This window comes from Chinchilla lanigera, unplaced genomic scaffold (assembly GCF_000276665.1).
Source record: "Chinchilla lanigera isolate Chin_1 unplaced genomic scaffold, ChiLan1.0 scaffold00103, whole genome shotgun sequence".
NCBI lineage: Eukaryota > Metazoa > Chordata > Mammalia > Rodentia > Chinchillidae > Chinchilla > Chinchilla lanigera.
In genome coordinates this window covers 2,391,853-2,680,210 of record NW_004955504.1, presented here as the reverse complement: position 1 = coordinate 2,680,210, position 288,358 = coordinate 2,391,853, and the positions used below count along the sequence as shown (strand labels likewise).

The 288,358-nt window shown below is 47.0% G+C and overlaps 1 long non-coding RNA gene across 1 annotated transcript in view; it reads right to left on the bottom strand.

Annotated features, from left to right (window-relative positions):
- Positions 1-285,743: 285,743 nt before the first annotated feature.
- Positions 285,744-288,358, bottom strand: part of LOC102012879 — a 20,566-nt gene continuing 17,951 nt past the window's right edge. The window contains exon 5 of the long non-coding RNA XR_001231540.1: positions 285,744-285,834. This is a non-coding gene — a long non-coding RNA (uncharacterized LOC102012879). The remainder of the gene's footprint in view (positions 285,835-288,358) is intronic.

The following is a 288,358-nucleotide window of genomic DNA, read 5'->3' as shown; positions in this document are numbered from 1 at the left end:
GCATGGGTGGAGAAGCAGAAATAGAAACCAGAGCTCATACTCTTCGCAGCTGCTGAAGGAGAAAGTTCAAGGAGGGAAGAACAGCGTGGGGCCAGGGAATGCCAAGTGAATGAGAACTGGACATTGTTTTTCACCTTAACATCAGGAAAGACCCTCCTCCCTGCGCTGAAATTTCAAGTTTGCGGTGATCTCACTGAAATGTAAAACAAAACTGTGGGGAAGTGGGGAGAGGAAAAGTCCAAGGCACAAAAACAGAGCAAGGTGGGCAGGGAACGGAAGAGCTCCGGGAGGTAATTAGCTGGAGGGAGTGACTTGTCCGCAGTGGTTCCAGTCGGGAATGACTTCGGCATATTTACTGGTTCAAGGAATATTGCCAAAGAGGATTTGAAAACATTATTTTTTTAAAAAAAATGATAGGAGCAGATTCACCAGGTAGAATGGGGAGAAGTCCCACAAGTCCCTTGGGCAAACCTAAATGAGACTCCCTGAATGTGAAAAGCGTTGCCCTGCGTGGATGTTGGCACAGTCCCCACTGCCCAGCAGCTTGGTGCCCAGCAGAACAGCACCAAGCCAGGCTGGGTAGAGCCAAAGGGACCAGAACATGACACTGAAGGGCAGTTTGCACTGCCCCGCAGGAGCAGACCGGCGCACAGCTTCTCCACGCTGGATTCTCCCTGACTGGGGTGGCTGCTCAGAATACTCCTCTTTTAGAAGTGTTGTCCATACCTATGCCTTTGTCATAGACAGTCCAACTATGCTTTGTAGAAAAAATATTCTGTATGAAACTGGAGGAATTTAAAAATTAATGCTACCTCTCCATGTTAGAATTTTTAAAGGCATATTTATGTTTGTGGTAAAACTGTTAACTGCTAGTGTTTTTCCTTGGCAATGACTATCAAATGTTTAATCCACCTGAGGAGACAGTAATTCACCCGATTTGTTCTGATTTGCAAACACCACGACTGGAGCTCAGTGGCGCAACCCCTGTCTCCTCGATTCCAGAAGAACATCAGGAGGGGACCGAGGGTGTGAGTGGCCCACAGCGCCTGTGGTTCTTTGACATCCAGCAGATTTTTCCAAACGCACAGCATGATATTCTAGCACTTAATTTCAAAATGCAGCCTAAATCACAGAAGCCATAATATGTCAAATGATCCCACACTCACAGGGGGAAAACAGTAAGTAATGAAAAAGCTATGATTGCTTTTCTGTCTCCAGATGACAGTTATCACCTCAATGACCTGCTCCGGGCGGACCGGCCTAAACCCGACACACTAAGCGATAACGTCATCTAACAGGGCAGTTACAAAAATCAATACAAAACCCATTTCAGAGATACTCTGTGTAGGAATCCTGGTGTAATGTTCATTTATTGAATAGGCCTGGGGAAAAAAACACAACAACTTTTCTGATATATATGCCTCACCTCCCAAGCAAAGGAATTCTGTAGGTAAGCAATAATTGTATTTTTCAATCTATTACTTAGACTCACCGTGGCTCAGGCCGGAATCTAATATATGGATGACGGCTATAACTCAATTATGGAGCCTGAGCAGAGTCCAAGTATATTCAAAGAAGAAAGGAACAGAACCCGACAGCTGTGTGTGTGTGGGTGTTATGTGTGAGTGTGTGTCTGAACTCTTGTTTATAAGCTCATCTAGCTGTGCCAATTACTCTAAGAGATTTGAAATTTTCAATAGTTATGTTTAACTGGATCAAATCATTTCCCAGCCTTCTCTGCTTTTATCTTCTCACCACATGGTAGGCCCCTTTGGGGGCAAATGCGTCCCTGTTGGTAAACAGAGGCACCTTTGCAGTCCTGGGACAGGACGGGGCTGAGACGGGTGGCAGTGCACAGCCAGCTGCTGAGATGGATCCTGCACATGTTGAGTCTTGGGCCCAGACAGAGGGGCTGTTATTCTAGAAAAAGCTCACTAAAGAAAGCACGTAGTGAGGATTCCCTGCACAGTAACTTGCAAGGAAATATTCCAACAGCTGGTGAAAGATCTTGGGTCAAATTAGTGCCCTCTTGGGAAATGCTAATGAAAGCTGTTAAATCATCCTGCGCCCTAGAAGTCTAATCATCTTACCCTTCACACTTAGACCACGGCATGCTGCCATTACCCGGATATTCTGACCGCAAATGAAAAGCCGCAGTGTCATCCCGCAGATCATGGAATATTAACACAAGCACTGCATGGTCAGAGCCATGATTTTCATATTCTTTATGCTAATTTCATAGAGCTAATATTCACTGACCATACTGCTTATTAAAACTAGAAGGAATTGGGTTTTAATTATATTCTCCTCCTCTGTAATTTTCCAAATAATTACTTACGAAATGACTTAGAAAGTCACACTTGTCTGTTCAAAGAGTTTTGAAATTTGGGGAAACTTTTGTCTGCCATACAAACACCCACACGCTTTCTCGGACAATCATGTGTCTCTTGTTCCTGTCATCCCTCACGGTTGAGATAGTTGTGAGGAAGTCTGCTTACTGTCTACAAGCAACCACAGATATCTATTTTGGTATTGAGAATCACAGGGGAAAGCATGACCCTGGCCTTGTTCACAGCCAATCTCCGTTATTATTTAGTTTGAAATATCAGGAACATTGTTTTCAAGCTTCAAGGTGCTGTCTTCATTTCTTGACAATGGACATTGGGTGTCTTTATTCTTTGTTTCTACATTTGAGAAACAAAGTGAACAGACTCTGGAGACAGATGTCTCTTGTTCACATTGTGATTTGCACACACTTTGCAGAATGGGCCCGAATTACCAAGCGGCTCTGCTCCCAGAGCGGGTATGCACACCAGCCGAGTCAGCATTTGTGATGCAGTGCACTCAGATCAGTCTCTCCTTGTGTTACTGGTGTATTGCCATTGCAGAGAAAATATTAGCTATTACTTCCCTAAAGGATTTATTTTCTAATCTTCCAGTTACCTGAACTGCGCAGTGTGGATCTCAGCCGTGATGTATGTGAGGGGCTCATGGGTTGGATGCCTAATTTTCATCACTCCCTCCAGGAGGAACATGGGCGAGAGTTAGACTAGGGGAGAGGTCTTGCAGGTGGTGGCTCTCCTTGAGGACTGCATTAGCTAATTCCATAACCAGAGCGTCTAGAACCTCCAAGCACCTCCATTTGGCCTCCAGGAAATACATGATCAAACCTTTGGTGACTGAGAGTAGGACCGCTGTATCCATTAAGCTAGAGTTTGCATTGTCACATTGTCATGAAGGCAACTTAACACACAGCAATGGTGAAATAATTTTTAGACTTTGGAAGAAGAAAATTAGAGTAGAAGAGGTAGGTTGAGATTGATATAAAATAGAATGTGATTGAACTCTCTTATATTTAGTTGCTTTTGTATTTTGCACTTAAGCTCAGGTGAAATATTTTTCTAGTCATTCTTTTTTATAATGCACAATTGTAAGGCAGTAAAATAAGTCAGGTTGTCAAACACAATGGACATCTGCAAATCTTTCTTGTAATATGCATGTGAATAATGTATGCAAATGTATGATAACCCAAGTAATATGAACTGAAGTGTAGTCATCATTTTAAAATAAAATGCATACCAGTTTACTACAATTAATATACAATATAGGGCTATGTGCTACTGTGTTTTAAAAAAGAAGATCTAAATCTACTTCAAGGTAATGAACTAAGTCCTTTCTGAGTGAATACCCTCACATCCAAAAATTTAAGCAATAAACTCTCATATTATCAGTTAAATAGCCATAGTTCATTTATTAGTGTTCATTAGCATTAGGATTATTAATCAATTATGTTGACATAAACATTTTACCAGACAGGTCCTCTTCCACTTTCCAGGCTGCCCAGTATCTGCTCAGCGAGCTGCACATGTTCCTGAATGGCCAGTTGTTGGGGAGCAGGAGTGAGGGGTGGCAGATAAAGCCAAGCCCTGCTCTGAGGGAGGGTGAGGGTTTATGCTGCAGAAGCTGGGGGTGGTCATGGGGAGGTGCAGCCCAGACTGAACCGCAAATCTGGCCATTTGAGACCCAAAAAGAGTCAAACTCACACACAGTTTAAAGTTCCAGAAGCCTACAAACCTCTCCAGCCATCCTACCCTAACTCAACCTTTGTCAGCGCCTCGTCACATGTGACCCTCTTGCAGGTGGCGCTGTGAGCAACACGTGGAGGTCCCTGCAGACAGAGGCCCTGCCAAGTGTCTTCTCCTGTGTCGTAGGAGGCAGAGAAAGACACCAAGAGCGTTCTGGCTGAGATTCCTGGTGTGGAGGAGCAGCGTCCATGTGCCTGGGCACTTGGGCTTTGTGCATGGAGCTGGGGCAGATGATGCTGGAGTGGAGCTGAGATGGCCTCAGCCCCATGCACATGCACAGACAGGGTCAGGAGCACAGCCTGTGCAGTGTGGAGGGCTTTGTGACCTCAAGGCAAAGCTGAGACACACACATACACAAGTGTCAGCAGGGACACGCTGTGCAGTTTGGCCAGGCACATTCCATGTAACCAAAGTTCTTGGAAGAATTCATCAGTATTTGACATTTCACAGTAAACTAGTGTTTGGTAGAAAATCTGTTATTTTCTCTTTTCTGCACAAGTAGATCACTTTCCTCCGCAGTCTCTGACTCTCAAATCATGGTCCTGTGCTCCAGGTCAAAAACGACCTGGGAAGGAGGGAGCTTCTGGTGCAGCTCCGCGAGAAGCCGCGCGGAGGCAGGTAGGTGGCTCACCATCACAGCTGCTCTCACCCTTCTTGCATCTTTCTGGAGTTGTGATGTTGTCGCCATCTGTATTAGATGCTTCCAGGATATGTTTTATAACTATTAAACATGGGTGAGAGACTATGGTTCTTGCTTAAATGTCATCTTCACATTCCCACCAAGGTAGCTTTTGACCACCTGGCCCAGCCACCCAGGGGGGAGCTGGGTTGCCCTTGGTAGTCACCCCTGAATCTATGGGGACCTGACTCGAGGTGCCGTGGTGATGCTTGCATCTAGCCATCCCTGTCCGTGCTCCTGCTGCTCTACTGTGGGACCCGGGCACGCTCCAATAATCACGCTGAAAGCATTTTGATCTCCTGTGTTATTTATTTTCCTTAGAGTCAGTCTCCGATTGTCACTGAGTATTATTTCATTGTGACTGATGGTGAGTCAGAGTAACAGGATGAAAAGTCTCCGGAATACTATTTGTTAGAGGTTTTATTTATTTGTGAAGTTTTAATCAATGATTCTATTTGTTACCCTGAAGAGGGGAAAAAAAACTCCTGTGGTCTCTAAAACCATTGATTACACACAAAAATAGTCCTTCAGTCGTGCAAGTTTATGGTTTTCTTTTATCTAGCTGCAGAACTTATTTTAAAGCACAGATGGCTGATTTCTAATAGCAAGCAAATACCTGTATTGTAAGTAAAGAAAATATTCATTTCTAATTTTATGTGGAATTTGGACTGATAAAAGCATGTATACCTACACACAATTAACAATTATCAAGTTAAAAAACAAGCTAATTGCTCTTATCAGAGTTATTAATGATAACAGATTTTAAAGTACATCATTAGGTTTGGAACAACATGATTTAACCCATATTTGGATCTAGGAAATAATGAACCCTCTTCTAACAGTTATTGGACACGTTCTGCCATTAAAATAAAATCCAAATTTTCTTAGTAGAGAAAGATATATGCAAAAACATGACAGTGTAAATAACTGATTTATGAATGTTATTTATTAACATACCAGAAACAGAGAGAGAGAGAGAGAGAGAGAGGCCACAGAATAGGGCCAAAATGCCATTTGTTAGCATATACTTTGTTAAGACGACGAGGTCTTCATATTTCTACCCGTATCTCCGCTGGGAGTCTTCAGTCCACAGAATGACCCTAATTGAATTTTCCCTGCCTAAATGGAGCCTGCCCTGATGTGAGCCTGCTTTGAACACGATGACAGGATGGGCCGCCTCAGAGCTTCAGCTCCCGAGACCCTGGCCCTCCTTCTATTACCTCCATTTATCTAAACAAATAACCTTGGACAAATCAATTTACATTAATCCAACCTTCTGGTACACAACTCCTCTGCTCCTTCCCAATGTCTCAATCAAGATTCAAATGAATTTGCTTCAGTATTGAGCTATGAAAGGATTTAATCTCCTATTTAAAACTCAAGTCCATTGAACATTATCTTCAAATAAGAAATTTCAATAAAAAAGAGTTAGAAATCTAAATGGAAAAAAGCAAGGATCATAGGGAATTATAGCTTCTTTCTATTATGAAGAACAGAATTCAGGATATCTCCTAGATATATGAAAAACTAAACCAAAGAAGAAAAATTACACTCTACATTTGTCATGGACATTTTTTCTCTTACACTGAAAGCAGCCCTTTGACTTACTGGTAATTTTCTTTCATTTCCTAATGCTCAAGGCTGCTAGAGCTTAGCGTTTGAACAGTTCAGTAGAATCTGGAGCTGTTACTCAGAAATTGTCATTCTTCTTACCTCTCTATTGCCTCCCACTTCTGTTTGCATTGACCTTCACCGTGTGCTTCACCCTGGCCTCGTAATGCACAGGTGAGCCTGCCTCACCTGTCTGCTGCTCAATCACACAGCTCACCTGAGTTGATGGGGCTTAGTGAGGCAATGCAAGTGTAGCCAATGGCACTTCTACAAAGCTTTTCCCGTGCATATTCACCACCAGTCTCCAGACTGGCTCAGGCCAAGCCTATCTGGAGCAGATTTAAAATCAAACACCAGGGAAAATGCCCCACCCAGTTGATCCATAGTATACCAACCAGAGGAGACAAGCCTACCTGAACCAGCTGCCTGGAGCACATACCCATGAGAAAGAAGCAATGATTGCTGCTCAAGCCAATGAGTTTGGGAAAGAAATGATGCTATAGAAATGGCTGTCTAACTTAGGAGGTATGCTATGCACCAAAGATGGGTTCCAATTTCTTGATGCTACAAGGTCTTAGCCTCTATCAGGTACTGGGCCCCACTTGTTTATAACCTATGCTGCTCATGTGTAGTGATGGACAGGAGGGATTCTAAATCAGAAATTCTAAATGACAAGTCAGAACCAAACACTGCCATTTCCATGAAAAATAGGTGAAAGATTTCAGCTCTTTTAGAATCCTAAAGCTGGAGCTAATTACTTTTGTGTAAGGTTTTGGCTAATGAAACGATCTCTTGAAGTATAGACAGACAGACTGTCGTGTCACCTTCCACAGAGCCTCCCAGACAAGTTTTGGCAAGTCAGGTCTTCATGGCTGAGTCACAGGTGAAAATGTCCTAGAGGGCTGGTTAGGTCTTTTGTTGTCTGGTTTCTCAGTGAGGAGGTTCAATTCTCGTCATGGTCCAGGAGGTTAGACAACACATGCACATTCACAAAAAACAGTGAGAGCACACGAAGGCAAATAGAGAAGCAAAGCTGCAGGCTGCAGTTTTGAGCGTTTTAAACATCTACTACAAGTGATCCAGACAGAGAAAAAATTATGGTCATTTGAATGAGAAATATGTGTTACAACAAGATAGTAATGACCCAAGACTGTCACTGAGAGCTTGAGATGTCCTGGACATGGCGCTACATGCTGTATAGACCCTTCCTTATCTGATTATTGTAAGAACTATCAGAGTAGAACAAGGACACTCAGCTTACAGTTGGGAAAGTGAAAGGACGTAGGAAGGCGACTCGCCTGCGCTCATCCAGCTGGGAGGTGGCTGATGTGAAATTAAACTATGATCCTTCTGACCACACTGTGCCTGCACTAACCTGTGTATTAAATACCCTCATTCTCTCTTCTAGGCCATGGGAAGCTGAGAGGGAGCCGAGACAATGCCAAAGCGGGGTGAGCTAAGGTCATATTTTCCAGTCAGTGTTGTGGAGCTTATAACCATTTAGAGAGCTGGGTTTAGAGTTGGGTCTCCATTCAGAGTTTAGAGCTGGGTCTCCCCGCACAGCCGCATCCTTTCATAGACAGGGCGCTGGGGAGGTGACTGGATCATGGGACCACTACATTCAGTGGTGGACTGCTCCCCTGGTGAGTTCATAGCTAATGTGATGTCAGGAGGTGGGGCCTGGCCAGAAGAGGCATGGCACTGGACGTTCGGCCCTAAAGGGTGCCTCTCCCTCTCAAGCTCCTCCCTTGACTCTGCTTCCTGTCTGCCATGATATGAGCAGCTTCTCTTCCACCAGAACCTTCCACCATCATTTTTCTCCTTTGGAGCCAGCCAACCATGGACTGAAATATGAGCTCAAGTAAATTTTTCTTTCTGTCAATTGTGAGTGTTGGTTATTGTTCTCCAACTGCAAGACAGAGCTGACCCCATGAGGAAAAAAAGGCCTGAAACTTTAAAGAAACACAAGGAAAGGGCAGAGATGGATTATGTCAGTTCTTAGACATATTTAACTGTTAACGCCCAGAATGGAAATAAAGCCATCAAAATGAACTGGCAAAAAAAAAGATTTTGACAGAAAAGGGGGAAGGATGACAGATTTTTATTTTTTCCTGTATTCTTTTCCTGAGCTAGCCCGGACAGTTTCTCAGTGGATGTGGTTTTTATCAGAAGTTCTTGTTCTGTGTAAATGGTTTAACACCCAGTTTCAGCATTCTAATCAGTTGGATTTAGAATTTGGATCTCTGTGTACACATGTGGGGAGTCAGGCCAGTGTCTCTTAATGAAAAATTATTTTCAATCTGTGGCATTTTAGTAATATTTTAAGGGCAGTAACACTAAGACATTCATTAGGAATATGATTTTTTTAAGATTGCAGACAAGTGGTGTGTACATTCTACTGTTTGTTCTATAGGTGATTTTTTTGTGATTTGTTTTCCATTCATTCCATGTCAGCTACAGAGGAGTATAGCTCCATATGACTGACGTTTACTGAGGAACTCCTGAGACTTTGTCTGAAAAGTCTGCCGCCATTTTTATCCCCCATGGACTTCCACGATGCCAACACTAGAGAAGAGTGACAAAGTCACGGATCTCGGTTCTGGGCCATGAAGGGAGGAAGCGCCTGCATCTGTGTCAGCTGTGCCCTGATCTATGATGCTCTCCTCTCCATAGCAAAGTCACCTGTCTCATGAAAACTGGAGTTGGCTGATACTGGAGGGACCCTGCGACCAAGACTGGACACCAGTGCCTGGGGCAGGCTGGCTGCGCAGCCCAGAGTCCCTCACGTGACTCTCAGAAGCCGGCCTGGTCTGGAGCTGAATCCAGCAGGGCCACTGTGGAGCAGAGCACTGCCGTGCCATGGTCATCCCAGCAGGAAACAGCATTTCCCATTCCACCTGCAGGCTAAGCAGGGCCTTACATCACGCACAGCACAAAAGAATTAAGGTGATCTTTCTGAGATGGCTTAACGAAGTGGGCATCGGGACAGATGGGCAGAACTATGCCATCAGGTTGGGACTGAGACAGATGAAGGTGCAAGGTCTGGCAGAAGCCCTGGACCCAAATGCCAGAGAAAGTGCTGCCTCTGCCCTGAGCAGGGCAAGCGCCTCCACGTGGAGAGCCAGCCAGTGCGATGCAGGTACCCGCACCACTCACACAGAGCTCCAGCAGGGCACACTAGCGACACTTTTGACACTGAGGTGGCAAAAATAAGTGCTTTTGTCTGCTTTGGGATGGCTGGCACAAACATGTTTTGATAACAGTACTGTAAAATCCATAGCAAAAGTCTGCAAAACCACCTCTATTTCCGTCTAAAATTTCATGACACTGTTATCCAGAGGATTAGCAACAGACTGCACATCTTAAAGGGGAAGGGCCCTTCCTGGAGGTGTAAATGAAGGGTGGACACCCTTGAATTTGCCTCTTCTGAGTGTTAATACCTGGGTGAGAGTAGGGAGTGGAAGTGCTGTCTTTCTTGCGGGAACCTCACAGCACTTCACAGGAGCCTGAGTTTCCTTTATCCTGGCAGTAAACCTTCTAAGTAGGCAAATTAGATTACTTCTGAGAAGCTCCCCGAATTTCACACGTGAGATCCCTTTATCCTCTCGACATCTCTGTCAAAGTCAGAAGCAGAATGCAGATAAGGCAGGGAGTCTTTATTTTCCCTCACTGACTGAGGTGGATTTGAAGGAAGGAGAGGCACTTGGAATTCTGCACTTCGTGCATTAATCAAGGGGGAATCAACATTGGAAAAGAGGCTTCTGATTGAGAAGCTCAAGCCAAGCAGAGTGTCATCAATATCATTCCAATTTACTTTAATTTGTAAATACACAACTGTGAAATACTAAGACATGGTGCTCAATATTTGATAATATTTTAACAGCATGAGTGTAATGAACAAAATCTGCTTTATTCTCCAAGGACCTTTGACATGTTCTTTAGTTTTTATGTCTTAGTCACAGGTTTCAGATGAGTTGTGCTTTCACTGTAATAGAGTTATAATGTAACCTACTATGCATAATTTCTAGAAAGTAATCTCTTAATATAGAACATTTTTGAAGAAAACATGGAAATAAAATAGCTATGAATTAGCTGAAAGAATCTTCATTTTTCCATTTTCTTCAGCTTATTAGATTATAAAAAGTAAAATTTTACTGGAGTCATAGCCAACATATAATGTTGTAGAATTACTTTTTAACTTAAGCAGATGCCTCTGAGTTTCTTTTATAAGTTTTCTCTCATTACACAGGGAACATTTTCTTATTTGCAGATATTTATGGACCATGCATCTCTCACTTCCTCTCATCAAAACCATTTGCTGTTGTCCTTCCGGCAACTCCTCCCTCTTCTATTTCCATGTGATCCCTACAACCTCAGAGAAACCTTTCCGTGTGGCACCCCAGGGAATGACAAAATGATGTACCCCTTGCTGGGGGCAGGGTTCTCTCTGGTGAGCCCTGGGCTCAGTGGTTTCCTGCAGAATCTGTGTCCATGTCCTGCAGCTGTGTGGACAGGTACAACAGATAGAGCAGCTTAAAGCAAGGAAAAGCTATTCTCTTACAATTCCGGAGAATGGAAGTACCAAGTCCTTGCTACCTTCAGGAGGATCTGTGGGATAAAACAACTGCTGTGCTTTGGGTATGGAATGTCCTCCAAAGACCCCTGTGTTAAAGGCTTGGCATTCAGCTTGGTACTGTTAAAAGTAGTGCAACTTCTAGGGGGTGAATAAGGTCCCTGACGACCTGTTCTGGAAGGAGAAATTGAGACCCTGGCCCCCTTGTGTCTCTTTGCCTCCTCCTAGTCTTTCCTGAGCTGGTCTTTCTGCCACATACTCCCTGCTGCAATGTCCTACCCCATCAAAAGCCCAAGTGCAATGGTGCCAACTTACCGTGGACTGACACCACTGAAACTGTGAGCCAGAGAAGCCTTCCCTGTTTGTAAGTTGATTATTTTGGGTATTTACTGCAGTAATGGAAAGCCGATTGACTCAGACACCACCTACCCCTCCTCTCCGCTCTCTTGGCTGCCAACAGTCTTTGGCACTCCATGGCTTTCCTTGCGGGTCCATCAGAACAAGCTCTGCTTTCACTGCCATGTGAAAGTGCCCCTGGGTCATCACACAGGCCTCCTTCTGAGGACACCAGGGCTTGAGTTTAGAACCTTCCCAAAACCAGGTAGACCTCACCAATATTCATCTGCTGCGATGCTCTGTCCCATGCAGTTGCTCACAGATCCACAGGGGACAGCTCCATTTCTGTGTGCACCATACACATCTCAGCAGGAAGATGGAGAAGAGCAGCTCATTCTTAGAATAAAATCAGCTGATGACCCATAGACACATTGAGAGAATCTGAGATGAAAAGAAAGCAAACTCCACCCTACAGTCAAGCTGGGGTCTTCAGAGCTGTCCCGGAGACAGCTGCAGGCTGTTACCACAAGTGAGCACGGACAGCCTGACAAGCAGAACCAGACGAGGACGCAGGGGGCCTGGAGGGGGTCACAGAGGGCTGCAGAGAGGGCCGGGGCTTTGGGGTGACTGCAGGGACTTCTAAAGGACATCCGCACAACCATCCTGCCTCCAAAAGCGAAGCCCGGCTCCTAAGCAGTGTGACAAATTATCACCCCGCGTGAGGCAAGCTTAAGGTGTCACTCTTGGCTCTCACCCCAGGTCTGGCTTTGGTTACGTGCTGGTCTTTACACATTATCAAGCTTTTTTCTTTTTTTTAACGAAATGTTACAAAAGTGGCAGGGTAGTTCTTTTCTATCTTTGAAAGTCCATATGTGGCTTTGGGCACGGCAAAAAGAGCCCTGTGGTCTGCCTTCAGGACATCATGCGTCCTCCAGCGTAGACAGCTGAATGGGGTAATGTGGGTCACTGTGGACCGAGCTTCCCCTGGTGCAAACTGTGAGCTGCTGTGCTTTCGGCAGATGTGGACGGTTGTCTCTTCTGTCTCTAAGAAAGAGCCGAGGGAGAGACCTGACCTATGGGCACCACGTCTCCTCCCAACCAACATCCACTGAGCACCAACGATGGACCCTGAGCCCAGACACTGAGTCCAGCACCACAGGACACTGTGTGCCAGTCTGCCAGTGGAGACCACTTACGTTGGCCTCTTCTTTTCTCTTCCTGCCCCCTTTAAAAATGTTTATGTTATTCTTCATCAGATTAATTTTAAAAATCAAAATGCATACATGAGCCACCGATGTTCTAGTAATTCTGCTTACAAACAGATTTTCACGGTGCAGTCCTTTGTAATCACTTCTTGTTGGCATAGTCATCTATTTTTAAATATATGTATCATTCCCATGACAATAATAGTGTAGCTGAGATGTGTCCTAAGTGTGTTATTACTTTTCTCATTCTTTGTCCCCACAACTAAATTTAACAAATACTATTTTCTGGTTACTCTTCCCTTGTCCTCAAGGAATTTGTGTTTAGTTTGTGGAGAGGCACCTAACAGTTAGAATTTAGCAATCAAAAACCAGGACAGAATGTAATTTTCGTTAAAAAAAAATAATGTTAAATGTGTTCATGATTTTTCCACTTGGATTTCTGAATTTATAAACTTTGTGTTAACTCACCTCATTAAATTTACAGACAAATGTAGCTACGTTTTCTGTGAAATCAAGGGAAAAATTTATTAGGACCCTTCATGGTTCGATGACCTTCACCCCTCTGAGAATGGCACAGAAAGCGGGTACAGGCTGAATGCCCATCTTGATATTTCTGGAAGTAGCTTCCCAGAAGTTGCCCAGTTTCTCTTCTCTAAGACATGAAACAGCCTGAGGAGTAACAAAGCCCTGCCCCCAGGGGAACCTTCCTTGCTTTCTTTCTGTCGCTTCTCGTCTTCCTGATTTGGATGTGGAAAAGTGGACAAAGGGACCAATTTTTGCTGGGGATTGAATGAACTTTTTTTTTGTTGAATCTGAACTGTCATTCTGATTATAAAGCAGTAGTATAGCAATTTACACGACTTGGGTGAAAATTATCATACAGAGCCCTTCCCAGTCCTCATCGCTGCCTAGGGAGTTATATTTGTAATCCCATGAGAAGGTATAGGAATCCTAGTGGGTTAATTCCAGTCCACTACTTCCAGTGTAACCCACGGCAAGAATGAAGACAGTAAGGTATATTTGCAGTTATGGGGGCCAAGGGGTCCTGGGTCCAGCCACAATGATGGCCATCCGGAACAAAGGCCCTGACCCACAACTGAATCCAGGTTTTATTTATTCATGAAGAAGGGAGTGGCTTGAGGAGGAGTGACTGTGACAGTGGCGGAAAGTAGGTGAGTGCTGTGAGCTGGGCTAGGTAGGAGGCCTGAAATCCCCTCTGCAATGCAGAGAGAAGGATACGCAGAAAGAGTGATCTGTATAACACAATTGGGATAGTATCCGATATTTTGGGGTTGGTGCTTCAGCTCTGATGTGTAATCTATCTAGCCCCAGGAAGTCATAGCCTCTATCTCAAGGAATGGATCCCAGCCAGCAGCATGGAGCACTGGCTCTACATCCCACCTCATCCCGGCTCTCACGTGGGAACAAGGAGGAGTCTGGGGAAACACTCCTGCTGTCTTCAAATACTACAATCAGCACCTGGGCTGGACAGATTTACACTGCTTAAAACCAATTGAAGGGATAAAGAAAGAGTCCTAGCCAGCTCTGTACATAACAATACATGGAAATAGGGTGAGGCTCAGCCAGATTAGAGACAATCGCTCCTCTTTTAAGGAGAGTCCCCCAGGTCCTCCATAAAGCATATTTGAATGTCTACAATCATTTCTTTTCCAAGACTTTCCTTAGTGAATTCCGGCAACAAGTTCCTGCTTGCATAGGCAGGACACTGTGATGTATGGGAAGGGTTCAAGTTAGGGACAACACGCCTGTATGTGGGGCTGTCCTCCGCAGCAGGAGCTCACGCTGCAGGCCGCCGTGCATCCACACAGAACCCCGTGCACATGATGAACAGCAGGTTCTGATCCTCTCGCTTCTGGGAGTTGCGGTATAGTTCATCTCTACTTCTGACCGCGTTGGCCGAGTGATGAGAGCCGCAAAGAGTTTAAAACTCAAAGCTTTGAACCTTATCTTACTTGATAGAAGATGCGAATAAAAAGGTGGGTGAATAATCTTTCCACTTAAAATAAGCGTCTTCTGCTCATGATTTTATCCTCCTAGATTGTGCAGCTGTTAAATAAATTTTAGCAATCTCTACTTAAGGCTTCTTGTATTAATCAAGAAAAATATGTTCAAATTGGATAAAAATATGATTGCCGCCAAAATAGACAAGAACATCTGGGGAAGGCTTTGGGTCTCTCCTGGAGGCACCTGGCTTCAATATCAACGTGCAGATGAAGATGAGGCGAATCAAAGGGATGCAGAAAAATCAAAGGGAGTCTCACTGGACGCTTTCCTTCAGCACGTCCAGAGGGGACGCAGAGTCTGTGTGGCCAGGCAGCACAGCGCTGTTTTGCAAGCCCCAGTACCCAGCCCTGGAGGAACTCGGGTGAGACTCACGGATGGTGGTTTCGCTGACAGAATTCAGTTACCTGAGTTTTGTGATGTGGGAAGCAAGCTTTTCCCACCCGTTCCTTGGGCGAATATTCACTGAGCTTCTGTGTTAGACCATGAGTACATGCACTGGAGACAAGGAGATACTGGGGGAGATCCTGGAGGAAAAGGAGAGAGACAGAGAAGAGGCCCAATCAGCTGGTGAAACACTGTCAACTTTTCCTTAGTAAAAACTCAGCTGAGACATTGCTAGGGAGTTCTGAAAAGTTACTGCCATGTTCAATAGACTGGAAAGGAAAAGGGTCGGAGAGGAAGCATCACTGGAGTCCCTTTCCTGAGGCAGACAAAGCACTTCATGCCTGGAGAATGGGTCCCGTAGGGAGGGGAGCGGTTGGGCCTAGGCACCAGGCTGGCATCCAGCGACAGTTCTGAGACTGGCAGGAGGCAGCTGAGGCTCTCACAGAGCCAGTGAGAGGGAAGTAGCCCCGGATGGGTGGAGAGGGGCTGCGAGCCCCCGTCAGGCCCGGTTACTTCCCTAGGTTCAAACTGGTCTTTCTCTTCCCCAAGCCTGCTTCATCACAGTCTTTCCCTGGTCAGTCAGTGGCAACTCCACCTTCCAGTTTCCCATGTCAGAAGCCCTAGCAGCTCCTTCCTTTCTTACACCCACTTCTAAATCCCAAGACGAGGCTTGACTTTCAAATCACCCTTAGTCAGAACCCTTTCAGCCACCAGCACCTGCCCTGTCCGTGGCCAGCCTCCTCTCAGGCTCTGTGACTGTGTGACTGTGACAGACTTCGATTGAATTCTCTCTGCTGACCCCTGCTAGCCCTTCCACCCCCAGGATCCTGTGGACACCGTCCTCTGCTCACCAGCCTTTGTAGGCAGGACACTGTTTTATCTTTACACTCAGGGATCCAGCACCCATTGCTCAGAAGAAAAGGTCAAGTCCTCTGAGGACCTGGATTCCCCGTCTGATTTGTCAGTTATGTAGACAGAGGCCCCACCAAGACAGAGGCTACATCCAAGTTCAAATCATGGAGAAGGGTTTGGTGCACAGTCCGCTAGGGAATGAGGCAGGAGCTGGTAGGGCAGGGACGTCTGACTGCAGCCAGTGAGCAGGGCACAGGGTGGGACAGATGAAGCCTCAGCCACAGGCAGGACAGACGAACAGCCAAAAAACCCTGCAGGGCATGAGCTGGCGGAGTAGGCGGGGTGAGGGAGGAAGGCAGGGTGCAGGGGCATGGACGGGCAGGTGCAGTCCATCCATGTGGAGCACAGACGGGGAAGGAGGCCGATGGCTGACCTCCATGTGCAGGGAGCGTCTCCCTCCGTCCTCACTCACCCGGCTCACCTGGACCTCCATGGCTGGGCGCTTGCCCTGGGGTCCACACGAGCTCTTCCCCAGTCACCGTGCGCTCCCTCCTTAAGGCGTCAGGGGAGTGCTGCTTCTCGGTGGAGCTCTCCTTTCTCACTGTGCACTGCTCTCCACCTCCTGTTCCCCGCCCCCTCCATCCCACTCCTCCTGTGCCCTCAGCTTCTGATCCACCCCTAGTCCTCAGCAACCCCGAAAGGCCCTGATAAAATGCACTTAGACATTGCAGCACTAGGACTTTCAGGAGAAATTGGAGCCGCCAGTACACAGAGATGTCTCCCCGCAGGTACTAAGGTGGTTTATACACTTGAGTATACTCTCTGCGTCTCAAGGAGATGCGATGGGAGCATTGGCTCAGGCAGTTAGCGGGGCTGAGGAATCCCAGGATCTGCCCTTTGCAAGTGAGGAGCCCAGGGGACCCAGGGTGTGATCCCTACCCAGTCTCAGCCCGGACCCCAGCGAAGCCCAGGACCAAACGCCCACCTATGACCCAGCCACGCAGGCAGGTGGGGGAGGGGCAAGTTCCTCCTCCGCACCCTCTGTGTTCTGTCCGGACCCCAAAGGAATGGGCTGAGGCCTCTCACTGCGGAGTGATCTAACTTCCGAGTCCGTTGAAGCGGTGGTCTCATTCCTCCAGAAGCAGCTCCCCGAGACACCCCCAGAGAGGAAGTCCAGCAGCTCTCTTGGCATCCCCCGAGCCCCGCTAGGTGACTTACAAGGCTGTCACAATCACTCTCCGTCAGCTGCTCCAGGCTGGGTGTGTTTGCACCCACTGACCCTGACCTTGGAAACAACATGCCGCAGGGTGCACATTCAGCTAATGTTTGTTGAGTGAATGCGGGATAGTGACGTTGACTTAGATTCTTCCTCTGACACAGAACAGAACGTCTGTGTTCTCCGTTGGCTTGATAATCATCCAAAGCCCCAGATGGATGCAGAGAACAGGTAGCTCAGGCTGCACTATATTCGGGAGGGAGCTGTTTTGCATGCAGCTAATTGGCTTACTTTTATTAACAGACGGTATACTTCATGTGATAAAATGCCAAAGAGCTTCATAAACATTAGAATTTGAAAACAGAATTCTGAGTATGAGGGTAATTTAGGCAGAACTGTAGGAAGCAGAATGACGGCCTCCCAGCCAAGTCTGGGCCCTAATTGTTGAAAACTGTGACTGTGTTACCTTACCCGGCAAAGCAGCTCTGAGCACGCCATCCGCAAGCCGCCGGGAAGCTCAGCCAGGCCGACCTGGGCTGGCTGCCTGCAGCCTCCGCGTGCTCAGAGAAGGAGCCTGAGAGCTAGGGACAGGAGGGGGAGTGGACTTGGAAACCGGACGATGAGCCTCCAGGACCCCTGGAGTTGGCCCAGAGAGGATCATGGGGCTCTGAGCTCCACCTCCACTGCCGTAAGACGGTACATGTGGTCCGGGGTTGGAGCAGCCGCAGAACTGGCACAGGAGGCCAGCGCGCCACCCCGGCGGTCTGCGGCGTCTGCGCGGTGACAGGCCCGGTTGTCCCTGGCCCGGGTCCTCAGGTGTCTGACTGCCCAAACTTGGCCACATCCAGCCATTTCAGTGACACGTAAAACTCAATTTTGGTAGTGATTACAGTGGGTAGGTTATTTAAACCTTTAGATATGCTTGCCTATAATTCTGACTTTGAGGATAAACTACATTAGAATTTGAAAATATAAGAGTAATATGGTTTCCTGTTTTTGATTTTATCTTACTCTTTCCAAATTTATATCTTACTCTTTCCAAATATCTTACTCTTTCCAAATTTGTAATATCTTACTCTTTCCAAATTTGTAGCGGTTGTGATAAATAGATAAATATAAGTATTGGAACCATCATGAGTTACTTTGTTAATTTTTGTAATTTCTGGTGTATATGTGTCTGTATATACATATACATACATATTTATAAATGCATAAAGAAACATAAACATATATTCCAGCAGCATTTACATATACCGCTGTATCTACAGCATACAGGGGAGTGACCATTTAACTTTTCGTCTCCGTAACCAAAAGCAACTAGAAAAGGAAGAAATTTATTTTGGCTCACGGTGTCAGAGGAATCAGTTCATAGACTCTGGTTGCTGTTGGCCTGAGGTGGGGCAGATATCACGGTACGGTGCAGGAAATCTGCTTACTTCCTGGCCTCCAGAAAGCAAAGGAAATGGGCCAGAGAGGAAGGGCAGGGGATCACTCACCTCCAAAGTCCACCCCAGTGACTTACTTTCTCCAGCCGGGCCCTGCTCCTAACAGCCCATGCAGCTGGGAACTTGCCCGTGGGTGGATCCATTCATGAGATTAGCTTTGCACCCCGGATCAAATCCCCTGTCCAGGCTCCACCGCTGACCACTGATCACGGGGGTCAGAGCCTCAGTATGCAGGTCTTTTGGGGATGTTTCGTGTTTAAACCACAGCAGTGATATCACCATTTAGAAGCACAAATTATAATAATTACTGCTCTGAACACATATCTACTTTAATAGTTCTAATTTTAGGATCTGTGAACTTTGTAAAATTCACACATTTTATATAACATTTCTATTACATGAAGTCCCAATAATCACTTCATGGCTGAAATTTTCTTGCAGCATTCGCTGCAATTTTAAGCTTGGAACGAACTGCCTGACAGAGTTGATTTCTTGAACACAAATGTCCATTTTGCATGAAAATAGACTTCCCAAACTGGGGTGCCCTTGCATTGATTCTGGATAAGCCGGACACACTTTCCTTTTGGAATGAGTCGCTCTGTGGCTGAGACCTTTCGAAAACCATGTATCGTTTTGTTGTTTTTGTGTTGTTTTGATTGTTGATTTGTCTTCATTGTTGTTTTGTTAGTTTTTTAAAAATTTTTAAACTAAAAAAATTTTAAAAAAGAATTAGCTTCAAATGGATTTCCCTGTTACATTTTTCTTTTCATCACAAGTGTCTTTTAACATGACCCTTTAAAAATCATAATACATTCACAGTCCCATTTCTTTGGCTATCTCTTACAGTTTTGCTCATTTTCTTCAGTGTGGGTGAGAAAGGTGGACCAGTCTGCAGTCAAACATGCTTGAGGGAGAGCTCATTGCTGGATGGTGAGTGTTGTAATCTGCTAGGTCATTGCATGAGTCTTTAGCTTCTATTTTGGGATTGATTTACTCAGAAAATGATCCCAAACTACTGGAAGTACCTTTTAGTATAAAGTTGATATGAACCATGTACTTAAGATAATTACTGGTAGATAATGAAGAATTCTTCCAGTTAATTCATCTAAATAAATAAAAGAAAAATGAAGTCACTGCAAAGTATAACACAGTGTGAAGCACAGTATTGCAACTGTGAAACTGAGCCATTCTGTCAGCTCTGCTCCCTGGATGTAGAAGGACGGACGGTCACCCCAGAAATCGGGCGGCACGACCTGACTGGCGGGGATGCATGGCTCTGTTTGCACACTGGTGGGAGATGGATGCACTGGTCCTCACATCTTGCTCCTAGATTCAGACGAGGGCTCCTTCCTTGGTCCACCCCGTTCTCTCCCTACCTTTCCCTGGCTGTCCCGCTGTCTTTCTTGTCCCTCACTGACTCCATTTCCTCGTGCTCTCTGATGAGCCTCGGTCCTTGTCCCACCCCGGATATTCCCAGAGATGCGGGACCATGCTACCTTCCCTTGGGTCTTACTTAATATCACCCATGTGTTGGCGCTCTGCAAAAGCGTATTTCTGAACATCAAACTCACATATTCACCTTGTTTGCACTCAAATATCCTTATAGCATCTCAAATCTAACAATTCAACCCTTAATTATGAAGCTAATTGTCAAGAAGGTAAGACATGTGAAGCCCTGACTTGCCCGAGAGTTATAAGGGAGGTTCCTGGGTCAGGGGACCTATGTTTCCACTATAGGCAGAGGGGAGTGGGGACCCTGGAGGGCTGTTACCCCTCAGTCATGGTGGCCATCAGCCCCTTAGCACCCTGGCAAAAAAATTCTAAAAGTATATCGACCTTCTGGGGGAAGTACATCTTTAGGAAAAATCAAAGGCCTTCTCCCTGTCGGCTGCCATGATACTGCAGTTCTCCGGTTCTCCTTAGAAGGGAGTGTTGTGCGTGTGCTTTGTGCTCCCTATTGAAGCCTGAACAGAAGGGTTTGATACAGATGTGGAAGCAATGGGCGATTCCAGATGCTCAGTGCTTTTCATGCAGGCCTGCTAATTCAAAAGGTAGTAGGTGGGTTCATATTTGAAAATGCTAAAATACCACTTTACTATGGAGACGAAAGGCTTATGAAATTAAATTACAGTTTTACCTTTGTGCACTATAGGGGAAAAATATAGAAGAAGGAAAAATGTTTAATTGACATTTGTACTTTAAAATGTCAATCATAAGCATCAATATCATACACGGCAGTATCCCATGTGTATGTTTAATTCTAATGGAAATAATGTGAACTAATTTTGCCAAAAGAGCTCTTTAATTATCTCTATTGGAAAAACTTCAGCAAAAGGCAAAGTTCAAATACTAAGCTAATTTATAGTGGATGAGAAATGCTTAATGCCTAAAAACAGCGAAATAAATTTAGATTTATTATGGGTAATAATGGATAATCACAACCATTCCGATATATTCCATGATGGCATACCATTACATAAGCTACATTATATTTATTGTGAACATCTGGCATACTGTACTCTATTCAGATAACTTTAATTAAACCAGCCTCTGAGCTCCCATATAATGCAAGGGCAGTTCCAAAGAGGAGGAGAACAGCCCGGCACATTCACGCATGGCTCAGCCGAGGAGGCTGTCAACTCTGAGATTAGCAAACTGTTTCCTTTACACAAGAGCGACTTAAGATAATAGCTTGCTGCACTTGCTAACTCCAGACCTGAGCAGGTTGCAAACTCTCAGAAGTAGTTCAGTGCAGCCACCTAAAGATGCGTATGTCACCAGCACCGGGGCGCAGAGCACGGCACCTTTTGGATTTTGCCTGCAGAAAGCCATGTGCTCCCACCCATTTGCCAAGGAGCCCTTCTTGCCCCCCAGTGGTGGGCTGTCACTCACGGGTCCTGGAGAGGCAGGGAAGGGCCTGCTCCTGCAGGAGCACTCCCTGGGGAACGTGGGGTACAAGATCGTCTGGGCGTGGAAGGGCAGTATGTGGGCAGACAGACGGAACTATCCTCAAAGAATGAATATTCCCCGAGCCCAGCACTGCTCAAGTTTCTGGGACTACGGCACTGAACAAAGCAGACCAAGCCCCTCCACATGGGCCTTGACCCTGTAGTGGGGAGGAAGGCGGCCCCACAGCGTCAGGATGGGCCCTGTGAAGAGGAGGATGTGGGGTGAGGGTGGGGACATCGAGGACTAGAGAGGCCTCCCCCAAAAGATGACATCCCAGAAAAACCTTGCCCCTGCCAGGAAAGCTACCTACGATGTATGAACATGTGTGCACAGGCATGCAGTACACATGCACATATACAGAAATGCAAGGCACAGACATGCACCTACACATTTACATATGTGCCCCCATAAATGTGCACACACATGTAGATTCACACAGACATGCACAGAAATACATGTGCATCAACACATAAGCGCACATGGATGCATGCGGATACAAATGTACATCACACAGGCACACATACCTACACACAAACACAGACACTGTTATGCACAAACACAAATGTGATCTATGTTAAGGAAAATGTCACAAAAAAGACGCAAAATCTTGAGCAAAAACCTTTTCTACTTGTGCCCAGGCTACAATGACAGAAAGTTCCTCCTTGTCTTTGGAGACAGAACACTGTATTCCTGCGCAGTCACATTCCACGAATATCACTATGAAGACAGACGCAAAGCAGAGCTGCTTTGTCTACATTGAGGTTAGAGACCAGAGACTGGCAGTCCTGGCCTCCCCAACACTGTCCTTCTGCGTCGAAAAGGTCTTGTCGATTGACATTTGCTCTTTAACTGAATTTCCCCCAAAATTTGGAAGAACAGATCTGTTAGGGGACATTAGATATGACATTCATTTAACCACTAAAGCAAATAATGATATCCTGGGAGTTAATTAAGTTAATATAGTAAACGATATTGCTACGAATCTGGATCTCTTTGTGTACTTTTCCTCTTCCTACATTTGAGTAAAATGTCACTCACTTTTCCAGCATTGGACCCTGGCATGTTTCCCGCTCAAGTCAGGGGTTTCATGACCCTCCTGAGATGCACCCTAAGAGAGATTCTCCTCAGTTCCCAATGGTCTTGGACCACAAGCCTTGCACCTGTTTCCTCTGAGTCTTCCGGGTTACCATTGCTTATTTAGTGGTTTGCACCTTGGCCCTTCGGTTGGAGGTCTGTGGGGAGCACAGTCCCAGGCTCTGGAAGGGTGACCTCCCTCCATCTCCCAGGCACTGGTCAAGACCCCACTGTCCACACTCCATGTGACCTTGCTGAGGTCTGTGCTCCTTGTTGCTTGGTTTGCGGATGGCTAGGTCTTTCACGGCCACATGTGCAGAACTTCTGCAGATCCTGTTAATATGCAAAACTGCCACCAATTTGCGGCTGGCACTGTTTATCTGGAAGGATCACTGAGCCATCTCATCTCCCAGAGCTCTTTCGTAGCCTCCTCAGAACTCCCACGTCCCCAATTCCATGAAAATGATGAACATTTGGAGGCTCATTTTCTGATACAGTCTTTCTTTTCTTTTCACATTATATTGGCTGAAACCCCCAGGAACAATGTCGGTTATGAGTAGGCATCATTTTCTTGCTCGTAATGTTAATTAGGTTTTCACTCTTGTTCCCCTGTTTATTGCAGTGTCTCATACTGATTCTAATGTGTTCAGTTTTTCATGAGAACAAGAGGTTCTTCCTGAACAAGATACTTTCCTTGGAGCAGGGATAGAAATGAGTGCTGAGATTTACCACATACGTTCATCATCTCGTACTAAGACCATGGGACCTACACCTATTAAAACTATCAGGATAGCTCAGTCTTTCCCTAGAATGATCGTTTCATTATAAATATTTTGATTACTTTTGATGTACTGACATATCACTTGTGATTTGCAAGCTGATTTTTATAAGACAATGGGCTATGCTTTTCTTTGACCATGCTCAAGATTCGTGTTAAGAGTGGTCAGGAAACAAAATCACACAGATGGTTTTGTCTCACGTCAGTTGAAAACAGGAAGATTATCTGTCCTGTGGATATGTTGTGCAACGTTCCTCAAAATTCTTAGGAGCCTGGTTGTTCTCTTGATTGACAGGCAATCCTGACAAAGTCAAACCTCTGACAATTTTTACAATATTATCGTGTTACTAGAATATTTAACTTTCAAGTAGACTATGATGGTTTTCCTTGTTTCCAGAAAAACTAGTCAAAAAAAATTTTATTTATTTATTTATTTATTTTTACTATACTTGAGATTAATTTGGAATAATTGACATTTTAAAAGTGTTGTTTTGTTCTGCTTTCCTATTGGAAAATGTAGTTGCTCATGGTGGTGATTCGCATATGTGGTGTGACTCATGAGAGCAGCCCATGTGTTGGCTGATCTTTGGGGTTATTTATTCTTGTAGTGCTGGGATGGGACCCAGGCCTGCCTGGGGTCTTTCACATGTTGGGCAAGGGCTCCAACCCTAGTCCTCCCTGTGGTCTGGACCTATCCTTCACTTTTAAATACTGTACTATGTATTTTTGTTGCTATTATGAGTGAATTCTTTTTTTAATAATATCAAATGTATTTATTTTGTAATAAGGGATTTTAATTCTGCCAGTTGATCCCTTTGGGTTTTACAAATATAGATTCAAGTGATCCATCAACAATAATTTTTCTTTCTTTATGGGTAGCATTTGTAATTTAATCTTTTCTTTCCTCTGAGTACAGGCTGACACACTCAGGATCATATTAAATAAGCCTAGTGATAGAAACGCCTCAAGCGTTTTTCCTTGTTAAGCTAATGACTCTTAGTTTAAGAAAGACTTTCCTTTTCCCTATCACATTTGTAAAAGTTGCTTTTATTGTAGTTCATGGAGACGTTTATTTTCCCTTGTATTAGAAACAAAAGTGGAATTTGAGAAACAAAAGTGGAATTTCCATTCTAATGTTCTGAGGTTGTGCTGTTCATTGCTAACACCTCTCCCTGTACCTGCTTGTGTGACACCATGAATCAGTGGTGTTCCCAAGAGTAAACTGTATTTTTATTTCTGCTGAAAGCCTGCTTGTGACACTATTTGTAAAAGCCACATTGCTGTAATAGACCAAAGAGTATTGTATCTGGTATTTTTGCATCTGAATTCATAACTATGGTTGACTGATTTTCTTTATTGGGTTAACTAGATTTTTCTAGCTGGCAAAATTGGTATTAGGCAGCATTTTTCCCTTTGATGCTTTGAAGGCAATAAACTAGATGGAGAATATAACATTTCTCTGGTGAAAAATGCCAAAATAATTCACTTTTCTAAGACTTGGGTACAATGACTTGAAAGTAATGCCTTGACAGAATTTTACTTTTTCAGCAGATTTAAAACCTTAGACTTTTGTTTTAAATTTCTAACTATTCTACACTTTAAAATACAGTTGTGTAATTTCAACAGCTTTAGCAAGGTGTATGTGACTTGTAATCAGCTACACCCAAAGTGCATACTTTGATAAACTTTAATATTTATTCACCTCTACAAAACCATTTCCAGAATCCAAAGGGTGTCACAGGCATTTCTCTGCTTCTTTCTTCTGTCCCCTTACATTCTTCCACATAGGAAAACTCTTCTTGCTTTCATGTGTCAGTAAAAATCAGTTGACATGATCCAGAATTTTATAAATGGAATCATACCATGTATACTGTTTTTATCTCACTTCTTTCTCTAGGCATAATTACTGTGAAATACAGCCATGGTCTTAGACATTCATCCATTGGTATTGCTAAGCAGTATTGCATTGTGTGTCTATGCCACAGTCTATTTATTTCCTTGTCGATGGAAGTTGGACTTGTTTCCCATTATTGGTCGATTTTAATAAAGCTACTAGGACCGCTTGTGTAGGGCAGCACTGTGTGGGCACAGCTCGTACTCGGTGAATGAATAGTGAGAAGAGACAAGGCCAGATCGCGCCATGAGCCACGCTTTTACCCAGGTAGTGCCAAACTCCTTGCCAACTCAGCCACCCCCGTGGCACTCTCACCGCCAGGGTCTTACTGTGCTACTTCTGGTCCTCCCCCAGCGACACACATTATGCTCAGTTCTTTTAATTTAGACATGCTGGTGGATGGAGGGTGACCGCAGTGTGCGTTTCCCCACTACTCCACCTGCAGTGTCCACGTGCTCACCCTGAGCGAGGCCACACACCTTTCAACCTCTCTCCTTAAGAGTGCATCAAATCGACCTCTCTTCTGCAGCACAGAGCAAGGGAAGCAGGAAAACAAGCAGAGCAAGGGGAGAAAAGTGCACTCACCTAGAGATCCCAGGCGGGCAGGGCGTGAAGATGCATGGGGGAATCTCTGAATTTACAGGGTTAGAATTTGGAAGCCTGGATTTAACTGTGTGGTGAGTAGAGCGGTCTTGCCTTTGGCGCTAGAAGACATAGTTGAATATTTCTCCTTGAGTTTTGCGAAATAGCAGGAAGAATGAGATTTGTTTCTTATGGAAATTTTGTAGGGGAGATGTTTTCTGACATTTTCTGCCTTAAAATATATTCCTATTCCCTTTACACTTGCTTAAATACATAAAAGTCTGAGATACAAACATACAACCCTTGTTTTCACACTGTAGACAGACTGCTTCAGGAGTGCATTCTTTTGCATTTTGTTTTACAGAAAAGTCTAGCATTTCTTTGTCCATAACATTTATGTATTTATTTTTCATTATTTCATGTGTAATTGTCTCTAGTTTTATCTTTCCCTGGTTTTATGAAATATGCACAATCTGGACATATATGCCTATTTTCAGCTCATGTAATTTATCTTCTATAATATCTTAGGTAAAATATATATTTCCTTTTTCCTTTGTCATCTTTTGTAGTGCATTCTTCAGAAACACAATAATTCCATTCTGCATTGCATGTTTGTCTTCTATTTTCTTGTTAAATTAATCTTCAATTTTCTCTGTATTCTGGGAAAACTTGTTAATTTTAGCCTTACCATAATCAGTTCTCCATTTTCTTTTGCAGTAGTATCCATCTAAATTTCATAGGAAAAACTGCCACCTCTTGTGTGCATTGCTTCACAAGCATGCTCTGGCCAGCACCATTCCTACCAGTGCCTCCTTCGGCATCATAGTACCGGTGGGCTGCCTGCTGCTCCATAACTCCTTGATGGCATGAGCCCTGGGTGTGGCTACTTGGGGGAGATGATAGCAAATGTCTTTTTTGTCTGCCTCAAGCATACTTGTATCATGGAGGGTCATTCACAGAGTTTCTTGGTTTCTTAGACATCAGCTCTTGTTTATAAAGAAGTCAATGCAGAATGTACGTTAAGGTTTTATAGAGTCTGTTTTCTTCCCCATGAACTCAAGCTCTAACCATGACCTACCAGATACATGCAGCAAGTTACAGAGGACAGAGACGGTGTCTCCCAGAAGAGCTTAGGCTATCCTGGGAACCTGACTCGAGCACCAAGGGCTCACTGGGAGAAAACTCCAGCAGAGACCTGACCATCTCAGCCTCTGATGGCAGGAGTCCCACACAGAGGGTCTGTCAATCATCTAGTTCATTTGAACAAGGACATTTAGTGTGAAATGATGTAAAAATTTTGATGTAAAGACATTCAAAGGTGGTTTGAATTTCAGATACAAATAACAAATTTTAGAATTTAGGAAAAAATTTCATCTTATTTACACCTTATTTTACCAAGAGGTATAACTAGTGCATTAACTTTGAAAATACTCAACGAAAAATGGAATAAATAATATTATAAGAAAGTATTTAAGAACAACAAAAAGGTAAATTTGAAGACATTTATTATTTTAAATACTAGCAAAATTAATCTCAAAATATTGTCAGCAGTAGTTTAAGCATGGTTTATAGGGATGTAACATATTACTATATCTAGATCTTAAACCTTTTATTTCCATATTTGAGTTACTTTAGGGTGTACATTCATTATGTGTGGAATATTTATTACTGAGAAAAGAATATGCTCACATGGTAATCATTAAACAGAAGCAGACAAAAACTGGATTCATACTGTAGTTAGTCCATTATAATTCTTTTGCCCTTCCTGATGGGAACTCTACTCAAAATTTAAAAAAAAATGAAAATGCAGGCTCTTCCATCTATAACTGTGAATTCAAAAGTTCTTACTTAAAGACTTAATATTAATGCTATTAAAGATCCTATGAGGTTGAGTAATATCATATATGCATATATATATGTATATGGGTGGATATTATTTTAGTTATATCTTCGTGATGTCGCATACAACACATTTCTCCTGGTTCTGTGAGTGAGGAGTGAGGCTTCCTTTGGCTCTAAGGACACACAGAGGCTGAATGCGAAGGGAGAGAAAAGTATAATCCACACAAATGACTACTAAAAGATAGCAGGGGTGGCTACATTTGTTCAAGGGAAAATAAACTTTCAGTCCAAAGTGTCATTGGAGACAAAGAAGGGCATTTGATAATGAAAAGGGGTGAATTCATCAACAGGATGTAAGAATTTGAAATGTATATGCACTCAACGTCAGTGCCCCTCAATATATAAAACAAATACCCACAGAACTGAGAGAGAAATAGAGAGCAACACAGGAATAGAAGGGGACTTCAATACCCCGCTTTCACCAAAGGATCGATCATCCAGGCAGAAAATCAATAATGAAACAGCAGCTCTGCCCAACACTGCAGACTGAAAGGATCTAACAGACTCACGCAGATTATTGTGTCCTGCAGCGGCACCATGCACATTTGCTCAACACCCTTGGAAGATTCTCCAGGACAGATCGGATGCTGGACCACAAAACAAATCTTAAACAAGTTAAGAAGACTGAAATCATATTTAGTATCTCTCCCAACCACAGTGTTTGAAACTAGTGATCAGTAACAAGAGGAAAATACAAAGTTCTCAAATATGTGAAAATTAAATGGCACACTCCTGAAAAGCAAGCAAAGTGGAGCATAAAGAAAATCAAAATGTGTGAGGACAAACAAAAATGAAACACCACCTAGCAATCCTTATTCAATGCAGCAAAAGCAGGCCTAACAGGAAATATGATAGACATTAAGCCTTCATTAAGAAAAAATATATATATTTGTGTCCTAAAAACAACCTCACTTGAGATCTCTAGCAAGTAGGAAGATCAGAAACTATCCCAAAGTCAGAGGGAGAAATGAAACAATAAAGATCAGGCTGGAACTAAAGGAGACAAAGACTAGGAAGACAGTAGAAGGTATCAGAGGAGCTATGAGTTGATTTTCTGAAAAGAGCACAAGATTGACAAGCCAAGCTAAAAAGAGAGAGGGCTCAAATAAATAACACTGTAGTGACATAAGAAAGAGCACAAATGACACCACAGAAATATAAGACACTGCTATGTACAATGAAAATGGAATAATTTGGATAATCTACAAGAAATGGATAAATTCCTAGAAAAGTACAACCTACTAAGGCTGAGTAATGACAAAATGGAAAATGGGATCAGAATGAGAAAGGAGATTGGACCAGTAACTAAACCTCCCTGGGTCTGTCACCTGACTTGGCATCGGAGTAATATCGATGATATAAATGTGTTTAGAAGTATTCTCTTGCTTTAGATGTTTGAGGAACACTTTCAAATGATTGGAGTTTCTTCCTGTTTAGAGGTGTGGCAGAAATCACCCTTGAGACCACCTTGTTCTGTGATTGGCTTTGTTGGGAGGCTTTTTAAAAATGTATTTCAGTGCTAGGGGTGGAACACAGGGCCTTGCCCATGCTAGGCAAGTGCTCTACTGCACAATGCCAAGCCAGATAAAGCCATATGAACAGAAAATTAGTCTATAGCCATACCACTCTGAATGTGCCCCATCTCTGATCTCTAAAGCAAAGAAGGTCTGGCCTAGTTAGTATTTGGAAGGGAGAAAATTATGAGGCCACATCCTAATGAGAGTACATGAAGATATCCACAACAAATCCTAGCAAATCAATCCAATTGCACATGAAAAAGATGATAAATCATTATCAAGTGAAATTTACTCCTGGAAAGCATGGATAGTTCAACGTGGGGAAACCAAAACACATGATGCAAAGTGTTTAAAGAATGAGAGGAAAAAATTATATGTTCCTGGCAAGATTAATACAAGCATTTTAAAATATTCACCCTTTCATGATAAAAGCTCCCAAGAAACCAGATTTAAGTGGAATGTAGCTCAAGCTAATAATTAATGCTGCATATGATAAGTACACAGCCAGCATACTCCGTGGTGAAAGTTGTAAGTTTTTATCTAAAAATCAAAAGAAATAAAAGGTTTCCACTCTCTCCACTTCCATTTATCATAGTGGTGGGACACCTAGACAAAAAAATAGAACAAGAAAAGGGAGGCACCCAAATTTTAAGGAAAACTAAATTGCCTGTATTGGCAGGTAACATGAACTCACATACAGAAAACTGTGAAGACTACCAAAAACTCTGGTTGAAACTAACAAATATAGTCAATAAAGGTACAGGATACAAATATAACATACAAAAGCGTGGCTAACTTTTATACAATTAGGATGAACTATTCAAAAAGTCAAGCAATCTCATTTATAAAAAATCTAGAACAACAAGATATTAAAGAACGAGTTTAACAGAGGAGACGGAAGCTCTGTACACTGAGTACTGTCAGACACCGACTAAAGAAAGCGAAGACAACACAAGTAAAGGAGAAAATGCACTGTGCCCATAGACTGGAGACAATAATATTTTTAGAACGCCAATACCGCATAAAGTGAATCAGAGTTTCAATGCAATCCCTACCAAATTTCACAGTAGTTGTTCACAGAAATCAAAAATTTAAGGCTAAAATTTGTACAGAATGACAAGAGATCCTCACTAGCCAAAGAAATCTAGAGAAAGAACAAGGCTAGAGGCACCACACTTGCTGATTTTAAACTACATTGCAAACCTGTAGCGATCAAAGCAGCAAAACACGGGTGTAAAAAGAACCTGTAAACAAAAACAACTGAGTAGGGAGCCCAGAGATAGACGCGTCCACATATGCGGCCAGCCAGCCTTTGACATGGGACCACAGTATGATGAAGTAAGGAGAGTCTTTTCCATAAATAATGCGGGGAAAAGTGGGTATGTGCATCTCTAGCAATGAAAATAGACACTTACCTTGTGCCATACACAAAAATTAATTTGAAATGGATTAAAGGATGAAATGTAAGACCTGCCAACATAAAAGTCCAACCGGAAAACATGGGAGAAAATTCTTTGGCATTGGTCTTTGGAATGATAGTTTTGATATGGCATCAAAATCATAGGCAACAAAAGCTAAAATAAGCAAATAGGACTACCTCAAACCAAAAGCTTCTGCACAGCAAAGGAAACCATCAGTAAAGTTAAAACCATCTTTTGGAATAGGAGAAAATATTTGCAAATCCTATCTCCAAAAAGGGGTTAATGTAAAAACATTCATGTAACTCATAACTTCAACAGCAAATAAACACATAGCTTGATGGACAAATGGGCCATAGTGACATATGCCCGTACTCTTAGGACTTGGGGAGGCTAAGGCAGGAGGATTGCAAGTTTGAGCCCAGCATGGGCCACTCAGTAAGACCTTATCCCAAAATTATAAAATAAAATATTGAAAAACCTGGGGGTATAGCACAGTGTGAAGGTCCTGGATTAAAAAAACTTTAAAAAACAGAGTAAACATCCTGTAGTGAAAACAAGAACATGGCCAGCATGAGTACTGATGTGCCCAAAATCACTCATCATTAAGGAAATGCAAATCAGAGCCTAATGGACCCCAGGTCATAACTAAGTGGGGTGACAGGTGTGTCAATTAACGTGGCTTGGCAATCGTCTCCCACTGTGAATTTATGTCAGTCGTCACATCCTGGATCTTAAATATGCACAATGTTTGTCGCCGACACTTCATTACAGCTGGAAATAGATATAAAAGAAACAAAACTAGCCGTATTTCACGTTAAGAAGGCAAATGTGTGACATAAATATTCATAAACTTGCAAGGCATGAGTCACAGATTGTTCCAGTTTCTAGTAGTAAACAAAATGTGAGCAATCTGGTCAAGCTCATCAAGGGATTCAGACAGTGGAAGACAGTCAACGGTGTGGACAGGTGTTGAGGAGGAGCACTCAGCCTGCCTCTCAGAGCAGAGATTTCCTGCCTGTGCCTCAGCAAGGGAGCCCAGGAAGATGTCCTGTGTGCTGGTGCCAGGACACCTGAAACACCGGAGCAGTACTCAGGGGCTGAGGGCTCTCGCTGGCCCTGCTGACCCACAACGGCTCAGGGCTCCTCCCGAGTCCAAGTGCAGGAAAAGGCTGGGCCCTGCACAAATCAGCAGTGCAGACCAGCCAGCCAGGGGTGCTCAGGGATGAAACCAGGGTCCCCAGACCATCAGCCCTAAATGCTCCTTCCTCTTGAGGGACTTAGGTCTTGGACGGCAAGGAGGCTGTGGACACAGCTGCTCCTATTTCCCAGGACGCACTGACCCTAATGTCTTAGGAAGACACTTCCATTCATTGCTAGCTCTTGTTCCAAAGACAGGAAACCCAAAATATAGTAAAGCACCCTCAGGTACCCAACAGGGAGGTGCCCTGACTTACCTTGCAGGGAAACAGTGGTGACACGTTGTGTTTTCTACAGCAGTACTTAGTCCTTCATCTCACACCATAAATGGTGCAGTTGGTTTTGCCTCTTTTTGCGTCCCTGATCAGCCTGGTGCTTCTGGTCCTTCTCCGTGCTGAGCTGTGGGTGCTGCTGCTGTGGCGTGGATCTCGGCTTGCACCGTTGACGCCACCAGAGCTTCTCCTTCCTTCTTCAAGGAGCCAATCCCAATTCCAAGGACACAACACCACTGCTGTATGCCTTTGCAGTGGGGGCTTCCACTGGCCCAGATGTGAAGCACCCCTGACATTCCTCAGTGAATCTACCACGCTTCTCCATCACCTCTGTCAGTCTGAGGCCTAAAGACAAAGATTACCTGGACAGGAGCTATTCATAACTTGAACAAAAATGGTTACTAATTACACCCAGCAGGGGAGGTGTCCACAGGATGGCCCCGCCCAGAGCTCGCAGACCTCCATATCCCCATGCCAGGGAGTTGAGTCTTGGAATCCTGAGATACTTTTAAGCAGTGGAATGTGATAGCATGGAGGGGATGTCTCTTTGGTGGCGGTGACCCGCACCTCCTTAGTACATACCCACTCTTGCTGGTGTTGGTCAGATCCCTATTGTAGGGACCCATGTGGCCACCAGGGATTGAGATATCCTTGAGCTACAGACACGGGGAACACCGGGAAACAGAAACACTGAGAACTCTCTGTGATGGCTTAGAAACAGTCTGCTCCACTGGAACCTCCATGAGACCTCAGCCCTGCTGGCACCTGACTGCAGCTTCAGGTAGCCAGTCCAGCGCGAGCCCCACACCTGTACCCCAAGATCTGGAGCATGTGAATGTGGGCCTCTGTGAGCCCCTCCACCTTGGGGTTGCTTGTCTACAACGATAGGTAACAGTGCAATGTCACTTACCAGCTCTGCTGCAGCCAGTTATTTTCTGTAAACACAATGCCTAGAATTTCATGGAGTTTTACTATCTAGTGACATGTATTCCGACTACTCTGAAATTTAAGGCTGCATAAGAGTTAAGTGTCTCATGTTACAGATATTTAATCTGTAACTTCATATGTGCCACATTTTTCCTGACAAAAGTAGTTTTAAAGGCTCGTGCATTCATTTGAAGAATGACTGCTCTAGCCTCAAACGGCAGATGGCTTTGTTGCTTAGCGTGGAGTCTAATTCTCTGTGAGGGTCTTTTCCTTCCAGAATGAGGTGTCCATGTTTTCTCTGTCTACTTTCTAGAAACAGTACTTCTATTAAACACTCTGTTGGTTTATACTGATGATGTAAAACATAAGAAGAAATGCAGCGACCCTGTATTTATCACTGAAAGACTTGTCCTTGGTCAAGATTGTCGGGGTGATTACCATACAGCTTCAGCAGAAACGTGTGTGTGTGTGTGTGTGTGTGTGTGTGTGTGTGTGTGTGTGTGTGTTACAGTCATTGTGGCAAGTCAATGGAAATATTTATGGATGGAAAGAGCTATTCCTTTTTAAGGCTCATGCCTCACATGTTCCTTACAGAAAACGTCTAAGTACTACGCTTGGGTCATCTCTCCAGAAGGTGGAGTTCACCTCTTTCCTAGAGCACAGCTCACTCTTGGAGACTGCCCTCCTGGTGACTCAGAGCACAGAAGCCTGGCCGTGGATGCCCTTGAGCCAGGGCTCCAGGTTGCTGCCTGGCTGTGCAGCCTGTGCAGGGCAACGACATGGAGTGACTGCTTCTCACTGTGGTCTTCCTTCCTCACATGCAGGCCTCCAAATTAGTGATGGGGCCACAGTAGACAGACCCAAGAAGCGCTACAAAACACTATGGGTTATTCCACAGAACCTTCAAAGTCATGCAAAACAAAACCGAGAGACTCTCCCAAGTCAGAACACGCTAAGGAAACAGGCAGGGTGTGATCCTACAGTGGAACCCTAAACAGAAAGAAGTGTTTATGGAAACTCTTATGGTTCAATACACTTTGCACCCCAGTGAGTAATTTATTTCTTACTTTTGACACATGTGACCTTTTTCTATAATATGTTAACAATAGAAAATCTGAATAAAAGTATACAGCAGGACTTTTTTTTAAAAGATGTATATTTGTACATGTGCCTCCTCATACATGTAATCATTGTGTGCTGCAAGTATGTACTAATAAAAAATAAGAGTTAAAAAAGCTTACTAAGAACACAAAAAATCTGTGGCTTTACAGCACATGACCTCACGTTGTATAATATACACTCGTGTCCTAAATGGAGTAAACCATCATCTCGTCCCATCTCACATTTTTGCCCCCATCTGCCACCAGCAACTAAAACAACTGTAATCTACTCGCTGAAAAAGTTCTGAGTACACTACAGTATTAGTAAGTCTGGTCCTCATGTCATGCGTTAGATCTTTCAGCCTGTTCATCCTCAACATTTTCTACTTTGTATCCTTTGTGCCACACACGTCTCCCCAGTCCCTCCCCCTCATCCTTATCCTGTTAACCATGGCTTTATTCTGTATTTGTAACTTTTTTCTAAAAGTGAATTTGTTCTACTTATCCCACAATAAAGTTTTTTATAAATGTGTCTCATCGATTCCCTATACTAATTGAAGCAACAAGCAGCAATTTGGAACTTTGTCTTTTAAGAATAAATTGCAAAACTCTAACTGCTCAGTCCAACTTAAACCAGCTTTAGTAAGGTATTAATTTAGAACGCTTACACAGTGTAAGAAAAACACCACAGGGAGCCAAAGACACAGCCTGGAACAATTGCTTGTTTGGGTTAGAGATTAACACAATGAAAAGCTGCAAAACTTTAATGCCTCCAGACACACCTTAGTGAAAATATTCTCGACTTTGGCTTTATTAAATTGAGTTGAAAAGCAAAAGGACTTTATTACATGTCTGATAAAATGTCCCGGTGGTTTCATATTGCATTTTCCTGACCTGCTTCACAATCATCCTGGTACTGCAGAATTAAGCCCAAATCCAACAATGTTAAGAATCTTGACCGCGGCTAACCGCAAGTTACATAAATGAGACAATTAATCCATTGAACACAGGACTGAGTCACACTTTTTTCCTGTTCTCTTCTTTTCTCCAGTGTTTACGTCACTGACTGCTCCCACTGAAAAGGTCTACTACCTGTGGCCAGGTCTCTCCCTCCAGATGGCCTGGTCCCCGGTGGGAAACTTGAGAAGCAGCCACATGAACCACTTAGCCCAGCGCCCGGCCATTGTCCTGGAAGACACCCGCATCCAGTCTGCGCCTGCGCAAGGAGGACCTGCGCCGGAGTCCCTCTGAGCCCTGTATCTCACCACCGTCTCACACCCACTTAACTGACCATTAATCAGAAATCGGCTTGAGCACCACCAGAGCAATGTACTATAGGTGGGAGTGGGCATGCCTCTTGTTTTTCCTAAACAAAAATCAATTAAAATGCCATTATGCTATAAATAATTATTTGCCCTGAGTCATGACTCTTATAAACTGCCCGTGATCAAGTAATTACTTACAACATAATTACATCAGGTAGTGAATATCAGGAATAAGACTTATAATTACATTGGTTTAAACACAATTTATCAAGTTTCTGAAAAGCTTATAATATTCAACAATTTGGAAGTTTTAATTGATGTGTAGCTGAAGAAATCATCACAGCCAGTAAATAGTATAATTTTGTGGATTAAACTTTTCTTCTGTGCTCTCTAATTCCTAATTAAGATATTGAACTTAAAAATGTATTTTAAGGGTTTCTCAGGGATTATTGGATTTAGAATCAGTGTGCGGAATAACAATAAAGTTAAATGACCTATTTAAGTCCCAGATAACACCTTCTTCTCTAGAATAGATGATTTTTGAAGCCCTTAGGCACAAAATTAAATAGACCAAGGAAATAACAGATTCAAACACATACATTGACATCTCTGATGAATCTGACAGTCCTTCACATCAATTTTTCTATTTCTTTCAAAATTCTTATAGGTAAAGTGAATACTGATTGTCAAGTAAGACTTAAAAAAAAACTCAGACTGTGGGCTATATTCTTAAAGTTTAATGACTGATCTCATTAGAATAGTATATATATATATATATATATATATATATACTGTATCTCCAGACAAAAAGGTTCTCGGCACTGTGAAGGCAGACACTGTGCTGGCTGCACTGTCTCCTGAGCTATACTGATTTTCCTCAGCACAGGAACAAGGTGAAATGTCCCACGTGAACTGAACAGCTTCACAGGGAAGAGTACATTCCAGGGAATGGCTCAGACCTTGGCCACATATTTGATTTTCTGAAGTCTTTGTGTTATAGAAATACTATGGCCCTGATGTATGGAAATACCCTTCTTGTTCAAAATTTTGAGTGGAGTACATGCTTTTATATGCATCTTTCTATTGTTCAACAATATAAAACCTCACACTGTCTTAAACCAGCTCCGATTCATTTAGTTGCCTCTTTGTGATGAGGAGCCTGTCAGGTTCATGTGCAGTGGACGATGGGCCTCTCACGAGGAGGCGCAGCATAAGGCCAAGAAGGAGAAGCCAGGAGCCATCCCACGAAGATGAGGCCGGAGGCCCTGGTGCCTCCCGGGTGATCTGACTCCCACACCTGCTCCATCAAGTTCAAGGGAAATGCAGATGGCTGGAGTGTGTGCCATTAAGCACATCCTAGCCTAGCAGGCCACCAAATCCTCCTAATTATAACCATGGCAAGAAGTGAGATATCAAAATGGTGGTTTCCAGCATTCCAAATGGTGGAGTCCAGTGCAGCCCACACTCCGGGGCACCTTCCGGCGGCCAGGTCTCTGCTCACAGTGTGCCGCTCAGGTGGGACCTGGGATAACAGAAAGGTGTTAGTGGGAAACAATGACACTGCATCACCCGGGGCTCCCTCAATGGGAACGCACCAGAACTGGTTTCCCAGCTCCTCCAGAGGCGCTGTAATAGGGACAATGTTAGCAGTTGTGGACAAGAAGTGAACGGTAGATGGGAACAGTATCTCTTCCCCAGATATTCTGTAAATCTAAACTTATTCGAAATTAAACGTTTATTGAAAATAAAAGTCTGAGACAATCCCAGTGGAGTGAAAGCCCAACACGGGACATGTCACGGGGGCATGCTGAGGCTCTCTGTCAGGAAGTCTCCCCAGACACCAAAGAAACAAATAAACAAAGCCCTGCTCACAGCCACGAGAGGGCCAGGGCTGGCATGGAAGCGCCCAGCTTGCCAGAAGCAGGAGCAACAACACGGGGGGCCCACACTGCGAGAAAAAAGGCTCTGCAGCACTGAATAAAAATGATGACATCGATAAGCTTAGAAATATAAGCCTTTGCTAGTCATTCAAACTTGAGCTTGATGTGTCATGGACTGTTTGCTCTTTAGGACCTTTTATATCTCATTCAAGTGGGAAGGGAGCTAGTGGGGCCCCGGCCCCCCTAGGACAGAGTCCCATAGAAGCTGTGAGCTGTGGGGCACTTGACATAGCAGGGGTCCCTGGTACCCACACACCCAAGACTTTTCAGATGTGGGAAACACTAATCGCCCATTACTCATTAGATGCACACCTACTATGTGTGTGGCCTTATGGCCATTGGGATGGAACGCTAAGGCCAGAATGCTCTGTCCCTGAGGGGCAATCCGTCTGATGTGAAAAATGGACATAAAATATGAGAGATCTCGGCAGGACAGGAGGCCAGAGACAGACCGGAGGACGCATTCACCAAGAGCCACCTTAATGCCAAGGAAGCTCAGGAGTCTTCGTCGTGGACCGGAATGAAGTGTCCTCCTTTGGAATAAAGCAAGGAGGCCTGTGGACAGGACCTATTTGTCAACTTTTCCTGAGACCACAGGCAGCTGTATTTGTCTCTGCAGCTTATAGTTAGAAAGCAAGACACGCTTCCTGCTGAGAAGCAACTGCACAAACCAAAGCCAGCACCCCATCCTCAGCTGGTGGTGTTTACAGAATGCACTTAGCACTAAGGACTGTACTTATAAATGCAGGTGTCAGAACTAGAGGCAGCTAATTCTGCACTATAGTCATGAAATACTGTTCCGTGCTTTCACTGGGCCAAAGACTGAACCTAACACAATAACCTTTAAATGTTTGATGTGGGGCTATAAAAGCTTCCGGCATAAGGAATCGATCCAAGCGGACATTTTCATAATGAAGTTCCCACCCAGCCTGGGACTTCTGACGCTGGCTGGTCCAACACAGGCAAGAAAGGAGCCCTCCGGGTCACCTACTATAGCCAGGGCTTCACCTCCTTCTCTCTTTTTCATTCTGGTGGTATTTTTGCTGAACCTAAACCGATAATAATGATCTACTTACATGGCCTGCTGTGTATATCTGTCATATTAAAGTCTTGGCTGTTTGTTTATCATGCTGTGATCTATAGCCTTCTATTAATTTAATTACACTAAAAGATCTTAAAAGCCTTGGGCTAAGTAACCTGTCAATTAGAAATGAGTTTAACTTGGAATAAATATACATTTAATACTTGTAATTTATTGCTTTAAATACAAACAAAGCCCTCACCATGACACAATCTATTATTAATTGCTCCAGTGCCTGAAGTTCAATTAAGTAAATCCATTTATACTTTCTTTAGAGAAAGTCAATGTTCATTTCTCACAGGAAGTACTAGATGCCGAGTTTCCTTTCTCATAAGGAGCACTTTTGTGTGTAGTGATTGACGTGGTGTGTGACAGGAGCAGGACAGGAAAGCCAAGAGCCAGGCTCAGAAAACAGTGACAGTCAGACCAGCACGGGGCTCCTGTGAGTGTTTTTCAAATAAAATACGATTAGACCTGATTATAGGCTCATTAACCGCCTTTTCACAATGTTTCTGATTTTCCGTGAATGCAACTCAGTTATGCATCTTAAATCCCATAACAGTGTGTTCTTGGCAATTAACTTGGCCTAAAAATAGCTGTACTAATAGCTTTTTCTTCTCAGCCTGTGTATGAGAAGTGACACATAAAAACGTCAATCTCAGCGCTGAGAACAGATAGTCAGCGCCGGCGGTCACATTTTTATGGCAAAAGTTATAAATCCCTGAGAAAGAACATTTATAGTGGAAACCTTGACACAGTATTTTATACACTCGTGCTATCCACAAAAAAGAAAAGTTAGAAGTTTAGAAATCTCAATGTGTGAAACAGTAAACAAATATATTTAAAACCATTTTCAATAATGTTCTGTTATTTCTAACTCCCCCAAAGGCACAAAATTTTTCGTTTCTTCAATGTGTTGTGATCCTTGGATGAAAATTTTTATCCAAATGTAATGAATTTGTATTCAGATAGCTCTTGTGGACATTGTATGTTTTGCTGTTAAATACTGTAAATCTTGCTTTCCACTGGGATACAAACCAGATTTCTCTGAAATCTCCATGAGAACTTAACAGAATCTTGGTTCTGTGATATCTAAATTGAATCTCAATGGGTAAACTGAGGATACTGGCTGTACCTTTGATGCTGCAAATGCCCCTGTGCATGCTAGGACTCGTCTGGGTGGTACATCTTGAGCTCAGATGGTACACTCAAGGGGTACTCTGTCTTAACCTAGAATCTTACAATTTTACCTTCTTGGCATGCTGCGAAGTGCAAATGAGAGTACTTAGCAGATACCATCTGTCCGACACTAGGTGCACACTCCGATTCCATCGTGGGGGCCAGAAAGCAGGGTGCCAGGCTCGTCCCGGTTTCTAGGTTAAAGTCCAAGCTACATAGATGGTAGGTGCTACATTAAAGTTTGTGTTTGGTTTCTCATACCTAGTAGAATAATATGGCAGGCCTACCAAGTTTACCTGGAACAGATGTCATCTTTTCCAATTTAATATTACCGCTAGTGGGATAACTCACTTAATGCCTGAGCTTGGAGATACATCCTTAAAAAGTAAAAAAGAAAATGATCTTCAAATTGGAAGAACAGTTTAAAGCACGGACAAGACCTTGACACTTTAAAGTAGGGTCCATTAAAAAGACTGAAGCAACATTTTTTTCCTAGCCCATTAGAACCTGAGTGGTAATTCCTCAGATGCTCATATTTTACCAGTGAGAGAAAAATAAGATCTTTCTGTTGACATGAAATGATGCCTTGATTCACTTGTTTTGTCTATCCTACCTAATTATATCTCCAAAGAGGGCAGCTTCCATTGTGTTTCAGTTTACATGCTTAAGATCAGATGAAGTGCACGTTCATAGCAACACGCACCACACAGAATACCTGCACTTTAGACCTCAGTGGGAAGGGGTTCATTGCACTTAGCATCAAGAAGGCCTGTACCTGTTGTCTGTTTGATGCGTGCATCGGGAAGACCCCATCTCTTTCTGGAGGGAGGAAAAGTCCCACCCTTCCTGGTATGATGTGGAATGGAAGGGCAAAGCTCAGAGGAGCTCAGAGGAGCTCAGAGGGACCCTTTCTTGGGCCACTGGTCACATTGGAGCCCCTGTCTGTGTGCTTAAAGTGGGAAATGGGCTGCTTCCTGTGGTAGATCAGTGGCTTTGGAATTCATGTTTTTATTTGCACTTCAGTAGGTAAGGAAATAATCACCAAAACAGAAAGAAATCCTAAGTGTGACTTTAACATTGCAATGACACAGAAAACTGGTTAAGAACTTAGCTTTTCCTCACTATTGATATGCTAAATGAAAGCCTGAGGCTTCCAAGGGTAGGATAGGGTGATGCTGATACAAATTTTCTTACATGAAATTTATGCAAAATAAATGATAGAGAATGCTTACAAAGTATATCAAAATTAACAAACCTCAGAATGCCTCATTTAAATATATAGTTGTTTTGCTGTGTTTTGGGTTATTTTAAAAAAGCTAGAGATTTACAGTTAAATTAACTTTCTTTGATTATTAGAACAATTTCTTGAACAGAAACACTCACACAGGTGGAATGATGTGGTCAGAATTAACCTGTGCACACTCATATGAGTACAATCCACACATGTCCATGTCCCATGTAACATGTCTGAGGATGATCACCACAAAAAACCATGTGGCAGGTTCCTTTTAAGCCCTCATGGTGCATAGGAAGGAAGTAGCACCCTCAGCAACCTAACAGGGCAGTAGGTAATTTAATCAAAGCACACCAGCCACCATGGAGCCCCAAGTGGAATCTGGTCTCTCTGACCACATGAATGGATGTTAGGTAGCATGCTTGCATTTATGAAAGCTAAAGGAAAGTGCCATGGTCCCTAACCAGAAGCAGATGGGCCCTGGCCCATAAACCTGGGTACACAGGGGCATACCCATACACACACCAAAGCTATGACCATTAATCATGGGGCTTGAACAGAGTGAGGAACACCTAGCAGATTAGTAGAGCACAGTGCTGACTGCCTGTGGATGACTGAGGGGGGAAGCCCCACCCTGGGTGTAGGGGGCTCCAGCCAATAGGCTTAGAGCCTGGATGAAATGAAAAGGGAAGGAAGAAAGAAGTGCTCCAGGCTTTACCATCACCTGCGGACATGGAAGGCACAGGGCGATGATCCAGGCAGCTCCTCAGCTTCCACCTGGGACTGGAGCTCACCCTTGATTCCTCCGGTTCTGTGGCTTCCGTCTCCTTAGACTGGCCAGCTTCTGGACCCTCCTGCTCTCCCACTGCACACAGCCTGTGTGGACCCTCCTGTCCTGGTCCTCTGATCCAACCCAGCAAATCCCCTTGCATAACTCTACATGCATTTTCTGTTGATTCTGTGCCTCTAGCAAACTCAACTAATAAAGATGCCCATTCACACTTAGGATGGTTTGTTTTCTGCTTCCAGTGTTCACACTCCAGCCTTCAGAAACTACAGACAGTTGATTTGAGCAGTAACATCTAACCTTAGCTCGAATGAGATTTTCTAATTCTGTCCTTAGTGAGACAGTCACATGTGTAACCCTCATTTGGATATAAAAACACACCAATCAAGAGCTGGCCAGGGATTTATGGAATTGGTGTAAATGAACATCAATAGGCATGGCTATTGGAATTTGCTTAAAAATGTTCTCTGAAAAGATGTCCATATAACCACACCTGAGTCTAGGAACACACACCTATTCTTCTATCCCAGAATTAGATACACCTCTCAGAGTGTGAGCTGAATGTAAACTGGAACCAGCATCTATCAGAGAAAAAGGACTGCACTGGTGAGAGGGAAGCCAGGAGTCTGACTGAACAGTAAAATATTCAGAAAGGAGAGCCCACAGCCGCAAATAATTGAATTAAGCAAGAGCAATGCAGACAGGGCACCCGCCTGGGGGCTAACGATCACTTGGGGAGTTGATCGTCCACAGCGGCCATCAATCCCCACAAAGCACGCAGCACCAAGGTCACCCACACTAGAAGATCCCATTTCTTTTACAATAGCACCTTAAACAGCTTTCATTTCACTTAGTTTCCAGCCATATCCTCGCTCCTTCAGGTGGATGTGAGAGCTGACTTCGGTGTCGGGGCTGAGTTTAGGATTCCTGAGGAACTGATCAGCAAGGCAGCAACCTAATAAGCACTTTCTTCCCGTGCGTAATGTCTTTCCAGTCTCAGTGATCAGAATTGTTTGTAATTTAGTAAATTTTTAAATAAAATTTCATTTTGTCTCAGACCATACCTCTCTTGGAGGAAGAGCTAATAAAACAGGTGTTCTTACTTTGCGTTGGCACCCAAAGTGGGAAAAAGGTACATAAACCACAGCGAGAGTGGGGGCCTCAGGAGAAATTGACCTGGAATTTACACATTTAGCTCTGATTTTCAGTAATTACTAACTTTATGGTACAAAAAGGACGGGATGTAAGGTGGTCAATAAGGGTCATAATTAAATCTACATAGGCAACCTTGTGAAATAATTTTGAATAAAAGTAATGATTTTTCAAATTCAGAAGTCTGCATATTTGAAATTTTCTAAGCTATTATTTCCTAAGACTTTTTTTTTTTTTTTAGTACTGGGTGTTGAACAGAGGCTTTCACACTGAGCTACATCCTTTGCCCTTTCTTTAAAATTTTAAGGCAAGGTCTTGCTAACTTCTTCAGGCTAGTCTCAAACTTGTGATCCTCCTGTCTCAGCCTCTCAAAGTACTGGGATTACAGGCATATGACACTATGCCCTACTCCAAGACAAAGGGATTATCTATTCCTATCATGTCTTATGTGTGCACTTGTCAGCAATTTATAGGACAAAAACACTATTACAAAGGGAAAAAAAGAACAAAATAAAGATTGTTCACAAAATCAGGTCCAACATTAGACCCTAGCAATCCGGACTTTTTAAAACTTGGAAATTTTGTTGGAATTTTATAGTGCCCAGCTTTTCCTGGGTTGGCAACTTTCATTTGCCTGCTCAGCAGTTCCCAAGCTCTCCTGTCTGAAGTGTTCTTCTTGCATTGCTGGACCAGAGAGCGCCCGGGGAGTTGGTCGTGTAACACGTGCTGGGTCCCTAGAGGGACAGCACCATCTAGCTTCCCAGGTGGCTGCCCCAGAGTCCAGCTGGAAGCTCTGGGGTTTGGGCTACTCATGGAGGATGAAAAGAAGCAGGAAGGAAGCTGGCCAGGCCAGCTCACCCTGTGTTCCTCTAACCAAGCCCTGGAAACCTAGCGGGCTACACCTCTTCACCAAGTATGGATCCTGAGCAGGGCCTTTTTGTGTGCTACCCCTGGCTTCCCGCCTCATTTCCCTGGGACCTATGGGCACCCTGAGGCTGTGCATCCTAGCAGAGGTTCACTACTATAGTCTTTCTGCTGGTCCCTCCCAAGTGATCCAGGCTAAGACAAACTCAGTATGGTGCCTGATAATTAAACCACACAATCTAAAACAAGACTGCATTACACCATTGACAGACTTTTATTGAGTTTACGGGGAAGGATCATTATATTTCTACTATATTGATGTTTATTTTCACAGGAATACTAATTCTCTTCATTCACATTTTATTTAAGCCTAGATTCTTGACGAAGTTGCTCTTCTGGTTTATTGAATTATAACTTGCCTATTAATTGTCCAGTTTACTTTACTGAATTTCTTTATCCCATCAATTCTCAATACCCTGGGTGAAATGGAACTGAATTTTTCTAAACATATTTATCTCTGTTTCTATCTTCTACCTGTTCAATAGCCTTCTCAGTGAAATCATGTTACAACAGACTCTGCTGGTTATTTTCTAAAACCCATTCTTCCCTTCTCCTGTGATGGAGCATAATTTAATTTGATTAATAGTAAGGTATATTTCGGCAACAGGTTCTTCTTCCTGCATTCATGGCAAAAGGAAGGAGCCAGGGGGGCCTCAGCAGAAGTTGTCTGGGGTAGGAATCTTCCCAACCACTGTCTTCCCCGTGACCCAGCCACCGTGTCCTGCCACCTGCAGGGGCACCACCACGTGCCACTGTTAGTGGGGTTCACAGGAAGATGACACAGGCAAAGAACAGGTGAGAGACAGAGAGAGGACAGGTGATCACCTAGTGCAGGACAAATGCCCTTGGCTGCTTCTTCAAGGCCAGAGTCTTTGTCCCTCTCTATCCCGGTGCTTCATCATTACCCATCTGCCAATTTGTCTCTGAGAAAATGCCAAGATTCCTGACCGAAGGACAGAGGCACCACTCAAAGGTGTTTGTGGGTCTCCATGGAGACGTGTGCAACCCGAAAGAGTGATGTCTTCATACGTGGAAAGGATTTTATCTGGCTCTCCTGCCTCTTTCTTCTTCAACTGTCACTTTCAAAAACTCATCCATCCCATCTGCCCAGCACTTCGCTTTTCACCTTCACAGCTGTGGTTACCCGGCATTCTACCCAAGCACACACTGTCCCCCAGATTCGCACACGGGAAAGAAACACCCACAGATCTTGCCATGGAGTGCTTTCCACCCGCTGCATCCCGGTCCCCAGGTGCTCGGGCACTAGGTGGGCCCTGTTCCATCACACCTGATTTGTCTACTGCTCTGGTGTTCATCTGAGACACCACAGCAGGTGCTACCATGTAGCTGTCTTTTGATAGACCCTCTGCATCAGGAAAGAGGCCCACAGTGCCCTGTTCGGTTGAGGTTATTTTGAGGGGGGTTCGAAGGAAAGCTAGAGTGCTTTGCGGTCACCATCTTGTAACAAACACTTCTCTGGACTCGGTGAGAGGCTCCCGTCCAGAACCTGCATGTGGGTTCTGTCTCGGACAGTGTTCATCCTGTGACATTTGCATGCAGGGGGCCCAGCTGTTCACAGAGGGGAGCGCAGAGGAGTGCGTAGCAGGTGCACTGCACCCTGAATCCTCACAGTGGCAAGGCCCTTCTTGTCCAGATTTATGTACGGGAACATGCCTTGAAGGTATAAACTTGGGTATTTAAACTGGATGTCCTCAAATTTCCATATTTTCCAAATTAACATGCATCCCATTGTTTGCTTTGGAGGAGAAGGAAAATACAACTCTGAGTGTAAAATCGGAGCAGTGACCCAGGCTAAAGGCCAAGGAGCTGCACCTCCCGGTGTGGGGACAGGCCGGCTCCCTCCGCCCTGCAGCTCCAGGCCCTGCGCAAAGGCAAGCGCTATGGGCAGCTCGTGAGACCTCCGCAAATAATAATCATCAAACATTGTTGAGTTCCTTTGCAGCCACGTTTTATTACTATCAATATTCATGAAGTGCTATGTCAGGGCTGAGGATATAGCCCTAGTACAGTGGCTGCCTCACATGTGGGAGATTCCAAGCTTCACCACCATGGTGTAAAATAATTATATAAAATGCTTTTCTCTAAGATGTGGCCGGACTCAGAGCAATCGCTTTGCAAGAGTTACTACCTTGAATATACATCACACTAGAACCCCACCAGGGTGCTCTAATTTATATTACTTCCACACGCTGACAATTGTCAAACCCTACCAAAAAATTTCATGAGAGTAACTTGTTTGCCTTTATATTTTGCAAGAAGTGTTTCAACACCCCTGTCAGTCAGTACATTTCTGTTTTTCAAAGCTTGTATAATAATAAGCCTATTGTAATCTCCTCCGCTTAGCCAGCAGTCTTTGCAGAAAGTTTAGCTGCCAAAGATCCTTTAAAGGATGAACAGCCGCACACTGGAGAGTGCTGGAATCTGAGCTACTTTTATGTTTTCTCAGGAGCAAAGGGTTAGTCACTTCCTTTCCCCCTTGCTGACTCTTGTCAAAGAAAATGACAAGAAAAACAAAACAAAAAATAGCAAATAGACAATTGAAAAGGGAATGTTGAAAACGAGTGTGTTGGCACAGAGCAATACTATTAAACCCTGCTATTTATTTGGTTATAAAATGAAAATACTGCCAGTAACAAAGCTCATTTGGGGGGAGATAGACTGAGCCTGTTATTTACCCTCAAAAGGGAGAGCTCTTGGAAGACATGTACCCTGTGGGTGAGCGCATGTCACATCATGTGTGGAAGAGCATCCAGCCATCAACCCGGAAGCCTGGGCTTACACAGAACATCCCTGATGGGACACAGGCATCCTGCCCAGACATGCGTTTGGTCTCTGGGCCGCAGAGGCGCATGGAAGTGCTCTTCCTCCCCAGGACTGTGACTCAGCTCTCACTGAAACTATGTCTATGAAACTACAGTGCCTCACACCGGAATAGGATAATCCTTTTGAAGCCATCTTCAAATCTGGGCCATGGCATTCACCATTCATCTTTGGTACCTGATAAAAACTCGGTTCAACTTTGCAGCCACTGCATGCCACCAACTGGATCCAATGGCTGTGTTTCCTTCCATCCCTGCCCTCTGCTTTCTCTCCACTCATCTAATAATTTGTCTATGCAACCAGTTGTTTGCCACAATCTGTAAAGCTCCTCATGACAAACCTGGTCAGTCTCTGAGTCAGTGACTGCTGGCATGGGGCCTACCCCAGTGAAAGGACAGAGAAGGCCCAAGAGCCTGTCAACCTGTATTCTGGGAGAAGAGAAAGAAAATAACTCAGTAAAGAATTGCCAACAAGCAAAAGTACCAACATGGGCGAGTAGGACATCAGGAAGGTGACATGCGGGGTGGCTGACTGGTGGCCTTGGGCATGGAAGATCCACCTGGACAATAACACCATGAGCTGAGTTCTGGGGATCCAGAAGGAGCCACTTGATGCAGACAGCAGTGGGAAGAGGAGGACAATTTCTGAAGAGCCCCAGAGCCAATATGGCAGCATCCCAGACACTGAAAGAAGAAGGACACAGTGGAGGACCCGCGTGTGAACACACACAGAGTGTCCTGAATGGGAAGGATCACGTGACAGGGTGGTCTGTGCTCCAGGGTGAGCACTCTGCCTCCATGGGCAGCAGAGTTTGCAGCAGTTTAGCCAAGCACCTGACCATGCCACTGAGGGAGCAGAGGTCAGACTGGTGGGAGAACAGAGTGGCTTGCACTGCCCAGGACCTGAAATGCAGCCACCTTTCCTGATGGAAAGGTGTCTGATGCAGACAGCAGTGGGAAGAGGAGGACAATTTCTGAAGAGCCCCAGAGCCAATATGGCAGCATCCCAGACACTGAAAGAAGAAGGACACAGTGGAGGACCCGCGTGTGAACACACACAGAGTGTTGGTCTCTTTGCGACAATCAGCCATGAGTTTGGAAAGAATGAAATGAAAGAAGTGTGCTGATGACTGGGGACGTTCAAGTCAATAAAACAAATGAACTGGACAACAGAATTGGTGACACTGATTCAGCATCCAACATCCTTCCAGCGTCTACGCGGGCACATCTGTATTCCAGCCAGGATTTGGAGTACAGATGAACCCCACTTATGCTTGACGAAAGTGTGGCCTAGTGACTATGCAAGTGACTTGCTAGCGATTATTTATTGTTAGCGCATTAAGCCTAGGACCCTGAGTAAAACAGTTTCCAAATCCAGATCCATGTCTTGTCTGAGGGCATGTGAAGGGGAATCTGGCGTGTTCTGCGAGGGAGCTTCTGACAATTATGTGGTTAGCATTTTTTTGAAGGCAATAAAAAACGATAACGTGGGACAGAGCCCCTTCACTTTGTACTACAAAGTCTTGTTGCTTGTGCCGTTTCTTTGCTCGTACCCATCCAGCTCTTTTTTTATGTAATCCTTAATTATTTGCACGAGCTTCTTAGGCACCCTAGCATCATGAACTTGTCCTTATGCTGGTGCTTCCTGCCAACTGTTCTGCACATGGAGAATATTATTAGGAATGATACTCTAAATTTAATACACAGCTACAACTGTTTTGCTTCCATTATGTGTCGTAATATCCATAAATAGATGCCTCGCTGCTGGCACGGACTGCGTCTCCCCCCACTCGCATTGCCTAATTATGGCTCTCACTTGAATAATTTGGCAAATGTTTGTACAGCGTCTTCAATTAAAAATAAATAAAGCAGAAGAATGTTCTTTTTGTACTCTTCAGCTCTAAAAAAAATTGTTATCCTTTGGATCTATTCAAGGAACCCTTCCAAGTCTTCTCCTTCCAATGTAATTTTTCTGAGGGCAAATTAAAAATGTGTGGTATCTAATCCAAATAAATATTATGCTTTGCAACTCCCACACTTCCTGCTGTTCAGGCTTTCGGAACAATCGTTTCATACAACTTTCCTAAGAGAGGAAACAGACCACGGGCTCATTCTCTTTATTGCAATCTTCAGTGCTGCTCTGGGGAACCCACAAATCCCTCCTAAGCTGGGACGGGGCTCCCCGGGGTCATGGCCCTTTACCAGAAGGTTTGTCTGGAGCACTCAGGCAAACAGGCTCAGTGCCCCTCTAAGAGGGTGTTGGGAAGAGCGATCGGATATCCCCACCACATTGCAGCCCATCTGGCTCCACATGTGCCGTGCTGAACAGCGAGGTTTCATCCAACCCTAATTGGAATTGTTTTGAAGTTATATTGGTTTGACAGGCTGGGGGCTTTCCTGTTTGCCATAAGTAGAAGACAATGAAAAGGAAATGGCCTTAAGAACCTTAAAAATGTTATGTCATGCTGAACTTTGGAACACTAATAAGCAATAGACTTACTACTGCCCCAGTATATTACTGAGAAACGTAACAAGCGATAAAGCTTTGGGCTTTTTCAGAAAAGCAAAAGGAGAGCCATGTGAATGTAGAAGAGACTGGAGTACAAGCGAAGTTTTCTCAGGTTCTGCGGGGAAATAATATTCTGGCCACATAGAACCTTTGATGCAGTTTTATAACCCTGTCTTGCAGGCTGAAGTAAGAGGCTGGGTGTGAGCCACAGAGGGACCGGGGTGTTATAACCCTTCTCAGATGAGCACAAGAGGTGGTCCTCACAGTCCCCTAAGTCCCACAGTAGTGCTGTCTCCACCACCCTACAATTAAAAGTTCAAGGGACACGATTGATGTAGGAGGCTGAGACGGTCTCTCTGCATTTTGGCTGGCAATGTTACAAAGGACGATGGTCCTGCAGTCGCCAGAGGCAGCGCGTGGCAAGCTGGGAGGCCAATCTCCAGCATCTTGTGAGTGAACCGACTCACTCCGAGTCTCAGAGCAACAGGCCGGAAAATCCGGGAAGCCTCACTCTCAGGACACAGAGACACATCAAGAAATTTCAGGACTATGGGCAAGAGGCTGAGTTCTGGAAACCATAATTCTGTTGAACTGACACCTTTAAAGAAGTTGAGCCTTATCAACATAACTTAGAGCCTATGGAACGATGTCTACAAAGTGTACCAGAGTAGTGAGGTCCAAGGAGATGTAAAGAACTAGAGAAGTTCTCGTATGTCATCTTCAAATATTGGAATCCTTGCTACTATATTCTATGAAACTTTGTCTCAACTTTTTACCTCAAGTGAAAGAGTCCTCTCCTGTGAGTACAGAAATAATGCATCGGTGGCTACTGATTCCCACCACCATCCTTCCTGTGTAACAGGAAAGCGAGACGCCTGAGTATAAGGTCACTGAACACATGTCCTGTACGGGTTCTTCTCCATATACCCACTGAAATTCCGTTTCTAAAACTGCAGGCAACTCAAATATCAAGCTGGGTGTTTCTCAGCAAAAGTTCAAGGTGTGTTTGTAGATCGGGGTTTCAGAAGTGGAAAAGAGGATGGTTCTGGCAAACTAGAAAAGAGAGGATGGTTCTCAGGGACGAGGGGAGGAGGAGGGAGAGGAGAAAGCTCGGGCCCGGGGGAAACTGGAGCAGAGTGCTGGTCCTACCACTTCTGTGATTTGTTCTCAGGCTGAAAGATTTATGAATACAGCCGTGGCTTCCCTGAAGCCGGCTGCAGAAGGCAGAAGCGTGATGTGTACCATGCCCTATGGAGATGCTCTCCCTCAGCCTGGGGTGGAGAAACAAGAGCACTTGTATTGTAAGAACTCGGAGTGCATGTCCACGTTGCCTGTGTGTCCGGGAGTTCCCAGATGCTTGGCGTGTATCTGCTCATTTCCTGGTCAAGTCCACTGCGGGAAGTACTGACAACCTTTGCTGTCATTACAGATCAGGAAACTGTTGGCCTTCATGTTGGATCCTCCTGTCTCAGCCTCCCAGGTGCTGGGATTACAGCCATGCACCATCACACCCACATTGACATTTAAGTTTTAAAAAATTACTTTATTATTTTGATTTTGCCATTTTTTAAAAGTATAGGCCTGAATACCTTCCCTGTAACAACTTACATGACATTTGCAAAACAATAAGCAGTGTATAGCTGCCATTGTGATCACAGGGGCGAGGACCTCAGCCTCGTTCTCAGCTGATGTGGCAGCTGATTTAATACTGGTAACAGTAAAGCAGCCCTCTTATTTCTGCTTGTGGGTAAAAGAACAAAGGAATGGCTGGACGGTAAGAGGACCTCTGTCTCGTCCTCACAAGGCCAAGGAACCAGCCCCAAGTGTTCCCACTGGGACTGTCCTTCTCCTGGCCAAACCCCAAGCCTCCTGGATGAGTCCAGGTGACCCTGACAGCTCACGCCTGCACAATGTGGGAAACATTTCATTCACCCTGTCCATGTAAATGAAGAACAGGTTTCCAATAGAAGTCAAGCATGACATACTGTTGTCATGATAGAGGAAAGAGAGGAGGAGGAGGAGGAAGAAGAGAAACGTCCATGAGTCCTGTACCCCTTGGCTCGACATCCTGCTCTTAGCACCGGCTTGGCATCAGGTGTGTGGACGCTGGTGACAATGGCCCACTGTGGTCCTTCCTTTCCTCCCTGAATCCGGCATTGATGACCCGAGGAGCCCGAGGCCATACTCTTTCCTATCCCAAAAATAACATTCAGGGTTTCCTTTCTGTGAATGTTTTCCTGAATGAGCTTGAAATGCCTTTGTCCTAGGAGGAGAATGAGCTGCATTGTGTGGACACAGAACAATCACACCTTCTTCTCTGTGGTCCTGCTTTCTCTCCAGGTGGAGGCCGACTGCATTTCTCTCTCCTTACCTGGAAGCTCCATTTCTTGTTCTCTGACTTTTGATGTGAGCATTTCCTTTCCCCTTTTTGCCCCTTTGGAGGTGAGCAATTCCTTGTATTTCTTTCTGACATGCATTGCAGATGGCCTTTAGTATCCCACGTTCTGTTTGTGAAAGAGAACATGAGATTAAAATTTTGTTGGTGGATGCAATGGTTTCCATAGTAGCACGCCTGTAATCAGGTGTGTGCTAGAACAAGAGTAACCAAAACAATAACGGGGAGACAGAGTGCTGGCCACACAGCCAGCGGAAACTTAGCTACCATCGCTAGTTGTACGCACAAAGATCGGCCTCCACGTGACCCCGTGATTCAAGGCCTTTGCCCAGTTCACACACTAATTCCAGAACAAACACCTGTGCTGGGATGTGCCTTAAAAACCTTATTTCCTTTAAGATTCCCCAGAATACTTCTTTTCTTCCACCAAAGTGTCGTCATTTACTTCACAGCTATTTGGGGGATAAAGTTGTACTTCCCGTGTCCCTTGTATCTGTACCAGTTTGCTGTAGAACCTGGACACGACATACTTGGTAAATCTAGGCACTGCCACTCTAACAAATTAATGAGGCACACACCAGCCGTAGGCTTTTCCTGGGACCAAGCACAGTAGGCTTCCTCACACTCATGTCCTGAGGTTCTGGGAGAACTGGCTGGTTTGTGTTTTTCGCATGTGATTCTTTAGCTCTGACGTCAAATGTGATTTAGGTAAAGCATGGATGTGACTGTCTGCACCAGTGAGCTGCAATAAGGGGCCGATTGCTTGCCTACCCAGGGGACACTTGGCAACTTCTGGAGATACTTTTGCTTGTTGGAACTCAAGGGGGGAGCTGGAGATGTTTGTAAGTGTTCTGCAAGGAACAGGAGGGCCCCCAACAAACAAAAATGGTTGGACCCAGAGTGCCCACAGGGCTGAGGCCAAGACTCGGGGTCAGGGCTGTAAGTCCCCGGGGACACTGCTCCCTCCTTGTGCTGCTTTTCTGCTGCTCACCTCGAGTTTCTCAGAGCTGTGTGATATGTTTCCTGGGACCCTTGGATTCTTCCTCCAAATTGCAGGCAAGGAGAGAGAGACAGAGGCTTGTGGACTGCTTGGATGGGAAATAATTTTGCTGGGCCCTCTTTGGGTTCATACCCCTGAGGCTCCCCTAGATCCTCCTGACCCTCTCCCCCACTTCCTGTGGATGTGTGTCTAGAAAGTGGTGTGGGGGATAATGCCCAGGTCATCTGACGAGCTTGGGCTCTCGATGCCAGGGCCCCGAGGCCATGTGCATCGGATTTGCAACCTAGAGTTGCTGATCTGGTTCTTACATCTTTGAGAAGTGCAGCTAGCATCAGATCCTCCAGATACAAAGCTGCTGTGGCCTCCAGAACCTGACCCAGCTGGGACTGGAGGAGGAGGAGAAGTATCCACTTTGCTTCAGCTCCCGCACATCTTACTGACTGTGCTGAGGCAGCTCTGATGAATTCTGTCTCAACTCTGACTTCTGCACACTGGGTTCTACTTAGGAAGACTGCTGTTCTCACAGTCACTTTGCAAAAGCATGTGCTTTGAAACTGAAGCTCTCCTCGGAGAGAGGTGCACGTCCTCGGCCTTAATGACTGAGGTTCCCCAAGGAGCCCCCTGAGCGTTGCACTCAGAGACAGTCGCATTTGCCAGATTTACTTTAAATGATGAGCCTTCATGCATGCATTTTCCAAAGTCTTAGAGAGAGATGGGCCTTACAGAAACCAAAGAGAACTAATGAAGGAAAGAGAGATCTTGATGGACCCTTTTTCCTTGCACTTGATCAAAATCTCAAAGAGCAGAAACAGTTTAGGTAAGCACAAAAGTGTTCCATGGCTCTCCCAGTAGAATGCGCGTTTCTCTGGTATATCAACAGAACCAAAAGGCCTTTGTGAAAAGACTGGAGTCATCTGCCAACAGGCAACTAGCTGTGGAAGACAGAGAGGGTGGCAACCCGTGAGCTGAGTCAAAGGGGCAGCGGCCCCCCGGCCCATCCTGGACCCTTGGCGCTACACAGCGCTGAAACTCCTAAAGCAAAGAGGCAGATGGCCTGGTCGTGTCTTCTTGGGTGGTTACCCAGGTTGCTAAAGTGGGAAGATCTGGTTGTGAATGATATTTAGGGTGGGAGCTTTTTGCTCTCATTCATGGTGTTATGGAAGAGCCTCCTGCGTGCTGTGAAACTGGCCAAACTTCCAGGTTTTGATGCACAGCCTGGAGGAGAGGATGCCACACTGTGGGGAGGACAGTGTAGATGAGCCCAGCTGTTTCGAGGCCCAGGTGGCAATAGGTCTTAAACATGCTGAACATCTTCCAGTACTCAGCAATCTGTTTCTATGTCTTTTATGGGGCAAAGCTATGCTATACCTGCACAGGAAGGTCCTGTAGGAGAATGTATGCCCTCTAAGCCAAGAATATTCAAGTAAATGATCTCCAAGGACAGCATCTGAGAACTTGCCTTACTCCTCTCATTTTCCCTCATGTTTTATATTAAGCAAATCCTTTTAAAGATGTAGTTGAAACACGAAAAGAAAACTGAAAAATACTATTTGGCAGGTTCAAAAAAGTGAGATGCAGCCAGGTGTTGCAAAATGAAATGACCTCTATGGTAACTGTTTCGATGAGAAAAAGAAATTATTGGTGACTTTGTAAAATTATAATTAAGTTAAAAAGATGCCTATGCCTGCAGTGGAGTGTATATTTGTGTACAAATGCGTTGGCAATGTCTGGAAATCTGTCCTCAACATTCTTCTCCTGAATGAAAGTGTCTGGGATCCAGGGGCTTCTCTGAGAAGGGGGCAGCTGGACAGGAAGCTGGATGGTGAGCAGAAGCTGCCTGGACAGGAGGGGCCTCTTTCCAGGGCACAGGAATGGTAGGAAGAAGGGCTCCCTTACATCTGTCCAGGAGTTCAGATTCTTGATGAAAACAACCACCGGAAGGCAGTTAGACAGTTCTAGGCATGCACAAACTGAGATCCAGGATTTGAAGGCATCTGCAGGGTGATTGTAAAGGCTGCTTTCAATGGCGACGGAGGTCCACCTGGTCACTGGGCAGCCCTGGGCAGGACACCACAACAGCTCTTACGGGGAGTTAGCAGTGCAATATGGAGCAGTCAGCGTCCTGGGAATAGGTCTAAACAACAGCAAGAGTGCCAAGGATCCTGTGTGAAAGGTGACCTAGGTGGAGGAAGGGGAGGACAGAACTTCATCGGGCATCTGGTGGTGCCACTCGGGGTGGCAAGAGCAGCACCTGCCAGGTCTGGGTGCATGGTGAATGTCAGCTGTGGGGGTGCAGAGGAGCAGAGGAGGCTGAAAGTGAATGTTCACAGTAAAAAATGATCACAGCAAATGACGCACCACGCCGAGTCCCCCGCGCAGTTCTCCCTCTTGCATCAAGCACACTTTTCCCATCATTCTTGCCACTTTCTGAAGCAAGTTCGGAACGGCTTCATTTTGGCTTTGGGAAAGGCCAGGAGTCACACGGTGTGAGATCCGTTGAGTAAGGTGTATGACGACACCCTGCAATGGTTTCACGAGCCTGGCTCACCTTTGGATGGCACCTAGCAGCAGCACTTGCTGTATTTCTCTCATCACACCTTGTAAAGACACTCACGAAAGAGCACCTCCAGAACTGCTTCAGAAAGTGGCCAGAACCATGGGTAAGTGTGTTTGAGCAGAGGGTGTTGAATGGCCATATGGTTTTCATTGCAGTAATTCATGTTTAAATTCACACATTGACTGTACATTTTGATCACCATATACATTCAGAGCTCCTGTCAGATGCTCGGTCCAGTGGAATGTACTTGTTCTTCACTGTTGCCATTAGAAATGAAGCCAGACATTGTGTCAATTAAGAGCCAACACTGAAATGATTACTTGAAGTACAAGCTCTACCTGGAGGTTTTATTTGCTTATCGGTTTGCCTGGCAAGGTTATTTGGATCACAAATCACACTAAATATCTTCTGGCTGTCTGTGAGAAATGACTGCATTACCTTTGTGGATGTCCTCGCCATTCTTATGTATTTTGGCACCTGGAGTCCTGTGTTCTTAGAAGAAGGAAGGGGGCTGTCAGTGCTGCACAGAAAATGCAGCTGACTGCTGAGAGCTCCTTAAACCTCAAACAATTTATTAATGATCACCAAGTCCTTCTGGGATAATAAAAGTATTAGTAGACAAATTAGATTCAGAAAATGGGGTAAATAATGTTTTAATTATTGGCAGAAGTTACCCTGGGTCTGGGCCAGATTCGAACATGTAATAACACTTTTTATAAAATAAGCCCAATATTTCATTGGGGTTTATCATAATTGCCTAGGGATAGAGGTCAGCTAAAGAGCAATAAAGTTAAATTAAGCCCAGTGGTTATCAATAACACTAAAAGTAGAAAATTTTTTAAAAAGCATAAAACAGGAGGAAAGCCTTACAGTTGAGTGATACATTTTGAAGTATCAAAATGTATTCTTAAGAAACCAAAACCAAAATCAAAATCTTTTCTTAGGAAAGCTCTCCTTTTACCTGAAATACTTCTTCATTCTTTGTTATTAAAGGAAAAGTTCAATATATACCTAGAAAACTAGGAAGGAAAGGCAGCTTCATGCTTGATTATTGATTCATAATTGTACATTACATTTGAGATCCTATTTTTGGCTTGATGTGATACAGGAACTGACCATGAAGACAGTATAAGATCATTTGCCCAAGAGTTTACAGTGCAAAGCAGCTAGGTCATGAGTTACTGTGAAAAAGTACTAGTAGAGTGTGCAAAAACATTCCCCACTGTCCACTGAACAGAAGACAGTCCTTGTCTGAGTTATTCTCGAATCTGGGATCCAGGACTACAGCTGCTCATGCCCTTGGACTCAGACTGGGGGGTCAGCAGGAATAGAGGCATCAGCAAGTCTGCAAAAAACCACCCCTTCCTGGAAAAGTTGTACAAATGTAATTGCTTGAAAACAAAAAATAGCCAGAGTATTAAGGGAATTAGAAATGGAAATTCCAGCAAGAGTAACTGAGCTCCCCATGCCACACCTGCCTGCACCATCCTCCCTTTCCCTGAGGGTGCTGCCCGTGTCAACCCTAAGAAGGTGCAGATTGGGAACACCCATCAGAGATGGCAAGAATTTCTTTCTAAGCCATGGAGCATAAACTGGAATTTTAGGAGTAGGAACTGAAATTTTAACTTCCTACTTGGAACCTGAAAAGTAAGTTTCATCTGATTTGTTTATATCATTAAATATAATTTTTGTATTTCTTTTTTATTTCAAAATAACCTGGATTTCCTTAACTGTGGCAAAAACAGGTAGGCCTTTCACATATTTATGTCAAGTAAAAGGCTTTATGACACGTGAAGTTTTGAATTTCAGTTTTCTTCCAAAGTGCTTTACATCTAGCTTTAGGACCCAACTTTATGAGCCAAAACTTTCTCTACATAATTTTCCTCTCTCAGGTTCAAAATATGTGAATTCTGCAGAATGTCAGTTCACATCAGATCCGATCTTACACATCACTAATGAACCACTGCCTCCTTTACTAACCCAATTAGAGTATTCGTTTCTACAGTTGGAAAGCTGTGAAATTCCCCAGCATTTTCATGATAGCATCAAGGAAACAGGATTTCTCCATTCTCTCATACACACACACAGACACACACACACACACCCCATACCTAACTGACCTCAGAAATATGAAGAAAATCACAACACATCAGTTGCTAATTGCTGTTGCATGTAATGTTACTGATAGATCAATAACCGCAGCTCATATTCACTTTGATTTTAACTCACCAAGAAAGCAGCAGAGGAAAGAAGAAGCCTGGGAGATGAAACCCAGAGATTTACACATCCCAGGACACAGGGAGACATTTTCGTCTTTGAGGTGCCAGTGAAATTATAGAGTATCCAAGAATAGCTATACCTGGTGCTTTCTTTGACTGATGAGAACCAAGAAAGAGGAAGACAGAAAGATTAAGAAGCTCTTAAAACCCATATGACTAAATAAAAGTGTCCTTATTTACTAACAGCACAGGCTGCTACCGGCTCAGCCGACAGCTGGAGTGAATCACAGCCCAGTGATGTCTCCTTGCAGGTACGGCGGGGAACGCAACGTCTGGCAGGGAAAATTAATAGAGATTTTTAAATTAAATTAATTAATGGCTGAAATACAACAGATAAATAAGAGCCCTGTTGTTCCTGAAGGTCATTCCTCCAGTGAATAAATCAGACAGGGGCTGGTGGAGCTGAGCTCTCCCTCACTAAGTGCTGTTAGTGCTGCAATCTCTGTCTCTTTTTATTGCAAATTCAAATCCAAAGTCACTTAAACTTTTGCCCTACAAGAGGGGAAAGTCGTAAGACTCATAAATATGATAGTCACATATTTTCCTAGAAATAAATGAGCCTGTGCTCCTTGGGAGCACAGTCTGTGCAAACAATATCCGTGTCTTTCCAAATACAGTCTTTACCTTGGCCACCTCTTCTTGGCATAAGGCCTGGAAACTTTTATCCAATATAATGAAATGAAATGTGCTTCTTCAATTGGAAGGCGGGAGGCTGCAAGACTGACTAATTAAGTGGAGTTAATACTGAGCCCGTGTTTAGCTGTCAACCTCTATTTACTGTAACGTCATGGCCCCTCCAACTCCAGCCTGAAAGCTGCTGCTTGCTCTTAGCTGCACTCTTGGGTGGATGGTGCTGAGTGAAAAGGGAAGCAAAGGATCGATGTGAGAGAAAAGGGGTGGATAAGAGAGGAGGGAAGAAAGGAGAGAGGAGGAAAGAGAGAAGGAGAGGAATGGAGGCAGAGGGAGGGAGGGAGAAGCTGTGGAAGGTACAGAAGGAGGAAGCAGGGAGGGGTGGAAAGACAGAGGAGGGAAGATGCAAGAGAAGCTGATGAACATTCGGCTTCTGATACTGCTGAGTCATGACCAGTCTTTGAGGTGCGCTCCAGTTTGAAATGGGTAACAAAGTGAGTTGGAGAATGACGGGACTGGACTTGATGCTCAAAGTGGACGTGTGTTACACTTGAGGACAATCCGACATCATAACTGAAAATCAGAGCTGTACGATAAGGCAAACTATTGACTTTTCATAAAAGCAATATACTACCAGTAAGTTCCCCCTTTCCCTCCAAGATGGATTTAATTATTTTTCATTCATTATATGTGTAGCATTTATGAAAAAGGTATTGACTTACTTGACATATGAGTACTCTATTTAAGGCCAAATTGCCCCCAGCATAATGAGAGGTCAATAGGGTTCCATTCGGCCAATCCTGCAGATTGCTGAGCTCCCGGAGAAAAACAGCATTGAATTACAAATGGGCCCTAGCCAGGGAAGCTTAGTGCTGCCGGATTCCCTGGTGCCTCTTTGGCATAGCCACCCTCTTTCTCCTTTCTTTCAAAGGACTTCAGAATCTATCCCCTGACCATTATCCAATGTGTACTATGAGTCAGCAGCCAGCTCAGGGTGACACTGTGATACTCAGAGAAGCACACGGAGAGGCCGCTGGCAGTAAGAAAACCCGAGGCCAGGGGCCAGGCCCCTCTTTGTAGCACACTTGTCATATGATCGATGTCCAGAATGCATGTAGAAATGTGAACTGTATTAAAATATTAATAGAGGAACAACTTGCACTTTAGTACTTTAATCCTCTGTTCAAATGGTGAGTCATCTTTCTTTCCAGTGGATACCTATAAAACGGTTTTAGCAGAGAAAAACAGTGTGTAAAGAAAAAAAAAATTATATATAAGCCAGAAAAGAACAGCAAAGTGTCTCCCATGATCGTGTTTGGATGCCAGGAACTGGAGGTCACACTCCCTGAAACAGCTTGTTGGGGCTGTGTGTGAAGCCAGGCTCTGTCTCCCTCCCTGTCCTTCTCCTTTGTTGCATGTAACTCTGATTTCCAATAGGATCTGCTGCCGCATCTGCCTCTGTGAAGCCAGCTTGGTGGAGCAGCCCACAGAGCTGTTTGCGGTTTGCTAGAGCTTAGAAATCAACAGAAAATTAAGACCAAGTGCTGAATGCATGCCTGAAAGTCTTTTTATAGATGAGCTTCAGGAATGCGCCTTCACTGAAGCATGCCCTTTGAAGCCCTCTTCACTTGTATGTCTTCCAGAACCGTTGATGTTTAACCCTCTCCTAAAAAGACCAGTTCTTGGGTACATACCATTCACATATGGCCAATGTCAATGACACAAGCTCACAAGCATGTTAACATACCTCAGAGCGGGCTCCCTTCATGTGGGCAGGGCGGGCCATGCGAGCAGGAAGGCCCCGAAGATGAAGGGGAGAATGAATGCCTACAATTTCCAAAAGGAGAAGGCTTTGATCCGCCCCTGAGGCGTAGTTTTGAAAGGGCTGTCATTGCGTTCCCATCTTCATCCAGGTGCTCCGCATACCCTGCCTCTTCCTCTCCCTCGCAGAGGATGGAAGTTGGCCCTTCTGATCGCCCCTTGGTGAACACAAGCCTGCCAACACAGCAGTGTCCTCATAACCTATTAATCTCAACACCACCTTCTGTGTGCACAGGGTTTTAGCAATCTCCAGACAGTTTCCACAGTTGGTCCCCTCTAATTCTTACAGCACCCTTCCCATGTAGTGCGGTTGCTGCTTTGTGGGTGAGCGCTGCATCTCTGAGACACGGATGCCGCCTGAAGGCGCGTGTGTGATCAGAACTCAGCGTTTCCAACAGCATAACCCACGCTTGCTTCTTTACCTGACACATCCCAGTCCGGAATTCATTTCCCCACAGAGCCACACTAAGGGGATTGAAGGAGCAGGAAGAGGGCAGGAGCAAATGCCCCTTTCCCGTGATGGTGACAGAGGACCAATGCAGGAACATTGAATACCTAGCACGAGTTTCACGAAAGGAAATGATTTCCATTCTAACTTGAGAGACACTGTCCGTCTCGCTTAGACTTTCCCCACTTCTCAGAGACAAATGTTTCCCAATGGAATGAGTGGTTACTTGATGAGTAACTTCCCTCCAAATCTTCCAGCTACTTGATGAAGCCCGTGGAGAGATAACAGAGCTGCGGCTGACTGAAGACCCAGCTGGGGCAGAAACTCGCCCAGGTGGAGGATGGGTTTGCTGCACCCTGAGCAGCTTCACTCTGGAATTCAGGAAGCACATCTAAATAACTGTAGGCTGGTGCAGATACTCTACCTACCTTTCCCCATGAAGAAAATACATAGTTTCTCGCATAAAAGCATTTGTTGTACTCGGGGAGTTGCTCAACGGTAAGACCCTTCTGTAGCACCTGTGACAATGTCCATTCCAAAAAACAAAGAAAGAAAGATCATTTGTCTTTAGGAATGTTCTACCGTTTATCCAATCAGATCTCCTTTGAAGACTTTTGAGCCCCATTAAAGAAATAAAAGGATTCAGCAACACAAATGTCCACTTGGCAACTGTAAAATAATATCAGTACCAAACAATTACACACATTGAGCTGTGGCATTTAGCCACCTCGGACTTATCTTGATATATAATGACCTACACCACTGGAATTTTTCTTTAAAATAGAGTAGGTATGTGTGTGCGTGCAAGTTTTATTGTGAATTCTGCATTTGAAAAGGTAACTGTCAAGTGAGCAGGCTTCCTCTACAAAGGTAAAGGGTGCGTTTGTTTTGGTGAAAGTCCTCCTCAGGTTGCTGATATGCAGGGCTAATAAGGACCTAAGGAGAAGGACTGTGGCTGCTGGCACAGGGAGCAGGTGGGTGTGGCCGGACCTCAGCGCACTTTTGTGAGGTGACAGGGACAACTGGCACGTGACAGGACCCACGGAGGAAGCTGTAATGGAGAAGACACTAGTGTGCAGAAAAACAGCCAAGGCTGACAAACTATTTTCTGAGGAGGAAGAACCAGATACAAGGAAGACACAAGGAAGATACCAGGAAGACACAAGGAAGATACCAGGAAGATACAAGGAAGCTTAAACTTTATTTCATTTCAGATGTCACTGAGGCACAGAGGCCTGCTGCCTTCCACAGCCACCGCGGTGCCCGGGCCTGGACTTGGCCCAGGGCCTCCTGACCTGGCCCGTGTCCTGGCTCACATCTGCATGTAGGATACATGTGTTTTTTATGTTCCCCAACATAAACTTCCATACACTGCTACATTTCCTCTCTCCTCCCTCCCTCCTTTCCTCCCTCCCTTCTTCCTTCCTTCCTTCCTTCCTCCTTCCTCCTCCCTCCCTCTCTCCCTTTCTTCTTCTCCCCACTTCTCCCTCCTCTCCTCCTCTTCCCTCCCCTCCTGTCTCTCTCTCCAAGGTCTCATTAAGTTGCCTAAACTGCCTCAAACTCACGATGATCCTCCTGCTGCAATTTCCCAAGTGCTGGGATTATGAGTGTGTGACACAAAACCAGTGTCCCTTTTTGCTTTTATGTCTACGCTTTTCTTTCTCTTTCCTTTGAGCAACAGAAACAGAAATGAAAGCACCTTTGACGTTCTGCAGAATTGCCAGGCTTGGGGTCCAGGATTTCCATCCTCTGACACCAACTCACTCTGTTGGTCTCTGAAACTGACGCTGGGTCTTGGTGTCCGGCAGTCCCAGCTCTGCTGTGGTTCCCTGAGTGACTGTACAGAGTGATTGCGGGGCTGCAGGAGGTGGTGCTTGGGGCTCTCTTTTCCCTAGTCCCCAGGCCCCCTCACTTTACACCCTTGCAGCAGCACCTTGTCCAGGCTGGGACCCAGCAGCACTTCCGGTCAGGGCCCCCTTGGGGCTGTGTGAGCTGTGCTGTCCTCCTCCAACCCCCCAGCTCTTGGGTTCTTGGCCGCCACCAGGCCTGAGCCTATCCTGTGGTCATCTTTCTGTGCTGTTCTTGCTTTTCCAAGTTCTGAGAACAAGGCCTGCATCTCTGGTTCTGGACTGGCACATGGTGCCAATTGCCAAGCTCCAAGTATACAATTGTTAAATGGGCATGGAGGAAAGGAACAAGGGATGCTTCTCAGAAAAACTCCCCGTGGTGTTCTTAATTATTAAGCGTAGCCACACGACATGGAAGGGACTTTATTTCTGGAAGACTTTTTAACAAAAACAGTATTAAAAGCATGTAAGGATATTTTCACTGACTCTGGACAGTTAAATCTTGTCAGAGAAGACTGTGGCGGAACAATGGGTATTCTATATTAACAAAGTGCCCTCTTTTTTGTTATTGTTGGTAGGGATAGAGAAAACTGCCAATGCTAAGATCATTGCTTGGCTTGGCACAGAAAGCTTTTTCATGGTGTCAAAATAAAACATCATTGTTCAGAATGTTTTCTTATCTTGATGCTCAGCAGATTGACTTTGGATTCTGTAAGTGGCCTTATATTATGATTTTCTTTCTTAACATACATGCTTTGTCTGGTTTACCCGCTGCAGGGACAATAAGGAGATTTTCTGTACTGAATGCATGCAACTTTACATCGGCAAGGGAAGGCAAATGTCTAGCAAAGGCAGGAACCTTGGTGCACAGAGTGGGCACTTTCATTAGCATGTTTTCAAAGTTCTATCCTGGCTGATCTATGTTGAGGAACAAAACACTACAAAAATGTTCTACTTTTCTTCAAGTAAACCATTTCAGGAAGTTATTCCTGAGCAGTGGTGTTTGGAGGGAACCTGGAAGCACCATCCTTTGGTTTCCATGGAATCCCTCACCCTGACCCTGAGCAGGAAGCTTCCTGTAGCCAGGAGCACTGTGCTTTCCTGGCACCTCCATGTGCACTGGTCCAGACTCTCTCTGGGAGCCGCACATGTTGACGATCGCTGCATAGACCTGAGAGCTGTGTGCATGGCCTTTAAAGTGCTACTCATATGTCTCTTCCAGACACTGATACATTAAAATTAAACAGCACGCTTTTACAGAATCCACAGGCCAAGAACAAACCTCAGGAGAACGAATATGAAAATGCCAGTTGCTACGGTTGGCAAGATACAGTACGAACAGCCAGAGAAGGGGAGGCAGTGCCCTTGCTCCTGATTTTAGAAGAGAAGAGCCCCCACCCTCCTCCAGATCTCTTGCACAGGGATAGCACTGCAGTGCTCTGGGCTGAACTGTATCCCCAGAAAGAGATCTGAAGTCTTAACCTAGTAACAGGGAGAACTATGACACTCTTTGGAAAATGAGCCCTTACAGATGTAGCCAAGCTAGGAAGCCATCTTCATGGCTTAGGGGCAACCCTCACTGAGTGACCAGTGACAACTTGGACACAGGCATGCAGGCCAAAGCACCTCTCTGTCCCAGGCAGAGATGGCAGTGATGTGACCCCAATCCAGGGAGCATGATGGATGTCGGTCACCACCAGGGGCTGAAGACATGGGAAAGGATCATCTCCAGACCCTCTGGAGAGAGCCTACACCCACTGACACCTTGATTTCAGACTTCTGGCCTCCAGAGTGAGAAAGAACAGATTTCTGTGGCCCTAAGCCACCGGGGCCATGGTGCTATGTCACAGTAGCCCTAGGGGACTAGTTCAGAGACGTGAGGGCAACCTCTGAGGGTGATTTGGGTGACCTCTTCCCTGACTACATTCATGCGTCTAACTGTACCAGGGTTGGCACTGAATCAACACACATGTCCAATCACCCAATCACCCTGCACCCTGACAGCCATAGTGCACGCCATTCCCAGCCGGTCCTACATTTGCTTTGGGGTTTTCCTTACTGTCTTCTGGGTACACTCACTTCCCCTGTGACCCCTGTCTCCTGACACTGCAGTGGCCCTGTCACCCACCTGAAGGCACAAGGTCAGTGAGAGTGGCCTGGAGCTCATCTGCACAGCTGTGCTCTCTCAGGCCTGCAGTCTCTCCAGAGCTACTCCTCTCTCCACACCCCTTCAGGGCCTGGCCCCCACTTGGCAACTTGCTGGTCTGCTTTGGTAGACCAAGACCCTGCCCCAACCCAGAGTGCCCACCCGTGCCATTTGGAGAGGACACTCGCCACAGAACAAGAAAGACTTCAGCTAGAAACATAGACCACAACCCTCAATAAAATGTTGGGGGCTGGGGCTCTTGGATGGTTAGGAGAACTTGCTTCTTGCACCCACAACTGTCATCCCAGAAATCCCCCCGTTACTCAGACTGACTCTCATGTGCCTTCTTCCCAAAAGTGATGCTGGAGGATATTATTTTAGGCACAGTCATTGAGGAGCTAGCTCAGATCAGGTATGGGCGAGAACAAGTGTCTGTAGGAACAAGTAGGAAAAGCATGCATTCGGTTATTCTTACACTTGGATGGGCAGAGGCCAATAAATCCATGTTTCTAGATTGGTTGATTTCACGGAGTCAAGTCCATCCATATCAGAGAATATTCGTGTTGATAACTGACCCCTGTGATAGTTTATACTTATTTCCCCTCAAAAGGCCACTTTCCCAAGGCAAAATGGTAGCACAGGAAGAGTATGCAGCTCACCCTTCCAATGCCTGAACAAAGCCAGCTGAAACTTGGAGAGCTGAGTCTCCAGGCCAACTTTGACATACACATGCAGGAGAATTTTCATTATGTTCAAAGCAAATTCACAGGACACAGCTTTACTCCCTGGGACTCAAGCTGCCCCTTTGAAATGCGTGGAGATTCCTCAGCTATGCATGTAACGACCTGGCAAGCAATTGTTTTACAGACGCCCCCAGGATGGTTCACCATGTTTTCCTACATGGAGCTAAGTCCAGCCAATTGCAAACACCTCTGACATTGATTTTGTCTACAGAGAGATAGAACATTTATAGATAAAGTGCTTTCCCACTTTTTATGAAAATGATGAGTTATCAACATTTTGCTTGAAGGCAAAAGATACAGCCCCATCTTCATTCAAATCCATTAAATATGCCAGAGACCCAGCTGTCAATAGCATTGTGGAGTAAATTTAATTTTCAGAGTCAATATAGAACCAGCTGCATTAAGCATAAGATAATTCTGGCACATTATTAATTTGAGTGGCTATGTACGGTATTGTCTAGACAAGATATAAGCCCAAGTTTTCAGAGGCAATCTGTACATAAAATGAAGTGTGCCAAGGCTGTAAAGAATACTAATAACACTGATCTGGCTTATTAACCAATATTGATTGCTTTTATTCAGACATAGTCCAGAAGCTTAGAGGTGAAATGTGGGGATGTTGGTCACTAGTGTTCTCGTTCCAGAGAAACAGTAAATATTCGGAAGGAAATGCAAGATGCAGAGGAAGGTAGCCTCTTTAAAAACAGACAACAACAGAGTTAGCAATCTTGAAACCTGGATAGCATGTTTATGTATTTATGGACAGTGGGAAATGTTATCATTATGTGTACGAGCTGCAGTGCTTGCTGTTCTAGATGCTTTTGGTGAGTTACTGCACACACCAAGTGCTGGCCCAGCACTGTCCTCTCAGCTGATCATCTTCTTGCATCTTCTCCTGCTCTGTCTTATGCTACACCAGTCACAGATCTACACATGAAATGGTTTACCGTTTCAAGGCCAATGACTGCCCACTGGCCCGTGCGATGCAGGCTTAGCGGGCTTTACTGCTGTGAGTCTTCAGGAAACAAGGGTCAAAACATTTAATCCCCTCCGCAGCTGCTGCAGTGGAGGGCGCTTTCTGCTGGCCACTTCGAGCACAGGGCTCCCTGATACCAGGCCAGCAGACACCAGCGTGGCCCCAGCCCTGCAGTCACGTGGCACGCAGGTTGAGAAGCAGCCATGGTGGCCCTGGCTTGGACTTGCGAGACTCAAGGACAGGGCTAAAAGCCTGAATCTGTTAGCTGCTAGACACTGAATGCTGAGCAAGACGTTATACATTTTTTTGTGAGACTCAGTTTGCTCTGGTTTTAATAAAGAAGAGTAATTGATTTGTGTCCGGCAGAGTCCAACTATAAAATATAAGTGTTCTAGGTATTCAAGCAGGAAATGAAAGTAAGAAATGTATTCACTGTGGCAGTGGAAGGGCCGAACCCCCAGCAGAGCATGGGGAAGTCATCAGAGCCGGGAGGACTGGCTGTGAGAGTGTCCCCAGAAGCTGGTGATGGAGCCCAGAGAGGCTGGGGACCCCCCAGAGGGGTCGGTGAGCAGCAGGAGCCAGACCTCCTCCTCAGAAATCACTCCGTGAAATAGAGAGGAGGGGTCCTGACTCTTCCCTCCTTTTGTCCTTCTTTTGTATTCAATCACAATGGGGACAACCAAGTCCAGGGAAGCTGGGCAAGGTCAGGGTCACCCTCCAGGAGCAGTCAAGGAAGGCTTAGGATCAAAGAGACACTGCCAGGCGGAGAGGGGAGAGTGGAGAGAAGGTGCAGAAAGAAATCCAGCTCCAAAGGAGCAGTTCCCTTTGTAAAATCAGCAATACAAAGACTACCTCTTCCTGTTTTGTTAAAGCGGTAGAAGAGGTAGATAGTACCAGAGCAGAGCTCCACATAAGGATGCACACGGCACCTCTGGCACTATCGGGGAGACCATGGTTGGAGACCATGGAAGATAAACACAACTTGGGAGATGGTAGTTGCAAAAATCCACATCGCAGCCTTTGATAATTAAATCAGCACACCATTGTGCTGGGACAAGAGACATTCGGGAAATGAATTCACACCAGTTGTTTAGTAAGGAAATTCATGCCAAGAAATTAAGAGACCATCGGCTGGAAAAGAGCTACTTCCAGGGTTACAGTTCTATCCATTTGTATTTTCTCACCAATAAGCACCTCGGTATTCTGCAAGTAAGCTCCCATTAGCCATTAAAAGTTCTAGGTCCTGATAAAATAATCCTTAGTTACTGGATGCGCAAATTTGGATAAGTCCAGTAATTGCTAATACCCAGTCTCCTAATTTTTATTGTACGATGTTATGTAGCAGACAAATTAAACATGCAATATTAAAAACGTGAAATTGTCTATTCATGTGAAGTGGCAGTGTTTTTCAGGAAACCCAAAACTTTTGAACATGAATTAATTTAATATATTTCTTTTTTTTTTTTTTTTTTTTTTGGTTTTTCTCCGGTACCAGGAACTGAACTCACGACCTTGCGCTTGCCAGGCAGGCGCTTTTGCCGCTGAGCTAAATCCCCAGCCCTAATTTAATATATTTCTATAAAGTATGATTTAATACGCTGCAGGTAGCACTTTAGGTGTTTTGGGAAATAAACAAAAGGACGATAGGCTGACAGGCAGTTTCTTGATGAGTGAAATAACATTTAGCCAAAAAGTTACTTTAGGATATAGCAGCTGCTCGTTTGTGTAAACCCTGCACAGAGAGAGAGCCTGGCACTGGGATGCTCCAGGTTCCCGAAGGAGAAACGTCTCTGCCCTTGAGGACAGAGGTGCGGACTTCCACGCTGCAGTGTGGCCTGTGTCTCCAGCAGTGTGTCTGTGTGGCTCTCCACCTAGAGTAGGTGGAAGTAAGTGTGTACATCTTCAGCAAAACTAAAGATAAATTGAATTATATTCAAGAATATCTAGCTCAATCCACCAGAATAATATTCTGTGATTCATTTTTAAAATTACCAAATTCTTAAGCAGTTTGATAAATATATTGTTAATTTACAAACACTTTATTTTGGAAGATCTATTTATATATTATTTGCCTCTTTCAAGAAGAAACCAGGCAGTTAACAATATAATGTAATAAATAAGTAAAGGGTGAATTTGGAGCAAATAAATAAAAAAAAGCTGTAAAATAAAAGGGGGGACAAATCTCTGAGCCCTACTCCATGCTGGTCAGCAAACCATGCCCCAGTCACCACTTCTGTAGAGTCCTCAAACCAATTTTTTAAAGCACTGTAAATCAAAAATAACAAGTAACCGATCAGAGGTCCCTCAAAGCCTATGATATAGAAGATATCCATAAAATAGATATGGATATAGACATAGATACAGATGTAGACATAGAATAGCGATGTTTTCTGTACAGAAGCTTTTTCAACAAATACTCCAAGTGGCCCAAACACTGAAATTTGAGCTCAATCCTCTTTGGTGGGTGAGCTTGATTGCCTCAATGATTAATGTTATCATTCAGAAATATTTTCTAGATTCCTACTATGCACCTGACAGATCTAGGTCCAAAACAGGAAATACACAAATAAAGGAACTCTTACCTTGCAGCAGGAGAGAAAAAGCAACACATGCACATGAAAATGAGTTAGCACAGCCACATACTAACCTCCTCTACAGTGGAGCATTGTCCAAAACAGCAATGTTGAGGGGCCAGCGGACACAGGCTGGTGTCACTGGGTCACACAATAGCGTGACCAGGGTCAGCTGAGCCAGTCCGGCCTTGGCTGGGCCCACCTGGGAATGTGTGTCTGGAGGGAGTCCATGTGTGATGAGCTGGCATCTCAGCCACACCTACCTTTTGTTGTCACTGTTGTTTTGTGTGATGATTTGTTACAGTTCTGGGTGCAAAGCCCAGCACCTTTCCACTGAGCCACACCCCCAGAGCACCCATTTGTAGTTTTTATTTTGAGACAGGGTCTCTTTTAAGTTGCTAAACTGTCCACCTTGGGCCAGAAGTTGCAATCCTCCTGCCTCAGCCTCCCAGGGTGCTGAGATTGCTAACCATGTTAACTGGAAGCCATGTCCGTGAAGCAGACCAAGGTTCAAGGGAACAGATGGAGCTCACGCAGACACTGCAGGCCTCAGCTGGAAACCTGTGCTCTGTCCCCCCACCTCACTCTACCGGCCACCTCTAGCCAGGGGAAAGCAGGAGCAAGGTCAGAGGACACTGCAGAGCTGCCCTGCGGAGACCTGAGTGGACTGGAGGGTGCTGAGGCCGCAGTGCCGTCCCACCAGCAGCCCTCAGCAAGGAAGCCACACTGCAGCCCAAGGGAACAGCAGTGCAGGCCCAGGAGGCAATTGCAGCCAGGTTCAGAGCCCGAGGCTGGACTGCCCAGGCCCACAGCTCCTGGTTGCCTGGCAGCTCCAGCCTCTCTGGCACAGTCCTGCTGGGTGCTGGGTGCTGGGTGCTTCCCTTCCAACGGCTAGCTCGGGTGGGGAGCAGCTTGCTGCTCTACAATGAGGCGCTGCGTGCAGGTGAGGGAGGCTGTACTTCAGCAGAGAGCGCTTGTGAGCACACTCTCCACTGCTCTTGGGAGGAGTCTCTCTATGGAAAGGGCACAGCTTCGAGGCTTTGCTGCTAATCACTCCTTTATCAGTCCTCAACAGAGGGAAACCTTGGAGAATGGGTCCACGGAATAAACATCGGGATGATGCCGTAGAGGCAGAATCCGAGCAACCAGCTGTGCACGGATAAGATCCTCAAAAACATGGGAATCCATGTGGGTAGAAAACCAACTTGTCAGTATTTCTAATTAGGGCCAAACCAGGGCTGGTCGAGGCTGCCCAGGAGCGGATCCAGCAGACTCCATTGGCACCTTGGCCACAGAGAGAGGCGGGAAACGCTAAGTGTGAACAGAGATGCGGCACTTCACGGGCCTGGGCCTGGCGGCCTGGCGTGGGGCACATGTGCCCGCAGGAACCTCCAGCTCCTCCTTGATGCTTGACTCCAATTTAAGCTGTTCACCACCTGCAGAAAAGAAAGCCTTGCCCTTAGAAGGAAATCCTCTCTGTCTTTTGCCTGAAACATGTTTTCCCTGGAATTTCATGACACATTTCATCTCCTGCAGTCATTTCCTGAATGAAGATGACCCAAGCTGACTGTAGCCTTTTGCATACGCTGAGCTGCAAGATCCATTTCTAGGAAGCGAAAATAGGAAATGAGGCAGCTTCTTTCTTTCTTCCCAGTTTTGAAGTCTTAACACATGCGTAGACCACTGACCCCTGTTACGCAGGGTCCTGCCCCCCTTTCATGTTTTCTTTTTTTGCTTTTTACAAAAGATTCTAGAAGGAGCTCTCCCTGTAATGACTTTAAATCATTCACGCATTTTCCCTCTGCCTCTTCGCAAAGTCTGATGCCTTGTTCTTTCTGACGGGAGCTGTGCTCAGAGCAGGTGTTTGCACGGAGCTGTGGTGGTTTCAGACCTTATTCACAGGAGGCCACGGCTAGTGCAGAGAGAGCCTCACACAGACGGGGCACTGGGCTTATTCCTTCCTCTGGGTTTCACCTCGAGCTTGTCGACGGTGGGTTTCACCCGCTGTCACCACGCTGGCCAGTGACCAGGCTCTGCTCAGGCCTGCGGGACGCCGCCCCTTCTCTCCGGCCTGCACGCACCTCTTGATTTTCAGTCCCCCACACACTCTCGCCATGTTGCTCTTCAGTCGTGTTTACCATCACTGCGGTGGGCCTTGAACTCCACCCTCCCCCGGTTTAGCCTCATTCTGTGGGCAGCAGAGGAGCAACTGGAAGGATCCACGATTTGGATCACAAGATTCCATTTTCCGTAGATTCCACCAACCAGTCTCCCCGGCCCCACTCCCCATCTTTTCCGGGGTCCCCTCGGGATTGCACATGCATGCGGTGTGGCTGCCTCCCCTCTGCTGCCCTTGCTCTCCCCAGGGGAACCAGTTTACATGCTCTGATGTGACTCCGAGGCCTGCTCAGCCACTTTCTGGGATGCGCCGCTGCCACGCATTCTAGCTTTAAGGAAGGCCAGCAGACCCCTCCACCCCCTTCTGTTGTCTGATGCTGGGACCCCGCGCCCAAGGGAAGGAGGCAAGTTTACCCTCAGAGGCCCACGTGTGAAGGGCAGAGGTGGTCAGGGACTCTCTGCACCCTCCCCTGCCTTCCTGGGGTGTGAGAAGCTGATGAGGCTCAGTGTTGTCCAGCCCTCCCGCTTCTCCACGTGCTTCCCCAGCTGTGCCATCTGAGCATTTCACCAGCACAGGAGGAAAAACAGACAAGTGTAACTTCTCTGCTCCTTTCCACATGTAGACAAAAGGACAACTGAAAACAGTAAAACCCGATCAATAGAGATCTTTGCATTTTCACTGTTGGTAACAAAAACTCTTTTGAAAAAATTTTATCTGATAGGAGAAACCCAAGTTATAAATAAAGAGCACAATAAAAGATAGGCATTGAGAAGTAGAGAGACAGAAGTTTGAGAAGTTTCTCAAATGGGAAGGGGGTCAGGACATGCAGGAGGGAGGGAGGGGAGGGGGTGGAAAAAGATGGAGAAGTGTGATGGGGCTCGCCAACACCACACAGGAATGGGGGTGCCAGGCACAGTGCAGACAGGAAAGGAGGAGGGAAGGAAGGAAGGAGGAAGGGAGGAGGAAGGGAGGAAGGAGGGAGGAAGGAGGGAGGAAGGAAGAAAGGAAGGAAGGAAGGGAGAAAGGGAGGGAAGGAGGGAGGAAGAAGGAAAGAAGGAGGAAGAGAGGGAGGAAGGAAGGAAGGGAGGGAGGAAGGAAGGAAGAAGGGAGGAGGAATGGAGGAAGGGAGGGAGGGAGGGAAGGAGAAAGAAAGAAAGAAAGAAAGAAAGAAAGAAAGAAAGAAAGAAAGAAAAAGAAAGAAAGAAAGAATAAAGGAGGAAGAAGGAAGGAAGGATGAATGAGGAAAGGGAGGGAGGGAAGGAGGAAAGAAGGAAGGAAGGGAGGGAAGGAGGGAAGAAGAAGGAAGGAAAGAAGGAAGGAAGGAAGAAAGAAAGAAAGAAAGAAAGAAGAAGGAAGGAAGGAAGGAAGAAAGAAAGAAGAAGAAGGAAGGAAGGGAGGAAGGGAGGAAGGGAGGGAGGAGAGAGGAAATGTAGCACTGTATGAAAGAAGGAAGGAAGGATGAAAGAAAGAAAGGAGAAGGAAGGAAGGAGGAAGGGAGGAAGGAGGGAAGCAAGGAAAGAAGGAAGGAAGGAAAGAAGGAAGGATGAAAGGAAGGAAGGAAGAAGGAAGGAAGGATGGAAGGAAGGAAAGAAAAAGGAAGGAAGGAAGGAAGGAAGAGAAAGAAACAAAGGAAGGAAGGAAGGAAGGAAGGAAGGAAGGAAGGAAGGAAGGAAGGAAGGAAAAGTGTGCACTCTTTTCAGTTACAGTGCGCACAGAGGCAGACCCCTGGGTGCTCCCTAGAATTCCTGGAGTGCAGCGTCGTCTGCTCTGGATATGGCAGACTGCCTCTCTGCTCCCAGCATCCTGGCCATGGTAGTCTTTATTTGTGGTTTTATTTTTTGTGATTTCAGACACCTATGATCAATCGCGGTCTGAAAGTAGTAAGAGGAAATCCCCCAGACAAACAAGTTTTAAGGACAGTCATGCCCGTCCTGAGTACCAGGAGGAGATACTGTCGTCTGTGCCCCATTCGCGTGGGATGTGAGTCTCCCTGCTGCCCAGCAGATCCAGCTCCGCGGCAGCTGTCGCTCTGTCAACGAGCAGCCCTCTGAGCCGTTGTGTGGGGGCAGCCCAGTGCGCCTCTGCTCCATGCTCGCGTGGAACGAGGAGGAAACTGAGGAACACACCGTAAAGCGTGTGTTAAAGTGCCCCCCACAGCCTATGCCCAAGAGGACCACAGGGAGTGCTTAGCAGTTATTTGGAGAAAAATTTTATAAGCGTCTCTGAGTAGAGGAAGAGACAAATTTCAATATTTTCATGGAAAGAAACATTAGAGTATTTTCCAATGTGTACAAAAATACTAGAACCCTGGAAAAATGTTTGGGTTAAATGAAATTAGAGGAGTGGATGCTCTTTGTTGCAGCTGACAAAGCGTCTGCCCGCCTGTGGTATGCGGGAGGAGAACGTCCCAGGCCCAGCGTGCTGTTGGGTGGGTGGGAGAGATTGCATTTCCTTTTACTTTACTTTTATGATCACTTAGTTGTAATAAAATAGGGAAAGGTATAAAGATCCTTTCTGAAGCATGGCTACCCAGCAACAAGGGACACTGGCTTGCTATTGTTTCAGGGACTCCTATGACGCTGAGAAGCCATCGAGACTGACAGGCAACCCTTGCACTGGCCCTGACCAGGACACTCTGCAGGATAACTCTGCCCTCAGCAGGAGCTGGGAAGGAGGAGGACAGAGACACACAGGTGGGAGAGATCAGGAAGGGACCAGGCGGAGGACAGCTGGAGGGACAGATACCCATCAGGGGTACAGCAGCCACCTCACTGCTGACATCCTTGTGTGGTCAGCTGGACTCCCAGCTGGCTTCAAGACAAGGTGCTAGGAAATGGTTGGACCCAAGCTAGCTCCCAGCATGGGACTCATGGAATGATAGACTGGGATTTTATTCTGGTAGCTCAGTTGAGAACCAACATGATGACATTAATGTCCCACCCCACCAAGAAATCTCAAACTAGTCACAACTGTACTTTAAGCAGACATCTCTCATATCTTTGCTATTAGAAGACACATTTATTGCTTTACAAACACTTTGAATTCAAATGCACATGAAATAGATTTCAAAGGTGGCAGGAATAACTGAACTTAAATGCTCGCTAAATTACTTGCAGAAATCATCAAAGGTGCCTTCCATTTGATCTTGTTCTTACATGAAAATGTTTTTCATAAGAGTTCTTGTTATCGTCGGAGAAAATGTAAAGATCTCTATTTATAGGGTTTTATGGGTTTCCTAGCAAAATGCTAAGCACCAGCGTTTTCAGTTGCCCTCTTCTATACATGTAGAAAGTAGCAGAGGTTAAATAATGCACCCAGGGCCAGCTACAGGGGAGGATGAGGGGTCCCCACCCTCACTCTGACCCCTGGACCTGGTTTGACTGCATGGCCCCGGGCCCTTCAATCAGTGGAGAACATCTGGGAGCAAACACTCATGGCTGTGATACCAAAGTGGTAGGAAGAGCTGGTGTGAAACAGCAGAAACTTATTTCCTGAGTCTGGGAGGCCGAGGTACGGGGTCAAAGTGCTGTGTGGGCTGCGTCCCTCAGGAGCTCCAGGGTGAAGTCCTCCCCTCTTCCAGGTCCCTTTGGCCCCTGTGAACCCCCGGTTTATGGCTGTGCCTCTCCAGCTCCAAGCTGTGCCTCCGAGGCCATCACTGTTTACAAAGCTGCAGCTTTGTGCCCCCTCAGCCTCTTAGGGGCCACTGGTCACAGAGGCTCCCTTAACCCAGCTTGGCCTTCTCTTAACTCAGCCCCTGCTATGAAGATCCCATTTCAAATTAGCCCACATCCTGAGGTTTCGGTTCGACAGGAACTTGGAGCCAGGGATGCTCCCTTCATTCTGCAGAGACGCACAAGACACAGAGAAGGAGTATGGCCGAGTGCAAGCGTGATGCAGTCACAGTGTATGGGGCCTATAAGGAGCTGCGGTCTAATGTGCATTTGCGAAACACTTTGGAAAGCAAGCCCATAAGCAACTGCTGCATTTTATGTATTTTAATTGTGAGATTTTTCTCTATAAAGGGAAATAGTAACTAGGAGACCACGAGGAGAAGCAGTGAGCGCTCCTCTGTTGATACCGAGGGCGGTGGTCAGCTCAGCTCCTCCTTCAGGGAGGCGTAGATGCTTAGTTTTACTTGGAAGTGCATTTAATCAGACAGGGCTAAGCCTTGTAAGTACCAACCAGGGATGAGCACAAGTACAGAGAGAGCAACTGCATGCACGATGCATCACCAGCAGTTTAAGGAAACCAGGCTGCGCGGTTCATGCTTCCCTCTGCCACCGGACAGCTCACCATGTGCTTCCTGCTGGCTTGGTTTCTTTCACACATTACTGCCTTGAGGCCTGACAAGTGGATGTTCATGTCCCAGTTATATATATGTGATATGTGGGGAAACGGACTCAGAGGGGCTACGTGATGTGGTTTCTATCCAGAGGTCCCCACAGCCTCATGCCCTCCTAGGGGGGCTCGGGGAGGTGATCGGCTTGCGGGGGTGGGTGCTCATGAGTGGATCAGTCCACTGTTCGGTTTATAGCTATATGCGACTTTTTGAGGCAGGGTGGTCACTGGGGGCGTGGCCTGCAGGGGTCATCTCCCTCCTCCTCCTTTGAACTCTGTTCTTTTCACCGCCACGCCATGAGCTGTTTCTCTTGCACTGTCCCCCCTCTGCCAACCAACCCTGGAGAATGCACTAGGACTCTAAAACTGAGCCAGGCAAACCTGTCCTTTTCTAAGTTGAGGGTGACAGATATTGTGTCTCGGCAAGAAGGAAAGTGACCAAGACAGGGACCGTGTGTGCTGGCTAAGGGGAGCCATGACACAGAGCACACTTGAGCACATGCACGTAAGCAGATTCGGATCCTAGTGCATGGGACACCTCAGGTGCAGTCGGCCACACAAGTGAGGTGCTCCACTCACCTCTCATGAACCTGTGTCAACAGGTGTGTGACCCTCATAGAGGGGTGTCTTCTAAAAATTGTAACTGTAATGAAACCTTGAGCTAGAAACACATGCTTCCTCTTTTCTATGGACTTGAGACTTTTTTATTTATGGTTTGAGAATTTTCTTTTTAGGTTGCAGCTCTGCAGAAGAGAGTGTACAACTGCTCACACTGGGGCAGGAGAAGGGAGCACTTGTTTTAAAACATCTGTAACTTCTGACTGTTCTCTATGTCTTCTTATGTGTTTACGAATTTAACCTGAGCTTCCCCGAAAAGGGCTGAATTCTGAACAGGACGCTGCTTTACTTTGGTGTGTGGCCCAAGTGAACTGAGAGAGTATAAATCTTAGTCCCACAGCACCAGGCCAAATTCAGAGCTGGGCTCTGCCTGTTTGCTCACTGAAGTGCCCTGGATCGAAAGCGGCCATGCCAAGCTGTGCCCCAGCATCCCAGCTCTGTTCTACTCTACTTGAAAATAGGGCAGAATTTCCCCTACAGTACCTCCTATGCCACTGCAGCCATGATGTCTGGAGGGGCCACCGCTTCTGACATATCCTATTTATGCTAAGTTACACCCTGCTGTTCCCAGCTTCCTCAGGAACACTATCATTAGCAACACTTAATGACCAGCTCCAGGCAAAACCTAAGGTTCTATCACCTCAAAAAGTCATACCCTGTAGAGGAGACAGGTTGAGATGGGAGTAACACGGTTACAGGGTGCAGCCAGCGCCCAGATGGCAGCCGAAACACCCATCACCCTCAGCAAGGATGAGCTTTCTGAACAAAGAGTTGGAGAGATCCACCTCACCGACCTCTCTCTCCGCCCCTCTGCAAGCTGTCAGAAGGTGTTCTGTCTCTGATGTTTAATTCTCTACATGTAAAAATAAGACATTCCATTAATTGGGCTGATATCTGAAGTTTCATGCCATTAAATGATTATTAATAGTAAATTGCTATGTGCAGAGTAATTTTTCTAAGAAGGTTGAATAACTTTTTCAAAAAGGGGCTGAAAATATGACATCTGCAATTTCAGATAGAAAAATGCCTCTCTTTGGAGGCTTGGGAAGCGATCTACATTTCCTACCTTGGAAAATAGAAGCCAGTCAGAGAGGTCCATATTTGAAAAGAAAATTAAGATTTTAAATGAAGGAAAAATAAATCAATAAAGAATATTATAGGAAAATTATAAAAAAAAACCCTATAATCTGCTCTCCACTTAAATTTTCCATTAGTGAGCATGGATGTAAGACACAGTGGAAACTATCTATGAAGAAAAGTCACAGCCAGCTTTGCCTCCGTATTCCTCATATTGTATTGTTACACTCCACCCAGGGGAAGCTTGGGGCTGAGTGAAGGCACAGGCCATTTCAATATCTGTAGCACACTAGAGGGCTGCCTGGGCAGGTGCAAAGGACAAAGCAAAGAAGAAGGGACGAGGACACAGGCAGGTTCTCCTGCCTCCTGGGGTGACTACCTGATGGTCTCCCCAAGGCCATACTGCTTTTTCAGTTAGGGTTCACTAGAGAAACAGGTTCAACAGACAGATGTATAGATAGAGATAGAGAGAAAGATGATAGAGACAGATATGAGTATAAAGGACTTACTGAGTAGGCTTACAAAGCTTCCAGTGAAGTCAGGGTTGGAGGAATGTGAAAGGTCATCATCTGAGTGCTGAAGAATCAGAGGATGCAGTCAGAGATAGAGGGACCGCAGTTCACTGCAGTCTGTGTGAGTTGTGTTGGAAATCCAAAGGGTTTACACTGGAAGGTGGAAGCACCTGTTCTGGAAGCCTGAAGGAACTGGAGACAAGTGTTCCAAGACCATAGCAGAGACCCGAGCTCCTCTGCGGAAGCAAAAGGGTAGATTTCCTTCTACTTTTCCTTTTTATCCCATACGAGCTACAAGCCTACTGGTTGAACCCACCCACATCCAGGGTAGGTCTTGCTCCTCCATTTGCTGCCCTGCATGTCAATCACTCTTAATCATTCAAATTGACATCACAATCACACTTTTGAAGGAAGCTGGAGTGAGGGAGTTCTCAGCAGGGATTCTCTCTCACTTGGGTTCGAAGTCCTCCGTGACTGATCATCCCACGTTCCTGGTCAGCGTGTGTTTCTGCCCCTCTAAGCCAATTCCCAGATGGCTCCTTGGCCTCTGGCTTCCAAAGAGGTCATTTGTTCAGGTTCTCTGAAACTGCCCCTCTCACGGGTAGATGCTGGTGTTAACCTGATACAGAAGGCTGAGAAACTGGGGATATCTGAGCCCTGTGCACGCTGCTTGCCAGGTGTTCAGATTTGTACCTGCTCCTTTGCCTTTTCTCACCTCAACCACCCAGCTGCAGGGTGGACACAGCAAGAGCAGGATCTGCAGCTCACAATTCAGCTGCTCTGTGTGCAGCAGTGAGGACATGCCCAAGAACACCTGCTCTGGAATCTCTGCCAGGGAAGGGCCCTTACTGAGACTCCCAAGAGCCTCTGGCCACCTGGATGCCCCCAGCAGTACACTCACCACCCTCCATTAGGAAGATGGGTCTGTTCAGCAAAGGTATCCCTTGGAATGTCCTCTAGGCGTGGCCAAACCGTGGTCTATAGGTTGGACAAGCCTGTGCTATTGTAAAAATTTATCAGAAAGGAAGTTTTATTAGTTATGTATTTAATGACATTATATATGTTATATGCAGCACAAGATGATTTGTCTTCATTCTGTGGCTCAGGAAACTAGTGGTGTCCAACCTGTGGGCCACAGACAGGGTGAAGGTAGAGGCCTCATCCTGGTGACAAGCATTGTCAATGTTTGCACTATTATCCTTAAGTACTGAAAACCCCACCCTAGTACCTTCAAATAAGGAGCATCTTAAAAAATCAATTTTAACTGACCTCTGCCAGCCAACCTGCTTTCATTATTTTCTCTCCAAACAGCATTCTCTGGCATGTGGTGCCTAAATTTCCCCAGAGTCCATATTCAAACCTACTTTTTCACTGCTCAGTTTACACAGTAATGGGGGATTTATCTCCCTATCCTCCTCCACCACCAGGCAACGCCATCGAAGCCCACCTGTGTCATCTTTAGGCTGACCCTTGGTTGGTGGTAGAGCAAATTTAAGGTCAGGCCATGCACAAGGTAATTTTTCACTTAAAGACTGTTCTTCTGAGGCCCAGGCCTTTCTTGAACCATTTTGCTAAGAGCAAAGTGAGTGTTGAAGTTATGATCAGTTTTCCTCAAGAATGATGATGCTAGCACTCTGCTGGTAGTACTTGTGTGCCACCTACATCACCAGAATCCAGTATTGGCTTTTGCATAACCTAAAAGGAGAAATCAACCTCTGATGATGATTTACAAAATATTTTTTGAAAATAATGTTCATTGTCATATTCTATAATGGTTGAAAACAAAGAGACCCTGCAACATTTGTTGAGATCTTTGGATTTTCTAAACTGTATACCCTCTAGCATTCAGAAGGCACGTGTCATGCATTGCAATCTGGACATCCCCTCAAACTTCCTGAGCTCATAGGCGGGGCCTTCTGGAGGTAGCTGGATCTAGGGTGTATGAATATGAATTAAGGGTATATGATAAATTAGTCCACTGTTTGTTTAGTATAATTCTGGGTGTGGACAATGGGAAGAGCCACCCTGGGTGTCAGTGGTACCAGCCAATGGGGTTATAGCTTGGAGTAAAAGGGAAAGGGAGGCTGCTGCTTGCTGACTCCTGCTTGCCCAGCCATGGACTGTTTCACCTTGGCCATGCCCCTTGCTATGCCCCCCTGCATTGGAACCAGCTGACTATGGACTGAAACCTGTACAAACTGTGAACTGAAATACATCTTTCTTCCTTTAATTTGTCAGTATTGGGTACTTCGTCCCAGCAATGAGAAAGTAGCTAAGAAAGTCCAGTGAGACGAATGTCGATCGATGTTAGACAGTGGTAACCAAGACTTACATGCAAGAGGTTTGGGGGAGCAATAATACTCCACAACAACACACTCAACAGTCTCTTTCTTTGATTTCTCTGGGTAATTTTGCCTCACACAAATTTTGGTATGAGAAATGTGATGCCGCTGTAACAAATATCTAAAATTGTGGAAGTGGTTTTGGAAGTGGATGATGATGAAAGAGCCTTGAACAGAGTGTATACAGCCATGAGGACATTACAATCTATGCTGAGGAGGTCGCCAGTGAGACCTAAAGTGAGGAACAGATGATTGGAAATTGAGAGAAGGACGATCTGTGGTATAAAATAGCAAAGAATTTGACTGAGCTGTGTTCTGCTGGTTTTTTTTGGTTTTATTTTGTTTTTTATTTTTTTCTTTTTGTGGGGAAGGGGCATGAATGATAACATTTGATAATTACCTGAAAGTATTTCTAAGCAAAGTGTTGAAGGACTTTATAGTGAAATATGGAAGAGAGAGATATTTTAAAGGAATTGTTAAGCAAAAAGAAACCAAAGGTTGAAGAACTAAAAAATTTCAGCATATCCACATTGGAAAAGGTAAAGATGTGTGTCCTGAAGAGAGTGCTGTGTGTGGCTGCACAGCTGTGTGATAGAGAGCGTGAGTCATGGTTCAAACCATCATCTCAGCAGGGCTGACAGAGCTAGGATTATATAAGTGGAGGTCCTGCCCACTGGAAAGAGTGGGAGCAAAGACAGGTAAAACAAAGGAAGACTTTCAGACTCCTAGGATTCTGTGGGATGGAACAATAGAGCTATTTCAGTGAAAACTTGCTTTATCCCTTAAGGAAAGGGAAGAATGATTTGAAGATGATTCAGGGGTCATTAGGGCTCCTCTGCTCCCGCAGGGCCATGGATCTGGCTGACTCCTCCTAGATATCAAAGGGCTAGGCCATGTTTCCAGTCTGCACGAGCCCAGAGGCCCCTTCCTGTGTCTGGTAGACAGGTCCGTGCTGCAGAACCAGGACACTGGGCCAAAGCATAGGACCATCATGGTGATGCTGCCACCCCCATGCTCCCTTGGGACAAAACATCAGTTCAGAGAGAAACATTCTCTACTTTAATATCTAAAGAATTTGCCTTACCAAGTTGAACTTGCTTAGAAACTATCACTCTTTCTCCCTTCTAATTCCTTCTGTGTTTTGATTTGGAAATGTCTAATAGGGAGTACAGACACACAGTTTGGAAGATCTGTGCCTCCTGTGTAGATAGATCTTTGTACTTTAGGCTTTAGAGTTTATACTGGAATAAGGCTTACAGACTGTTGGGATGAAGTTAATGTATTTCGCTGGACAGGAGCAGAATGCTACAGCGTAAATTCTTCTGTCTTCCTGCACCCACATACTGTGTTTGGCATGAGAGTCTTTAAGAAAGCAATTAAGGTTCAGCGAGATTGGAAAGTTGGGGCCTGTGTTTCTTTGCACAGTCATGCATGGAGGAGGGGCAGGGTGACAAGGAAGCCACCTGTGATTTAGGAAAGGTGCCATCACCAGAAACACATCAGGCCAGCATGCTGACCTTGGAATTCTAGTCCCAGAATTGTAGGAAAACACATTTCCCCTCTTTGAGTGCCTTGTCCCATAGTATGTGTTCTGGCTGCTCAGGCAGACTGCAACAGGTGGTTGCTGCAGGTCATCAAGGTTCCTCTTGCTTTCTAGATACTGCGCAGCCCTGGGCAGGTGGTGCCTGGAGTCTAAACAGGGCCTAGTGTGGATGCAGAGTAGCTGAATTTCTCCAGCCATCTACACGGCTTGGGGAAGATGTAATGACTGGAGCTGACACTCTGGTTCCCAGCACCAGGGCTGGGAGTGGGGATCAACCACAGAATGTGGAATCTTGGTGCAGGAAACAGATTCCTTCCTTTTCTAGGAATAAAATGCCATTGCAGCCTATGGTGGTTCTGTTGCCTGGTCTTGCCTAGTGTATAATGGAAATGTGGTTTCCATGATTGCAGGAGCTTCCATCAACTCTGGAGGGAGAACCCTGGCCCTAGGGTGCAGCTACCTGTGGATTACCTGTGCAATCAACTTCTGCACGTCATTTATAAGGCTGCACCCTTGTCACCTGTAGGTCAACAACCAGGCCCAACACTGTCACTGTTCTCCAGATCCCTGCTATACTTTTCCTGACGGGTGAGTGGGACGCACTTTTAGATTACATTCACAAAACATTTTCTTTCTGTTTACACTCAAACAACAGAAAAATGAACAGTATAAATAAACAATTATCACAATTATTGGGTTATTTTCCATGAGTGTGGTGACAAGTCTGATTCATGACCACTGGAAATGACATACGAATCTTCCAAACAACATTTGGTGGGGCCCAGGGCTCTGTTGACATTGCGTCTAGTGGCCTCCATGTTACTTTTCCATCATATTTACTCTTGTAATTAAATAATACAATCAGAGAAAATAAGTTTAACCTTTAATTGCGTGGGATGAAATATGACAACTCCAATTACTGCCTGTCAAGGTTCTGTTTGCCTTTGTTTTCCTTCCTTTCATCATTTCTTAGAAAGGGAGCCTACTTCCAATTATGGCCCACATTCTTCTCATCTGCCTCTAATTTATTGCTGCAGGAATATTTTTAATGCTTCCACTTTGTTATAATTGCCTTTTGTCACCAGTGCCTCAAAAGTAAATGTCAAAGTTCTGTTCATTTTGCTACTTAATATTGATGGGAAGCAGGCCCAATGACACCCACATTGATTAATTTGTCAACTATTACCCGGAAGTCTTGATAAGCTGTTGTCATGAATCGTATTTCGTCCCTTGAACTGTGACACATGAGACATCTGGGGAGGGAATCTTTGTAAATTAGTTATTTTTCACACCTTATAAAGTTGTGTCCTGCTGTTAGCAGATCCTTCATTCCTCTGAGCTGAGACAGGACAACAGCTCTCCCAGCTGTAGGTTGGGTAGGAGTCTCCTGCTGTAGAGGGTTGTGCTTGTTTCAGGCTTCAGTGTCTTCTGAACTCTCAGCTCCATGCACCCTGATTACCTAGAACACTGGGGGACTGGAAGGCAGTAATCCTTCAAAATCGCTTTGGTCATCTGGGCTTTGGCCAAGTTGGATTTGAAAACAGAAGCCTAGAGCGGTGTACCTGTACTCTAGGAACCAGTTAGCGAGAGTCCACCATAGATGATTCAAGTTTTGAGGTCTGATCGTGTCGAGCCACATACATTAGGGAAATCTGAGTTTATGTTATTTGGGAGACAGAGTAAGACCAAGCTTCTGGGCATGCTTGAGAAAATTTGAGTGTATACAACCGGTTGACTTTAAAGAAATCTCACTTGATATTCAGAAGCCTTACAGAGACTGTAAACTAAGCACTAGGCAGAGCCCAGTGTGCAGGAGAATGAAACACACCATGGGGTTCTTTCACGTGCATTTCTAAGAAAGTAAGACTGCAGAGACTGGCCCGACAGCAATGGTCAGGGCCTGGACATCGACTGCAACGGGACCCAAATAGACATTCTGGGTGATGGAAAAGAAAAACTATAGGAAAGGAAGAAATTACAAAGTGACATTTCAAGGAAGAGTTTAAAAGTGCTTCCTGTGGCCTTGTCGCTAGTTCTTTGTGAGTTTCAGGACATGCTCAGGCACAGTCCTGCTCCGGCTCTGTCCTGGGGAACGGGCAGCCAGATCGGACACAGGTAAACTCCAGTCCCCCTGGAGGGCTCTCAGGCCCCCAAAGCTCAGAAGAGAAATAGCCGTGCTGTTTGTTGCGCTCTTTGTCCATAAGAGCATTATAACCTGAGATATTACAAGCTAAGCAGTAAAACAAATTACAAACTGGAGCTAAAATTATTGGTAACAATTTGAAGGCATTCTTTAAAAAACTCTTAAGTAATCCTCAGGATAGATCAATTTTAAATGGTTATTATCACTAAAGCACGTTATTACACTTCAGATTGTCTTGACATTTACATACTATTTATTTAAATTTCACACCTGGAAATAGTGCTTGCTGCTCCATTTAGGCATAACCTTCAGGAACTTTTGGAAACAGCATTACTTGAAACTACCTCTGAGGGGGACCACATGATTTTCAGAGTAACTTCTACTGCCTTAACCCTTCAGGGAACAGCCTCATGATCTGTGTGCCTCCAGTCAGCAAGTGTTTTCATGGAAACATAAGGAGCTTAGCACATTCTGACTGTGAGCTTCTATCGGTACACCACTGTGGTGAGCACACAGTGAGGAAACAGAATGCCTATTTCACAGGATTCTCATCAAGTGCGTTGTTGTTACCGACGAGAATAACTCCAATATTTGTTTGTCCTTTTAACTTTTCAATGTTTACCTGTTCTGTCCATGCTGAAAAAAAAGTATAGGCTAATTAAGTGCCATGTCTCTGGAGTGAATGTTTAGTCCCATACAGTTGAATCCTGCAGGTCTGAACAACTGTGTTTTGGGTTGGATGCATAAAAATTATGAATGGGAGAGCTTGCTACAACTCTGAGAGAGTGGGATGATTCATTCAGTGTGTTTCAGACTAACGTTTGCTTTGAGGCTGAGTAGCACATTGTTTTGTGGTCTGGACTGGGAGGCTTCTCAGGGGAAAGTATGAGACCAAGCGCTGAACATTCAGCTCAAGGTATTTACAAGATTTTACACAAAAATATTTTTGACTCAGAAACAATATTTTGGTAGTGATGATTTCCAAGCTCTGAGGTAAGAGTTTGAATTCTCTCACAAACAGAAAGAAGAAAAAGGACAAAACAAGGTGGAAAGGCTTATTCCTCAGTGCCCTTAACCATAGAGCTACTTCAGGTGCAGAAGTGACACACAAGGAGACACATCACGAAGTCTTGGGATCTTTATGCCTATGTAGAGGAATAACCCATAAGCTTCAACAGCTAATAGCATGTTCACTGCATGTGATTTTGCCACAGGATAGAGCATAGTAAAACCTGAGTGTATGTACTCTCTGAAACTGTAAGGAATTATGTCTAGAGAAAGCCTTGAGGAAAGCAGAACCATCACGCCATGACCATTTGGAATACAGAGTCCAGAAGAACAGCAGAGCTGCCGTCCATGCAGAATATTCATTTCTCATTTGAAGAGGCCTTGATTGACAGGTTAGCCAACACTGACACTCCCTTTGAAGGTCATAAACAACAAGAAAATATTCTCGAAAGCAATTATCTATTTGCTTCCTGATGTGACATAAAAGTGTCCTGACTGAAAAAGCATGCCATCAAAAATCATTTCTAATTATTTTAAGTAATATTTAGATCAATTCATTGTAATCTTATTAGCTTTCATGTTTATGGCTGAATTAGATTACTTTCATGTTTGTTTAAGCTCTTTTGCTTTTTAGAATGTCTCTTTCAAAGACAAATTGAGCCTGGTTAAAATAATCAATGGAGTCTGTGGGTTCAACATATGCAGATGCCATGGGGCCAGGGAGAACTTCCTAGTGCCCCCGGAAGAGCATCCCTTATTTGCTGCTTGGCCTCACCCAGTAGCCCTTTGTCCATGCCCTGAGGCATCCAAACCCAGGCCCCTTATAAAAACAGAGCAGTACTAAAAATCCAAGTTGACTGGACCAGTTTGTGGTTTAAAGGACCTTGACAATGGGAGTGATCTGAGCATCTTTTACTTTAAGCTTCACCTTCAGTGTCCTCATTTTATGTCTAGATACATGCTCGTAGGAACTTTTCTTAAGGAAATGGTGACAACTGACGGGAAAGTGGATAACATGATCATAGGACATCTTGTAATAATGTACTATTACATCCAGTTGTTTTTCTGTTATCTTACAGTTTTTAACTATTTGAAAAATTAAGAACATTTCTGAGTTAGAGATTAATGAAAATTGATCTTCCACTATTGTATTGGTCAGCTTTCCACTGTAAGGGCACAATACCTGACACATACAATTTAAAAGAGAAAATGGTTTATTTGGCTTATGGTTTCACAGATCTCAGTCCATGGCTGGCTGACCAGAAGACAGAAGCATCATGGACGAAAGGCATGGCAGAGCAGAGCTGCTTGCTTCCTAGCCTCCAGGAAATAGCATAGCCAAAGTGCTCTGGAGAGAAAAGGAAGTGGGGGGGGCAAATATAGTTCCCAAAGTCATTCCCCCATGACCCTCCCAGATACACCCAGAGATGCACCACTAAACACATAAGCAGTAGCTTTCAAGCCAATCAAGCTGACATTCAAGATTAACTATCACATCTATAATGATACTATATGGTCATATGAAGGAAAGAATGATTTTAGTATCATGAACCCCTTTTAAAGATTTTTTGGGAACATCTGTGTTATAAAACAGTTGAGCAATACTAAAAAAAAAGAACAGCTGACACACTACTGACGAAGGCAGACAACACACCCCATATTTTGCAAATGGAGTGAGACTGGAGAAGGGATATCAAGCACATGGTGTTGGCAGAGCATGCAGATCTTCTATGGCTCACTGAGAATGCAGGTGTGCGGCTTTGCCTCTGTGGTCCTTGCTGCTGTCCTTGAGAATCGGAGTAGAGCCCCACTACGCCTTCCTTGCTGATTCTAGGGGGATATATGCCCTGCATGTGCACAGGCCTTGGAGGTGCAGTTTCCCGAAGGCTGTGTGCTGGAATGCGGACCTCCTTCAGTACTGAGGTAATCTCTCCTACAGCTCAGTCAGGGATGTGAGTTCTTGATCTTAAAGAGATGATCTTCTTTTCCCCAGATATTGCCCTTGACTTAGGGGAGCTGAAGGGAAGAAAGCAACCTGAACCCACTGACTGTGTGGCTTCCAGCCCTTTTCTCATCTGGGGATACCTGGGGAGCCCAGCTGCAAAACCCACCCCCAGTCACATGAGGATGGCTTTGCTCTGGTCCTTAAACATGCCTATTCCACAAACTAGGACAAGCTTTGCTGTGAGCCAGTGGTTCACACTGTAGTGAAGGCTGACAGGTCCCAAGATCTGCACTTGGCAAGCTGCTGACGGGGGAGCTGAGGTGTCTGCTTCAGTCCAGAGGCGGGCAAACCCATGTCCCAGCTGAAGAGAATTAGGCAAGGGGTTACCTCTTACACAGTGGAGGGGCAACTATTCCATCCAGGTCTGCAACAGATGAGACAAAACCTGCACACATTGCAAGGACAGTCTGCTCTGCCTTTGTATATAAGCAAAATGCACACATTGAAACGCCCAAACTGAAACTATGGGGAGGGTTGGGCAAGTGGGGGTAATGGAGATGAAAAGGTCAACATATGTTATGTGCATATATAACTCTATCAAAGTGAAACTCATTATTCTTCATACCAAGAAAAAAGAATGAAAAAGTTGCAATCTCAAAACAAGCAAACAAGCAAACAAACAAATGAAGTAACTCGCTTAAAAACACCCCCCAAAAAACATGCAGGGTAATGTTTGACTGAATATAAGGGTATTTGTGGCCCAGTTAAATTGACATAAGAATCAGTCCCCACAATTATCTCCAGACCAAGCCAGCCAGTTTAGGACGAGTTCAGGACACCACTTCCCCTCAGGAGAGGACTTGCCTCTGGCTACTCTGTACAGAGAACCAGCTGTGATCCAGTTCTGTACATGTGTGCTGAGAACAAACACCCCCCACTTTCTACCCCAAGCTGTTTCCATATACAATATTTTATTATTTATCTTGCAAAGCGTGTGTGTCAGAGTTGGAAATTCACACTGAAATTTAGGTATCACACAGTGATAAACTGCTGATCAATGTTTAAAAAAATAAGTAAAAAGGGTAATATATTGATACCTGTTTTTTCTACTGTTATGTTAGGAAGAATAACAATAAACGTTTTATTTGGGGTTCTCAGAAAAATACAGAATGTTCAATTAAATGTAAATTTTAGAACAGCTTCATATTTTAATATGAATGTGCCCTGTGCAATGTTTGAAACTATTTACACTGAAAGTATTTTGTTTACTTGACATTTCAACTTATTGGAATCTGCTTTTTTTTTTTTGCTAAATCTGGAAATAGTATTTTTGGACATTATTTTGCTAAATCTGGAAATAGTATTTTTGGACATTATGTTCTCAGCACACATTATTTTATTGGAAATAGTATTTTTTGGACAATTTTTTAAATTATTGTTCCAAATATTATTTTTATATCACGTGGATATAAGAAAAAGGATTGAATTTTGAAAAGATTGTTCAGAAAATTAGGACTCTACCTTTAATGAAAACTCAGTTTAAAGAAATTGATTCAAACATGTCAACTGAACAGAGTGAATTTAAGAGATCATTGGACATAAATAATTCTAAAAGGAAAACTAAAAGATAGCATTTAAGATGCACTGAGATTATAAAGCAAAACATATATCACAAAGTCTCTGGCACTTATTTTTGAATAAACATAAAAGATTTTCTAGTGGGTTGGGCGTGTAACCCTGGACTTGATCCTGAGCATCATACACACCCCATCTGTGAAAGGGACCCACAGCTCAGAAAGGTTAGGACAGCTAAATAAAATGGAACCCTCAAAACAATCACTTCTAAGATGAGCACATGTCCATAATCTCAGCATACTGGGATGCTGAGGTAGGAGGATCACAAACAAGCTCAGCCTAGTTAGTGAGTGATTTAGTAAGAGCTTGTCTCAAAAAAAAATTAAAACCGATCATCTTCAGCAGACCTCCAGCTTTGTACTGAAATTATGTTGGTAATCCTGTATCTGATATTAATTATACAGTTTTTATTCCAACTTGTGTTCTTATATTTATCTTAGTGAATTAATACGCTTATTTTCCCTCAATACCAGAAATGCATAAATGCAAGGTTCTGCTCTATCAATATTCTGTGTAGACCCTCTCGAATTCAGATTTTTGGCCCATGACCGTTGATTCATTTCACAAGCTTTTATTCACCATTTCCCTTAGTGACTTTCATGGTGCCCCACCCTGGGTGACCTTTGACATAAATTTGAATGAAAAATCTCCAGAATAAGCCCCCCAAGGAATCATTCTTCCTTAATGCATCTAATTACTACCTAGAAAATGTGAGCGATATTATGCAGAAATTTAAATGAAAGCCAACTTATATGATGCTTCCGCCCAGTGGTCTCTAATTATATTAGGTTAAAGTATAAATATTTTCCAGGAAGAAATTTGGAAATTAGGACATTCTATAGAAAACCAGATCAGTTAAATCCGGAGCATACCATCCTCACCTAATATGGTAAAGTGATCTTTGCTGTTTTATCCAGACCCTGTAAGTTTCAGAATATGCATATATTTCCATTCAGATGACATCCACAGCTCTACCTGAAATATTTTTTCTTTACAGTATGGGAGTAGATAAATCAATATACTAAAAATTGCTCCAATTGGTTTGACACTAATGAAAATAAGGGATGATATGCTTAAGTGTGTGACTTTCATTTTACCTTTGAAATACCACACAGGTGCATTTTCAATAATACTATGGATGCTACAATCAAGTGTTTGTGCTCCAAACATCTGTGGCAATCTAAATAATCATGAAATGATTGAATCTGAAGGTGCAGACCTTTAAAGTGAGTAAAGCTGAAGGTGGAGCCTGGAGGAGACATTGTTGCAGGAGAAAGCCTTGGCTCTAGCTATACCATTCCCCACCTTGAGCAGCACAGTCGCTAGGGAGTGAGAAAACCTAAGTGCTTCTCTCTGCATGTCACCATATGTGCTCCACACCCTGCCTCCTGGCTCAAAGTGTGCTGTGCTCCATTTTCAGTCCCTCTGGGCCACAGAGCCCACTAATGTCTAGTTATATCTTAGAAGAAGGAAAAAAGCTGTTATCACTTGGACTTGCTGTTTGTTTCCTTCTACCTTTTGTCTTCTGCCCACCATGAACTCTTTCTCCTCTACAATGTCCCTCTGCCATACCACCCTGCCTTGGAATGAGCCAACTATGGACAAAAAACTCTACGAAGTGTAAGCTAAACAAATTTTTCCTCCTTTAAATTTGGGTATCAGGTATTTTGTCTCAACAATGAGAAAGTAACTAAGATTTTGGTACCAGAGAAGTGGGGTTATTGCTGTGACTGTACCTAATAATGTACTTTAGCAGCTTTTGGAACTGGCTTGTGGGAAGGAAAAGAGTTAGGAAAGATTTGTAACTGTTAGTTGAAAAAGTAGAGCTGGAACACCTTAGGCTGTACTGAATGAGAGATTATGGTCAGAGCTCAGAAGACCAGAAGGCTAATAGAAATGATATCAGTATAGTCTAGGCTCTGGAGGTTTCTGCTGGGAAGGACTGTACTGGCTGTTGGGCTCCATATGATGTGTGTTATGGCTTATCAGAAAGTTTGTCTGCATTTTACTAGTGTCCAGACACTTTGCATGAGACTGAGATTAAGGGTGGTGGACAAATTAATCTTGCAGAAGAAATTTCATGGCAGTCTAATGTCAGAGCCATAACGTGGCTACTGATGGGGGCTTTTAATCAGACTTATGTTGAGACTCAAGATCAAAGAGCCTAGCAGAATGATTCAGAATGTTGTAACTTTGGCCAAGAAAGCTCCAGTAAAGTTACAAGGAGGTATTTGTCACTGGAAAGAGTAGGAAGAAAAACTCAAGTATTTCAGAAGAGGATAACAGAGAGATGGCCTGAGGAGGTCACAGGAACCAGTGGGTCTCCAGTCTTTGCAGCCTTAGAGTTGCTGATATGGGAATGAAAACTAAACCAATGCCATTCTGTGTTTTAGCGCCATTTTAAAGCTTAAGTTTCTGTTTCCTTAAATTTGTTTCTTGTAATTGTTGTCATAGTTACCTAACACAATACCACCTTATGCTCTGTCATAAGACCACTTGTCCCTTACATAAAAGGTCAAACACCTTTATTCCTTTGTCACAAGCTAAGCCCAGGCTTTGTAGTATTTCTATAGTTGCACCAAATCATATCAGCATCACCCTTCTAGACCTGGAACTAAAATTATATAACTATTCTCCTCTCCTGCCCTGCAGGGTTAGTGCTCAGTCATGTACTGGGTGCCCACAGCTGGCCACCAGTATACTTGCTTGTCTCTGCATCTGACCTCTGCAAGTGACTCAGTTAAATAAGTGGCTTTACCACAACATTGCAAATGTGGAAGACTCTGCTTTGGGAGGAAAATCAAGAGCACCATGTTGCAGAATGGCAGTGGTTTAGGCAAGTTGTTCCTTGGGATTTGACTCAAGGCACTGGACCTCTACAGCTAAGAGAAGGAAGCCTGGCATCTTCTCCAGCTGGCAGCTGACTCTGGCATCATCCATGTGGTGCTAGTTTTAGGTGCATGCAAGATATAAAAATTACGGGGTCAGGAAGGCTTCCACCCAGATTTCCGATGAAGGCCTGGGAGGCCAGGCAGCGTGCCTCTGATAAGGCAGTGTGTGAAGCTGTGAGTGTGAAGCTGAAAGTCCAGTGGAGACCCCAGAAGTGTGAAGAAGCCAGGAATGTGGACCATTCCAGAAAAGCTGCAAGGAAGGAGCAGAGTGGGCCAAAGAGAGAAGCCATGGGAGCTATGACCACAGGCAGTGCTAGAAGGAAGCCATGCAAATCCTTTGGTGTTTACACCTTGCCACAGATTGCCTTAGATACTGCACATGGAATTATAAGGCTCAATGTTTGTCCTGCTGCGTTTTACCTTGTTCCCATTTCTTTCTATCCTGTTTTTGTACCTTTTGGAATGGAAATGTCTATCTTGTGCCATTGAATGTTGGAAGTGTTTAACTTTCTTTTTATTTGTACAAGGACTCACGCCTAAGATTGTGCTTTCTATCTAAGAGGAGACTTCAGACTTGTACTTCTCAGCAATGCTGAAACTGTTCCAATTTTAGCAAATCTTGTGGATGGACTAAATGGCTTTTGCATAAAGGTATGTGCATGAGTCCTTGACAGGCTTAGGGGCAGAATGTTATGGCTTATGTTGAGACATCCTCCCCAAGCCTCATACAATTATAGGTGGGGTTTTCTCAGAGTTGGCTGGATCTACAGCGTGTGAATGATTCATGGTGGCAATACTAGGATTAAGGCCCTGGAATTAAGAGTGTGTGATTACTCAATTAGCCCACTGATTGATCTGGCACCCACCCTAAGCTGGATAGCTACATAGAATATAAAAGGGGCAGAAAAAAGCTGCTCTGGTTGCATGTGGTTTAGTGCTTTCTGTGGCTGCTGCTTCTCTTCTGCAATGCCCCTGTGCCATGGCACCCTGCCTTGGAGCCAGTGACTATGAACTGAAACCTCTACAAACTGTGAGTCAAAATAAACCTTTCCTCTTTAACTTTGGATGCCAGTTGTTTTGTCTGAACGATGAGAAAAGCAAGACACCACTCTCCCTCTCTTCCTGCTCACTGTAGCTCTTTCAGCAACTTTGCTTCCATTTCCCATGTTGACTTCTTGTAGGACTCTGCTCATTGGATTCGCAGGTCAGGACTTGCAAGACCACTGCCTTCATCCACCCATGCCTTTGTAGCCCCCATTCCTAGGACGTGATGCTACCCATGGTCCAGGGGATGCCCATCTCCCACACATTATAATCAAACTCTCTTCATGCTATTGTTCCAGAAGCTCCAGAAGACTCTCAGGGTTATGAGATGATTTCTGTGGGACATGTGCCTTATGCAAGAAAGACAGATAGAAATGAAAATAGAGCTTTTGCAAAAGGGAAGAGACAAGGGTTGAAGAGAGGTAAAAGGAATGGAGAAAAAAGAATTAAGAAATATTATGTGCAGGTACAAATTTCCCATGGTGACTATGATAATTATGTATTACGTATACTAATGTATTACATATACTAATAAAACATAAATTATTTAAAAATAATTAAGTAAATGATTAAAAATCAAGCAAAAGGGAAAGATGCAATTCCAATGACACTTAAAATTGTTGTTATAAAACAGAACTCTGTATTTGACACGATTCCTCCTCTGAGATGCCTTCCAACAGGTACCAGTCCAGCAGTATGGCTTTCCCTTGGCTGTTTTAGAGCATTATTGTTTAACATTCTCCATCTGGTGCCAAAGCTGCTGTTAGAAAAATGAAAATACAGCTCTGCCGGATCAATCAGCTAATTGTTTGCTCTGCATTATGCTAAGAAGTCCTTTAGCTAGCACTTTCCAGGGAATTGTGTCTCCACAGTGCCAGAACCACCATTACGGTCAAGGAGTCCAGCTAAAAAACAGTCGGTCAGCTCAGTAGGTTGGTTAGGATGCTGAAGAGGCAGCCAGATCCCAGGGGTGGAGATGCATGGTAACACTGTTTTTGTTCTCTTTTTTCTTTAAAGCAAGGCAAAGGCCACAATCCCCAGCACAAACACCTCTAAGGGGTATCCACCGACCCCTTGTGCTACAAGAGCTAGAAACAAGAAACAGCACTGTACTCCTCCTTCACAGCTCCTCTTTGTGGCAGATACGCAAGGAAGACCTACAGGACCTCGTTCCAGTGTGTCTTACAGGGTGGAAATCAGGACAGGCTGGGCTGGATTTAGCTTTGGTCTCAGCCCATTCTGTCATCTGACTTGGGACTAAGTCCAAGTCCTTGTTCTGTGACTCAGTGGAGTTAAAGATAGGCTGTCTACAAGTATAAATTTATTATTATTGCTGTGGAGTTTGGAGGGGGTTGGTTTTGGTATTTTTAGAACTCTGTTCTAAGGAAATCCCGTCTGTACTGACATGGTTCCTAAGCTATTCTGCAATTTAAACTCACCCATATGTTTCTCTGTTACCAAAATTAAGCTGTTTCAGGCCTTATTTTTGACACTCACCTTCTAATTTGAGCAGACTAGATTCTGCCCTCATGCAGCATGTGTCTTTACAGTGAATCTGTAGTAAACAAACAGGCCAAAGCCATGAAGTCAGAGTGGCTTCAGAGTTTGATGCAGATACGAGCTGTGGCCAGCAGTGTGGATCACAGAGCTTTTGCAGGGAGTGAACCTCTCTCAGCTGATGGGTGATGGAAGGGCAGCCATGGACCACAGAGCTGTCCTCCTGCTGGATTTTCTCTATTTAAACTCTTCCTACAAGGACCTTATCTGCTGTACCTTTGTAATTTTGTTGTGCTGTTTCTTTATTGTGATTTGCTCTGACAGTCTCAAGAATTCTCAAATAGATAAAGTGCATGTGGTGGGTTGACAACTGGTGGTCAACTTGTAACACCCAGCTAAACTGAATCAGCATGGTGCTGGGTGTGGGAGGCCCAGCTGAGGGTTGTTGCCCCCAGCATAAGAGGCAGAACTGGAAAGGAAGAAGTTTTGAGGATGTTAGGAGTTGAGAAAGGCTGTTGGGAGCTGGTAGAAGCTGTTGAGTGCTGTTAGAAGCTGTGAGGATCTGTTGGTTCTCTTGGAGGAACTTATCATGCTGGCTTTCCAATGAACTCAGCTGTTGTCATCATCTGAGGAGCTTGGGACCTTGTTGTTTGTGAGAATGGCTTCATTTCACTTTGGGAGAGCTCTGGTCCTCACTTTGAGCATCGCTTCCTGGTTCTGGAGGGGAAGATGGTGCACTGCTCAGTCTCTTGGAGAAGCTTGTCACACTGGTTTTCCTGATGGGAACTTGGCTTTCCTCATCATTGGAGAAACTCAAGACCTCACTGTTGCTGAGGATAGCTGTGGTACTTCTTGGGGGAGCTCTGGTTCTTACTTTGAGTGTCACTTCCTGGTTCCAGTGCAGGTCCCTCTGCCTGCTAGCACAGAACTTTTGTCTCACTGGTATAGACTTTCTAGCTTCCACCACTGACCTTTGGGTCTTCCCAGCACAAATCTATAACAATAGGCCTGCACGAGACACTGTCATGAGCTCTGGGCCTCCAGCTGGACTCGTGGGAGGCATTGTTATGGGCTCTAGGTCTTCAGCTGGACTCATGTGGGACATTGGTGTGGGATCCAGGCCCTCAGCTGGATTGTTTGGTCTTTAGTGCATGGACAGATTTCCTGCACTTTGTAAATGATTATTTGGATGACTATTATAAATAATCTTATAAAATATATGTCCTGTATTATATTGTTCCCCTTGCAAGACCCCAAATCACAACAGTGTGTCTTCACCTAAAATAATCCAGACAAATCACCATTTTGTAAAAAAAAAAAAATCCACCTTTGATGGAAGGCCATAAGCAGTGCCTACCTTTCCATTCCACACCTGACAATGCTCATCAAGTGGTCCCATGTTCGTGTTGTGCTCAGGGGTCTGTCCACACCCCCATGTGGGCAGGACTTGGTGTCCTTTGTGAAAAACTCAGGTGGAGGTGGTGACTCGGTGGCCCATTTCCAATTTAACTGCTTGCTATTTGTGATCAAGAAACCCGTCAGGATGACACCAAAGAAATGTCGGCCGGCCAGTGGTATGCATTTTAAGAAGTTTCAAAATGGATTAATTATGAATAGTATTAATTCAGATATTTGTACCCTACTTTGCTATTGATCCAGTCTCGGATACTCTGCCTTCTAAGCTACAGGGGAAAAATGCACTGTGTATCACGCTTTATATGTGCAATTTGATTTGACAGACTGTATAATGCTATCAGAAGTATGGCGAGTTGTGTGATAGGCTGTTTTATTCCTTCAAAATAAGTGAATACAGATGACTCTCTTTTCTGAAACCCAGCTCGGTGCTTGCAAACTTCTGTATAACCTGCAGGTTTTTCCCTTAAGCCTGCCTCAATTCACAGGGGTACATACACAGCTGCATGCTGTAAGTTAGCCTGTGCAGTATTTGGGTGCCTCCCAGTAGAGCATGGTCATCTCCCCTTGCTCAACAAAGAAGCAGAGTGAGGACTGGTGCTCATTTTCAGAGTTGAGACTTGGGGGGTTACCTTGTGACAGCTGGGGGAGCACTGTGCTTGTTAGAAAAGGCGCTGTGGGAACATCTGGGGGACCCTGGCATACACAGATAGCACTGGAAACTGGAGGAGCCCTCCCTTACAGAAGGGCCATTCCTCCATCACTCCACATGGGGATCTGGAAGGATTAAGATGCCCTACCTGAGGAGCTCATCTAGGAAAACAGCACATCCCTAAGTCGGTTTCCGTGGACTCTTTCCTTCCTCGTGCTCCATAACGGTTTGCCTAATTCAGTAGACTTTCTCTGTATTTTCCAGAAGACTATTAATGTTTATTTACCATTTATGTCCCCTTCCTAATCAGTGAGTTTTATTATTTCTCTTTAGTGTAACAACACATCCTGACATAAGCAATGAAATCGAGTTTACGGGGAAAAAAAAGCCATCCTGTATGATAGCGTCGTCTGGGGAGCCTGCTGGCTTCTGGTGTGTTAATTTACACTAAAATCCATGACCCAGGAGCCTGATTGATTGCCAAGGGCAGAAATCCAGCCCCTGGCCTAGTTTATTTTGTGAACTGTAGCCTCAGATATCGCTGCAAGCCACAATGATATTGATTTGATATACACTAGATGGCTCTTTATGCTCTTTGGGAAATTTATTGTGCAGTGTCAGAGCCCAGCAGCCAGGGAGAAGCTGCTTTCTAAATTGAAGAGGGCGATCACGGTTTGACCCCTGGGCCACTCCGGTTACTGAGTGGCCTGGGCGAGACTGGGTCGGAGCAGGCCCCGGGGACAGTGCTCATCAGTTTTGAATGTCAAATCCCTTCAGAGAGCCTGAGTTATTGCTAATAGGGACTTGCTGGGTCTATGACATTTGGATGCCCTATAAGTTAAACATCATAACACTTTCTTCATGTCATAGTCCTTTAAATTATGGCTGAGCACAGCACCTTTGCTCGGGCCGCCTCGCATTCGACGCGGCTGCATGATGTGGAGCAACCGCCTCCTCCGAGGTGGTGATCAGTGAGGCTATTATCAGCCCAAGAACTACAGCCGCACCAGCCTCCCCCACCTATAAATTAGCAGCCTTGTCATGTGGAGTTCAGCTGTGGATACATCCTCGCCATCTTGTTTCTGCACAATAGAAACACAGTGGCCTTTGGCAAGCAGCATAATAAAAGTTCGGAGGAAATGCGGGTCTGGAGAGTCGTCTTGACCGTTTTTCTTGGGGAAGCGGCGCTGGTGCCGGATAAAAGATTGACAGAGAGGGAAGCGTCACTCTTCATGGGCACCGTATACATGAAATAGAAAAGAAATTATTTCTGTTAGAACAATTTGCCATCATCCTTCCTCTTAGGGAGGGCCGTTATGCTTATAATTTCTAATTTCTGCAGAGAGATATTATTCCATAACCGACCACTGTCATGTCAGTAACAGAGGAGCTGCTCGCTCTCTATTGGCTTATTGCGACTGATTCTAACTTCCTAGCTGCTGGATACCCACGAGTGTCATTTCACTCAGGCTCTGGAGAGAGGCTCTGACACAGGTAAGTCACATTTCTGGAGGAGAGCATCATAAAAGCAACTGGCCCTCACAGCCAGAACGTCCTATTGCTGGGACAGTAGATGGTAAAGTCTGTATTTTCCCCTAAAAAATAGCTAATTCTATCTCTTCAGAAACCAGTGTGACCCTCTATATTGAAAGGGTTGCTCGGGGTGGCTTACCAACAAATCACAAGCCATTGGCAAGTAAAAGCAAATGAGCTGTGGCTGTCTTCCATCTGCTTGGAGTCTATGATCTTAAGGGTCCTGAAAAATGGCCTCCTCAGAGGACTGTCAATATCACACTGCCAAGATGCCAAAAAATAAACAAAGAAACGTACCATTCAGTTCTTTCTGGATATTTTGAGTAGGTGCAAATTTCTTCACTATGTAAGCAAGAGACAAGGAGACAATGAAAATCAGGAAATACGGTATGGAAGTTGGAAATAGTTTAGCAAAGACCTGATTTCCAAACATTACTTTCAAGGAGAAGAGGCTGGGGAAACTTTTGGCAGAGGGGACCCCCAGGCGGAGCTCATCACTGTGGCCTGGTGTGGGTCTATGGCTCCAGCTTTGGCCCTGTGGGTGCAGAAAGCGATCCTCTTATGTTTAGATCTGTGTACCTCTATTTCCTTCTTATCCGATGAACTAAAAAATGAACCATCTATATAACGAAGTTCAAAGGATAGACGTGAAATAGGATATAATATGTGAAGGTCTAACCCAGGAGAGATTTGTTACTAAAATTCAGGCCCTGGAGTGGTTGCTAGGGCTGTATACCAGCACTGTAGACTGAGTGTCTGACCAACACTCTTTACTCTGCCTACTCTTCAAGGAACTCCTAGACCAAGAGACCACTGTCTTCCCCGAGGCCTCAGTGCTGGCTCACAGACACTGCTCTCCCTGAGATACCAGGTCATCCCTTGGCACAGGTCTGTGTTCTAAGCCACACTAGATGAAGGCCAACCTTGCCCTGGTGACCTTGGTTTACTTCCAGTCCTTTCTTCATAGAGAGACAGATTCTGAAATTCTGAAGGACAGGATTTCAATATGTGAATTTCAGGGCGATAAAATTTTGTTCCTAAGATGCCCTTTATGATGAGGCAGTATGCGCTACTCCTAAAATTTTGTTGCATGCAGTCTTAGTTTATGATAATTTATCTCTCTGATATCACTGTTGATATTTTAATATAACTCAATTAACCAGATGTGTAGACAAAATTGTGAAAAAGAAAGATACACAAGGGCAAAAGGAGAGAATGAACACAGAGAATCTATAATTCTACCGCTCAGAGAAATACAGTGTTAGAACTTTGATGTGCTTCCTTCCTTTGGCATTTGCAAACACATGAAGACATTTTGGACAAAAAATAGAATTGTATCACTCAGCAACCTGCTATCCTTTTACTTAAGAAGGTATTAACTTTATCAAGTGCCCTTGTAAATAAATCCTATTATAACTTTTGATAAAGTGCATTTTACTGTGTAGAAAAACAAGAACATATTTCTCCAATCTCATAATTTGGAATGTGTAAGATATTTTCGTATTTTGTTTTCAACAAAGATTCTGCCAGGCACACGTGTTTGTGGTACGTCCTCATGAGCATGTTCCAATGTTTCTCAGAGTTATCTATCTGGTGTGACTCCGTAAACACAAGGAGGGCACCTGTCCTCCAGAATGACGTGCAGCTACATCAGCACACTCTCCAGCCCACTGCGATCACTCACCAAGAGTTTTAAAAATAACATTACCGGTGGAAATGTAAATTAATACAGCTACCATAGAACTCAGTATGGAGAGCCCTCAAAAACTAAAAATAGAAATTCCATTCAGTCCAGCTGTTCTCCTTTTAGGTATCTTCCCAAAGGAAGTAAAGACATTATATTAGAGGGATAGAAGCACACTCATGTTTATAGAAGCAGAAGTCATAATAGCTAAATTTCAGAAGTGGCCCTATATGTCCATCAACAGATGAGTGGATGAAGCAAATGTGATACTCATATGCCATGGATAATTACTCTGCCATAAAGAAAGATAAACTCTAGTCATGCGAAGGTAAATGGAGGCAGCTGGAAACCATAATGTTAAGTGAAATAAATCAGTCACGTGAGCTTAAAAATTGCCTGGTTTCTCTCATACAAGAAACCTAAAGTATAAACAAAGAACAAAATAAATGAGCAATACTAGGAAGTAGGAAGATAGATCTTTCACAAAAGGGAAAGGAACCAAGAGATAGAGGAGCGAAGGGGAGGAGGCAAAGGGGATGCAAAAGGAATGAAGCTGTGTTCTGGACCTGCGCCCACTCCCCATGAAGAAGGTGAGCACTGTGAGCTGCAAACCCAGCAGTCAAAATTAAACCTGAAAACATTAGAAATGAAATGCTCTGTACCTCAAAGAAAAAGGAAAAAGAAGTGAGTGTGGGAAACTTACACTCTAGATGTGGAAGAGCAGCATAAAATGTACCCCTGATCTCCAAAGCACTTTGGACATGAAATAAATGTACAAGGGCTGTGGAGATAGCTCAGTGGCACAAGCGCCTACCTGGCAAGTGCAAGGTCCTGAGTTTGATTCCTGATACCAAAAGTAAATAAATAAATGTACAAGAGCAACAGGACTTAGAAACAAGGGCAGCAGAGAAACAGGCTGAGGTTGTTCGCACTCAGATACCCAGGACCAGCCGCTCCCGTGAACGATGGCTTCGGCGCCATAGCTGCCACTGCTTCCACACAGCGCCATCCCTGCGGGGTGCCTCTTGATTCCCAGAGCACCCCTGCGAGTGCACGTGGCAAATGATTGTACCATCAGGTGTACTCTACTCCCTTCCTGTCCAATAGCGCTAACAGTTTTACAATTTCTTCATTTTATTCTTTTAAGTAGGAAAGTATTAAAAATAGAATGAAAATACTTTGGAATGGCAGGTAGGCAAGAGAGTCTCAGAGGGGACTTACTCCCCACAGCTCAGGGACCTGGGTCCGAGAAGGGGACAACGTGCTTATAGGCCATGTCCTTTTGTGTAGGAGTTGGCCAAATGTGCCTTCCCACCCCTCGGCTCACGTGCTGTGCTGATTCCAAGTGGTTCCTGGAATCCTGGTTTCCTCCTCTGGAAGTTGTGCCGTCCACATCTGGACTCAATGAGTGGTCACATCACGGGGTGGACCTCTTGCACAACAATAGTTCTGTCCTGCTCTTCCCCAATTCCCCAAGAAATAGGGAAAAAAATACAACTCTATCACTTGAAAATTCCAATTGTAATAATTGTTGTACATACATATGCATGTGTATCCTTATGACTACACATGTATACACACTCCAAAACACTCAGCCAGAGACACAGAAAAGTGTATCAACTATGAGTGATTATTTTTCTTTTAGCATAGTGACCTCATTGATTGCAGAATCCAGCACTACGTTCACCAGTTTATATTGGCAGGGAAGGAATGAGTGATGGTAAGACACGCACGCCTCAAAGAGACCCAGGCTGTGCCTCAGAGCACTGCCCGGAGCCTGGGCTTTTGGTAAGAATAAGATGCTGAGCCTGTGACACTATAGGTGTCCACTGGGTGCTGCGCTCCTGACAACATTCAGAATCGAAGAGAGGTTCCCATGCAGGAAAGAGCTAGTTGACCAAGGCCAGGACACTAATTGTGGCAAAATCCGGACTAGAATTGGCATTCTGTGTTCTGCTTCAGCCACATGAATGTTAGTATGTACAGAATAATAACAAGCTAAATCGTGTGGGGAGAGAAGGTGCTGATGACCAGGACTCCGAGTCTTTCCTCTGTGTTCTCACAAGGTCAGACACTTCACCTTCAAGTTCAACATCTTTGCACTTCTACACTCATCACTGTGGTCGCCACCAGGCCATGTGTAGCTGGCTCAGCCTGCAAAGGCGGAAGTGCTGGTGGGGGAGTCTTAGGGTGTAGACCTCGCAGTAGCTCTGCTGTGGTTGTGGGACGCTGTAAGTAGATGTACTTTGGAGAGCTGCGGGGAAGGAAGCTGGGATGCAGACTGTGAGGTCACAGGTTCTCATGGGTGTGATGGTGTGGGCTGTGAACCCCGTCGTAAGCTGTCAAGTGTCACTGTCGTGGGAGAGGTGGCACTGCGTCAGGACCATGGCAATGGCCAAGATGACTGCACAGAGTGCCCAGGAGTGTAGGGGCCGCATCAGTGGGACATCCGCGCTCGGGACCCATCAGCTTGGTGAGATTGGGAATTGATCAGGGCATTTCGAGCCATCTTGCCTGTGAGGTGGTTGAGGAATGTGCATCTTTAGCTGCTCTTTGGGTAACTCAGTGCACCCCTCAGTGAAGGAGTCTTTCATGAAATTATGGCTCATCTGCAAAGCTGTGACTTTCCCCAAGACAGTGGGGTCTATAAAATCCTTGTATCTGCAGTCATCACCATGGTGAGGACCAGTGAGAAAGCTCCCAGAGTTCCAGGTTGAGAAACAGCTGGTAGGAAGAGAGCAACTTTGCTGGTACAGCCACAGCTATAGGATGGACAGATGGCAGAATCTTGGACCTCCGGATCTAAGATGAGGCCCTAGCCCAAGGTGAACCACACTGGAGGCAGCCTCACCCCATGTTCCCACCCTGAAAGTAGATGGGTCAAGAAACGGTGCAGAGTTTGAGCCTGCAGTGAAAAATCCCCATGCAGAAGCCTGCTAACATGCTGATATTCGGGAGGTGAAGATGAAGAAGCAGGCTGGACTCAGGGTGGAGAAAGGAAGAGGCCAGAAAGATGACTCTGGGGAATGAAGTGAAAGAGGATGCTCAGGGTGTGCTGTGTAAGGGAGGCTGAGAGGCTTCCTTCCTGACAGGTAGACTTAAATGTGGGGCTCAGAATCTGGTGCATCTTGGGGCCCAGGTCAGATACGCAGGAGAGAACCTTGGCCGGAGCAGGAGCTCGGCAGGGACAGGTGCAGGTCAGAGCTGCTCCCGCAGGGTCATCGCCTACATCAAGAACCCGTTCTTCCCACACTGCACCCAGCTGGTCACACAGCCAGACAGAGGAGCAGCCACATTGCTGGGAAAGGTCCGGCTCCATCTCGAACTGTTCCAAGTTCAGGATTCAGGGACCGAGCTATGTCTGAACAGTGACAGGTGCAGCTGACTCCAGGGAAAAAGCCTCCTCTCCTGGTATTGGATTAATAGAAACAGTAGAAGGGACAGAAATGATGGTTTGGGTCCTGCTAAAAGCAAGGACAGGGACAGTAACACGGTTCCCCTGGCCCTGACCCTGTGGGGCCCTGGAGTTGCTGCTCGCTGTGAGTGACTGACTTGAAGGACCTGCTGCAGGGCCTGCCCTGGGGGAGGCCTTGGAAGTCCCTTTCCCGGAGATCCTCATGGGGACACAGGTAAGTGAGGAGGTGGCCCTCGAAGGCACGATTAGAAAATCAGGCCTGGACTGGCCCAGACATTCACCCCTGAAGCACCAGCCCTCTAGCCTCGAGGGCCTGGCAGGTGCAGAGTGCCGGCTTCAGCTCCATGAGAAACCTGCCAGGTCTGGGTTTGTCCAGAACCCACATGTCTGATAGTGTTTCCAGGCAGGGCTGGCAGTCCCGGGGCCATGCCTGGGGAACACCTTCACACAGCCCTTTCCGAGGAACTACCACCTAGATTCCTGCCAGGAAGCAAGGGTCTCTGTGAGGTCACTGCAGGCTGGGGCCTTCTCCTCTAAGGCGTCACCTCGACTGCAGCCTCCCCGCCCAGCACTCAGCTCTCTGAAAGGGAGCTGGGCCCTCTGGAAAGAAAAAAAGGAGCCCAGGAAATGTCCCACTAAAAGGTGAGCGAACTCACAGCCCAGGCGCATCTGTCACGACCTCCGTCGTGACCTCCGCGTGGTCTGAGGGGTGTGGGCAGCGCTTTCCTTGTGGCACAGCTCCTGACTGAGGAGTAGAGTGGCTGGGGCTCACACACTCTCCCCGCTCCGTCCAGGCCCGAACTGCACACTATCCACCTGCCATTTAACTCGATTTCTCTTCCCAGTGTTTCCAGAGCTTTTACTTAAAAGTGCGCCCCCCTCTGAATTTAGTGTAAACGATTCCGAGGATGCTCCAATGTAATTTCCTGTATAACGTGTTGTACGGTCAACGGACTGAGCCAGAATCAGGTATTCTGAGCATTTGGCGGGGGCTCTCCGGCCTCGGCCGCTGCTGCTTTCTTCTTCCACAGGTGGTTCCTGCCCTCAGCAGCTCCTGCGCCAGGCCTGCTGTTCCAGGCAAGGCAGAGATGGCGACATTCCCAGCATGCCTCAGTGCGCCCGTGGGCCCTGCGGCCCAGCGTGCCTAGACACATCCCTCTGCATCTTGGGAACCCGCCCCTCACACTTCCTGCTTCTGCCCCGGGCAGGTCAGGCGTTGGCGTTAGAACAGGAGGCAAAACCACACTGATTCCTCCAAGGGTAGCACAAGGCTTCCAGGCTTCCATGCAGGCCCTCCCTCAGCCTCAGAGCCTGCAGCTGTGGATGCCACATCCTCCGATTCAACCAAGTGCAGACCAAAAAGAGGAGAGAAAGAAATCGTGTCACCGCAGTGAACGTGAACAGACTCGTATTCCTTGTCATGATTTCCTAAAAAGTATTCAGTGTAGTAACTCTTTAGGTAGTGTTTACACCGCACTCAGTGTTAGGAGTAATCTAGAATTGGCAAAGTATGCAGGAGAGTTTGTGAAGCTGATGTACAAACACGAGGAGACTTTATGTGGTGATCCAAGTGTCCCTGACGCCCACAGCCACGAGGGGCCTGGAGCCAACTTCCCGCAGGTACTGGGAGATGACTGTCATTTATATTTTCAATACAGATCCCATCCGTACCCTTACTATTAACTCCTCCCTTCACCGTTGGTGATGAGATGAGGGGAAAATGGGAAAACAAATTTATATGGAATATTTTATACCTTTTTATTCAAATTATACTAATGAGCTTTATAATTGTAATTGATGTTTTCTCTTAAATCTAGTCCTCCCACCCTTGCTCCCTACCCTAGAAATACCAGTAAAACACATTTTTCAGGAAAATGAATTTCTAAAATGTGAAAATTACTACACATTAAACCATAGGAGAGCGTTTAAGCGAATATTTGGAGGCTGGCTTGCGTAAAAGCAGAAAGCATGGAAATTAAACCTTTAGGCCTAAAATTTAACATAACTTAAAAGTTCTGCATTAGAGTTAGGCTAACGGTGTTTTCCTCCAGATGGTTTTTAGAAATGCTATTCAGCTTTGAGTTATGAAAGGAGAAAAAATACCCCCAAAAGAAATACAGAGCTCCAGCATGGGGACGAATTTTTAGGAAAGATGCACCGTGGGATTGCTTAGCATTCTGTGCCTCCCTCCCAAGACTGCATGTGCTCAGAGAGCCCCCTGTCCGAGACAACTCATCTGCAGACGTGGTCTCTAAAGCTGATGTATCCAAAGAAACACAACTGTGGTAGTGTTTTCTGAGGAATTAAGGCATTGATCGCATTCCCTGACTTTTACTTTGCGTATGTCGGGATTTCACTGTCGGCAACTCTCAAATGCAATAGAATGGGGAAGAAGCTATTTCATATGCAGACATTTCCTTCTCACCCAGATCAAAAGAAGCACAAAGGCAGGTGGGTGCAAGGGCACAGCGGTGGCCTGGGCCTTCCATCACCAATGGTGAGTGTCCAGCTCTTCCAGCACCGCCTGTTTATGCAGCCACTTTTCAGTCCCTTGCTATGGGACCATTCTGACAAGGTTTTGACTTGGTGAATGTTCTTACAGATACAGGTGTGTAAGAAAACTATGTGTTTTTAGCATTGGAAGGGTGCGCTATGGGCCACTCAGGGAGCATTCTACTCACTACTGATGAGCCAGCTCTGTATAAAGTTTTAACTAGGTGATTCCATCCTATCTCTATCAGGTTCCTACTGTTAGAGGAAATGTAGCTAGGTTTCCCACACTCAAATCTAACACATATTTAGATTAAAATAATTTTAAAGAAAAAAGTCAAACACTGAGTTTCCCACATAAGGTGAGAAACTCATTGGAAACGGAGTGATTAATTTGAATGTTCTATGTACACATTGGTCTTTGACCACAGACCTGGCCTGCAGCTGGTGGCTTTTGGCAATAAACCATTGATCCTTACTGTCCCTGAGAAAATAACTGCCTGCTAGAGCTTGGCCTTGACCTTAAGCTGCCATCCTTGAGTTTCAGTGTATTCCTGACAACTCCACCCCGTTTGCCTCCATTCTAAGTTAGAACAAGAAGCTTCTGCACTGGCAGTGGAGTCCAGGTTCCACAAAGCCTTCAGAAGTTGAGAACACGGTAGGTAGAAAGTGCACCTAATCTCCTCTGTGTCACAGCTTAGGGACCCAGAACACCATAGCATATTGGTGGCTGTCCTGATCCTATGGCTGGCTGCCAGCTAAGGGTCCCTACTGCCTCCAGCACCCTGAAAGAGAAGCCAGCTCATTAAGGGTAGCTTCCTACATCTCACACATGCATACACACACACACATACATCTTGCTGTCACTCTGAGTAAGCACAGTAGTAATTCCCAGTCTACCTGTTGTGGGAACAGGCTCCCCCAGGGACCCTCTTCCAGTCCCCCATTGCCTTTGGAGAGTGTGGCCTTCCCCCTGGGAAAGCTTCCCCATGCACTTGGAAGTTGAAAGTGCTGTGGATTTCTCTCTGGCCCTTGGAGCACCCTCAGTGCTGGGATCTACCACCACCTGTCCCTGGTTCTATCACCTTCCTTTGGGATGACAGGAGCCCTTGCACATTGGTATGCTCCACGCAGAGCAGTGCTATCTGGCAGACTGTGGGCTGCGTGACCACACTGGGTTCGAAGTGCACCCGGCTGATCTTCAGGGACCGTTTTGCTGCCCTCAGAGCACAGACTGAGCATGCGACAGACACTGGTGATGAGTTTCTAAGACTTCTTACAAATCTCTTTCCAAATACTTAATCTCTTTGTGATGTTTCATTCATGGGTAACAAAATCTGTTTTTGCCCATGAACTATTGAGCCTATAGCTCAATAGGAAATATAGAAAATATTAGTTTACAGTGATGGCGATTTCATCACTTTTGATGAAACTAACCACATTTTAGATTCAGTTAGAAGAGCAAAGGGCTACAAAGGACAGATTTCAACTTATCTTAAATTTTACCCGGTTGCTTTGAAAATGAGCACGCAGCTATAAGTGCGATGTCTAAGTAAGTGCTGCAGTAATAACAGAAGACATTATCACCTCTCAGAAAAAAGACTGCTTCCAACGAAGCCAGAGTCTCTGCTTTTTGCTACCTGACTCCGCATTCAGTGATGAAACTTTTTTCTCAGTGTCACACGTTGTAAAGAGAAAGAATTTTTAAGGAGTGGAAAATGCCCGGGACGGGTGTACACTGTCACCCTGAGAGGCTGTGTCGCTAGATAATTACTCAGCCCGTCTCTGGGTTCCCCCGTGTTTGTGTTATAATTAGGACTCTCGATCAGAAAGTAGGCCATAAAGTCTCCCTGAAGAATGGCTGAGATCGTGTGCCAGAATATGGGACCATATGGGCTACGTTTTGTTGGTTTTTTATTATAACATGTGCTACATTAACTCACTCACCTTTAAAAACTTTTTTTCTCTATTTGGAGGCTGCCCAAACATTTTTACGTTGTTTCCTCATTTTTACTGATTATAGGAAAACCTCAATCATGTCCCCAAACTCACATTCAAATGATAATAAAAAATCATATTTTACTGCTAAGTTGTTGCCAGGAGGTTAAAATACCACTTTGAAAAGCACTTATTCACTTATTTTTATTTTTCAAGAATCTCAGGGCAGCCTGGCTAAACTGAGACATGTGGTTGGTTTTAACTTCAATTTGTTTTATTTTCAAGAAAAAAAAAATTAATTTGCGTCTTCAAGAATGCAACTTAAGTAGGTCCATAAAAATAAACATAAGGCAAGCTCTATGGGATTTTTAGGAGCTGGAGGAAAATCTTAAAGGCAAAGAAAAACCAAGGTCCTTCAAGAACCCAAGAAGGTGTTGCGTACAAGAGTCAGACATTGCATGACTTCTCCATATCACACTGAGGGGGCTGAACGGTCACACCACCAGTGACAGTGGACACTGCAGAAGAACAAGGACCATCTGTGGCCTCACATGGGCAGTCTGTGAAGGAACGCCGTAGGACACAAGGAAACTGAGTCATGTCTGCATTCCGCCTCACTCAGAGCACAGCCAGTGCCTGGGTTCTGTTTCTTCCCATCCGTGGAAGCATGTCTTCAGTTCCGTGTGGCCAAGGAAGCGTAGGTATCTGGAAGCTCCACAGAAGCTGTACACAGTAGGTACTCAGTGCTCATCCAACAGACCCATGCTAATGGCTTTGCCCAAGAAGGGAATGCAGACAGACCCCGAGCTGAAACAAGCAAGGTGACCTCCACTCTGATGGCAAGGTGCAGCCACTTTTGATCTTGTCTTTCCAGAACTCCTGGCCACTACCAACCCTCCCCTTTCCCCTGACACAAGGGAACCTACTGTGATTCCTAGCCCTCGTTCCTTTTGCACATTTAAATTGTGTGTGTCATAGGTACTTAGACAATAAATTACATCTATCTCTCCTTGCTTGAAAAGAAGATAATCCCACTGAAAAAGCTTACACACTGTCATGGGAAAATTCAGTAACAATCTTGTAAACACACTATAGTCTTATATGTAATAGCAGACAGTTTCCGTTCCCTGGCGAGATCAATCTTTTCTCCTGAGTATGTTCCTTAATTCTCTGAGATGGCCCACTTTCAGGGCTGTTCTCCAGTCCTCAGCTCAGTGCTCCAGAGTTCTGCGGATTCATCCTCTATCACAGGAAGTCTCGGGACCAGTGAGTGATGCTGCCCTGACAGCAGGGGAATGCACAGCCCAGCAAGAGCAGCATGTCCCTGACCAGAATGTCCAGAGTCTGTATCCATGAGAGGAAGTCCTAGCCCACCACACCCCCACGCCACGCTTGCCTGGACATCTGGCCAAGAGCTTGGCTCATAGGACTGGCTCCATACAAACCTGCGATTGAATCCTGCACACACACGCACCAGGTCCCCCAAGGAGGAGTTTTCCCACATGAGGGGCATTCCTGACTTTCTGGTCACATGATGAGTCCTGCAAATTCCTGAAAAGATACTTGACCCCATCAGCCTTTGTGAACTGTTAGTGGTCCTGAGTTATATAACTATCTTGCTGATTATAGATCCCAAATTTTGGAAATGATTGTCCATGGCACTTAGACTTCTGTCTTAATGAAGACTTCCCACAATGCTATCAGTGAGATTAGAATGGCTTCCTAAAATCCATCTGCAAACCTCATTAAAAAGTCAAAACACACATCCCACTGAAAACAGCCATTCATTAGACAAGAAAATATACATCCATACTTGTACTATGCATCAAAAGTCACTTGTTTGAGAAATGGAAAGTAAAGGAATATTACTCTCCATAAGATGCTGTTGAAAAACTACGACCAACGGTCAGAGTCTATGTGCATGGCTGCAGGTTGCCATGGACGGGGCAGATGAGAAGGAGGTAGTCATGGAGAGGAGACTGTCGCACACTCCACAGTAGATGTGAGTGAATACAGTATTCAGGGACAATTTTCCCCACATATTCACATCATAGATCTACATAGACTCATAGTCCGTGAGTTCTACATTCAGTTACTGTAAATAGGAGATAACTATTTCACTTGCATTCATTGCATATGGCTACATACCTAAAAATATGGATTCTAAGCTGATGACAAACTCTTAATTGCATTTTCTCTAAAACTGGTATGCATATTTTGATCACTAGTGCTGGGTAATCACTGTTGGCTTGAGCAGGGGGGGGGAGCTTTGGAAGTGGGCTTCTGTTTGATGCATCTGGAAACATCACTGCACTAACCCACTTAAGATAAAGTATCTGCATAGTGGTTTTGAGTTTCAGTGGCTGTGTGAATTCTAATTGGAAGCCCTGGTGTATGCTTCCATGAGAGCAAGTTCTTAGAGGAGCTACTGTTCTTCCCACACGCCATGCCAAAGACGAGCTATTCAGGGAACCTCCTGCTCCTTCGTGGGCTCTAGGGCTACCACTGCTAACCCTCACATGAGGCCACATGTGGTCACCCAGCTCTATGCCGTCCTTTCTGAGGTGGTCCGTGTTGGCCTCTCTCTCAGTAGCACAGAAAATAAAGGTATCTCTTGGAGATCAACACTATTGAGACCTAATGTGAAAGAATACATGCATTCTCCATGGTCATAAAGTAGCCTGAATGTACATGGGATGTTATTTAGTACTTGTCTACATCTCATGAATTTCTTTGGGCAATTGGGTGGCCCTAACTTCCCCAGAGTTCTCACTAGGATCGCATTTCCACAGTCATATATTGTAGCTCTGGCTTTATTGCCATCTGCATTACCTATGTCCTGTGGAGTGGACTTCTGGTGGTCAGAGGTGCTATCAGATATGCCAATGACATAGTTGTATGGAGTACATCAAAACTCGGTGGCAGTCAGTGAAGCATTAGTTGTCGGCTGGTTAGTTAGACGAGTGGTGGATGGACAGGTGGATGAGGAATAGGTGGGAATGGAGGGATGATGATGAGGGGTTGGATATTTGACAAATGGACACATGGGTGGATGGATGAATAACAGGCTGCACAGGGTAGATGAATGGATGGGTGAATGGCTGAACCCATGGATGGATGGATAAAGATAGTGTAGGAACAAGAGTCTTCTATTCCAAGGTATACGAGACTAATACAGAGGCTAACACTCCCCTTTTTCTGTTAACATTCACCTTGTACAGCCAAAGCATGCAGGGAAGAAAATTACATTCCAGGTCAGGATTCAGCTTTTGCCTGCTGAAACACTGGTTTTCCAAGAGGAACCACAAATAGCTGAAGCAACATTTGGCACAAACCATAGAACACTTTTCATCTTTGCTGCTTTTTCTCCTCCTCACCTTTTCAGGGCCAGTTCTGCAGTCCCTTTTCTGTGAAAATTCTAGGCCATGTCACGTAGTTCCCAGCCTCAAGAGGTGCGCTCTGTATTTGGTGGTATCAGGTATAAACCTGGGGATGTCTCAGCACAAGCTGGTACCCCAGAAGAGCTTGCCAGGGCCAGTTTTCCATGGCTGGAACTACAAACTGAGAAGTGACGAGAAAGCAGAGAAAGAGCAGCTGAGGGAAAGGAGAAAGAGTACCATGAAAAATGCCGTGGGCCTTAGACGACTCCGTGTAGTTTAAATATTGGAAACTTAAAATAACATTTGAGGGAGCGTTGTTAGTCATTACGATATTCAGACTACAAGTCTGATTTCTCAAAATCATTCCCACACTGGGGCCTACAAAATGGAAATTAAGGTGAGCTTACCCAGAGCAGAAGGCGGAGTAGAGAGAGTGCTTTAGCTGATGGAAAGTCCACATAAAACTTAAAATGTTAACATGACTTCTTTCACCTCAGGTGAGTGTTTAAATGAAACTTTTTTTCTTTTTTAAGGCTACAAATTCATTAATATATCTTTGGGAATGACTGATTCAATTGAAAGGATTTTTTAATAATTCTGGTAACTCTAATCTGAGCCATTATTTCTAATTTCTTAATATGAAACCAGAAATATTGGTGACCTAATAAGTTTTACAGCATGGCACACAACCTTCTTTATAGAGCTTACACCATTATGTAATATGTTATAAAGCAAGTTGAATGTTGTAAAACTCATTATTTTTTTCTCTTAGCTAAAGTGCATGATAGCCAAAAATTTAAGTGGAAAACTATTAAAGTTCCAGAAATCCCAAACTTACACATTTTTTCTAATGTTCTAGTTTGCTTTTCGGGGGGCTTCATGTCACAGTCTGGAACTCGGGTGTACTGGAAGGTAATGTCCCATGCTGTAGATGGAGGAAGGCTCTGTGGAACTGGGGAGGTGTCTGCATTTTTATCTGTCTTATTTCTTTTTGCTTTTGATAGACAAAACTGACTAGAATTTAGGTCAAAAATTTGAAAGAACCGGGTCAAAACCAGGACTCATGGTGAGGAGTGCTAACCTCTGCGGATGGCAGGCTGCAGCTCGGAGGAGCTGGCCCCGGGCTGGGGACGCCGTGCTCTGCTGCTGAGGCCGCTGTCCCTCAGTCAGCACTGCGCTGCTGTGGCTCTGTTCCAGGCCACGGAGCCATTCTTGTCACTGAGGTGAAGACCTGAGCTACAGTGACTCTATCTTAGACCTGAGGACTGTCTTTGTCACGACAGGTAAGATTAATAACACACACTGAGAGCCCAGGGGGAAGTATTTGACTCTGATCACACACAGAAGATAATTTTAGTCCATTTCTCCTCCCATTAAAATAGCAATGAGCTTCCAATTTTTGTTAAAATATCAGGTTTTCCTCCCTCCCTCCTTAGTTCTTTCTTTCCTTTTCTTTTCCTCTCCCTCCCTATCCTTCCTTTTAAAACCACAGTTTGTTTTTCAATTTCAATTTGGCACTCATACAATCCTCAAAAATTAGAAATATAATTAAACTACTCTTTGGGTACACTTTACAAAGTAGAAAAGTAAAATAGAAATCGTTTCTGTTAAAAGAATTCCAGTTTTTCGTGACCAGGTTGGTACTGAAGCTACTTGGGCTGAATTACTGAACATCAGTATCACAGACAGAAGTTTACATGAGAATCTTAATTCTGTGACATCTAAGTTCCTGTTAGATTGAAAAAAATGATCATTGTAACAGGCACTTCTGAGTCGCTGACAAGATCCGTTTTTTTAATTTTCCTTAATAATTCTACTGCTCTGATCCTTAACTGACCACCTGGCCCCTCACACAAATGGATGGGGTCATGTGACTCAGTATCACTCACAAATAGATAGGGTCATGTGACTCAGCTCTGCCCACGGACCTCAGAGCTTCCAGGATGGGAAACCAGCAGGCATTTCTGACCTCGAGTCTCCTCTGGGGAGAGCTGGCTCCCTCACTCCATGGAGGACTCGACCCATCTCGACTCATTAACCTTCAGACTCCTCCAATAGTGAAGTAATAATTCTCCTCTCAACCTGACTTAGTTTATTTTTCCTATTATATCCAACCTACATAATCCTAATATGTTCAGCGCCCGGAAAGTAAAAATACCACCTTTTCTCTATCCATTCATTAAAGTTTAGTGAGTGAAAATATCGAGCACAAGGCTTGTCATAGATGAAGATTTCCAGACACGTCAGTTGAAAGGCCATCAAGTGCTGCCAAAGCATGCCAACGCAATACAAACATCAAAATAATGTCTTGACTTACTCAAAAGATAATCAATCTGAAAGGGCCTGTTACACAAAATTTAAGTATTCAGTATTAGCATCCACTGAAAGAGTTCTAGAATGTGCTAACTTTGAATTAATAAAGGTTATGGTCATTTAGACAGAAATGAATAAATTTGGTCTGTGTGAAGGATACTCCCTTGTTCAGGGATGAACTGAGGTGATCTTCCTTGACTTTGGAGCAGTTCACACCCTTGTGCTTATATCACAGTGCAAGTGTATCCAGTGCAGTGGTACTGTGATTATCGTTCCACTTTCAGTTGAGTGGTCCTCAGAGGTCTGTTCTTAGTGAATAAAAACTCTCAATTCCAGAGGAACCAAGGGTGGAAAAGAGAATATAGGTACCAGGTAAACCACACCAAAACACTGTAGGCAACAGAAATATAAATGAGAAGTCAATAGCCCTGGCTGGGATCCACCATAAACTGTTCTTCTAAGCAGAGAAGAACAGACAAATTCTGTTTTCAGCATGGTTGTAACATGCGTGTCTTTTGCTAGAGACATAAACCTGAGGAACTTGCCATCCAGAGAGGAAATAGTTTGACAGAGCAATTTATCCTTCCACAACTTAACAGCTATGCACTGAATAATAAGGCTAACACAACCAGGTGGGATCAACTCTGTGGATGTAGAGATAAATAAAATGGACTGTACTTCTCTTCCGATGAACTGAACACTTGAGTGGGAGAAAGATAATAAACACAAAGCAAAAAAATACCCTACACAAGGGTGTCACTGCAAGATGGGTTTGCTTTCCTTGGTCAATGGCATTTCTGCTGATCTTTGCTTAAAATGCTACAATGGGACCCTGGGTTAATTCACTATCAAAGCCACATAAGCCTGTGTGCATTTCCTCTTCCCTTCCTGTCTCCTGCTCAGCATCATGTGTGCCCCTAACACTCAGCTTTGACCACAGACCAAGGTGCCACCACCCTGCCCACAGGTGTTCAGCATCTACCATGGGCCAAGCTGCCCACCCCGCTGGCTGCAGATGATCTCAGTGTGGAAGAGCTCGCCAGAGTTTCAGAGACTGTCAGCCACAAAGAAAAATTCCGCTCTTGTCTGAAGGGTCAACACACAGAGAATGGGGTATTTATGTTACATGGAATTTGATGGAGAATTCCTTCAAATCCCTGAATTGCCTTTGGTCACAAGCCCCTCACTACTGAGCATGGTCAGTGCTATGCACCTCCTTTCCCAGTCTGAGATTTGAAAGAAGGCTCACATTCTCCCATCTTCAGGTCTCAGATGGGTCCCCCACAGCCTTCTGATGAAGTCTCCTGATTTGCTCTCTCCTGTGGGGTGAAGTCACCAGGAACAGCAATAGCCCTGGCTGGGATCCCACTCTGTGGGGTGCTGGGTGTCCTTCCCAATGCATGCTGCCTCCACAGACGGGATCACACACAGCCTGTTGTCAGCACAACCTCGTAGACACACCCAGCTCACCTTTTCTAAACCAAATGTGGTGACCTGTGCTCAGCAGGCGCCCTTTGCTGACCTCCCTCCCACCACCCAGTTGCTCTTTCCTTGCTTGTCACACAGACTGGATGCCTTTTGCACAGTAAAACACTTTTTGTCTAGAGTTTTTCCCTCTGTGTGCAAGGTGATCTCACATAACAGGTGGCTTTTTTAATTCTGTATAGTGTTCCACAGATGAAAATACAGCAATGTGCTCTACTCTGGATGGACACTTGAACTACTTCTTGTTGCAGGCTGTTACAAAGGCTGGTGCTACAATAACTTTTTGAGTCTTCTCTTGGAAGGTGTTAAGGTTGGTGTCTGCATGTCCCCCTGCCCAAAGGCTCACCCAGTCATGGGGCAGGCTTCTAGAGTTTGTGATTGATTCATGGTCCAATGCTGAGATCATGGGTGTGAGTGCTACCCCCGCCCGAGGGCGAGTAGCCTGCATACAACATAAGAGTAGTAGTCTTGCTCTCTGCTCCTCCTCCTCCCTTGTACTCTTGTTGCTTTTGCTGTTTTCTGCCACCATAAACTGTAGCCCGCTGCCACGTGCCACCTATCATGGAACCAGCCAAGTATGGACTGAAACCTCCACAAACTGTGAGCTAACTAACCTTTCCTTCCTTAATTCTGGTGTCAGGTATTTTGTTCTAGCAACGAGAGAAAGCGACCAAGACAGATGGACCACATACACAGAAGTACACAATTTCATGAGCTATGTACTTACAAACCACCTGCCCCGTGGGTCCAGGAAAAGGGATGGGTGGCTCATATACACACACATTGGGTATTGCTAGACACATCATACTATATACATACATTGGGTGTTGATAGACACATCATACTATCTTCCCAAGTGGCTAGGCCAATTTTTCACTCCAACTAGTAATTAATGAATAAAACTGCAGCCACTGCACATGTCTACAAACACTTTTATTTGTTTGTTTGTTTATTTATTTATTTATTCATGCAGCAGCCTGTCCTTCGAATTTCAGTGTGCTTTCTGTGAGAATTGGTAAGGATTGGTCTTTTTGTGCAGTGAGACCTTTGGAAGGACTCCAGTGAGCTGTGATTATGGGAGTTTTGGGTCTCTCAGAAGTGCGGTATTCTGTCTTCACTGAGCCTCGGGTGCATGTGAGGCCCCTGTGCAGTGGTGTCTTTCTGACACGGCCTCTCTCCTGGCTGCCGCTGTCATCTCTGAGGGTGTCTTTCCCTTCTGCTTCAGCATCCCAGCTATCAAATGAAGAGGTCAACGTTTTTCCACCTTTTAACTCTCCAAATACAATGGTTATTAGTCTTATAAACAATGGTAAGGACTTTGAGATACCTTTCAGAAAAACCTGAAAATGAAGTGGAGTCCTATCCTTCCTCAGAGGTCCTGTTTCCTCTTGTCAGACTTTGAATCAAGACAGCTTGAGACAAGGAGGTGGGTAGGGGCACTCTTATTTCCCAAAATAAAGCCAAACATTTTCAACGTGTAGAAGACAGCACAAGTTGCTCCTGCATAGCTACCGGGGCCAACGGTCCTTCCAGCCTTCTCCCATCCATCTTGTGCTTTGTAGTTTAAGTTATTTATTTTCTGACATAAATCACAGAGCAGGCATTATTTGTCTCCTGAGGAAGTTTCATCATACACTCTTAAAAATGGATGCATGGCCAGGGCCATTTAATGTTTGTTTGGTTTTTTGCCGACTCTCAGCAGGTTCAAGAATCTGGAGGGATTTTTTTAGAACTTCTCTGAGGTTAAAAAAGAAAGTAACTTTTATAGCTCTGCAAAATAGGATTCCCTGCTTACTGAGAAACGGGCTTAAAACCTCCTGCAGCCTCCATAAAACACTTTATTTAGCTGCTCTTTGCATTTTGAATACCTTGACTCTTTAAGGGCATGATTTGTTTGTGGAAAATGTATTTTTGCTTTATATTGTGTTTTGTACATTGTGCTTTATACCATTTCATGAGATGTTCTTGTTTGGACCCTTAATTTCATGCATTCTAATACAAATTAGTCAGTGCTTTTGCATGTGCATTTTTTCATGATTCAAAAGGAAAAAACTTATGAAGAAAAATCAAAGTTTGGGTGAAGGAGTTGTGTGTGTGATTGAGTACAATATGGACAGCAGATACCATTCCTTTTTTCTAATTGTGGATCTAAAAGTACAAAGACAAAGATGCTATGTCAAAAACATTCAAATGTATCGCTCCCTGTCCCTTGAAGTCTCTCTGGCGTAAAATGTGCCCCTGCCTTCTCCTCTGATGTATAGTCCTAAGCTGAGTCTTGCTCGGTCCCGAAGCTTTTGAAAACTTCCGGAAGTATCACCGGAAGTGACTTTCAAGCAATAAGAGCGTAGCATCTCATCCCTGCTGGTTTCCTCTCACAAGCAGGATCAGGAAGTGTGAAGGACAACCTTCATCCTCTGCTTCATGTAATTTCCCAGGCTTTTCTCCCCACAGCAAATCTACCCTATTTCTATTTGAAAAATAAAGAAAAACTGAAGAGTAATCAACGGAGCTTCTGCATGATCGTCTTTCCCTGTTTTATTTGGGTGAACAGTGATGCACTCAGCACATCTTAGATTCCCCAGTCCTGGTCAGGAACTTGGGAACCGCGTGTGTAAAGTGAAGTCCGAGCTACATCGCCACCAAAAGCACGGGTGGACTGCTGATGGACCTCCTCCTCAGCCTGGGGACCTGCAGAGACGAGGTGGCCAGGATGCCGGCGCAGGCCAGCAGCCCGAGAGCTTAAGGGGCCCCGGGCTTGAGGAGGAGCTGTAGTCTCTCCAGCTGGAGACACTGTCCCACAGAGACCCGCCTGGTAGCCAGGCCAGGGAAGCACTGGAGAGGGGCTGGTCGCACAGACCCCCTGGGGTCTGCCAGCCGGCCCTACTCCGAGTGAACCAGGACAGGAGCCCGCGTCTCCACCAGCCCCGCAGCAGGAGGCCCGGCACCCGGGTCCCTGCGAGGCCCAGGCCTGGACAGCCTCTGTGGAAGGGCAGGGCCTGCGCGAGAGCAACCTCCTGCGAGGTGCGAGGAGCAGAAGGGATCCTGGCCCGCTTCCCCGCTTCCCTTCCCTTCTGCGCCTCTTTGCCCAGGCCCCTGGGCCTGCCGCTTCCCGGGAAGCCGCGGGGACAGAGCCGGCCCTGGCTCAGCACTCTCCGCCCGGGTCAGAACCGGGGACAGCAAGACCGACCTCGCACGTCCGGGTACACGCGTGCATGTGCAAGCAGAGTGCATGGCCCTTTGCACGTGTGTGCAGCGAGTGCGCAATCCCCACTCGCCCGTGGCACGGCGGCAGCCCAGCCTGCCCCCTGCGGCACGGGGGAGGCGGCGGCGTGGCAGGGGCAGGGGCAGGGGCAGGGGCAGGGGCAGGGGCAGGGACCCTGGCCTGCCCTGTGCTCAGTCTGACGCCCTAGCGAGCGGAGCGGGCTGGGCCAGGCCGGCGAGCGCGGGGTGGAGGCGCAGTGGCGCTACTCGGCCTGCAGGGGGCGCGCGAGGTCCACTCCTGCCGGGCGCACGCGGCCGGCCTGGCTCCCACGCGGGACCCAGCTCCGCGAGGAAGGGATCGCGTCGCCCGCGTGTCCACAGTGCACGCTCCAGAGCTCCCTCCGAGCCGTGAGCGGGGCGCCGACTGAAGCTGCCTGGAGCACCCTAGGGACTCCTGCAGAATCTGGCCTGCTCCACGGCCCGCAGGTGAGAGCAGAGGAGACTGCGGAGACAGCTCGGGCCGCCCACACGTGCCCAGGGCTGGGCATGGAGGCCCCAGGTCCCCCACTGCGAGGACCCTGCGTGCCAGGGATCCCCAAAGACACCGCTGGGCAGCGGCAGGGTCTCCAGGTCCGGGTTGCAGGCAGACAGGCCCGAGTGAGAGTGGGGAGTTCCTTCTGGTGACAGAGATGCGAACTTCATCAAAGCGCCTTAACTTACGCCTCTGTCCGCATCTCCAGTAACTGCACTGCTGGGACAGAACTAACCATTTCAGAACCGCCTCTCCATCCAGAGCAGGGCTGCCAGCCGCTGAGAGTGCGGGCCGAGCAAGGCTGTCAGCAAGGTTCCGGGTTGAGGGAGGGGACAGTCACGCTCCTGAGCCCTGGGGAGGCTGCTGCTGAGACCCCCTTGAGGGGCTGGGGCTTTGCTGGGGGCATTGTACAAAGAACAGGAACTTCTATCCCCTCATATTTTTCCAGATTTATTCATGTCAGGACCCACCGACCTACAGCGAGCACCACGACTCGGTTCCTAAGTAGGCGAGGACGTCTTCATCTCCCTCCTTCCAGCTCTTTCTCATAGGTTCTTGAACAACGCTAAAAGAAAGTAATGACAGAGTGGAAAATGTGATTTTTGAGGCATCTGCTGATATTTTTCATTCAGTTTGCTAGGATAGTGTTGGCACGCTCTCACCCCAGACAGTTAGATTGGGTGACAGGAGGGAGACACAGCCATCGATGTCTTAGTCACTGTCCCATTGCTGGGAAGAAGCCCCTGACACTCCCAATTTTATGGGCCATGGTATCAGAGGGTTCAGTCCACCGTGGGCTGGCTCCAAGGCCAAATTGGCACGGTGGAGAGGTATTGCTGAGGAATGCTGCTGACCCCATGGCAGCTGGGAGAGAGACGGAGAGGGACCAGTGGGGGAGAGAACCACAGGACAGGAAAGCAGCCCTCCAGGTCGTGCCCCCAATAATGCGCCTCCTGCAAGAAGGCCCCTAGCTTCTAACAGCACACTCTCTGTGAACTCATGGGTGGACGGGTGGATCCACTGCGGAGGCTAGCTCCCCCAATGGAATCACCTATCTCTGAATCCACCGAGGAGGCTAGCTCCCCCTGACCTAATCACCTATCTCTGAACACGCAAGCCTCTCAGGGACCCTTTAGCTCTAAACCATGACAGCCTGTTTAAGGCTTCGTGAGCACACACCACTGTCTCAGAGTTCACAGCTCTAGGTTTCATGGGCTCTGATGAGCAGGAACGAGATTCTTTGCAGAGTGATCCAGGTCAGTCCTAGCAAAGTGGCCTCTGAAACTGTGTGGAGTAACAGCAAAACCTCTGCACCAGGGAAGTTGCCTGACGCTTTTCACAATTTGCGGAATCACTGATTTTGGCGACTCTAACATCATCCCAACATCCATTTCTCGCTCTGATGCCATGCTGTGTTATCTGGGAAGGGCCTCTGAGGAATGCTGGTGGTCAACCCTTCCCTGACCACTGTGTGCATCAAGGAGAACATCTCGTCCAGCCAGCAGGCAACAGTGCATCTAAATCCTGGCGTGCTACTACCAGAAGGCAGTGAGATACACAGCTCTGGCCGTCACAGGTCCGGGGAGGAAGTGGGAGCAAGGCGGGGGCATGGGAGGGGAGATGACTTATCTTCCCGTGCCTCTACTGTTTGAATGATCCCATCCCTTTCCAACTTAAGAGTAATTTTTTTCCTGTTTGAACCCCTAAGCCAGAGTGATTTACATGACTCTGTTTAGAATGCGTTGCAATGGTTTCTATTGAAATCAATTTTTAAACAGTTTAAACAGAGAAAATTTTCCACTCATTTTCAGTCCTACAAAACTTTTTGTGTGTCTTAGGACACTTGAAGATCTAAATATCCCATTATTATTTTAGCATGGCATGTGCGAATCCTTGAAGGTGATATAATTGAGCTTTAGATTTTCTAAATTCTTTTTTACACTTGAATCATTATTTTAAACCTCTGTTCAATATTTTAACAGGTTGATATAGAATTTTCATCAAATCAACAAAAGAAGGTATTCAAGTAAAGCATTAAGAAAAACATAATTTCTACTAATTTATCACACTACTGTAAAATTTGTAATCTAAGGGGGAGTTCACATGCCACCAGATGCCGTGACGTGAGCCCTAAGACATCACGCATGTGTAGTACGCAACCAATCATACTGCACGCTAGACCATGACGGCGAACCTTTTAGAGGTGAGTGCCCAAACTGCAACCCAAAACCTACTTATTTGTGGTAAAGTGTCAACACTGCAGTTAAACCTGAGTACTGTGGTTTTAGTTTAGAAAAAACAACTGTTACCCAGCCCTCAGCTGCCGGGGCACTTTGGTTTGTGCCAACAGAGCGGGCTCTGCATGACCGCTGCAACATGTATGCCACGGGTTCGCCACCAACACACTAGGCGTCCCATTTGAAAACTTTACATTTTACACACATCCTCTAAACGCTGGTGTTACGATGTTCCTCGAGGAAATTTGATGTTCCTAAGAACGTTGGTAAGAAATTCAGAAATATTGGGCAGGCAGTTTGGAAAAGTTGCTTACAGAGATCCCGAGTCACGAGGGAGGAGCAGGAGGAAGACAGCTGAAGCAGGACAAGACAGGACAGGGAGGAGGAGGAGGGAGGCGGCGGGATGAGAGGCTGCATGCAGTGCTGGGCAGGCCGTAGCTCACCGTCAGCATCCCCGACACCCCCACAGCTCTGTGCACCCGGAGACCAGAAGACACTGAGTACCCAGCTGTTGTTCATGAGGAGGTAGGCGGTCAAGTCAACACCGTGAATAGAAAGGAATGAAGTCACCCAGATTCCGTTCGCAGGTGTGTGTCCTTGGTGTGCAGGAACAGAAGTCATTCTGCGCCCTGGAAGGTGTGCTCCTCATGCACACGAGCCTGCACCAGTGGCCAGGTAGAGGGCAGTCAGGTGGAGGGCATAGCTGAGCAGAAGCAGGGCGGTGCCCCTCTGTGCCCGGCCCCATCACTTCTGAGTGAGGCCCTGAGAGCCATGTCGGCAGACCGGGACCAGGGCTGGTAGATGTGTGTTCTCCTGGTTATCTTCTTTTGATGGCACTGGTCTACGGTGCCGCCCTCTGTGAGCTGCCTCCTTGGATGCTGTCTCAGCTCCTGGGCATCCTTAACCAAGTGCTGCAACCCAGTAGCTCCCCATGAAGGCAGTTTCTGCTCTGGCCATTCTGGAGGCCAGAAGGACACCCACTGTGAAGGTGGAGCAGGGCCCGGCCCACCACACAAATTGGAAGAGAACCAGCTCCAGAGACGCCAGATGTCCACGACCTCGGCTGTGTCACTCCCGCCCTGCGGGCCTTGTGTGGCTGTGCCCTGTGTCTGCATCTTCTTTTCTCCCTTCCTCTTGGAAGGACATCAGTCCTGTCAATGTCCAGCCTGAGGACCTCACCTCAACTTGATCATATCTTCAAAGGGCCATTTCCCAGTGAGGTCACACACACAGGTATCTGGACGAGGAAACCAAGTGCTTTCTGGCTTTGAAGTAAGCACAGCAGTCACACTGTATCTACCAACGTGCTGCGGGTGCTGTGCAAATATTCTCAAAGTCAGCGTCCTCCTCAGTGTCCTCCCCCGTCTACCGACCCAGCCCCTGGCTTGCAGTCACCCCTGGCCAGGCAAAGTTGTAAATGGAACAGAAGAGAGAGCTGTGCTTTTGAGTACACCATGTAGACTCAAAGTGTGGTTTTTGTGATTTACTGCAACTTCCGGTACAAAGAAAAATCAACTAAATCCTAAGACATTTACAATTTATGTTCTTCAGTTAAACTCTCCCTTCTTAATATGCTACACTATTAACCTGATAAGGGAAAATTGTTTCTACTGAAATGAAGGAAAGGAAAGACCCTTCTGATATTTAGTATCAGTTCCTAAAAGATATGTACTTCTAGAAATGTACCCTGATAAAAACACACGTGTATTTGCAAAGATAATCAAAGCGTCATCACTTAGGATAGAACATTTTAATCAACCAGAGCCAATATTAAAGGGGTGGTTAAATAGCCTCAATACATCTTGAGAGCAGTTTCTATTCACCAGCTATATTACATCCTCACAGTGTGTTTGGGGAGAAAGCCTTACAGTATATTAGCAGAAAGCCTCACAGAAAAATTTGTTTAAATATATTTTTAAAAATTTATGTGCAAAAATCAGCTGTGCCTCTGAAAACAATCATCAGTACATTTCTCGATATATAATTACAGTTGATTTTTCTTTTCCTTTCTTGCAGTATTAAGGATGAAACCCAGGGTCTTCAAACTGGGCAACATCCACAGCTTCTCTTTGATGTTTTTTATTTTGAGACAGTCTTGCTAAGTCACTCAGTTGTCTAGGCTGGGCTCCACACTGAAGTTCTACATCAGGCTCCCACAGTGCAGGGATTACAGGTGTGTGCCGCCGTGCCCGGCCTGATTTGCTCATGCATACTTTTGGTATGGTCACGGCACTCCGTGAAGAACAGACGGAACATTATTTTGAGAACAAAAGTAGTGCTGGTGACTTGACAAGTGGTGGGGAAACTGGCCAGGGTGCAGCTGTTGTGAGAAACGGAGGAATGTGATGGTGAATCTTGTCGAGTTGATTGGTTTGGGAAACACCTAGGAAATCAGTACAGCCCACTTCCTGTGTGAGGGTAGGAAATTAGTACAGCCCACTTCCTGAATGAGGATAGGAAATTAGTGCAGCCCACTTCCTGTGTGAGCGTAGTGCATCAGTACAGCCCACTTCCTGTATGAGGGTAGGAAATTAGTGCAGCACACTTCCTGTGTAAGGGTAGGAAATTAGTAAACCACACTTCCTGTGAGGATGTTCATGAAGAGGATTGGATTACCAGGATTCTACTTCATCAGTGAATTAATCCAATACTGAAATCACTTGGGAAGCAGAAACAGGAAGTAGAGCCTAGTTGGAAGGAGTGGGTCATCAGGGAGTGCCCTCTGGGACTATATCTGGTCCCCACCCCCTTCCCCTTCCTCTTCCTACTTCCCAGCTTCCAGAAGTGGAGCTGCTTTCCTCCTAATCCTTTCTGCTGTGATGCTTCCGCCTCACCACAGGCCTAAGAACAGTGGATCCCTCTGACCATGGACTGAAACTTCTAAAACCACAAGCCAAAACCAAGCTCTCCTCCTTTCCATTGTTTGTCTCAGGCATTTTTCACAGCACTAGACAGGTAACCAATGCCAGAAGCATTGCTGAGGGCCTTGAGGTTGAAGGCACGAGAGAGCAGCAAAGGCGCCGCTTCTGAGGCAGAGGACTGGCTCCAAATGGTTAATGAACCATAGAGATGATTTTCCTGTTAGAAGATTTAAAAGGAAAACTTTGGCAAGGCAGAAATAAATGTTTGAACCATAACAGTGAATTACAGAGAAGACTAAAGCACAAAGAAAATCTTCAGTGTCATGACTGCAATAAAAAAGAATAATTAACTATCAGAGAGGCTTCCGTCTTAGTCTCTGTTGATGCAAAAAGGAGCTTCCAGAATTGCTTAACCAACTGTTAAATCAGCCCAAGTTGTTTTTAATTATAGAACTCATCCTACAACAACTTCCTAACTTTTTATTTCCAGTGTGCCATAAGGAGGAGATGAAGGTGCTTTCTTTCCATCTGTTTCATGCTATCAAACAACACACCAAGTGGAAATTGCCTTAATGTTTCTAACGGAATATTCTTCATTTTGAGTTGCACTTTGAAATCATCTGTTGTTTTCAAGGAACATTTGAGGTAAAACATGCAGACTGGAACAGCCCCGCGCAGTGAATGGGGGAGAGAAATGATGCCGAGGATGTTTGTGGGAGTAATCCTAGGGCTCACCCTCAGGGACACACAGCAGCCATTCTGCAAGGAGGAGACAGGGCACAGAGCGGGTTCGGCTCTTCTCATTTCCACACACACTTGCTAAGCCCTGTGCCAGGCACTGCCCTCTGCCCTACTTGCTGAAGGGCCTCTATGGGCAGACAAAGATCTTGCCCTTGGAGGATGGAGCTAAAGGACATGGAGGCATGGATTAATTCAACAGAGGTAATTTTTAATAATGATCATCTGCATCATGTTCAAAAATGCCTGAGCTAGATGAGATATAAGAAGAAGAAGGTTTTGTTTTCAACCTTAAGATTGCAGTAGATAACAAGGTGAGGGAACAGAGTGAAATACCAGGCTTTCTGGGTCTGAGGGACAGAGGGAAAATCAGCATGCCATGCTATCCCTTCTTCCCTGCTATTACCCCACAGCTCTGCTGCTGTCCACAACTTACACATCTCGTCTGGGTTGAGAATTATCCGGGCTGCCCAAAAAGCACAGCAGGCAGAGCAATTGAGAGCGCATGGGGAGCTGAGACACAGCAACACTCACTGGCCCTGCACAGGCGATAGACTGGGAGACACACGGGGATCCCAGGGCCCCTCTCGGGTTCCCATCTGGGCTCCTCCTTACTGTGCCCGGATTCTCCTCACCAACCCATGACCAAGGGAGTCAGCTGATCAGTGCTAAACATCTCAGTCTGCAGAAGAATCAGCGCTGTCCACACGTGTTTCTAGCAATGCTAGTTTCATTTCTTTCTTAGATTATTTCAAGTATACCCCGAGTAGTCTCCCAAAGTCCAGTCCAAAGTCACTTCCAATCTATTTGTAATTACACATTTAAATCCACAGTCCACACACTTTTGCATATGATCTAAGTGCTTTCATGCTCTGTGACACCTTTCAAGATCTAGTTCTAGGTCACAGCTCCACTTCCCATGCACCTTGGCTGTCTGTCTGAACTGTGTGCCAGCTTCTGGAAGAACCCTGCTTCCTTTCCACCGTTCTTGTGAGCCTGATGCTCTCAGCCCACAAGAATCTCTAGCTTGGGTGACCCCTCTCTTTTCATAGCATCAGATGGGAGATTTCTGAGTCCATCCAGATGGCTATGTTTTCGTGGAGACCGCTGTAGTGTGAACACTTGGGTGATGGGACAACGGAGGCCATTCCTCCATAAATATACGTGTAACCTGTAAGATAGAAAGGGGCATCTCTGGGCACCAAAGAAGGAAATTTAAGGGCAGCCATATGAGTGCTTCCATGCAGCTTGACAAAAGCTAGATGGAGCCAGATGCAGAGAGCAGCCTCAGGATCCAGGTGCATGGACCTCAGTGCCCTGCTGGCTAAGGGGAGCTGAGATACAGGCCTGTGCAGATGAGGGATTTGCCAGTCTGCACCTCAGATGTGCGTTCAGAACAAAAACCAGGTAATTCACCAAGTATTCACCCTTGTTGAAATACCTGTTAAGGATGAAAAGCAAGGAGAATTACATTGAGTTTAGAAGGGTGGGCAGAGCTGGCAACACACCAATGGAGAGCAAAACACCGCAGGAATGCCTGAGAGATCTAGATTAACTATGGATTAAAAACCTCACCATGGTGATGGTACATGGATTGGATCGAAGAAAAGTCTGAGTGAAGTGAGTGAGAACATAGGAAATGTAGCACAGAACGATTCACAATTTAGTTGCCAATGTGTGAGGACCCAAGGCAGGGAATGCTGTGGAGCTGAGGTGCTGTTTGAGGCTCCCCAGGCTCGAGGTGGCCCCAGAGGAGCTTCTGGGAGCTCCACGCTGAGAGGAGCCCTTCCCACCTCTAACCCACAGAAGAAGACTGGACTTGGTCTGGCTAGAGGCTCCCTCCTCCCACAGGAGGGCCACAAGGGGGCCCAAATGCACTCTGCTCTGGCTCGTCTTCCCACATCCCACAGATGGGACTCAAGGGTGAAGAAGGACCGTAAGACAAGATCCCAAATTGAGCCACCTGTGGCGATGCAGATCTGTCTTACCCATCAGCAAGTGCTTGCTCAGTGTTAAAATAGAAACAGAAAATATGAGAAGATTCTAGACAGCCTGGAAGGGCCAGCCAAGCTTGACCTGCTGGTAGATGAGAGGCTGTACAGAGTTAGGAGAAGAGCAAGAACATGGAGTTAAACATGCAGCATTGCTGTGTGGCTGCCGGGAGAGTGCACAGAGCAAGCACATCTCCTGGCAAGTTATGTCAGTAAGGAAATTGCTGCAGCAATTGACAAAATATCACTTATGTTTGCTTCAAACGAAACAGAAGAAGTAATAATGGCATTCCCAACAGAGGAGCTGACTTTGGAGAAACTTAAACCATGCTAGTCAGTACTTGAAGGACAGAAGAAACAACTACTTAAGGAAGTAATGAAAATGATTTGAATGTTTCAAAGTATACATAACAATTAGATGGTGATGGAGGGTGAACTGATAGAATGATAGCTGGTTAGCTTCTGGACCCAGATATTTGTGGTACAACTACAATAATGGGTTAGAAAAATGCACACATAACTCTTGACTAGGTCATCTCTCAATGGAATGAGGTAAATTGGACTGAAAAGTAAAACAAACAAATACAACCTTGTCAATGGTATTGTGCCCCACTTCAGAACTTTAGTTTTTAAAGCAATCTGAAGAAAATGAGAAGAGGCATCTGCACTTGGTCCCCCATGTCCTGCTCTTCAGGGGTGAAGCATGGTGCCTGAGATGCAGTACCATGCTTTGTCCCCTGACCACCACCCCACTTTCTCTTGTGAGGTCCACGCTTTGGATTCCCCCTTCCACCTGTGGGATGTCCCAGGTCCTACAGTCATCCAGTGGTGTGATCGGTACTTGAGCCTGTGTTCTCTGGGGAATCCTCAGCCTCAGCTTATTCCCACGGCCAGCCGGGGAGTCCTTTGTCGGGGGGAGGGGAGTTTACTGGGCTGGGATTCTACCGAAATGCCAATACCATGGCCCTGCCTGTGCAAGACAATAAAACCTACAGATATGGCTGTGTTCCCAGGTGGGCAGAAGCACTCCAGACTGAGACTACTGTGCTGCTCAATATCATGCCAACCTGTGTGAGTCTAGAGGGTGTCCGTGCATGTCTTTATGAAAGTCAATGAAAAAGAGGGTGGGCGCTCTTTCTGAGTGGCTAAAAGCATAACAGTGTGTCCTCACCCACCTTATTCATCGGATCTGTCATCATAGGACTTCTGGCTCTTCCTCGAAGTCGGAATGACCATGAAAGGGAAACATTTTGAATCCATGCACCACGTTAAGGTAGCTATGACAGTGCAAGTAAAGACATTCAGGAAGGAGGACTCCAGAGCTGCTTCAGAAAGTGGCAAGAACCATGGGATGAGCGTGTTCACAGTGGAGGGGGATATTTTGAGGAAGATTAATGGCAATGTGTCTTTTCCTGTAATACATTTTAATGTAAACATTCACCACCACATTTTTCGATCCTACATCACATACTTACACACCATGAAAAACAACATAACATGCATTCCCATAACCGAGCAATGAGCACTTTTAGTAGTTTGGTATATTTCCTCCCAGTTGTTTTTTTTATGTATATATTTCACAAATACAGTTAGTACACAAATAACTATATTTTCACTCAGTAAAAAATAATTTTCATACCGTTAAATACTTTTCAGATACTAAAATGTTAGCAATTCTTTCACATTCCACTTTGTGACTATCAATTTAATAGAAAATTCTATCATTACTGAAATTTAGGCTGTCTCCAATGTTTCATTATCATATATTACACTGATGTAATTTTATATTTATTCTTATATATTCTGTGCATCTTTAATTATTTCCTTAAAGAAAAATAACTACAGGAAATTATTTCTGGGTTAACAGATAATCCCATTCTTACAGTTTCATTACAGGTTCTCACAAATGGAATCCTGAAATGTTGTTCCTCATTAAAATCCTCATGGAAATGAATCAAGAACCAATTTTACTGAACCTGTGACAATATACCCTAAATCTTGGTCTGCATTTAAAGTAGTATGTAATAGAGGAAATCCATTTTGGGTCTTAAATTGTAGTCCCATAATCATTTCAAGCTTTACAGGTACATAATAAGAAACAGTAAAGAAGCTACTGTCATTCATGGTTCGTCTACCAGTGAGAGTTCATAATAAGGAATAAGCTTAGCATTTGAGGGAAAGAAAGAGAGAAATTTTATAATGGTGAAAGAAAATAAGTGTAGGTGGGCAGGGAAATCCCATACATAAAATATATGTAAAATTTAAAAAGGCAAACAGACATGCACATATGAAATTTAGTAACTGAAAACATTAACAGGGGAAGAAAACAAGCTTAGTACCAGTGAGGACCCACTCTACAGATTTGGGGTGGCCGGAAACCCTTTCTGCTGCACTATTTGCACCATTTGTTACTCTGTTAAATTAAGGTACACTGTGTGTGCAGATGTGTGGAGGTCAGAGGTTTTGTATAGCTTGCTCAATTGAATCTTCATTTTACAAAAAAGAGCCACATGAACGCACCTTGGAGAAGACCTATCTTAGCTTTCCAAGAAGCTTCATGAGAATGCTGTGTAAGTGTCCACTCACTGTCACATGCATCTGACACAGCTCCCTCTTGCAAAGTCTCTGGAAATATAAATGTCATGGCCAGAAGGCAGGTAAATGGCATATGGCCTAAGGGTCTTTTGGAATAAGGGATGGAGATGCCCTGAACCTTCCTGTGAGAATGTGCCAAGGAGATGGGGCCTTTGGTCTCCAGATAGAACAAGAAAGAACCAGTTCCAGACTCCCCACATGAGCAGGGGGTGTCATTAGAAGGGGAATGTGCCATGTGGTTCATGCTTGGAACCGCTTACCTGTGCCACGGGCAGGTCTCTTTCATGGTCATTCTGACTCCTCCACATTGTGGCCAAGGCTGGAATATCCTCTCAACCTGATCACCTTGACAAGGTCATCCTGTCTTGAGAAGTCATGGCCACAAAACACTGCCATGTCTGGACCTTAGAGGTCCACAGGAATCAAGGCAAGTGACAGTACACAAAGTGACCCCATGATGGGTACAGATGCACTGGGCCAGCAGTGCCATAAAGCTGTAAGATCTCCAGTGAGTGGTCAGCACCCCACAGTCCTTCTCTGCCTTGTCCTTGAGAACAGAACAGAAGGGATGAGCTTGACAGCAGCATTCTGAGAAAAGTCCAGGTGGCAGGGAGGTCTCAGGAAGGAGCTTCTGAATGGCTTAGTCATTTGGCCAGTGAGATTTTAAGGACCCTTAGGTTTGAATGAAGAACTTCATACCTGTTACCAAAAAAGGTGCTTTGGCTGTGTGTGTGTGTGTGTGTGTGTGTGTGTTTCAATGCATACACATATGAGAACCCCATGTAAGTAAACTAGTGCCATACAGTGAAGAAATAAAGGGAAAAGAAAATCGGGAGATACATTCAGGTAAATTTCTACTCTGAATCCAAGTGTGGGTGGGGTTCTCTACCAAAATAACACTGCAACCTTAGGCTGAAACACTCCTGCAGCATTACTCCAGAATTCCTGAAAGGGAGATAGTTATAGACTTATTGCACTGTCAAGCCCTTGTTTGATTAAGTGCCTGGGTGCAGAGTTTATTTTCTGCTTCTCTGCATTCACAGTCCATCAACCATCATGGCAAAGCACTGGAACAGATTTTGTGGTTCGTTGGGCCACGGTGATCTATGGGGCCCATCTCAGGGAAGTGGCTCTTGAGCTCCGAGAAATCCTGAGGTGGAGAAGAAAGTCGTTAGGATTGGACTTGACTGCACTCTGCACCGTCAAGGTGCCAGGTGTGCGGAGTCCGCTCCTTACTTCTTCTTCTACTCATCTGTAGAGTGCAGATGACTGTTCTCCAGTAGGCAGCCCTTTGCACAGGCACAGGACCTGGTGTGTCCTCCCCTCTTACAATTGGTGTCCCTCTCAGTGCACGTTCCACATGTGAAATGCATGCAGGTGCACTCACACGGATGATGTCATGTGTTGAGGTAGACTGGGGCAGAGAGCAAAGAATGTACCTCACTACACTGCTTTTACACACTAACTTCTCCCACAGACACTGCAAGAACCCTGTCCTGGGGAAGTCCGAGGTTGTCTCATCCACACCATTAGCCAGTGAGAGCTTCCAGGTGACCTCAGGGTGACGAGTTTGAGCTCTGACTTCTAGGTCCTATGTGAGTGTGGCTTTTGCTCCCATGGTGAAGATCACAGAGTCCCTTATTTTGGTTTCACTTCTCTGAATCTTCTAGATTTTACTTTTAAAACTGGCACTTACTGATTATGAGTGTAGTAAAAGCGGGTAGAGGGGCTGTTATAGTCTGATGTGCTCAGAAGTGGAGCTTTTGGAAGGCGAGTGGATCATGGGGTGCTGCAGTCAGCAGGGGATTCCTCCACGGACGAATTCATAGCTGATGAACCACTGGGAAGGGGCCCGGTTGGAGGAGGCGTGTCACCAGCATGTGCCTCGCCTTTCTGCTCTCCTGCTCTTTCTGTGTCCTGGCTGTCATGGGCTGAGCAGCTGTCCTCTCCTGGGCCCTTCTGCCATGCCGCTTCTGCCTTGGAGCCAGCTGACCTTCGTGTGAACCCTCGGAAACCCTGAGCCAATGTAAACCTCTCCTCCTTAACTTGTAGGTGTCAGGGGTGTCGTCCTGGTAATGATGCAGAGCTGAGACACAGGAGCACTCTCCTGGCCCATTTGGGTGACTCCACTGGGGCAGACAGCCCATCATGGTAGCCTGCCACAGTGCTGACACTGTTCTCTCCTGATGGCTGGAGCTTTTGGAGTTTTGGAGTTTTGGAGCTTGTGTCAGGCAAACCCTGTAGTTCCCTCACACACATGTAAAGACCTCCCTGCCTTTCTAGAATTGAGTGTGAAATTTATGGCCTGGGCCTAGCTTTGGCCTAAATGTGCAATGCTCGTGTTAGAGATACAAGCATCCGCTGACATGATTGGAAAAGCGTTCAAAGGCTGGCTCATGCTGAGTGCTGCATGGGAGCAGATGACTTTCCACCCTGGGCCCGGGAAAGGACACAAGCACTGTGTGTCACTGAAAACAAAGGCCAGCAGTAAAAGGTTAAACAAACTGACTCAACAGGAGGAGACAGGGGTTTTGCTTACTTAAATCCAGGCTAAATTCTTTTTTTTCCCTATAAAACTTGGGCTACAAAATCCAAAGAACATATAAGATGATACACTTTAGAGAAATTCACAGGTGCTAGAAAGCTTGAAAACTGAAGATATTCCATCAGCTGTGTTATTTGTGAACATAGTAACCTAGAATGCGAGCATTAATTTTTGCAACCAATTAAACACTCATGGTGAGGAAAAGATAAATGAGAAGCATTTTGGAAACGACTTTTATCGTAAAAGAGAAATACTTTGACTACACAAAGCACTACTCAGCCCTCCCAAGAGCATGCAGCAGACAAGTTTAGGTGAACAGATAAATCTGCAGCCTGGAACTTCATTTACCCATAATGCACTCTGTGATGGCTCCACGTGGATCCTGTAGGCACAAGGAAGTGATCATGGGCAAGAGAGGCTGAGACAGACAGTGAAAGAGAGAGAAGAACAGGAAAGGGAGAAGACAGAGCAAAGGGAGGCAGGAAACAAGGAAAGAGATTTGGGACAAAAATAAAGGGTTTATGCTAAAACATCACTTCCCTAGCAGTGTAGGATGTTCATTGCTGAGGCAGAATAGGGAATGCTGTCAGTAATTTGGCCAATTGGGACGGAGGTTAGAATATGCACTGGGCAGGAACTGTCAATGAAATGAGCCACTGATGCAAAGCCTTGCATTCAGGGATGTGCCCAAGTGTTTATTGGGTGCTTACTGGGTGCAGACCCCTGCTAAGAACAGTACAGGCATGCAGGTGGCTCAGATGCTGTCCGGTTCTTCAGATCCCCTGGAGCCCAGCACAGAGACTCCGTGTCCATTGTGGTGAGGCTGCATCAGTGACCGAGAGTCAGTTTCATTTCTGAGACTCCAGAATCTCATCATTTATTTCAAAGGCTGATTGTCAAAGTACTGATGACTATTTTCTAGAAACAAACTATTTGTTATCCTTTATTTAGAAAAATAAAACATATTTTGGATCCAATGACATCAGCTTCAAGCCAGTGTTGAAGATGAAGATGCACAGCATGGGTAGAAATTACTGAAATTAGAATTGCACAACAGGTGTTATGGCTTGTGTCTCTATGTCCCTCCAAAGCCTTATACAGGCACAGGTGGGGCTTTTCCAGAGGTGGCTGGATCTAGTGTGTGATGCTGGGATTAAGGGTGTGTGATTACTAAATCAGTTCACTGATTGGTTTGGCACTGCCCTAATCCCAGTAGCCTAAATAAAGTATAAAAGGGCCAAATGAAGCTGCTAAGGTCCCTTGCTTGCTTTGCTACCTTCTGCTTGCCATGAACTGTTTCTCCTGTGCCATGTCACCCTGCCTTGGAGCCAGCCGATTATACACTGAAACCTCCACAAACTGTGAGCTAAATAAACCTTTCCCCCTTTAACCTTTGTGTTGGGTATTTTGTCTCAGCAAGGAGAAAAATAACTAAGACATTATGGTTGGAACCTCGAGACAGGACAAAGGAGGGGTCTGAACTGAGGTTTCACTTGCACCTGTGCAACACTGGGAGAATTTGAAACTCCTGACGCTATGTGCCAGCAAGTGAGGGATGAGGGTGTGCGTGTGAACGACATGAGTGCGCACCCGGATGAGGTGTGCGTGTGAGGATGATTGTGCGTCTGAGGGACCTGAGTGTGTATCTGATCAGTTTCTGAAGCCCCTCCCCACCATCTGAGTACAGTTTTCTCCTTTCTGCACTGTCTGTTGCCTGTCTGTAACTGTGCATAGGCCCAGAGTCAGCTAGGCTTGTGGTGACACTGAGCAGTGCCTGAATCAGGGGCAGGCTGTGCCATCTCACCCAGAATGTCCCACACGAGGCTGGCAACTCCTGTGAATAACTATATTTTCACTCAATATAAAATAATTTTCATACTATTAAATGCTTTTCAGGTACTAAAATTTTAGCAATTCTTTCACATTCCACTTTGCGACTATCACACTAGGGACACAGTGGTATTTTTCCTTCATGAAAACAACAGCCTTGCTTCCATGTGGTGTGACTGAGTATGTCCTCTCTCACAGAGGGCCAGTGCCAGCCTGGGACAGCCTGAATACCACAGCGTGTCTCAGATGCACTCTGGGTTGTGGTTTGAAGCGGACATTGAATGTCTCTGGGCCTGAACAGGCACTATAGAATGACGTGAGGACCACACTGTCATGTTGCCCTACATAACAGATGCCCGAGGGTCTTGCAGGGCTGGGGTGTTGGACAGCCTGCAGGGCTCTGTCCACAACCTCAGAGCACAGCACGGTGCCCAAGTGGCAGTGGTATTCATCGTGGCTGTTTCAGCTGCAGAGAGAGAGAGGGAGAGAGGAGCACTAAGGAGGGAGGGAGGGGGAGAGAGAGACAGAGAGAGGGGGGAAGTACTGAAGGCTGTATCCATATAATCCTGGTGATTAAAAACCTTCGTCTCTCCACTCTCCTTGGTTTGGCTTGGTGCAAAACAGGGAAACTGAGGCCAGCCCCTTCCAAGCAATGCCTGAAGTGGTACTTTCAGCAGTTTGTCTGTGACGGGCTAAGAATAAGTCAAGGTCATGATTTTTAGATCCTAAAGATAGTACTGTATTTCACATGAGTTTCCCAAATATTTGTATAAACGATTTCTCAAAAAGTCCCTTTGGTTTTGCTTATGATCTATTGTTTCTCTGTTACATAATATCCATTAAAGCCTTGGTAGCTATGCCCTCAAGACATGCCCTGAGAATTTTATCATTTAGGGAATATTTAAACAAAGAACAAACCCCAGCGTTAATGCAACAACCCTGCTGCAAGTTCTAATTAAAATAAACCAAGGGCGGGTGATTGCATCTGCTGAGCTAGTGGGGAAGGGTGGAGCTGAGCCCTAATGTGGGAAAAGCTTAGCGTAATGAAGGGTAAGGGTTGAGTGAGGTTTTTGGTGGACTTTGAATCTCTTTGTAACATATATTCTCCAAAATATTTTTAAACCAAATAAAACCGTAAAAATAGAAATATTTAGAGTAAAGATAAGACGTGCAGAATCTTAAGAGAATGACTTCATCCACTAGCTGTGGAAGTGGGGAATGACTGCTTCAGCAGAATTCAGCACATATCTTAGGAGGCAGGATGGCAAGTGAACATATAAATTAGGCATAAATAATGGTATTCATTTCCAATACTTTGATAAATAATCTTATTTAAATAATTCCTCCATCCAAATTAATTTCTCTTCATCTATCCCAAAGCCCAAGCAGGAATTCATCACTTCTGCTCATGAAATGTGACTCACTGGACTCGATGTGACCCCAAGGATGGTGGCCGTGTGGCTGCATGCTCTCAGTTATCCGGGACTTTGACACCTCTGTGTGCACACAGCCTCAGCCATTTGGAAAGAGAGAAGGAAATCGAAGACATTCTACTGTGTGGATGAAAATAATAACAGGTCAAGCCAGAAGAGCCACATCCTGGACCCGGAGGCCCTTCTGAGGCAGACAGCTGGTCTAGAATCACCAGGCTGCAGATAGGCGAGGTGAGCCCCTTTCAGTACCGAAGGGAATTTTTAGACTAAAGAATATTTGCCTTGATTAACTGCGGTGTGGAATTAGGGCGAGAATACTGTGCAATTCTGATCCCCGGCTGTAGGACAATTGCCTCTTAAAGATGCCGCTGAGAGTGCGGGGAGCATGAAGTAGTGAGGGGGTGGCCTGGCTGGGGCCAGCACCTTGCTCAGATAGAGAAGGCATCCCCAGCCCCTGGGCCATACTGGGCTGTGGCCCTTGAGGACCTGGGCACTGAGCAGGAGGTGAGCGCTGGCGAGGGAAGGAAGCTTCCTCTGTACTTAGATCCTCTCCCCATCACTGGCATTGCTGCTGGAGCCCCGCCTCCTGTAGATCATCTTGACATCTGACTCTCACAGGTTGGGAACCCTACTGTAAACCCTACTGTAAACAGACTGTGTATTGCAAAGCAATAATAATAGAAATAGCATGCACAATAAGTGTAATATGCTCGAATCCTCCTGAAATCTTTCTCTCCCATCTGTGGAAAAATTGTGTTCCAGGAAAATGATCTCTGCTGCCCAAAACAGTTGGGAACCCTTGCTGTTGGGCGCCTTTGGCACACTCATAGCCTGAGCAGTTGGTGCTTTGCACAAGTTACTGTGTTCATGTTCCTATGAGCTACACGTGCACTCACTACCAGGTCATGGTGGGCATTGCACGTTCAGGGCTGCAGGGCTGCAGGAAAGAGACGGTAGAAAGACAGGACCAGAGGCCCACTCACTCCTCCTGGTTCTGTCTGCAGCACGGTGCACTTTGTGTCTTTACCACAAACAACACGTATCACATACGTCCTGTCTGTATTAATCGAGATGAGTTGGAAAAACCGCATTTGTGTTCAGGAGTAAGTGGGTCCCCCAGAATACTTGTTCTTCCACTGAGGGGCCTCTCAGACTTACTTGAGCTCCCGCCATCTCAAGTGCAGTAGTGGCAAGGGTGATCTTTGGTTGGGGTGGTCCTGGGATCAGGGGTGCCCATTGTGAGGCCCAGGCCCAAGTTGCAAGAGCAAGGCCATCAGCAGTATCTAATGATCTAGATGTGAACCTGAGCCCCAATGAGGACTGGCTGATTGCTCATATTTGGCTTTATCCAATTACACCTAATGTGATTTTCGATGAAGATAAGGAAAGTTCATTTCTCATTAAGATCCTCTACACATTTGGTAATCACTGTTTGGTTCACAGGAGAGAAAATACCAGCAGTGAGGCACTTTGCACATACACTAACTCTCTACGTGCCACAGCACAGTGGGAGACGAACTGTGGAGAGCTCCATGCCACCTCAACTATGAAGAAAACAATGCCGTCAAGTGCTTTTTCCAAAGCAAAGCTACCCTCCAAGTGCGATGGATAGGATGCATCAGATAATTTCAACTGAAGGGCTTCGCTGTGGTGTTTTCCCAGAGGAGTAAACTTAAAATGCAACAAGCTCTGAACAAGGCCCACTAAATACACACTCCCTGGGCTGCACAGGGTCCGTCTCACAGGATGACAGAAGGCAGAGACAGAGAACAGGGTCAGACTGCTTTGCCACTCCAAAAACATCTACAGCACGGAAACCCAGAGCAGGATGTCTTCTTCCCCTGCCCAGGCTGCCAAATCAAAATGCTACCAACTGGCTGGCTTACTGGATAAGAATTCATGTCCCCACAGTTCTGCGAGCCGGAAGTCCGAGGTTGGGGACCCAGTATGACCTGGTTCTGGGAAGTTCATTTATTTACGGGACTCAAAGAGCACATGTGAGTGATGCAGGTGCGGTGCAGGTGTGGAAGCCGGAGGGAGGAATGGGAAAGGGAGGGAGGGTGAGCGGGAGGGAGGGAGACAGTGCGCTGGAGCAGTGGTGACTGGGGCAGCACGAGTGGAGTGGCTGATGTGCAGACCCAGGGCTGCGGAAGCTATCACCCCTGTAGGCCCCTGTAGGTTCTGAAGGGAAGGGCAGCATTCTGTGGGACGAGCTTGGATCTGAGGACTCAGGCAGCACCACTCATCAATGAATAGGAAATGCTTTATGGCCCTCTCTGCACTCAGAATCGAATGCAGCAGGGTGGGTTGCCGTGGAGCTCTGTCGCCTGTCGCCCCCCCCCTCCACCCCGCTGTCGATGGATGTAGGGCCTTTGGTCCTTGGTGAGTGAATATTTAAGTTATTCAATCAACCGTAAGAAAAATTCTAGCTATATATTAAAGTGCTAAAGATGAATTTAAAGTTAAAATTAAATCAGCCAAACTATCTTCTTTCTCTCTCTCTTCTTTCTTTCTTTCGTTCTTTTTTCTTTCTTTCTTTCTTTCTTTCTTTCTTTCTTTCTTTCTTTCTTTCTTTCCTTCTTTCTTTCTTTCTTTTCTTTTCTTTCTTTCTTTCTTTCTTTCTTTCTTTCTTTCTTTCTTTCTTTCTGTACTGAATATTGAACTCAGAGCCTTATTTATGTATTTATTTACTTATTTATTTATTTATTTATTTATTTTGACACGGTTATCCCAGTGTCAGTAAGCTGCCCAGGTGGGACTCAAGCTTGGGGTCCTCCCGCCTCAGCCTTCCCTGACTGCTGGGATGCCAGGTGTGCAGCATCATGCCCAGCTTCAGCCCAAGTCTCAGGTTGCATCATCCTTCAGCCCCAGGTGTGTTCTTCCGTCCCGCTTCATCTCTCATTCCCTGTCCTGCTCTCCCACCCTCTGTATTCCTTGTGTTTCTTTTCTCTCTCTGACCCGCCATCTAGGGGCTCAGACCTGGGCTGCCTGCCCAGTTCAGAGCCATTTCCTTGTCCTCCTAGTCAGTGCCATGCGGGTGCTCAGCAGGGCCCAACATACCCGGGGATTTGCTTGGGTTCAGGCTGTTCAACACTGAGCCAGGACACGTCCTCCTGCACCCTGGGCAGGAGGCCTCCCAGCAACTGCCTTTCACATTGTGCTGCCCGTGGATAAACAGGCAAGGAGGGCAAGCCTGCTGGGAAAGTGTAAAGAATAACCTGCCTGGACTACAGATGAGAGCTGGATTTAAGTGGGCGGCGCTTGCACACTAAGCTCCATGCGGTGTCCTGTTAGATGTCTAACCCACGTCCTCCACTCTATGTCTGCACTGAGGGTCTCCTCTGCATGAGTCACCAACTTTCCTGCCAGCATATTTCCTAGTTCCGCAGGGGATAGAGGAACATTGTGCCAATACCCATGTTTCTTTTGACTGGGGAAAAGAGGGCAGTTTGTTACCTCTAAAGTATTGTTTGCATAGTCAGCATTTGGGATTTCTAGGGTAAAGGAAAGAAAAAATGTTATGGACTAAAAAATATGTTCTTATCATGGTCAGTCTATTCTAATTCATTCTAAACATTGAAGTTTAATCTAATGAAGATTTAAATACCATAAATTCAGGGTTGAGTGACTCTGGGGGCTCTAGTCAGTGCAGGAACATAGTTATAGATGCTCTGATCTCCTAATACAAGTTGGTGATCTGTGTGACTCATGGCATATATTTGCCTTTGTCTTGAATGAGGATGTGGTGGTTAGGCTTAGTCCTGTCAGCTTGATCAGCTTGGGGACTACCGAGCAGGTCCTTAAACCACAGTTCTGGGTGGGTCTGGGTAAGGCATGGAGGCATGACCTTGGAGTCTCTATCTGGCCCCTCACCCCTCCCTCTCTCACCCTTTCCTTTGGCTATGTCCTGGCCACCATGAGGTAAGCAGCATTCCTCCACCACATGCTTCCACCATGATGTTCCTGCCTTGGGGCCAGCCATCCACAGACTGAACCCTCTGAAACTGTGAGCCCAATAAACCATTTGTCTTTAAGATGTAGCTGAGGGCAATTTGGTCTTAGCAATGCAAGAGCTGACTTATACAGAAGGTATTCTCTACATGGTCCAGGAGCCCATCATTTCGTAGTGGTTCACAGCCCTTACCCAGGTCCCTTCTTGGTCCACAGGGAAGAGACCCAGAAGTCACGGGCCCAAGCAGCTCCCAGCATGACTTCCTCAACCACCTTGGGAAGTGGAGACCTCTCTTAGGACATCCACACAGGAACCCATATAAGAACACAGCCCCTCCCACAGGCTGCTCTATGGTGGCAAAGCTGTGTTTCCACATACGAAGAAACTCAGAGTTTCCTTCTCTTATTCACTGGGAGCATCCTCTACCATTTTTAATTTTGTCTGTGAATGGGAAGGCTTTGTTTATACTGTCCTTACATCTGCAACCATGTTTAACTGCACATGCAGACCGGGTAAACTTCTCCATGAAGTGTCCCCTCACACAGCTCTCAGTAGACCACTGTTGTAGTTTGGAGTTTGCACCCAAAGAGTCATATACAAAATGAGTACAGGAAATCTGTCCATGTGCCAAAGATCCAAAGGATCCAGCTGAGGACCTGGATCCCATGGTAATGTCCTACATGAGTCCAGCTGAAGATGTAGAGCCCATAAAAATGCCCCCAATGAGTCCACCTGGAGGCCAAGAGCCCATTACAATGCCTCGTGCAGGCCTGTTTCACTGATCTGCACTGGGAAGGCCCAAAGGTCAGCGGTGGAAGCTAGAAAGTCTGTGCAGTGGGATGAAGGATCTGCAGTGGGGCCAGGAAGCAACGCTCAAGGTAAGAACCAGAGCTCCCCTGAAAGGTCCCACAGTGGAGCTCCTCCAATGATAACAGCCGAGTCTATACCAGGAAAGCCAGCTCAACAAGCTTCTCCAGAACACGGAACAGTGCACCATCTTCCCCTCCAGAGATAGGAAACGATGTTCAAAGTATGGACCAAAGCTTCCCCGAAGTGAACCACAGCCATTCCCAGAGACAACAAAGTCCCAAGCTCCTTCGATGATGAGAACAGCCGAGTTCATCAGGAAAGCCAACAGCCCCCTAAAAGCACCTCTTTTTCTTCTCCAGTTCTTCATTTTATTTTGTTAGCAACACTCCTCAGGTGGGCCTCCCACACCCAGTACCACGCTGATTCAGTTCAGCTGGGGGTTACAAGTTGACCACCAATTGTCCATTCACCACAACCACCAACTCCCCGAAGATGGGGCAGGGCTGAGCTGGCCGTCCAGGAGAGGGAAGGCTGACTGTGTGCTGTTCCCAAAACTGACTGTGTGCTGTTCCCACAAGGGCAGGTGCTGAGTCTCCTGGTGGCCAGAGCATGCGCTTGTTCAGTGCTTGACATGCAAGAGCATAGATCATCCCGGTGTCTTTGGCAGAGGTAGAGAGAACCTTTTCCAACTGGCTTTGCATTGATCTGAAAGAGGAAGGGTGAGAGGTGTAACATGTGAATGGCAGTCACAGGATGAAGCGCAACCTCGGAGGACTGGCAGGAACTTTTCCCAAACATTGCAGGGATGTGGCTACGCCTGATGTTTACAGTTCCTTCCTACTCTTCCCCAGCTATGTGATAAGAAACTTCATATAGAATTAAAGAGTGAAGAAAGCTGATGAGAGACTTCTGCTGGGGATTGTGGAAATAACAAGGCAACTACTGGGCACCCTCTGCCAGGGGGAATATTCACAGTAGGATCTTGCAGGGAGCAGCTTATGTAGCAAGTGGACTCAGTTGTGTACCTCCAACATCTGACAGGCAGTTGCACAGAGCCAGAGGGTGCAACCCATGTGGAGGCGTGGCTGGGAGCTGGAGTGAACATAGTGCAAGCCCAGACCTTAGCCTGTAGTGAGAGTTTAAGGTCACGGAACATCCAGGATCCCCAGGACTCCCTAGGAGGTCACACCACATAGTGAGTGACACTCGGGTGTGTGAGCAGGCGTGGGCCTGGAGCATGCAGACCTGATCACACCCAGGTGCTCAGGGATGCCCCCCCCTCCATGCCCTTTAACAATGGGCCCTTCATGCTGCTTATTTTACTTGCAGGCAATATGTGTGCAGCTCTCAAACCTCACTGTGATCTGACCTCACACTGCTCGGAGAAGAACAATCCCCCCAGAAAGTTGGGAGCATCCCTGAACTCCTCTGCTCCACAAATCTCACAGCTACTTTCCCAGTCTGGGACAAAGCAGTGTGTGTCCTTCTGTGGGGACGGTGGGCCACGCCTAAACAAGGAGCTCACAACTGCATCTACTTCCCCAGGTACCGCTTGTCTCCAAAGCCAGTGTTATAAAACACCAAGGTAAATGGAAATTATACAGGAAATCTCATCCAAAGCAGAGACGCCCTGAGCCAGGCAAGGTGGTGCACACCTGTAATCCACACATGCAAAGGCTGGGGCAGGAGGGCTGCAAGTTTGAGCCCAGCACAGACAATGTAGTATCTTAGCAAGACCCTGACTCAAAATAAAAAATGGGCTGGAGATGATGCTCAGTCCAAAGGCCCAGAGTTCCATCTCCAGTGTCACACACACGCACACACACACACGCACACGCTCACACACGTATGCACACGCATGCACATGCACATACACATATGCTAGAGATGCCCCAGCCTATCTTCTCTGATAAAGGGAAGTGGGGTTCAGTAAGGCAGAGTGGGACCACACAGCTCCCTGTCCACCCCTGTCCCCAAGGAGTGGGATGCCAGTTGCTTAGGGGGCAAAATCAGCCCTAAAGAAACCATGAAGCACGGCCACCCTCGCTTCCCTGCAGGCTGAGCAGGTGTCCCCGGCCTGGATCTAACCATTCACTTACTGAGGGCCATTTCCAGACACTTCTACTTTGCCCTAGTGATTGCTGTATTTAATTTTATAGAAAAACTTCAAAAAAGTTTATTACAACAATAAAAGGCACTCGTCCATTTAACTGTCACCCACACATCAATATTTATACCTCATATGAATTTCCAAACCCTATGGAGAAGTTGATAAATCTGCCCCGCTCTGTGCAGTGGTTTGCGTCTTTCCCAGAATCCACAAGAAGCCATGTCTCTGCAAGAGAGTCCAAATTCTTGGCAAGGAGAGGAAGGGAGAGATCCCTCTGCTCCACAGGTACTGGTGTGGGAGATCCGCTGTGCTAAGAGCGCTGCCTGATCTCCGCCGGGGTCTGCTCTCCCTGATCCCTGTGCCTGTCCACGGGAACAGAGCAGGTCTGCAGGGCTGGAAGGCAGGAGCAAAGCTGCTGAAGTTGCGCACTGTACTTGGACCTGGGTCTGTGTCCACTGACCCACACCCCATCGCCCACAAGAAGAAACCCTGCTTCTGCGACCTCAGCCTGCTCCCGCTGTCAGCTCCCACTCAGCCAGCCGCCAGGGATCCCTGGATCAACCTCACACCACCCTCACTGCTCCCATCTGCTGCCCACTGCAGTCTCCACACTGTCCTCATCTCTGAGCTTTGTCACCAACACCAAACCCAGGTTCGCAGGGGTGTCTGAAGCCCGAGGCCTGCGAGCCCGCCTCCTCCTTTCCCCGGTTCCCTGCCCTCCTCTGGTTTTATCCTCTTTTCTCATCCAATGGTTCCACTTCCTCTCCAAACACTAGGCACTTCCTGTTGAGTTTCCCTCTCCTCTTGATTTGCTTGGATGGTCTCTTAATCTTGTCAAAATACCTGCTCTTCCACAGTAGGTCCTGTCATTGCAGGAGAACATGCACATAAGCACATGCGCATAAACACACACACACACAACACACACACACACACACACACACACACACACACACACGTACGCACATATCCACTCTGGGCATGGGCCTACTGGGGTCCATTCCTGGCTCCTTCACACGACCTGGTGATGCATGAACCAGAAGGAGCTCTATGACTTCCCATTCCCTGGTTTTCTTTCTCATCCCCTGCCCAGCTTTTCTGCTGGCCTGCAGTTGCTGTAACCAAACACGAACAGGGACTCGGGTCATGGAAAGTGGGGTGAAGAGGACCCTGGGGTTTCAGAGTTTGGAGCTGCTCTTGGGCCAAACTCCATCCTCAAGGAGCAGCTGCTTTGCAGCCACCTCGGGAGGAAGACGTTCTTCCTATGGAATCTTGGTGACTGCTGCCCGCACAGAGCTGCCGGCGAGGAAAGGAGGACAGGGGTAAGACAGGAAACCAAGGTCTCCAGTGCAAAGTCCTCCTCTGAAGTCCACACAAGGGTAAGTTCAGGATGCCTTGGGAGGAAGCCTGAGGGTTGCCTTGCTCCTCCCGGAGGTGCAGAGGAGATATCTGAGGAGCGAAGCCATCACACCTGCCCTGCCCACTGGGGCTCAGCCCCTGAACCTGGGACCATGCTGTGTCCACAGTGTCAGGCACATTCTTAAAAGTGCATGAATCTGAGTTAGAAAGAGGACACAGCAATAATACAGGATCTAAAGCCTGTACATGACTCCAGACGGAAAACTGATCAAAATAACCCAATCAAAAGTTCTGTTAGAGACAAACAAATGCAATAAACACGCAGACAGATACAAAGAGTGTGCTATTGCAGCCTAATTTCAACTGCTTTGAAAACTGACAGCAACGCTCCTTGTGCAGAGGGCCCCTCATTTCTACCAGCCTCCTGGGGAGAACATGTTCTTTGCACTGTTTCAGACCTGGTCTGCACAGGGTATGGGAAGCAAACTGGTGCCTGCTGCACGCCCTGTCTCTGGGGCTCCTCGGGCCTCCTTCTGGCACAGTGGACAGGTCACTCAACACTCTGACTGCCTCGCCCAAATGATTCCTGCTCTACTCACTTCTAAGTGGGGGTGCGCAGCACTTTGGGCTGGTTTCCCCTTGGAAAATCAATGCTGTGACTGGCAACTTGAAAGGAAAAGTGCATTTTGATCTGGAAAGCAAGTAATGAAGCAGGACGACCGGGACAGAGCCTGGAATGAGAAACTTGAAGTGAATGTATCAGTCACTTTCCCGTTGCTGGGACAAAGTATCCAAGGCTTAAAGAAGGACAGGGTTACTTTGACTCAGTCCATGTTAGGCTGAATCCAAGGAAGAAATGGCATGGCTAAAGGGCTTGGGGTGGGGGGACGGGTGCTCACCGGGAAGCAGAGAGAAGGGAGGAGCTGGGACGGGAACCTGCCCTTCTGGTCACTCCATGGTGACCGCATCCAACCAGGCCCCGTCCCAACATCACAGTCAGGCACGTGTCCATGGGTGGATCCACTGACGAGTGCAGCCCTCCATGAGCCAGCTGCCTTCTGCACACATGATGATTTTGGAGGACTTCGCAGGATTGCTCTGGAAAAGCCAGAGATCAGCAGCAGAGGTTTTTGCCTAGGTTCCCTGCACGGGTGTCAGTTTTGCCGTGGAGTAGACCCGTGCCTCCTCTTTCATGTTTTATTTCTCTCGTCTCCCTAGAAAGGCCATCGGCACTGGGCCAAGTCTGGGCTACATGACTGGAGCACTCCGACAAGGAACAGAGAGGTCACTGTAGAGAGGTTCTTCCTGTCTGCGGCTTCTTCACATCTGTTTCATCATGAGAGAAACAGCCCGGATGGAATCAGAACCCAGCTTCTCAGGGGCCTTTCTCCAGCGTTTGAAATGCTTTTGCCACCTACTTTTCAGTGGTAGCTGGGTGGGTTAAATGTTTGACTGTGAACTGAAGCAAATCAAACAGCATAGTGTGCTGCACTGTTCAATAACACTCAAAGTAATTAACTTCCTGGGATGTCTATGTCAGGAGATGGTCCGTCCCTTAGGGAGCTGAATCTGTTAAACTGAGAGGTGTGAAATTCCGTATCAGCCTCCTCTGGAGCACCTGAGTGTAGCTTGAGTCCAAATGCCCTGGGCTCCTCGCTGGCCTTGTTCATCTGGATGCGGGCCTAGGTGTCTCTGTGCCTTGGTTTCCGTACTGCTAAAATGGGGAGGAAAATGGTCCTTCCTGGGTAGAAAGCTGTGAGGTTTCAAGAGGTCACTTGACTGGAGCACTTAGCACAGTCCCTGGCAGGACGTCCTCTTTGTTAGCCACCTGGTTGTGTTTTAGTCTTGTTATCATATATAACACTTTTTCTAGCTTGCCACTTCATGTCCTCAGAAGATGTGGACATTGCTGCCTACATTATTTTGCAGTGTTCTGGAAGCATGTGTTTTCTCTCAAGGATAAAGAGGTGAGTCCTGCCCCACACAGGCCAGACATACAAATGTGGAATTGAGATATACACTGCCCCTTCCCACAACAGGACTGCGAGATGTCCAAGATCAGGAGGGGTGCTAGATTTGGAACTGGGGGACAGGGAGAAGGGGATGTGTGCACGGTGGAGCATGTGTGTGTCCTTTGCTGAGGGAGCGGCAACCGAGGCAGGATGAGACCCCTTCCATCGGTGGCTCTGAGCCAGCCTGGCTACTGGGGCTGTAATTCTGCTGAACCCTGGATGTGTGCACATGCACTTCCCTGAAACCGAGTCATTTCATTCAAATCAGTGCAACAAACACACAAACTAGCATGTAACTTTCTGGGGAGCTGCAAAGGGTGGAAGGACACCAGGTCTAGGAAGGAGTGCAGTCAGGATGGCCTCACAGCCTGCAGGGAGGGGAGGCACAGTTGAGCCGCTGGTCCTGGGGTGCCCAGGTGGGTGTGGTTGTCACCATGGTAGGGGAAGGACAGCGTGTCTGGGGACGGATGTGAAGGTCCAGAGCACAAGTCACCCCATGGTCCCTGGGTAGAGGATGAGCTAGACTGCCATGGTAGGGGAAACAGGGAGGAGAGAACACAGAGGAGAGCTGCACCTCCTTCTTTGCTGCTTCCTGCAGGCCAGGTTCACACTTTAGGACAGACAAGGTGGGACAAAGTGACAGGAAGCATATGTCACTTGTGTTGGTATCTTCCACTGAAGACCAGCCTCTGTGCATTGTCTGGAAATGCACTGTGTCTGGATCCCACCACCTTCTCCTCTTTCCATTCTCAAAGTTCTCCAGAGCTCCCCTGTTTTCCAACTGAGTGCAAACGGGCTTCTACTTAAAGGGCTTTACTATAAAAGCAAGCTCTCTGCTGATGTGTGCTCAAATAAGCAGCATGTGTGTGAGAGCTGGGACACAAGGCGGCCGGCCTATGCTGGGCTTCACCAGCCTGTGCTCTTTGGAGGGTGAGGAGGGCGTCGTGCCATCTCCACAATGCAGCACAGTAGCCACTTCAGCCAAAGGCAGGTCAGCTTTCTTCGGGATGAGTTGATATTGCTGTGCATTCCCAATTTGTTTGAGGTGATGAGCAGGTAATAGGAATGCATATAAAAGATACATTTTTAATGAGTTGTACTCTTGGTAAAGTGGGTCAGTGAGAGATCACTGAGTGACTCCACACACAAACACGTACACACACACACACACATGCACACACAGCAGGCAGCAGAGCACTCTGACTCCACCTGCCCTGGCTTGTGGTTGCCATGAGCCACCTGGCTTGGGCTGGGTCACCCCTGCTCCTCACCTCACTGTCTCCCTGTCTCCTACTTCTGGGACCTCAGATTTCAGCCATCTGCTCTATTTTCTTTGCATGCAGCCCCATCTCCTTTGGAAGCTCAGAAATTTCCAAGGCTTCAGCTGTCACTCACAGGTGAGAGATTCTCCAGTCTACTCTAACATTGACCAAGATATCTGGAAGGGAGCACAGAGAGGAAAAATGGCAGCTGGACATGGCAACATGTCATCACAAGCTGAAGCAGTCTGGTCCTAAATTCTTTTTTTCCTTGTTTTCTTTATCAAATTTCTTGCCTCTCTCAATTTTCCAATTTGGACATCTCCATTTCCCCATTTCCAGAATTTAATGTAATAGGCATATGATCCTTTCTACCTTCAAGTGCTCATTCTCAATTCAGTTTCTGTATCCATTAGTGTGTATGTTGGGTCATTTCTGTTCTTACCGCGATGACTCTGTTTAGTCTTCTGGTCACAGCTGTCCTTATGGAAAACCACCAGCACACCACGTGACCAGGACCTGCTCTCCTAATGCCACTGTCCTATCCCAGCTTTCTGTGGTAGCTTCTCCTCCTTCCCACCTGTCCTGAAGAATGGAAGTAGCTCACGCTCCTGATACACTCTCTTTATCTCCTCAGTGAGGATCCACAGAGCTGATTAATCTTGACTGTCAACTGGACTTGGTTACCAAGCTCCCATTGAGATACTGGTGGTTTAACTAACTGAGAAGTTCATAGTTCAAAGGACGATAAGGACATAGGACCTAGCTAGAGGCAGTAGACTGGTCAGGAAAGCACGACCTTGGTGAGTGGTTCTGGTCCCCAGGCTTTTCTCTTCTTGTCTCTGTCCCTGCTCTGCACTCCCCGGATGCCATAAGTTGAGCAGCTTTTCTCCACCATGCTCTTCTACTACTATATTTTTGCCTTTAAGTAAGCTGACCATGGACTGGGCCGTTCACAACCATGAGCCAGAAATAAACGTCTCCTCCTTTAAGTTCTGGATGTCAGGTATTTGGTCCTAGTGTCAGGAAAGCTGGCTAATCCCTCCCCTTTCAGTGGAGATCTGTGTGTGTATGTGAGGAGCACAGATGCACTGGCATCAGCACAAGGTAAATGTAAAATGATGCATCCTTTATTCTTGGCTTTCACCCTCCCCACGAGACCACCTGTGAGGTTCCTATGCACCCTTGACTAGCCACAGAATCTGCTCTGGTGTTTTGCCTGCAGATCTGCAGTGCCTCTGTTAGCCATGTCTGATTAGCTAAACCCTATTAAGGTCTGTCCTAAAATATGTCCTGTCTGTGAAGCTTTATTCTCCTTGCAGTGCACAGTGATATCTGTGCTCTGACCTTACCCAATGTGTTCTGCTAAGTCTTAGATTCTCCTGCAGATCCCTCCACAGAATGTGATGGTAGTGAGGATTGACTGCTCCTATACACCTCACTACCAGGATATGAGGAAAGCAAGTCTGAAGTGCTAGTACAGCCCATCCCAAGCCCTGGTTCTTTCCTTCTTGGCATTTCCTCACCAGGTTTTACATGAAAGCTTTACTTGTAACAGATGTAGACATAGTCTAGAAATAATTCCTATCATCTTTAGAATTAACAGCAGGCAATGAAAATCCTTTGGCCCCAGAGATGAACATAAATTTCTGTATGGATCAAGCTTCAGGCACTCTTTTTGAGGGTACAAAGGACAGGAGCGTTCCTGCTTGTTCATGCAGCTTTGGAACATGTCTCCAAAATATTTTCAATTCTCCCATCTGAAATGTGGCTCATTTTGTTTATGTACAAGTGTTTATATATATATATATATATATATATATATATATAGGAGCTCTGTGAAGAGTTTAGAACTTTGACCCGTCTATATTACTTAATGATAGACAGAGATGAAAGATAACATGCCCAAGAACGGTGACTGGGAATATAGCTCAGAGGCGCAAGCGCCTGCCTGGCAAGCACCTACCTGGCAAGCGCAAGGTTGTGAGTTCGATTCCTGGTACAAAAAAAAAGATGCCCAAGAACAGGAGAACATGATACAGAAAGAAAGCCACAGAGTAGCCCTCATTGACAACACTTTGAGAAGGATTCAAAGTAGGAGCTTTGGGACAGTAGGATATGTAACATAGAGAGTGTCAATCTTTCAATAGAAGCAACTCTAATGAGAGACTATTATCGACACTAAGTTTTCTGATTAATGGAACTCTAGCATCACACACACACACACACACACACACACACACACACACACACACACTTCTGACATTTAGCACTTAAAGTATCAAATTTGTGATGCTCAGTGAAATGAACAACGTTCTCTTTGGCAGAAGCCACCTATAGAGTTTGATCTTCCTGAACATAAGACCGTGGTCGACGTTGCTTCTGGGGTGTAGATTCCAGGTGGCAGAGGCAACCTTCGCAAGCATGATGCTTAAAGCTGCCAACACACACTGAGCTCCCGCTCTCCCCAACCAAGCACTGTGGAGCCATTGCTAAGATGCTCAGTGGGCCCTTTCCTGCACGTGAGCACTAACTGAACCGTTAATTAAGACATTGGATTTGAGCTGCTGCTAAGGGCAAACTTGAAGAGTGGCGTTGGCTTATTTGCTACCTTTCTCTGTGTGTAGCTGTTACAGGAAAGTTGAAACTTCCCCAGCAGCATTGGCAGGCTGCCTAGATTCCAGTCTTGACTGGCTCCTCAGAGCTTTGAACTGGATGGGAGGCTAATATTACTTGTTTATGTGACCTCCAAAGAAATGTCATAGCAAAGATGATGACGACAGATTACTACTTACTGTGCACTTAAAAAAATCTCTGGTTAAAGTCTGTCAGCTTTATGTTTATTTTCATTTTTCTTTGCATTTGTTTTTCAAACTGGAGGTTCTGTTCACATAAGTGCAATAAATTATTCCAGTCTTGAATATATATTTACCAGGAGATCAAATCAAACCCTGGAGCATGGAGGGAGCACCAGCAGGTACAGGGCAGCATGCTCCTGGTGATCCGTGAAGTTGCAGAACGGGTCCCAGTTCCAAGACTCAGTCTGCGGGTACCCAGAGAAATGGCTCAAATAATATTTTCACTTATTGATCTGTCTAACACCTTGCTTTCCTCGATTGGAAAGTAGAATTAGCAAGGTGAACTGTGTACTAAACATGCAGTCTTGGGACACAGATACTTTTCATGGTCTACCAAGAGCCCAGAGCTCAGTTTTGAATCAGGACTGACAAAGCACAACCGTGCACCCAGGATTTCACAAAACAAAAGTCATGGAGAAAAAGAATACTGACAAGGAGCCCCATCAACCCCATGAGTACGTGGCAATAGGTGCATGGCATCAGCTCGGCATCGCTGGCACGGTCCTTTCTTCTTCCAAGAGTGCAGAGTGCTACTGCCACGAAAGCCAGACACACGTTTGAAGCGTGGCTGGTCTTGCTCCTGAAGGCTATCACTGTCCCTTGGTAGAACAGTCCTGGTGGAGCCTGCCATGTGGCCTCGATGTGACGCCCTCCCAGCTGCAGAGCGGGGTCGGTCTGGAGCCTAGGGAAGGGCTGTCCCAGGTCACAGTGATGGGAAGTGTCCTCGGTCACCGTGCTGCCTTCTGTTGACAGTGCAAATCTTGCTGGTGTAACGGGAGACACTCAAGCCGGGATTCTCACGTATACTTCAATCTAAATCCATGTTTTCAAAGTAAACACAGATAGGAATTTACCATAAATGAAACAAATCTTCACCTGTTTTTGGACATGGCAGCTATCTGTCACCCGGCTGGATTCATTTTTCTTCTGAGACTTTAAATTTTGTACCATCTATGAAGATGATGTAGACCTTTCTCGTTCAAAACTAGAGAAGATCACTTTCCACTGTTTTCTCGATTTGGGCCACAGAGTGCTTCACTTGGCCCAAGGAAGCCGTGCAGATCTTGGAGAAAATGCTGTTTCGCCGCTGGGATAGTTGGCCTCTGTGTCAGGGCTCCAGCCCGAATTTTGCTAACGCTCCCTGTAGCACGCCTTCCAGCTGCCCTGGCTGCGCGGTCCCACATCACAGCCACGCGGTCTCCTGCTCCTCTTGCCCATGCCTCGACTCTGTGTGTTCCTCCGCCACATCCCTGACCTCTGAGGGGCCAGGCCGCCTCATGAAGAGTGGTGTGCCCACCTGCCGCCAGCCCTTGCTGCAGTGTGTTTGTGTTCTACTGCGGCAAAGCGCGAACGTTTGCTCAGGCCTCTGTGACACGCGTGTCTACAGGCCAGAGGTTTGGTGCGAGTTATGGAATCATAAGAGAAAGATTCCGTTAGAGGAATATCCTTGTTACACAGAAGGCACTCAGGCCTACAGTCATGGCTGCAATGGGTTCAGCTCAGCCCTAGGAAGCCTGATGCTCTAGTTCTGTTTACGTTCTTTCACCTTTCTCCCTATTGGCTCTGCAGGTTAACCCTGCCGGCCCATATGAACAAGCAGGAAACACTGTAGTGATCATTATTAATTTTATCCCTTTCGATTCTTCATGTCATTCTTAATGTTGTTTTCCTGTCTCTCCTAATGACTAGAAAATTTTGATCTTTTAAAGGAAAAGCCTTGAAACAATAACAGTTCTGTTTCATTTCTGCTGATCTTGGTGTGTGAGTAACTTACTCTGACATGTCCACTCCCTGTCACCCCGTGTGCCCGGTCTTTCCTGGAAGGGTCACAGTTTGGGGTCTCGCGGTGCGTGTCAGACAGCTTGTGCGTATCCACCCTGTACCGGCCCTTCCCTTCCGTCCCTCCCTGGAAGCCCAACTCTTGAACTCAGCCCTGGCTGCGTTCCTGGCCTGTCCCCTGCCACACTCAACAGCTGGGCACTGACTCGGGACAGCACTCGGGGACTGCTGAGCCCCATGGTGGCACAATCCCGCCAGGGCCTGAAGAAACAGAATTTTCACCGATGTGTCAAGGTTCTCCCTTAAAAAATAAAAATTTTCTAGTTGTTAAGAACAACACGAAGAACTGCAATGAATGAAACTGATAATGAGCACTGGTATTTCCTGCTTGTCTGCGTGGATTGGAAGTTAGCTCTGTCCTCACCGCTGATTCCGCTGAGTGTTTTCACACTCACAGGACCACAGCTTTGGGGACAGAGGGCAAAGCCCTCTGCGGTGCTCCCTGTGCAGCGTAATCGTCCTCCTTCTGATGGAAGTGAGCCCCAGACCCCAGTCTGTGTCCAAAGTTACCTTTCTACCCAGAAGTATTTTCTTAATGAGCCATAGTGTAAGACAGGAAATATTTGCAGAAGACTCTCACACCCATCTCCTGTAAGACGCACAAGGGCCACTCCCTGGGACAATGTTCACGTGGCAGGGTGAGGAATAATCTTTGGTATAGATGAGATGAGCAGTCAGAGCAAGGAAAGGGAACCAGAAGCAAGTCTGTATTTAGCTATTACGATTGCAACCTCTTACTCGTTTTCACAATTTGTAAAGTGAGTCCCCTTTTTCTGGCTCGGATCTCAGTACTATTGATATTTGGGTGGGAAGAGTCCTCACAGAGCACAGGTTGTGACACCTGGCAGCACTCTGTCTGCTGTCTGCCTTGGCTGGCACCACTGCTGCCTGTTGTGACATCAAAATGATCCCCGGGGCTGATTCTGGGGACGGCATTGCCACTGTCTGCCTACCTGGGGTCCGCTGAATCAGGGTAATCCTGGTTTATACTGTTGCCTGTTCAGCCATGCCAGACACTGTCCTGACCAATTTAATAACCAGACAACTTATACGATAGATACCGTCACTGGCCATGGTCTAGGAGCTTCCCTATCCCGAAGCCCCGCTGAGACTTAATGTCCAAAGTCACACATGGATGAGAATTTGCTTTCTAAGGTGGGGCCCTTGGTGGGACCCTGATCACCTGCACAACTCTCGAAGAGGAAGAGCTGCCCGAAGCAGCGGCTTGCTGTGTGGTGTGATGCTCCGCCCACCTGGCACTCTGCGGAGTCTGCAGGACAGGAAGCCACCAGACACCGCTCCTCAGCCCTGAGCTCGCCAGCCTCTGGGGCCAGGTGAAACACATTCACTTCCTGTTTAAATTGTGCAGCGTGCAACAGAGATGCTCTGTGAGGGCAGCAGGGAATGGACTATGCCTAGCTGTCTTCACTTTAAAGAACATGAAACTGAGGCAGAGATCTTGGGAAGAGGGCAGGAGCCCTGGCTGCCTGATTCCACGTCTCTCTCCTGATCATTTACTTTTCTACACTGATGTTTAAAAACTGGAAACTCGCAGTGCAAGCACAAGCCATGTGGTAAATACACCACTAAACTCGGTGCCCGGGGGGAAATACAGTGCACAAGGGCGTTTCCCTAAGTGAGTGTGGCGATGGTGAGCCAGAAGCCGATAGAGTTTCCCTTCTCTGGTGGAGGGGGCACCGGTTCCTGCAGATTAGTACAAGGTGTCATCAACACTACAGTGACCGCGTTACATGCAAAACATTTGTCACAGTAGAAGGCACCTTGCCCGTAATTTCCCTTGCTGCAAACACATGCGTCCGTCACTCTCGCCACTTTCAGAAGCAGTTCTGGAGCCCTCTTGCAGGACTCTTTAGTTGCTCTGTCGTGGCTGCCTCTACATCCTGAATGGATTAAAAATGTTTCCCTTCCGTGGTCACTTTGGCTTTGCGCAAGAGTCAGAAGTGGCGTGGTAGCAGACCCAGTGAATTAAGGTGGGTGGCACAGACTAATGTTTTTATTTGGTAGAAACTGCTATCAATGACTGATTGATGGGGGTGATAAAAAAATACAAGAGATGCTTAATTTTTTTAAAGAGATTATTACAGCAAAAGATACATTGCCACTAATCCTCCTCAAAACATTCAAAATACTCCTTCTTGCTTCAAATCCACCTATGCCTTCATTCTTGGCAATGTGCCTTTTACTGTAATAAGTCCTTTTTGAATTTAAACATTCATCTGAATTTCTGATTACCTCTTACCTGATCTTCGGGTCCTTTGATTATGTTTCCTTATGCAGCTTACTGTTTAAGTCATGAAAATGTGGATATTCTGCAAATTAAAACAAACAAAAAAAAGAAAATGAAATGCTTAAAATTTTTAAAAAGCTGGAACATGTAACTTCAGTAACTTGTCACTCAGGAAAGCAGAGCCCCAAACCTCACTGTGCAACACACTGTCCCCTGGCTCTCCACGGGACATTCAGGACACCCGGGGCAGCAGAAGTATTTCCACCCTCACCCTTTTATTGAGCACATTAACAGTGACATGTGATTTTAATTACTTCATACATTTCATATCAAGTAGACAAAAATACAGTAATACTCGAAACCACGACTTTAAGTTGAGATACAAATGATTAATCATTTGATCAATCTTGCATGTCTGTATTTGTTTTCTTGGGTAACCACTTTGAAGCTGTTGATATGTAATACAACAAGCATTGTTAATTCCCTGTCACCTTGTATGTAGTTCAGTGTTGCTTGTACTGTTCTTGTGCTGCTTTGTAAATGGTTGTCTGTTTGTTAATGTTTTCATTCCTTTACTTTAAAAAAAATATAAAACCAAAAGTAGTAATAAAAATATTCAATTTAAAACAATTCAAAATGTTAATATACATTCATACATTTCTGGAATATCTTTATCACTTCTATATCCTAAAAATCTGGGAGCTATTAGACCAAGAAGCAATGAACATTCTTCTTACCCATGTGCTAATTTCTAAGTATTTCTTCTACTAAGTGGAGCCAGATCTCCTTGCAGAAAGTGCTGATTCTGAGTTTAGGACAGTGTACAAAATGAAGCCGGGTGTCTTGCTGAGAAGGACTAATTCCAGGACAGCAGAAGGGTGTTGAGTGTGAGTGAGATTTGTAGATGGGGGAAGAGAGGGGGGGATGTAAGAGAACTGAGATGTGTTATGCCAATGTACCAACCCGTCACAAGGAAGGCGGTCATTATGTACGATGAGAACGCATTGATAACAAATAGATTGATACGGAAACTTCCAGCCAAACTGGAGTGACTTTGGCATCCAAATGTATTTTAAAATGGCAAATGATAATTTAAAAATGTCTTGGAGGCCATAGCGTAGCAGAAAAGAGAAAGGGAAAGGGACAAAGAGAGAAACTCATTAGTTCACACTGGAGTTTCTGGTTGCAGTGTAAAAATTATGAAAATTGATAATTAGGGTACAGCACTAGGCATGCATTATGCCAAGTTTATTGTTTCTTTCTTCGAAGGGGGCAGAACAGTTTGCCCTCAGTTGATGAAGGCAATTTTTTCATTGATGAATGCTGGGTAATAAGAAGAAATGATAATAGCAGAAAATCGCCGTTCTGAACCCCGCTAAAAGTGACTGATGCAGAGGAAGCTCCTGAAAGGCTCCCCGAGCTGCACAAGATGGGTCTGTAATGAGGAGCGTGAACTTGCAATGGAGGGCCTACCTGAGGCTGGCATCACTCAAACTGTCTACAGTAAGAGCCCTAAAGAGAGACAAGGGGAACACTACAGCACAGGCAACTGGACTTTATTTATTTATTTATTTACTTATTTATTTATTTGCAAAGTCTCACTATGAAGCCCAGGCTAATCTCAAACTTGAGATTCTCCAGCTTCAGCCTCCTAAGTGCTGTGATAAGAGGCATGTGCTAGCCACTGGTCTTAGAAAAGATTCTGGGAAACAATATCTGACTGGAAGCTAATGGCACCTCAGCCATGGTCTCCAGCTTATCACGCAGAACCCAGAAGACACAGGCACAAGTGAAATGGCACCATCCGGAAACACAGGAAACAGGAGACAGGATGAACATTTCCATAGCTGGTCAGTGGCAGAGGAGGGAAAAGATCATTGTCTTGCACCAAATGCACGGTGATACAGAACAGACAATGAACAGCTATGATTCGTGTACTCCACTGCTGTGATTTAAACTGGGGTCACAAGTTCAGGGTGCACTAGTGAGATGTACAGTGATTATAGCCAAGGTGGCATTTCACTCAGGCTGGTATGTGATATAGTTAGAGTCAACATTTTGGCTTGTTGGCCTTCATCCTTAAATACGGTGCTCAGTGGGTGTCAGAGTAATTATGCTGTGTAGTCTTTACCGCTCTGCGTATTGTAGTACATCCTGAGAGCCTATTGTGTTAACCATTTAGTTTACTCACTGTCTGTGGAAGAGTGTAGAGTCTGATTCCCAGGTTCCATAAAGAATTGGCTGCTCTCCTCTTTCCACCCATCAGGGAAAAGGTTTTGCCTGGGTTCTGAACAGAGATGTGTCCTAGGCAAACTCTGCATGATCCTCTAACACAGACCCTCCACGGGTCCAATTCCTGAGCACTTGATAGCCAGTTGCCACTCTGAGCTTCCCTTCCCAGGTTTTGGCTCAGAGTTCAGGTTGGTAGACACTGTAGAGATTCGGCATGGTGTAGGGCACGGAATCATGGCAAGGAACACAGGAGCAAGTGACCGAATCCTGCAAGGAGGAGAAGCTGGCAGAGTGGACCCCACTAAAGACACAGCCAAGGAGGGCCACTCCAGAGCCCAGAGATTGTTGTGTGCACCCCTCGAGTCACCAGCAGATTCCTCATCACTACCTAGAATCAAGCACTGGGATTCTTTGGCAAAATGAAAAGCAGACAACTCAAGGTCAGGGTGAATGGTCAGCACAGCACTTGGCTCTGACCACCTTGGCCATCTTGTCTCCTGCCCGAGTGAGAGGCCCAGCTTCACCCAGGGTGTGACTTGATCGCCAGAGTAGGGCCTGGCACTGGGCAGGCTCCAACGGTTTAGAGAACACTGAGACCCTTGCCTTCATGAAGAGATGCACCACACTATGGCTGGGGCAGAAGTGGGAGGGGCCAGAGTGCCAGGGTCTTCTTCTCTCCTAGGATTCCATAGCCACAAGTCACCCAGCTATCTAGCTGCAGGGAGAGGCTTTTCATAGCGGTAGAGGAAGGAAGGAAGAGAAGTGGGGGAAAAAGGAGAAAAGGAGGGAGGGAAAGAAGAAAACAGGGAAGGAAAAGAAGGAGGGAAAGGGATAAAGAAAATAAATTTCTATACTTTTCACAGTATAAATCAGCATAAATATGCTTTATTCTCTAATTCAACACCAGCCATGAGGGCCAAAGAGAAAAATTATTCTTAAAAATTAGGTCAAGCTCTAATAAACCACTTTCATAACTCATGGTATGATTTTAAGTAAAAAATATTAGAGACAAAAAGTCACTGTCTTTCCTAATATAATGAATATGTAACTTTTATTAAAAACATGTAGCTATTAGGTTTGCTGTTAAAATTCAGGAATTACCTTAAAATAAAGTATTTCAAATGGTCTCTGTGTAGTCTACAGAAAGAAAATAACAACTTAAAAAATTAGTCACTAAAAAACTCTGGCATACAATTCAAAGAGTCATTGAAAAAGAATTGGTTGTTGACAGCAATAAACAAAATAGACAAACACTTAGCCCACTTTACCAAGAAAAAGGAAAGAAAAGACCCAAGTCCTTGCACTTAGAAATGAAGAGGGGAAATTACAATAGACACTACTGAAATCCACAAGATTATTAATAACAACTATGAAAAACCGTATTCAAGAAACTGGAGAATTTAGAAGAAATGGATCATTTCCTAGATACCTATGAATAATCAAAATTGGATCAAGAAGATATAAAAACCATGAATAACCCAAAAATAACCATTGCAATTAAAGGAGTAATAAAAAAATAAGAAAAGCCCAAGACCCAATAGATCCACTGCTGCACTCTGTAAGAAGTTCAGGGAAGATCAAATGCCACTACTCCTGCAACTCATTAATGAAAAGCAATTCCTTTAAGTTAGAATTACCCTGATTCCAAAACTTCACTCAGAGCAAACCAAAAAAGGGAACTGAAGGCCAATCTTTTTAATGAATATACACACAAAAGTCCTCAACAAAATACTGGCAAACAAAATGCAACAAATCATCAAGATGATCATACACCATGACCAAATAGGTCTCATCACAGAAGTGCAAGGATGGTTCAATACATGCAATTCAATAACTGTAACATATCACAAAAATGGAAGCAAGGAAAAAAATCACATGACCATCTCAATAGACACAGAGAAAGCCTTTGACAAAATCCAACATCCACACATAATTTTAAAAATCCTGAAGAAAATAGGTATAGAAGGACTTTTTTCAATCTGATAAAAGACATTTATGACAAATCTACTGCCAACAGCATATTAAATGAAGAAAAGCTGGAAGTTTTTTCTCTAGAAGCAGGAACAGCACAAGAATGTCCTGTATCATCACTCCTGCTCAGTATAGTACTCAAAATATTAGCCAGAGCAATCAGACAAGAGAAAGGAATAAAGGAGATGTGTATAGGAAAGAAAGAAGTCAATTATATTTATTTGCAGATGCCATGATCCTGTACATGAAAAACCAAAAAATTTCATCACAAACTCCTAGAATGAATAACCAAATTTAGTAGTGTAGCACAATATGAAATGAATGTGCAAAAATCAATAGAATTCTTGTATGCCAATATTGAACCACCAAGAAAGAAATTAGGGAAAAAATGCCATTCACAATAGCAATAAGAATAATTAAATATTTAGGAATTAACATAACCAAGGAAGTGAAAGACACCTGTAACAAAACTATAGTACTCTGCAAAAGGGGATTGAAGAGGACATCAAAAAATGGAACAATCTCCTGTTCCTGAGTAGATAAAGCCAATAGTCAAATGAGCATACTTCCAACCTGAGACACAGATTAATGCAATCCCAATCAATTCCTCACATGTTTAAAGAAAAAAATCCTAAACTTCTTATGGAACCAGAAGAGACCCATAATAGCAAAACAAGCCTGAGCAATAAACACAAAGATGAAATATTACAATCCCAGATTGCAAGACAAATTACAAAGCTACAGTTACAGAAAACAGCATGTATTGACACGAAAACAGACGTGTGGAACTATTCAAAACAGTAGAGGATGCAGGGGCTGGGGATTTAGCTCAGCGGCAAAAGTGCCTTCCTGGCAAGCGCAAGGTCGTGAGTTCGGTTCCCGGTACCGGAGAAAAAAAAAAAAAAAAAAAAAAAAAAAAAAAAAAATAGAGGATGCAGCAGCAACTCCAGGCACATTCAGTCATCTGACCTTTGACAAAAGGGCCAAAATCATACCGTGTAGGAAAGCCAGCCTCTTTAACAAATGGTGCTGGGAAAAGTGGCTACCCACAGGCAAAACATTGAATATAGAGCCATATCTCTCATCATGTACTAAACTAAAATCAAAATGCATCAGGCATCTAAATGTTACACAGAAGCAATCCACTGGAATATAAAATAGGTACAACTCTTGGAGTCATAGATAAAGACTTTCTGAACAAAACCCCTTTGCATAGGAAATGGTACTAATGATCAGCAAATGGGATCATATTAAATTTAAAAGCTTCTGCACAGCAAAAGACACAACCAACAGAGTGAAAAGGCCACCTACAGAATAGAAAAACATTTTTGCCAGCTATTTGATTGACAGAGATGTAATATCTAGAACATATAAAAACTAAAAAAAAGTTCCAAAACAAAAGACCCAATCAAAAAATGGGAAACTGAACTAAATAGGTGCTTCTCAGAAGAAGTACAGAAGGCTAATACATAAAAAACGTTCAGCATTTCTGACCATTAAGGAAATGCAAATTAAAATAACACTGAGACTTCATCTTGCTCCAGAAAGAATGGCTACCATGAAGAAATCAAGTAGTATCAACTGCTAGAGAGGCTGTGAGGAAAATGAACACTTTTATATTTTTGTGGGAATGTAAACTAGTACAACTACTATGGAAGTCATTGTGGAGACTCCTCAAAAAACTAAAAATAGAAACTTGATTCGAACCCAGATATTCCCCATCTAGGTATCTTCCTGAAAGATTTAAGTACATTATAGTACAGTGATCCATGCATACACATCATTATAGCCACACAACTCATAGTACCTAAGTCATGGAAGTGGCCTATATTTCCATCAACAGATGAACAGATAAAGAAAGTATGGTATTTGTATGCAATGTATTACTACTGTACCATAAAGAGTGACAAACTTGAGTCATTTGCAGAAAAATGGATGCTCCTTGAGATCATACTATTAAGTGAAATAAATCAGATGGCTTAAATATCATGTCGTTTCTCTCAATGAGAAACTCAAGATGTAAATAAAGAGCAAGATAAAAGATAATGGAAACTTCAAAGATACATCTTTTGCAAAAGGAAAGAAAACCAAGAGGTGGAGGGACAGGGAGGGAGGTGAGGGTAAGGGAACAGAACGAGATTGAAGATGCATTATGTGCATGCACCAACTCCTCCTAGAAATATAACTATTATGGACCACAAATGCATGCTAATAAAAGTTAAAATTAAATTTTAAGCCACCCCAAATTTGACTGAAGTAGTTACACTGCTAAATTTTTTTTTCTTATATCAGATAAAGAACCCTGTCATTCCACATCAGACAAGATGTTTTGGTCTTCCTCAGTCTCTGTCAGTGCATTAGGGTGTTCTAGAGGAGCATAATCAAGGGGACTGCTAGGCCAGCTCACAAGACCAGGGGTGGGAGAGTCCTCAGCAGCCATGTGCAGCTAGAGAGCTGGAGGGTCCATGAGACACTCCTTTCAAGAATCTGGAAGCTGCAGATCAAGAGGGAGCAGGGCTGCAGCCCCAGCCCAAGGTAGACAGTCAGAGTGTGAGTTTATGTTGGAGGCCAAAGAAGCAGAAGACCTGGAGATCCATGTCCAGATGTGAAGGCAGCAAAAGCACCTGCTCGGGAAGACTGGCGCTCTTCAAGACAGTGTACTTCCTTCTTCTTTCCTTTTACTCTCTCCCTGCTAGAAGCCTATTGGTTTGTGCCACTTACACCCAAGGTGGGTCTTCCCTCTCAGTATGCAGCCTACACAGCCACCCACGGACACAGGCAGAGCCGTGCCTCACTAATCTGCTAGGCAGTTCTTAACCCACTCAAGTTGACACATGATGATGAACATTCACATTCAATAGTTTCCACTTATTTTGTCGGGGTGAGACATGGTCTTGCTGTGTAGCCCTACCTGACACTGAATTCATCATGCAGCCCAGGCTGACCCTGAATTTGCAATCCTGCTGCCTCAGCATCCCAGACACTGGGATTATGGACTTTTGCCCTGGTGCTCCACCAATTCGCCCTTTAATCTGTGCACGGTGCAGAGGAAAGTCTGACTGACATGAACTTACACTAAAAGGAACTCTTCTATACCACTGGTGGGAAAGTAGACTGGTACAACCACTGTGGAAATCAGTGTGGAGATTCCTCAAAAAACTAAAGCCAGAAATCCCATTTGAGCTAACCCTTCCCTTCTAATTACCTTCACAAAAGAGTTAAAATGTCATATGATAGTGACACATGCACACCTATGTTTAAGAAACACAATTATAATAGCTAGATCTTGAAAAGAGTATGTATGTCCATCAGCAGATGAATGGACAGAGAAAATGTGTCACTGATACACACTGGAGTACTCATGAGTCTGCCACATGGAAAGATAAACTTGAGGCATTCATAAGGAAATGGATGCACCTTGAAACCATAATTTTAAGTGAGTAAGTCAGACACAGAAGACTCAATACCACATATCTTCTCTTATTTGAGAAGTGCAAAATACAAACATATAACTGAAAAGCAGAGAAGATAGATAAATAGGGAGCAGTTCAAGTAATTCTCCAAATTACCCACTGTGTTGTTTCAAACATATACATATATGCTAATTTGTTTAACTTATACTATTAGTTTCTCTTAGTTTGTTGAAAATGTTTGCTGTTATGTTTTTTCATGTTATAAGAGAGAATCTTTCTTGTCTGTGTCTTACACTCTGAATAACTGCTTTGAAGATGATACACAGGGTGTTAACTACTGTTATTCCCTTATTTTGTTATAAGATTTTCTTTAATTTTTTCATAAAACAACAAATAATTGACACTAAAATTGTGTAATGGGAAACAACCCATTCTCCAACTACATTATATTGTCTTTGTAGAAAGTTTCTGTGCCAATCCGCAAAGCTCAATTTGAGTCTTCAGGATGGCACTGAAAATGTCTGGCTTAGAAAATTAGAGGGAGCCCCGCAAACCCAGGCAGCTGTGAACACCCTGACCCCTGCCTCCCTGCTGCGGTCTGACTGTCTCCCACACAAAGTCATGTGCCACAAGCCTCATCCCCACATTCACGCGGGAGTGGAATTTGGGGTGGGTGGGAGCGGATGAACTCGTGAGGACAGCAGTCACTTGTGGACTCCTTTGTAAAGACCTGACTGGGAGCCTCGCCATTTCTCTGTGCTAGGGCGCAGTGAGGAGGCCTCTGCAAATGCCAGCACCGTGCCCTCCTCCTTGGGCCTCAGAATCACGACTCGAGTGATTCTCCCAAGTAATCATTCTCAGGTACTCTGTTACAGCCACAGGAAACAGACTGAGACATTCACCCAGTGTCCCTTTTGATCCTTCATTCATCATAAGCATTAGGACATGAAATTCAGAAAGATTTATGAGGATCGCGATTTTCTTGAAGCATGTTGAGAGGAGGTGGGCGGGCCTGAGCACGCTCACAGGGCTCACTGGGGACCAGATAGGTTTCCAGCGAGGGAATAGAGAGTCAAAGAGCAGGACCAGCTCCGTATGTAACTTTCTCCTTTTGATATGGCCCTGGTTTTATTTCTGCGTGTTGACTTGGCCTTTGTAAACATGATAGAGCACCAATTGTGTTCTATCCAATTAGCCCAGCCTTTGCCTTGGTCATAAAACTTTATGCAAACTACTGCTCACAGACTTGGCAGTCCAGGGAAACAATGTAGGCTTATAACTCCTAAAGATTTTTTTGGCAAATAGCTAATAAGAACTCCTTTTTTTTCCTCACAAGACCTTCAGCTGATGGAAAAATAAAAGAAAAAAAAAAAAAAACAAGGACTGTAGTCTCATATAGGCAGCAATGATGACAGCGCCATTAATAACATGGATCATTAAAATTTATAAAAAGCTATTCTTAATATAGGATATAAATACATTTCTCAGGCAGAGCTATGAAATTTATAACCTTTTTATTGTCACCAGAGGACTTTTCTACTGCTCTGCCCCCACCGCCGTCTGCCCTCTGTCATAAATCACGGTGTGGTTAATAACCGAGATTACAACTACCAGTTGCATTTACGGAATTAAATATTGACTATGTGAAAATGTTATTACATTTTTACTGATCGGAAGGCCGCAGAACAGCCCTGCAGGACATGTAGCCGGACAGAAATATCTGTGTAATCTTTGTTGGAAATACAGTTATGGGGTGCTCAGGAACAACTGATACTGTTTGAAGAGTGAAGACGGAAGGGAGAAAAAGCTGGTTCCTTCATTTTACACTCGGCCAAACACGTCAGGAGGAGGCTGTTACACTGAAGCATTGCACCTTATTTTCAATGTAGGAGTCTCTACACCAAGTTCATGAAGTGATTACCAAACCGCAGACAATGCAGCAATATGTAGGAAGTTATAGTGTCCATACAAAATAAAGCCTATTAAGATGATTAGTAAGATTCCAACTAGAACTACAAGTTGTTCAGTACCAATATAGACACACCCTAGTTGTTTGTTATTTGTACAGAGCCCTGGATCCTTCAATGTCTAAGTTTTTCAGAGATGTCTACTCTTCACTAAAGTGATGATCAGAATAAGAATCATAGCCCTCAAAGGTAAGATTGTCTCAGTCGCAGCTCTGATTGCTGGGCACATCCTGGGTGTTTGGGACCAGTTTAGTCCTCCTGAGGAATCTGCAGTCCAGCGTTGGGCTGTGCAAGTTGATGACACCCTTGATCCCAAGACTCACACCATTTGGCAGGGTACTAGAGGAGGACAGAGCACAGTCTCTGTCTTATACTCTCACACCCAGCCCCAAAAGGCAATAAATGGGGAACTGGGCACACTGAAAATGTAGGGTGGAAATCTGACTGATCCTCCAAGAATTCCAGCTTCTTCTTGTTGTTTTCTCCTGAAATCAGGGAAGACAATTACTTTATCAACTGTGCCATAGCAGAGCTTAACTGCAGGTTCATAGTGTAGATTTCATGTAGTATTATTTTTCTGCTCTTTGAGTAACTGCCATTCTATTTTTTTAAAATACTATATTTGCATCTTTATTCTAAAGAAAACTTTTAAATGGTTATTGTGAACAGCATATTTTAATAAGCACATAAACTTAGAAGGTTTATTAAAATTCACTTACAAACTTTTCAACTTTACAACCTTGAAGGGAAGCACTAGCACATTATTAAATTAAAAAAAGCAAGTATATTCTACCAAGAAATAGACAATGACCACCTCTTAAAATGTAATATTACCAGTCCTTTACAGTTCAATACAAAGGAAATTAGTGATCCTCATGGAAACCCAAACTGTTTCCAAAGCCATGACAGGAAGATGCTTCTCTGTCCACTGACGTTGACAACAGCAGACTTATTTTAAGAGACAATGCTTGGATTGTGTGCAGTTATTAGGTATTTCCTAAAGACATATGGAACTTCAAAGAAAATCAAAGCCTGCACTCTATAGTCTAAAATTAGTAGTAATATTTTTTTTACATTTTGAAACTGGGAGTGTGTGTTTTGGGAAAAACTAAATCAGTGCTAATATACATGCTATAGCAATAAAAGTTTTAGGCAAAGGGTATAGGAGGTTCAGAGTAAATTCTTGTAACGTCAAATTTAATTTGAAAAATGCTTGCAAACTCATTTACTTTTCTATTCTTGGTTTTCCCCTTTTTAAATGGTGCTAATCTCTCAGCTCTGTTTTGGAAAGAAGCCGGGCAGCCATGAGCACACAGAACAACCTCCGGGTCTCAGGGTCCTGCAGCTCTGCAGCCAACAGCTCTCTGGGGAAAGAAAGAGCCGGTTACAGATGCAGGGAGACACATTTACATCTGAGGCTGAGCAAGGAAGCCAACAGAGCCCGGTGTGTTTATACCGGATACAGAATCCACAGAAAGCATCCCCCTCACTAAAGATGGGACAGTGTCACCACCACCATGTAAGGATACGATCACTGATCATTGATTCCGTTTTCTCAGATTCTTAGAAAAGCTTGGATCTCTGCTACTTTCTAAAGATGTAGGTGGACCCAAAGACCCTACTCCTGATGGTGTGGTATGGACGTGTACCTGGGGTATTAGCTGAAAACACAAGTACCCTTCTTCATCCTGGGGTAAGGGTGGTAAGAAATTAGGTGCTTGAGATGTCAGAGATCGGTGTCCAGAGAGATCTGTGAGTCACTCTGTTGTGAGTGGGAATCCAGCCCCATTGGCTGGAGAGGGAAGGGGGTGAACACGCTGGCTCTGGAACTGCCCCGAGGTCTGGCCCTGCCTTCTGTCAATTCCAAGCAGTGTCTCCCAGGTTCCCAGCCTGCCTGCTGGATGGTGGCTCCAGCTTCAGCTTTGAAGCAGCCACAGGCTGCATGGCGCAGCCCTCAGCTCCGTCCCCAAGCTCTGTGAGGCTCCTTGCTTCTCCTCGGTCCAGCTGGATGACGGTGAAGAGCCTGGTGTCATGGGTGGGACCGGATGCCAACAGCTGAGGTGTGGCTCCGCTGGGGAATGGCGGGGCACTGGCCCAGGGAACAGCACTGTGTTTGGAAGAGCAGTTCCTGTGAAGCCCAGCTCACCCTGCATAGAGCAAGGGGACAACTCTACCCCACAGTGTGGCTTGCTTAGGTCCCTGTTCTATTGCTTTCACCTCTGATGAGGACACAGAAGATCTGTGTTTTTAGCAGAACTGAAACCTTTGGGAACCAGGGCCCTATTCATAAGGACACCCCACAACTCCTCAGACAAGCAGCAGCAGCCACAAAACCTGCCAAGGTCCAGCGTCTTCCAAGGGAGCCTGCATCCCTGTAACTCAGAAAGGCCCTGGGGTCATAACAGCAGGAGGGTGCTTGTGCTGTAGCGGGTTATATTTGCTCTGAGCTCCTCCTGACAATTATGTTCCTTTGTCTCCTGTTTTTGATGGGTAATTGCCATCCCTAAATTTGGTCAACGTTAAATAAAAGTGAAACTCAAGAATGAGAGCCCTGAACAGGTGATGAGGAAGCTCACTCTCAGGTTGACTCTCTCTGCCCGCTTTGCTCTTCCTCTGTCTGCCTGTGTCCTGCATCATCCCCTCCTTCTCTGTATGTGTGTGGGTATTTTGTCACTCTAAAGTTAATAAACCACAACTACTTTCTTTTCATTCCTGTGAGTAATGCAACAAAATGAGATTAATCTGCAGCTCAGTCTGATAACTTGGTTTTTAGGGGGATAAAAGGTCAATTTTCTGAACTTCTTGAACTACCGTGCACTGGCTGGATCCCTCTTTGGGGATGTGTTTGTGATCCCATTGGATCCACTGAGGCAGAGAAGAGGGTGAATCCAGCTTCTGTCCAGCCAGAGCCCAGTCAGACCCCATTCATGCTGCTGAGGAATTGCATAGACCCTCCTCATATTCTTTGAGTTCAGTTCTCTAATCTTCAAGATAAGGAAGCTAATATCTGTAGACTTAAGTTCATTGTAAAAGTACCCAGCATCTGGATGGACTCAAAAACCTAGGGTGTAGTTGGACCAAGAAGTGAAAGACCTCTACAAAGAAAATATCAGAATGCTGAAAGAAGACCTTGAAGAAGACACTGGAAGATAAAAAGACCTCTTATGTTCTCAGATTGCCAGAATTAGGATTGTGAAAATAGTCATATACCCAAAAACTCTCTCCAGATTCAATGGAATCTTCATTAAAACAATAATGACATTCTTCATGGAACTAGAAAAAATAGTTCTAAATTTCATATGGAAACAGAAAAACCCAGAATAGCCAAAGCAATTCTAAGAAACAAGAGCAAGGCCAGGGGCATCACAGTACCTGATTTCAAAGTATACAGCAAAACAATAATGACAATAACTCCATGTTAATGGCACAAAAAAATAGACATGCTGACCAGTGGATCAGGACAGAGGACACAGAAAAAAACGATGTAACAACTACAACCACCCGCTTCTGGACAAAAGAGCCAAAAATATAAATTGAAGAAAATTTAGTCTCTTTAAACAATGATGGGGCAAAACTGGATATCCACCTGCAGAGGTTGAAACTAGATTTCCCTGAAAACAGAATTCCAGGAACATGGGGATGGAAGGAGCTGGCACGGCCCTGAGTATGTGCACACAGACCCTGATGTGGCCGGCCCATGGAAGTCCAGCAGAACTCCAGGAGCATCATCAGGAGTGAACTCTGGAAGCTACAACACGTTATGCATTTGCACTGGTATTATTTCATTTTCAGTTCAGTAAGAAATTCAGGGATAATCTGAAGTGAAATGTGTTTACACATGTACACGCATGTGTCACATATAGCCAGGAGTCAGTTATCTCTTCTTTGAAATCAAGTGACATTGTGTGTGTGTGTGTGTGTGTGTGCACACTCAAGTGCACGAGCTAACAAACATTAAACCCAGGAAACACGGGTTACATCCCCAGCCATTTGCTGTATTTTAGTTTCGAGATAGGGTCTGGCTAAGTGGCCCAGGATAACTTCATGTTCACCGTCCTCCTGCTTTAGCCTCCCAAGCAGATGAGGTGACACCAACAAGGGGCAATATTCTTCCATCTGCTTTACCACAGGAATCTTCCCTTGTTTCAAGGATCACAAATGGTCCTTAGACTACGTGAACTAAAGCTTTCAGCTCAGATGGAAACATTTCTGCCAAATGAAACTTCTTTTTACTAACCACGAAGACGAAGGACTGTAAATGTAGACCTTTTTTTGTATCTATGCTATAAAACTTCAAAAGGAGACATGTTGAACTTCAGACAAGAATAAGCTGTACCAGGCTTTAACATAATATATGTAAATACATGGGCAGTTTTTTAAAATGTGCCTGCTTGTGACCGTAAAACACAAGCGCAGATGAAGGTGTTGAGGAGTCCAACTCCTTTCTCTACTTCAACCTCCTTGCTCACTAGGAAGTTATCTCTCTAATGAGGCAGTCATAAAATGAGGATCCAGGGGTTGAAAGTCACAGTCTCCCGCGACACAGATCCCATCTGTGGAATGAGAAGTCCAACCTTGAGAGAAAGAGGTCGGACTCTTGCCCCTGCCTTCGGGAGAGTGCTCTCCGGGCACTGGTCGGGGTAGTCAGGGAGGTGGCCATGATGGAGAGAGTGTGGAGGTCCCCTGGAAGGAGGAATGTGGACCACAGCGGAAGGGACAGGAGCCTGCACCCCGGGGCTGGCAGCATGGCAAGCTGTCAGTCAAGCAGCTGTCACAATGGAACCGTGGAAGCTGTGTCCCTGCATGGGGAGATGCCCCGCCTGTCACTCCAGTGCTGGTGGGAGCCCGTGTGGGCTCTGGGAGAGGGACCAAGTGGAGGCTCAGCGCAGGAAGCGCCCAGGTTCTCCTGGCCTCTTTCCGTTGTGCCTTGTGCTCCACGTCTTCACCCATCACACCCTGAGTGTCACTGAGTCCAAAAGGACCTGGAAGGTGTTCTCCAGGCCTGGGGCTCGCAACAGGAGTCAAAAGAGAGGGCAGTCTGTGTTTCCTGGAAATGCACAAGGGGAACCTCCTCAGAGCTGGAGGCTCTTAGTTCTGCTGTCCACTGTTGTCCTCAAACAGCACCTGCATGAGGGACATGAAGTCCAATGGCTCGAAGAGGCTTGTTACAAAACAAGGCATTTCCCTCTCCCTCCCTGCACTCTAGCAAGAGGCGCTTTAGAATATTGTCTCTCTTCTCTCTGTGAAATGTAGCTCCCTAAGTGGAGAAATTCTACTGTTTAACATTTCTATTCCAGATCTGACCTATTGTTCTCCTCTAGGAAACTTTAGAATTTATTTCATTCTCACACACACACACACACACACAAACACACACACACACACACACACACACATGCGTGCCTTACCCCACACCCTCACTAATGCCCACTGTCAATCACTATCATTGCATTCCACATCGTGGCTGGAAATGAATTTGCTGCTTATCTGAATATGCAGTTTCCCCCGATGAGGCACAGAACACGCATAGGGAGATGGCCTTTCTTATACACAGGTTTTTGCTTCAGTTTGAACGGTCAGCTGCTGTTCTTCTGCATGCTTTGTTTTCTATGTACCAATGTCAACATTTAAAAACAGATCAGCCCCACTTTTTCCATGATTTTTCCTTGGTGACCTCTCCCTAGATCGCTAATTCCTGGGCTGCTCCTGTTCTGTCTTCCCCCTCCCACGTCCCCGTGCCGAGCTGGGAGGCAGGGAGGGCCCCAGGTCCTGGTCTCGGGTCCTCTGCATGGACACCCCCTCCCCTCTGTGCCCTGCAGGCCCTCGGGGAAGGACGGCACCCTGAGGTTCCCACCTGTCTGGAAATGCCTGTTCCCTTCGTGGATCCCTGGGGGAGCAGAAGGGAATTCCGGGAGGGGAGCCCTTCTGTCAGTGGGGGCTCCTTGCTCAGCACAGCTGGGATCGGCCAGCACCTCGGACTTCTGCCACCTCAAGGACAGCCGAAAGTCTTCTTGGTCCTGGGGATCTGCAACTTCATAGCAATGTTTTGTGACTTGAGAGAGTTTTACTTTTCTGGTGCTTTTATCACACTTTGTGCAGAGTGTTCAACAGCAGCTTCGGGCCTGCCGTTTCCTCGACGTAAATGAGCCGCAGTTCAAATGCTGGGCGTGCAGAAGCACCAGTCTCACGGTTTCTTCAGGCTCTGCTCCTACTCTTCGCTCCTCTGTGCTGCCCTTAAGTCAGACAGTGGAACCCATGGCCTGATTTTCTCACTTTCTTACTCTTTTTCCCACTTGCCATTTCCTTTCTGACGCATACAGAAGATTTACTCCCGCTGTATAATATAAAGTCTGCACACTAGTCTTACCCACACTACATTTTTTGAAATTTTTACACATATCCATGTATAGTATGTAGTGTATAAACTAACAGATTTATGCTATATGTATAACTTGCATGTAAACATATTGAAGTATAACATATATTAATTCTTTGGAAGTTTTTATTGTGTTTCGGTTGCGTATTTTGGGAACAGCTTGCTCCTGGTTCATGGGCTCCTTGTCGCCCGTAGCTGCCGCCGCCCCTGCCCTCTCGCCCTGTGGACTGTGCTCCTCCCACCTCTGCTGTCTTGTCCCAGGCCTCGGGTTTCTCCAGGGTCTGCTAATCCCAACCATCAGTCTGCGGCGAGGCCTTCTTGTATGCTGGGCTCAGGCACAGCTGTGGGTGAGGGAGGACGGAAGCTGCATTCCAGCAGAACCATGTGTCTCCCGTGTCCGTGTCTTTTCTCCTACTTCAGTGTGTCTCCTCACAGAGGAATACCTGATGTCCTTGGCCTGCTGATGAGGACGAGGCCTTGGGTCTCCACGGTTAGGGAGTCGAGTGGACTGCATAGCTCAGGGTTTCCTAGAGGAACGAAACCAGTACATATTTATAAACGCGGACTTCTCAGGTCGGCTCATAGGCCCGGAAGTGGGAGAGTCCACCCTGGCCCAGCACTGCAGAGCCAGAGGACCCAGGACCCAGGGGCTGCTCAGTTCAAGAAGCTGCAGCTGCAGAGCAAAAGGGGCCAGAGATGCAGCCCCAGCCCCAGGCCCAAAGCCTGGACGCTCCTGGAGAGTGGCGCTGTGAGTCTGCACTTGAGGCTGAGGAAGCTCAGTCCGATGGACACAAGGGCCAGTCACAGAAGCTGCACCCGCTCAAGTTCAGTTCTGCACTGACTTCCTCCTTCTTTCCCTTTTTATTCTATGCAGGCTATGAGCCCATCGGGTGCTGCCTCTCACAATGAGGTACATCCCTGCTCAGCCTGTTGGCCCACATGCCAGTCATCTCCAGAAATGCCTAATAGACGAGCTCACAAGTATATTTTAATAATCTGCTGATCCAGTGGAGTTGAAACAGCAAGATTAAGGGTTACACTGACTTCCACTCAATCACCCACCTGGGCTGTGTTTTCCTCCAGATCTGCTGCCCCCCAGACTATACCCAGGGCCACTGATTCAGTAACCATGGGCCCCCTCTGGGGGCATGAGCAGGGGAGCCAAGGTCCTGACCCCCAGTCGCCCCTCTTTCCTCGTGAAGTTCTCAGTGCTATGTTGATTTTGCCTCCAGTTCTTGAACTGGTGCCTGTTTATGTTGAGAAGAAAGATAAGAAACTATATTCACTCCACCAAGTTAACCCAACATCAGCCTCAACGTCCTCAGAGAATATTAATATTTTGTATTAATTCAAGTTGCTACAGACTTGATGTATTCAAAATTACTTGGCGAAGAAGAGATAGGGGAAAACGCTTTCTATGGTGATTAAATTAAAATCCTCAAACCATAGCCTGCTCCATGTGAAATGCCGGAAGTCTCGTGCTTTCTGTTTGTTTAATCAGTGAGCGGCGTACTGAGGTCGAGTCTCACAGGAGGCTGGATGCTCACCACCCGGCCTCACCTTGTTAATAAAGGGCCTGTGGAAGCAGTACGGATTGGTCTCGGCCTTGGAACTTTGTATCTGGCCAACATGGCATGGCCAAAGGCCTAAGTGCTCATACATTTCCCTCCCATGCAGGCCCAAGGCTTTGCCTCCAACTGGGAAAGCTGGGGCTCAGCCCAGGCCCCAAGCTCGGCCTCTGCCGCAGCCTGTGACTGATGAGGACCAGGACTGACAGACTCGGCTGCAGCCATCGATGTCAATTGTGAGGCTTGATGGCAGGGAGCAGAGTGGCTGTGTGTGGTGCGCCGTGGTCTGCTCTACAGCGTGTACCAGACGTGGCCTTACGCCCAGGCGTTCACTTACACGCCGGGAGAGCGCGGCCGCTGCTAAATGGCCTCAAGGGTTTGATCTAAGTCACGGGAATTTAAACCACTCCAAAACACAGGACCAGGGAGCATCTTTTCTTCATGCTGGGAAATTCTGTTTCAATACAATTTGAGTAAAACAGAAAAAAGAGCAACAAAAGACCCCATTAATATCACATATATCTGATGACACTTAATAAGTCACCCTCACCCTACGCTTAACCCTAAATACACAGGCGCACCTTTCAGAATGGACCCAAATAGAAGAAGAATTCCACATATCTAACATTTTAAGGAAAAAGGCTTGATCACCATGTACAACTATTTAATAGTGTTCACTTTGGGGTATATTTTCCTGATTACCTAGGTTTTATTTATAATGATTTTATCTTTAAGGTAACTTTTGTACTCCTTGCTTACTAAATAAATTTGAACTGACTGGCAACACCATCTTCCTGTATATAAAACGATGCATTTCGTGCATACTAGTAAAACAGATTCAGTGCCTTTTAGTTAGCTTTTGCTTTCTTCCTTTGAGGAGAGGATGGTGAGAATGCTGGTGAATGCTCCACACATTTTCTTTCTAAAATGAGCTCTTCGCTGTCCAAACCTCACAAAGTCTTTACAAATTAGAAGTCAAAGAAAGTCTTCTTGTACATTTAAAATGAATGTAGCTTGGCCTCAGCAAGTGTGTTCACTCCTGACCGTGTTTCCTTCAGACGTTGCTGGCCCAGAACCCCTTGTTCACACGGCCACTCAGCAAGGTGCACAGCCTGAAGCACAGATGTGGGCAGTGGCTTCGGAGCTGATCTCGCCCCAGTGCCATCCAAGGAGAGGCAGAGCTGTGCAGTTCAAGCAAGAAGCCCCTGCCCTTGTAAGCTGGGGAGTAGGTGGAGTGAACCTTCCTCCCTGCCTGTTTCCCGAGTCAGGGGAACTTCAGGCCCAGGGGATTCTCTCCGTGACTTAAGGGTAGGTTTGCAAACCTTTCAAACATTAGGGTGGGATGCCCTGGCCGGCCTAAAAGAAGAAACACAATCCAGTTTGAAATGAGGCTTTTACGTCTGGAAGTTTATGTGTAGTCCTAAATCTCCCCTGACCACTTGTCCAAGACAGACAGTGGGGTTTAATTTAAGTGCAGCCGCAGCTGAGCATACACCATGGAAGCAGCCCTGGCCCCCTGACACCTGAGCTGGTGGGGTGCAGGTGCGGGAAACACAGAACCACTCAGGGCACAAGAGGGGGAGCAGAGAACTGGGCCCCAGTGTCTGTGTGTTTCACCCCGGGGCAAACGCTGGACAGCACGCAGCCCTGCGCTTCCCCTGACCATCGTATGTGTGGATCGGAAGCTCGGCCGTCCCTGCCCCGTTTTAGTTTAAGGAGAGGACAAAGTGAATGCATCGCTCTGTTCCCCTCCCCGTCCTTCTGAAGGGAGCACTGGAGCCATCTGTCTCCCCAGTGACCGCATGCTGTTTATTCAAATGAGGCCCCCAGCACAAAGGGGCCCTCAGTGGGCCAGTGCCACGGGAGCCCCCACTTGCACACAGCTTCTCATGTCTGTGTCAGCGGCTGAGAGCGCACGCCATGGGCCACACAAAGGCTGCAGTGTGGTCTAATGTATGCGCCTCTGCTGCAGAATCCTAATGGTGCTATGCGGAGGGGAATTTACTCAGCCCTTAGAGGAATCAGAAAGAGATGTTTATTTCATTCAGAGGATGCAGTGACTTGCACTGCGAATGCTGCCGCAAAGCCCGCTTTGAAAGGGTTTTTATTGTGCAGGAAGAAAGCACCGCTTGCTGGGTGCAGGACGCTTGGGGGGCCGGCCCTGCACCCTAGCAACTCGGCTGCAAGCGGCGTGGCTTTCCCAGTGTCCAGGGCCGGCCCTTTCCGTCCATCGTTAATTGATGGGGTTAATATAAACCGCAGCAGCACCGGTGTTTGTGTGGCCCCCATAATAAGGCTGTTGTGGGCTTCTCCCCGCTGCTGTGTCCCTATTTAGGAATGTGTCACTCTGCATAGTTCAAACTTGTGAGCAAGTGAAAAGGGCCACAATCACTTCATTAATGATTTGTAAACAGAAGCCCGAGCTGCCACCACCTGCATGGCCCGGGTGGGCTGCTGCCTGCAGCTCAGCCGGAGCCTCAGAGGGATCTGCGCACTGTCGCAGCGGGCCTGTGGAGAAAACTGGGTCTTTTCACGCTGAGACCGTTTCAAAGGCCTGGAGACCGAATCTCATACACGTGCACGTAAAGGAAACCCTGTCCTCACCGTGCCACTGGAGGCTGAGGCTGTAAAAGGCAAATGGCAAAGGGTGGTGGTGGCGGTGGCAGTGGTGCTGGCGGTGACAGTAGTGGTGAGCTTAGTTTGCCCAGTCACAGCCCAGGGTCAAGCGTTCTTCATCCTCCAGCCAGTGTCCTGTGTCCTGACAGCACCTCCTGCCACCCCGCAGGCCACTCCATCCTGCTGCAGGGTGAAGCAGGACCCTGCTCTGCCCTGCTTTTTAATTCTGTTTCTTGGAGACACTCTCGAGGTTTGTCGAATACTTGATTTCCGGGGACCTGCTTTCTAGGGGAAGCGAGACCACTCCGTCCTTCCCAGCCTCCGCCCCAGCTCCAGCAGCACCTGGCTCTCTCAGCATGGAGCAAGGGTCCCCACAGAGCCAGCGGGCAGGGGTGAGCAGGTGTTGTGCTCAGGGCTTGGAGGGCCGTGGGGTGAAATGGCCCACATTCCTGCAGAGTGACCCACAGGGAGAGGACCCCAGCTCTCTCTGGTTCCCTCCATGGGCCAGAGCTCCACTGCATGGCCGGGGCTAAAAGAGGCACCACAGACAAAAGCTCTGGCTTCTGAGGAGACAGCACTGGCCACTCCAGAGATGAGCGCCTTTTCCCAGGGTTGTCATGCTGGGTGAAAGTCACCGTGGGAGGAGCTACAGCATGTGGAAGTGGCCCTGCTGGGAGGCTCAGCTGAGGGCAGCAGCATGGGCTGTGGTGTCTGGAAAGAGTGCTTTCAGCTGCGATGTGGTCACAGATGAGGAGGTAACTGCTTCCTCCGGTCCCTCTTGAGCTCTCTTCCCACACAACAGATGTCATGAGCCCCAGCTACATGGCACTGCAGAGTCAGGGTCAGGCTAGCAGGAGGCACTCTGGCAGTGCCAGGGCCATCCACTCTACCCCTTTAATAGGAACAGGTGTAGGTGGCCATTCCTCCTCTCTGGGAGGACTGGAAATCTTAGTGCTCAGAGGGTGCCCCTAAGACCAGGTTCTGGCATGCTTCTAAGTCTTACAGGGCAGAGTTGAGCCCTGCAGCATGGAGACTGCCCTGACAAACACGCCCCCACAAGGGTCGGCCTCTCTAGAGAGCTTAGCACCCTGGGTTAGGGCCTGGCTCAGAGCTAGATTGACTTCTCAGCTGTGTGTTCCTCCCGTTTCTCTCTGCAGCACTGGAGGAAACAGTATGCTTCCACACAGGTAGGTGACAGGACATTGCCTTGGTGCCCTGTGGGATCCGGAGCTCACAGTACCATGCCACAGGAGTTTGCAGTGCCATTGGCTAGCCTGGAAGAGAGAACAGACCCAGACCCTGAGGACCGGAAATGATGCGTCCTTCTCCTTCAGGACTGAGCACTGCCCTGCACTGAATTAGACTCGGCATCAAAGTGCAGCGGCTCCCCACCAGGGATGGCTTTCTGCTCTGTGCCAGTCCTCAGCCCTGAAAGACCTGGGGCCCTTCGCAGTCTCTTTACCTTCCTTGCACCTCCCGTCTGCTCCTCAGCCCCTCCTGCATGTCCCAGGGCAGCCTCACCATGCAGGAAAACCTGCCCAACTGTGCTGGTCGAGCCTAAGACCTTGACCACAGGTCACATTTCTTGGAACTTGACAAGACAGCTTCGCTGCACTGTACAAGCTATGGAAGTAGAATGTGTCACCTTGGGCTTCAAGCAAGAGAAGTGTCGCTTCTGAAGTGAGGTGCCTGAGCCTCTGAGTTGGTATTTATTACACAGAGCAGGCTGGCGGGCATTGCACAGGTCACCCTTTTGGAAGGCATCACACCTTAGAGCTTTTTCAAAGTCAAGTGTGCACGTGTGTGTGTGCATCGTATGTATGTGTGCCTGTGTGCGTGTGTTGGGCGCTGGCTGGTCATAGAGAAAGCACCTTATTTTCAGTGTTTCTTGTTGTTCTTGGAGGTTCTCTCTCTAGAACATCAAGGGCAGAGGGAGAATTTGGAGAAGAGAAACAGGACTGTGGACAAGCGCCAGGCACAACCGCTTTGGGAACAGCTTCCCTGCATGCTCCCAGGTTTCACTGCCCTCTGCAAGGGTTCGACCTCCCTTCAGAGGCCCAGTGGGTGCAGACGTGTGTGCGTCACCTGGGCCCACGCCCTCTTGTCATTGTGCCAAGAAAGATGATGAAACGCATTTCTGCTGAGTTTTATAAGTGTCTGGGTTCTCAAACCCTGTAATTGATGGGGGAGGGGCCCTGCTGCCACGTTTCTGCCTATGCAGGGGTCCTAGCCAGGCAGAGAAGGGAGCACAGGGCTGGAGGAGTGGAAGCGGGCTCAGGCAGCTGTGTCCTCAGTTTCCCGCTGGGCAGGGGCTGTTCCAGGGACACTTGCAATGTGCCAGGAGAATGAGGCTCAGAATACACCAGCCTGCTACGTGCGCTGTTTGAGATCAACGTTGTTCTCTGTCCTAGAGTTCTGATTCTTTACCAGTTATTCAGTCATCCTTCCTTCCTTCCTTCTTTCCTTCCCTCCCTCCCTCTTTCCTTCTTTCCTTCCTTCTTTCTTCCTTCTTTCCTTCTCTCATTTTCCTCTTCTTTATTTGCATTTATAAGACTAAAAGGTCTGGCAGAGCACCCTTGATATGTCTAAGTTGTTTCTGCTGTAACTTTTTGAGACAATCAGCTAATTTATCTCAAGATTTCCTTTCCAATTCCATAATTTCATAAAACAAACTCATGGAGCACATCACAGGAAAAGAAAAGCTAAAGTTTAAAAGATAGACAAAATGTTCTAAGTCCCCTATTCAAATATGCTAAGGGATGAAAAGTGAGATTATAGTATCACATGCACTAATAAGTACACAGTTGTGTTTACATTCATTAGACTCCTCCTCCCTGGGCAAATAATTCCCATCCACAAAGGCTCACAGACCTTCGGTGCTCCTCATGACCTGCCTCACTTGATGACCCTTGTGTAAGCATCTCACTTTCCCATTAGGAGTTGAGTGGCTTCCCCGAGGACAGGAACTGTACCTTAATAACCCTGGTGTCCCAGCGCCTAGTCAGGAGCTCTGCAGACCTTCCTCAGTCATGCCAGGTGCTGGGGGTGCAGGGCCAGTGGGGCTCCTGACCCTTAGATGGCCACTCTCCTACAAACCTCTGATCACCTCTGATCACCTCCAGGGGCAAAACCAGTCTGAGTTGGATATGCCTGAATGAGAAGGCAGGAGGACCCCAAAGCCACACAATGTGGAAGTGTTTCCCCTGCATTAAGCCCCCTAAGAGAAGGCTCTCTTGCGTAGCTCTGAACTGTTTTAATGGAGTGCGCCGTTTCCTTCACACTTCTGCATTTGGTGTCTTGGGTATACGAGGCACCTGTGACATCAGTGATAATGATGGTCCTGGTTCTCTGCACAAGGAATTGTGGAGCTCATCTGGGGCTCAGCCCTGTGAGCGTTTGTTTAAATTTCATCCCAAGATTCTTCTCTAAATTGACGATTTGCAAACAGCCCCAGTGCACTGCATTGTAAACCACATTTGACTTCAGCTCTTCCGTTACACACACTTATGTCTTAGGACCTAGATGCCAGAAGCCTGTTGCGCTGGAGGCCTTTCTCCTCCAGAGAATAAAGGGCTTGGTGTCTGTGGTACTTAATAAAGTGGGTAGCAATTATTAATATAGTAATTCTTTATTAGTTTAACTGGAACCAGAGACATAAGTGCTTCAAGATTTAGACTTAAAACACGAAAGCCAAGTTAAAGTAAGTCCAAGAAAAAGTCTGTGAATTTAATTTAGTTCAATTCTGTATTTTCAAAGTAGAATGAGTGATTATCATTACTCACGGTTATTAACTTTTTTAAAAAAGTGGGCTTCAATTTAAAATTCTGGAATTATTAGTCCTTTATTAAATCCCAAAGCCAAAACCAGTGCACTTGTTTCACCTACAGAATGGGACATTGTACATTCTTAGGGCCTTGCTCCACCAACTGCCCACGCCGGGAGCTTGCCAGGACGTTCAGCACCCCCTGGGTGAGGAGAGTCCGTAATTGCAGGATTTCACATTACAGCAAAAGGAAATTATGTGCTCACCCTTCCCTACATGCAGGCAATTAGCAGATCATATAAATTTTAGTTGGAAGTGAAGGGCTCTAAGCCTTTGCGAGACAAACAGCATTGGCTGTGCTGCTGCAGGGCTCAGGAAAGTGCAGCCGCTCGAGCTTGTCCTTGCTTTAAGCAGCCGCAGTGATTGCTCTGACAGCAGGCACTGTGCAGGAACAAGGACAGAGGACCACCGCCCCATCCGCATCTGACTGTCACTGTCACACCTGGAGCCAAGGCCACTGCACCTGTGCAAAGAACTACAGGAATTTCAGCAGACTTAGGTACACAAAGGACCAGGACATAAAATGCCCCAGTTTTTTACACCCTTCCAAGAAGGAATGAAAATTCTCTGAGGGGGATTGTTCCCTTTGATGTCTCTGGAAAATGCAGATTCTTTCTATTCTGAGTGGGCACTCTAGGGTTGTCACCAGTTGCTGTGGAAAGTCTCTCCATCCTCCACGTCAGCACCTACAGAGGACCCTCAAGGACGGCAGGCGGGAGCTCTGGTGGTGGCAACTCCCCTGCCGTTTGGAGGCCTGCACAGGGCCGACTCTACTGCACAGTGCTCCTTCCAGCGTCTCCAGCGATGACACTCATGTGTGACATGTCCCCTCTCTAAGCCACGGGTGGTCGCCGTGGGCCCAGATAGCATCCTTTCACAGAGCCTCTGTTAAGTGGGACATGTCGATGTATTCAACAACATAGGAACAAAATACACTTGAGAGTAACCCAAGTGAGTTCTAAAATGTAACTGTACTTTAGATTTGTCAAGAGTTCTGAATTATGAATGCTTTGGTTTGTCAGATCATGAGAAGCATGTGTTTTCTATTGTGAAATTGAAGAAAAACAGTACAACTTGTGTGTGTCTTTAGGAATTAAAGGTTTTAGCTTAGAAGAGCAAAGACAGTGTGGGTTCGAGCTCCTGGATGGACAAAGGGAAGGTGGGCTGGTGGGAGCAGATGAGTCTCCCCAGAACCCTACAGCAGCTCGGGCTAGAGAGCCACTGGTGGAGGAGACCATTCCAGGAGGAAAGAATGGTTCTGAAGGGCCGCTTGATATATGGGTGCCACGCCTAAGGCTGTGACCTTGCACTGGACGGCTGCTGGGGAGTCCCTGGACAGGAACTGGGGCAGCCCCTCCAGACCCCATTTCAGCTAGTGCTGCACACACTCAGGACTCCTTCCAGCCAGGCTGCTGGCCTCGCTCAGCCTGGCCAGGACCTGGGGACTGGTGAGGCTGGCCAAAGAAGGAGAAGTTCAGATTTTTCCAGATGAGGCTGAGAGTTTTGAAGTCTAGGAAAATACCTGTTACCAGGGCAGCCCAAGAAACTTAACAGACAGGGAGATGAACCTTTTGTAAATGCGAAGGGCTCCAAGGATGGAGGAGGGGGACAAGGCAAGGGGTAGAGGATGTAAGAGCACTAAAATGTCTTATGTATGTGCGTCAACTCCCCATGAGCAATGTGATCATTACCTACTACAATCGTAAATTAATAAAACTTAAAAAAAAAAACCCAACTCCCCACTGCACACAGTTGGGCCTGCAAACCATGGCTGGAAAAGCACACAACAGCCCAGCAGGACAGTGACTCAGGGTCCTCAGGCCCCGCCCTCAAGTATCTTGAATGCCTCAGTAGTTCTCTGGGTTTCCCATGAGGGCTCATTCTTCGTCTGGCAGATTTCATTTCACCAAAGCTCTACTGTTATTCGTCTAGTTTATTTTGCAAGGCACCCGGACTACCTAAGAGCAGGCATGTTGGGATGAATCCTGGGTTAAGCAGTGGGATGGAGGGTACCTGGGGTTGAGATTGGGATGCAAATGTCAGCCCATCTGGTCACTCTGAGGACAGCTCTAGGTTCGAGCCAATGATGGCAGATAAGCATCCCAGACTGGCCTAGGGTTTTCTCACCTGAGTGCCAAGACTCAGGAGCAGGCAGGTAGACCAGAAGGCCAAAATGCCCTGGGCTGGGCAAACTTCTTCTTCAGGCTCTTGGTCCTCCCTCACCAGGGTGTCCTGTCCCTGCAATCTGCCCAGGAGAAGTGACAAAGGCTCACTGTGACCAGGTCAGGAAGGCCACAGGGAAGCATCTTCCTTGCAAAACACAGCATATTTGAAGAGTAGAGCACCTGAAATGCACTGAGGGGCTTGGCTTCAACCCCACAGAGCTCAGGAGTGGGTGCTGATGAAGACCTCAGTTTCGAACCCCGAGGTCTTCCCTCGTCATAATTCACGGTAAATTCGCCAGCACTGTAAATGAGCATCCTTCAAAGCCCTTCCAGACAGACCAATAAAATAAGAGCTCATTCAAAAACACCTCTCTGCTTTCATGAAAAATGATCCACCCTTAAAACTGCCAGGATTGTAGGAAAAAGATGAAGAAAAGAGGCTAATAAATCCCAAGGGAAGACCTGGGTGTCAGAAATGTAGGCGCTGAATAGGATGGACAGCTGGCATGCAGTGAGGGGAGGGCCCTGGGGAGGGGAGCAGGAGCTGCAGGTGGCAGCACTAGGTCCAGAATAAGGGTGAAGCCAGGGCAAGGGGCGCACGAGGTGCTGAGTGTCCCCCGCAATGCGTTAACACAGGCTTCGGGAGAACGGCCGCATGTTTAAATTAAACAAGATCAACCTAAACATTTCTATGCTATGAATTACTGGCATCTTTTTCTTTATTAGTGAAAAAGGCCAGTTCAGACACAAAATGTTTTAGATATGTCTCTGTGTACAGAAGAAGTGACACACCTTCCCAGTGTTCTTGGTACCACTGGATGGTTGTGTTACCTAGTGAAGCACACAAAATATACCTGCACAGAGAAGGGTAATATACAGTGATTAAACATGCCACCTTGCAAAGGTGCAGTCATCGAACACAGCATCACCTGGTTGGTGTTGCAATATAACAAGTGGCAAAACAAGAAGCAACAGTGCAGCAAATATGAACGCAAATCCAGTGCAAATAGTAGTATCCTGGCATTTGGAGAGAGAAGAAATACTCATGACAGTATCAAGACTATTGTGCCAAATATTCAGAGAGTTTAATTTGCCTTAATGTAACAAGGGAAGGAATTTCCTTTTGAAATCTTTCAGATGAGGAAATACTTGAGATAAGGAGTTTGTATAAAAGGCGTGACCAGGGAGCTACTGTAATCCGCGCTGCGTGGACGCGTAGATAGGGCTGTATGCTCTTTACCCAAGGGGGAGCTCGGCTGAGCCCTGGGCTAGGAGGATGGGGTCACCGGCTGAGTGTGGACAGTCCAAAGTGTGCCCTGCCTTTGCTCACATCTTGTCGACATCACATTTCAAATGGACACCCGTTGGCACTCGTGCCAGCTGCTGGTACTCAGCACAACTCACTTGGGCACGGGAAGCAGGGACCACAGCTGTCCTGCCAGGATCACCTTGTAAGCACAGTTAAGGAGTAGAGCCCTGCAAAGTCTGCAAGTGTGTAGGAGTGTGATGGTTTTATCCACTGCCGGAAGCATTTGCTGTTGTGCTAGGGATCACAGCATTGCTCTAAACCCAGGTGTCCTTTCCCCCAGCGCCGGTCCTTCTGGAACCCCTGCCTGCTCCGCGTCCTCCCCATGTTTGGTCTGCAGAGACTGAGACCCCACGTTCCTCCTCCCTGGGGTCTGGCCAGTCTAGCTTCTGTCTGGCCACTATGAGTCCCCCTTTCCTTCACTCTCTGCCTGGCTGCACGCAGCTCTGGAAGAGGAGGTCCCCCAACCAGGGCCGCCCTGCCATGGTACTGCTGAAGGTGCAGGAGAGGATGGAGGGAACAAAGATGTGTAGGAAGCAGACAAGGAAGTCGAGATATCAGAATTGTGGTTTGGGGGAAAAGCTGCAGCTTCAGGACACAAAAGTTACTAGAGCCCCTTGTTTTTGTTTGTTTGGGTTTTGTTGTTACTGTTGCTTTTGTTTTGTTTTGGTTCGGTTTGGTTTGGTTTTCCTTCCAGGAAACTTATTCAAAAAACAAAAAGTTCATAAACCTCTTAGAGGCACAGTAGGTCTATTAATTGACCTGGGCCTGCTCCTCCCTTCAACTGCATCCTCAGGAAGCAGCGCAGGTAGAGGGCAGCCGAGCTCAGCTTGAAGCACAGGTGACCAAGTTGCATTGTGCCGTAGCTCACCAAGGGAGTCACCGACAGGTGGAAATGTGCATCCCAGTCATCTGAAAGACCCCGGGCTCCCTGAATCCACCCAGCTGCAGATCACAGCGTCTCATTTCTCTGAAGACCTGCAGGCCGCTCTAGGTGTCCTTTCACATGTCTTCCCATTACTGTCTTTCCGACCAGCTATAAAGGTTCTTTTTCCCGCTGTAGAAGTCAGCGAGCCTGCATTTAGCACTATGGTATGGTGGTTCGAGGTTCCCTGGTTCCACTTTGGAAACCTCCTGGCCATCCCTGTGGGCAGGTGGGCAGGGCCTTTCCTTCTTGGCTGCCACCACGGCACAGGTCAGAGCTCCTCTACTCTGCCACACAAGTGACTGCTGACGTGTGCTAGGAAGGCCTCACTGCCAAAGTACGTGACATCCAGTCCCCTGAAGGTGCACAAAGTAGTGGCCCCAGGACCAGGCGTGTCTTTGTTTGCTGTGTGGTCATGTGCACATGTGACTGCCTTGGCTGTCCCCTCTACAGGGGAGTGGGTACTTGGTTGAGCACCAAGCTGAAGATTAACTTAACTTTGAGTGACTTACTCAGAGTTGTCTTTATGAACCCCCAGCCCTGGAGCTCAGTAGTCAGAACCGAGAACTTCCTGTGGTGCAGCTGACTGGGTGTGAGGACAGGAAGTCGCCCCCTCACACTGGCAGGCAAAGCCACAGGACGCTCCCAGGGCCAGCTGTCCCGGTGCAGTTCGCGTGCCACTGGAGGTGTCACGCAGAACTACTGTTCTCAGCTGACTTGGCAGAGAGGTCAGGGATCCCCGGGAGAGAGGTAGGTGCACAGCTGGGGTACAGAACCCGCGCTCCTCACGTTGTCCCCGAGGTGGTCAAGTGGGCAGGGGACGAGAACAGTCAGGAAGCCAGCCCCATCCTTTGTCGTATGCACCTGCCAAAAGCCAAAGGCGGTTGCCACAGCTCTCAGGCCCTGGGAGCCAGGCACACCTCCATGCCAAAGTGGGATGGATGCTGATGAGTAATGTGGGCTAAATCCCGACAGGCGTGTGCTCAACCCATGTGACTGCCCCTTTCTCCGGTGTGGGGGGACCTGGTCTTTCATCCCAGGAGCACACCTCCGGCCCAGCCCGGCTCCCACGTACCACAGCCCCAGGCTCTTGCTCCTTGGCTGCCTTGGACCACGGCGACTGAGTGAAGCCCAGAGCTCTGCTCTATATTTTTGCTCTCAATAACTTGGACACAGAAGTGGTGTGGCACAGCCAGGGATGGGAAGAGGGAGATCAGACAGCCAGAGGCTCGTAGTTTTCACTGATATCTGTCTGCCAGTTTACAAAGCTCACTGTTAAAAGAAGGATAATCAGAATGACAACGCACCACATAACTGCTGCTCCTCTGCGTTGGGCAGCTGACCTTGGGATCACCTGATTGCAGTACTTCTAGTTTACAACCAACTTGCCTGAGGAGGATGCCACCCTGGCTTGTGGTACCTGCCTAGTCCAGCCACCCCCGCTCCAGGGAGCCCTGAAAACCCATCTCCACCCTCCCGGTCTCTCCCTAGGGGAAGAGCGCTGCTCCCTGGCAGGGTTGTGAGGCGCTTTCTGCTCTGGAATGGGCCATGACAATTAATAAATTAGCTATTAAAGGCAATTAATTAAGTTTAATTTTGAGACTCTGACTCTCCCATGACAGCCAGCATCACTGCGCTCTGACACAGGAAGCAAAGGAGATAGTGACAGGTCCTCAAGAGTGTCGGCTCACTCACCAGGACCAAGGAGGAGCACATGACATCGAAAGGAAAGGTAGCAGGGGCTGGAGAAACACAGGGTTCCGCTTGGCCGTGTTCATAGCAAGTGGCCTTGGGCTAGGTAGGGAAAGCACAGCAGGGGGCGGGGCAGGCTGGAGGGCATGGAGGTGCCTGGAAACCCGGGGCTGGTGGTGCACACCTGTAACCCAGCATGCTGGGAGGCTGGGGCAGGAGGGTGGCAAGTTCAAACCGAACCCAGGGAACTTAGCAACTGAGACCTTGTTGCAACATAAAAGAGGACTGAGGTCATAGCACAGTGCAAAGCCTCTGGGTTCAGTCCCCAGTACGGCTAAAAGGAAGGAAAAGAAGGAGGAGGAGAAAGAGCTAGAGGAAGAGCAGGAAGAAGAGCAGGAGGAGGAGGAAGAAGAGAAGGACAAAAAGATCTGGGAGGAGGAGGAGAGAAAAGAAGGGCAGGGGCAGGCGAAGGGAAGAAATAAAAAAAGAAAAGAAAGAGGAACAGAAAAAGAAAGATAAAGGAAAGAGAAATGGGGTCCTTCTTGGGTCTGGGGAACACTGCCTGGAAGTAGTGGAGCCCCTTTTCCTTGTCCGTGCCTCGGCCTCTGGAAGGTGCCCACACTGCAGAGGCCTGGTGCTTCGTGGGGCCCCAGGGGAGCTGTGCCTGGGGACCCAAATCAGGGTGGAAATGTCTGTGTATCCTGGAGGTGTGTGCTGGGGCTGTCCCACTGCTCACCACACGCACTCAGCCCAAGCGACAGGTGATGTCTGCAGATACAGAGCAGGGGGCTGAGCTGAGAGCCATTGAAGGGTGTGGCCTCCTCCTTACAGGTGGACACTGCTGTTTCCGCAGGAGGCAGAGGCAGGAAGGTTTCTCGCTGAGTCCAAGCCCAGAATTGCTTCTATCCGGTATTCCAGAAGGCCTTCCAATCTCACCCCTCATTCCCTTGGTTTAAGTAGAAGAGAAACTGTCATCTCTGATCAAAAGTACAGGCTGATTCCTAGAAAGTATAAAATAATAGAATGTATACAAGAAGAACAGGAAGAAGGAAGAGAGGAAGAGAGGAGCGCCAGGCAGTGGTCACACAGTGAGGTCAGAGACACTTGGGAGAGCCCTGCACAGGCGCTGGCCCTGCACCTGCGGGTGTAGCAGCAGCACCTGTCTCACCTGCTGGGAGGAAGGGGCGTGGGACAGGATGCTAAACTCGGAGTCCAGGGGTGGCCTGGGTGGGGGCCATCCTGGCTGGCTGTGTGCTCCACTTCCCTTCTCCCCGGAATGGGACATGGTTCCCGAGGACTGGTGCTGACCCATCTCCATCTTGTTGAAGCCTAGGACTTCCCAGCCCAGAAGGGCAAACTGACGTGGTTAGTGTTTTCCTTCATGTTTGTCTTCTCGGGAGGCAGCGCGTTCCCAAAGCAGCACCTTCCTTACCCACCCTGCTCCTCCCTTCTCCTCTCTGTCCAAAGATGAGGCCTGAGGGCATCGGGTTTGCTCTCTCCAAAGCAGGGCAGGGCAAGGGGAGGAAACAAGCCAAAGCCATCTCCTCATTTAGCAAAGACAAAAGTTGTGTCTGGAAGAGACATCAAAGGGCACTGGATTACACATCAGGCTGATGATCCAGTAAGCGAGTCCCTCAGCCCAAGTGCCATGGGCCCCTGGGTCACTGGCTGCCGTTTTACCCTCTGACTGTGGAAACCCTGCTCTGAAAAGGCACCTAGGAGTAGGAGGACTGACTGTTCCTCCGCTTCAAAGTCTGGTCCTGAAAAGCGGTCCTGCTTTAGCTCCTTCCTTTTACTCCAGCGAGAGAGAGGAGGAGGAAGGAAAGAGCAGAAAGAGCTGGCGGAGTTGAGTGGATTAATCACCTCTGCAGTCCTAGAGCAGCAACCCTGAAGTGGGTCTTTATCCCCGCGCAGCGGCTGAGGCCTGCGCAGACGTGCACCCCCTCTAATGACTTAATCGCCTCATTAGCTGGCTTGCGCACTTAGTGAGCGCCCGCTGGGCTCCCCGCTAATTCCACTTACCTTGGGTGATTAGGTGAGGATCCAAGGAGCAGGGCAGCCCCTTGGGCTTTGAGATTCCGGAGATAAAACACCACCTGGGGAAGGAAAAGGAAAATGAACCCATTCAGCAGGAAATGCGAAGTGACTTTTATTTTGAATCCCCTCTTTGAAACCTAATGCTGAGGAGGGCAGGGTGAGCACCGGCCCCACACCCAGGCGCTTTTCAAGTCTCCTTCTTGGGGCCCTCCTTTGGATTCTTTGAGAGCTTGCTGCTGTTTTTAAAGATTGATAATTGCTTTCCTCAGCCTCCCTGGGTAACCCACCCCCTGCAGGTGCCAGCAGAAGTGAGGTCCTATAGGATCAGAGGGGAGAAGTAGCAGATAGATCCTTCTTGGCCGTGGCCTTGAAGATTCTAAAGGTAAAGAGTCCTTGCATCCTCGCCTGCGGGAGTCCCCGCATGGCAGCAGGACCTGGGGCACAGGAGGGGGGTCCACGGCGCAGTGGACCATGCAGCTCTGGGGCTTCCCTGGGGTGAGGACTGGCCGGGTGGGATGAGTTCCCCGACAGCTCCACTGCAGAGAAGGCCTGCCGGCGGCTCCGAGGCGGCAGCACTGGGAAGCGCAGGTGTGCAGTGGAGCCTCCCAGGTGGACTGAGCAGAAAGCGCTGTTTCTGGACCGGCACCTTTGAGAGCCCTGTGACTGCAGCTCCCTGAGAGTCCACAGCACAGGACGCCTCTCACTCCCCTCCGTGTCTCCCAGCATGGGCCCTGGGCAGTGTGATGCCCACTGTGGGGAAGCAGGCGCTCGGAGAAGGAGCAGAGCACCTGGCGTGCGGATCTGGATCGTGACCGTGGCACAGAGGCAGGGAGAGCCCGTTCCCACTCTTCTGCCTCAGCCTCAGCAGCTGTGGGCACTGATCTCCCCAGTGCATGCCGGGAGGATTTGATCTGCCGGAGATGGTGCCCTTCTCACTTGCTGGGGACAAGCACAGGGCATCCAGTTCCCTAGCTTGTGTGAGAATCGCCAGCTCTCTCAGCCAAGGAGCTTGGAGAAGGGGAGTGGTCACTGGCCACTAGCCACAGAGCTATTCCACCAATAGCCCAGATGGAGCGGGGCCTCTCCAAAGTCCTGCTGCCCCAGGACACTCACACGGTCACCAGGAGTCCAGTTGTAGTGAGGGCGTCCGAGAGAGGCTGAGCCCTGATCTCCTGACAGTGAGTGTGATGCTGACCGAGCCCAGCGAGGCTGAGCCTGACAATGGGTGACAAAGAGACTTTCCCTCCAGAGGCCATGGGACCAGCTCCCTGTGCACCCCGCAGGGGTCAGCCAGGACCTGCAGGGGCCCAGGACAAGACGCTCCAAGGCAACCGTACCCGGCAGGAGGTGCACCAAGAGCAGCGAGCGACCACTTCTCCCGGGACCCGTCAGGACAGCGAAGGAGCCAGGATTAAAACAGTCCCTTAGCACTGGGAGAAACTTTCTTCTTCCCACAAGGCCAGTCATCACCAGTAAGGCAAACGCGGCTGAAGTGGGGTGCAGTGAGCTTACGGGTACCCCGATGCACCTGTGAGGATGTCTGCTGTCGGCCTTTACCCTTCCTCCCTGCTTTCCTGCCTGCCTTCCTTCCTGCTTTCCTTTTTCTTCCTGCTTCCCTTCTTTTCTTCCTCTGTGTGTATTTTTATCCACCTATGCGGCGATACACAGTGACTGCACTAGCTGTGGGGCACTGGTCCACACTCACGTCACTCCTCAGTCCTTGCGGCTTCCCCTCCTTCCCCTCCTCCGGCCTCTATCTCTGTATACCTTGTATAGGGGAAGGTCCCTTTTCCCTGTAAAATCTGGGATGTTGGTCTAAATTTGCTTTGATATGTTAAGTACCAGGCAAGGAAGAACTCACCTCTGGGGAAGAACAAAAGAGATTCGTTTGTTATACACAAACACAAAGTCACAATGTTTTACTTTTCTGTGTGACCCCTGCGGCTCCAAGACAACAGGAGTGGAAAACCCTGTCTACGCGGAGCAGGCTGGACCCCGCCGGCTCCCTGTCCTGTCCGGCCCCACTCCTCCCCCAGTGCCACCATGACCCGCTGGTGAGCTTGCCCTCCACAGACAGGCAGCCACCGGACGGCGCCGCTCAGCAGCTTTCTTCCCCATAGACTAGCTCCCAGCCAAAGCAGAGAATCCCCGGCGGACAAGGCCACAGAAGGCATGCAGTTCCTCGGACCATAAAGCCCTATCCCTGTGGACTGCCTGTGCTGATTTCTGCTCGGCGTACCGGATGCAAAGGGGTCACAGGAGGAGTCACTGTACAGTGGTCAAGGTCAGCGAAGTGATCCGCTGCAGTGACAGCGTGGAGCCATGATGGGACATGATGAGAACAGCGTTTGACCTCTGCGTCCTCCTCCCCAGAATCACAACCCCAGCCAAAGCACGAGCACAATATTAAAGAAATCCCACTTGAGAAATGCTTTATGGAACACTTAACTCAAAGTGCTCAAAGCTATCAAGGTCGCCAGAAACAAGTCTGAGAAACCATCACAGCGAAGCTGGGATGAAGGAGCTGGGATGCCCGAGTGCGGTGTGTTCGAAGGAGATGCCAGGCGGGAACAGGCGGGTGAGGGCGCAGGGAGCTCTTGCACAGGGTGGACGCAGGGAGCAGCCATGTGTCCTTGCTGGTTGGTGAACTTCACACATGCAGAGCAGCAAGGTGAGCAGCAGGGAAGACTCGGTGTGCAGGAGCCGAAATTAGTATTCTTGTAAACTATCATCTTCATTTTTAAAAGTTTTAATCCTTAACAACCTGTACTTGGATTAAATGAGTGTCCACTGTCAAAGGCTGGTCACTCTGCTTGCACTTGTAAGCCATGCCAGCCTTGTGCCATCGTACCCTTTGGGTCTTCAGAAAGGTCGTTCTCGGTGCGTGTGCTTCCGTATTATTGCTGACCTGAGCGCACATCTGTGTGAGTGCGCATGCGCGTGCGTGTGATCCTCTACAAGATGACGTTGTTGACGCCCTTCACAGCACAACCCTGACATCTCTGTGCCCGCTCCAGCTCTGACTCCTCAAGCCAGGGCATGTTTCACAGTACGCCAGTTGGGCTCCGTCCACACCTGCTCGCCAAGGTCAGGAGCAAAGGTGATGCTGCTGGGAGTCACAGAGGCCCCTGTCTGTCCTCCTGCTCTTTTCCTTCATGTTGCGGAGACTCCTGGCCGTTCCCTGCTGCAGCATGCTCTGGGCTCTGACAGCTGGATTCTCCTCCTGCCTCCACACACCCCTATGGCATCACGCCGCTCATCCCTTGTCTTCTCCAGCGTTTCTGCATCACCGATTCCAGGGCCTCATTTTCAAGATGGAGCTGTGACATCACCCTGGGACACACATCTCCCACAGGATCCTGCCAGGGGTGGACTGGACTCTAGGCTTCTCGTCTTGCCCTCTCCATCTCCTGAATGGAGTATTCTTCACCAGCAACCGAGAGATACTTTGCCTATGTGAATGAGATGGCAGGATTGCCCTCCTCAAACCTTCTAAGGACTTCCTGCTGCTCTTGACTAAAACCTGGCATCCTTATCAAGGGCCAGGCTCACTCAGCACCCCAGGGCCCTGTGAACTTCTCAGCCACAGACTCCTCACCCCGGGCCTGTGACTTCCCTTCAGGTGTAAGAACCTTGTGGGGGGTCCTTTCCTACACCGCGGCGCTGTCTCCTTGCAGTTCTCCGCTCACAGCCACTCCCCTCCCAAGTCCCCCAGCCGCACCATCTGAGGTGACTCCTGTTCCTCTGTTCTGCCACCTCTCTTCCTTTATCTGCTTCTCAGACAATGTAAGTCCCAAGCCAGGCAGGACAGGCCTTGTCTGTTGGTTTGCAGTTTCATTCTGGTGGAGGTAGGGCACTAAAATACACTCTAAAATCCCCAAATGAACGTCAATGGAACAAATCCTTTGCTTCATCCTGACCGCCCTGTCCTCTTCGCCATCACTGTCAGCTGCTCCTGGGGCTTCCCTCATTTCTTCACGGGTTCCTCCACCCTGGCAATGAGCAGGCAGTGCTGTGCTTTCCTTGCCAGGCTCCTGGACAACCCCCAGCTGCAGAGCCCCCCATGTCCTCTCAGTCTTCTCTGTCACCAGGTGCCAGGAGTGCCCTTGGCCCTGCCTGGACTCCTTCTTCCCTGACCTGCCTGAAAGCAGCATAAGCCATCTTCTTTTTTTCCCTGTAGGTAGGGTCCCCCAGGTCTCTGTATCGCCCTTGAATCTCTACAAGTGTCTGGAGCTCCTCAATTGCCAACTTGAAGTTTTTAGCCCATGTAAGAAATATCAAATGTGCACCTTTGATTCAAGCACCTGGAGCTTTCCTCTGCCAACCCCTGATGTTCCCCTTTTCTGTGAAGAGCCTGGCATCGTCTGTGAATCTCTTTCTCAGCCCACAGTCCTCACTGTGCCCACCCTAGTGACACTTGGGGTCCTCTCACTCTCGGCTGTTCCTTCTCCCCCATCCATGACCTCCATCATTTCTCTGATTTGGACTATTGAAATGGTTCTGTCCAGTGCACTGCAGCCCCTTGAGAATATGAATTTCAAATGACCTTCCTAGCTGAAGCTGTAAGGATGCCTCTCTGCTGCCTCCTCAACTCCTTGGTTCCTCCACATTTCCCACGTTAGGGGGTGCGCACTTCTCAGCACCCAAGGGCTGATTGGCCCTGGACCAACACCCCATCCACAGAGCTGCCTATTCCTTCCTTCACCGGGTGCACCAGATGTTCTCCATCCACACATGTGTCCCCTGGCCCACCCCAGCCTGTCCCTCCTGGGCTGTCAGTGGGGACCCCATTCTCCTCTGAGGCAGAGACATGCACTTCTCACCAACTTCTCCTGTCTCCAGACCTGCACAATCCCTCAGCCCTCGGGTCCCTAATGATGTGTTGTGTGCCCCTGTGGCCCCTAATTTCCTTGCAAAGTACTTTATTCTCATTTTTCATGCTTTCTAGAAGGCTGCAATGGTCTCCATGTCAGAAGGTATCTTGCCATCACTGCCTCTGACCTGTGCGGATCTCCAGGCAGCTACTCAATGCCTCTGTGCAGTGGGGACCTAGCCCACCACAGGGAGCTGCTGCTGCAATGTCAGTATCTCCAGGCCACAGGGATGTGGGAGCTAGTGTGTGTGTGTGTGTGTGTGTGCGCGCGCTCACCCACATGCTGGCAATGGAAACCGCCTTAGCAGATGAGCAGGTGAGACAAGGCATTATTATTGTCCGGTAACTTGCTCCTTTTCAGAAGTTGAGCACAGTCTGCATGCACGAAGCCAGGAGGGTGAGGAGGAGCATCACAGTGGGTGACATACACCTGCCTTCTCACGGGGCAGGGGCCACGGTGAGCAGGTACAGGGCTTGCCCGTACTCCACAGAGCCCGCACAGCTGCCCTCAGCCCGCCCTCAGCCTGCAGGCACGGTGTGGGGTCCATCTGCAGCTGGAGCAGTGTCCTCTCTCTATGGCCTAAATGTGGGGAAATCACTGTGTGGTGGTGTCCCCCGGACATCTGTGAGACATTCTCATCTGTCAGATGGGAGGCAATGGCTTCGAAGCCCTGTGCAGGACCTCAGTTGGGAGACCTCAGGAGGGGACCTCAGGTGGGGTACCTCAGGGGGTGGACCTCAGAAGGGGACCTCAGGAGGTGGACCTCAGGAGGGGGACCTAGGAGGGGGACCTCAGGAGGGGGACCTTAGGAGGGGGGCCTCAGTTGGGGACCTCAGGAGGGGGACCTCAGGAGGGGGACCTAGGAGGGGGACCTCAAGAGGGGGACCTCAGGAGGGGGACCTCAGGAGGGGGGCCTAGGAGGGGGACCTCAGGAGGAGGGCCTCAGGAGGTGGGCCTCAGGTGGGGACCTCAGGAGGAAATGCAGCAACGGGGATGGTGGTGACACATAGGGGTCTCAGAGCCCTTGGACTGTGTCTGTAGAGAAACGCCACTGCGATCCTTCCCTCTCCCACGCCTTGGTGGAGGCTAAATGAAGTTCTCCTCCTGGGAAGACCTGGGGGTGACATGGCAGCACCAGCTTCCTTTGTCCCCACTGCAGCTCTTTGGAGCAGGAATGCCCACCCTTGTTTGGAAGCTCTAGTATCTGAGGTGCAACAGGAGTGCTGCACTGTGCAGGTCACCAGTGGCTCTATTGGAAGAAGTTTGTGCTTTTCCAGGGCTACATGGTGCGTGGTGTAATTCCATTTACTCCTTGACCACAGGAAAGGGAAATCAGGTAATTAAATGTGAGAAACCAAGGCCTGGCCCGGAGGAGCCCTTTCTGCTCAGCTGGCTTTCCCCAGGCAGCTGCAGGCCCTGGCATCCCAGGAGCCCGGGCGGCTGCACAAAGCCCAGACGCACTGGGTTGGTTGTCAGGCTCCAGTAAGCCAGCCATATCCCACTCCGTGTCACCGCTGCGTCAACTGGAAAAGCCCCAGGGGCGGGGCCTCTGTCACTGGACATGCTTTATGCTCTGAGGCCCATTGTCCAGGGGCAGAGGTAGGGGGCCTGGGGGCGTGGTTGGGCGCCCAAAAGTGTACAAGAAAGAGGGCAGGAAGAGGGCGGGAGAGAAGGGAGGGCAGAGAAAGGCGGCCTGAACCAGTGAGTGATGGCAGACAAGGATGCACCTTTGTGCTCTGGACACGCCTTTTAAAGACCTGTCATGCAGGACCCCTGGCCAGGGGCACCACCTTTGCACTCTCGGAAGAAAGCGGTCTGCAAACTCTGCAGAAAATGCTCCCTCTCCGTTTCAGAGGAACAATGAGCCGCAAGCGGATCTTCGAGAGCTGTGAGAGAGTGGGGACTTCCGCTGCCACTGCCGAGGGTGCCCTGGCGAGGCTGGAGCTGGGCATAGCCCAGGGAAGCCCTCCTGTCAGGTGTCCACAGCTGGTCCGGCAAGGGCCTCACCTGTTTGGCTGGCTTCTTTTCTGTTTTAACGTAAATAACTATGGTTGACATTTCAATTTAGTTCTTACAGCTTTTAATCCATTGTTATACTGTGCTCTTCTACAGATAATTTACTTCCCAGTGTTTCTTTATATAAGAACTATGATGAGGGAAAATGTTCTCATTTATGTGTAAATTCTGTTAACCGTGTAATCTGCATAATCACATCCCCAATGCTGCTGTTTTTAAGCTGGCATTTTCAAATCAGCTCAGTGATCAACTATAACTCTTTAAAAAAAACCCATCAAGTGAGGATGCCATGTGGCCTAGTCACTTTTATTTTCCAATCAGTGCCAGCAAGGCTGGCTCGAAGATGAGGAAGTGGGAGTGAAGGGTCACAGGCAAGACTCGGCGAAGTACAGAGTCCCTGCGGCTGCACTGTTCCACCAAGACCTGCAGGAGCCGCCTCCAGTCTGGCATGCCTGCTCTGCCCCTCTCCCGAAAGGGCCACTGGGCTGCAGAGCAGGAGCCAGCTCTGTGCCGCCTCTGCACTCCCCAAGAAAGGGGCTTAAAGAGCCCTCGAGGCTCTTCCGGGCTCTGCTGTGCTCTCTCAGTGAAGCTCCAAGGGCCCTGCTCCGAGTCCACCCCCCCCCCCCAGGCTGGCCCTGCCTGCATCCTGTGCTGTTGCTCATTCCCAGCACCCGACTGCAGTCTACTGGTCTGACCCATGTCCACTGTCTGGACAATGAGTGTGACCCTTCCAGGCAGCGCTGTCCTTAAGGCAGAGAGGGACACCTGGTGTCCAGGGCCACCTTGCTGGCCTCCAGATGCTTTGGGCCACCACGGTCACTGCTTTCCTTTTGCTCATGTGCTGTGGAAGGATGGGGCCCTCCTGAGCCTGTGGACAGCCCACCCGAGTGACAAGAGGACCATGGTGTGGGTCTGTCAGTTTCAGAGACAGCGCTTACAGCCAGGCTCCCCACACAAGCCTGATCTCCTGCACTGACTCCCTTGTAATGAACTAAGTAGAGAACTCAGCGATCATCCACGGGCCCCATGTCTGAGACCTGGCTCTGTCTGCTGTGACCGCTGCCCTCATGGGGTGTCAGGCTGAGGGCTGGGGTCCTCGTGCAGGGTTGACACACCTGTGGCATCAGGCCTTGGTGGCCTTCTTGGCTTCCCTGAGGAGCTTGAGTTCAAAGCTACCAAGTGGTAAGGATGTTTAAAAGACAAACAGCCCCACTTTCAGATATTGTTAATACAAGATGTCAGCTAGGAGCTCGATTTTAAGGGTGAACACAATTACTTATTCCTGTTTGACTTGACAGATCGCAGCTGGGAGCCGAATTTGGTGGAGAAAACCAAATTTCGCGTCTTCTTGCCTGACATGAAGTCAGGACGTTTCTTTATGAAATCTGTTTGAAATGTGTGGTTCTTGTCTTTCCTTGTTGTACATCGGAAGGCAAGGTTCACATGGCTGAGCTCCGGCAACCAAGTCACAGAGGCTGCGGCAGGCAGCGGGGATTGCGGGACCTTCGAGGGAGCTCTGAATATTCAGTCTCCCCAACTCCTGCAAAACTGCCAGAAGATGATGTGATTTCGTGCTCTCCCATGAAAACCTGAAGCCCTGTGGATGGCAAACTTACAGGTTTTACTTAGAATGGCAGTGATAAATGATCTTTAGGGATGAGCAACCTAACAAATGTTACTTAGGAAAGAAAAACATTTTGATTTGCATTGCTCTGGTAGCTAAAGACACTAAACATTTGCCCGGACTTATTGACCATTTGCACGTCTATTGAGTAAGGGTCTGTTCAGTCCTCTTCCGCATTGATTGATTGGGTCGTTTGTTTTTCTGAGTTCTTCATGTGTTCAGAGTGTTAACCCTCTGTCAGAAGAGACTCAGGAGAAGATTCTCTCTCCTTCTGCAGGCTGACTCTGCGCTCTGCTGTTTCCTTGGCTGCACAGAAACTCTTTAATTTGATGTCTCCCAGTTTTTGATGCTGCTATTGTTCCCAAGCTATTGGGCACCTATTCAGGAAGTCCTTGCCGTGCCTGTGAATTGAAGTGCTTCCTCTGATTCTTTTTAGCAGTTTCAAAATTTCTTGTCTTATACTCAGGGCTTTGATCCATTTTGAACTGATTTTTGCACCGGGTGAGAGATAGGGATCTGGTTTCAATCTTCTGCGTGCGGATGGCCAGCTTTCCCAGCAGCATCTGTTGCAGAGGCTGTCTTCTCTGTCTTCTCTCCAGCACGCTGCTGTCCGTTTCAGCCCAGTCAGAAAAGCTATCACCAAGAACATAAACGATGCCCAGGATGAGGGGAAAAGGAAACTTTGCACACTGTTAGTGAGAATTATATTGAACTAAGTATAGTAGTTCCTCAGCAAACCAAAAGCAGAGCTTCTCTGTGACCCAGATACACCTCCTGAGTACATGCTTGGAAGAATTTAAGTCCACAAATTTAGAGACACCTGGTATCCACATTTGCTGCAGTGCAGTCTGTAATAAGTAAGCAGTGGAAGGAGCTTAGGTTCTGTATATAGACTAATGAAAACAGAAGAGTGCACAATGGAATATTACTCAGCCCTAAGGAAAAACTAAATATTGCCACTTATAGGAACATGGGTGAAAGTGAGGATTAATGTGTTTGGCAAGGGGCTGGGGATTTAGCTCAGCGGCAAAGGCCTGCCTGGCAAGCGCAAGGTCGTGAGTTCGGTTCCCGGTACTGGAGAAAAACCAAAAAAAAAAAAAAAAAAAAAATGTGTTTGGCAAAGTAAGCCAGACTCAGAAAGACAAACACGGTGTGCCTTCTCTCACATACAGAGCATAACATTAAAACAACTAAAAAAGATGGTGTGAGAGTAAGAGAGACTGAATGAAGAGGAAGGAGGTCAAAGGGAAAGGAAAGAGAGTTAGTGCGTGGCAGTAATCCAAGTCTGTTCAGGCGGGTACAGACAGCAAACAAGCCCACTGTTCTGTACAACTGACAGGAGCTAACAAATGCAACATTTTGTAAAAGAAAAACGCAAGGCCTTAATGTTGAAGGATTACACAAGTAGGTAGGATACTGGTGTTGCAAGCAAAACCCAGCTCTGAAGATTCACTCCCCGGATGATCCCCCTCCCGAACGAGATGGCGGAGGCAGAGCAGGTCCTCCCCTCAGCCTCCCGTCCAGGCCGTGTGCTCTGGAGTCTTTCTTTACCGTCCATTTGAGTGTCCACTTCTTACATCATCTGCATGGCCTCAGGCTGGAGCCCGGATTTTCTTTCTTCTCTTCTAGATGTCCAGGAAGACCAAGAGCTTTCCTGAAATTTGAGGGGCTGAGGGTAACCATGTGGAGCCCCAGGAAAACCAGAGTGGCTGGCATCCTGCAAGTCCATCCTTGGTCTAACCTCTGCCACCTGTCCCCTTCATTTGGCCTCCGTGGGATGCCAGTACCTCCCACGGGATGGAGACGCTCGAGGTTGACATCCAGCCTGTGACCAGGTAGGGGCTGGATGGAGAGGGGCAGCCAGGCAGACCCCCACCTCCCGAGCCTCCAAGAGAGTGGCTGGTAGGAGCACAGCTCTGTGCACCTGTGTCCCAAAGTCCTCCCCCGCTTTGCCACCAGCCCGCCCAGGCAGGGATGCCCTGGGGACATGCAGCAAGCCTTCCCAAATCTCCACCGTAGCCTCTGTCTGGACTCAAGACTGTCCCCGTGGTTCTTTCCACATTCCTGGCGGGACAACCTGAGATTCGCAAGCCACAAGGGTTCTGTGGAGTCAGAGCAGAGGCTGCAGCAATGCGGAGAGCCCCAGGCCCTGCCCTGGAAATGCATGAATGGAAGCTGTTGGCCAAGGAATTTCACCAGGAGCCCACGAGACCGGCAAGGAAGCCCTTCCCCTCGGGCCCCTTTCTGTGAACTGGACAGTTGTCTGAGGGATGTCTATTTAAGCACGGGTTTTTATGAAGTTAGCAAATGTAATTATCTTGCCATTATACCTTTAAACAAGTCCTACTCTGTGCTACATAAACTCCAGGGCATTTCAGCCTGACCTGGGGCAGTTTGTCCTCCCAGAAATCACTTATTGTCAGATGAACCCAGAAAAGACCAAAGAACAACCCTTCATTAGTACCTTCCCTGGGCAGGGGTAATGTGCCATGGGCACCTTCACTGCCTGTACAAAAAGGGGCACAGTGGACAGGAGCCTGGCCACCTGGAGGTCAGCGCTCTCTTCCCTGGCAGCAGACAAACCAAGCAATGCAGGAACTGGCGTGAGGTCTGGCCAAGCCCACGCTCTCCGATGCATTCCAGTGTTTTCCGCGGGACGAGATCACTATGCCTCTCTCTCCAGGCGGCATCTGGCAGCACCTGGTCCAGCAGCCGAACCTGCTTTCTGCCTCTCCACTTAGCAACTGTATGAGCAACCAGCCCCACACTGAGGGTTTGAGCACTGGCCAGCCTGCTGTGTTAGTTTCCTTTACATGTTGAGTTGGTGCTGGATAAATACAACACTTTTAAAATTAGGATAAATATTTGCACCTCAAATTTCAAACCAAAATGATTTTATGTGCAAATGTCTTGCAAGCAGAAACCTAACGCACAGGAAATGACTCTTTCACCCCTCTGCTCTTGGAAGGCATGTGATGAGGAGCATGCCTGGCCCCGCGGCCAGGGTCGGCTTTGTCCTCACCTCAGCTTCCCTAGTGGAAAACCTGCTTTCACAGCTGGTTTCAAACCACAGGTGGTTTGACGACAAGCTATGAATTCTTGGATTTTGAAGAGGATTCATGGCAGTGTGTATTTTATTACGGTAAAGATTTTTATCTAAACACACACTATATTTTTCACAACACCTCATAGGAAGCATTTCTTTTTTTTTTTGTTTTAAGCTTCCACATAGGAAGTTTCTCAACAGCTGATAATGAGTTTTCCTATTAGCCCATATTTTGGGATAAGCTAGAATCCTTTCACCCAATTGCTCTTACCGTTATCTGTCTACAGAAGTCCCCTGCTGGAGTCCACTTCTCAGTTATCGCAGTCTCCTGTTCTCTGCCCAGTTACTCCCATGGGGGTCACCGTGGAGTGCAGCTTGCTTCCCAAGTGTTGTTCCTGGCCACAGCCTCAGTCTCAGGAAGACTAGGGAGGTGGCCGGTGCCCAAGTGCATGCTTCAGCTCTCCTGCTGCTGGGCATAACCCTTCCCACCCACACCTTAAGGGAAGAAAGGTTTCATTTGGCTCACGGTTCAGGTTTAGGTGGTTCCGTCCATGGTTGGCCATATCTGAGACAGAAACAACATGGTGGAAGGGGAAGTGGAGGAAAGTTGTTCACTTCACGGCAGCTAGGAAGCAGAGAGAGAGAAAGGAGGAGCCAGGAGAGGGTCACCCCCTCCAAAGTCCCGCCTCCAGTGACACATCTCCTCTGGCCAGGCCTTGCCTCCTCGAGCACAGCTATAGACTCAGTGGGTCAATCCACTGATGAGTATAACCCTCCATGATTCACTCGTCTTGTGAAAGCCTGACCTCAGAACAGACGTGACTGGGGGGAACATTCTAGATCCAAACCATGGCAACAGGAGAGGAGCTTCTATCCCTGTCACTAGGGCCATGGGACAGGATGCCTGGCCCCTGAATGGCCCAGAGCACAGCTGTGTGTGGATTTCCTCTGTGTCCGTCAGCCAGGGTAACCACGGTGAGGAATACACAGGAAGAAGACACAGGCAGTCCTGGGTACCTCTTCTCTGAGTGTTTAAACGCAGAACCAGCGGATGCTGGGACTAACTCCAAGGCAGTGCATCACAGAGCTGCTGCTGATACATGTGCATGCTTATTTACATAATTGTTACTTTCTGTTTTAATCTGCATCTTCATCTCCACGTCTATTACTCTGACTACCTATTATTCACCTTCTCAAAGCACTGTTTCCCTTTTAGGATAAATATTTGCACCTCAAAATTTTCAAACTTATTGCCCATGCTATTCAATGACTAAGACGAGTTTTAGATTCCATACTTTCTAAAATAAGGTTCAGAGACTACTGATAGGCTGGAGTCTTTTGAATTCTATGTTAGTATTAAAATAATTCTAATTTAAAATTATTCACGGAAGGCATTAGAATTCAGAGGCAATGCAAGTCTATGTGGGGAGAATATTTAGGATGCTTCGACTGATAACCTGTGGTAGAATTTACTTTCATCAGATTCACTGATGCAAATTTAATTAAAAGGAGAAATGGGACCTGTCCTCTGGCTTGTTTGTGTTTGCTTTTATGATGACAGGAAGCCTAGAAATATTTGTTCTGCACAGATTGCTTCACTTTGGATCTGGTATGCACTTGGTGTCTAATAGTTTAACCTAATTCTGACGGTGATTTTCAGGTAACACATGAATCCGTACGTGTGCCTGGGGGCTGCATTTCTCTCCTTCATCCCTCATTTTGTGTTATTCCTTTTCCTCACTACTTTCCACCCTTTTGAGCTCATCACCAACTCATCCAAATAAGCTCCCTAAAATATTCATTAGAGGTATTTTTCTTGGACTCAAACGAACTCGGAGAGAATCAAAAGCAGTATTGACATGCTTGTTTGTGAGGTTGCACTGCTGCTTTCTGGAAGAAAAGTCATTCTTCAACGTTGGACCAGCACCACCATCCCTGATCACCCCAGGGAATGTCCCAGGGGGAGGTGTGGCCTGAGAGATGCTGGGAATTTCAGCCAGGCAATGTTCACCCCCCTGAATCTTTTTTCTGCTGTTGTTGGGCTATCCTGGAATCACAGTTTATATGTTCTGAGTTGGTTGCAAAGAATCAAATGAATACTGATCAAAGTCCATGAATTCTTCAGCGCAATGGTTGTCTAATTAGCAAGGAAGGAGACCTGGATGGCCATGTCCAGGACGGCCAGCCCTCAGGAATGCTGCTCCCTTTGCTTTCTCCTCCTGTGTGTGAGGCAGCTCTCCTTGATGTGCTTCTGGAGATGTGTGCCTTCATATTTAACATTACTAAATTTTTAAAGTAATTCTTTTGACTGAATACCTGTGTGAAAAACCTGAAGCATATTCACCTGGAGTGAGCCTCTTTGTCCGCTCCTGACCCTCTGGTATTTGGGACAGTTCACCATCAGGGAAGGGGAAACTATAAGCTCATTTTCTTTGTGTGCTAAATGCAAGAGATGGGTGGGACCTCCAGGGAGGGGAGCCCCTGTGCACATACGAGGCTCTCTGACCACCAGCAGCGCATAAGTTCCCTTACCCCTCATCCTCTGGGGGGCTGACTCTGTAGGTGGCTGGGGTAGACAAAAGTAAAAGCAGTTCAATGAAAGAGTTCTATTTTATTCTGAAACACGGACTAATTGGAAAAGTCATTATCAGCTGTTGAGAAACTTTCTGTGTGGAAGCTTTAAAAAAATGAAATGCCTTCTATGAAGTATTGTAAAGAATACAGTGTGTGTACTTAGATAAAAATCTTCATTACAGTGCAAGACACACTGCCATGATTCCTCTTCAAGGTCCTCCCCCTCACTTTGCCCACACTTGTCCCATCCTCAGCTCCGGAGTCCTCTTGTACCTCTCCTTGCTCCGTCCTGGCTTCCTGCATGTCCTGAATTGATTCAAAGCTTTTACTTTTCATGGTCATTTTCATTCTGAGGATGAGCCAGGAGTCTCACCATGCCATACCTGTTGAATAAGAGAGATGAGGATGCAGTGTAACATTTTCATCTGACAGAAACTGTCATTACCATGACTCAGTATATCCAAGGCAGCCAAGAAAGACCCTCATGAAAGAGGAATGCCGGACACACTTTAGAAAGTGGCAAGAATTACCGGGGCAGTGTGTTTCAAGTGATAGGGAGGAAGTCGAGGGAGATTTATGGCAATGTGCCTTTTACTGTAATGGATTTTTAAAATTTTGATTAGCTATTCGCTGTCTATTTGATCATACCTCACATATTAAAAAGCAAGCCACTATTCTAAAGTCATTTTTTTCTGGAGGAACAAGTGATCAACATAAGCAGGTAGTAAGATTTGCTACTGTGTATTTCAGATCAGTCCAGCTTTCAGATGTCAGTCAGCTCTGACTGGAGCACAGAATCCTACTTCTGTGGGCCACATTCTCCCTGGGAAGCAAGAAAGGCTCTAGCAGCCAGGGCAGTGCCAGTGCCGATGCCAGGACACAACCTCCTGTGCCCTCAGGCCCCAGTCCGTCCACATTATGTTTGAAGGTCAGGGTGTGTACACGGTTTGCTGGGGACTAAGGTCTAAGTGCAGGGAGCCCACCTAATTGTTGCCTCCTTGTCACAGAGTAGCATCTGTTGACATTAGTAATGTAATTGCAGCGATAATGAGCTCACTGACTGAGTATCTAAGGAACAATCAGCAGGGCCATCACATTCGTCTTGCTTTACTTGACAGCCCATCTTCACTCTGAATAGACTGTGTGCGGCTCACCATTGTTTGAGGGAATGGAGCAGCAGCAGCAACTTTCTACCCTCTCCCCTCCCCCAGCCCCCAGCGCCCTTTCCTTCCAAAGAGCAGCTGCGTGGGCTTCGCTGTCTGCTGTGACGGCATGCGGATGATCTCCACCAGAGTGTGCGCGCTGCATCCCTGGGACCTGCGTGCCTCCCCGGCCCCCTGACAGGTTGGACTTCCCCTTCATTAAGAAGACAGGAAGCAGAGGCAGGAGGTGAACTCCAGTGTTCAGAAGTCGGACAGAAACTGACAGGAGAGGACCTGGGCTGGCTGGGTCAGATGCCTTCCTTTTCCCTCAAGAGCTCAGCTGTGAAACAGAGAATGCAAACTTTCTTCTCGGAGTAAGGGATCAGGCCTCTGATAGGCAGGCCCACACACAGCTGTGCTTCTGTCCCGTGGTCAACCACAGCCACAGAAAAGGTGAACTCCATCAGGTGAAGTGGAGAATGGTATTGGACACGTGTCCATTCACTTTTCCTCCCTCCAGCCTTCCTGTGCTGATTTGTCACTGGTTGATGTAGATGAGCCACACACCCCAACAGTGAGGCACCCCACTCGGTGGGTACGGCTGAGGGACGCAGTCCAGGGGAGCCATACACAGCCCTGGCTAGAGCCACCTGCCCCTCACTCTGGGATCTGACCTTCTTTAGCTCATCTTGGCCTGGCCCCTCCAAGAGGCGTGAAGGGACATCTGGCTTCCCACAGTGATCTGCAGAGGAGTCTGCTTTCATTCCTCAGAGCCAGATCCTAATCAAAAGGAAGAGCACAAACCTTGCTAGTGTCTCATTCCCTTCTCCCCTGGCCGGGGGACACACCTGTACACACGCGTACACAGACAGAGCATGGGTGTCAGTGGAGATGAGAACCGGGACACATCACTGAGGGTATTAAGTGTCCAAGCCAAGTCACACACTCAGAGCAGGAGGCAAGCGGAGTCACACTGCTGTCCTGTCTGTTTCCCACCTACATGCTGAGTCACGGCCAAGCTGCCTCCCTTTATTCTCAGAACCCCACATCCTGCCAGCCCCACAGCTCGTCCCTGTCTGCTTGCTCAGAAACATGGGCGCTGCTCCTATTCATCTCGTGAACCAGCAGATGCTGTGGCAGCTAAGGTAAGCCGAAATCATGGCTACAGATGTGCCTATAGCTGCAGAGTGTGTGTGTGTGTGTGTGTGTGTGTGTGCGTGCGCACGCTCGCACGTGTGTACATGTGTACAGAACATGCTGTTTAAAGTGCCAGGACGAGGCAGGCATCCAGATTGCTGGTGCACTGTGAATGTGAGTGGCCCCCATAACACAAGTGTGCCTGTCAGAAATTTGCCACAAGTTCCTGAGTGGAAGACCCTAAGAGTCTGCTCCACAGTGAAGACCAGGGCGCCCCTGGGACTTGGGGGATAGGAGGGGAATGAAATGAGTCGGTGTGGGGCTGGGGATTTAGCTCAGCGGCAAAAGCGCCTGCCTGGCAAGTGCAAGGTCGTGAGTTCGGTTCCCGGTACCGGAGAAAAACCCAAAAAAAAACAAAAACAAAAAAAACAAAAAAAAAACAAAAAAAAAAGAAATGAGTTGGTGCCCCAGGCCCAGCGGAGGACCAGGATAAGCTCTGCTGACAGGGAAGCATGGTCCCAGTCACAGGGAACAGGTCCACACTGAGACATAGGAGTCCACCCTTCTCCCAGCAGCCAGCCACGCCCCACGCACTCACTTCCCAAAGTACAATCAAAGACTTGGGCAGTCATGGCCGCTGCCCACAGCAGGGAGTCCACCTCCAGAGGGACAGAACAGCAAGGAAGGGAGCAGAGTGTGCACTCCACACATCACACCTTCCCTGCCACAGTGAAATAAATCTCAAATAGAAACTGAAGCTTGAATAATTTCCTGAAGGTTTTAAGATTTGCTAATGAACTTGGAGATTGCCTTGAGGGCATGCGGATTAAAATGTATGACTGCTTTAAATTCCTGCAATGTTTCAGGACTCCAGATAGAGTAAGTGCACAGATTCCCACAAGATCTTTTTCTTTTCTGACAGGTAGAAAGTCTAAATGTGAGCAGGGTGTCAACCGGAGAGGTACGTCCTGTCCTGGCCTCCTCTTATAAACCTTTAAACATGGAGAATTTGGGTCAGAATTTGAGTAATTAATATTTGTCTTGAAAATATCATAACAAATGTTGATTTTAAAACAAAGACAAAGTAAAGGCATAAAACCCTTGGCTGCTGATCGGAGTTTTCAAAGGAAGGCAGGATCATAACAATGAATGCTGCTTGTGTGACTTCAGATACAGCAAGAACTAAAAGCAAACTAAGGAGTTTGTCTTAAGATCTTGAAAAAATAACATAGATCTTTAAAATAAAGGAGTATATATAAGCCTTAACTATTCCATATACAAGGTAAATGTTGAAGCCAATTCTAGAAAAAATGACAAAAATCCACTCCTAATGCTCCGCTTATTCGCTCACCTTTCCATGATCCCGTACAAGTTGCCACCAAAAGCCGTGAAGTCACTGCAGCAGTGCCATGCATCGGCGAGGTCGGCAGCATGTGTCCCTCATGCGGGCTGTTTCTAACACCTTGCACATGCGCACACGCTTTGTGCGGTAGCGGTCATTTCCGTCCTTACCGTACCTAAGAGAATGAAGAGGCAGCTACAGTTTCATTATACCTATTAGTAATATTGGCTCACTACCACTGTCTGTGAAGTAAAATGAGCACGTTTAAATGCTTAGGATTTTAAATGAATGCCTTGGCTTTAGTGCAGTGATTAACCTGGTCACTTTCTTCCAGTGTTTTCCAGTTGGGGCCACACTGGGCTCTGGAAGGGAAGGGGCAGGAGGACCAGTGTAATTGGCTCATCAGTCACTGCTCTGCAGTGTGTGGGAATGGGATGGAGGCCAGTATGGGGACAAAGAAGGGTCCTCTCTGAAGATGCCTAGGCCTCGGAAGATGGGCTTGTGGGGAGCCTGTCTTGATGCACACTCCCTTCTGGGGTCTTTGCAGACTGGGAAGGGACCAGTGGTGGGGTGAAATGAGCAAACTTCCAGAACACAGCTCTGAGTCTGCCACCCCTGCAAGGCAAGGACAAAGTCCTCCCCAGTCCCCTTCAGACTTCTCCTCTTCCTGCTTCTCCTCTTCCTCCTCCTCTGCATCTTCCTTTCCTAGTCCTTCTCTTTTCCCCTTCCATCCCTTATAATCTATTTCATTACCAGGTAGCAACAAAGTTTCAACAACTAAAGCAAATCCACATGAATACAATCTCCTCTAAAGCTGCTGCTCAGAGCCACTTGGAGGTGGGCAGAGACCATTCATCTGATTCTCTTTGTAGGTAGGGAACCATCGCGCAGACATGATAGATAGCAGAGATGAGAATTTAAGTGTCGCCCTCTGCATTACTGATTTCTTTCAAGCCAAGAAAGGTGGTATGAAGGAGAAGTTGTAGAACCCACAGGCTCAACAGCTCCCCACTGCTGCTGGAGTCTGGAAGCTTGGGAAGTCAGACCAGGGATGTGGGAAACCAGTTCTGAGATCCCAGCTGCCAGAATCTGCAGCATTCCCCATGGCCAGTTCCTGGATGCACAGCCGTGGAGTACCTTCCCTATAGGAGCTTCCTAGGCTGGACACAGCCAAGCCAGTGGGAGACCAGGGACAGCCTAGAATCCCTGTGGGAAACGTCCATGTCTTCACAGGGAAACAAGGAAAGGCCTTTTCTGGAGTAGGTGGCACAGATAAACTTCACCCAGGAAGTGACTTCATCTGAGAATGAGGAGACAAGTAGATCAAGTAGGTAGCTTACCACCTGGATTTTTATGTCAGTGGGTTTTCATCAGTAGGTTCAAAGCCCAGTGTGCCTCGGACTTGGCTTGGCGTGTTTGATACCATATGTAAAAGTGAAGGGCCACGTAGGGCCCGGATACGTGCAAACAGGGGACAGTTGGTTAAAGTTATTCTCTCAAAGGTTTAGTTCTTGTCTATCTTCATTTCTACTCAATGTATTGAAGTACAAAATAACTTTAATAAAACACGGAAATGGTAGCACCTTCTTTAAGTAGAACTGCTCCTCAAAAATCACAAAGAAATGGCTGTCCATCTGAGTTATAGATGTCTCCTGACCACCTTGAGAGGTCTGCCTGTGCGTGTCAGCCTTTATTGTAAAAGGAATTTAAATTGACGTGGAATGGAAATGCAAGCTAGGCTAACGAAAGCCAAGTGAGCTGTTAAATTCTAGAGGAGCGGGTGAATGTCGGACACACACATGGGTGGAGATGGAAGGCCATGGGGGCTAAGGCCGTACCCAAAATAATTGCCTGATTTGCAAACAGAGATTTCCCCTGGCTTTTAGACTGGTGAAGTTGGCTGTTTACTCAAAGATTTAGAGGTCCAAATAAAAAGAAGCACACGCAAAGCTGTGTTCCTGTTGGTTGCGGAGCGAGCCTGGCTTTCAGAGGGGCTGCGGGCTGCAGTGCTTCAGGACTTGGATGAAGAGAAGGAGCAGGGCTCTGAGATCGATGAGTGTCTTTCACCACTTCACAAATAACACCAGAATCCAAGAGGATCGGATTAATTAAGTTCTTTTATTTGAACCAGTCAGAAATACACGGTGCATTGCTGGAGAGGAGGGCTTAATTTCAGGGTCTCCAGTTCAGAATAATGGGGGTGACCGGGATGCATCCACCACACTGTGTCTGAACAAAGGGAGGAGTCGGACTGGCTCCTAGCTCCGCGCTGAGAGCTGAGGGCTTTGCAGCAGCAGCTTTTGCACGACAGCATGCTCGCCTCTGCTGCGAGGGCCTGGGGAGTGTAAGTCAGGTGTCTGTTGGCAGAGGGGAGCTAAGGGGCATTGCCCGCAATCCTTGCGGTTGGTGTCAGGACCTACTAATCCGCAGCAGGGTGGGTTTGCCAATTCATTCAACCCCTTGAGCCTTGGTGGTCTCATAAGAAAAGTGAGCATTGGTCAGTACCTTACTCTCCCGGTGTGCTGAGTTTCAAGTTAAATCATAAAGAAATCCCACCACATGTCTATTTGGTACCTGGTTTCTTTCCTTGACCCTGTCTTCTCCTGTCTGCTTTTCTATAGCTTTACCTTGAATATTCTTTTAAGCAACTTGATCCTATTTCCTATCATTCAATGCCTGGAATTTTGTTCCAAAGGAACCTTGAGGATTACTTGGAGTAGTTAGAGAGACCAATAAACTGCCTGGCAGGTGGTTCGGTGCTGCGGTGAGCTAACGTCTCAAAAGTCTTTCAAGAAGGTGAAAATAACTCCCAAGAATACTTGTGGTGTTTAAAATAGAAGTCAGCAGTAATTGGGCCTATAGAAATTATATCTGGAGCTCTGATTATACAATCTGATTACAAATTCTGACATTTCAATTATAAACAGGGCTTGGCATTATTAAAATTGGATTTTTCTTAAACACCTTCAGTTTCCTCCTTTTTTTCATTCCTTGGCAATAAAATTTAGGTAATGAGAATGCTCTTGTAAAAAAAGGACTGGCTGGAACTATTGGATAGTAAAAATTTTTTCAGACTCATTACGTAAATGAAAGGTATTTTGCTTTAACATTTATTGAAGGTTTTTTTTTTTTTTTTTTTTTTTTTTGGAAGTACAGCAGTCTCTTTAGGCAAACAAAACAAATAAGGAACAAATTTTCTGTATAAAAAGTATGGCTTAAACCAATGAAGACAAAAGGCCACAGAGTCCAGAGCCAGAGCCTGCTTGTGCCGGGCAGCAGGCGGATGCCTGTCTCCCAGAGGCCTCAGCATGGAGTCTAGGGAAGGCCAAGCACCCCCCGCCCACAGTACCTACCTGAGCCGCAGAAAGCCAGACAGCCGGGAAGTGGGTCTTCCACCTTTCAGCCCTTAGGAGGAGGATTGATATCGAAGACCATGTAACTTTAGCCAGGCTTATTTTGTGCAAGCGGGCACATGCATCTCGGGAGTGTGCAAACCTCCCCAAGCTGGCTGCTTGAGATCTCAGACAAGGATGAGCGTGTGTAGCTGATGTGTCCTGCTCGGTTCTCTACGCAAGGTCCTGTGCCCAGGCCTGCACAGAAAAAGAATAAACTTGCTGTCGCTTCTGCCAAAGTGCTCTGACCCAAGACCTGATTGCCTTGGACTTAGGGACCCCCAAATCTTCAAAGGCAACAGTTTCCTCCTCAGAGATCTGCCCCACCTGGCCTTGGTCCCGCCACAGCACCCTGCTCAGAGGCCAGGGTCCTGGTTCTCCCTGGGCTCTCCACCTCAGCCTTGGACAAGGCCTCCCCTCAGCCCACCTCGGCAGCGCCTGGGGTGCGTACACGCTGAGCCTGTGCCATTCCTTAGGGAACTGGTGCTGGGTTTAGGAAATGCTGGCTCCTGACTCCACACACAGGACTTCCCCATGAGGACATGTGCTCCCGGTGTAGTAATGGCCACAACTGAAAGTGTAACTGGCTTCAGCGGAATGAGGACTGGGCTGTGAGACACTGCCAGCCAGCACTGGCAGGGGTGCTGTCGCTGCTGTTACTCACCATGCTACTCCTGGCAGCTATGTGCCACCGCTCCAATGCACTGTGCCCTGACCTGCTCACACCAGCCTGGCAAAGTAGAAATTGTCACCCAGGGTGTGGATGAGGACTCAGAGGCCACAGTGTCTCCACTGGCACTGGACAGGGTCAAAGGATGGTGGAATAGGGGTAGGTTTGTATCAAGTGATCCCTGAAGAGAGATCCATGCAATTGACAATTGATACCGAGATGGCCTTGTTTGCTTCAGTGAAAAAGAAATGTTCTATTTTCCATTCTCAGAAAGGACTTTAAACTTGGGTTAAGCCAGAGGGAAAGCAGGTGTGTAACTGCTGAGGGGGACGGAGGACACTGCCAGGGGTCACCAAGTGATGACTGGTTGCCACGGTCACAGAGCAGAGGGACCCTCGTTTTGGCTCTGCTGCCTCACCAACCACTTCTGGGCGTGGCACCCAGGCTGTCCTGGTCCTAGAGTCGCCCTGGGAGGTCAACATTGTGTCCCTTGCACTCTGCTGCCTCCACTCCATGTCCTCCAAGGTGGGCCCACAGCCCTCTGGGCTCTGCACGCCACGATTCCCACTGAGCCCTGCACCACCATCCTGCTCCTGTCCTCATTTCTTGTCCTCTGCCACCCATGGCCTCCTTCCCAGTGCTCTCCACACACCGGTCATGGTGATTCCCAACGTCGGCCTGTCCTGTCACTGCAGCCTCCAGACCGGTGTCCAGGCTGCTGCCGGGACCTGGCCACAGTGCCACATAGCCCAGCCACTCCAGAGTCCCGGTCTCCTAGACTTGGGGTACAGCTCCGCAGCACCACATCCCCAGCCCCAACAAACATTTCAGAGCCAAACCTCTGACCAGGCCACATTTCCTGTAGCTGTGTCAGAGCCTTCCTTGCCCAAGCCTCTGCGGGCATCTGCCGTGCTGTCTGCTGAGTCCCACACCCTCTCAGCCAGGGAGGCCCTGCTGCTGTTGCAGTCCCTCCCCTCCTCTGAAGCCAATACTGGGGCTCATAAAGCGATGCCCAAGCGTCCTCTCCAGCTCCAGACCATGTCTGTCTCAAGGAGGAAGCGCTGCCTCACATATCTGTGTATCATGTGAGTTCCTCCATGTTCCAAGGTCTGGAATCAAAAAATGCTCAATACATGTTATTTGGACCATTTTTATTAACTAAATGAAATCAGTGTGATGGCAAAGGCAGACAATGCAAATGTACTTTATTTCTTTTAAAATTAAAGATTTCCCATTTGTCCAGTTTTGATGAGGAAATATTAACAGACAAATCTCATTCTGAGGTAGCAACTGGAAAGATATATATATATGATGTATATGTATGATGTATATACTTATATATGCATGTATATGAGTAAAAATTCAACCAACTCAGTAAAAAATGTGCAAAAGATTAGGAGTAGCTTTTTGGACTAATGAACACAAAATAAATTTAGAAATTACTAATATACTCAATTTCAAATTATTAGAAGTCTATTGTAGTATTTATCTCCCACAACCAAACAACAATGAATATTGAACATAATTTATAAGTAGGAAAAATATAAAGCAAAGTGTTAGCCTGTGACATCCATTTCAGGAGAGCAGCTTACCAGCCTCTGTGGGTAAGGCACTCAAGGAGACTTTCACACATCAAAGGGGTCAGCACAGCGGGAGAGCTCTTTGTTTTGCAGTGAAGGAATGGACAAGAGCATTACTCTGTCGTTGTCAAGCACAGTTAGGGTGCAAAGGGTCGGTTGAGGCATGGTTGTGCCCTATGGTCACCCTCAGATTCCATCAGGAAATAGAGAGACGAAGGAGGAAAGTCAGAGAATGCTCACCTTGGGCAGAGTCCAATTATGACGGAATGGACTTCATTCTGGTACCTGTGCATGTTACCCCAGCTGTATCATTTATTATCCCTGCTAAATGGTATGCAATTTAAAAACACATTTAGTGTAAAGGATGAGGAAGTTACCTTTGAAAGCAGCAATGATAAAATATGATCATTAAATTTGTTGTAGTTTACATCTAGATGCCCCCCACAGCCTCATGCACTCATAGGTAGGTTGTTGGGGAGCTCACTGGATCATGGGGGCGTGACACTAGATTGGTCCACTGCTGAGTTCATGGGAGGTGAAGCCTGATTGGAGGAGATGGATCACTGGGGGAGTGGCCCAGAAGGGTCTATCTCCCTCCTCTACCCTTGATCCTTTTCTGCTCCCTGCCTGCAGTGCCACGAACTGCTTCTCCTCTGCTATGCTCCTCTGCTATTCTACCCTGCCTTGGATCCAGCCAACTCAGACTGTGAGCAAAAATAAACCTCTCCTCCTGTAAGCTGTGGGTGTTTCAACGATGAGAAAGTGACTGAGACAGAGTTCATACAGGAGTCAGGGAGGACGGACTCTTTCCTCTACGGTGAGGCATCTTTGAGAGGATTGGAGAAGACCCTAGAACCTCACTCAACCAGTGCTAAAGGCCCAGTGTCACACTTGGAGCTGGGGCACTGGAGCAGGGGAACTCCCAGAGGTGGAGCTTATTGGTGACTGTTAAGTGTCAGATGTTAAATTGGGTGTAACGGGTAAAAAGTTAATAAAGTTCATTTCTACCCTCAAGACTATTGTTGAAAAATTAATTATAAATGAATGAATAACACCTCTAGAATTTACTAAGGAAGGTTAAATTTTGGGGCCAGACAGATTTGGAATCCCACACTGCTGGCATTGAAATGCCAGCCCTGATCCTCACTCAGCTACAGCAGGAGCCCCTCACCTTACCTGTACACAGTGACCCCGTGCTGGGCTGAAGTCTGCACAGTCCAGGAGTGGCAGCATCACTAGCTCAAGGTCACAGGAAGGACAGAGGAGTCAGCCCTGTTATACCTCCCTAGGGACACTCTCAGTCAAGATTCATGCTTGTGAGGATTTCCCACCCAGTTTTGAGCCCCATTTCCAGATCTGTACCTTAGGAAGTGAATATCCCCTCTGACATGTGAGAGCTCTGTGCAGAAGCAGTGAATCCCCCCACCCAAGATGGTCAGCCTGCACTCAGGGACCTGTGTCCCTGCCTGAGTTCTACACTCCTCAGGAGACTTTACTTGTGTCAGGCCAGTCAAATCCAAAAAGTCCAAGAATATGCCATACAGTGCAAATATAATAGACAATATACAATGCATGACAACAAGAGTGTGTGACTGGCAGACTGAAAGTCATCATCATTATAACTACAGAGGTTAGCAACGAGCATGGACCACTTTCCACTGAATTTCCACTTACTTAAATTTCCTACCTTAAGAGGCAGGTATCACTGGCTCTGGAGGAAAAGAAAATTGAGGAACTACCAAAGGCAAGCCACTCACTGTCACCACCATAGCCCTGTGGTGTGTGACGCAATGAGGTTTATTCACAATTTTGGCAACTGGCTCTACGGGATGCAGTTGTATAATGTCCTACATGTGAACACACTTCTTTCCCAAACAAAGCGTGAGAGGATTACAACAGCAGCCTTTCCCTGGAGACGCGTGGAAGAGCGCAGCATGCTGATGTGAGGCTGGGAGTCAGGGGAATAGAACAGGACAGGAGTGAATGCTGATGGGATCCTCATCCCCACTCCCACCTCTGACTTCCCCGGTTCTGTAACATAGGAAGTGAACATAGGGTTCACTGGGGGCCTCTTCTGTCGGTGAGTCTGCATTCGAGCGTCTTTCATGATCGCAGTGGCACATGCTGCTCTGGTTTCTTACTCCCTGATAGTCAGGTTTCACCTTTTAGCCTTCCAAATCCATGCTGTTGGAAAGATGAGGAGCGTTGTCTGCCTGGCTGTGATAATCCCAAGCATGTTGGTGGTTTGCTGTTTTGGAAACGAAAACTCTGTAGCTGAAACACAGACACACCTGAACTTAAAACGAAATCTGAGCAAGCTGTCTCTATGGCATGATTTCCCAGTGGTAGTTTCTGCCACACTGGCTGCAGCTAAAGAATACAGGGTACAAACTCCTGTTGAGAACACTCCAGACTTAGCCCAGGTGCTCAGCCGCCTGCTCCCCCGCAGCAGGCCACCAAAGCAGCGCTGTCCCTCAGAGCTTTCTGTGACAACACACTGGTCTGTCTTTGTGCCACCCAGTGAAAAAGCCACTGGTGACATTTGGCTAATGAAAAATGTGAACTTTTTTTGTGATACTGGGGTTGAACCCAGGCCCTTTGCACTGACTTACACCCCTATCCCCTTTTAAATATTATTTTTCAACTTTGAGACAGGTCTTACTAAGTGGCTAAATTGCCCAGGCTGAGCTTGAATTTGTGGTCCTGCTGGCTCAGCCTCCTGGAGCCCTGGGACTGTAGGCATGGGCCACCACACCTACGTGTCTAGACTACATCCTCTCATTCCCTGTAAGACACCCCAAGTTCATCCACATTCAGAATCCATCAAAATTCCCTTACCTTTTTTTTTTTTCTTTTGGTTTTGTTTTGTTTTTTTTTCCTGTACCAGGAATCGAACTTATGACACCCTGCTTGCCAGGCAGGCACTGTGCCACTGAGCTAAATCCTCAGCCCCTTCCCTTACTTTTTAAAGCCAAATAACACACAATTGTGTGCAAAACCACATTTTGTTCACCTGTTCATCCACCTCTGGACACCTGGATTGCCTCATTTTTGGCCATGAAGGCAGCTGTACACATATCTGCTCAGTCAGTGAAGAGTTGGCTTTCAAATTTCGTTTGATGTTCATTACTTGAAACATAACCAACCACACATGGCCGGGAACCACCACATTGGACAGTGGTGTGCAAAGCTGCATTGGAGTGCAATCCTGAGAGCTCCTTGTTGCCACCTCTGAATCAAATATTACAGTGAGAGGGAGGGGGACAGCTCAGCTCCTTTGCCCTGGCTGTCTCTCTCTCCTGCACCTTCTTTGCTGGATCTTGATGGGGCTGAAATGTGGAGAAGGAAAGGGCACGGTGACCCCTTTGCAGTCTTGTGTCGTCACCCCTGGAGTAGAGGGGTGCTGGGCACCCTTTTGAGCTGCCATTCCAACCGCACCTCCAGCCCGCAGCTCCCTGCCTGTCCTGTCGGTATTGAAGGACTCCACCATTAGGATCAATATCCCGGCCATTATGCGGGCAAAGGAGGCAGCAAATCACATTTACGTGGATTGTCAGACTCATTATTATAAGCAGATGGCAGCTCATGCACTACAATGTGGGCCCAAAAAGAGTGACATTATTTCAAATTAAAATCTATAATGCTAATACGCATCTCCGAGTCTTTGTGCAGGCTCGAGTGCATTAATCTTCTGGATGATTTGCTGATGTGCACGCTGTTTGCACATGAGTGGCGCTAAAAGGAGGGCTTTTAAGCGGGAATGGTTAACATTTATTCATACAGATTGATAAAAGCTAACATGCAATTTTCTTTACTAGTAGCTCCCTAATAGGAATTAATGGGACATTTTAAAGAGAAATTCCAAGTTCAGGGGACCCAGAAAGAAATACTCCCAGCAAAAGAGAAGCAATGTCATGCTCCTCTGCCTAACACAACTTCGTTAGGTCTCTCTATTTGTTTGAAATGCTGCAGCCAGCCTGCTCCCAGCAAGATGAGAATGGAAAAGTCCCCAGAGCACGGCTCCTCCCAGCAGAGCTGTGATTTAAGAAAGCGTTCTCATAAATGGTTCTGGGATTCGTACTTTCATATTGGAAAAAAGGTGAAAAAAGTTTTTATAAAACATTGGTCACTGTTCTATACTGCTCTATAAAAATCACCCTTTATGCTTCCAAAAATTGTATTTTTAAACCAAGTGGACTTGTTGATTTTTCTTAGAAAGCAACAAATGAGTTCTAATTGTAAGCATTTGAATAAAGGAAAGCTTAAAGATTGAATTTTTGGGTTTATAATTTGGTTTTCTTTTTTTTTTTTTTTTTTTTTTTGGTTTTTAAAATTTTTTTCTGGTACTGGGAATCAAACTCAGGACGTTGTGCTTGCCAGGCAGGTGCTGTGCAGCTGAGCTAAAGCCCAGCCCCAATAGTTTGGTTTTCAAGTTATTTTCCAGATAATTTTAAAGATCACAAATAAAATTTGAGTATGTATAGAAATATCATAGAAAATAGAATGTGAATTCATTTGCATGCAAAAATTGGGATATTTTCCCAACAGACTAAAGACTATAACATCTTTTCTTGGTATGCAAAGAGTCTTCAAAAATAAACGTAATAATATTGAAATAAATCCCTTCTATTAAAGTACAGAAATAACCCACTCATTCTGATAAAGGGTCACATAAGCATGACAGCCAATGTGAGAACAGAGGGCCAGACCCGGGCAGCCTGGCATGAAAAGCTCCAGCACAACTCTCACGTAAGTGTAAAAATCTTTTATTAAGTGAGAAAAGACATGGGCAGTGGTGCCACAGAGCCAGAGGTGAACTTTGGCCTGAAAAGAGTCTTTTCCTTCCCAGCAGGTCAGGTCAGAGCCATAGTTTCAATCCACTGAGAAAGTCCGTTCAGTGATGCTTCTAAGAGAAAGTAGCTTGTCTATATTCCCCTGAAGGAAGTTAGTTCTACACCCATTCAATAAACCAAATGAGGTAATGTCTTATTACACAAACCTAAATTTGGTGCCATTTACCTAGAAACAGCTACAAACTCTTGAGGAAGTAACCATGGACTCAGACCTATAAGGGGAACAAGTTTAGCCAAGTTCCCAAGCAGTCTTCTGCACAAAGAACAAATCATGAAATTTCAGAAAATTAAGAGCTTTGGATCAGTTGACTCAGTCTTCTACTTTGAGGAAAGGGGCCCAAGAATTTGAAGCATATCACTGAACTACACACACTGGTGGTTTGAATCCCTTGGCAAAACCCATGTGGGCCTTTCCAAGGCCTCTGGGACAGCATATCCCGCCCTGCCAAGACAAGCCTGGTGCTGAGATGCATCTGTAGAACTTTGGAGACTGTCCTGAGCAGAGCTTTGAGTGCTCCCTCCTTGAGAGAGTACAGTGCTCCAAATAAGAAGGGGTACACTTCTACTGCACAACCAAGCACCACATAAGGTAGGCTCAGATGTGACAGAGGTCTCCCAGGTTTCTGCCACTTGGTGAAGTCTAAGTCACCTGAGACTGTGCAAGCACCTATTGTGATGTTCACCCAAGAGAAGGGCAGGGTGGAGAGTCAGCTTGATTGGCTTTAGGACCTGTGCTAAGATGGGCGGTGCACCCTTCCAGGTGTATCTAGGCAGCCAGTGGAGGCCTCTCTCAAGGTCTGTGTCTGGTCCCTGGCCACTTCCTCTCTGGTGCTGCTCTTGACTTCCTGGCCACCATGAACTGAGAAGCTTTGCTTCCCCAGACCCATCTGCTATGGTGCTCCTGCCTTAGCCAGCCGACCAGGGACTGACTCCCTTGAAGGTATGAGTCACGTGAACCTCTCTTAAATTGTGAATGTCAGCTATTGTGTCTCGGTGATGGAGAAGCTGTTGAATACAGATATATTGCTCATAGTGCATTCCTGTGGTTAGTGACCCATGACCGTGCTACCTGGACCAGCTCTAGGTCTGGTTAAGAGGCCCTGGGAGCCAATGCCAGCCTGTTTACTTGTCAAATGCTCTACCTGGGCTGAGTTTCTAGTCTCCTGGTATAAGTAAAGAAAGGATAATGCCTACTTCTCAGGGTTGTTTATGATAGTAATAATTTGATAAGTATGAAAATCATCTGAATATCCTAAAGCATTCTTAGGTTTATGTAGATATGTCATTCAAATTTAACTCGGGCACAAAGTTCTTTTGTGCATATTGTGACAATCTTAAAATAAAATCCTTTCTATTAAAAGGTAGAAACAACCCACCAATACTGATACATGCTGACATACACACAGAGAATCAGTGTGAGGAGGGCCAGCCAGCTGCAGCTGGTCATTGCCGTCTCCCAAGCTCAACTTTCCTGTGTCACCTGCAGGGTGAAGGCTCCTTCTTGTCTCCTTTTCTATTTTTATTACTCTTGGAAGCCCCAACCCATTCCTGCAATGTGCACAGCACTCTTTTCATGTCTTGTGATTTTGCCTCTGGAAACTCGCTGGTCTTGTCTGGAGCAGTTGCCTAGGAGGCTCTGCAGAGCATCCACACAAGCAGATATGGGCTGTGCAGCCCGGCACCAGGAAAAGGACCCAAGGGAGCCTGCACAGAGGATGCAGACTCCAGGACCTCCGACTTACTGCAGGAATCTGTTCTGCTTCTCATCATACAGATCTCTGCCAGCTCCCCCGCCCCTCCAGCCACAGCTCATAAGGGTAAGCTACAAAAAAGAAAGTCTCTTCTTCCTGCCCTAAATTTTCTCTCCTGATTCTATCTTGAATGCTCTTTGGTGAAGTATTTTTCACCATCTGCTGAGTAAAATAAGAACTAGGCCTTGGTCTGAGGCCGTGGTCATACTTTGAGTTCTTATGTAACAAAATGCAACCTGACTTAGCAGATATGCAAGCTGAATAACAGGCAAATCTCAGCAGGTCGCAGGCTGTCACCTGAGGAGACCACTGCCAGGTACGGCAAACACCTGACTGTGACCAGTCTGACTGTTTCTGGATATGACCTCTCACTCTGATCTGTGGACACTCAGTGATTGCTTTGCAGGGTGGAGCTCTCGGAGCCTGTCCTGGTTCTGGGCACCACCTGATTCACAAATCATTCTTTGGTCAAATAAATTGTGTCTAATGTTCTTTCCTTCCACACATGCTCCCTTTGCAAGTGCTCTTGTTGAGGTCAACAGTGACCTTCACGTTGTAAAATCTAGCCGCCTGCTCTTGTCTTCCACTTGGAATAGCATTGGTTTGCCCTATCCCTGCTCCTAACTTAGTAGCTCCTAATAAAAAGGTCGGGCTGCTGCCTGATTTCCTTCCCACCCCACTGGCTGCTCCTTCTTTTATCACTCTGTGTCCCTCAGGCCTCAGTCTTTGCATCTCTCTTCTGTTTAGATCTTTCCTAGCAACATTGCTGCCTCCCAACATCCTGTACACCTCTACACCAACAACCCCGAGGTTCTATTTCCAGCCCTGTCTTTCCAGAGTCACTTTATGGAGAATTTTACATGGGCAAGATTGTCTAATCTGGACAGCAAGTCATGGACTAGGCAATGTTAGGACTGCCTTATTTGCAGAAGAGGAAACAGAACACAGAAAAGAGGAAGGCTGAATGTGAAGACAATCCAGGCCACTGTCTGTGTTCTCTACTGCTTTCCTCACGGACCCAACATGACAGTTAATAGCTCCCTAGGGGCTACCATTGTGTTTTCTCCTTGGTTGGTGAGTTTCCACTCTCCCATGCTACCACTGGTCTGCTGACTTCACTTTTTCAGTAATTACCAAGTTTCATGGATCCTTGGGGAGGCTCACATTTGTGCCGTAGAGTTTACTTTCCAGAATGATCTCAGTATGCTTTGTCATGCAAGTTCTCCAAGAAATCTGGAGTCGAAGCCGAATGGGGATTTCTATGTTATCTCCACTTTCCAGATGATGTGAGAGCCAGGTCAGTCATGGCCAGCCCCCACCTCCTCCCAGGGACCCCAGTGTCCAGACAGCCCCTGTGCAGCCCTCAGGTTCCCCACCGATGCCTCCCATCTTTCTGTCACTCCTCCCCGTGGGCTGGTCCTCATGTTCTTAACCCTCGTCTAAGTCCTCATTCACATCTGGTTTCCTTGTCAGGTCCTGTGACAGCTGGGACATCACCTCCACGACTCCTGAGTGGTTTGTATCTGAGAAGCCACCTATGCCAACCTCTCCCAGAGTCCCATGTCACTTCTGGCTCAGCAATACTGAACAGCAAGGGGCCTGTGCACTCAGTCCCCAGCCCCACCAGCGAAGCCGGGCTCTGGTCCTGCTCCTGAGTGCCCGTGTGAGTGTTGTGCATAGTCCTCCAGGTGTGGACCCCAAGCCTCCTGGTGTGTCCCACCACTCTGCACAGCACCTATAGTCTTTAGGTCGCCCAGTTAGTGCTCCATTTTCATTTTAGAGCCAGAGGAGACACAATGAACTTAATTCCAGCACTCTGATCATAAACCTCCATGTTAATATGGCTCCTGTAAATTGAGTGCTTACGAGTCCTGTGAGCACCATCTGGATAGTCTACAATAAGGTCCCAAAGTCACTGAGCTACAAATTACTGAACACTCCCTTGCACCTTTTCTGTTAGTCTGGACTTGATTATCTCTAATTACCTTAAATGCTGCTCTGCATGCCAGACATGATCGGCTACAGTCGCAGCATCAGCCCAATGGTCTGTGTTCACCTCAGTAAAAGCAGGAACAGGGTACTAAGTCGCTCATGTGTGTGCAACCCAGGGCTCAGACATTTAACAAGCTGAAAGCTGCTTTCTGTGCTTGGTGGATGGGCAGCGAGTGCCTCCTTCTCTCTCCTGGTGTCTTGTTTTCTTTCCCCTGCAAGCAGTTCTGAGCACTTACCATACAACCTGAGCAGTGTCTGTGGGATATCTTGAGTGTGGCTTCTTGTAAGTACTCAAAACCCACAGGGGTTACTGTCCCGAGCCCTATCCTGGGTGTCTCTAACTTAGGGGGCCACGGACGGGCCCTCTTGATTCCTTGCCCCAGCCTCCCGGGCCAGACTTGGGCTCAGGCTTCGATGCGTTCCTGCTCCTGATATACCTGCTCATGTGGGGTCTCCAGAATGCTCACCACAGGCCGAGCAGCTGCAGATGGGAGGGAGGACATCGAAGGTGCAGGCTGTGCAAGGGTCACCCAGGAGTGGGACCACACGGCCTTGGACTTGGCGCTGACCTTCCAGCCTCTCTGCTCTCTTTAAGGGTGGGAACCTGACACAGCCGTTGTCCACAGGCTTCCAAGCAGCCTTTCCTGGAGAAATTTTCACAAACTGCAGACAGCAGTCCTGACTCTCTTCAAAAATCCTGACGTATTTCTGACTTTAATTTGACACACACTCTGCTCCGGGCTGCTTGTCTAGGAGTCAGGAGGACCTGGCTGTCGGGTAGCTGCTCCTCCAACCCCTACACCCCAGGCACCTGTCCATGCTGTCCGGCCAAGCCAGGGCTCTGGGACTGCTCAGACTCCAACAAGGCTGGTTTCTCCTCCTTCAGAACTAGACACTCAAAGAGAGTGACACAAAATCCTTGGTTTCCCAGGCTTTGTGGGCAGGAGGAGGAGTTGCAGGATGTGAACTATAATGTAGGTTTAGAAGTTTTCCCTTTTAGACTTCTTTCCAAATAAAAAGTGATAATCTATAAAAAATCTCCTATTGTAGAAATAATTAGGGTTAGGAGTTCAATAAATAAGTCCTGAGTTAATGAAACATTGGGTCAGTCTTTATTAGGCTTATTAATATCACAGTTAATCCTGATCATCAATAACATTTAAAAGGTCTTCTATAGCACCAAGATCCTAAAAAATTACTTTTTGCTAGTAATTTGAGGTGAAGATTTAATGAGTTAGCAGTTTTTATTTAGAAACAAACAAAAACAAGATGTTTGTGGGCCTGCTGGACACTCATGGGCCCCTGAAGGCAGAGGCAGGCCCCTCAAAACACAAACATAATTTTGATGATAACTTTCACAGAGCCATGATCTCCACCCACTCTTTTCTATCTTCTTCCACATCTTACAATTACTTTTTATTCTATGTTCATTATTTTTTGCTTTAATTAACTTATTGCAGCCCAAAGTGTTTCTAACATTCTGTGTGTTTGTGTGTGTGTGTGTGTATGTGTGTATGTGTGTGTATATATATATATATATGATTTTAGCAATCCTTTAATTTACCAGAAATATTTTGTGGAATAAACGAATATCCCTGCATTGTTCTGGGGAAGTGGAGAGGTGAGGAGAGGGAGATTTTCATAAGTTGGCTCATGGTAATACAGGTAAATCTGGAATTCATAATGCAGGGCAGCAGGCTGGGAATTCAAGGGAAAGTTGACGTTAAGTCAATTGCACGAGGCAGCCAGCTGGGAATTCTGGCAAGATGTCTACGTTGTAGACTTGAGGTGAATCCTTTCTGCCTCAGAGTCCTCGTCTTTGTCTTAAGGCCATCACCTAATAAATGATGTCCACCCACATTATGAAGGGCTTCCACTTTACTCAAAGTCTACTGATTTAAATATAACCACAACAACACCTAGACTGATATTTGACTGCTGGGCTGGGGACCTCAAGCTGATCAATGCCTCACATGATGTTAAGCATTAGAGAACTTGGGGCTTTAATCCCACCCCTGGTGCTCAGTTGTCCAGCCCAGGGACCCAGCCAGCACACGGCTTCCTTCTCCAGTTAGTGGGCATTAGGGCGGCCTGCAGGTTTCTGCTACTTTACCCACTTCTAAAAGCATCTGAGCACACATTTCTCGTGTGCAAGACCATCCCTTGCATGCACTCCTGATGTGGGATTGACGGCTGGAGGGTGTAGGGATGGTCAAGCTGAAGGCATTCTGCCAAACTTCTAGAAGTTTCATCAGCTGGGATAAGTACTGATCATATAAAACCCCTCTTGAGCTCATCTTCTTGGAAACTTCCACAGACTTCTTAGGTGTTTCTTCATTTTCAGCAATGTGATCTGTTTAAGATAGTCTTTAACACAGTGTTGGTTTCTGTTGTCTTTGATGAAGTTAAATTTGCTTTCATGTGTAATCTAGCCATTTGGTCTCTTCTGTAAGATGTGTAGTCATATGTTTTGCTTATTTTTAATTATATTATACTTTTCTTATCTAACTATAGATTACCTGTATATATTCTTAATTTCAAAATATATTAGGTATATGTTGCATAAATCTTAAATTTGTAAACTTTTTACTTCGTTGAAAATATCTTGCTATAAAAATTTCAATATGGTCAAGTTGACTTATACTTTTGCATAATAATGATTTTTGTATATTGTTTAGGAAATATTTTGTAGCACCAATATCTAAAAAAATCATTGTATATTTTATACCAAGCATTTTGAAGTTTCCTTTTTTGATATTTAAATTCTCAATCTATCTGAATTTAATTTCTGTGTATGTTATAGGAATATATTTTTATTTATGGATTACTAATATTTTCTAAAACCTTCTGCTAAATAATTCTCTTTTTCCACCCATCCATAAATCTGGCTGTGTTATAAAACAACTCTCTATTTGTCCATCTCTGTCTCTGTAGATCTTATTTTATTACACTGATAAATTTGTGTTTTTATTCTGCTGTATGGACAATGTTTGCTACAGTGCATAAGAATGTTCCCTAGAAATAATGTTTTAGAAGTAGCCACCACATGAAATTGCATAGCAGAGATCTATTATCTACAGATAGATAGGTGTGTTGGACATTCTTTGGTGACACTTCATTCTGCTGCCAGGTAAAAATGTGCCCAGATGAAACAGTGGCCACTCAGTGCTGAGAAGTGGGCTGCTGCTTTGGCTGATTTACTTGTACCTGCACCTCCCAGTAGGGTGAGGGTCAGGCTCTACACACAGTCACTGCACTGGGAAGACTTTTCTCACACTGTCTGGTTCTCACAGCTATCCTCTTGCACTGAACTGGGAAAGACGTGTGTGTGTGTGTGTGTGTGTGTGTGTGTGTGTGTGTGTGTGTGTTTACAGACAGAGAGAAAAGTGATAGAGCACTCAGACAGCAAGAATTTGCAGTGCCTCATTATCCTCCCTGCTTGCACACAAGCCTAGCTTTGTAACTTCTCAGTATCTGCTCTCCTCATCTTGATGCATGTTTTTAAGTTCAATTGTACTGCTGATGTCTGTTGGTTTATTGAAAGGAATAGTTAATGCTTAAATTCCCTTTTTGACCAATTTTTCATGCTTATACCTGGTAATCTGAACAACCGATTTGAAGGCAGCAATAGGCACTATAGCAACCATTGGTGAATTCCTACCATGTTGTTTAATGAAATGCTGTATTATTTCTAATGGTTTTTCTTATTAGTTTTTATTCCTTTAATGGTTTGATTGATCTTGCATTCTTACATCTGGTAATCTGAGCAACTTCACTGAAGATAACAATATGTAATATAACAACCACTGTTAATTCCTATCATTTTGTTTTGAAATCCTGTATCATTTTTAGTTTTGTGTTGTTCTGTTTTTGTCTAGGTTGTTGTTAGCTATTCTTTTTATTCTTTTTTAAATAATGAGAGAAAAAATAAAAAAATAAAAACGTCCCAGAAACAAAGAAACAGTGATTGTAACATGTTAATTTGTTTCATGAATCTTTGTGGCACCACAACAAGTGGAGTGTCTAACAGGTCAGGTACTAGGAGGTTGCCATTAATGTAGTCTCTACCCATACACCAGCACACATCTCTAAATTATGAGGTTTTATAATGACAGTACTTTAACAGATGGTAGGTCTCCCCCATCCAGGTCCTTCTTCTATCATTCTTGGTCCTGGACTCTATGAAAAAATCTAGATTAATAGTTCATATAAATATATGTAGCATACCTACTCATATATTTATGTTTTCTTTAACATCTCTTAATAAAATTCTATATTTTTTACAGAACTCTTACAAATCTATTTTTGGACTTATTTAGGCATTTTCAGTCTTTGATGCCATTATAAATGATACATACCATTTGATTACAATTTCTGATCATTTGACACAGGGAGTTGGAAATTGCTTTTGTATATTAGGCTTATATCTATCAACCTTGATAATTTCTTGTTACTTTCAATGTTTCTGGAGATTTAATTTTTTCTCAAAATATAATTATCATTTGAAATTCTAAAACTTGAGCTTTCTACAATCTAGTCAGTGTCCCTTTTTCCTAGTTTTTAACTGATGAGGGTTTACCATAGAAAACTGACTAAAAGTGGTGGTATGGAGTGTTATTATCCTTATTTTAAAGTGAGTGCTATTTTAGAGCACTGACATCAGCAAGAGGACTGAGTAGAAAACTTTAGAGCTCTTCCCCTGCCAGAAAAATGGTTAGAACAACTAAGAAGCAAGTAGAGGAGAATATTAGTCTACATCGAAGGAGTAGCAAGTGGAGCACAGAAATTCAGGGTGCCCAGAGGTCGTGGAAGGAAACTCCAGCCTTCTCCAAGACATAGTCCAGCCTAAGCCTGAGCCCCTCAGAAGCCCGCCCTCCCAGATTTGGACATCTTTCACCCTCACTGCTGGGAGTCCTGTGGCCTCTAAGCTCAGCTGTGGGGTCTGTCTAGAAGTCAGTTAAGCTCCTCTGAGAGGAGGCTCCAAAATTCTGCTCCATCCCCTGAGGCTAGCAGGGTTACTTCACTAATGGCATCTGGGAACTGGACCTTATTCTGGGTTACTTGTCTCTTGTTGCTTGTCTCTTTTTGCTGGGGCAAAACCCAACACCCAAAATTAAGGAAGGAAAGGTTTATTTAGCTCATAGTTTGTAGAGGTTTCAGTCCATCCCTGGCTGACTCCAAGGCACAGTGGCACATGGCAGAGGGCAAGAGTTCATTGTGGTGGAACACAGCAAAAACAGAAAGAGCAAAAGGGAGGAGTGGCAGCAAGCAGCTTCTTTCCCTCCCTTACATTGTGTGCAAACTACCTGCCCCAGGGCCGGCAGATGTAGCACTCACACCCATAAACCCAGCACTGGACCATGAATCTATCATAAACTCTAAAAGCCCACCCCATGACTGCATGAAGCTTTGAAGGAACATCCAGACACAAACCATAACACACTGGAATGAGCCCTGCTTTGGTGGCAAAGTGACATGCATCCTGCCATCCCTGAGGCTTACCCACTGCTGAACCAAGCACACTTCAGAGTGTGCCATCCTGGGCTGCCTCCTATCCCACAGGGCCGGGTATTAATGCAGAGATCCCTCTACCTCTAGTCACTGCTGCAGCCCACCATCCACAGCCAGAGCTGAGACTGTGCTCTTCCTCTAAGCAGCAGCACCTCAGCTGCCCAGAGCAGTCACACCCACCAGTACGTCTGACAGAGGTTGGTCTGAGATGACATGGCATCCTGTATCCCTGGAGAAGGAGCCTTGGCTGAGCTGAGTCACTCCACCCTCCATGCCAGACAGCTCAGAAGCCTTCCTCCCTGGCACTGGAACAGCAGCCTGAGCAGCTGGGACGCACCTCTCCCTGGGACGGAGTCCTCAGTGTGTACAGACTCCCTTTTCTTCCAAGTACAGCGCTGCAAACTTTTCTCACAGTTGTAACATTGCAGAGGGCAGACTCCACGTCCACCCTTCAGAAGGCGAAGTTCCTAGGGGCTCACTGTGTCAGCTTCCTTCAGAAGGAGAGTTCAGGTTCTGATGGAGCTTTCCAGGGCAACCATTAAGTACAGGACAGCAGTGCATTAACCCATGGAGAAGAACATCCTTGTCCATTTTGTGTTTCCAGGGCTTAAAAATTAAATATGCTTGAGTGTCCAGGGCTGCAGATTTCAAGGGTGTGAAAAATGGCCAGGACAGGATAGTTTCTGGATTGTCTTTGCTTATGGCTCTGGAATGCCCATGAGTCTACATGGGTTAGCTGAGCATTAAATCCAGTCTCCGGGACCTGAGAATAGGCCAAGTGAGTGATAACTGCGCCCAGCAGAAGATAAGATGCTCCACTCCATGCATATCCGTGTTTATAGAATTGGGCAGTGGGTTCAGCAGTGTCAGGGAACTGCGTGTAAGGTTGCTCAGAGCCCTCTCTGAAGAGAATACAAGAAGCCAGGAAGAGTCAGAAGCACAGATGAACTCAGGGCCCCTGGTTGTTCTTTCTTTTTGTGTTGTTGTAGTCAGCTTTTCTGTTGCTGGAACAAGATACCTGACACAGGCAACTTACAAGGTTATTTAAGCTCAAAGTTTCAGAGGTTTCGGTCCATGGCTGACCATTCTCCAAGGCAGAAGCATCATGGTGGAAGGGCCTGGGAGGAGGAACCCTGTGCCAGGAAACAGAGAGAAAAAAGAAGAGAGAAAGGGGTCAAGGATAAGTCTGTGTCCTCCAGGTCACATCCCCGGTGACTCTGCCCCTCCATCCAGCCCCCCATCCAACCAGGACTTTCAGCGAGAAGCTCATCAATGAACTGGTCCAGTGATGAGCTGGGCCCTGATGATTTTCCAGAAGCTCTGCCTCTAAACACATGAAACTTTTGAGGATCATTCTTGAACCTAACCGTGATACATGTGAACATGTGATTTGCTTCAGCTTTTGCCAACTTCCCAAGCCTCTTAGAAACTCAAGTGAGAGAGAAAGCAGAGGGGAGGAGTACTGGACTTCCTGCTAACACATAGAGGGAGCTCTGGTGATTAGCTGGAGATAGTGTAACACTTGCTGTATTTTATGAAGCAGTTAATGATCATTATACAGGGTGATTTTATGCTGCTAAAATGGGCAAATACCATTAAATATACCTTAGTTAACGAGAACTTGTTATACGGGTCATGATTTTCTCTGAATTGAGCCTTGGATGAGTGTATTTTTCTTTCTACAATTAGTATTGAAAATCCAGCGCCACAGATGTACACCTGGGAAGGGGCACAGCAGTGACATCTGGGCCAAGCCGGCTCCTCTGTGCTTTGTTGCCCCATCCTTGGGTTGTCAGGTGCACGCAGATATAACCCCACCTGTGCCAGTCTGCCTAAGAACAGCTCTAAGCAGTAGGTAGGACAAGGCTATATCTGTGGTCAGTTAATGATGAAGGATGATTAAGAAAACACAAGGAGGACATCAGCTGGGGGTGTGACTGCCAGAAAGAGAGAGACCCTGGATTCCACTGACCTGTGTGTTTACAGAAAACGAGATTTTGGAACGGACTTGGGAGCGCTGGGTTTTCTTATACAGAACATTTTTTGCTTTAGTGCTTTTCCGTCTAATACATTGTGTCTTTGTGCTATCCAGTTTTTAACAAGATTAAAGCTCAGAATTTACCCAAGAAAGGAGCTGTCCCCATCTCCTTGTACAAATTGTCCTGACAAACTGAAAGGCAGAGTTTAGGAGACCAACTTTCTCTGTCACTACCAGGGTCATCTTTGGGTCAGATGCCACTGACCTGTGAGGCTATAGTTCCCTGTGGTCAGTGCTCAATCTCATTGCCAGCCTGTCCCAAGAACCCACAGGGAGGAAGCAGGAATGGACTGCTGTGGAGACAGTCACGAAGATCAACCTCGTGTTCTGTCTCTGTCTCATGCATACAACATACCTTTTTGGTTATTCTAATGACGTCCCTCCACTCTGAATAAACAACATAGATTTATTTTAATGAATCCTATTCTTGGCTGAAAAACACAATATAAACTCAACATACCAAGAAATACAATTACAAGAAAATTGTCAGTGACAGCCTTTGTGTCCTCAGTCCTTTCCTCAAAAAACCTGCGTAGAAGATACTTGTTATCTGCACCAGATGGAGTGTCTTCCATTTATTAGCTTCTCACCCTGCTGGCCAAGCTGAGAGGTTAGACATTGCTCCAGCTGACAGGGTCAGTGCATCGTATTCTTCCAACAGAAGCACCAAAGTATACGCTACAGTGTGTGAATTTTATTATGCCTCCATTGTGCATGAAAGTAGACTTCGGGTTTGAATTTCCTGTGCTGCTTTGCCACAGGCAAAAGGCTTTGGGGAGATGAATGCTTCATCTGGAACTGCTTTGGACTCATAACCCTTCACCCTGTGCAGAAATGAGTCCAGAATTTCAGTGCAGAAGACAGAAGGGGGAAGAGGGAAGTCTCATATTTTTTCCCCCTGTGGCTGCTTCAACCTGATTTTGCCACTGTAGGTAATGGTGAGGGCAGCCACAATGGCTGGGTCTTCTGAGGAAGCCGAATCATTTGAAGCAGGACCTCACTCAGAGTGGTAAACGTCTGGGCTGCTCCAGCAAGGGTCTCCGGGCTGGTGTGTGTTCAGCCTTAGCCTCTGGCTCCTGAGCAGACAGGAATTTGCCTCACATCAATCCTTTACTAAAGTTTCTTTTCCATGGTCGTCTTTATCTCTCTGTGCTTTCCAGGATGAGTACTACCTAAAGAGATATATTTTTTATAAAAGCAGGGAGGTGCGATTCTCTCACCTTCTTAAATCACGCGGGACCCTCTGCTCCCCCTGACAGGATGCTGGACTGAGGTGTGATTTGTTTCTCTGGCCAGGGACAGGTGTGGCTGACGCTATTTCCAGAGCGTTTGGGGGTTTGCTGGATGGTGTGGGACCCAGCACGTGGAAACTGTGTTATGCTCCTGCAGGACAAGCTCAGGATGGAACAAAAAGCTCCTCGACTTTATTATACCAGAGTGGTGTCTGTGCTGGCATCACACAAACAAGAGACACTTCCTCAGGGGAGAATAACCGACTGCCCCGGTGACAACTAGGAGGGCTTCAGAGAACGCAGGCAGCAGTGGTGATGGGCCTCACACGGACAGGGGCCGCTCCCTCAGCCCTGTTCCACCGCGCAGGTGACTCCTCCGTTCACTGCCCAGGAGCTGAGCAAGGAAGGACGCCCACCTGCTCTCCCATGGTCCATGAGGAGTGGAGGACTGAGGCCCTTCTGCTGAGCCGTGGAACTGATCCCCACCACCCAGCGGAGAGCAGCGCAGGCCATGTACTCAGTGCTGGCTGCCACAGGGCCTCAGCCACCACTGTCTGCATCTGTCGTGGATTCCAAGACAGACAGAGCAGTGGGCGGGTCGTAAAGTGACAGAGGAAAGACTCATGGTGCCTAACCAGAGCTGCTGGCCAGGCAGGTGTCGGCAGCTAAGAAGTGAGGTGCCCTGGGAGATGGGTGAGGGCACGGTGATGGTTCAGATCGAGGATGTCCCTCAGAGGCCTCTTTCACACACAGGTCAGGCTCCTGGACAGTGGCTGGGTTGGGGGTCCTTCCTCTTCAGTGGGACCCTCTACTGACAAGTTCAGCAGCTGCCTGTGTTACGGAAGGTGGGGCCTGGCCGGAAGAGGTGGTCACTGCAGGAGGGGGAGGAAGCATCTCCCTCCCTGAGCACTCCCTTCACTCTCTCGGCTTCCTGCGCACCATGATGTGAGCAGCGCTCCCTGGCCCAGCCCCTCCCACCATCCTCAGTCTGTGTTTCAGCCTGAACCTGGACTGAAACTTCTGAAATGTGAGCAACGTTAAAATTTCTCATGCCTTAGGTTGAGAGTGTGAGTATGGTGTCCCAGTGATGAAAAAGCGACTAAGACAGGGAGCTCACTGGGGCTGCTTGGTCAGTCCTGAGCTGGAAGCAGAGCTGGAACTAGCAGAGCCGTAGACCACCACTGACCTGGTCAGGGGACCGCGGCCTGCGGAGATGTGGTCTGGCTCCTCGGCTGGCAGCTGTGGAGACTGTGGGCCACAGCTCTGTGCTGGCATACGACGAGGACTTTCATTTGCTTACTGTCCATTTGCGGTTGATGCCTCCCGAGGAAATAATTTTCTGCTTAGATTAACCAGGTCCTATAACTTGAAAAAAACAATATTTCTTGGCTGACATAAATACAAATGAGGAAACATTCACTAAGCACTTTCTATCACTATTAAGGAGAAAGGTCTTGTGGTCCTGGCAGTGGGGCAACACCTCACGGATGTAATGCTCTGGCTGGCTGATGCTGTGGGGTGGGTGTGCATTAGAGATGAGCTCTGAAGCCGAGGATGTTTGAGGGAGTAATCTGGGGATTTCCAGCATTCCTGCTGAGGTTGCATAAGGCTGTAACAGAGAGGAAAGGTGTAATGCTAACAGAAAACTAAATAAGCCAGGACAGTGAAATTGATTTTGGGTTTGTGGACAAGCTTGATGGCTGGAGGAACCTGCGAGCCTCATGCCATGAAGGAGGGGAGTGGGGAAGGAATAATGTGGTGCTGGGAAAAGCTGGGAGCCCATCAGTGACCAGGAAAGGACAAATTGTGCATGCCCAGCAGGGTGTGGAAAGGAATTAGAAGGTCCATTTGTTTGAGAAGTAGAGGAAAGACATAATAAATGAGACTAGAGTAAGTGTGCAGTTACCCTAACTTGTCAGAGTCCAGAAGGCTCACAGGATGGGGACCCAGGCAAGCCTGGATGGGGGAGTGCTTGTGCACGGTGTATTACCTTTCTTGTCACTGCAATCAAACATCTGAGATAAATGACTTGATGAGCGAGAGGTTTATTTTGGCTCATGGTTCCAGAAGCTTCAGTCCATGGTTGGTTGGCTGCACAGCTGTGGGACCGTGACAAGGCAGAACATCTCGATGGGAGGAGCGTGCAACAGGGCAAAGCTGCTCATCTCACAGTGAGCAGGAAGCAGAGGGAGGAGGAAGGAGCCAGGAGGGCTGGACACCAGGCATAGCTTCCAAGGTCAGGATCCCATGGTCTGCCGGTTTCAGCTAGTCTGCTTTCATCACTTCTACAAAGTGCCATCAAATTGTGATCTCATCATTACTGAATCAATCTACTGTCCAGTGATTTCCAGAAGCCCATCAGCAACCAAGATTTCCATACAGTGAGCCCTCTGCAACTTTTTGGAACCCAAATGTAGCAGAGATCCCTCAACCACACCCACGACCAGGCACCCATCACCCCAGATGATGAGAAAGTGGGCTACCGGTTAGAGATGTGGAAAAGGAATACGAAAGGCAAGCACTTTTTTTTTTTATAAATAATGAAGTTGAGGGAAGATAGCAGGAACATAAGTCAGGAAACATCAGGTCTCACTGTAAAGGGAACAGGTATCATTTTCCACATTTTCTCTCCCATCAGATGCTGAAGCAAGCTGGAATCCCCTACTGGGATGGACTTGGGATCCACCAACATCAACAGTAAAAACAAGATTCTCTTTACAAAGGCCACATAAGAATGCTTTCAAGAGAAAAATCCAGACCTCACCAAACACTGCTTTTACATGAGTACTCACTCAAATTCTGCAACAACTTACAAGTTGTAAACACACAGGCCAGAACTCAAGGCTACCAGACAGCACTAAAAAGCAGGGTGACCGTGGCTGAAGCCTGAGGTGGTTCTTTGGTAGCACCCCACAGACCACAGTATTCTGCTGCTAAGCCCAGAGGGCTGTGCAGCCTCAATCATGGATTCACAGGAAGGGAGAAAGACTACTCCAGCACTAATATTCCAGTGGAGACTTATGCACCCCATCCACGTTCACTGCTTTTCTATGCAACACACAGGTTGTGAGTCTTTGCAAGTGCAAAGACATTTTTGTTCTGTTTTTGTAGTACTAGGGATTCAACCCAGTGCATTTGCAGTGAGCTACATGCACAGTGTTTTGTAATTTTTATTTTGAGACAGGATCTCACTGAAATGCTAAGTTGCTGAGCTTGAACTTGTGATCTTCCTGTCTTAGCCTCCTGCAGTGCTTAGTTTACAGGTGTGTGATGCCACACCTGAATTAAGGAAGACAATTAAGATGTGCCTGTTCTTTAAGTTTTGAAACTGTCCAGCTTTTGATATCGTGGACAATATGTTAATTTAGAAAATATGTGGGTTTTTATATACTCAACTGGTACATAAATATTCTTGCAATATTATCTCTGAAGTTCATCTTTCAAAAAAACCAATTAGAATCATTACACAAATTAAATACATACCAGAAATTTTTTAAATAGTGGAAATACTTGGGAGCTTTCTTTCTAAATTCAAAATACACTTTCTGAAATTTATCACGTAGAAAGGATAAACAGAAAAATAAATATTGATACCCTGAGAAAACAGAATAGGGAACATTAATACCAGTGCTGATTGCACCGATGAACACGTACACCACACATGACATCCACATGCACACCAGGCCCCTTTCATTTAGATCCACGTTGTCATATTAGGTTCTTACACATTAATACAGCCTGGGGTATCATTGTAGAGTGTGAGTAGAACAGTAAACTTCAGTGAGTGCCAGGTCTGTGGTACCGATGCATAGTGTACACTTCCCCACGTACTGGAGGAAAATTAGGTTAATACGATCCAGCCTGCAGGTAACTTTCCTTTTTTGCAGTGGGACTGGAGTCTTCCTGGAGCTCAGTTCCCACAGTGTTATCTGGGAGAAGCGCCTTGTGCATATCTGGATGTCTCCAAACTTGTAGAATTTCCAACCTGTAGATTGGTCACCAGAGTCCCTGGAAACAAACCTCTCCCTGGTGACAGGACTGCTTGCTTGGATGTCCTTAATAGTACCTTCCATACAGCATACAGAGATGTTCCTTCTTGTCTTGTGCATTCTTTGTCTTTTATACAAAATTAAGGTGAAGAACAAGGTTCCTTTGTTAACTGGGAACACAGAAGTCTAAGAGCATAATGTACTGACAGCGACTCTTTCCAAGGTCAGGACACACTTTACAGTTCTCAGCAGCCCAGCAGAGTGGCGTCATGACAGTGGCACGGTGTCTTCTTTTTCTTTGCTCCTTTTATCTTCCAACCTGCACTTACTGAGTGCTTGCTAGTGCCAGTCGTTGCTCTCCTGCCCGGGATGCAGCCTGCAGTGCAATCACAGCGCCAGAGCTTTGCTGTCCTGCACACTCGGGCAAGGGGAAGACTCTTCTGTCCTAATGAGAACAAGGAGCAAGACACGCAAAGTCACACATCTTCATTTAGGCCACAGTCTAACATCCAAGGACCCAGAACCCCAGGAAGAATCAAGTCCCTCCTAGCAGAGGCCAAAGAACACTTGCTCATTGGGTACAGGTTGGGAGAAATACTGGAACCCCATTATTAGTGACTATAAATAGGTAATGCTTCAAAAAACATCTCTATAGACACAGGAATGATCACTATGTCCACTTGGAATGGCAACAGCAGAGCCCCTACTCAGCCCAGGCATCTTCCCCCAGGGCCTGATCGTGGGCTCAGGACCAAATGAGGCCTGGCAGGAGAGCCAGAGCTTGGCTCAGAAGTGAAAGAGATCTCAGAAGCTCCCAGGATGGGCACAGACTTTACCAGCTTCCCCATGACTTCCTTCTACAGAGCACACAAGTTAAGTCCATGAGGGCACACAGCACTTGGGCCTCCAGCATGGTGCGCAGGTTCACTTCATTGGTTGGTGAGTGAAGTAAAACACCTGTACTCCTAGCAGAGAAGAGGCAACCAGCTTCCTGGGGCCCAGCTTCCTACTCTAGCTCCAAGTGAGGGCTGCTAGAGAGAGCAGAAAAAGGAGAAAACTGCTGGAACCCACTGGGACCCCAGAAAAGTGGGGCTGCAGCAGGAATTGGGGCACAAGCGCTGGAGCAGCTTCTCAGTGCACAAGGACAGAGGCACCTAAAACTGAAGCCCGACTGAGAAAGTCAGACCCATTCTGCCCCCATGTGAACCCAGCTCCCAGTCCAGGCAATAGGTGTCTACTCCTTTGACGGGTAAATTCAATGGACCCACCCCACTATGATACTATGCAGGTCTGACTGATTTTGGAGGATAAAAACAGCACCAGGCACGTGCACTTCCCGTGACCATGACACTTTGTGACAAGGGGCATCAAAGCAGCAGTGACAACCGTAAAACATCCCCCGCTCCACTCCCACCCAGTTTGACCAACACTTTGCCCTTGGCCTGGAGGAAGCCTCGCAGCTGTTCCCAGGCGCATCTTTGCTGGCTTGACTCTACTTCTCATCTACTCATTGTACCTGCCATTCAACAAAGAATGAGAGACTCACAGAGACAGAAGAAAATAGTCCACTGTCCAGAGATAAGGAAATTAACAGAGCCAGACCTGAAGGTGACCGAGTTAGAACTCTGAAGCAGGGACTTGAGAACAGCCATAAGTGCTAGACAATCTGGACAGGAGACAGAATGCATAAGCAGATGGGAAATGTCAACACAAGATGGGAACTAAACAAAAGGTTGAATAAAATAGATAGTATCTGAGATGAGAAAGTCCCTGGATATCTTCATCACAGGACTGGAAACAGTGTACCTTCATCAGTATGTTAGAAACTGCTCACAAAATAAGAAGAGCCCAAGAGGAAGTATCCCAACCAAAAGAGAAAAAGAAGTTTAAAAATGTGCTAAGCAGGGGCAGTGAAGCCACTTACACTAATCTTGCAAATGTATAAGTTGAAATCTGCAAAGAGAAATGCAACTGGGCCAGATGGGACAATGACCAAGGATGTTCCAAACTTAATGAAAAACATTAAAATTCAAACCCAAGAATCCAGGGTAATCTCAAGCAGCATACACTTATACTTTATAGAGAATTTAGAGATGTCACAACTAAAGGATATTTCTTTATCCAAAGATAAAGAAAAATATCTTAACGACATGAAGAAAGCAAACAAGCATTACACAGAATAACAAAGATTTTTAAAAAAAAAATTTGCCTGAAACCGTAGAAGACAAGAAACAAGGAAGGTATGTCTTAAAGTACTGAAAAATGCCACTATAGAATTATTTACTCAGAGGAAAAACATGTTTCAAGTATGAAGGTGAAATTTTTTTCATCACAACTTGGAAATCAAAGAATTCACAGGTGGCAGAAATGTCTAAGAAATGGGAAAGATAGTTCTTTAGGGAGAAGGAAAAGGACCCCAGGTGGGGAAATAATGCAGATCCAGAAATGGTCCATTTGAATGTAATTATAAAACATTTTCCCTTTGAATTGTTTTAACAAAATTGATTTCTAAAATAAAAATGATAATCATGTATTTAATGTATGCATTGTATGCATAGGTTTAAACCATATAAAGAGTTGACTGACACAACTTTACAGAGGAAGGGAAATGGAAATACACTATTACAAGATTCTAACGCCATATCTCCAGTGTTAAATGTCAACAGGGTAGAGAGTTCCAAGTTAAGAATGTGCTTGTAAATTCAAAGGTAACCAGTAAAAAATGAGTGAAGTTTGACTAGTAAGCCAGTAGTACATATTAAGATAAAATAATAAAAATATTCAATGCAAAAATAATAAGGGAGAAAATTCAACAGAGAATGTATGCCCAAAAAGCAAAGGCAAAATGATGCATTTGAATTCACTCACTTCAATAACTACGTCAAGTGAAAATATTCTTGACACCCAAATTAAAACATTGCAAATAAAGAATGAAAAAGTTACACCATAAGAACCCCAGTGGAAAAAGTTGCAGCATCTGTATTTATATTAAAATTTAAATTTCAGAAAATATTGCCAGGTTAAACAGGAATAATACAAATTACAGAGGTTTATTCATAAGGAGGAGATAGACCTCCTAAGTAAAAACACGTATTTACAATAAAGATTCAAAACACATGAAGCAGAGACAAGCAGACCTAAAAAGATGACTGCACAAACCTGCAGTGACTGATCTTAGGACCCTCGTCCTCTTAGGTCTGGAGAGTAAGCAACCAACGCGGACAGCGATGCAACGGCTGCCGTGACTCATGCGGCCCAGAGCTGCAGTGATCTGCGGGACGAAGGCTGCTGTCTGGCAGAGCCCAGACAGCCTGCAACCAGGTGGACCTCACTCTAGGGACGTTTGCTGGTCCCTGAAGGCACCCTGAGGAGGTCTCCAGAAGAGCAGGGCTGAAGGGAGGAGGATTCCCTGTGGAGGTACCGGCTCAACTTCTCCTTCTTGGTGGTATTCGGACAGAGGTGAGGAACAATGACCAAGATGCACTGTGCTCCTCTTCCCCAGAAGAGTGTAAGTATTAAGATCAGGGACATACACTAACTGCACGTGCAAAGATGTTGAGGGAAAAAAAAATCAGCCTCTCCCTTACGTGCTCTAGGAGCTATACTTTACACCTGGGGAAGTGTTTCTTCTAAATTCTCAAAGCCTCCACGTTCTGACAGCAGCGCTCCCTGTCCCTCAAACCCTGGAATTCTGACCTCCGTCTCAGTGACCTTCAGGCTCCCAGCACCCCGCCCAGGACACCTGGATCATCTTTCTCCACTCGGCCTGAAGGTCTCGCAGTAGAGGGGCCGTGCTCCTCCTCAGGGCTGGGGCCAGCCAAAGACTGAAGAAGGGTTTTGGCACCTCTCTCCCCACTGAGGAGACATGGTAAAACTCCAGAGACCCCACCTTAGAATTTTTAAATGTGCCTCACCTGGGCTGAGGCCGCTGGTTCAGTCCCTAACACTGCCAAGAAAAACCCAAAACACAAAGCCATCTAAAACGCAATCTTAGTAGCTCACTTCATTACAAAAGATTCGTGATTATCAATGAGAAAAAAGGCTCCAAAGGCAGGAGACATTTTCCCAAAAGCATCATGCTCCTCAAAGTTAAAGCCACTGCAAGTTATGTTATCTTTCTACTTCTGCTTCTACCAGTCAGCAGTCATAATTTACAAATGCATAGCTTTGCACTGCCTCTGCGTTGCTGTATATCACACTACACGAAATCTTAGTTTGAAAGAATAATTTTATTTGGTTTGCACTTTGGGGGGTAAGAGTTGAGGATAAGCCCTGCTGTCACCTACAGCCTCAGATCTGGTGTTTCCCCTGAGGTTAGATAGCCTGGCATGGCCTCCCTCTCCTGTCTGGGTTGGTGCTGGTTGTCACTGGGTCAGGCATCTATGGCAGAACAGCCTGGGCTTCTTTATCAGGTACCTTGCTTACCAAGGATAGGAGCCTGAGGCTTTAGCTTCCTATGCTAAACATCCATGCAACACGGCTTCCAAGCCATAGGTCCAAGTGGAACTCAAGGGATGAGCAGCTAGGTTATTTTTCCTCTGGGGAGAGCTAAAAATTCACATGATGTTAATTTCCGAAAAACAAAGTTGTACAATAGGCAGGTAAAGAGTTACTCCATCCGAAAGATGGGGTGGATGCTCTGATGTTGTTTCATGCATATCCATAATCCATGAGCTCATTGCAAACTCAACAGATTTTTTAAAATTAAATGTTGATCTCTTCAAATATTTAACATAACATCGTAATAAATAAAAGATTATAGTCCCTATTCCACAAAGGGAACTATCACAGTTTTCTAGCTAGTTATGCTTTTATTTTTATATTGCCCATCTGGCAAGTGTCTGCCTGAGTGCTTTAGAAGCCAGAAGAAAGTTAAATTCAAATTGACAGAAGCCAGACAACACTGTTAAATTGTAAAGCCATGCAGCCATCCTAAGCAAGTGAGAGCTCTGATAGCCATTCTAAGCAAGTGAGGGCAGGGCAGTGTGGCTTCTAAAACTGGATTTTAAGCCAGAAAACTCTCAGCTATAATGCTGTTCTAATATTAATTATTTGTGTAGTCTTGAAATCATTTAATGATCTTTTCACCTAATGAGCTTTCTCACTGGGCTAATGATGATCATGTACTGGCTGTTGGGAGGCTTCCTTAAGGTATTTATGAGTTGTCATAGAATATCAGGATTCAGTATTTCAGATTAGGATAGTTAGGATAGTTCGGATAGTTCTTAATGCAAACCTGGTTGATTTGATGGACTCTCGTCATCCAAATTATCTTTTCTTTGTAACTATGGACCTAAGTCCCTCACAATTCCGCTGGATTCTACTTTAATCCCAGGAACTCATTTTGCCCCTGGATGCAGTATTAACTTCAAAGTCCCAAGGAGATTCTGCCTCCTCTGCCCAGCGTGATGGTGGGGAGCCCGTGACCCCCGCACCAGAGCACGAGCTAGAGACCACCACACTGTCCAGACCTCACAGGGTGAGGACGGGGCTGGGGTCAGGGTGTGGCTCCACCATGGCAAATGAGCCCTGAGGCACTTCCCAGGGTTGCTCTCGGTGAGACAGGTCACCCAGTGCTTTCGGTGTCACTTTCCATTTCAGATGAGGAGTGGAAATTATAAGACATTTTTCTAAGCTCTCTTAATAGGATGACAGTTTTACCCATGTCTAAAGAGTCAAAAGAAAAGAAAAAAGTTACACTTTTCCACAGGGCCCAGGAATGATTTCTGCATGACGGGGTCCAGATCACAACGGCCCATGATAACACGGACTGCATTTCCTTCTTAGTCCTGCATTTCTCCTTTTTAGAGTCGCCAAGGAGAGATCTTTAATATCTTCTGCTTCCCCAAATGTCTATTTTCTCCCCAAAGAACTTGCAAGGTTGGTGATTTGAAGGTCATGCTATAACCATGTGAGAAGAGAAAATGTTGTTATGCTTCTCGAGATAAGGAAGCCGAAATGACACATATCAATACTCTGGCCAGATCCGGAGGAGTCTTGCTTTCTCAGCCCTAAGGACCGAGGAAAGGTCTTCTTTCTCACACACCGCCCTCTGAGTGGAAACACTGGGCTTCTGAAGTGAGGGAACTCTGTGTGGCCCCCAAGGATGCAGGCACTTGGCCTTTATGGCAGCTCACTCTGGCTTCACCCAGCTCCGTTCTCCAGCGTGTTCCTAGCTATGCTCCCAGGCCCTGCTGAACAACCTGAGACCAAAGATTTTCCTCCCAACTGTCTCCTATCTACTTCAAAGCCTATGTAGGATTCTCCCTGTGTGAACTCAAGGGCCGGTCCTGCAGATAGTATGTGCACCCCTAGCCCAGGCAGTGCCCAAGGCATGTGCTTGGGCTGAGGTCAGAGCTTGGACACTTGGGCTGCTCTGTCTACACCTGTAAGCTGGAGGCCCTCCCTCCTCCTATGGCACTAAGCATGGGATTGGGGATCACAAAATCTGCACTGAAACCTGGGTTCCTAATCCTTGAGAAGCCCCATTTGTCAAGGAGAGATGTGTGTGACCTTTAATCAGGAAATGTCAGTTTGAATGGAGTAAGAACTGCCTGGCCGATTAGGGAAGCACAGTGTCTGCCGATGATTGACACATAGGCTGCAAAGTGATATGGGAAGACCCACCCAGATGTGGGCGGTGCCAACCAATGGGCTTGCACCCTGGATGAAATAAAAGGGAAGGAGTAAAAAGTGCACTGTCTTGAAGAGTTCCCATCTTCCCAATCAGGTCTAACCTTTGCTGCTGTTGCCACTGGACATCAGTCTGCAGATCTCCGGTTTCTTCAGCCTCTAGTGAAGAGTCACATGGTGAATTTCCCCAGAGCTTCCAGGTCTTCAGCTTTGGACTGGAGCTGCACTGTTGATTCCTCTTCACCTACAGCTCCCATATTTCAGACAGAGCAGCTCCTGACCCTCCAGCTCTGCAGTGCACAGACGGCCCTTGGGAGCTCTCCACCCTCTGATCCCGTGAGCCTATTCAGTGATCCCCTTGCTTGCTCACACAATGCACCACATATTTTCTTAGGAATCATTAGCTTCACCCGTTCACTTCTAAGTACTCATGCAGATGTCACCTCGATTCACCTCTCACTTCTTGCCACAGACCCACGAGGGTAGCAGAGACTTACCCTCACTCCCATCACCCCACTGCACCCCAGTGTCCTGTCTTCCCAGAAAGCCTCACAGCGCCATTCTCTTTGAGTTGCCTCCTGGCCATGGTCCTGCCTTCTATCCCTACATGTCCTTGGCCACTGCCCTCTTCCTCAGTGCCTAGCGATGATCTGCCTGTAAATACCGCACTGATTTCCCTGCACTTCTTCTATGCACTTTTCTACTTGGATAATAATTCAGATCACAGAAAAGTTGTAAAAATAACAGTTTCCACATCTGCCATACCAGCTCCCTAATGCTGCATCTTATACTCAGGTGATATATTTGTCTCAATAAAATGATGTGAACACAACTTTGTTAAGTCAGTTCCATGCTGTGTTCAGATTCCCTTAATGTTCTTTTCCATGACACCGCATTCTTGGGCTCCTCTTGGCTGTGCAGTGTTCTCAACCTCTCCTTGTTCTTGGTGACCCTGGTGTTTCTGAAGACAAGTTGGTGTTTTAGAGAATGTCCCTGACCTGGACTTCGTCTGGTCTGCTGCACTGTTCCTCATGATTACCCAGGAGTCCCGGGTGTGTAGAAGAAGGCTACAGAGGTAAACATCCTTCAAACACTTTGATTTTATCTCAAAGTGAAGGGAGTGAGGAGAGACACATTGCCCCACAGAGGAAAGAAAGCGCCCAACATTTGTGCAGCAACTCTGCATGCAGAGAGGGAGCACAGGGGCTGGGGATTTAGCTCAGCGGCAAAGCGCCTGCCTGGCAAGCGCAAGGTCGTGAGTTCGGTTCCCGGTACCGGAGAAAAACCAAAAAAACAAACAAACAAAAAAAAAGAGAGGGAGCACAAACCTCCACTCCTTTTGTGTGAGTGGTCCTTAGTGACTCACCCCCGTTCGGACAGGTAAACAAGAGAAGGGAAAGTATAACTGCGGAAACCGGCCAATGTGACCTCAGCGCCGTCATCCAGACCAGCACCAGGAGGTATATGCCATGTTGACAGTGCATCACTCTGTGGGGTGTGATGGGAAAGAAGCAGAAAAGACACAAGATGTGTGACATGCACGTGCAGACACCCTACGAGGAATGTGAGCATTGTGCCCTGCAAATCTGTGCAATAAAATAGCACAGTCCCAGGTGATTTTGTGGCGCTGATAAATTCCAGCGGATCAGATGGAGCCCTGAGCAAGAGCAAGCCTTCTCTCCAGAGGACCACCCACCCTGAGACTCCGCCGGGGATCAGCATTTGTACATCCACCACATACATTCAGGCCTCTGGAAAAACTGCATTTCTACCCCAGCCATTCAGTCCTTTAAAAGAGTAGCAAGTAGCTGGGAAATTCGTTTTAGCCTTGATTTTGGAAAAGATTTTTATTTGCTTGCTCATCTCTTACTAGATGCCTTTAATTCCTGCTCCTTGAAAACATCATGTATCTGGGGGAATTCACTCCAGGACGTCAGCCACGTAATCCTGGAGGATTATCTTTCCTGCTTCACGTCAGGAACTGAGCAGGTCCAGAGCCAGTGCTCACAAGCTGTGCTTTATACTACCCCAAACGCAATTTTCATCTTACTCTTCTTGTGGACAAATCTAAAACCTGTATCTTGCTAAGGAAATTTCTCAGATTCCTATTAAAAGGTGCAATACTACAAATACGGCAATTGGGCTCTAGTTGAACACACCTTTGAAGCAGATAATTTTCAGTACCCATTAGGATTGCGCACAACATGACAAATGGGCTTTGGAGATGCCCACCTGCCCCGGCGTTGGCAGACGCTCCAGGCCATGTGCTCTTCCCACCTGTACCTGGCCTCTCATGAGCGCCAGAGGTGCACAGCGAGGCTCCCCTGGGAGCAGTAAACAGAGCTGTGGACAAAGGTTTCCTCACAAGGCTGAAATGAGAGTGGAATGGAGTGAAAAGTTCAAAGCATGATGGATGGTCTGTCCCAGCTGAAGGTCACACTGTCACCAGCAAACCCAGGAAGATCATGGAGTCAGTAACTCAAAATGTATCAGCCAAAGTGGTGAACAATACCAATGAGTCCAGCAGCGAGCCAAGGGACAGTGCATCACTGTAATAAGTAATCAGACATGCAGGCTGGGATGATAAGGATGCGGGTCTCCAGAGCCACGCGGCTCTTGGCTCCCTAAGGGCGCTGTCATTACTGCTGCATTAGGGCCAGAAGCAACAAGAAGAATTAGGTTATCACTGCGCGGGCCGAAGTGTTGCCACATCTTGACAGAAACTGAAGTGGTAAATAGTCAGATCAACAAGATGAATGAGCTCAAAATTATAACACGAAGTCATAACGGTCCAGTCAGTGCCGGTGCTTCAGCTTTCTAAACAAGTCATTCGAGAGCAAGAGTGTGCCCCGCTCTGGGTGCCACTGTTCCTTTTGGTGACTTACAAAGTCACCCGGATTCTGCACTGATTTCCAGCAGCACCTGTGTAAGGTGGAGTAGGGACAGACTCACCCAGGTCCTCCCGGAAAGACTGTGTCACCTTTCAGTTCCCTGCTGGGCCTGACAAGCAGTCAGGGTCTCCAGCACAGAGCACAGGACACAGGGTAGATGCGTGCAAGACGGTGGCCCCCACTGTTTCTGGCGGCGTACTGGTCAGAGGGGAATGCAGCAGCAAGTTCAGAGACGTGTTGGTTTAGTGGAGAGGTGAAATTATTTGCTAGCTAGTGGGAAAATCATAATTCAGAGAAGAATTAATTGTGTCTGCACACAGAGATGTCACTGTCCCCAGGAAGTGGTCTCTCCCTGTGTTCTGTCTGCACTGCAACTACCGGCCACGAATCACAGCAAGAGATGGGATATGTGTGGAGTGTTTACGTCAGAGGACCCAGGAAGTAAGGAGGGTTTCCAGCTCAGCTGGTGATGGGTTTAACCAGTCACTGTCATTGTTTCTCTCCACTGCAGTTTTGCTGTCCATGGTCACTGCCCCATGGCAGTGAGGTGCAAAGGTGTCCACCACGTCCCCTGGAAACCCAGCAGGAGGAGAAAGGAGCAGGGAGGATGCTGGGAAGCATGGTCTAGTCTGAAAGGGAGCGAGGAAGAGAGACCTGAGCAGGAGGAGGCCATGCGCAGGAAGGCGGAGTCTGGGCTTAGGAGGCACTGCGCACTGCACCTGCAGGGGCAGGAGCTCAGCACAGGCTCACGGGTGGAACTCAGCAATGGAGTAAGGGCAGGAACTGCTCCAGACTCTTCTGCTGCTGGACAGCACTCATGTGCCCATCCGGGACACGGGGAGTGGTCAGTGGTTGGCTGGATGTGGACACCCAGATTCTCAGGAGCCACCGTGGCCATCATCATCGTACTGTCAGGGAGGCGTCCTCCCTGAAGAGGATTCCAGCCTCATAATTCTCATCTCTACCAGGAAATGGTTTCCTGTGTTTTAAAAGACAATCTGATTGCAGGATGAGTGCTGTATTTATACACGGAATACTAAAAGGTAACTATAATAGTATGTTGCATTGCATTTGGCACTAAATACAGTAATATATCATATCATTTAATAGATAATACGCTGCAGTACTATGTGCATAAACTATAGTATAAACTGTATGTAGAGGAACAATACCTAAGTTTGTTACAATTTGTAAGTAAAATATCCTTAATTATACTAATGCCCCCAAATATTTTCTTTGCCATAACATTTAAATATCTATCATATGTATGGCTTTATGTATATGATGTACTTTCTGATATTTTGGTTATAGTAAATTTATAAAAAGTTTAGCCATGGGGCAGGGGATATAATCCAGCAGCACAAGAGCCTGAATGGCAAGTGCAAGGTCCTGAGTTCAATTCCCATTACTAAAAAAAATTTTAGCCACATTAAAAATGGTACCAAATCAACTCAAAATATAAACACAATTAAACCTATTAAATAACACAAATAAATTAACATGAATTAATAATAAAATATCAAATCAATTAACATATTAAAGTCTAGAACAAATGTAAAAGATAAGGAATCTGGTCTTGGTGGCACAAACCTATAGTCCCAGTTACTCAGGAAGCTGAGGCAGAAGGACCTACAGTTCGAACCCAGCCTGGGAAACCGTGACTTAGTGAGGCCCTGTCTCAGAACAAAACATGACAAGGGCTGGCATGCAGCTGAAGGTTGGGTTCAGTCTCCAGTGCCAGGGCTGAGGGGAAGAGGAGGGGACACTCGGGATGTTGGCTCTTGTGACTCTCCTGCAATCCACCTATTCCACCCGTGTGTGGATAAACAGATCCTGCAGCAGCCCCGTCCATGTCAGCATCGCTGTGCAAGGCAGGGTGGAGCAGGGCGCGCTGTGCACAGGGGTCTGTCCCCGCAGGCAGCAGGAAACATGCAGCACTGTCTGCCCATCTGGCCTCAACATGGGCTGAGGGGGGATGGGATGAAAAACTGAAGGATTTCAAATACCAAGAGAAACCCTCGCAGCTAAGAACAGTGTACCTGCTGTGTCTTTCAAAAGTTTCCACAGCAGATGGGCTGCTGGGTCTGGCGGGCCACAGAAAGTTCAGAACACTACGGCCGACCTCAGTCATGGTCCTGGGCCTCCAGGAATCGGTGCAGAGCCTGAGTCCCAAGATGTTCAGTGCCTAGATGATCCTCCAAAGGCAGCCATCGCTGCAATCAAAAATCGATGCCCCTCACACACATGAGCTCCAGGACCCAGAGCAGCTGTGAGTCTGGTGAGCTTCCTTCTTTGCACTCTGCTTCCATGGAGGACCCAGCCTCTCCTGGCCTCAGAATGTGTTTCACCCTAGGACGCTGTTTTAAAAAGTACACTTCTTGCGATTAGGGAAAGCACAAGAATTTGAATACAGATGTTGTTCACTTAGTTGGTGAGCAGAAATCCCTAGCTCTGAAAAATAAAGTAAAAATTCATACATTCATTAAATTGTGCTTGCTTCTTACAGTGGAGATGAGGCAGCACAGAAGGACCCTGGTCTCCATCTCCTTCGAGGACAATTGTGAGCTCTGCTAAGAGTCACCAGGCAGCCCAGTGGGATGATGAGAGCCTGTGTGTCCACATTCTCCAACTGCACAAAGCATCTCCCTTCTTTTCCACCAAGAAGAGTGCCCTTCGACTAAGGAAACTTGATGAATAACGACTGCAGTGCATCTGCAGCAGGAGGAGCAGTCTTCTCGTGGAGCGCCTGCCTTTTGCTTTTCTTCACTCTTCTTCAGGTCCTGGGAAAAGAGCATTGCAGTGGGGAGCGCTCCGTCACAGACTTGCAGGGCCAGACTCTGCCCAGACAGCTGTACAAATCCTAGGTGCCCTGTCCACAGCACGCTCCACCCTCCTTTCCCTAACACTGGTCAGAAAGGTGCCGGACGCCCCAGATTCTTCACACATTCCTGGGCTAGAACCTCAAGATACAACTCTGAGCTACTGAGGAGCAGAGAGGAGACACAGATAAAAGGAGTTTAATGTCCTAGGTGATTCTCTTCGGAGTGGTTTTGCTGGTGACCACTGTACACAGCTGGTAACTGGGATGGCCTGCGAGGAGGCACGCCACACCTGACCTGGAACAACCTGGATGCTGAGTGCTGACTGCCCGCCAAATGGGAGTGATGGTGCCCGAGCTGGGAGCAGGAGAAGAGGCTAGGAACAGCCACGTGTCCACAGGTAGGCAGCTTCTTCTCTCAGTATTCAGGAATAAATCCCCTCCATTCTCCTTCCTCTCCTGGTTCCCTGATTTTGTTGCTGTTATTGTTGCCTACTGGCTTCTGTCCTCTACTCTAACTTTTTGTCTTCTTAAAGACTCAGAAAAACAATCACAGAATGTCATGAATTCTGAGTGCGGGAGACATGGCTGGGTGTCAAATCATTCTTTCTGTATGTTAAATATATTATCTGAATAAGAAAAAGTGAGTGAATGAAACGAGAAATACAGAAGGCACGTCTTAACCTGGCTACAGCCCCTGGGTCAGAACCACAGGGCACAGAGGAAGGGGAGCAGGGTCCACCAGCCTGAGGTCCCTGCACAGCTGGAAGCAGAAATCTTCCAAAACTACCCTGTAAGTGAAATAAGTTTCTTCACCAGCCCTGAAATCCGCAGTCTAAAAATTATGTCACTTAAAGAGGTTAAGAGACTTAAAACAAGGCAAATATACAAAGAAATATATAGAAGAAAGTCGCATTAAGGAAAGAAATGCATGAAAGTCCCATTAAGACTTTGTGCAGTTCAGACTTTATCAAGGATAGCTACATGACTCTCTTGGGCCAAGGAGATATCTCAGCAGCACAGCATCTGCCTGGCAAGCCCAAGGTCCTGAGTTTGAGTCCCGGTACCAAAATAAATTAATGATGACTCCCTCTCTCTCACACACGAATACTATTAGCTATACACACACAATTAACTGAAAAATACAGAGTACAGGCAAATGTTTTCAGCGAAGGTGAAGTTAGAGAAATGCTGATATGGTATCTCCAGTTCAGCTGTGCTCCTGTGTGACTGTGGAAAGGTTTGGGAGAGGATGCAACCCACCACACACAAAAGCCAAGCCTGGCCTGAGACCGGGACTCAGCCTTCTTCCCCTGGCCACCTCCACTGTGGCACAGCCTCTGACCTCCGAGTCACTGCTGCCTGACTGACTACGTCCTCAGTTCACTCCAGGCCTAGACTCGTTCCTGGAAGGCTTTCTGCTACTGCAAATATCATCTGCTTGGCAAATGGCCACAACCATGGCCAACCCTGGCCTCAACCCTGGCAGAAGCTTTCCAGGAACGAGTGTAGGTCTGGAGTGAACTGAAGACATAGTTAGTCAGGCAGCAGTGATTCGGAGGACAGATTACAGGCGTGTACACTAGGCATGGTTGTGATAGTTAAAATTTTAAGACAAAGCCTCTCTGCATTCTGAAATATTGCTTTGCAAAACAGTATATAATAGAGTCTTGACAATGGCATTTTATTTTGCCTAAAATCAGAACCACAAGATTTGTATAATTACTGTGTATCCCAGATGTACACCAATACAAAAGCAGAGCAAAGTCCTGGCCTCAGGACAACACTCACCAATGCGTCTGACATTTGTTAAGTGAATAAACCAAACCAAGAAACCCAGAGAACTGGAGAGCAGGATGCCAGTGAAGGGCCAGGGTGGGGCAGGAGGAGGAGCAGGCAGGTGTAAAATTCCTACAAGGCCGGAAGCAGGAAGGTCTGCAGATCTCCACAGCACGGAGGCTGGACTCCTCGGACTGCAGGCTTGCAGGGTGTTGGGAAGTGTGTCGGGATTCTTATCACAAACGTGGTGAGCACCCTAGGTGAAGGTGTGATCCTCAGCTCCTTAGCTCGGTATAATCGCTGCACAGTGTATTGTACCTGGACCAGCACATCCCATACTGTAAGTAGAATCCACTATTAATTTTCATTTTAATTTTAGTAAAGCTGAAAATAACTGGAAACTCATATCTCAAATAAGGTAAATAGGGAAAGAGAAGGGAAGGAGAAAGAGCAGGAAGCAGGGAGAAGGAAGGAGGCTTTGGAAATCAACTTTCCCAGTGGAGTAGAAATGCACCATGCACCCGAACAGTGTAGCACACAGTTCCGACTCTGTACAGAGGCCAGGTTCTCTGGCCGGACCGCACAGGGCAGGGGACAAGTGCACAAGCTGCCCTGTGTCTGCCCCCGGGGGTAGGAACCAGGTGCTGCCTTTCAAGGATAAAGCTCGGGACAAAGTTTCCCTCAGTGACCTTAAAAACACACATTCTTTCTCTGTGAACCATGAGGGGTGGTGTCTTACTAGCACTAAGACAGCAGTCGAATACTTTTAAACATTTCAAAGTCAAGATCTTTCCCCCACCCAAAACACAGCCTTGGGGTCCCCCACAGCACACGGGTCAAGAGGGAAAATGCAGCCGGGATTTGCTTTTGCACCTGAGTGATCTTGGGAAGACAGCGTGACCAACGTATGTGGACATCAGTCCTGAAAGAAAGTGGGATGTTTAAAGTGATATCGCTCATAAGGATATTTAGGCATTATTTGCTTAATTTGTCTTAATTTGGTGGAATGAAAATATGAATTGCCAAAATCCTAAAATCCATATTGACCTTAGTGTATTTTAGGAAGTTTGTGAAGATAAATACCATATGAAGTTAAGCAAAATGTAGGCTCTGTCCCCTGGCAGCTGATAATCCCGTTGGGATGGACACGGGTTCAGGACCCCGGGGAGGGCTGTGTGCTGAGATACAGGCACACTCAGACTGTCCGCCACAGAGACGAAGGGACACCTGTTTTCTTTTGCTGGCGGTAACCAGAAAAGAATTCCCAAAGGACGGCGATTATGCAGCGGGCAGCACATTGTGGGTAAGATGTGTAAATAACCTCCCTGACACTTTTTCTGCTCTTCTTTCCCTGGAAACCAGGTAAGATGGAGACATTAATGTCCAGTGCAGCAGTCTGTGGAGTTAGAGAAGGTATTTCTGCACCAGGAATGAGGGCAGAGCACGCTCTGGGTGAGTTTTAAAAGTGCGGTAGGTAGGGACAGGAGAGTTGGACCAACAAGAATGTTCCCAGGAGTTGGTGGTCCCTGGGTGTGGAAGCTGAGTGTCCTCCATGTCCCCAGTTCAATCCCAACAAAGGCAGGGTAATTATTTGCATATGGCGAGCTGGCTGTGTTGCTGCTGTAATTTATTAACTTAGGTAGGACAACAGTCCCTGTTTTTCTACAATGTTTTTTAGGCTGTATTCTTTCAACTTACTAAGAACATGTAAAGCTCTGACTGTACTTCTCACAAAAACCCTGTTGGTTTGGCCAGGGTTCTACCTTACAGAACAAAGGTATCCAGACCAATGAATATGTGTTTCACCTTGAATCTTGGCCCCAGAAAAGGCTAAGACCCACAGGCACCAATGAAAGAGCCCTCCTAGTGCCTCACACAAGTGTGCTGGCACAAGCCATCAGTAGGAAATGCTTTGCCTCCAATTAAGCAGCCCCTTACAGGTAGTCTGTAGGATTTTTTCTAGCTGAGTAACTACAGGCGCAGCACAAGTGTGTTTCCTTTCATAGGGTGGATGGTAACTGAAGGTCTGACCTCACCTGTCTCTGCAGAAGGGTGGCACTGCTAGACGGGTGCTCTCCCGAGGACCCTAGGTGGATGCAAGGCTCCGGCTGGAACACCCCGTCCACTCCGGCTGCTACTGGGACTTGTTAAGCGGCCAAAGCCCTGTTGCCAGGGAAGCATGCTGTTCACTCACAGCTTCTGGCATTTTGCAGACTGGAGGCCAGACAGGTCACAGCTCTCAGCATCTCACCGTGAGCTTGCCTGGCATGTGGCCCCCGAGCTGCACTCAGAACACAGCTAGGAAGGCCGCGTCAGCGTCGTCTGCACCATGCCCCTACTCCTCATTTGAACCCCTCATCAACCCTGTCCCAGGAAGCAGCACAAACAGGCTGTCCACTTGCACAGCGTCATCCGGAGGACAGGATGGCCTGGTGAGCCGTGAAGACTGACGCCCTGCTAAGAAAATTCCCTGTCCCCAGAGGGGCAGAATGAATAACTACACGGACCAACAGTGTCAGAGCAGCACTGCCATTTTTCTTTCTTAGGGGAAGCACACTATTTAATGAAAAGATAACTTTTCCAGCTATATCTTTACATCCTGAGGTTCAAAAACAAAAGTACTTAGTTGTGGAACAATCCAGAATTATTTAATTTCATATAGGTTAAAAAAAAAAAGAAGCACAGACCCAAACATACGAAGTGCTCTTCTAGTTTGCCCTGGTCTAGTGGTCTAGAGTGTTGTCACGCACTCACACCCAGTGTACTAAGCAGTTACAGAAAGAACTGTGGCCTGATTCACCAGTGTGAGTAATCTGACATCAACATTCCTTAAAGGTGAGAATTGCTCAATAGTGCCCACCTTCAATTTAAAACGAAAAGTAGAACACATTCTTTATACCCTATGGGCTAGTGCTACTTCCGTCTGGAGTGCTGTTGGGTGCCTTTGAAGTCAGTCTTGGGGTGATTCTGTACCCCAAATGTTATTAAATGTATTATTACAGAGTTTTTCCCCTTTTTTGCAGTACTGGGGTTGAACCCAGGGCCTTTACACTAAGCTACATCCCCAGCCCTTTTCAGATTTCATATTTTGAGACACATATTTTGAGGGTCTCACTAAGTTACCCAGGCTTGGCTTGAACTTGTGATCCTACTGCTTTAGTCTCCCAGAGGGGTGGGATTACAGGTGTGCACCCTCCACAGTACCTGGTTGCTATTACAGGGCTTTTGTGTTTACAATCCTCAGAATTCTAATCCCTCTCCTGCACTTGATGCCCCCTTGTGAGATGAGGACAGTGTGGCATCCAGAACCTGCGCCTGCAGGGGTCCTCCAGGAAGCCAAGTGCTGCTGCTACTCTCCTGCCTCGAAGCTGGGGGCATGCAGGGGATGACACCTCTGGAGGTGGGACAGGGAGGTGGCCTCACCCAGGTCACACTGCTGAGTGCCCCGTCATGCTGTGATCAGAGTCAGTTCCAACTCTGCACTCCCAGTTCCTTAGGCCTGCAAATGCACCACAGACACACACACACACACACACACACACACACACACACACACACACAGGCCACTGTCTTTCCCCTCAGTTTACTGCAAGGTACTTCTGTGAAGAGTAACTTAGGGTGCCCTGATGCTGAGCACAGAGAACCTGGTTGCTCACCATCCTGGTGGGTTGTGAGCATTTATCTGCTCCACACTTTCTTATGCCCTTTGATAAATGTTTGATCAGGTGTGTAAGGTTGACCAGGGTTATGGCTCATATCTAGATGTCCCCCACAGTCTCATGTGCTCACAGGCAGGGCTTGGGGAGGTGACCGGATTGTGTGCATGGGACACTGATTAGTCCACTGGGGGGTTTATAATTGGGTGTGATGCTGGGAGATGGAGCCTGGTTGGAGGAGGAGGTGGTCACTGGGGCATGGCCTGGACGCATCATCTCCCTCCTCCTCCTTGATCCCTCTCTGCTTCCTGTCCCCCATGCCTTGAGCAACTGTCCTCTGCCCTGCCCCTCTGCCATGCTGCCCTGCCTTGGAGCCAGCTGACATGGACTGAAACTTCTGTAAAATGTGAGGTAGGGGAACCTTCCTTCCTTTAAATTGTGGGTGATGGATACTGTGTCCCAGCGATAGGACAGTGACTAGGGCAAAGCCTAAGTGCACCGGGGCTGAGAGGGTCCCACACAGCCCCTGCTGGCCTCTCAGCGTCACCCCCCCAACCCCACCCCAGGCTGCATCCAGCAGGTCACTGCCAACAGACCCTTCACTCCTGGGACCAAAACAGTGCTGTACCCCACAGTCCCACCTGGCCTGCACAGACCACCCCTCTCCTCAGCCAGCATACAGTCCCTGCTTCCTGGGTCATAGGTGCCACTCTTCTCCTTCTCCCTCCATGTCCTGGACCAGACTGGTGACAAAGAACTGGTTTTCACAAACCTAGGGATGTGCCAGGAGCCCCGTGTCCTGCGCTATCCCACTGAACCTCACTGCACTGTCAGTGCCAAAGCGCACGTGAAGATGCTGAGCAGAGAGAGGTGAAGTTCCTTGGCCAGAGGCACACTCAGAGTGGTGACAGAGCCTGAGCTTATAGGCTCACCACTGTTTCAGGGATCCCCCTTCTGAAGTGGTCCTGCAGGGTTTGTGTCTTGGATTCATCCCCATGTGTGTCCTTGCAGGGGAATCCTGTTGTCTAGAACAGAGGAAAGTGGTAGTGCCGAGCAGCAGTCCCACACCTGACTGGCAGGGGCAGCTGCTCTGCACCTGGGGAGCCTAGCATCCCCTCTAGGCCCCTACTTCCTCAGCTCTAAAGAAGGGTTGGCTTGCAGAACAGGGAAGCGGGAACTAAGGATGGGAGCACATGTTTGTTCTCATCGTGGAAAAGAACCCAAGTTGCCATGGGAAGCCGGGTATCAAATATCTGCCCTGGGGCATGGACGAGGACACTGGGAAGTTGTTTAAGAACAGTCCACTGGAAACACATTTTTATCCAGCAAGCAACCATCAGGGAGAACCGAGGGCCTGAGGCTGGCCGCCCTGTGGGAACTGTTTCCTGTTCCCTTGGGCCAGGCAGACACACCCACTAGGGTGGCGGGGGCGGGACTATGACAGGAAATGACGGAAAGAGCTGCAGGTCCTTGTGGCTGGTGGCCACACAGGACCTGTCCTCTGCAGACCACAACTCCTGTGCCCTGGGTTTTCCTCTGCGTTGCTGACTTCTGGTCACCCCGGCCTTGAAGTCCCATGCACATCTGAGATGGTAATAGTTCTCCTCCATGAAATAAAAGTAGTTGTCACGGAAGGCATCCCACAGAGGCGATGAGGACCATGAGAGAGATTCACTGGCGTGGAGGGGTCCTGTTTTCTTGGGCACTGAAGAATATACATAATAGCATCTAGCACGGACATTTTTGCATTGTGTTTTCCATTGGTTTTTATGCTAAAGATCTTTTCTCATTAGAGTACAATTTTGCAGCCTTGATGGAAGATGGGATCGTGTGACTTATATCTGCTCACTCTCTTTTGTTATATTGCTGATTTTCTAATTGCTGTCTTAGCCAAACTCCTTATTTGTTGGTACCTGACACCATGACTTACCATAGGCTCTGGGCTTGGTCCTAAAACCTCCTGTAGCCATCCCCATTTTTGTCAATGAGACCCTAACTCTACATGAGGTTTTGTCAAGCCAGGCTGGGATGGAAGCACTTTAGTGAGAGATTTACCTAGAAGAGTAGAGTTTAATCTAGAAAGCATTTTCTCCAACACACAAAGCAACATCATAGAAGTGTTGGACTTATATGAGTATTGAAGACAGAAAAAGCCTGGTGTCTTACTAACAATTCAAATTTCTAGACTGGTGCTTCCCTCTTCTACAAGGAAAAATTATCACAGTTATAAAGTGAGGCAGATGCATCAGAAAATGGAGTGCACCATGAGAACAGAGGCATCTTAGGGGAAAGGATTATTCTGTAGAACATAAGAACATCAGCAGAGTAAGCTGGAGGTTTATTAAAAGTCACCAGAATTTTTCATTAAGAATAAAAACTAAACTGTAGTCACACATCTAGGTAGTACATCCTCTCATGTATTCAAAACATGGGAATAACCAAAAATTTCAGACCCTATTGATTGAGATTTAAGTGGAAATTGTGTGTATGCACATGCACCATATGCTTTGTTGTAACTGTTATATTTAGGTGTTTTTCTTGTTCATGGATATAGAAATTATACAGAAGAAATGCTCAAGAAGGGATCTCTTCCACATGGGTGATCTGGGGAAGAAAATGCATAAAACAGTTGTGTAGCATCAACTGAATAACTAAATGATGCCCCAGGAACTCAGAGGAGCTGGAGACCCACACTGCCGGGAAGTTCCTCGTGAGTGTGGGGCGTGTGCAGGAGAAGGGGGAGGTAAGCAGAGCGGAGACAGTGACAACTGAAATCCTAAATTCTGGGAGACATGAAGAGATACCGCTGTCCCTGGCAGGGGGAGGAGGTCTGTGAGGAGAGTGGTGGGCCCTCCCCAGCAGTCTGGCAGTCCGGCACTCCATTCTGACACTCGCCACTGAGGTCCCTGTGCGGGTCGCTTCATCTCCCTACACACCACGTTTCTCACCCACAAAGCCGGGCGCTGTCTGAGCCTTTGCCCGGTCTTAAATTGGATGCTTCTGAGAACTCCTTTCAAGTGCTATGTGCAGCCTATGAGGACAGCGAGCAGGCCCCAGGGCTCCTATCACAGGAGAGGGCACAGCCCCGGAGAGTGCGAGAATGAGCTGTCACAAAGCTTCCACCCGCCACTGTCCTCTTGGCTTTCTTGATAAAACATACATTATGTTTTTCACCCTGACAGAGGTTATTTGTTCATCTTCCTCCCGGTGGCTGACCCCAGAGGCGCCTTGGCTTCCATCGGAAAGTCTCTCCACAGATTTTGAGGGCCCTGGAAGCCTTTCCTAAAACCCTTTGAACCCCATCGGGACTGCTGAGTTATTTCTGCCAAGGGTGCACCCTGAGAATAGTAGGTAAAGGTGCTCTTAATGCCTACATGGGGGTCTCAGGGGCGTGTGTGCCCTGCCCTTCACTCACTGCTGTGTGTGCCGCATGTGTAAACCTGTGCAAAACCTTAGCGGCACAACCTCCCTGCGGTCTGCCTCCTGACTTTGCCCCAAATGCAACATCGATATTTTAGAATTAGTCCTGAAAATTCTGCACACATGAATATGCACATAATCATAGCACAGGAGAATACAGGGAGAATATACAGAGTTTAACACAGCGGTTCACTCTATCAAGCCCCAGAGTTGAAGAAAATAAGAGTTCTTCAATTGGTCCAAGAGGAACACAATTTAAAGGAATGACAGGATGCTGAGGTCAGCATCCACGTCAAGACGAGGGGAGCTGTCGACACGCAAAGGCACCATACATGTTGCAAACGAAGTCCCCCTCCCTCTGCACCCGGACAGAGCGAACACTGGGTTTTCCTTTTTTAAATCTGCCCTTACTGTAAGCCCTGAAGTGATGATTTGGCACTTGTCTACCACGAAGCCAAGGGAGTAGGAAATTTCATCAAATGAGAGGGTGCACACTGTGGAGAGGAGGCTAGCATGCCCGAGCCGGAAGGGAAAGACCCAGGTGCCGCTCACACCTGCACCCAGCCTCTGGAACCATCCTGGGACCTGGGAAGACAGCACACAGTGCCCTGGGGTCCACCCGAAACCACGGCCACACTCGGATTTGTGCAGGATCGTCCTTCCTCTGACCGGCAGTCTCACCCCGGCACCCGTGGCATTTGGGGCCACAAGACCCTGGCCGCAGGGAGCTGACCATGCTCAGCAGCATCTCTGGCTTCTGCTCACAAGAGGAGGAGGACGCTCCCCTGCTTTGTATGATCCCCACTCTGGAGCCCTTGCCAGGGTGCCCGGGTGGTGGGGCTGGGGACAGGCCCCTGAGAGCCACTGCTTCTGATCACCCTGGCTGAAACAGGACTTCTCCCAGCAGCCTGGAAACGTGCTCCCCTAAAACAGTGGCTCCATTCAGAGACGTTCCACTCCTGCGCAGGAGGCAAGGTCTGTCAGTGGATCCACGTGAGCATAGTTTCATCCAACACTGTACCGTCTGGATGAGGAGTTCTTCTAAGTCAATGCGGCCTTATTGAAACGGAAGGAAGGGCCTTGATCATCTGAAATAATAGGAAAATGCTGCATTTTCTTGAGTTAATAACTGGACAAGTATTGTGCTGTGTAAAGAGAATGGAAGGGTTCCTTTTAAAAGAACACGTTTCATAGCAGTTGGAGAGAAACGCCATCCTCAGGGTTTCTGTTAAACAGCACAATCCATATGGTCCCTACTGTGTCACCTCACTTACATCAAGTTGATCCCAAAATCCTCTGGATGGGAAACATGCTCCATCTGCCTCACAGCCCCCCACGTTCAGGTCAGATGCTGGGCAAACACCGGCAGCCAGCAGCCATTCTCCAGCTACCAGGGCCTGTGTTGGGGCTGCGATCTGCTTTCAGATATCATGCACTGCAGTCAGTGAGGTCAACCCCTGGTTCTCATCTTTCACGTGTGCACGGGGAGAGTGGGAAACTAGAGACTGAAACAAGGGCCCTTGCACTGAGCTACATCCCCAATCCCTTTAATGTTTTATTCTGAGACAGGGTCTTGCTAACTTGCTCAGCCTGGGCTCAAACACATAATCCTCCTGCCTCAGCCTCCCTGAGTGTTGGGATTACACACATCAGCCACCATGCCTGTCTTCTATGTCATTTTATCAGTTAGGATTCTCTAGGGGAACAGAATAGATGGAAAATATGTACATAATTCAAGGAGACTTACTAGGTGGGCTCACAGATTGGATGCAGGAGAGTCCATGCTGGCGGTCTGTGCACTGGAGAAGCGGAGGATCCAGGAGCTGCTCAGCCCAAGAAGATGGAAGTTACAGGACCAGAGGGACCGAGGATGCAGCAGGGCCAAGCGGAAGACCTGGAAGTTCCTGGAGAGTCACCCCATGAGTCTGCACTCTCAGGCAGCATTGTTAGGCAGACTTGGAGACTGATGCCCAGAGGTGAAGGCAGCAAGGGCTCAGCGCTCAGGAAGAAGGAAGCTCTTCAAGACTACACTTCCTTCTTCTTTCCCTTCTCTTCCATCCAGGCTCCAAGTCTTTTCGTTGGGACTGCCCACATCCAGGGTGGGTCTCTACACACAGTTGGCTGGCCTGCATGTCAGTCATCCACAGACACTCCCAGCACTGTGTGCTCTTCATCTGCTGGCTGTGCTTACTCTAGCAAACTTGGTATCACAATTATAGGTTGCAGCGAAGCTTCATTGGTGTAATACAGGTGGTGAACACATTAGCATCAAAACTGTGCACTCTTGTGTGTTGGAAATTATTTATAATAAATATTGGTGAAATATTTATATAGGAGAACTGAAGCCTGACATGTGCTCATCAACGAATCCATTGTGGATATTTACTGTTCTCTCTCTCTCACTCCCTGCCTTCCTCCTTCCCTCTCTCTCCTTTGTGCAGAGGCAGCCGTACCTATCATGTACCAGGCTTACGCATTTGGAATGTTTCTCGGGTGCATCCTCTGCTGGATTTTTCAGTGACGTGCCTCTTGCTTCAGCTCCAGTATCCCTGCTACAAAGCGCAGATCCTGAAATAAAAGTTACCTTCCATTCTCTCTCTAGTTCCTGAGAGAGGTAATTGTTTCAGAGCAAGTGTGAAACACATCAGATTCCATATTAGAGGAGAATGAGGCTCTCAGCTGGGGCCTTGAACTTGTAGTCTGCTGCCTGCAGTACTCCCCAAGGCCACGCCTGTGACTAAGCAGCCCCTCAGGCACGCGTTACTAGTCTCCTCAGTGTCTCTCGGTCGTGGTGCCCATCACGCAGGGGTGTGTGTGACAGTGTCTCCATGCGGATGTGCACACATGGATGTGTGCATCCGACCACAAGTCTGTGCTTAGGCACACATGTTGGCTGCATTGCTCATAACACCTGGCACGGAGCAAGACTTCCAGAGATCTCCTCTGAGTAATATTTCCTCTTTTGCTGGCTCTCTTCCCTGCTGTAAAGGTAGGTCAATAACGTCCCTCACCCACCCAGTGCCAAGGGCTGAGGCGTCACCTATAGGACATACAACAAGAGTTGCAGGCTGTGGGGTGGGCCGTGCTTGCCTGGCCATGTGGGAGTTGGACACTGAAAAGCGATGCCTACAACACAGGTCCTGTGTCCAGATACAAGGTTATATTTTATTCGTGGGTTAGATCTCACTACCACTTTGGTTTTTAAAATATGTGTTAAAATATTATTCATCTTGATAACTGAATTTTTTCATACCCCTTAAATTTGGTGACTCAGTTTATTTCCTCTTTTGCATCTGGTTCATTCTGGCCCTGTGGATATTCTGGGTATTTTTATGCTCATATGATGCCTATGGTCAAATAACCCTCTGGAAACATGGAATTAACTTTTGGCACTTAATCCTCTAAATCATATGACTGACAGTCCCAGGGCACAAGGGCCCCGGTGCTGCCAAATGTCACACAAATGTTCTTCATACCATTTTCAAGGTTGTAACATGGGTGATGGAGGCTGAAATCAACAGTGCTAATGCCAAAGAAACATCTTGAAATATTTCAGGAAAAATTAGTGCCCCAGAAAGCTGTGTAGTGCAGCACGGTGGTTTCCACCAGGGGAACGTGAATGAGGGCAGCCAGGTGTGAAAGGGTACTGACCCCACCCTGGGGCAGGACAGACTCCCACTTGTCAGAGAGCCCCACCAGGGCCAGCAGCTTCATGCCCTGGACCCCTACATCCATCACTTCCTGAGGACACACACCTCACCAAAGAGTTTTCTACATTACAACATTTTAATGTTGTCACTTGGGGAGAATATTTTGTCTTTCAAGAAGAAAAGGTCAAGCCTGAAAAGTTTTAGAGCACTTTGATGGAAATCAATACTGTGAAGGGCGAATTTTCTACAAAATATTTTGAATGTTTTATTTATTGGCTGTTCAGCTGTACAAATCAGCCACTGGGGATGGACTGTGACTGGTGCCCTGGGCTGTGAATTTTGTGGGGTGTCTGGCTCACCCTCTCTGACCCCCCCAATGAAATTGTCTATGAAGGTCTCCCCATAAATGTGCAGTTAGATTAAGGAAACAAAGTGGCTTTGACAGCATACCTTGAGACTGAAGCTACCAGCTTTCAGTCTTCTATCTGTGGTATTCCAATTTGGCTGATTTCTGATACTTGGTCAAACATGCTTTAGAAAACGAGGTTTCCTAATTCCACTACAGAGAGCAATGGTGAACACTGGAGGGGAGTGGTCTGGGTGCACGTAGACTTTGATTTTGGGGCCCCTTCTCTGGAAAACACAGCGGCAGAGATGTTGTCCTCTGCATTACTCATGGTGCCGGGATTTTGGACGGGACTTCCCGAATTTTCAACTCTCTAGGAATGTTAGGCAATACAGGCTTCTTCTCCCAGCGGTAAGAGATGGATGTGAGGCCTGTAGGCAGAAGTGAGAGAACCATCACCTCTAAGGGCGAGGCATTACCAGCTGTTCCCTTCTTCCCAGTTTTTGTCTTCACAGCCTGTGTGGCTTTGCCTTAGCTCGAGACCTGTCCTGCTCACCAGTGGATGACACTGCCTCTGGAGAACCGAGGCAGATTCCGCGCCCCAGTGATGTGAGTCACCAGGAGCCCTCCACCCATCAGGACCCTGCTTGCTGTTGGTGTCAGAGGTGGGGCTTCGCATCAGACAGATCTAGTTTAGAAATCAGGTGCTGCAGAGTTGCTAGAGCTGACACCCTCCAAGAAGTAAATGTCCAGTGTATTTGCTTGATGATTCCTTTACCTCACATTCTTCCTCCACAACCAACGGAGCTGCACGGCCCATAGCAACGCCTTGCTTTCCTGGATGTGCTTTATCTCTGGGCGTCAATCAAGGAGATCCTGAGAATGCACGAAGTGAAGCACAGAGTCCCTCCGTGTGCACTTGGTCATAATTTCCATCATCTATAGCACAAATGCTGTTGCTTACTTCTGCTTTTTTGGAAAGTGGAAGCAGTGCTGATAACACAGACATGATCCCTGATGAAGATGCTATTTTAGAAAATAGACACGATAAGAAAGGAAGTGACCAACATGGGTGATGTTGAGATTCTCTTTGGAGCTGTGGAGACTCCGATCCTCTAGCATCAGGATGGTGGGGGCATTGTCCTTCACTGGACAGGGCCACACACAGCTCCATTCCTGGAGCCCGGGCCCCCGCCTGAGTGCTTTATTCCTATATAGCATTACAACCTTAATGCTAAAACTGATTTGATTGCACTTTATCTGCTGAGTACATGTATGTGGTTTTCCCAAAGTGTAAATTCAGTCATTTTCAGAAAATGGTTTTATTATCTTTTGAATGGCAGAGTTAATGGCCCACTCTCAGATACTGACAAAGAAGCAGGTCAGGCGACAATGCTACCTGCCCCCAAGTGCAGACAACATTTTGGTGCTCAGGGCCATCAGGAAGGGCAAGCAACATCTTGGTTAGAATGGATCCCAACCCAGTGTCTCTCTGAGGTATCCTTGGATGTGGTCCCCAGCTCCCTTTGAAATGAGAGTCTGTGGGCAAAGCTGTGGTGCACCTCCTGCGGGGATGTGGTTGCAAGATGTAACCAGAAGCCAGGGGCAGCCCAGGTCAAACCCAGAGCCCTGACAGCCCCCTCACCATCCTGCAGGATTCCCTGCTCTCTCCCTGCACCCCCTCTCCTCCACCCTCCTGCAGAGCCTCCTGCCGTCCATCCTGAGATCCAGAGGCAGAGGTTATCGTCTATCCAGACAGAGGTCACCATCTACCCAGGGTCACCTTTCTGTCCCTCAGTCACGATGCACTGATAAAGGACCCAACTTCAGGAAGTCGCTGTGCAAACTAGAGACAGAGAGACAAGAGTGAGTGCAGAACCCACACACTGTGGCACTCGTGGCATGGTGGCTTTGACGTCATGTCCTCTCAGAAGCCTGGAGCCCTGTGGACACCGTTGTGGAAGAGAAGAGAGCTTGGAGGGTTTCTGTATCTATCCAAGCAGAGCCGCAGCAGCCCACACTTCAAACCCCCTTTATCTGCCTCTCCCCAAAACCCACGCTCCTCCCGCTGTGGTCTCCATTGTGCTGAACCGGAGTGGAGCCACTGGAGGCGGAGGGGAGACAGTGATCTTCTCATGCTTGATTTTAAGATAGCAATGACACAAGACGTTTCTGTCAGAATGGAGCCCTGCAACGGCATGAATTTCTGAGCAACTACTCCACGCTGGCTCCCTCCGACACCCTCCAGCGTGATCTTACTCTTCAAGCGTCCCTGCAGTGGGTCACTGAACACGTTTAAGATGAAGAGCAGAGCGCAGACAGGGCAGAGCTCCTGGATTTCCCACTGTGCACGGAGGCCGCCACTCTGGGTGGTGGCAGGATGTCAGTCTGGCGCCCAGGGCACCCTTTCATCTTCCTGTTCTTTCCTGGAGATGAGACAGATGGCCCGAGTGGCTTCCTCTCCTACCAACTCACCTGGCAAGACAGTCACAAAAAGGCTATTCTAGTCACAAAGATGGAAATCAGAAACAAAGGTAATTCCTAAGCCTAGAACCCCACTGTGGAGCAGAACTCCATTCGCCCTGGTCGGGACCCTCGTGCTGCAGACAGCTCCACCCCTCCCACCTCCTGCCTCCCACACCTGGGGTTAAGCAAGGTGAGGACCGAGCTCTGGGAGCTACTTGCTCAGTCAGCGGTGGGAACAAGAGCATCGAGTGTGTCGAGACACGGGAAGCCAGGCCTGGAGAGAGGAAGCCCAAGCTGCCCGGGAATGGTGGAGAATAAAGAAAACATCCAGAGCTTGGCCGTGGTAGATGCAATAGATAATTCCAAGTGCCCTAACTCTAAATTTCCCCTTGATTAGCACGCTGGGGTTTGGGAAGTTTGCCTGAGTTTGTATTGGTGATTGTCATGGAGAAACACAAGGCTCACTCCAAAGATGGCGCTTGCCAAAAAACAGACGCTGCGGGATTCCCCGTGTACCTTCTTTTTTTTTGAAAGAGTCTACTTGATCCAAGTGAGTTTCAGCTACCCACGCTGGAATAGAAAGCCTGGGGTGAGCAGCACCCCGCTCAGGCTGAGCAGAGCACAGTCCCTAAGAAGAGGCTGGCCAGGCCTCTGCCCTAAGACTTCACTGAGAGGCAGAACAAGCCCCGGAGGAATTCTAGCCGAGGATTTACAATTAACGCGCGGCAGCAGGTTCCAAAAATTGAATTTCATGCGTAATTGTGGTGTTCATTACTGTTGCTAATCACCATTACCAAACATTAGCTGGAACTCACCGGTAATTTGGGGACCAGAAGGGTTAATAAAATTACTCCTTGGAATGCAGGAGCAGAGACTGCAGGTGAAAATGACATGATGTTATAATAAGTTGGAATGTGTGTTCTTGTCCCAAAAGATTTTTACACGCACTTATTTTTAAGCATTTGATAGTTACAGCGAAAATGTCAGGAAGACATTTTCGAAATTGCTAAAGGGCAGAGTCCTCAAAAGGACAGCTCGGTTGTGCTGTTGCCGTTTCCTTTCACAGGCAGTGAGCTGTGATCCCCGCATCCAGAATCGAGGCTACTGCACTGAGGAGCTCTGCCTCAGGCTGGTCAAGGGCGTTTCACCTGCCCTCTCCCTCCACTTGTTTATTTTATTTTAAAATTTATTTCTATTAGTATGTATTTGCAGTACATAATGTTTACACATATATTTTCATTCTTTCCCTCCCTCCCTCCACCCCCTTTCCACCCGAAGGAGCTCTGTCTCCCTACTTCCTGCCATCTACCTCTAAGGGTGCATCATACATAAAGGACTCCTCTGTTCACCAGCATCCACATCTGTGTCTTCCAGGGCTCACACGGTGAGAATGATTAGAGAGCACACACGCCTTCTAACTAACTTAGCCCCCTTTGAGCCCCCAGCTCTGGGTTTCCTTCCTCTCTTTTCTAGACTGTTATATATAATGCAGCACAGAAACCTTGCAATCCTGTCTTTGTATACATGTCAGACTTTGTAACGTGGATCCCAGAGGTGAGGAGTGCCTAGGTCCCAAGGCATGCTCATGTTGACTTTTGAGAGTTGCTGTCCAGTTCGGCACTGGTATGTTCCTGTTAGGAGTTGTTGCAGTGCATATCCTCATCACCTCTACACGCTTCTAGTCCAGCCCATGGCAAGCGTGATCGTCTCCATGTGTTCAGCCTGTCTTGGCTCACCTGTGAGGCTGCACCTCCCTCTTCATGATCGTTATCAATTTAAATGTCTTTGTCTGCACTCTGCCTATTTTACTTCTTGCCCTTCTTCGTATTTTTCTTATTGATGGGTCTGGCCATTTTCCTTGGGGATCTTAGCCTTGATTGCTCTGCATACTTCCTTACTGGAATGGCATGGCTTGTACTGGAGAGTGGTCCTCTCCTTTCCATTTTCTGCATAGCTGGGAAGACACATTCCAGATATGCAGGTCCATGGTGTCCTCAGGACAGAAAAAGTCCTGGGCAGATGGATGAAGGTGAGCTCCTTGTGAAGAGCACCTTGTGGCCACGCCACACTGAATGTTCCTGAGCCGAATCTCCTGTGGCTCCAGGAAACACAGGCGCTGCGGCATCAGCCTGGGGAGGGCCTCTCTCATTGTACTTTCTGTCCTGAGGGAATGTTGAAGGGAATTTGGGGAGGTCATTTGGGGGCATGCATAAGTCATGCACACTTTGGAAACACTTGTAATACATTCATGAACCACGGCTCTCAGAGCCTGTGGCTAAGAGCTCAGGGAGACACTTCCAGGCTTGACCTCACTACTGTAGCTCATTTCAGAGGGGCAAGGATTGTTCTCCAGCCGTGGGTGAGCGTTTAGATTAATCGTTACCAGTGAGGAAATGAACTCAGTGTGCACTGAAATATTCCCTGTTTGATCCTTGAAATGTGAGTCTCTAACATCAGGATAGGCAAACAATCTGGAAAATAAGCAAAGAGTCAGCAATCTTGCGAAGCTGAACAGTACATTAATGGACAAAACTCTGGGCCAGAGGGAGACCGGGTCAAGAATGAGTCTGAGGTTGTCTTCCTGTCACCCCCACAGGGATGGGGTGGTGAGCACTAGGTGCAGGCTCAGCCAGCCCACATCCTGGGGCTCATTGCCACAGGTTTCCAAGTGACACAGACTTAGAGCACACTGTCTGTGTACAGAGGCCAAGTCCAACCATAGGTAGATCCTAGATTTCAGTGAAGGAGAGTCCCGCATGAATACAAACAGCCTGAACTTTCCCCACTGCGTGGTCAGCCTAATGGGCACTTTTTATTAAAAGCAGAGAGTATTTGGTCAGGGCCTTTCTCGGGTTTGCTTGTAGGAGTGGTGGCATAGCAAGGCGAGCCCTGTCCTTCTCCTCTGCCACCCTTCTGTTCTCTGCAACTCCTGCCCCCCGAGAGTGAAGTCCCTGTGACCACACTAAATCCTCCTGGGGACAGACACCCATTCAGCCCCAAAGCGGGAGACCCCTGGCTGCCGCACGTGGGCCCCAGCACCCTTCTGCTGTGCCCCAGCACTGTTGCTTTCTCCTCTGGGCAGGAGCAGCAACGTAGGGTTCCTCCATGCCTCTCTTGCATGTGCACTGGCAACCTATGCAGGCAACAAAAGAGCAGAGAACCTGCTCCTGGAGCTCAGCTGATTCCTCAATGGCACCAGAGGACCCAGCTCTCTGGGCCTTCGGAAGTCCTGCTTCTCCTCAGCACGGTTCTAAGACATTGCTGTCTGTGAGGGAGGCCAGTGGGAGGATGAGGTCAGCAGGTGCAGGGTGACTGACTGGATCCTAAGTGGGCCAGTGCCTAGGGCTGAGGCCAGGCATCACTTAGCTACTGTGGAGCCTCTGCACATGGTACCTGGGTCGTGGAGGAGCAGATCCACCTCTATTCTCCTCAACCTGGCTCTCCAGGAAGGAAGACGGAAGCAGAGGCAGGGTAATCTCAGTCACCAATCAGCATGACGAGGAGGCAGAGGGAAGAGCAGGGAAGCCAACACCCTGGGCTGAGCACATCTTTAGGGGCAGCATTTCTCAGTTATTCTCAAGCCAAGGAAAGGAGTTTCCAAGCTGACATCACTGCATCAACTCTCAAAATGTTCTGCCGGATGTATTCCTTGGTTCATTCAGACTGGACAAATGGCCAAAGGACAGCAAAGAAGCACTCATCCTCATTTTGTAACTCCATGGGCCATTCTAGAAGCACAGCACCCCAAGCTGGTTTTGCTGCTACAAACATACTGAGCATCCTGGGGACAAGTGCTGACCACCAGCGATGTGATGAGAGCTGCAGATGGGACCACAGAAGAGAGCAAACATGGTTTGATAGCGTACTGTACCTAGCTGAGTATATCCAGCGTGATACCATGTCACATGCAATCCCCACAGAACCTCACTACTGAGTGATCTCACATACATGCCCAGCATACTTTCAAAGTCCACTCACAGCACAGTCCAGTTAACACAGCCATCCTTGAAGAGTATGTCTGCAAGCTTTCCCACTGAAAACACCCAACACCCAAACTTCATGGAAGAGGGGATTCTCTGGCTCACGGTTTCTATGTGTTCAGCCCACGGCCAGCTGGCTCCAAAGCAGAAACAGCTGGTGGGAAGGCCTGGGAGGAGAGCCATCTCATCATGGTGTCTCACCATGTCTCATCATGGTGTCCAGAAGGCAGAGAGAGAAAGGAAGATCTAGGAACAAAAAAGCATCCTTCCAGGCCACACCCCAGTGACCACCGCTAAGCAGGCCTCAGCTCCCCACAGCACAGTCAGCTAGGAGCTCATCAGTATACGAATCCACGAGGAGTATGGGGCTCCATAATCCACTCACTGAGAGAAAGCCCCAGCTCTAAGCCTGAAACTCTGGGGGTACACTTTAGATCTGAGCTGTAACAAAGCCCTGCAGGGTCGTGTGCCTGATGCACCTCCAGTGACCAGCTTGGCTCCCGGAGCCTTGGTAGGTGCAAGCTGTGAAATCTACACAGGAGTTCCTCGGGCTTCCTGGGCTACATGATCTTCCTCTGCCTCAGCTCCACACTGTCCACACTGTGTTAATAAGTGAGCAGGAGTTACAGCAGCTTCTATTCATGAAAGTGGGCAGTGGGTGGATTTGGCTGCAGATGAAATTTGCTGCCTCTGACCTCTGGTGTAGACCAGCACAGTCCAGTGTCTGCCGTGGACCAGTAACAATCAGCAGCATAGAACGAGAATACTTTCATTTATGTTTTCCCAGCTTCTGCAACAATAGCATTAAGGACAGTCTCTACCCAGGATTGAGCTCTGATCCCCAGTGGGAGGGGATTTGAAACTGAGGCCTTTGAGGGCTGGTTGGTCAGGAGAGTGGAGTTGTTAAGATGGAATCAGAGCCATTGAAGAAGAGACACCAGGGAATTGCTCCATCTCAGCCTTGCTATAACTCTGGAAGGCTGAGGCAGGAAGATGGCAAGTTCCAGCCCAGTGTGGACAACTTAGCGACTTTGCAAGACCCCACTCAAAATTCAAAGGCGGTGGGGTGGGGATGTAGCTCAGTGTAAAGGACCTGGGTTCAATACCCAGTACTGGAAAAAAAGAAAAAATTCTGTGCTGATGGATAAATGACATAGTTCTAAAAAATATTACATACATTTAGATTTAAAATACCTCACCTAAACAGAAAATATTCATTTATTTTTGTTTAAGAACCTCTTCAAACGTAAGATACTCTAGATCTGTATGTTTTAATACATGTTCCTCTCCAAACAGCAATTAACTTATTTTTATCTCTTCGTGAATTAGTGTCTTGCAGAAACACGAGTGCAAGGCCTTCGCCCAGTACCTAAGACCCTAGCCTGCTTCTCCAGCTCAGCTTTGTGCTTTGGTTCTTCACCATGAACTCGAGACTCACAGTGATCCCGCTCGCTGGCTCCCGTTCGAGTTCTCATAAGCCCGGCCCCCTGCACGTGGGACGGGAATGGCGAGCACATTTTGCCAACCGCACCCCAGATCTGGCAGCCCCTTCCATCCACATCAGAGGGATGTCTCTTTCCTCCGTGAACTTTTCGCCTTCCTTTAAGCTGGGCGCGTTTGTCTGACACTGCGGTTGTTTCTTTCATGTTATTTTTTGTACCGCACAGCAGTGCTAACGTGCTTGTAGTTCATTTCGAAGGCCCAGCCAGTTATGCTTTGTATTTATATTTTTTTCTGATAAACAGTGCCCTGCCCTAATATTTTTCTCATGTGTTAATACTTAACACATTGTAAATGAAAATTAGATCAATGCTCCATTTCTCCTTCTAAGTACCAGTTTATCTCTTTTGATATTTTTCTGCTTCCTTTATAGCATTCTTCTCTCCCCTCCCAAATCGAGTACTACAGACAGGAAGGAATCCAGGCCCTTCACTCCCCTTCATGTTTGGCAAGGATCCTTGCTGGTTCAGCTTCTTGGAGCCCCAGGGGTGATGTCAGGCCGGAACAGAGCGGTCCTTCCTGGGCTTTGAGGTCGGCACCTTGAATCCGGCATTTTCAACTCATTTCCATCATTTCACCTGCAAAGCTGCGGCCCATGCAACGCAAGCGGCTTCTTTTGCTGTTCCTTTGGAATTTTGATAAGCAGTGAAACGACAGGTGTCCACAGCTTAACATAAAGATTTAATACAAAGCAAGGGAAATGCATATGGCTTTTCCTTTGAATATGTTACTAGGAAACATGCTTCGCGGTGTTTTAAATGTTAGGGGATATTTTGATGGAAATGCTGAACATCTCTGACACAGGTATTGTTTTTATTCTGTAGTGCAGTCTAAATTCCAAATGCCCGGTGTGCTTTGAATGGACTCACTCCTGCTCTCCAAGGAACTGCTCCTCAGGTAAAGCTTGGACCCAGACTCTTCCTTGCACCTCGCTGTGCCTATACTCCACCCCATGCCCATCACTAAGGCTTGCTATGGCCAGACCTGGAAGTGTGTGTGGTCACCCATTCTCTCCGCGGGCCAAATCCTCCCTCCATATGGATGGCTCCTGAGGCGCTGGATGATCACCGCGTTCATAGACTTCCCTATTTCGCTCCTGGGAGGATCCTACCTGGCACTTGACAAAGCACGACTGCACCACAGCATCTGCAGCCTTCTACCGGCTGAGTCTGGAGTCGAGGCGTGGGTGTCCTGGAGCACAGGAAAGGATCTGAGCAAATCCAGTCCCTTCTCCTTCTTTGCAATGAAATGGAGGCAAGAAGGGTGGACAGCTTCTGCGTCCACCTGCGCCTTCCTGCACGCTGGGCCGGAGCACTCCGTAGCAGGGGCCAGCCTCAGGCTACCTCACTCGGCCCGCACAACCAACCCAGCGGCCAAGGGCACATGCTGCCCCGCCCACACATCCCTCCTTCTCCGATAAACATCTCCCCACTGTGCTCGCTGGGCCTGCGTGTGAGGCCAGGGAATATTTCCAGTCTGCCCACCAGATATTTTACAAACACGGTTCTAAATTCTCCCATGAGTTGCAAGTTTGTTTAAAGGAAACGTGGAGGCAGAAGCAACAGATTCTAAAGGTATCCTCTGTGGAATTCATTGCTCTTTTCTTCCCATTCTGCTCTAGGAGGCTTTGGTGACGATTAGGGATGCATTGGACAAAGATGTGGGGTTTTTTATTTTTCAGGAAAGGAAGGGCACCTGTACCTGTTCTCCTATGTGCTTGTTCAAGTAACTCAGCAGTGAGGAGACGACAGGTGGATTGGCAGGAGCTGGTGTCAGGGCCTCGCACAGCCCTCAGCTCAGGGCCGGGCGCTGAAGGAAGGGGTTCATGGGCTGAGCTGACTTCATCTGCACAGTGACCTTAGGAGGGAGCTCTCCCTGCTCCAGGTTGAGCTGTGTCCTCCCGAACTTTGTATGCTAAAGTCGCAGCCCTTAGGACCGCCAGATGTGACCCCAGCTGGACAGGAGCCATGGCAGGTGTGCTTAGCTAAGGCAATACCATGCCTGAGTAGGGTGGGCCGGCCCCCATATGTGTGATTCCCCACAAAGCTGGGAGACAGGGGCAGAGCAAATCCCACAGGGGGAGCACCTGGGCAGGGAGGGCACTGGGTGGGAGGGTCCACAGCTCAGGATGCCAGCAGTGCCAGGCCTCAGCAGAGCAGGGACTCTGCAAGGGAGCTGCCCTGGGCTCAGCCTTCTGCTGTTGAGGTATGACATGGTGAACTTCCTTCCAGCCACCCAGCTTAAAGTCCTTTGTGACATAGTGCTTCCTCACTGCACCACTCTGACCAATAAGCCGAGGCCTGGGTTCATGGCTTGGGTCACCCGACATGTCCTGCTGGTGCGTGTGGTCTGGGCTCCTCCTGCCGCACTCTTTCTTCCTTCCCTCCTTCCCTCCTTCCTTCCCTCCTTCCTTCCCTCCTTGCTTCCCTCCTTTCCTCCTCCCTTCCTTCTCCAGTACTCTGGATTGAATCTATGGCGTTGCACTATGCCACATCCCAAACTCTGCTTCTTATGCTGAGAGGGGTCTTTCTAAGTGTCTAAGTTCCCCAAGCTAGGCTTGAAGCTGTACCCTCTTGCCTCAGCTTCCCAGAGTGCTGGGATTACAGGTGTATATGTGTGGCACTCACTTAAAAGTCACTTGCACACAGCTCGCCCTTAGACCTTCTTCCTCTGCACATGGCAGAGGCCTAGCCCAGACTAGGAGACTGCCAGTCATTATTTTGGGTAGAGACACATTTCTTGTGTCTTCAATCCAATTGTACTGGGAACCTGGGGAGCTTAAAAAGAGCATTAAATCAATTATTTAATAATTCCTTATTCCTTAAGTTTCCTGGGACACACATTGCCATAGGCGAGTCCAAAGCGTCTGCACGTCTTGTAGAAGCCGGGGCTGTGAGTGTGCAGGCCAGGTCTGGACAGCGTCACCCACCAGAAGCTGCTCTCCCTGCAAAGGTTCTCAGCGCAGCTCTGCTGGCCTACAGGTCACTCCCTTTCCCTGGCCACTAAGTCAGGGACCCACATGGGAGGCCCTGTTTCCCCTTTGCTGAAACTGCCAGCTTGTCTTTGAAAGCACAGGCACCCAGGGCCAGCAGAGCCATCAAGAGCAAAGGTAGGAGTCCCGGAGCCCTCATCACAAGTCACTTTCTGGTTTAAAAATCGATTTGCTTCGCTTTCACTTTGTCTTCTGGCTGCTGTCTGCAGTAACAGAGTTTGTGACCTGCAGAGTTTCCACGGCAGTCAGGGCCTGTCCATCTGGACCGTGTCCTGCTGGTGCCCCCGGGAAGAGCGGCAGAGCCTGGGGCCAGCAGGGTCTCCCTGGGCCTCCCCATGTCGCTTGAACACAGACTCTCCCCCCAGTCCTAGATTTCCAAGCCCCCTTGCCTCTCTGTAGACCCAGAAGTCCTTAGCTTCACTCTGCCATTTCCACGTGAGCTGGCAGTGCATGGCACACAGGAAATGCCTGCTCCCTGGGCACTCGAGGTGGGAATGAATGACAAGGGTGACATGGATATTGGGCAGGAAGGGTAAGTACAATGTGGGACAAGACAGGGCATGTAACAGGTATGCCTTAGAAATTCACTGCCCACCGTCCACTCACTCTCCTGGCCATTGCCCTGCCGAGCACCTGGTGTCGAGATGATTGTCCCTGGGGTGAATGAAGCTTCAGGTGCCACTCTGGAGGGTCCCGACCCCGACTCCCCTGCCACAGCCAGCCTTGTTGCTAGCCGGCAGCAGGGATGGAGGAGCTGTGGTGCGAGCAGGTGTGGACGTCACTACGCTCCTGAACGGGAATCTGAATTCTTTACATTTTCGCTCTCTCCACCATTCCCAGCCCAGGGGCTCATCTCTGAGCATGAAGAGACCCTCACTGCTCACTGGTGCTGGTGAGGAATTTCCTGGTTTGTTGCCCAAGACACGATTCTAATGCACAGTCCATGTCACTGGGTCACTGCAGTGTCATCTCCGATCACTGCAATGCAGTCCGGGAGGAGGAGCAGACAGGGTCAGAGTTATTTAACCCAAAAAAGGAATAATTGAAAGTGATTCGGTCCCTCTATCTAAAACACATGATAACTCCCAGGGAGGATGGTGGCCAACCGGCAGATTATGTCTTAAGAAAGGCAGAACTAAAAGGAAATAGCCTTAAATGACAGCCTGAAGAATTTAGGTTAGACATGGGGAATGACTGTCTGACACTGAGTTATGGCACATTGGGATAGGTTACGGGGGAAGAAAATATTCTTTGAAGATTCTAAATTATACATATTCTTTGACGCAGAGCATATATGGACCCGTTTGATGTCACGAAGCACTCTCTCTTTTCCTCAGAAGTCAATTTTCCAGTGACAGGTGGAATGGTGTCTTTAAGAAAGATCATTTGCTGTCTTAAAACAAGAGCAGTGTGCCAGAGGACATTCCCCATCCTAGATGGCCCATCCCATTGTGTGTCCCTGAGCCCTTTCACTCAGCAGCAGCCACTCCTGTCACAAGAGCTGTGTGTCCTCGCCTGTCTCCACCTGGCCTCTCCCAGGGAACATGCCAGAACACTGCATTTGGGGAATTATCGCAAGTCTCAGAGAATTATGGGGGTGAAAAGATGGCGGACTGGAGCTAAGATGGCGGCCAAGATGGTGCAGCGTAGGAGTGCGTGGGGGCGGCTGTCAAAGGAATTGGATCTCAGTAATTCCCACGGGAATGGAATGTGACTGTGCACATTCCTCGTCTAGATTTCACTGCCTGTGTGATGGAGAGGCGGCTGAGGGAGCACCGAGTGGAGCCATCCTTTGGCCTGGTGGAAGGACGCAAACTAGCTCCAGCTAAAACCAGCACCTTGACTATTTCTTTCAACTTAACTAAAATAAGACTTTCCTGTTTATTTATTTTTTTACAACGGAGTTACTTTATTTTTTTACAGCCACACACAATCAAGAAACATGGAAAACAAAATAATTTTACTCATTTTCTGAAAATTTGTGTATTTACTTCAGAAGTCTACAGTTTAGCTGATTGTCATGTGGTGACAGCCTTTGCTAAGACCCTAGGGCGATTTCCTCTCTTCCCCTCCTCCCCGATGGGGCTTCTTCGCGCTGACAGGGGAATGACTGATGGGTTCTGCCCCCACCTGGAGACCCCCTCCAGCCCGTCCTTCCGCGGTGAGCCTCGGGCAGCACGGAGATACCCTCAGCTTCCCACCAGCCCCGTGGAGGTGCTGACAGACCAGGCTGTGGCCGGTGTTGCCTTACACGCGAATGCGCTGGGTGCCCCAGACCTGCATCCCCAAGACTGTGTGGGCGCCACTTCTGGATATAATTTCCAGTGAACCAAAAATAGTCCCACATGCACTCAGTGTGTTTTGCTTGTTTGTCTACTTTTGTTTGCTTTAGTTTGCGAGTCTTTGCAGAGGAGTTAAAATAATGACTTAGATACATGAAAAAGTACAGACTATGGGCCATGAAAGACGGAAATAAAATGAGCCTTCTGTATGACAGTTTATCAAAGCAGGCAGGATTAGGTTGAGAGTTTCTCTCTAAGCCCAGTCCAAGTATAGCCTACTTTTATCTAAACATCTTGGAATTTAAAAGGTGGACTATCTTGGCATTCACCCTATTCACACATCTTGAAGTGAGTCCGGAAGGAAAAAGATAACATGCTATAAATGGTCTCACTTTATTCTCCTGACATTTAGTTTAAAAACATTTTCCTTTTTTAGGGCAATTTTCCAACTATTTTAGGCTATTAAAGTTACAAACATGTGAACAATGGATCTTATCTTATTATCTAAATTACTTTCAGCTCCGTGTAGCAATATAAACTTTGCAGAAACTGGAAAAGCAATAAAGTCATAATTAAAGGCATTATGAGCTTCTTTTCTTTATGCCTTAAAGAGTTCATATGTACACTATTATGGAATTTGGCTCATTTTATGGTTACTTTTGGGGAACAAAAAATAAGCTCTTAAATTAACATTATATCTGGCCCTCTGTGTTTCCAAAACGAAATCTTTAGGAGATAAAAATCAGTCTTTATATCTTTATGGTTTTAAATAGTGAGGCAACACTTGAAACATTCAGAGCCAGAATCTATAGGCTGTGGTATCCCGTGGGGATGTCACACACTCACTGCAAGTGTTCTGAGTGAGACCCGAGGTCTTCGGGGAGTGGGAGGCTTCAGGTTGGTGGTGGAGCCAGAGAATTCTGAGTCCAGAATGAACACTTTGCAGCTGTGAAGTTTGGGGAAAACTACCCAATTTCCCTGAGACAGAATTTCTTCTGTATCATACAGATCAAAATCTGCCCTGCAAGCCTGTAAGAACTTTAGGTAATATATGTAAAGATTCTGAACTCACAGGAGTACATTTCACCCACCTTGTGCTCAAGGTCTCCTAGACGCATACACATTTCTTGGTCTAACTAACCCAAAGCTGAGATTGCAGTTGAGCTTCGGGGCATGTGAGCTTCCAGGGGCCTGATCCCACCTCCTACCTGCCCAATGCTGTGAGCTGTCAGGGGCAGGTACTACGGTGACACTCTGCCCAGTCATTCGAGGTCTCCAAATGCCAGAAAACCTGTGGAAGCTCCAGTCATTGCCTTTCTCCTGGTGCCTACATGCCAATCTGTCTGGCATGTTCCCTGGTGACTATGGTGACCAAGAGGAGAATGCAATTCTCATCCTGATACTAAAGATACTTTTCGGGGCTGGGGATTTAGCTCAGTGCCACAGTGCCTGCCTGGCAGGCGCAAGGTCATGAGTTCGATTCCTGGTACTGGAAGAAAAATAAAATAAAAAATAAAACAAACTAAAGCTACTTTTCCTTGAGGGATCTCAAGGAAAAGAAAGGAAAGGAAGCACACCTGGGTTCCATGAAGGACTGAGGAGAAAGTTGGTCTACAGTGAAGTTTTAAGGTCAAACACATCCTAGTAGATTGGTCGTTAAATAAAAATCCTTGGTAATTGCTTACTATAAAATAGCATTGTCCCTCATAGGAAGCTACTGAAAGTCTCTTTTACTAGTACACGTTTGTCTGTAGTCCGTGATGTCTACACTCATCTTAATGGGTACATAAACATACTTAGTATATCTTAATTCCCCCTGTTCCCTTTCCCCTTCCCCTTTCCTTCCTCTTTTGCCAGACCCCCGCCTTATTTTCTTCTTTCTCAGTTTGTGTTTGCGATGCATCCTGGTTGCACTCACTGTGGGTAAGTGCTCCATGCTCATGACACAACTCAAAGCCTTTTATGCCCTTCTCTCCCTCGGAGTTTGGTCCCCATCTTACTTGCAAAATATTCATCTCCCCGATTTCTCTTACCGGTCCTGTAGTTTGCACTTTACTTATTTGTATTTTGGGTTTTCATACGGGAGAAAACATGTAGTATTTAAGATGTCTAGGCTGTGGTGAGGAAGGAATTCTCCCACGAGGGTGGCAGGAATGTAAACTTGTATAAACAGTGTGGTGACTTCTTAAAGTACTAAAGCTAGGCATTCCATTCAACCCAGCGATCCCCCTTCTAGGTCTCTTCCTACAAGAGTTAAACACATCTGTTGCCGTGATCCACGCACACCCATGTATGCAGCAGCACACTCCATAATAGCTAAGCCTTGGAAGTGGCCTATTTATCCATCAACAGACTAATGGACAAAGAAAATGTGATTTTTATGCATCTTGCAATATTACTCCACTATAAAGGTGACACATTTGAGATATTTGTAGGAAAATGGATGTACCTTAAAAACATAATGTTATGTGAAAGAGATCTTTTTATTGAATTATTTTTCTAGCCATCCTTAAGCTCAGCCTCCTTTCATCACTCCACTCCTGAGGTCGTTTTCAGGATTAGAGTGGCTACTGGAAGATGCATCTCGTAGAAGAAAATGCTAACAAGAGACGGCAGCTTGGCACAGGGCTTGGGATCGGACTTTCCTGGGTGCTGTCCACCTAACCTTAGCAATAAGCTAAGAATTTATATTAGAACATCACTAGAGGCTAGAGGTGCATTGAGCTTCTTGCTTATTTGCACCTACAGTACAACTTCAGTCTGGCTATATGAGATCTCCCAGAGACAATCAAAGATATGAATGGAAAATTTGAAGACTCAGCCTTCAGCATTCACTAAAGGTTTCCTACCATAAGCCCCACTTGGAAGGGAGAAGGTTGTCCCCAAATAAAATTAACTCATCCCTTTCCACCAGTACCCCAGAGCACTCCGCTGACCTGCGATTATGAGCTCTTGGAAGAAGTGTGGTGAGGGCTATGGAGCAGCTCACATCTGTGAGACTGGCTGGGCAGAAAGGCTTACAATAAGGTTAGTCTTTCCTATGATAAACAATCCTTTTTTGTGCTTCTGATTACAATTTAATAAAAAAAATTTCAGCAAGGCGAAGACTTGTTAAAAGCAGGTGAAGAAAGATCAACATTCACTCCACACAAAACTAATCCCTGACGTCTCTCTCTCCCTTCTCGTGTTCCCTATTCACTGGAGGAGCCGGAGTCCTAGGAAGCGGGCGCAGGAGAGGAAGCTCGCTGCTCACTCCACACCAAGCCCTGCAGGGTGTGCAACCTGAGCCGCCTCTGCTGCCTCCACGGCTGGGCTGTGGAGACCAGCGTCCCTTCTCCAGCAACAGCACCAATGCGGAATTCAGGAGCTGGGAGGGACCTGAGCATCCTCCGTACGGATCGGCTCCACCTCTGAAACACAGCAGCCCCAGCTTGGCTACAGCGAACTCAAGAGTCGATGCAACCCTGTGGTTGCTGATGGAGCACACGTGTGAGATCTTGGGTCGGCTTCTCTGTGATATTGTCCCCTGGATGAGATCATTCTCTGAACACGTCCCTATCACCAGGCAGGATAGGTTGGTGTGTTCAGCGAACCCCACCTAGTGAGTGTGAGTTCTGTTGTTCTAAAGGCCTGGAGTGCAAGCTCACAGAAAGAAGGAGGTCCAGCCGTCGTATTTCCCTGGCTCCCTCTACCACACCACCCCGCCATCAGCTAACCCTTGCTGCAGGGAGACTGAGCCTTGCAGGGCACGTGCTTTCTGGGACTGAAGGCTGCCTCTCCCCCAGCCCTGTGGCGCACAGGGTATCATCTTGTACCTGCGGGGGAGTGGGCGGACACTTGTGAAGTGTGTTCCAAGTGGTTTCCCCTTTCAATGTTAAAGCGAATTTGTGATTCTCGAAATCCTTGAAGACATTTTCTGTCTCATTGGAAAACAGAGAATGATCGATGTGCAAATGATCTGCAGACCGAGGAACCTGCTAAAACAGTGTAGGAAGGTCATCACCTTGTAACCCAAAGGTAAAGCAGGGGCACACACTGTCCCATTCATACCCACACGGACCTGCCAGCCTGATTCCCCATCATTTCTGGCTACATGGAGGGAAAAGGGTCAGAGACCTGGAACCTGATTTCTCATACATCAGAGAGACCCCCAGAGGCCCTCACAGGGGCCGGAACCTGGGAAGAATGGCTAGAGCCGTGATATCAGTGGTCCTCATCCTGAGGACACACATGGAGATGGAGGCCCCTTGGCCCTGCCCGCAGTGTTACGAGGAGCAAAGGCTTGATGAGGATCCCCAGGAACCACTGGGGGCTCGAGAGTTCCCCAGGTAGCAGAGGCCCTGTGGCCTGTGCAGCTAAGAGCAGCAGCACTTTTTTCCTTCCTCTGGATCCGTGTGGCCACCAGGACAGACATAGACAGATGGCAGACACCTTCGACAGCCCGTGTCTGGCATCTAACTGCACCTCGACGTGCGGATCTTTCTAGCTCGTGGGCCGGTTGTGAGGAACAGCCATGGTGGACTCACACCTGTGTAAACACAGCAGCCTGCCGCTCTCCTGTGAGCATGTATGCTTGTGTTTCCTTATGTGTGAGAGGCTTGTCTGGCTGCAGTTCAGAAAGGCAGGAAGAACACAAAATGAGGGAAGGCAGGAGGAGCCCCGGGCCACAGCCGGCCAGTGCTGTGTCTCTCAATGACAGAGCTTCAGTTGATGGCTTTTGTCATCTACAGAAGCCTCTGTGCTTGACAGCGCCCCTTGTGCAGACCTTCCCCTCACTCCCGGGCCTCCTTTCGGTTGGTCCTGGTGGCGCTGGGTGTCTAGGGTTCATGTCTACAGTTCAGTCCACACTGGAGCTCGGGAAGGATGGCTCAGAGATCCCGATGACCTCCCTTCTGTGGTTCTAAGTTGCACACCACATTTTGGGTTCCTTTGACTCTCTCTGAAGCACTCGCTTCTTATTAGAACCACAAGAGAATAATCACTTTCCTATTTTCAATGGGCTCCGCGTGGGTCAGCACTCGGAGTGGTGGTGAGCAGCACAGGAAATTGTGAACGCTGGCCACCCTGCTGCCAACATGTGGGCAGTGGGATGCTGATGCTTAAGACAGGGATGAGTCTGACACAGGTCCTCAGAGCTCAGAAAGACACAGGACTCACTCCAGGACTCCAAATCCCAGGAAGCAAACCAGGCCGATAGCTACACAAAAACCATCACATGCGCTTCTGTGATCAGAGTATTCCCACAGAACCCAGAGTGGGTCTCAGTATGCAAAGCCCCAAATCAAGTAGCTCTCAGTGCTACGAAGTCAATTTCCCCACGGAAGCTCCTGACACGGGGGTACTGGAGACCCCTTTCCCTCCCAGTGCATGTGTGCAGGTGTGAATGCCACAGGTGTCCTCTGTGTAATATAGCACAGGAGGAGGTCGCGGCCCTACCAGCTGTCCTTGCTGTAACAGAGATGCAGCCTTTCCTGGATCACAGCTCCCTTCCAGGTGGAGACACAGGCTGTGAGGGTCAGAGAGAAGGGTGGAAAAGGGGAGGCAGCCACCTACAGCGTGCAGAGGAAACGGAACCTTTCAACTGTGTGACCTGGTGTCCTCTCAGGACACGCCCGAGGGGCTTGGCGGCCTCCCACCTGCCATCAGCATGATGCTCAGGCTCTGGAGCAGGAGGAGGCTCCTCTGTGCCTCAGGCTCTGCTCTTGCCCTCAGTGGGAACCCCAGCCTGCATGTAAGCACCAAGCTCCAGGTGTTGGAGCCAGGGTTCCCTGCCAGGAGCACCCAAGGCCACTGGACCCCACAGCCAGCCAGGAGGCCAGGGGTTGAGGTCACAAGCTCACTGGTTATGTGGAGTGACTTCGGGTTGAGCAGTTTCTCCTGGTGAAGGTAGTGATTTGGCCGTCAGGTATCAGCTCCAGATTGGTGTTGCTGAACGTCAGGAGGCAAACAGCAGGATGAGCTTTCCTCGGGACTTTGGTCTGAACATCTGGCTCTCATCATTTTCCAGAGTCAGTTTTCTTCCTTTGAGCTCTGCTCTCCGAGTCAGTGTTCCTCTCAGTCAGACGGCTGTGCAGTGTGACACAGGGCTCTCAGCTCCAAGTGAGGCGGGAAGAGCTTTCCCCACCAACCTGGCTTTACAAGTCTCTTCTGTGTACCAAGAAAAGGAAAGGAAACAAGAACCACAACCGGGACGACGACAGCTGCTGTTCTCCATGTCCTGAACAGCGTGAGGGCTTCTGCTAGAAGTTCTACACTGATCCCGTCACAGCGTCCCCACCACAGACTCGTGCCAGGGGATGATTAAGCCCACTTCAGGAGCCAGCAAGTGTAGGAATGGAGCTGTGTGAGGACTTCCCCACAGCACAGGAGGCAAACATGCCGTCAGCGGCCACACTGCCTGCACATCTTCTGGCAGACCCGGGATGCCTCCTGCATGGACCCAGGCCAGCCAGGAAGGATTCCCAATGAGGGAAGCAACTGTGGCCTGGACACCTGGAAAGGAAAAGTCTCGACTCAGAAAGTGGCGCAGGTGAGCTCTGTGCTGTGAGACATTTCCGGAGAGTCCTCCTCTGGTTGAATGGCCTTGGGGGCAGTGTGAAGGAGAGGGCAGGACTCCCCTCCTGAAGGTCAGACCAAGGACACCTCTCCAGGGAGGGCTCCAGAATGCCGGGAACTCTCAGTTCCTCGTGTCATGTGGGGCCATCTGCCACAGATCCATTCTATCAGAAAATGAGTTTGCAGATGAATCCATGTTGCACAAAAATGGGCTCTACTGAGAGGAAGCACCCGGGGACTGACTGAAAATACCCTTCTCTTAAGGGACTGGGTGTCTCTTCAATAGCCTGAGAAATTGCTCACAAAATAGAAAATCCTAAAAGCAACACTGAGAAGCAGGTAATTTTCCCAAAGAGATCAAACAGTAGAAAGAACAGACTCTGGAGAACCGGCCAGTCCTGGCTCTGTCCCCCCAAACTGGCTTCCACTGATCATGGCGTGTTCCAGGTCAGTGCCTGTGTCTGTGACGATGGCTGGAGGTGGTGACGCTCACAAGGTGGGATGAGTTCCACAGATTTCTCGTCATAAATCAAGATAAAGCAAAACAGTAGCGTCAACCACCCCCAGAGTCACCAATGACTATTTGTTCCTTGTATGTAGACGTTACCGGTGAGATACCTGCCCCCATGTGCTGCTTCACCCAGGAAAACCAAAACTTGTTTATTTGTGCTATTTTGACACGATGCCAAATACATCTCCATCCGCCTGGACTGTGACTCCCAGATAGAACCAATTTCCAGAAGAAAACTTTCCTAAATCCAAGACTGAGTGCAGAAGCAGGGAGCCTCTGGGAAACCCGGAGCTCTCTGGACCTGAGTCTGACACGGGGAGCAGCAGGGAGCTTGGCCTCCCCAGTCTGTGGCAGCTGCAAGGGAAACAGTGGTGCTCTCCATGCCGGGCCCTGGAGCCCTTCTATATGTCCACTCATGGAGCCTCAGGGTCTGGCTGAAGGCAGCCCTGCCAGAGACTGCACCTCCTGCCTGGGGAACCGGCAGTGCTCCTGTCTGCAGAGGACCTCCCGTCGGCCAGCTCCGCGAGCTCCAAATCCCAGTCACTCATGAGAACCAGACATTTGCAAGTGACAGATGACCTATCACGGCCAGAGCTGGCCCTGGCAGGGTGGGTGACAGGGTTGCTGGGCTTCCACTTCCAGTGAGGGGGTGAAGAAAAATGACTCCGTGAGTGCTGAGGTGGCAGAGAAAGTGGGTATGCAGACGCAGATCCACTGAAGAGCTATGTTAAGTCTCCCACTTAGGAGAAACTCTGCCCAGTGAAAAGTGAATGCCATGGGCTGCACAGCTGGAGACGCAGTCACCCCTGCTTCTCACTGAGGGCTGGCAGCATGGGCGAGAGGACATCTGTCAGGAAACGCGCACACCACTTGCGACAGGGATGCGCACCATGCCTGCAGAGGCAGCAAGGAGCACTGTAGTGTGCAGGGTGAGGATAGGTTCTCAACACCAGTGGCACCTGCAGGCAGGCCTGCCTGTGCACTTTGAGCCAGAGGCCGGGCTGCCCTTGATTCAGCCCAAAGGGTTGGGACAGGCCTGATCTGGGGATGCACTGAGCCTGAAGGAGCAAACTAGGGGCCCTTCTGCAGGAAGAGCTTGTGATCTGGGAGGGCATTGTCACCATGGGAGTTCTTCTCTCTGACTCGCACCTGGCATTGCCCATCCACAGGGGTCTGCAGGACCCCACATGCCTGTTTATGTGCTACGGTCTTCCCAGGGCCATCCTTGGGCCAGGCTACAGCAGGAGGACAGTGCACAGCTCAGCCTAGTCACAGGGGACTCACGAGTCTACTGCTTTTGCACGCTCCATTTCTATAAGCTGGGGTTCCACAGGAGCTCCAGGCTGGACCTTTTCCACTATACATCCCTGGCTATGCTGGACAGCCCATGGCGTGGCTCTGAGAGATGGACAGGAAGTCAGGTGGAAGGATGGGAGCAGGTCTCACTCTCCTAAGAAGCACCTGCCACTGCTGAGCAGCAATTCCGCTAGGGATCACCTCTGCATGCATGTCGGGGGTGAGCAAAGGAGGCCAGGGACCACTGTGGAGCCCCACACCAGGCCAGCAGGGCTGCCAGCCAAGGAATGAGGAGCCCCGAGCCTCTCCCCAGACAAGAGCTTCTGCATCCAAGAGCCTGTGCTCTAAAGCAAAGTTTGTTCTTCTTTAATAAATAATAGAGTCTAAGAGCTACACAGCCAGATACTGTTTTGGTTTGGTTTGGTTTGTGGGGAGTAAACTGTGTGTTATCTGAAAATCTTGACCTCTGTGGCAATTAAATCACTCCAAGGTGACTGATATTTCCTTTGCCATAAGAGGTATGGGACAGCACATCCTCTTTAATGTGCTGTTCCCGCCGACTTCCAGCCTGTGATGTGGAGAGCAGCCACACTTTGGCTGAGTGTCCAGCAACTGCCCCACTGAAGTTGAATTCCTGATCTTCCATGCAAATGCCTCTCTGAGAGCATCCGCTGTTGGCTAGAAATTTCTACTATGAGGCAGCAAACAGGCTGAATTTGGAAATAAGAGCATGCTTTTAATTTTTCATTTTTGCCATTGGTAGATGGAGCCATCAGAAGATAAAAGTATGTATTATGTCACCAGGGGTTCTGAAATCAGACCTCTGACGGCCGTGTTGGGAAGCAGTTCTGCAGCAGGAGCTAAGCATTCAGGGAGCGGGACTGAGGGGGACACATGTCTCCCTGGAGGCTGATTTACAAAATCCTCTCCAGGAGGCTCCCAGAGAAGGCGAGCCCGGCAGTTGCACCCCATTTCTCCCGGCCACAGGAAGTCAGGCTCACCTGGAAACAGGCGCGGAGCAGGGTCTGCAGGCAACCTGCGTGCCTCTCGCTGCCCGAGAGACCGATGATGATGAGAGGTCAAGCAGACTGAACTCTGCGGTCTTTTACACTCCCGGGTGAGGTTTCATGACGAGGGAAGTGTGCTGCTTCCTGTGTGGAGTTCTCCTCTGGCTTCTGTTATAAAGCCAGGGGCCGCGGCTTTGAAGAGTGGAGGTGATCGTTTCACCAGCCACATTTGGGCCGAAATAACATCCGCCGGTGTGCAGCCTCCTCACTGACTCTTACCTGCCTCCTAGGAACTAAGAAACATCAAGAAACTGGTCCCTTTAACTTCTCAATTTCTTTGAAATTTTCTCAGGAACTCAGCCACTTTGTAAATCAGTGCTTTCTCTGTCCTTTAAAGGTATTTTATGTTGTTTCACTAGTTGGGTGCACGAAACTAACAGCTCACTCGGATTCAGAAGCGAAGCTGCGACAGCACCGAATACCACTGAGGTGCTCAGGGTAGTCCAGTGAGTTCCTCAAAATACTAACTTCTTTTCCCAGATTTTGTTTTCTTTCCCAGATCCTCTAAGAGCAATTAATTTGGCTGTGATGAAAATGACACCCTTGCGGGTTTTTAGCGCCGTAGGAGGCTGGTGTTGAGTGTGCACAGCTTTGCAAGTTCCGCCGCCGTGAAGGCATGGCAGCTTAGAGACACGTGACATGGGTGGAGAGGGGTGACGCACACAGGGCGCCTCGGGGTTTGGAGCCCCGGCGCGGGTCCTGCTCCTGGAATTCACGGGCTGAGACTCTGCTCTGAGCAGCATTTGCCCATATTTTCATCAGCATGTTATATTTATCCAAGAGTAATAGGTTTTACTCATGTTTCCTACTGCTCGCCTGTTCTTGCTCGGTGTCTCTTGGTGGGGCACTGCGCGGCTCTGGACCAAGGGACACTTAACTTTCCAACCGGGTCAGAAGCTGTCTGCCAGGAGGAAAGGAGGGGGCCGGGGTCCCCCCGCTCACGGTCTCCCTGGCGTTGTCGGCGCCGCCCCAGCCCACCGCCCATGGCTTAGTCCTCTCATAGCCCTGCTGCCCTCCTTCCAAGAGCTTCACGGAGCTTCCTGGTTGTGGAACCAAAGGTCAGGCAGCCCCAGGCGTTTCTTCTTTCTGGGAGGGTGCTGAGGCCTGCAGGTTATGGGGGATGAAAGCATTTTGGGGGTAGCCTTGGTGGTCCTAGAAGTTGGGGTTCCAAGGCGGGAGCAAAAATGAAGTGAGGTGTGAAGAGACCACAGGAAAGCACCCACTGAAGGACACCTGGCTGGCACCAGAGTCTGCATGTGGGCACGTGTGTCTCTCCATGTGCAGATATGTGCACCGGAGTGGGTGTGTGTGTGGATGTGTGTGTGGATGTATGCATGTCCATGTGTGAACACGTGACAAGCAGGATGAATGTATGTGTGTGAGAGTCAGTGTGAGAATGTGTGCCTGTCTATGTGTGGATGTGTGCACAAGTAGGATGAATGCACATATGTGTGCATGTGTATGGATGCATGCCTGTCCACGTGTGAATATGTGCACAGCAGTGTGCATTCCTATGTGTGCATGTGTGTGTGTGTATGTATGCCCATGTGTGAACGTGTGCACAAGCAGATGAATGCACATGTGTGTGCATGTGTGTGGATGTGTGCCTATCATGTGTGAATATGTGCACAGCAGTGTGCATGCCTGTGTGTACATGTGTGTGTGGATGCATGTATGTCCATCTGTGAATACAAATGAATGCACATGTGTGTGCATGTGTGTGCCTATCCATGTGAGAATATGTGCAGAAGCAGGGCACATGCACATGTGTGCATGTATGTGAATGTGTGCACAGCAGTGGACATGTGTGTGTATGTGTGCATGTCCATGTGAGAATATGTGCACAAGTAGGATGAGTGCATGTGTGTGAGCATGTGTGCACAAGCAAGACGTATGTATCTGTGCATGCACAAGTCTGGGCATGTGTGCATGTGAGCATGTGTGTACCTGTGTGTCTGGGGGGAAAGTGGCATTTTCTTGTGGTGCAAAGGACAATGAAACTCCGTTCAAACTGAAGTGGCTTCTTTCATGGTGAGGTGGTTTTAATTCACCTTATAGGTCTGATTAGTGTGCCGGGGTGTGCCTGGTCTGGATTTTTCTGCAGAGTGTGTTGTCATTTATCAGATTACACTGTGACTCTTCTCAGCGGTGAACTGGCTCAGGACAAAAGGGCAAGGAATTCTCCGTGTAACAACTTGGAAATGCCAATCTTCTCCAAACCTGCAGTCAATATTTGTACCCAGGATGGGGGAGGATAGGAGGAGGGGGTGGGAGAGAAAGTGAAGCCAAATCCAAAGGCATTCCGTGCCCCCCAGTTGGTAGAGAAGACAGGAAAAAGCAGCTCCTTTCACTTGCTTGTTTTTTACAGATTTTCAAAAATAGATGAACTGCATTGAAAGTGCTGAGCAGAGAAGCAGCCCGACGGAGTTTGCATAGAAAAGCCCCTCTGAGCTGGTGTGGTGACACATGCCTATAATTGCAGCACTCGGGAGGCTGAGTCAGGATTGCCAAGAGTTCCAGGCCAGTCAGGCTACATAGTGAGTTCAAGGCTAGCCTGAACTGCACAGTGAAATTCCCAAAAAAAAAAAAAAAAAAAAAAGGAAAGACCCCTCTGGTGGTGAGAGTGAACAGAGGTTGCAAGAGCTGCACCCCGAGAACAGAGCGGCCAGCAGTGGTGGAACAGCACATCCTGCTCCCGACAGGAGGGCTCAGGTCAGCCCTGCCGGCTCCCCATGCATTCCTCCACAAATTCAATGCAATTTCAGCTCTAATGCTGCCAGTTTCTTTTTTCTGAAACAAAATAAGTTGACTTTAAAGTTTATTGGAAGAACAGGCAAATACTAACCAAGAAAGGTAACGATGTTAAAACTTAGTGCAGCACCGTCCAGCACCCCTGCCATGGGGACAGCGTGAGGACTGTGTGGGCGAATCCCCTCCGGGAAGGGGGAGAGAAGAACAGAAATGCACACGGCTGACACAGGGCCTGCCCTGTGGTGGGGGAGTGTTTTACAAGACCAGGAGAGGGACGCTGCAATAAGCAGAGCTAGTACGACGGAACATTTAATCAGATAAAAAGGCAGCATTTGAGCAATTTATCTTCACATACACCAGAATATTTTAAATTCATCGTATGAGGCTTATAATGAAAAATAAAAGTGTAGCAGAAAAGAACCTGGGTGAGAGCCAGGTGTGGTGGTGCACACCTATAATCCCAGTACCCCACTCAGGAAGCAGAGGAAGGAGGACCGCCAGGAGTTTGAGGTCAGCCTGTGCTACAGAGTGAATTCAAGGCCAACCTGGACTACATAGCAAAATGAGACTGTTGTACTCAGAGTTTGCAAAGAGAACAATTTAATACAGGACACATAATTTATAGCATTATTTTATAATAGCCAACCAAAGACTCACATACAAAGAGAGTGCAGGAAATCTGTCCATACACTAAAGACCAAAATAATGCAGCTGAGGGCCTGGATCCCAGCGCAATGTCCTGCATAAGTCTAGATGAAGACCTACAGCCCACGACATTGTCTCATGTGAGTCTGTTCCATGGATTTGCACTGGGAAGGCCCAAAGGTCAGTGGTGGAAGATAGAAAGTCTGTGCCAGCGGGATGAAGGATCTGTATAGCAGGCTCAGGGATCTGCACTGGAGCCAGGAAGTGACGCTCAAAGTAAGAACCAGAGCTTCCCCCAAAAGTAACAGAACCATCCTCAACAACAGCAAGGCCCCAAGCTCCTTCGACAATGAGAACAGCCAAGTTCATCAAGAAACCCAGGGTGACAAGCTCCTCCAGGAGAACCTACAGCTCCCTAACACCTTCTCCTTTTCCTCTCTAGGTCTTCTTTTTGTTTTAATGGCAACAGTCCGCAGGTGGGCCTCCCACACCCAGCAGCACCTGGCTCAGTTCAGCTGGGTGTCACAAGCTGACCACCAGTTGTCAATCCACCATAGAGACCCTGTTCCAAAAAGCAAAAAGCAGAGATCATGGGTGAATTCTTATAATTAATGGATGACTGATATATTTTATAGCATTCATAATGTTGCAAAAAAATATTTATAACTATACATGCCTTTATATATACATTTATTAATATATATATTGTTGAATAAAAAGTAAAAACGACAAATTTGAAAAATCTTGTAATTAATATAATGACGAAAAGTTAATGTCCCCAGTTCTAAGTTTTAAAAAATCCCAGAAGGTCTCATGGGCTGGGCGTGTGACTAAAGAAATCATCATAAAAAGCGCAGGTACCATCTACTCATGGGAGAGGACACTGATTTCCTCCATCACTGGAGAGGCATAAATCTAAACTGCACAGGTATCTCTGCCCACATCAGATGGGCAGCCGTCCAGAAGGCTGCCGACCAGCTTGGCTGCCAGCCTCGAGGAGCAAACATTTGCAGTTCATCCTGCGGAAAGGCGCGCAGACAGCTGCTGAGGAGGGGCAGTCGGCATCACGCCGTAAAACCACACCGGCATCTGCCCCGGCTGCTCATCCCCCTCTTTCCAGTTTGGCTGTGGGGAGCTGCCGTGTCTCAGAGACTTGCCTCAGTCAAGGGGTGAACTTTTCTCCTGTGTCCCAAGCTGAAAGTTCCAAGGGTCCCAGTCGACTTGGATCCTAAGCTTTTTCACCTCAGCCGAGGGGCCTTGCTTTGTTCTACTTCCGGTTCCACTTCACATCATGGCGGCCCCTCCAGCAGAGGTCCACCCTGTCTGTTCCCGTTACCCGAGTGGTCAACGTCTTCCACTGCCTGTCACTGCCTGTCAACAGTGGCTGCTTCGCAACAGACAGACAATTAGATCACACACACACACACACACACACACACACACACACACACATCGCCTCCTTATGTTAACAATGTAAATCAGAACATCAAAACAGGACTATTTTTATGAGTGACCTTGAAAAGATGGAAGAGGAGGTCTTGGGCCTCCCTAGATTTCTAGAAGTTCCAAAGGTGTGTGCTCCTCACAAACCCATGTTCACAATAGCACAGCTCATGGTAGCTAACGCTCAGAAGCAGCTAGTATGTCCATCAATAGAAGAATGGTTAAAACGTGTAGCACATACACACCCTGGAGCACTAGTCTGTCATACAGAAGGATAAATTGGCATAGTTTGTAGGAAAATGCATACACCATGAGACCATAATGCTAAGTGAAATAAACCAAGCACACAGACTTAAACATTATGTGATTTCGCTTATACAAGAAACTCAAAGTACAAATCATTAGAAAGTAAAAGATAGATAATAGGAAAGAGGGGGATAGATCTTTTGAAGATAGAAAGGAATCTGGAGAGGGAGGAAGGGGAAGGGAGAGGAGGAGAAGAGTCATGTTTGTGAACCAACTCTATAAGACAAATGTGATCCTTACGTACTGCAAACGTGTATGACTGTGAAGATTTTAACGTAAGGATGCACTGATGAAAGCCCATTACCCCAGACTGAGAACAGTGAGGTCCCATGTGTGACCTTCCAGTGGAATCAAAACTGCATGGAAAGAGCAGGAGGAACATCACGTGACTGTCTCGCCTCTGCCTCACACGTCAGCCTGGAGCATACAGAGTGGCCTACCCAAACCACAAGATTTCGGAGGGAAGGGACAACTGGAGGGGACATTCAGCTTCCTGGGATTGTGAAGCCCTTGCTGGGAAGCCCTCTCTGCCTTACCCCCTGGGCACAGGGAAATGACCAGGGCATGCCACCCAGGGCCAAGCAGAAGCCAGGCCAGGCAAAGCCCCAGGGTTCAGCACACGGGTCTCTGTGCAAGCTCCTTGTGTGTACGTGTTGTTACTGACAACAGCCAACTGCACAGATGCCTGCAAAGCTGAGCTCATCACTCCCAGCTTGGAGGGAAGATTTACCCGGCCTGAGTCTGTCACGGCCAGCCTGCGGGACCAACTTCTGACCTACCCCAGGACCTTGGCCAGGGAGCGAGTACACTGCCGTCATGCATTTGGCAAAAGGAAGGGGGCAAGCCTGCACACCCGGGAATGCAGACAGTGCTCTCCCAGACTCAGAACACTGACCCCAAACTCTGTGCACGCCTGGGTCAAACCTCAATGGCACTTTCTTACTGAGCAAAGCGAGATATCTCCCCCAGCCCGACCAGCAGGTCCTCCTGATCTGGGGCTCATCCTGCAGCCCTGTCCATGTGCTGAACTCAGACTGTGCTCTGCCTGCCGGAGAGGATGCCAGATTTCTGAGGTACAGGAGCTCAGCCCAGTGGCACAGCCCAGCCACAGGTCCCAGCAGAGCCAACCTCCCAGGCTGCAGCTGGGTCACAGCGCAGGAAGACACCAGCCCTCCAGAGAGGCGGACAGAAGCTTTGTCTCCCCAGGGTCAAGAAAAAGTACTGACTGCCCAGCCCTGCCAAAGCGCACTGCATTGGCTGCAAAAGGTCACTGTCTCCTCGAATCCTAGACATCAAGAAAAATTCTGCAATTTTACAAGGATTGAGGAAATCATGGCTCTTCCAAAGGGACTAACAAAGTAACAATAGACCCTAAGGAAAACTAACCTATGAAATCTCAAGGAAAGAAAGCAGAGTAATGCTCTCAAAGTTCAGTGCACTATGAGAACGCATGGATAAAGTATTCATTGTTGTTTGGGAAACAATACATAAATGAAATGAGAAGCTTGACAAAGAAAGAAAGACAATAAAATCAAATGGCAATCAAAAGATGAGCAATACCTTCCATTCAGGCAACAGAGAGCCTGGCAGCAGATCCAACCTGGCTGAGAAAACATCTGTGGGCTTGGAGGTAGAATATTTACAATTATCCAAAAAGAGCAGCAAAAGTAACAAAGAATGAAGATGACAGGAGTTACTGAGCACCGTTGAGAGACTTAACTTACTCATCAAAGGAAAAGACATAGAAAAAAGGTGAGAAACAGAAGTAATGACTGAAAAGTTCCCTAATTTGGGGAAAGCAGCAATACCCAGCTTTAGGAAGATGCAGAATGCACATTCACACACAAAATCCACTACAGTTTCTACAGGGTAAAAAGGCATGCTCCCCAAACTGTAGTAGCGTTGTAAATATCGTTTACAATAGCTCAAAAACAAAACCAAAAAAATAATAGAGGAATATTTCAAGGAGGTAAAGACTGAAAGCTCCAAAATATTAGTAGAAGAAATTGAGAGGACACGACTAAATGGAAACTGATGGATTGGAAAAATCGATACTATTGAAATGTCTACAGTGCCATAGATGTACAAATTCAGTGCACTTCCTATCAAAATTCCAGTAGCACTTTCCAAACAAATAGAAATCAACAGTTCTTTTTTTTTTTTTTTTTTTTTTTTTTGGTTTTTCTCCGGTACCGGGAACTGAACTCACGACCTTGCGCTTGCCAGGCAGGCGCTTTGCCACTGAGCTAAATCCCCAGCCCCTAGAAATCAACAGTTCTAAACTTTATACAGAACAACCACAAAAAACTAATGAGAAAATAATCAGTGCATTCAGGAGCACAAGGAGGAAGTGCTGGAGATGTCCCACACAAACTGATCTCAAATTGGTAAAACAGCTTGGTATTAGCATTAACCATAGATTCACTGGCCTAAGGAACAGAACTTGGGGCCCAGAAATTGCCCCCAACACATACACTCAATGGATTTTGGACAAGGGTCAAGAGTGCACATGGGGAAAAGCACAGTACTGTATGTATCTTTGATAAATCGTGTTGAAAAGACTGGATATTCATACGTGTAATAAGGAATCTTTATCTCACACCATATGTAAAAATGAACTGAAAATGGATAAATACTTAAACATAAGACCCCAAACTATAAAACTAATAGAAAATACAGCAAGGGGGAAATAAAACAATATTGGTCTGGACAATGACATTTTTTAGTTATGAATCCCAAATCAGAGGTAACAAAAGCAAAAGCAGACAAATTTGATTGAATAAATCAAATAAAAAAGCTTCTGAAAAACAAGGGAAACTATTTACCAAGAAAAGAGACAAACTACTGATTGAAGAAAGTATTTGCAAGCCACATATCTGATATAAGGAAATCAAACAAGTCTATGTACAGAAAACAAATAGTCTACTTAAAGATTGGGAAAGGGCCCCGAATGGCTATTTCTCAAAAGAAGACATAAAAATGGCTAACATATATATGAGAAAATGCTCAACAGAACTAATCATTAGGGAAAGGCAAGTTAAAGCCACAGTGAGAAGTCATACTACACCTGTCAGAAGCCCTGCTATCAGATGGACAAGCTGGGAATGGTGGCACATGCCGATCACCCCAGCTATTCAGGTAGCTAAAGCGCTAACACAAGAGACAGGGAGTTTAATGCCAGCAAAGACAACTTATTGAGACCTGTTACAAAATTTTTTAAAGATGGGCTGGGGCTGTAGCTCAGTGGTGCAGTCCTTCATAATTTGTGTGAGTAGGATCTGGATACAATCCTCAGTAATATAAATGAAAAGGGTGGATGATAGCAAGAGCGATGAGGTATTAGAGCAGAAAATCTTGTGCACTGTGGATGGGAATGCATATTAGTAAAATTATTGCGGAAAACTGCGCTGAGATTCCTCAAAAAGCTAAAATTAGGAAACCACTTGCATCAGCTATCTGCTCTTCCGCTTCTAAGTATTTCTCCAAAAGCTTGGAGGCCGCTTCGTTAAGAAGACTTGCGCGTTTCCGTGTACCCTGCAGCACTGTTCACAATAGCCACAGCATGGAACCCATCCGAGTGCCGCCAGCAGACGAGTGCATATAAAGTATCTGGCACATGTGTGTATGGGGCGTGAACCAAAACTAGGGTAAATGTTTAAATTAGAAAGAAGCCATTGCAGCGAAAACCACATTGACATAAATCCCTCACAAATGGTCCCCTTCACTTTGAACACCCGTGCTGCTTTCGGAAAGCATTCTGGACACCCCCTTTCCTGGGTGTTTGTAGCTGTACTCTGCGGCTGCCTCCATGTCCTGAACTGATTCAAAGCAGTTACCATTCTTTGTCATTTTGTCTTTGGAGAAGAGCCGGAAGTCACACGGTGTCAGGTCTCAGGAATAGTGGCTGAGGACATACCAACATTGTTTCATTTAATAGAAATTGCCCTAAATGTTTTGAACTGATTCGGGGTATCTAAGCAGCCAGGAGGCCACCAGCCACCTGGAGAGAGAGGAGGAGCAGGTCCTCTCTTATCCTGTCTCAGAAGGGACCCACCCCACTGACAAAATGATCTCACCTTCCGCCTCTAGAGCAAAGTCTATGAACAACACACGTAGGATGCCAGGAGGGTTATCGGGCAGGCTCACACGGTCGGGGCGGGAGAGTCCACAGTGGCATCTGTACACTGGGGAATTGTAGAACCCAGGGGCTGCGCAGACCTTGAAGATGGAAGCAACAGAATAAGTGTGATCAGGGATAGAGCTCCTGTCCATGCGGAGAAGCCCGTGGCGGGTCAGCAGTGCCAGTCTGTGTCAGAGGCTGAAGAAATGAAAACCAGAGGCCAGAGGCAGTGGTGAAGACTGGAGCTCTTCCAAAACGGAAGCACTTCCTTCTCCTTCCCCTCTGTGCAGGCTACAAGCCTAGTGTCTGGTGCCACCAGCACCAGGAGTGGGTCTCCCTGCTCAGTGGTGGCCTGCACGTCCGTCATCCACAGACTCACCAGCACCGCACCTTACTAATCTTCTAGGCGTTTCCTAATCCATCAAGCGGACATATCCTGATTAATGGTCACACTAGGAGAGTATATATATTTGTCGCTTAAGGTCTGGCTTGGAACTTACACAGAAGCAGCCAGAAAACGCATGCGTCCACACTGAGCTGCACCTCAGGGACGCTGCTGATGCAGCCAGGGACACCAGTGGCCTAGTGGTTCCCCAGGTCCAGGTGTGGGTCCAGAATCAGCAGGCAGGTACCTCTTTGGGAACTGACCTCAGGAAAGCCGGGGGGCAGGCCTGGAAGTGAGACTGGAAAGAAAACAGCTGGTACGGGGCCTCGGGCCCCTGTGATATCTCTGTGAACAGCCGGGACTCAGTTCTGCCACAAGCTGAGTGACGGAGGAACCGGTCTCAAAGTGGACAATTCAAAATCAAAATCAATTTATTTTCACTGTGCTGGAGGCTAGACAGTCCAAGGTCAAACTTATCGCCACAGTGATCAGAGGAGCTAGGGCGTGTCCCCACAAACACCTTCAGTTCCCTCACTCAGGGCGCTTGTGCTGGGTCAGCATCTTCAGGGGTAGATCCACTGGTTTCAGGGTAGGGATGCATGTCACCTGCTGCGTGTGGCACTGCCAGGGTGTGTGTCAATGTGTTTACACCCAGCGGTCAGCATCCCATCACCACCAGGGGAAACCCAGCAGCAGGCTGTGTGGGCAGACGCCCAGAGCTCTCTCTGACAGCCCTTCCCCGGGCAGGCGGAGTCATTCGCGCTTCTTCACACTGCAGGTAGGTGCAGGGATTGGAGATCACTCCTGTGGTGCTCCTCTGTCACGTGGCAGAGGTGGAAGGCGTCTGCAGATTGAACTAAGGTCTTTGCAGGAGTGAAAGCAGGTGTCCCTGCAAAACACGTGTTGAGATGCTCCACTGTGGTGGTCTCAGGAGATGAGCGGCTGGGGGCAGTGATTAAGCCGTGAAGCCACCACCAGCGGGATGCACGGATTAAATTCTCAGAGAACAACGCGCTCGTCCTGCTTGGCTCTGCTTGCTTTCCTGCCATCTGAAAATGCCCAGTTCTTGTTGAGGAACTTTTCCAGGTGCTGGCCCTGCTGGCACCAGGATCGTGGACTTTCTTGCCTCCAAGACTGTGAGGAATAGTTTTATTTATTTTTAATGAATTATCCAGCCTAAGGTGTTTTGTGATAGCTACACAGACATACTCAGACAGATCTCTGGTCCATGACTCCAGGTTCATCAGCAGGAGTCACCGTGGGGAGACCCGAGCCTCCAGGAAGTCCTTCCACACCCACTGGGGAGGAGAAAGGAGAATCGGCCAGGACTTCCTGTTTTGCTGGCTTCAAAGAAGCATGCTGCCACAAACTCTGCACCAGGGTGGATCAGACTCTGCCAGCATCCGGGAGACTTCTGTGTGGACCCCAGCCCACACAAGCTTCCCCATGGGGACACAGGCACCATCTGCTGAGAGCAGGACAGAAAACCCAGCTAGGCCAGGCCCAGACTCCTGACTTGCAGAGACCCTGAGGGCTAAAACTATGCCACCATTTGTTACTCAGCACTGGTAACTAAGAGTCCGATTCGCTTGATAAGAAGGGAGACTGACTAATACCAGTACCAAGGGAGGGAGAGCAGAGAGCAAATGGGAGACAGCAAAGAGAAATGGCCACTTTTGTATGTATGCACTATTACAAAAATGTTTAACTCTGTATTAAATTTTAAATTAAAACTAGAACATAATCCAGTCAAACATTAGCTGCCCTCTATGCAGAGATCCATCAAATGAGTGCTATTCATACAGAAAACTTAAGCAGATTTTATTCATTATAAAGGAACAAATAGAGAGCACAAATGGCGAAACGTTTTGAGAACAGAGGAGCACATCTCTGACCCTCAAGCACACATTGAGTAGTGGGTGCAGAAGCCTGAGCAGCCCGCTTCCTTTGCTCCAACATTCCTGCAGCTCAGAGTCAGGCGGACACCTTCCTGTGGGTGCTGCATGTCGTCCAGGGTGGGCTGAAGTCATGGCCGTCTGTGCTCGTGGTTTCTTAGTCAGGTGGAAGCAGAGGCGCAGCCCTCTCGTCGAGCTCCAGATGAGACCACAGCTTGCAGGGAAGCCGTGAGCACGGCTGGAGCTTTGCAGGCAGCCTCAGGGCCTCTTACACCCCACATTTGCTTTCACACAGTTTTTAAACTCTGAGAGAGGTGATCAGCCCTGCACAGAGTGTTTTAA